The sequence below is a fragment of the Stomoxys calcitrans genome, chromosome 4, assembly GCF_963082655.1.
Source record: "Stomoxys calcitrans chromosome 4, idStoCalc2.1, whole genome shotgun sequence".
Lineage (NCBI taxonomy): Eukaryota > Metazoa > Arthropoda > Insecta > Diptera > Muscidae > Stomoxys > Stomoxys calcitrans.
Genome location: NC_081555.1, coordinates 21,058,158 through 21,270,872, shown reverse-complemented (window position 1 = coordinate 21,270,872; position 212,715 = coordinate 21,058,158). Strand labels below are relative to the sequence as shown.

The 212,715-nt window shown below is 36.8% G+C and overlaps 8 protein-coding genes and 1 long non-coding RNA gene across 14 annotated transcripts; 2 read left to right on the top strand and 7 right to left on the bottom strand.

Moving 5' to 3' along the window:
* Positions 1 to 325: 325 nt before the first annotated feature.
* Positions 326 to 16,785, bottom strand: LOC106085034 (uncharacterized). Of its 2 annotated transcripts, none has more exons than XM_013249037.2 (7): positions 16,623 to 16,785; positions 14,037 to 14,830; positions 13,911 to 13,967; positions 13,788 to 13,844; positions 12,004 to 12,477; positions 5,583 to 9,761; positions 326 to 2,933 (listed from the first exon to the last, which is right to left on the bottom strand). In XM_013249037.2, the coding sequence occupies exons 2-7, from the start codon at positions 14,810 to 14,812 to the stop codon at positions 347 to 349; spliced, it is 8,130 nt and encodes a 2,709-aa protein (XP_013104491.2). In that variant the 5' UTR covers positions 14,813 to 14,830; positions 16,623 to 16,785; the 3' UTR covers positions 326 to 346. The 2 variants fall into 2 exon arrangements, with proteins under 2 accessions (XP_013104491.2, XP_013104500.2); XM_013249046.2 differs by lacking the exon at positions 16,623 to 16,785 and having other exon boundaries at positions 14,037 to 14,289; positions 14,345 to 14,424.
* A 3,038-nt stretch (positions 16,786 to 19,823) lies between these two features.
* LOC106085134 (uncharacterized) lies at positions 19,824 to 20,900 on the bottom strand. Its single transcript, XM_013249189.2, has 2 exons — positions 20,390 to 20,900; positions 19,824 to 20,320 (listed from the first exon to the last, which is right to left on the bottom strand). The coding sequence occupies exons 1-2, from the start codon at positions 20,804 to 20,806 to the stop codon at positions 19,922 to 19,924; spliced, it is 816 nt and encodes a 271-aa protein (XP_013104643.2). The 5' UTR covers positions 20,807 to 20,900; the 3' UTR covers positions 19,824 to 19,921.
* A 673-nt stretch (positions 20,901 to 21,573) lies between these two features.
* LOC106085110 (uncharacterized) lies at positions 21,574 to 24,632 on the bottom strand. 2 transcript variants are annotated; one of them, XM_013249166.2, is made up of 4 exons: positions 24,525 to 24,632; positions 24,312 to 24,462; positions 22,882 to 23,279; positions 21,574 to 22,818 (listed from the first exon to the last, which is right to left on the bottom strand). In XM_013249166.2, exons 3-4 carry the CDS (start codon positions 23,262 to 23,264, stop codon positions 21,792 to 21,794), a joined length of 1,410 nt encoding a protein of 469 aa, XP_013104620.2. In that variant the 5' UTR covers positions 23,265 to 23,279; positions 24,312 to 24,462; positions 24,525 to 24,632; the 3' UTR covers positions 21,574 to 21,791. The 2 variants fall into 2 exon arrangements, with proteins under 2 accessions (XP_013104620.2, XP_013104612.2); XM_013249158.2 differs by lacking the exon at positions 24,312 to 24,462.
* A 657-nt stretch (positions 24,633 to 25,289) lies between these two features.
* LOC106085054 (protein hairless) lies at positions 25,290 to 160,658 on the top strand. Its single transcript, XM_013249083.2, is given in 9 exon segments — positions 25,290 to 25,420; positions 50,731 to 50,955; positions 84,639 to 84,912; positions 119,282 to 119,382; positions 133,414 to 136,750; positions 136,981 to 137,052; positions 149,679 to 149,872; positions 156,419 to 158,047; positions 158,127 to 160,658. Coding segments are annotated over 5 exon segments (4,467 nt in total). The 5' UTR covers positions 25,290 to 25,420; positions 50,731 to 50,955; positions 84,639 to 84,912; positions 119,282 to 119,382; positions 133,414 to 135,412; the 3' UTR covers positions 159,361 to 160,658.
* On the bottom strand, positions 28,864 to 35,450 carry LOC106085096 (uncharacterized). 2 transcript variants are annotated; one of them, XM_013249137.2, is made up of 2 exons: positions 35,369 to 35,450; positions 28,864 to 30,774 (listed from the first exon to the last, which is right to left on the bottom strand). In XM_013249137.2, the coding sequence occupies exon 2, from the start codon at positions 30,769 to 30,771 to the stop codon at positions 29,191 to 29,193; it is 1,581 nt and encodes a 526-aa protein (XP_013104591.2). In that variant the 5' UTR covers positions 30,772 to 30,774; positions 35,369 to 35,450; the 3' UTR covers positions 28,864 to 29,190. The 2 variants fall into 2 exon arrangements, with proteins under 2 accessions (XP_013104591.2, XP_013104599.2); XM_013249145.2 differs by having other exon boundaries at positions 35,381 to 35,448.
* On the bottom strand, positions 40,171 to 45,301 carry LOC106085044 (uncharacterized). Its single transcript, XM_013249059.2, has 3 exons — positions 45,215 to 45,301; positions 43,357 to 43,955; positions 40,171 to 43,290 (listed from the first exon to the last, which is right to left on the bottom strand). The coding sequence occupies exons 2-3, from the start codon at positions 43,950 to 43,952 to the stop codon at positions 40,212 to 40,214; spliced, it is 3,675 nt and encodes a 1,224-aa protein (XP_013104513.2). The 5' UTR covers positions 43,953 to 43,955; positions 45,215 to 45,301; the 3' UTR covers positions 40,171 to 40,211.
* On the bottom strand, positions 50,163 to 56,031 carry LOC131996880 (uncharacterized). Its single transcript, XM_059367060.1, has 3 exons — positions 54,658 to 56,031; positions 54,416 to 54,556; positions 50,163 to 51,603 (listed from the first exon to the last, which is right to left on the bottom strand). The coding sequence occupies exons 1-3, from the start codon at positions 54,690 to 54,692 to the stop codon at positions 50,163 to 50,165; spliced, it is 1,617 nt and encodes a 538-aa protein (XP_059223043.1). The 5' UTR covers positions 54,693 to 56,031.
* A 6,487-nt stretch (positions 160,659 to 167,145) lies between the features above and the next one.
* LOC106085183 (eukaryotic translation initiation factor 5) lies at positions 167,146 to 208,223 on the top strand. 3 transcript variants are annotated; one of them, XM_059367822.1, is made up of 7 exons: positions 167,146 to 167,272; positions 168,136 to 168,233; positions 177,401 to 177,522; positions 192,934 to 193,030; positions 196,180 to 197,429; positions 197,496 to 197,957; positions 207,368 to 208,223. In XM_059367822.1, the coding sequence occupies exons 5-7, from the start codon at positions 197,217 to 197,219 to the stop codon at positions 208,064 to 208,066; spliced, it is 1,374 nt and encodes a 457-aa protein (XP_059223805.1). In that variant the 5' UTR covers positions 167,146 to 167,272; positions 168,136 to 168,233; positions 177,401 to 177,522; positions 192,934 to 193,030; positions 196,180 to 197,216; the 3' UTR covers positions 208,067 to 208,223. The 3 variants fall into 3 exon arrangements, with proteins under 3 accessions (XP_059223805.1, XP_059223806.1, XP_013104738.2); XM_059367823.1 differs by lacking the exon at positions 168,136 to 168,233; XM_013249284.2 differs by lacking the exons at positions 167,146 to 167,272; positions 168,136 to 168,233; positions 177,401 to 177,522 and adding exons at positions 187,583 to 187,669; positions 188,077 to 188,305.
* LOC106085245 (uncharacterized) lies at positions 185,741 to 186,252 on the bottom strand. Its single transcript, XR_001220913.2, has 2 exons — positions 186,151 to 186,252; positions 185,741 to 186,062 (listed from the first exon to the last, which is right to left on the bottom strand). It is a non-coding gene; the product is annotated as an uncharacterized LOC106085245 (long non-coding RNA).
* Positions 208,224 to 212,715: the final 4,492 nt, after the last annotated feature.

Below are 212,715 nucleotides of genomic sequence, written 5' to 3'. Positions count from 1 at the left end.
GGAAAACCACCGTTGAACATTTTTTTCTTATGGTCTCGCCAGGATTCGAACCCAGGCGTTCAGCGTTAAAGGTGGACATGCTAACCTCTGCGCTACGGTGGTCTCCAGCTAAACACATCCTTCAAATTTAAACCATCACGAATGGCTTCTAAAGTCTTTCAATGTTATTAAGAAATTTTCCCAAGCCCTTCCCTTGATGGTTGTTTAATTTAAACACACCTTTGTTATGATCAAATAAATAAAACTTTTTCTTATTATCATTTAATGAAATTCAAATACGAAATTAAGTTCTGGAATTGTAACGTCTACAAAATATACATATAATTGGAAACAGCTTATCTTCGTTTTACGTACCATCATATATTCCACTTTGTAACAATGAGTTGAGAAATAAAACATTGTCAACATCCTTGGACTGGCTTATAACATTTTTCCTCAGTGCTTTTAAACGCTGCAACTTCTTAGTGCTGGCCGGTATGGTCAATATTTGTAAGGCTAGTTTAGATAAGAGGGGATATTTATTGGCATTACTCTCCCACCATTGCAGGACATTAAAATTTGCATTTAGTAGAACATTTTCCAGACAATAACGTTCAAGTTCCTCCTGTTGCTGCTGCTGAGTTTTCAATCTCGCATTGGTATTATGTGTACGTAATTGGGGAAAAAAGAAATCAATTTCATCAGCATCTTCTTCTTCATCACTTGGAGGAGTCTTAATGCTGAGAGGACTTGAAAATTCTTCTGCTTTTTCAACTTGATCGGGCAATATAGCCTTCATTTGTTCCATACAAAATTTCTTGATATCGGGCAATTCATGTGTTTGTTCCTTATTAGTGGGTGGATATAAAAAGTAGGCAATTTTATGCCACATATTGATATTGTTGCTACACCATATGGCATCCAGGTTCTTTAGCATGTTGGCCTTGAACAGGGCTATCTCTGTGGCTTCATGGTTGGGTATGCTTTCACACATCATTTTCAAACGTTTTACAGAGGGTATAACAAAGCAAAGTGAGGGTGATTGATTATCCTGCAATCTTTTCATAATAATTTCAACATTTTTAAACAAATCCATTAAAGTTTGTATTGCCATCCAAGTGGTTTGGCTTAGTCTCAGAGTGTCAACTATCTGCGATTTAAATTTTCTGATTTCAAACCATTTGCTGGATATCAAAAGCAATAGTGTAAATGAGGAATTGCAATCTGTTAACAAAGCTTCTGGCTGTGATTGTGATTCCTCCTCTTTCTCCTCCTGCTTCCCTATAAGATCTTTGTATAGTTGTGCTATCAGGCTGCAGTTGTTAGTTAAGCCAACTAGTTGAGGGGTATCTTCAAGTGACTTGTCTATAACTTTAGCCAACATATAACTGGAACAGTTTATAAGATGACTATTATCAGCATTCAAAGCTTGTTTAAATTCATTTGTCTCCTCTAAGACATAAATTATGTTTTTGCCAGCTGGGAATATATCAAAATCAGCCAATATATTATCTATCTTAAATCGTATATCTTGGTCATTATTTGAAACTGGCTGCAAAGATTTTGTCGCCAATACCAGCTGCTGTAATTTGAAATCCTTGGCATAATGCAAAGTAAGACTAAGGAAACTTTTGTTGATTAGCACCTCAGGCCACAGCTCCACAGATATATTAAGCCAAGATGGCATATCCTTAATTTTATTCTTTATATCGTCTTGCTTTACCCTAGCCATTTCTTTAAGTTTCTCTGCAACACTTAGGGAGTTTGGTATATAGTCCTTGGCTTGCGATAAACCCTTGCCACCTTGTTTTGCTCCCATATGCAACCAATGACGTAGCAATTTGCTAAAACCCAAAGTTTGCAAATTGCTAACATCCTGCCCAACTTCAATGCTCCATTTGCTATAGACAGCTAAAGTCTTAGCCTTATCCTCATGGCTAAGTTTTCTTTGGATATTTCTATAGCAAGAATGTTGATTCAAGTTTTGGCTTACGACTATAGAGGAACATTGACGACAAAATAGCCAAGGCTCTATAATGGCCTGGCCATTCTCTTGTATGATCATAGCAAACATACTCTGCTGGGCAGCATCTTCAACATTGCATGGCTGTAATCTATAAAGACCTTTAGTAATTTTTTCTTTAACCACTTGCATAGACCTATCAACACTGGCACTTTCGTTTGCTGTGAAATAGTGTAGAGGTGGCGGAGAAAGACTATGTGCCTGAATCTTGCTTGCTTCTATGAAAGTGTTACATGGAAATTCTTCTTCTTTTTCTTCCTCTTGTTCCCCATCTAATACATCTTGCTTTATGCCTATGGAATAGGCATCTAGAATTTCAATTTTTATACGTTTACTGGGATTTTCTTGGCTATGTTTTACTACATCCTCTTTGTAGTCAGATGCCAACTCCAAGGCATTTAGGGTGGTACGCATAGGAGCCATGGTCAAACATTTATGTAACTGTAGATCACTTTCGTTGCAGCCATCATATCTCAGCACCATTTTACAAAGGCGACAGCTAACCACACCTTTTAAATTAGAGCCATCACTCATGGGTATAAGTTCATATTTGGACCATATGGGATGGGAGGCTGTCTGGCTAGACACACTATCCCGGCTTCTGGAATCTTCATATGAGGGGGAGTTTTCTCGATGGGTACGTTTTCCAGCCCTAAATGCTGGTTTCTCTCCCTCCTTTAGAGCCTTCAAATAGCACCGATGTCTCTTAATATTTCTATGATCCCTTTTTTCATGTTTCAATACACTGCCACACTGGATGCAATACAGATATCCCTCAATAATGATGTTATTGGAGTTTCTAATCATGGCATAAAGATTATACATGACATCCTCATTATCCACTTGGTAGTTGCCCGCATTTATTTTCGTTTTTATTTCTGCCTTCATGCATTCATGCTTTTCTTTTTGAAATCTTTTCTTGAGGTTTTGTCTGAAAATGAAAAATAAAAACGATTAGTAGAGGGAGTAGTAGAGAAAAAAAAAACTGATTGTATGTCCGCTACCATAATTTTGGCCCTATCCGTTTATAAACTCTTGAGGGCCAAGACATACATTAAAAGACATTGCCTGTATATGTCGATCAAAAAGAACTTCTTGTGGTTGGCGTTGTGCTTCGAAAATGACAATCTAATCTAACCCATGGGCCAACATCGAGAATAACATAGGCTGTCCTAGTTGCCTGCTCTCCAACCTAATCTAACCCATGGGCCAACATCGAAAATACATAGGTTGTATATGGTTAAGCGCAAAATCTTTTTAGTTTCCGAGTCCGAATATCGAACTCTGTGAGTCAACTCTTTGTAGAAAATTGTACAAGACTGAGGGAAGAATCCCAGGATATGCTAACAGGTTAGATCCTCTGTTAATGTCGCTGGTCTCAAAGTCTGGGCATCGCTCTTATTGATTACTATCACATCAAGATTTAACATTGCACCTTGCCATATTTTCCCACTTTGGCACTGGGATAAATGATTTCCTAGTGTAATATTTGCACTATGACGACGAAAGTCCCAGATGGCCGGGTTCTGTAGTTTAAGGCATTTTTTAGATTATTATGTTAAACGCACTTAGTTCATTCTGTCACAAAGTGGAGCTTACAGAGCTAGGTTAGAATCGGTAGTTTTTGTGGCAACGACTTGGTAGAATTTACAAATTTGCCTTGTAAGGAGGTGTTTTCAACACCTAGAATTAAGGCAACATCATCACACGGGTGTAGTAGCCCATGGTCGGCCAAATTTGACGGTATTAAGATGTCAGATTTTTGTTTACGTTCTCATTGTTGTTTTCTTCTTTTTCGCAGATTTCCTGCACACACGCACAAATTTCTTTGCGTGGGTTGACAACATCGTCGATTTTATACAACACCTTGATGGCATAACGGTCATATAAGTTAATATTGTTAGTGTGCAAATGAGACAACCCTGAATTATTATTTTTGACATTTTACAACATCGGCAACAATTCTCTAGCCTCAGAAATATGGAAAACAATTTACCGTTATTCTAAGAGGTGTAAAAATGCAATACCAACGTGAAAAGAGGACTGTCAAGTGATAAACATGATAACAAGGTAAGTGGAAGTGGAAATAGTGTGAGCCTGATAAAAATGTGTGTGTGGGGTTCATTGCTTTCACGAGAAACATAGCTCAGTGCTGCGATCATGCCGTGAGTGAGTCACGTCTCGGTAAGCCACGAAATCAGCGTTTCGCCCAGTATCCCGGTGACACAGGAGCTATTGATAACACGTTCGTTCCAACCGATTAGTCTCACCTCCTGGGGACCTGAGTCTCGATCACGCCGTGAGTGAATCACGTTTCGATAAACTAAGCCGCCAGCCTTTCGGCCAGTATACCGCTGACACAGTAGCCACTGAAAGATTGATCAAACGTTCGTTCCTACCGCCTACTTCCGCATCCTGATGACCAAGTGCTGCGATCACGCCATGTGTAAGTCAAGTCTCGTTGAGCCACGAAGTCAGCGTTCTGCCCAGTGACCCATAGACACTGGATCCACTGATTCCAATGACCAGCGTGATTGCAACAACGCTGCGAGTGAGTCTTCTTTCTTCTTTAATTGGCTATGACAGAATATTTGTTCCACTAGCCGAACGTAGAATAGCGTTCCAAGCGCCTCGATCTTCTGCGCTTATTCTAAAATCTCTGACACCAAGTTTCGAGGTGTCTCCCACCACTTGATCTTTCCATCGGGCTTTTCTATTCCCGGTTTGCGTGTACCACCGTGTTGGCTTTCAAAGGACTTCTTTGCTGGAGCCGTTGTATTTTGATGCGTGTAACTATGCTATCGTCGTCATACAGCTCATACAGTTCGTGGTTCATACGTCGCCTATATTCTCCATTAACGCAAACTGGTCCATATATTTTACGAAGAATCTTTCTCTCAAATACTCCAAGCACTGCCTCATCTGCTTTCCCAAATACCCATGCTTCAGAACCATATAACAGCACGTGCTGTGAGTGAGGCATGTCTTGTCAACCCGCGTAGACAGCGTTTTGTCCAATGTCCCGTTGACACGGAACCGTAGATCATACTTCGTTTCAACCGATTAATTCATCGTACCGCTGGCCAAGAAAAGCAATCACAACGTGATTTGAGTAGTCAGCCAGTGCTTGATAGATCTGCAGCCTTTGAGTCACAACCGGCCGTGGTGTCTCCCTGCTAATCGCACCCTTCGCCCCCCTCGGGGGAACCTGCTACTTTAAATTAAGATTAATAAAAAACAAAACCCATTCCGCCTTTCAATTTCTCTGTCACTTCCAAACTTCCTGATCTGAGACCATACTGCCTTATGCCAAACGACTTTAGTACTTCCTACGTTAGTTTATTCATATGCTTGCCTGGAAAAAATATGTATTCTATAAATTATCCAACAACACGGTCCCTCATTAAACCCATGCCCGTTTTTTACTTCTTTAGCTCTTTGAGGTCTTTTCTTTTACCGGTTTTCCTTCTTCAAGATGGTACACACCAAACTTGTCTAAACCTTCAACATCATCCTAATTGCTTAGGTATACAAAAGTTTGTCAAAAGTCAATCTCATAGCTCTTACTTATCATGCTTACCTTTTCTCTTCTCTTAATGCATGGGAATCCTCACAGTTATGCTCGTCCAATTCGTGTTCTTCCACAACCGTTTTACACTCATTACAGTATAGCATATTCTTTAGAATGCTTTCATGCTTATTGATTATTTGGGCATATTTGGAAATCTGTGGATTTGCTTCGTTGCCCTTTAGTTTGTAAACACCCATCTCTAGACAATATTCAACATGTTCGGGTATCATATCCAATTCATAATTGACATATTCATAAACCTTGGCATTGGTTTTATGTTCTTCCTCTCCCTCGCCGTCCCACTGCTCATCCTCCTGCTTGTGGACATGTGGAGAATTTTCTTTCAAGGTTTTCCTATAGCATATATGACGATGTAAATTGCTGGTTCTCTTGTTTTTGCATCTCAAAACTTTTTTACATAGATTACAACAAATGAAATCTTTGACATCTGTTCCATTGGGTCGGACTATTTTGGCAAAAACTTTCCACAGATGCTTATGTGGATTCTTTTGTACCCCTAATTTATACACCTTACTGCACAGTTTGTCCATGATAAATGTTCTGGAGGACTCATAACAGGGCTCTATTATGGGCTTAATGCTAGCGGCTGAGGAGCCATCATCTATTATCAATGTACTTGGTGATTCGTAGGAGGGCTCTATTGTGGGGTTCGCTTCAAAATCATAGTATATAAAGTCTTTTTTAGAAGATTTGCTTTCTCTCTCTGCCTGCGTAGCATCTACGACATTAATTTGCTGCAGGTTGTTCTTAAAGCATATGTGGCGATACAAGTTGGCGGTATTGTTGTTCTTGAATTTCATCAGATTCTGGCAACGAGTGCAAAATACAAAGTCATTAATTGCCGAACCATTGGTTCTGGTTATGTGGGCAAATATTTTCCATAATGCAATTCGTGGATTGCGTTGCATTCTCAATCTATAGCATTTGCTATATAGTTTTGCCAATATAAAAGCTTTTGCTGTTCCATCATCAGCCTTAAGATAAGATTCATCAGGTTCTATGGGTGAATATTTAGACGGTGGTATATCCTCTGATTGAGAAGAATCTTCGTCGGTCTCTGCTTGGGTATCATTGGCATCATCATCAAATTCGATATGCGATAAGCTCGGCTGGTCTATGATGTCCATTTCAAAATAGAAGTCCTTATAGGCCGACTTTTGCTGCTGCTCATCCTCCGCATCACCATTATCAACTTTGTTGCTTTCTTGATGGTGTAATTTAAAACAAATATGCCGTTGCAGATTATGGAATAATCTGTTTTTGCATTTAAACAGCCTTTTACACATTGTGCACAAGGCCATGCCTTTAATTTCGTTTCCATTGGGTTTGACAATCTTGGCAAACACCTGCCACATAGGTGTTTGAGGCTTGTGTGGCATTCTTAATTTATAGACCTTGGAACGTAGTTGACTCATTATATAGAAGCTGGAATTCTTATCAACCGCCTTCGGCGAGGGTTTAACCCTCACAAGGCTGGAAGTTTCTTTTTCAGCTTCTATTTGAGAAATGTGGGAATTTCCGCTTAAAACCTCTCCTTCTTCTTCAGCTGCTATTTGGGAAACGCTGCCATTTTTAACATTATCAATATTGAAATATATATAGTCTTTCAAATTTTTGCCTCCTTTAGAGTGCCTGCATTCTTCCAATTCGTTTTCCTCAGCATCTTCACTTTCATTTTTTTGACATGCAGCCCCCATTTTTTGTAGAAAAGGTTTATAACAGTGATGGCGATACAAATTGCTGGAATTATTGCCTTTGGATTTTAAAATTCCTTTGCACTGAGTGCAAAAAGCAAAGTCTTTAAGCGGCCAACCATTGCTATCTAATATCTTGGCAAACATTCTCCACAATGGGGTTCTAGGCTTGCGCTGCAATCTCAAGCTATAAACCTTAGCAACAAGTTTTTTCAGTATGCCATCTTTTATCAGCAATTCTTCCTTCCTTTGGCCTCGTCTTGATATTGCAATACAAATCTGGCAGTCCTTGATATGGCAATTGTTGCTGTTATGCTCGTCATTGTCCTCCTCACTTTCTATGTCTAGGTTTGTTTTGTTTTTAACGCTTCCGTTTGATGTAAGAAGGCTCTCTTTATAGCAACCATGACGATATAAAACAAATCCATGTGTGTCATGGTATTGTAAGACTCGCTGACATAGTTTGCAGACAACATGTTTTTTAATCTCCACATCATTGGGTTTGAAAATTCTGGCATATACTCCCCTTAACTTGTTGCGACGCCTAGGCATACTTTTTAATTTATAAATTTTTGCATTAATTTGCTTCATTATAAATTCGCTAGTTGGCTCTTCATCATCATCATTAGTCGCCTGCATTTGAGTGTCCATAGTATCCAGAGAATTGTGCCGAGATTCGATATGGCTATCATCATCAGCCGTCTTCAAGTGAGAATCATGTGAGTCCATTACGATGTTTAGATCTGGCTCGATTTTTAATTGGGAGTACTGCAGAGCCTCGATACGTCCATCATCAACCTTAAGATAAGATGCATTGGGGTCTATGGATGAATCTTCAATTTCTGGTATGTGTTCCGATGGAAAGTCTTCGCAGGTTTCTGTTTGCGTTTCATTGGAGTCATCATCAAATTCAAGTTTAAGGTTGGAATTTTCTTCCTTTTCTTCTTCAGCTGCTATTTGAGAAATATGGGAATTTTGTAAAAATTCTCGGCTTGAAACCTCTTCTTCTCCTTCTTCGCTGCAATTGTTGCTATTATTGGTAACATTATCAAAATTTAAATATATAACGTCTTTTAAAGTTTTCTCTTCTTCAAAGTTTCTGTATGATTTATAACAGTAATGACGATACAAATTGCTGGAATTATTATTGCCTTTGGATTTTAAAATTTTTTTGCATTGAGTGCAAAAAGCAAAGTCTTCAAGCAGCAATCCATTGTTATCAAATATCCTGGCAAACATTCTCCACAGGGGGGTTCCATGCTTGCGATTCAATTTCAAGCTATAAACCTTAGCAGCAAGTTTTTTCCTTATGTCGTCTTTTATTTGCATTTCTTCCTTCCGTTCGTCACGTTTTGATTTTGCAATACAAATCTGGCAGTTCTTGGTGTTGCAATTGTTGCTGCTATGCTCGTTTGATTTAAGAAGGCTGTCCTTATAGCAACCATGACGATATAAAACGAATCCGTGTGTGTCATGATATTGCAAGACTTGCTGACATCGTTTGCAGAAAACATAATTCTTAATCTCCAAATCATTGGGTTTAAAAATGCTGGCATACACTCCCCTAAACTTTTTGCGACGGCTAGGCATACTTTTCAATTCATAGATTTTTGCATTTATTTGATTCATTATAAATTCGCTAGTTAGCTCTTCATCATCATCAGTCGGCTGCATTGGAGTAATCATAGTATCCGAAGAATTCTGTAGAGGTTCGATATGGCTATCATCATCAGCCGTCTTCATGTGAGAATCATGTTGGACCATTTCAATATTTAGATCTGGCTCGAATTTTAATTTAGAGTACTGCAGAGTGTTATGGATTGCCTCCATATCCATTTCAGTATTTAGATCTGGTTCAATTTTTAATTCAGAGTTCTGCAGAGACATGTCATGTACTCTTTCTTCAATTTTATTATTAGCATTAACATCATCATCATCGTTGTCCTTATTGTTATACTCATTCTTAAAGATACCGTTATCATTATGATAACTGTCAACCTTTGCCTTCTTCTCAACGAAATCGATATCATTAACCATAACGTGGTTATCATTATCAATAAAGTTATCGATATCCTCAAAGCTATCATTATCGTTTACACTCATGCCATCATTGTCATTAACATTACCGTTATCTGCGCCACCTTCATTCTCCGATTCCACTTCAAACTCTTGACTTTTATTAACGTATTCCTTATAGCATGGATGGCGTTGCAAATTATTGACATTTCCCTCTGTCAATCTTGTCACATTTTTACATTTGATACAGAAAACATAATTTTTAATTTTAACTCCATTTGGCTGCATAATAAGCGCAAATATTTGCCAAATTTTGCTACGTGCCTGAGTTTGCATTTTCAATGTATAAATTTTGGCATTTATATTCTCCTTTATATCGGCTTTCATTTTATCATCGACGGTAATTGTAGGCACGGCCGGTTTGGCAACCAAAACTTTGGGAGATTCAGAGCTGGAGCTGAAAAGGGTATAAAAGAAGAAAATGTTAAAAAAATATATATAAAAAACAAGTAAGAAGGCGTTAAGTTCGGCCGGGCCGAACTTTGGATACCCACCACCTCGGGTATATATGTGAACCACATTTCGTCAAAATCCAGTGAAAAATGCATACCTTATGCCACATAACAGCTCTATAGATATCATCCGATTTAGACCAAATGCTTATAAGTACAAGTCATTGTTCAACCGAGAGATCGGTCTATATGGCAGCTATATCCAAATTTGGACCGATCTGTGCCAAATTGACGAAGGATGTTGAAGGGCTCAACGCAACTCACTGTCCCAAATTTCAGCAAAATCGGATAATAAATGTGGCTTTTATGGGCCTAAGACCATAAATCGGAGGATCGGTCTATATGCCAGCTATATCCAAATTTGGACCGATCTGGGCCAAATTGACGAAGGATGTCAAAGGACTCAACGCAACTCACTCTCCGCAATTTTAGCAAAATCGGATAATAAATGTGGCTTTTATGGGCCTAAGACCATAAATCGGAGGATCGGTGTATATGGCAGCTATATCCAAATTTGCACCGATCTGAGCCAAATTGACGAAGGATATCGAAGGGCTCAACGCAACTTACTGTCCCAAATTTCAGCGAAATCGGATTATAAATGTGGCTTTTATGGGCCTAAGACCATAAATTGGAGGATCGGTCTATATGGCAGCTATATCCAAATCTGGACCGATCTGGGCCAAATTGACGAAGAATGTTGAAGGGCCTAACACAACTCACTGTGTCAATTTTCATTCAAATCGGTTATAAAATGTGGCTTTTATGGGCCTAAGACCCTAAATCTGAGGATCGGTCTATATGGCAGCTATATCCAAATCTGGACCGATCTGAGCCAAATTGACGAAAGATGTCGAGGGGCCTAACACAACTCACCGTCCCAAATTTCAGCAAAATCGGATAATAAATGTGGCTTTTATGGGCCTAAGACCCCAAATCGGCGGATCGGTCTATATGGGGGCTATATCAAGATATAGTCCGATATAGCCCATCTTCGAACTTAACCTGCTTATGGACAAAAAAAGAATCTGTGCAAAATTTCAGCTCAATATCTCTATTTTTAAAGGCTGTAGCGTGATTTCAACAGACAGACGGACAGACGGACGGACATGTCTAGATCGTCTTAGATTTTCACGCTGATCAAGAATATATATACTTTATAGGGTCGGAAATGGATATTTCGATGTGTTGCAAACGGAATGACAAAATGAATATACCCCCATCCTTCGGTGGTGGGTATAATTAAGAAAAATATTAATATTAGTAGCGCAGAGGTTAGCATGTCCGCCTATGACGCTGAACGCGCGGGTTCGAATCCTGGCGAGACCATCAGAAAAAACATTTTTCAGCGGTGGTTATGCCCTCCTAATGCTGTCAAACTTTTGTGAGGTACTATGCCATGTAAAAACTTCTCTCCAAAGAAGTGTCGCACTGCGGCGCGCCGATCGGACTCGGATATAAAAAGGAGGGCCTTTATCATTGAGCTTATACTTGAATCGAACTGCACTCATTGTTATGTGAGAAATTAGCCGCTGTTCCTTAGTGGAATTTTCATGGCAAAATTTGCATTTGAATTAAAAAAATATAATAGCATTAGGAGGGAATAACCACCGCTGAAAAATGTTCTGATATTCCTGCCAGGATTCGAACCCAGGCATTTAGCGTCATAGACGGATATGCTAACCTCTGCGCTACGGTGCCTCATCATTGAGCTTAAAGTTGAATCGGACAGCACTCATTGATTTGTGGGAAGTTTGCCCTAGTTCCTTAATGGAATGTTCGTGGGCAAGTTTGCAGTTTTGCAGACATCTAACATTGAAATATGGCATCAAATATCTGGAGTTCTGACCCTACTACAGCGCAGCAGGAGCCGATGGGTTGTCAGCTGAACTATTTAAGACCAAGATTGACATGCTGTTAGGGCTCGAGAGAATTCCTTTTCCTTTTTGGAATCGACTTCCGCCCCATATCCATATATACACAAAGATACTCAAATTGAAAACTTTTAAATCCACCCTAAAATCCCCTATAAGGACATAAAACAAAATTAATACAATATAGACTCAAATGAAAGCTATTCAAAGTATCTGTAGGGCCTTGACTTCCTTAAAATCCCCAAAAACGAATCAAAGAAACCAGAAATTTTTAAATTTGTCTCATTTCCTTTGAAGCACATTTAATATTTACCTTGGGCATGCATGTTCTTCCTGATTTATTTTCTGCACCACCTCTTTACATTGGCAACAGGCTACAAAGTCTTCGAAAATACTTCCATTTTTTTTCGCAATGTGCATAAATTTTGCATCAGTTTCATTATTAATCAATTTACAATCACCTATCATTAATTTTCTTTCGACGGATGCCAAGATTGTTGTTACACCGACATCGCTTAGTTTGAATTCAGTAAAGCAATGATGGATTTTCAGATTTCCAGTTCGTAAGCCACATATTTTAAAAACTTGTTTGCATTTGGTGCAACAAACAAAGTTCTCAAGTAGGATACCATCTTCTTTAAGGATGGCAGCAAATACTTGCCAAACAAGACTAGGACGACCCTGCATCATTTTCAGTGTGTAAAGGCCCGAGTCGAGTTTTTGTTTTACTATGGTTCTTTGAGCAGAGGCTGTTTGCATAAGGAAGTCATTCGCTTCGTTAGATTCTCTAAAAAATAACAGATAAAAATAATTATGATATAAAACAATCATGTTAAAATTTTATTTCTATATTTTTCACAAAATTGTTAAATGTAAATTTTTTATTAGAAAATGTTGTCATAATTTCATTTCCATGGGAAATTGAGTCAAAATTTCCTTTCCATGGGAAATTGAACTAACATTTTTTTTTCTATAGAAAATGTTGTCAAAATTTCCTTTTCATGGGAAATTTTGTCAAAATTGCCTTTCCATGAGAAATTGAAACAAAGTTTCATTTCTATGGGAAATTTTGTCAAATTTCATTTCTATGGGAAATTTTGTCAAAATTTCATTTCTAGAGGAAATTTTGTCAAAATTCCATTTCTAGAGGAAATTTTGTCAAAATTTCCTTTCCATACGAATTTTTTTCAAAATTTCTTTTCTATAGGAAATTTTCTCAAAATTTCATTTCTATAGGAAATTTTCTCAAAATTTCATTTCTATAGGAAATTTTGTCAAAATTTCATTTCTATAGGAAATTTTGTCAAAATTTCATTTCAATAGGAAATTTTTGTCAAAAGTTCATTTGTATAGGAAATTTTTGTCAAAATTTCATTTCTATAGGAAATTTTGTTAAAATTTCATTTCTCTAGGAAATTTTGTCAAAATTTTATTCCTATAGAATATGTTGTGAAAATTTCATTTCTATGGGAAATTTTGCCAAAATTTCATTTCTATACGAAATTTTGTCAAAATTTCACTTATGAAGGAAATTTTGTCAAAATTTCATTTCTATGGGAAATTTTGCCAAAATTTCATTTCTATAGGAAATTTTGTCAAAATTTCATTTCTATAGGAAATTTTGTCAACATTTCATTCATGAAGGAAATTTTGTCAAAATTTCTTTTCTATAGAAAATTTTGTCACAATTTCGTATATGAATTTTAGTCAAAATTTCATTTACATGGGAAATTTTGTCAAAATTTAATTTTTATAGGAAATTTTGTCAAAATTTCATTTCTATAGGAAATTTTGTCAAAATTTCATTTCTATAGGAAACTTTGTCAAAATTTCATTTCTATAGGAAATTTTGTCAAAATTTCATTTCTTTGGCAAATTTTGTCAACACTTCATTTCTATAGGAAATTTTGTCAAAATTTAATTTTTAATTTTGTCACAATTTCATATGGGAAATTTTTGTCAAAATTTCATTTTTATGGGAAATTTTTGTCAAAATTTCTATAGAACATGTCAATATTTTGTTTCTATAGCCAATTTGATCAAAATTTGGATTCTCAATTTAAGAGAATTTTTGATTCTAAGGACTTTATAACTTACTCCTTCAGCTCTTTGTTATCATTTACAAACTCTTCCTCTGTTACATCCATATGGACCCTGAAATTTAGTTTTTATTAAATATACGTATATTAACAAACTTTATAACTAATTGATGATATTTACCCTTCACTTATTATTAGATCTTGCTCATCTCTGGGAAAAGACATTTCATTTGGTTCCCTACAAAAGCAACAACAATCTCTTATCAAAATAGTAACAAATATCTACAAACAGTCATTATCAACTTACCCATCTTCTTGGCTGGCTTCTTCGCTTTCATTGTCAAAGCATTGGTGGCAATTTAATTTAGTTTCACTTCGCTTATCCTGATATGGGAATATTGTTAAACACTGACGGCAACATACCAAATTCTTTACCAAGGATTTATTTTGTTTTGCAATAGAGGCAAATTTAGACCAAATTGGACTACTTGAATACTGTTTGTCAACCAATGTGTAGGAACCAGTTCTTATCATTTCCTCCAGATGCTGATGATACCATTCTACAAAGCATTTGTGTTCCTTCATACTTGCTAAACAGTATTTAAAAAATCTTACGAGATGATTGCAAAAGGAACAGCAAACCCAACCAATAACCAAGTTTCCTTCATGATCGGTAATTTTTCTAAAGATGTTCCAAACTTTATGACTATTACGCATAGACAACAAAGTGTAGTGTCCTGTTTGGATATTTCTTTCAATTATTTCGGGACTTTCTAGACTTTCTTTGGATTCGGCTAAGTCCATTAAAGGCGCATCATCATCTTTGCTCTCATTATCTCCCTCATTGGGAAATTCTTTCTTGAAACATTCATGTTGATTCATAACTTTTACATTTCTGCCATCATACAAACACAGCTTGTTACATTTTGTGCAGCATACTAGACCTTGGACTAGGCAATCGCTTTCGTTATATATAAGAGAGAATATTTTCCATAGTGGACCAAAACCATACTTATAGGGCTTTATTTTATAAAGTCCTTTTTCTATTTTAAGCTTGACCTCATGACTGAAATTTGTAGACATTATGAGCCTTGTCGATGCCTGGAATTAAAATTGAAAAAATATGAGTAAAACATTTTAAAATTTTTTTTTTCAGAAATTTAACAAATTTGGTAAAAAAATTGCTAATTTTTCAACTACAACAGAAAAACATTTGTTTAGAGCCTATTTTCTTTTAAATTTTTTCAAATATTTTCACTTGTCAATGCCTTCTAAATAATCACATTCTTTTACCCACTGCAATAGGATGGCGGGTTTTCTAGTAGATCTGCTCCTCTTATTGCAGCTCACTTAACGAGAGTTGTTTAATACCATAGGATTAGGGTTCAGGATTCACTAATAGAAGATTAGATCACTTGCGAAAACACAAAGTGCATAGGCCCCATAAACATCATTAAGGATGTCAAATCTGCTGATCGAAAATGTCATCAAATAGGAGAAAACGTAAACAAAGAATGAATGTAAAAAGAGAACAAGTATATTGACTAAGTGGATCTAGTCATGTCCCCCCATCTATCCGTCCGTACAACTGAGGAATTCCAGTTAGCGGTCGAACGCTTAATGACAGTATTCACTAATCGAAGGTTAGGTCACTTGCTCAAACATAAAGTGGATAGGCACCATGAATATCATTAGGGATGTAAAATCTGCCGATTAAAAATGTCATCAAATAGGAAAAACGCAAACAAAGAATGAATGTAAAAAGAGAATAAGTTGACAATCTTGGCATTGAGAATGTCGACTTATTCTGCCAAGAATTAAAAAAAAATAGTCGGCTTCTCACTTGGCTTAACCTGATTCAGTGAATCCTGGTTTAAGGTGAGTATTCTGTTCAGCTTTTCAAGCGGAATGCTGTCAAACTCCATATAAAAAAAACGTCGGCTGAAAATAGGCGGAAAACTAGTACTCTGTTTATATTGAGGAAATGGCAAAAAACTATTATATTGGCAACACTTGAAACTATTGCCGGCATCATTTTTGTTTGTTTTATTGGTTTCAATGGTTCGTTCTTCTTTATTTATTTGAAAAAAAAAAAAAATATATAAAATAAACAAAACAATAAGTGCAGATAAAGAAACGTCTTTTGATATGGAAATAAAAACATTTGATTGCTTTCAAATTTAGCTCGCGAAATAATTAAAAATTTCAGCGGCTTTTCCGAAGCAGAATATAATCTAAGGGTTGGATTATATTCCTCTCGAAATTTTGCAAATATGTAATCGGTCAATAACTTGTCAAAGCTCCCATATAAAACGATCTCCATATTTATCTTCAAAGAGCTTCAATTTTCGGCTGACTTACGTAAAGTACACACGTGTCCTTCTTCTTATTTCACTAGAGAACATTTTTATCAAAGTTCATGGTATTGGGTTCCCAAGATTCGGCCCGGCCGTACATAGCACATTTTTATTACTTATTTTAATTCTAGTTCGTATTTGTAATCTACTCCTTAGTACCTTTCATTAAATACCCATATTGCCTAGGTTGAGACAGGCTTGCACATAAAAGATTTTTTTTATTTCAGGAGTCCCGAGTTCGTTTGCCCCCAAAAACGAACTTTAGATTCGTTTTCCTGGTGTCAAAATAAGGGGGCATGCTACTGTTTAAGTAAGCCAATGAATGCCGAAATTTGCAAACACATTTCGGCATTTTTTTACCTAGAAAATATCTGCATAAAATATTGCATGGCAACCCTGCATGTATTGTTTTTTTTTTTGTTCTCTGTACGAAGTGTTGTAACGAAGCATTGGAATTAGTTTTAACACTGTAATCACATTTCTATATTTTCATCGTTGTTAGCAAGTGCAAACAGTTGATGCTAAGATAAACTTACCTTTTACATTGAATCTTATTTGTTGCTTTTGAGTTGATTTTGTGCTGTGTTTGTTTTTTTTTTTTGTTGTGTTTCGCTGCTGTTTCGTACTTCGCGTGCGGTAAAATACTCATTTACGTGCTAATGGATACAACAAGACTGAATTGAATGACCAAGCCAAAACAACCGCAACGGCACACAAAAAAATATCGAATGTACGTAAGTATGTATGTATGTAGTATATACGAAAATTGTATATATTCATTTGATGAGACTTCGGTTATACTTGCAATCTCTCTTAGCTTCGTATGCCTGTTTTGTGTGTTTTTTTTTACTACAAAATAGTCATGCAGGCAGCTTGGAAACTGTATTGGGCAAAGCAAAAGTATGTGTATATTGTGCGCAGTGGTTGGGAATGAGATTCGTTATGTTACTGTTTAATGGTTTCTTACAGAAATGGTAAAAAATTTACAATTTCGTTTTATTTTGTATGGGACTAAAAGGATTATTCTTTAATCGCAAAATAACTGCCCTAGAAGACTATATGGTTTAATTTGATTTTTAGGGAATAGTTATGTGTACAGTTTGGAGAACGGCACCTGTGGATCTTAGCACTGTCACTCAAAGGAAGTTTTCTTTCAATTGGCTTACGCGATTTGTGTGCGTCAAACAGATTGGAGAAGGTCACTTGTGGATCTTGGAGGGTGTCACTCAAACCAAGTTTTCTATCAATTGGCTTACCTGATTTATATATGTCAAGCGATCGCAATCCTTTCGTAAAAGTTATAGTTGTTGTTGTAGTAGCGACATTTGCATGTATACATACATAGCTGAGCATGCTCGTTCCAGGCACGCGAGGCCCATTGGTTATTTAGAGGTGTCAATAAATCTCATTGTCATATCGAGCATCATAGGCAGTTTTATCCGATTAGAGGAAATTTCCCCAAACAGGGGATTTTTTTTTCGTGCTTGGGGAAAATGTTTTCTCATTTGGGGAACGGGGATTTCGATGGGGAAAAAAGTAAAAATGGGGATTTTCTAGGGGAAATTCCACCAGCATAGCTTCATAATTAATTTTTTGAGTATACCCTTGGATTAGGTATGATTTAATAGAAAGTATTTTCACCTATACTGGTGTTTTTGTAGAAACTTATCTTCCGAGAAGAGAAATTGTTCATGAATATATACATATGTAGATTGTACATAAACATAGGCATCGACTTTATTTTGTTGTTGTTGTTGTAACCACATTGGAGGTGGCGATCCTCGTCATGCTACTGTAGATGAGCAAGCTCATTCCGGTCCGAGGGACCGACCGCAGCGGGAACAGGGTGGCTATTTTAAGGCGGTTTTTTTAAAGGCGCCAATAGACGCCCAGTATTTGTAAAGAGCCGGTGCCACCCGGCCTCTCACTGAAACTCTCCACTTGATACCGCTGAGTGTCCACGACCGTATGGAGCATTCCACTATCGGCAACTTGTGGACGCTAAGTTTCTCGTCACAGCAATAAACACCAAACAGATGGGACCCAAATGTTCCAGCCTGTGTGGCTAACCCGTGTCGGGACGACTTTATTTTATCGTACTAAAGCTGGAAATGTTTCCAACACATTAAGGTCGGCTAAGGTAGGGGCATCCGAAACATTAAGATATCTTTTTATACTCACCACCATAAAATGGGGTGTATACTAATCTGGTCATTCCCCATAAGGTGTATATATTCTTAATATTCCAAGTCAATCGACTTTTGCCTTGACTATTGCTCTGGGTCGCTCTAAAAACGAGTTGCATGCTGCACGAATGTAATCTGCAGTTTTTTTCCCCCATTTCTCGTACAAAGGCTTTCTCCAGCGCATTCATACGGGTATATTTTTAGGTCCTTACCAATCTTACGTCCATCGGATTGGCGTCTAGCGAATTGGACAGCCTCTGTGGGGATGAAATGAAATGCGGAACATGATTTTTTAGGCATTCTTTGTTTACACGTCGACTCCTGTTGTTACGTCCACAATCTACGACCGAAATGGGTGCATGCCTACCGCTCCAAAGCAACTTCCAAATGTTTTCCCGACAATTAGTCCCATTTTCTTTGTCGCCTGTCTAGATGAAAATTATTGGAAAGCGGACTTCGGCAGTCACAGCAACCCATACCATTACTTGAAATGGTAAATGACTTCGACTGGCCATTCGTAGGCTCAATTTCTGCTACGTGCGCTCGGTGAGGTAAACATGACAATTTTGGGAGTTTATGAATTGCCCGATTGGGAAATTTTTCTCGTCAGAAAGCAAGATGTTCGGATATTCAACAACTTGCAACTCGGGTTTTGATCGACTTAGAGCTAGAACTGGCAAACTATCGATACTCGCAACATTTGATATATAGGCGCAATGAATCTTAAAGGATGCGTACAATATCGGAATGCTTATTTTTGCAAAAAAAAAAAAAAAATAACTTTTGCGATAGTATCCATCGGAAGAATATCAATCGATATTCAGTCAACAACAAATTAAATATCGATAGTGCCATCTATATTTTCTCAGCTTTACTTAGAGCAACATTTGAGGCAAATGGTGGTCATATCGAGCAATAGTAAGTGGATATTTTTGCAATTTTAATCAATAAAAAATATTTTCATACAAAAAATGTGGTGGTGCTTTGAATTAGTAACACTGTCAGCTATCCTGTAGTAATAAAAAATATTTTGTATAATTTTATGTTATATTTATAAAAAAATTTTATTATTATTTTATATAAAATACGATAATAGCTATAAATCCTGTAACAGATTTTGTTAATTTTTAATACAAACGCGTCCAACAGATACCGGTACTTAGGTGGAGATACAATATCAGACATGAACCAACTTAGGGGAGTGGTATTGAAAACAATTAAGGATTTTGTAAGTAGCACGGAATTCCTAACTTAAATTTTTCTTTTTAGAGGTTACTTTATAGTTTTTAGAGCGCACAACAAGCCGATTACTGGCTAAGGTGTATGTCCATAGTGGCATGGGGCGGATTGATATATGCACCCTCTTTTCAACCTAACCTAACCTAATACAAACAATGGTCGCGTTTTATTTTAGTACTATAAAGTGCAGTGCAATGAAATTTGCTTGAAAATGATATCCATCCTGGACAACGACCTTCTGGATAGATGTAATTTTCATACAAACTTCATTGCAATGCACTATATAGTACTAAATTAAAACACGGCCAATAATGTATTAATTTTAAATTCCTATTCTATTATGTTTAATTTTCTTATTTCAAAAGATTTCATATCATAGGATGACGTTAAGTTGCTCCTTGTTCAATCCTTCAATTTTCTTCTTCTTCATAGTCACGTATGTATACTGTTGATGTTTGCGTTCTAGACAAATTACCTCTTAAAACCTGATGCACTTCTTCCACAGTCTCCTCGCTAAGTTTGTTGAGACAACCATGAAACAAGACATCTGAAAATATGGTGCGGGCAAAAATTTTTTGTTCTCTCGATAATTCATTGTATTGGGATTCCCAGCCTTTGGCCAGAATGGATGTAAAACCATCAATACCAACGCCACCACTGGCCATCTTTGGGGGAATAACTTTCAAAACATTATTATTAGTATTTTCTGGAGTACAAGCTTTACGCCTTTTGCGCTTGGGCTCTGGTATGTGTTTCCTTTCTGTTGCTGGCTCTGGTGTAACCAATAAACTATGCTCCCCAGTATCATCCTTTTAAAACATATTAAATTGTTTTTTTTTTAATATTTCGTCATTAAATTTGTTTTATATTTTACTTACATAAAATTCATGATAGACTTCAGTTTCTATGGTACAATTTTCATTGTCATCCATCGAAAACATTGTATTGTTGCAATGCTCCTCGCCACTCTCTTCAACAGGTTGCTTAACACCTTCTAGAAACTTTAATTTATCAAAATACCACAAAGAAGTCTTGAATGGCTCATTATAATGTTCGGTTTGTTTTCGTTTCTTCATTTCCCTTGCGTAATTGGTACGAAAAACATTGATTTTCTTAACAACATTTTCCCTGGTGGCCTCTGGTTCCACTTCCTTGAGCTTCTCCACCATCCGCTTGTAACATTTTGCTTTTAGAGCACGATTATTATATTCTGGACATTTGACTTTCCATAAACAGGGCATTGACTCGTAAAGCTCCAGAAACTCTGACCAAAATATTCTATCTCTTGTATCCATGCTTTAGATTAAACTTATTTTTTAAATACTTTTTTCCGCTTCAAAATGATCAGCCTGCCAGCATGTTTGTACAATCGGCACAAAATTTTCTCACTATGCCTTTTTCTCAACAGCTGGTACAATAAACGCTCAATCAGCTGGTATTTTTGTTAGCGCCAGCTTTGGGTTACTTCTTTGTATTGCAGGGTTGCCAGAGTAGTAACTTTTTTTTTATATATTTTGGGGTAGATTTTAATAGTTCTTAAGGAAATTTACGTGTCATTCAGCTTTCGGAATAGTTGCGAAAAACTTTAATAAAACACCATAATAACATGAAATTTTTTGTACTAGCACAATCTTACTTTCATATTAAACTGAGATTAATTGTTTTTAATTTCTCCTTTTAAGCCTTTAGCGTAAAAAGGGTATAAATACATGCTTTAGCTCGCGCGTTCTTTTATGGAGTTAGACAGATTTCCGCGTGAAAAAGAAGATAATTTTATTTTTTCAATTAAAATTCTATTAAAAAAAAGGAAATATTAATATTTTAAAAAAAAAAATGTTTTTTTTGACGGAAATTGATGAACCGATTTTAGATAACTGTATTAGAAAATTGAACTGGAAAACTCCAATTCTCAGATGCTAATTTAAGTCACTCCCTTATTCAAATCAGTTTAATATGATGCTCAAGTGATGAAATTTAAGTCACTCCCTTATTCAAATCAGTTTAATATGATGCTCAAATGATGAATATATCGATTACAAAAAAGTAATAAGCCTAATTATTTTTGTTAAAACAAATATTTGTTTATTCTTCTTACAGTTCTTACAACAAAATCTTAAAAATTCTATAACTTGTAAAGTAATGGGTTAAAATACCTTAAAAAAATTTGTAGTTATAGAAATCACAGCATATGTACAAAACGTAGGCATCTTCAGTACCCCAAATCGATGCTTCTTCCTTAAAATCAGTGCAGATCGTCTCCATGCTGCTCGTTTGATTAGATTAAAAGTCAGCCAAAACGAATTCGTTGACAAATTCGCTTGTTTCCAGTTTTACCTCATCATAACTAGGCCGAGGGTCAGGATCTTCATAAACTTCCACTTTAATAGGACTGAAAAAATCTGTGGACGTTTCGAATTCAGTTTTAACTGATTGTCTCATGCAACTATTAACAATTGCCCTCTCTTCACATTTGTGTGCTTTTAGTTTTTCCACAGAGGTCTTGTTGTCTATAAATTTGAGAACGACTAGGCATTGGCGGCAGCATACAATACCTCTAAAAACCATCCCATTGCTCTTGGATATATGGGCAAATGATGTGCAGTGCACTGCATTACCCTTCAATTTATAAAAACCCGTTTTTATTTTACGTTCCACTCCTTTTTGTATCATATCCATGGCAAATGAAGAACTGTTGTTAATCGTACTTCTTGTTTCAGCAACTTTAGGATTTCTTTTTTGTCCACGACATCTATGACGTTTTAGAGAAAGGGGACCTAAATATTTTAATACTCTACTACATTGTTTGCACCATATTATTTCGGTCAAAATCGATCTATCTCGGCGTGAAATGAAACAAAACTTTTGCCAAATGGCATTGTTAGTTTCTTCATTCTCGACCAAAAAGTACAGACCTAATTGCAATTTTTGTTCAACGTCTTTTTGTACAACCTCTATGCTTTCACGAAAACCTAATTGCAATTTTTGTTTAACGTCTTTTTGTACAACCTCTGTGCTTTCGCGAAAACTTGATCTTTTCCTGAGGAGACTTCTTTGTAATGGCCAAAAACATGAGTGCTGAGATAGATTTCCAAGCAATAAATCATTGCAGTCAAGCAAATTTTTACATTTACTGCAACTGACATAATCGGAAACTATAAAGCCATCTTCACGGGCAATCATATCCAAAATCTGCCAGCTCACAGTTCCCATTTCTATGCTTAGCATTATCTTATAAGAGCCAGCGTTGACATCCTTCCATTTTTTCCATTTTGGCAGCGCAAGTAATTTATTACCAGGCATATAAATCCTTGAAAAAAATATTTCAAATACATTAGCACTGTCGCATAATTACCAAAATGTCTATAGTTACCCATCCTGTTTTATTGTCTGCACAACTTCTTGTAGTCCCGAGAAGCATTTGTGACGCAAGGATGTCGTTAAGCAGAAACCATTTAATTTGAATACTTGTTCACATTTACGGCAAAACACCCATTTATCGAGTACATTACCTTTATTATTGGCAAATCTGGCAAAAATCGACCAAATCGGACCTCCAACTTGTGGTTTGTGTATTACACGGAAATTTCCACTTTTTATTTCCCGTTCATATGATTGACGAATAGTTTCTTCTGCTATGCAGTCTAATACAGGTAGTATGGATTCTGTGGGAGTTTCATTTTTGATATCAACAACTTTAACTAGTTTATAGATGCCATATTTCAGTTTCTCTTCCAAATCTTGACGTGCATTCATTGCAAATTAGGTATTCTAGAACAAAATTTGTATGTTATTAGGAAAAATCAATTAATTTTAATTACAAAAATGATTTAGTTAGCATTAACATTAAAATCTTTGCAGTACATGTGACTTACACTTGCACGCCTAAAATATGAATTCTCTGTAAAACAACCAACAATTGTAATCCTGATGTTCATTTGGCAAACAACAACAAAAGTCAAGCAATATCGTTTCGACATTTCGCTGTTGATTTGCTCATGGAACTCACTTTTGCGAAATGTGTTCGCACTTTCTTCGACTCATTTTATGATAGTGCGTTTTGACAGTTGTTCAGGCTAAATGTCGAAGTCAGTACTAGGCTTTTAAGCAGAGTATTCTGTTCAGCTTTTCGAGCGGAATGCTGTCAAACTCCATATTAAAAAAACATCGGCGGAACATTGACAAAAAATAGGCAGACATGTAGTACTCTGCTTTTAGTGGGGAAAATGTCGAACAAAATTCTATTGTTGTTTGTTATATGCAAAAAAAAAATTAAATAGAGAAAACAATAACTGCTGATAGAAAAACATTTGATTGCTATGGTATTTCGCTCGTGAAACAGTTATAAATTTACTCGACCAACCCGAAAGCAGAACAGAATACCAACCCTTAAGCAGAGGGTTGGTACGTTCAGCTTTTCAGCAGAACGCTGTCAAACTTCATATAAAAAACGTCAGTGAAACGCAGAAAAATAGGCAAAACTATTTTAGTGGGAACCATGGTCGGCATAACTTTTGATTGTTTTTAGTGTTTCATTTCCTCCTTTTATTATTTTATTAATTTGGAAAAAAACAAAACCATAAGTGTAGATCAAAAAACATCATCTGGTAAGAAAAATAAGACATAGCTGTCAAATTCCGCTCGCGGAACAATTAAAGACTTCCTCGAGACTATTCCGAAAGCAGAATAGATTACCAACCCTTGCTGGGAATTATTTTATTGTACTGCGTAAAATAAAAAGTGGCAACTCTAGGTTTATTTTGTAAAAAAATTTTAAGCCTTCAACAACCTACTTTAACTAACCTTTCCATAACAATACACTTGCTGTATTTTATTTAAGTACTATATAGTGCAAATCACGATTAATCGGTTCTTATTATCTGTTACTGCATGATATCCATGACAACTTTGCACCACTATTCTATCCACAACATCTGACTTACACTGGATAGTACTAAAACATAGCAATATAAACGTTAAATAATAAACACACGCTTTAAATTATTTGCAACTTACCTCAACCAATAGCAAATAGCTGCTGCTTTTAAAGGTTTTTCGATATGTTAGTCAGTATTTAGTTTATGCTGAAAAACACTAAAAAATTTAGCAATGAAAAATGTTGGTATTGCCACAGTTGTTTTGTTATTGCCACGATTGGAATTGCCACAGTTATTATTAGTAGATCCCCATAACTTAGGGTTGCCAAAATATTGACAACATATATTTAGGATTACGATTGCAAAACTAGTCAAAGAGAGTTTATTTAGTTTTTTAAGGGTTGGTATTCTATTCTGCTTTCGGAATTGTCGCGGAAATTTTTAATTGTTTTGCAAGCGGAATTTGACAGTGGTGAAATGTTTTTGTTTCCATACCAAAACACGTTTTTTTAAATAAATGAAACGAACCATTGAAACCAACAAAACACACAAATATGATGCCGGCAATGGTTTAAGTGTTGCCACTTTCATTTTTTTTCAATTCTTTAGTGTAAACAGAGTACTACCATTCCGCCTATTTATAGCCAACGTTTCAGTGACGTTTTTTTTATATGGAGTTTGACAACATTCCGCTTGAAAAGCTGAACAGAATACTCAGCTTAAAGCAATGAGAGAGAAACTGTCAACGTTTAGATTATAATATTGGTTTTAATTATAATATTGGTTCAAAACGACACAACGTATCTGCCGGAAGGAAAAAGTTTAATAAATTGTACATAGAAAATGTTAAAATAAAGGCAAATAAGTAACAAGAAAACATCTTTATGTATGTATATGCATAAAGCCAGAATAGTACGCATGTTGGACAAAAGAATAACGGAAATATCCAAAGACAGTAATGTGTGTGTATCAAAGCGTTTGTTCTTTTGGATAGACCTGGAAATTTTTAGACAAACTACTTTTGCAGTATAGTGGGTAAGTCATTGGTTTTTGTTTGATTATGAAATGCTTCAGACTAGTTTGCTCGTAATGCTTAGAGAGATCAGTATGAATATTGCCCGAATGTCGAAGGATGGGGAAATGTATAACAACAGCTTAATGCATGCCTCACTCTGGCAATGGAAGAAAGTTTCTTTTTATGAAGAGTCGCATTAGTAGCAAGAGATGCACATCCTTTGACCATTTGTATGTATGTATTAAAAAAATCTGATATTCAACAGAAGAAAGAAGAAGACATAATATCTCTATTTGCAATGTCTTAGATTGAGTTAGGTTAGGTTGAATACTACCAGCCCATGAGAAAGAAAAAATAAAGTGTAGAGGTAATGTAAATAATGTTTGGTTCAACAGAATAAAGAGAAAAAAATGTTTCTCTAACTACAGTACAATTGAAAACCAGCTGACTCAAACAAGTAAAAGTGTCTTCAGTTCGGCTGGGACCTATCCTGGGTACCCTTCATCAAGGATTCATTAAATTATTTACACAAATAAGCTTAATTAAAGGTCATACCTGTACTTTAAGTAACAAATTTCTGCTAAATCAAGCAAACATTAAAGTTTCTACGCCCCTAGAAGACTAATCGGCAAGATCGGAAGCTACATATATCAGGTTATAGACTGGTTTCAATGATCTTACCATGGATGTTTGAAGTCGTAATAAATCACAAAGGCCAAAATTTCAACCAAATGGGACAACAATTACGGAACAGGATAGCTGTGAGCACCACACAGGCTGGAACATTGAGGTCCGATCTGTGTGGTGTTCATTAATGTCACGAGAAGCAGTCGCGGACAATCAGCGGTATCGAACGGAGAGTCTCAGTGAGAGGCCGGGCAGCACCGGCTCTGAGTGTATGATGCTCGATATGTCAAGGCAAGTTATTGGCGCCTAAATAGCCAATGACCACCTTGTCCTTTGGACCGGAACGAGCTTGCCGAGGATCGCCACCTTCACATAAAAATGTGGCTACAACAACAACCATTACGGCTTACGGCGGCTTAATGTGTCAAATCAGGAGCTAAGTTTATATGGGAGTTGTTACAGATTTTGACCCTACTTGGTATGTATTGTAGATTAAAGTTAAAAAAGCAAGTGCTCAACTGATTTATCCCCATCAATTTCTTCTTTTCCAGCGCTGAACTTCACGCTCTAAATCATGTAGAAATACCTTAAGGCTTCTGGGCGGTGAATACCAATCCACAAGATGATGATTCGGATAGCTAGGACCGCGTGTAGTTATGTCTTCGCGCGGATAGCATCTTTGCCTCCTGAGTGTCTCCTTTGTGTTGTGTTGCAACTTTCAACAACCGTGCTAAGTACGATCCGAATCGGTATTCAAGCTGATATAGCTCCCGAATAAACCTACCTCCCGAATTGTGGTCTTGGGCCCTTAAAAGCCGTAATTTTTATCCAATTTGTCTGAATATTAGCATGTAGTGTTCTATTACAACTTCTAACAACTGTGCCTATTATGGTCCAAATCAGTCTATAATCTGATAAAGCTCCCCTATAAACCCCTCTCTCGATTTGACATCTTGAGCCCCTGGAGGCCACAATTGTTATCCGTTTTGGCTGAAATTTTGCACTTAGTGCTTTATTACGATCTCCATCAAACGTGCCAAGTACGATACAATCGGTTTATAACCTGATATAGCTAACAAATAAAGATACCTTCCGATTTGACGTCTTGGGCCCTTAGAAGCCGTAATTTTTATTCAATTTGGCTAAAAATTTGCACGTAGTGTTCTATTACAACTCCCAACAACTGTGCCTAGTGAGGACCAAATCAGTCTTTAATCTGTTGTAGTTCCCATATCCACCCTTCTCCCGATTTAACATCTTGAGGCCCTGTAGGCCGCAATTGCTATCCGTTTTGGCTGAAAATTTGCACCTAATGTTTTATTACGATCTCCATCAAATGCGCCAAGTACAATCCAAATCGGTTTATAACCTGATATAGCTCCTACATAAACCTACCACCTGATTTGACATCTCGAGCATATAGAAGCCGTAATTTTCATCCGACTTGGCTGAATATTTGTACGTAGTGTTTTGTTACAACTCCCAACAACTGTGCCTCTGATATAGCTCCCATATAAAACTCCTCCTCTCCCTATTTGACATCTTGATTATCCGTTTGGAGTGAAATTTTGTACTTTGTGTTTTATTACGACCTCCATCCGACAAACGTGCCCAGTACGATCCAAATCGGTTTATAACCTGATATAGCTCCCATATAGACCCGATTTAGTCTTTTACTGCCTCTAGTTAATGTGCGTACATTTTTAGCAGATACCATGGTGGTGGTTCCCCAAAATTTGACCCGGCACGTTTTTATACCCTTCACCATAGGATGGGGGGTATACTAATTTCGTCATTCTGTTTGTAACGCCTCGAAATATGCGTCTACGACCCCATAAAGTCATGACATTTTAAGTCGATCTAGCCATGTCCGTCGGTCTATCGAAAGCGCGCTAACTTTCGAAGGAATAAAGCTAGCCGCTTGAAAATTTCCATAAATTTAATCTTATTAAGCCAAATTGGTCCATGTTTTTATATAGCTGCCAAATAAACCAATCTTGGGTCTTACTTCTTATCTTCTAGAGGGCGCAATTCTTATCCGATTTGGTGGGTGGACATTTTGCACGTGGTGTTTTGGTATCACTTCCGACAACTGTGCTAAATATGGTCTAAATCGGTTGATAATCTGATATAGCTGCTATATAAACCGACCTTGGGTCTTAACTTCTAAAGCTTCTAGAGGGTGCAGTCCTTATCCGATTTGGCTGAAATTTTGCATGAAGTGTTCTGGTATGACTCAACAACTGTGCTACGGTCTAAATCAGTCCATAATCTGATATAAACCGATCTCCCGATTAGACTTCTTAAGCCTCTAGAGGGCGCAATTCCTATCTGATTTGGCTGAAATTTTGCGTGACGTGTTTCGTTATGACTTCCAACCACTGTGCTAACTGTATGGTTAAAATCGGTTCATAACCTGATATAGCTGCTATATAAAACGATTTTGGGTCTTGACTTCTTGAGCTTCTAGAGGGCGCAATTCTTATCCAATTTGGTTGAAATTTTTTTATGAAGTGTTTTTTTTTTTACTTCCAACAAGTTTGTCAAGTATAGTCTAAATCAGTTCATATCATGATATAGCTGCCATATAAACCAATCTCCCGATTAGACTTCTTGGGCTCCTAGAGGGCGCAATGCTTATTCAATATGGTTAAAATTTTGCATATGTCGTTTTGGTATGACTTCCAACGATTTCCAAGTATGGTCTTAATCTGTATATAACCTAATACATCTGCCATATAAACCGATCTCCCAGTTTGACTTTTTGAGCCTCTGGAGGGCGCAATTATTACTCGATTTGCCTGAAATTTTGGAGGTGGTTTTTTTTTTACTCGTGTTTTGTTTTATGGCTATATTCATGAAATTCAGTTTTTATTCTCAACGTAGCAAGTTTTGTACAGCTAATAAATTCTAATTTCCGCTATATACAGGCATATATCTTTATACAATTAGATTAGGTTAGGTTTAAGTGGCAGTCTGCCTTCAGATTCCCTCTAGACGTTTTCGTCCATTGTGATACCAAATACAGTTATTTACATTAGAATACATCTTAAAGTATAGGAATATTATTTATTATAGATGAGTATGTATTTCAATACACTTCTTGAGATTTTGCATTGACAGCTAGGCTGTAGAGGGGTTTTTTTCCTTTTTATGCTCTTCTTCAGTTTTGATAATATAACAACTCCTGGCTCTCGTCTTCTTGCTTAACATAATCATCTGTAGGATCTTCAAGTTCTTCTATGATGAAAACTGGATACTGATTATAGTTGCTGTCAACAAACGAATATTCTTCCTTAACCTGTGTTTCATCTACAAATTGTTCAACATAGTCATTGCTTTGCATGAATTCCACAGAATTTTCCGAATACTGTTGATGGGTAAGCGGGGGGGCTTCTTCAAAATTGATCTCTTCTCTTATAATTATGGAATGAAGTTGATTATTTTCCGCCAATTGGGTTTCCTCAATTTTAATTTCTTCTTCCGCCACAGTCACGTGCTGCTGCTGCTGAGTTTGGCTGGAAGTATGTCTCTTGGCATGTAGTTTAAGTTCTTCATCATTGATACCATCATATATTAGAATCTGTAAACACTGACGACAAGACACCATACCACCTAAAGTGTTACCATCTTCTTTGGTTATAAAAGCATATATGGACCTTGGAGGAAACTCTGGAATGCCTTTAAGCTTATAACAGCCAGCTCTAATTTTATGTTCGATGCTCTTTTGTAAGACTTTCATGCCAAAATCTGTGGTCATATGATTTGTGGGCTTAACAGAAGTTGGATATATAGCTTTGCTCGACTTTGTAACTATTTTTTTAGCGTTTGGCCATGGTGTCACCAAGTTCTGTAGGCCTTTACCCTCAATATCTACAACGGGGCGAATATCTTCAGTTACATGGAAGCCCAGTTGAACAAAGCATTTATGGGTTTTCAATTTTTTTGTACTCCTGACCGTGTAGGGTAATATTTCTGCACATGCGGTACAATAGACATAATCCTTCATCACGGTGTTATCATCCTTACTTATTAGGGCAAATAGCTTCCATACATTGCTTTTGCTACAATGGCGTTGCTTTAATTTATAAAGACCAGTTTTTATTTTAAAGCTTATCTTAAGTTTATCCTCCTTGCCACATTCATGCTCATAAAGATATTTTACTCCGCTGGGGTCATGGTACTTAAGGATCGTATGGCATTGGTTACAGCAAACAACATCCTTCAAAATACTCTCTACATTACCCTTCATAGCAACAAAGGCAAAACGTGACCATATGGGATCATTGGATTCTTTATTAGGCTGCAGCACATAGGTGCCGCCTCTTAAGCCCTTGCCAATGGTGGTGTTGAGTAGCTCAAAATCAAAACTATATTCAAATTTATTGGCATCATGGTAAGCTGATGGTATGGCTTTTACTCTCTTCCTATACGTTTTGGTCTTCTTTTCAATTGCCTTCTCCTGCTCCTCCACTTGAGAAGGGACACAGCTAAATATTCTGTAACAGTTGTGACGCATTAGGCTGGTTGTGCTATTACCCTGAGCCCTGAAAACCCTTTTACAATGTCGACAGTAGACAGCTCTGTCCAGAATGCAGCCATTTTCATCCATCACTTTAATGAAAATGTTCCATACGGGGCTTCGTCGTTGCGAAACTTTTTGTACTTCCGCCAGCTTGTAAGTGCCATCATTGATGTGTGCTTCAATTTCTTCCCGCCATTTTCGGATGTTTCGAGCAGACATTATCTGGAAAAAATAAATGGAATAGAGGGATAACAACAAACTGTTAGAACAAGAAGAATAATTGTGCTAAACTATGTACAGTTAAACAAGTCTTTTACTCCTTGATGTGCTAATCTGCTGCTTTCTCTTTAAAAATCATCTAATTTTGATATACCTATGTAGAGACCAAGCAAACGAAATCCCTTTATTCTAGTAACCTAATGTCAGAATAACTAAAATTTTTTCACTCGATTCGCCAAGTCCGCCGATGGATTGGCGAATTCACCTTTTTTCAGAGGAACAAAATCGGGATACTGGTTTATATGGGAGTAATAGTAGGTTATACACCGATTCGGATAGTACTAGGTACGATTGTCGGAAGTCGTAACAGACCGTTGCATCGATTTATATGGAAGCTACATATATCAGGTTATACACCCATTTAAACCGTACTAAGGACGAGTCTTGGTAGTCGCAACAGAACACTACGTGTAAAATTGCACCCAAATCGGCTAACAATAGCGGCTTCCAGGGACTTAAGATTTAAAACCGGGAAATCGGTTTATATGGCAGCTGTATCCGTTTATATACCGATTTGGATCATACTTGGGTCAATAGTTGGAAGTTCTACAAAAATACAATGCGCAAAATTTCAGCGAAAACGGATAACAATTGCGTCTTCCAGACTTCACGGATGTCAACTCGGATGATCGGTTAATATGGAAGCTATATAACACCGATTTGGATCATTCTTAGCACGAGTGAAATTGTTGTTGTAGACACATTGCATGTGAAGGTAGCGATCCTCGTCAAGCTCCTGTAGGCGAGCAAGCTGGTTCCGGTCCAAAGGACCGATCGCCGCGGCACAGGGTGGCCATTGGTTATTTAAAGGCGCCAATAACTCGCCTTGTCATATCGATCATTATAGGCACCCAGAATTTGTGCAAGAGCCGGTGCCGCCCGACCTTTCACTGAGATTCTCCGCTCGATACCGCCGATTGTCCGCGACTGCCGTTGCAGCTTTTACGTATGGGACATTCCACCATCTGCAACCTGTGAAGAGCCCGGTAGCTCGCAGTTAAGCGGGGTCGCCGATCAATATTTCTAGGTGTTACAAGGGGAATGATTAGTGTTAAAATGCATAAAGGAAGTATGCGTGCGAAATATTACCCCAATCGGAAAATAATTCCGGCTTCTAGAGCCTCAAGAAGTCAAGCCGAAAGACCACTTTATATGGGAGCTATATCCAAATCTGAATCAATATGAACCAGTTGCAATCCCAAAGACAAACGTTTATAGGAAGTATCTTTGCAAAATGTCGAGGGGCTTCCTAAAAGCGTTCGACCACTATTGTAACTTCGAAATACGGACGGACATGGCTAAGTTGACTCAGAATGTTGACACAATCAAGAATATACTTTATGGGATCCCCGATCAATATTTCTAGGAGTTACAATCGGAATGATCGGATTAGTATACCCCCACCCTATGGTGGTGTTCGTTTAAAAGGCCGCAGATGGCATTCGATTGAAAATATACGAACGTAAGGCGAAATGGCTCATATCCGAACCTAAACCTATATCTCAAGATAAACTGCCTGGTTCACTAACTTTGTATCACTGAAAGTGAGCGATTTTCGTTCGCCCTTGTGTCAAAACCAGCTGATTTCATAAAGGAAAAATAGATGTTGAAGTGAGTGACTCGACTCGTAAAAAAAAGTTAGTGAACCAGGCAGAAAGTTTCGTTTTATACCATACGCCTTTTTATTGAGATAAGCACACTTGAAGTTTGCAAAATGCATTGAAATAGGCCATATTTGGCATGTACGCACCACAATATTTCGAAAACTAAATAAGATACGTGAAATTTTCTTGATGATTCTGAAGAAGCTTGTCTTAACAACACAAAAACCGATCCTAACTCAAAAAATTCGAGAATGGCGTATGGAACCACATAGCTTTAAGCCCACAGATGAAAAATCCCTATATATAATACTTTCCTATCCCAAAAAAAAGCTTCTTAAATGCAACGATTAGAAATCTGACATTTTCTTTTGTTTCTCCACCCCAAAAGAGAAGAAAAAGGAGATGAGGGAACAAAACTATCAACAACACAATTAAATTTACGAAAACAAGTAAAAGTGTGCTAACTTCGGCCGGGCCGAATCTTATATACCCTCCACCAAAGATCGCATTTGTCGAGTTCTTTTCCCGATATCTCTTTTTAGGTAAACAAAGGACAAAAGAAAAGAATTGCTATAATATTGGAGCTATATCAAGTTATGGTCCGATTCGGACCATAGTATAAGTCATTGTGTAAAATGTCAGCCAATTCAAGTAAGAATTGCGCCCGGGCCGAATCTTATATACCCTCCACCAAAGATTGCATTTGTCGAGTTCTTTCCCGATATCTCTTTTTAGGCAAACAAAGGACAAAAGTAAAGAATTGCTATAATATTGGAGCTATATCAAGTTATGGTCCGATTCGGACCATAGTATAAGTCATTGTGTAAAATGTCAGCCAATTCAAGTAAGAATTGCGCCCTCTAGGAGCTCAAGAAGTAAAATAGAGAGATCGGTTTATATGGGAGCTTTATCAGGCTATAAATGGACCATTGTTGACAGGTATGTTGGAGGTCATGGGAGAAGCCGTTGTACAAAATTTCAGCCAAATCGAATAATAATAACGCTCTCTGTAGGCTCAAAAAGTCAAGATCAGAGATCGGTTTATATGGCAGCTATATCCGGTTATGGATCGATTTGAACCATTTTTGACACAGTTATAAGAAATCCTAACAAAACACGTCATTCGAAATTTCAATAAAATCGGATAAGAATTGCGCCCTCTAGTGGCTCAAAAAATCAAGATTCAAGATCGGTTTATATGGCAGCTATATCAGGTTGTGGACCGATTTAAACCATACTTAGCATAGTTGTTGGAAATCATACCTACTTAACATGTCGTGCAAAATTTCTGCCAAATCGGGTAGGAACTGCGCCATCTAGACGCTCAAGAAGTCAAGACCCCAGATCGGTTTATATGACTGGAAGTCACAGTAAAACATCTCATGCAAAATTTCAGCCAAATCGGATAAGTATCGTGCCCTCTAGTAGCTCAAGAAGTCAAGATCCAAGATCGGGTTATATGGCAGCTATATCAAAACATGAACCGATATAGCCCATTTATCGACCTACACTAATAAGTTTTAAGCGGCTGGCTTTACTCCTTCGAAAGTAAGCGTGCTTTCGACCGACAGACGGGCGGAAATGGCTAGATCGACTTAAAATGTCATGACGGTCAAGAATATACATATATACTTTATGGGGTCTGGACTAATATTTCGAGGAGTTACAAACAGAAATTAGTATAACCCCATCCTATGGTGGAGGGTATAAAAACTAACAACAAAGTTAAAACATGTTTTGTACAATAATTTTATGTTTAAAAGCAAAAATATTACCACAATCGATTGAAAAATTGCTAAATCATTACTTCACGGTACTCTCAGAATTCTCTCGTTCATTTTTAAACTTTGCACCTAGCGTATTTTGAAAGAGTCGCAAAACACATCTACCTATAATTGAACATCTGTGATTAAGCCGACGATATGTCAGCTCAATACATATTCTGACTCAAAAAAGCCTATGGCTTAATAACAATAGCCAGGCAGAGTTACCACTGCATATTTTGTAGGGTTGATGTACAAGACGAAGCGAAATCTTGTCATAAACAAAGGATTTGAACTACGCACATAGACTGGTCGGTGGCCCTTGTGAATTTTTGTTTGTGAAGATAGATAAACGAAGATAATCTCATTTGGCATGCAGTCATGCGTCATTTGAGTTTTCTAAATATGCATAATTTCCTTTCTTATGGCGTAATGCATGTATATTGGGTTCCGGTTACACATATGTGTAACTTTCTTTTCTTTTTGCTGTAAATTTGATTTCTTTAATTTTTTTGGCAGAGCTGCTTGCTTTCAAAAAAAATAAAATAATTACCGACACCTATAAGTTTGGCATTTGATGTCATATTTTGAGAGCACAAAAATGTCTCTCTTATTTCTATGCTCTTTGTACAGTTATCAATGGTTTATATACTGCAAAAATGTTGCCGTCGTAAAAAAAATAATTTCTCTCCAAAAACAAAAAAAATCCCTCAAATGACCCCAGAAAGCTCGCAAATGATCTAAAAATATTTATTATTCTCCTCTGTTCGCCTAGGCTCTTTTGTTGGCAGTATACAACAATCACCTTGAGCAGTTTACAAACTCAATTTAAAATGTTGACGGCAACCCTACAGCATATTAAATATTGTAAAATAATGAGAGAGCTAAATCATAGGGGAGAAATCAAATGATTTTCTTTATCATAATTTCGCATGATTTAAGTCTAGCAATCATTTTAATTTTAATATTCCCTGAGCTATAGATCAAAAGCAATTATAAATGCTTTCAAATTTGTTGCCAGTATCACAAAATTTGTGTTACAATATTCCAATCCCCACCTCCCTGCATAACACCAATTGCTTTCTCAGTTTCTCTTCTCTATTAAACTCTCTTTCTCTAAATAAAATGTTGCTTTAGTACTTACGGTTCGGTTTTGGTTTTTGTACTCACTTATTTACTCACTCATGCAAACCTTAAGGCAACTCAGGAATTCAGAATTTCCCTCCGACAACTCATGTGCTGAACAATACACTTCCAAAACGATACTAAACAGAGAAATTAAATACGAACATTGAGTACACCACCTGATGAATCGTCGTAGGCTCTGAGAACAAACTGAGCTAACGTTGAGATACCTAAACACTCATAGCTAGTACTTGAAGACCGGTATTTGGCACCATCTCTCTGCCCCCACCCCTCTAACAACTTTGATTATATGTTGATACATCTCTTTTTTCATTGGTTTTTTGATATCACTTTGTCTTTTGAGAGCTGTTGGTTTGTTTTTTCACATCATAGTATTTAGCTGCTATGAAGACGATGAGCTTGGGGCTAAGCAAATATTTTGTATGGTTGGGGGGGTGTGTGCGTGTGTGTGTTTTGCAAATGGTTTTTAAAAAAGCAGCCAACTCTGTTGCCACATAGAAAATTATGGCAAAATTCAAAGATGAGAACAGAAGTCGGCATAATACAATTAATTAAGGTTTAATGCCGGTATTGACAAAATTAAACGTAGATTTGGAATAGGTTTATTTGACAGATTTCCTTTATAGAACTCTCAAATAAAATTATTGTAGGACTACATCACGTTTTGTGAATAAGGCCGCAAAACTTTCAACTTTTATAGAAATAAAAACTTTGATAACATTTTCTATTGAAATATGATATGGAAACCAAATGGATACCAAATATTTTTATAGGACTTTAACTATTTTGTCAAATGTTCAAGCCAACCCTAAGCTCCAAGAGGGACTTGTTTTGAGTGAAGAAGCCTTAGGCGGTCGAACTTTTTGTCCCCTATCTGGCCCGTATATTCACAGTATGCCTTGACTTGCATATAACCATAAGGCCCGCCAAAAGCACCGATTAGGTTTTTCCTCACTGTATGCCTATGGACTGGTAGACTTAAATCATTTCTACTTAGTATCAAAATTACATTTACTGAACGGTTCCGAACCGAATTGCTTTATTCGTTGGGACGCATTAGTGATGGAAGAATATGGGTACCGTCCGTCAGTAATGTGTCCGAACGAATAAAGCAATTCGCTTGAAAATTTGCACAGATACTTCTTTTGGTATTGGTCGATGGGGTTAATAAATGCGCCAAATCGGTTCATCCCTTGATACATCTACCACATAATCCTTTCTATCGATTTTACTTCTTGGGCCCCTAAAGGACGCAATTCTTATACGACTTGGTTGAAATTTTGCATCCGATTTGAATGAAATTTTGAACAATAACTTCTACTATAAGCTTCAACATCCACGCCAAATAGGGTCTGAATTGTTCCATATTGTTGTTGGAGGTAGCAATCCACGTCAAGCTCCTGTGTGAGCAAAGTCGTTCCGCTCCAAAAGACCAATCGCCGCGGGAACAATGTGGCCATTGGTTATTTCAAGGCGGCATAAACTCGCTTTGTCATATCGAGCATCATAGCCACTCAGTATTTGTGCAAGAGCCGGTGCCGCCCGCCCTCTCACTGAGACTCTCCGCTCGATATCGCTGATTGTCCGCGACTGCCGTTGCAGCTACTCCGTATGGAGCATTCCACTATCCGCAATCTGAGGACGCCCGGTAGCTCGCAGCTAAGCTTCTCGTGACAGCAATGATCACCACACAGATCAGAACTCAATGTTCTAGCCTGTGTGGTGCTCACAGCTTTCCCGTGCCGGGTGAATCCATGACTAGAGATGGGTTTCTACCGGGTAAATACCCAAGGCTCGGGTATTTGAACCCAAATAAATAGCATTTTTGGGTATTTTTAATTTTTCAAGTTTTTTTGCCTGTTAGGGCGAGATCATTAAATTTTAAAATTTTTTTGTATGTTTCTCTTTCGAGACGAAGTCCAGCTAATAAGCAGGGTTTTCGAGCTTGGTTAATGTGGCAATTGTATCATAGATGCGTTTTCGCTATTAATACGATTCAAATACAACATACCAACGCACGGCCCTTGAAGCCATCACACTTAATATGGTTGAAAAGTCTTCTAACCAAAGACGAAACGCGTCCCATAGTGGTTGGTGTGTGTTGCTATCTTCGGCTTTCCTTTTCCATTTGCATCTCCGATCATTCAGCTCGTCTCGAAAGAGAAACAAATAAACAAATTTTTGGATATTTATAAATATTCAGATATTTTGGTAATGAAATCATTTTCTCTGTATATAAACCTGACTATCTGATGTCATAAAATCGGAACTTAGTTATATATGACCTATATAAAGAGCGATCTCCAGATTTAATGTCTTGAGGCAATAAATTTTCCATCCGATTTCGATGAAATTTAGCACACTGAATTCTGGTACACCCCTACCCATTTCTGTGAAGTGTGGTTCAGATCGGACCATATGTAGATATAGCTGCCCTATAGACCGATCTCTCGATATAGGGTATTGGGCCTATAAAAGGAGCATTTTTGTTGTTGTTGTAGCAGTGTGTTATACACTGAGGCGGTAGCCCTTGCCGATGAAGAACTCCAGCAGGTCAATCCGGTACGTACAACTGGCTGTCATGGGATTTTTCATCCAATTTTGATTAAAATTGACACAGCGAATTTTGATAGACCATAACGGCTGACATTTTGAACAATGACTTCTACTATGAGCTTCAACGTCCACGCCAAATAGTGTTTAAATCGGTCCATAACCTGATATTGCTGCCATATAGACCGATCACCCGATTTTACTACTCGAGCCCCTAGGGGGCTCAATTCTTTTCCGATTTGGCTGAAATTTTGACCAATTATTTCAGCCAAATCTGCATTTTCTGCCTGATCTGCATTAGTTCATAACCTGATATAGCTTCCATATAGATCGATCTCCCGATTTTATTCTCGAGCCCCTGAAGGGCCCAATTCTTATCCGATTTGGCTGATATTTTGACCAATGAATTCTACTACGACCTTCTACCTCCGTGGGAAATATGATCTGAATCGGTCCAACGCCTGATTTAGCTTCTATATAGACCGATCACCCGATTTTATTACTCGAGGCCCTAGGGGGCTCAATTCTTTTTCGATTTGGCTGAAATTTTGACCAATGACTTCTACTACGACCTTCGTGGGAAATATGATCTGCATTGGTTCATAACCTGAAAAAGCTCCCATATAGATCGATCTCCCGATTTTACTTCTCGAGCCCCTGAAGGGCCCAATTCTTATCCGATTTGGCTGATATTTTGGACCAATGAATTCTACTACGACCTTCTACCTCCGTGGGAAATATGATCTGAATCGGTCCAACGCCTGATATAGCTCCCATATAGACCGATCACCCGATTTTACTACTCGAGCCCCTAGGGGGCTCAATTCTTTTCCGATTTGGTTCATAACCTGATATAGCTCCCATATAGATCGATCTCCTGATTTTACTTCTCGAGCCCCTGAAGGGCCCAATTCTTACCCGATTTGGCTGATATTTTGATCAATGAATTCTACTACGACCTTCTACCTCCGTGGGAAATATGATCTGAATCGGTGCAACACTTGATATAACTCCCAAATAGACCGATCTTACTTTTCGAGCCCCTTGAGGGAGCAATTATTATCCGATTTGCTTGACATTTTGCGCAAGGGCTTCCATTATCAAGTTTAACATCCATGCCATGTAGGGTCGAATCGGTCCATGTTGTTGTTGGCTGAAATTTTCCACAATGACTTCTACGACAACCTCTTACAAACGTGGCAAATATGGTCTGATTCTTTCCATAACCTGATGCTATTTCCATATAAAGCGATTTCCAGATTTTGCTTTTCAAGCCTCAAGAGGACAATATTCTTATCCAATTTTGATAAAATTTTGCGCAATGACATCCACGCCAAATATGGTTTGAATCGGTCCATAACTTGATATAGCTCCCATATAGACCGATCTCCTGATTGCAACTCTTGAGCCCCTAGAGGGCGCAGTTCTTATCCGATTTAGCTGAAATTTTGCACAATGACATTTACAATGAGCTGCAACATCCATGCCAAATATAGCTGACATATAAACCGACCGCTTAGAGGGCCTAATTCTTAATCGATTTGGCTGAAATTTTGACCAATGAGTTCTACTACGTTTTCCCACAAAAGTAGAATAGAGAATATATAGTCTGAATCGTTCCATAACGTGGTATAGTTCCCATATGTATCGATCTCCAGATATTACTTCTCAAGACTCTAGATTTAAATGAAATTTTAAGCAATGACTTCAACTATGTCCTCCCACAAACGTTTCAAATATGGACCCATCTCTCGATTTTACTTCTCGAGCCCCTAGAGAGTCCAATTCTTATCCGATTTGGCTGAAATTTTGAGCAATGACTTTTACTATGCTCTCCTACAAACGTGTCAAATATGATCTTAATCGGTCATTAATCTGATATAGTTTCCCTATAGACCCATCTCCCGATTTTACTTCTCTATCCGCTATAGGGTCCAATTTTTATCCGGTTTGGCTGAAATTTTGAGCTATGTCTTCTACTATGACCTACTACAAACGGGGGCAATATATGGTTTGAATCAGTCCATATCCTGATATAGCTCCGGATTTTACGTCTCGAGACCTTAGAGGCCCAATTCTTATTCGATTGGCTGAAGTTTTGAGTAATGACTTCTACTAATACACCCATTATATTTCTTTATTTTTTTCTGTCTATAAAGAGAAAGTAAACAAAGAACTTAACAAATGCGATCTATGGTGCAGGGTATACACGAGTCGGCCCGATCGAACTTACGGCATTTTTACTTGTTAGTAATAAGACAGACATTTTACGCTTATTCGTAATTTTATGATTTTTTATTTTTCTATGTATTAATTACAACTTTTTTTTATAAAAGTCATCATTTTGTCTTATGGAATTTAGAAATAAGACATTACTCAAGTTCCTAGGCATGCAACTACTCTCATAATCATTTAAAATACCCTTTGCCAATGGCAATAAACTAGCCTCACCCTTAACGCTAGCCGGTATGGTTAATATTTTAAGGGCTAACTGTGATAGGAGGGGAAATCTGTAGGTATTTGCTTGCCACCATGCCATAACATCGAATTGCTCTTGTATTGGCACATTTTCGGCTATATAAGAGTTAAGCTGCTCTTGGGCATTGCTGCCATTGGGTGGGCTGCTCACACCTCCATCTGCTGTTGAGTGTTTAAGTAGATTGGGAAAAAAGAAATTAATGTCATCTGTATTCATCAGGCTCTGTTGAGAAGGCTCGTCGGTGACATTGTCCTTTGAAATTGGTTCTTCTACTTTAAGATTTTGTTTTATGTTTAGCATTTGCTGAAGACAAAATTCCTTTATAATACCCAAATCCCCAGCTTGTTCATGATTTGCTGGGGGATATAGAAAATAGGCAGTCTTATGCCATATGGTGATATTGGGTAACCATAATTTCTCCAAGTTCTGGCTAATATTTGCTTTAAAGGTCACCATTTCGAGGCAATCTTTGGCTGAGGGTTTGCACAAAACTTGCAGGCGATTTAGTGAAGGTATAACAAAGCACAGTGAAGGTAAATGAGACTCCTGTAGCTTTTTGTAGATAAATTCAAATTTTTGACAAAGCTCTACCAAGTTTTCCAGAGTATAAATGATTGCGGAAGATAGAATTGGGGGTGAAGAATTTTCATTTAAATATGTCTTGATGATTGACCAATTATGGGTTAGGGTCCTAAACAAGCTGTAAGGAGTTTTTGGAGGAATTTTCAAAAATTCCAATTCTATGCTATTTTCACAAAGCTTTAGTATGGTTTGTATGGCTTCCTTTATTTCATTTAGTTTACAGCTCATAACAATGGCTGCATCCAAGACCTGTGTTAGTAGGGAACTGAAACAGATGAGCAGGGTAGATTCTTCCGCCAAGGCTTTTTGAATTTGTTCATCTTTCTGGTGGACAAACACCTTAATTGCCAAGTCAAACTCCTTAAGCAAGCTTTCCAGCTGGCTGCGTATAGTTTTTGCATTAATTTCCGAAAACTCCAAAGATTTGGCCCCCAAGGTTAAGCTTTGCAAACGATATTCTTTACAGTAATGCAAAGTTGGTATCAGAAACTTCCTTTGGCCTATACCATCGCTTAGCCAGTCAATAGTTATGCAACCCATATCACCTGTTAGCTGCTTAATTTTCAACTTGGCTAGGGTCATTTGAGCCTCAGCCATTTGTTGTAGATTTTGTGTTAGCTCTTTTTTGGGGGGCATAAGATCTTGCACATCCACATTTTCTCCATATTTGGCACCAAGTTGCAGACAAAAACGAATGACTTGATGAAAGCCAGCACTTTCTGTGGCATCCAGACCCAAGCTGTCATTATACAACAGCATATTTGAAAAAAGTTTAAAGGCCTGAGTTTTATCTTCGCTATTAACTTTTTTCAAAGTCTTGGTAAAACAAGCATGACGACTTAAATTGGAATATTTTCTTTCCAAATTTCTCAAAAGTTTATGGCATATGCGACAATATACCCAAGGCTCAGTGCTGGAGCCATCTTCAGTCTCTATTAAGGCAAAAATTTGCCATATACCCTCTGCATTAGATGTTGGATGCTTATCCTTAAGGCGATATAAACCAGTTTCAATGTTTTGTTGTAGTATATGCTGCTTGTTATCAAACTCAAGATCTTTGTCCAGCAAAATTCTAGAATTATCTTCTAAAGGGCTGTTAGTAGTTACATCAATTAATAAATTTCCAGGGGTCATATTCAGCTTAGTTTCAGGTTTTAAAACATATTCGCTTTTAACTGTGGCTTCATTGCCTAAGCTGTTATGAGGTGGTTGATTTTCCTCCAGCTCTCCAATTTCCTTTTTAACTTGAACCTCAGAACTATCATCAAGTTCTTCGATGACAAAAAAGGGATGGTAGGCAGCAGCTTCATTTGTAAGGGTTGGAGTATGTTCCATTGCAGCTTCATTTAAAACGGTTGGAGGGGTCTCTACCGAAAAATCATGTTTAAAGTTGTCTTGGATAACAACTTTTGGAGCTTCCACACATGTTGTGGGCAACGCAGTAGATGGCTCTTCGATGTCAAAGTTATTATGTGTACATGCCAACGAAGTAGTTGGCTCCTCCTCATCCACAAACTCCATTTCCTGTTTTATATTCACTGCCATGTCTTGTTCGTAGCTCATCATGGGTCGGGCTTCCTCAATTTCTATCTCGTCTTTTATAGGAATTTCTGATTCATCACAAGTAACCTCTCTAGAATTTCCCGTCTCTTGCGATACCTCATCTTGATCAAACATTTTTTTGTAGCAAGCATGTTCTTTCAAATCCATATCATCTGTGCCTCCCTCGTATTTCAATACCTTGAAGCACTGACGACAACACACCATGGCATTTAGGGTGGAACCATCCTCTTTGGATATAAAACCATAAACCTTCCACAAAGGACTGTTGGATATACGATTGGCATTGATTTTATAAGTGCCAGATTTGATATGATATCCAACTCCTTTTTGCAAGACTTTCATGCCAAAATCAAATTTACTTTTCTTGGGCGGCTTAGCTTTTACTTCTGTGGGGAATGGTGCAAAACCAAATTGTTCACCAAATGGCCAGGGAGTCATTGTGAGCACACCTTCAGGAATGCCCTTGCTGTTCTCCTCCCTGGGCTCTTTGCCCTCCCTGTAGCCTCCTTCGTCATAGCATTTGTGGCGTCTTAAATTGGTGGTGCACTTGCCGCGAAAGGCCATTACCAAGGAACAAGCTGTACAATAGACATAGTCCTTAACTAGGGTCTTTTCATCTTTGGCTATGAGGGCATATAGCTTCCATACATTGCTTTTGGCATGTTGTTTTTGCATTAATTTATAAACACCATTTTTCAGTTTTTCCTTTATATCCCTTTGCACCTCTTTTTCTCGTTGAATATCTGACTTTTCGCAGGTTCTAATAATACTACAAACAAACCACAAAGTCTTTATGAAGAGAATACACATATAATTTAAAAAAAAAAAAACTTACCATTTTTCCCCTGCGTTACCCTGACACTCATGCTCCCTCAGATTATCCTCACATTTGTCATTATACTTCAAGACCTTCAAACACTGACGACAGCATACCACATGCTTCAGCTTGCTGCCACTGACCCCATTCATGGCAATGAAGGCAAATTTTGTCCATATGGCATCTTGAGAATTTCTATTGGACTCCAAGGTGTAGACACCATTCTTCAGACTCTTAAAGATGGTTGTTTGAAAAAGTTCCAAATCGAAACCCTCTTCAAATGCTGGCTGATCTTCGCTTGGTGGATTCGGTTTGAATCGTAGCATTGCAGTATCTTCCTGCAACATTTCATGTTTTCTCTTCGTGAAGCAGGTGTGACGCATTAAGCTGGAGGTATTATTGCCATGACATCGAAGGATATGCTGACAATGCTGGCAAAACACGGTATTGTTGATAATATCTCCATGTTCATTGGCAACTTTACGAAAAACATTCCACACCGGACTTCTGTAGTTGTCCCGCTGCACTTCGACTAATGTGTAGGTGCCGGCTTTAATTTTTCTTTCCATTTCATCGCGTCTATCCAAATTACTTTGGGTACTTGGGGCGGACATAATCTTTTTTGGAGGTTTGGAAAAGCAAAAGGAAAAATATTTAAACTTTTTGATAAAAATTCAAAATTTGCAAAAGGAATCAGCAGATGAGAAGAGAGGAGGACTAAGAATACGAACGAGATCCATAAGAGCACAGTGTGCATCAGTAGAACGAAAAAACTTAAAAGGGAACCGACACACAATACACAAACTAAGGTTTCAAGCAGACCAGAGAGGAGATCTCATAGACGAGAGCTTGATGCAGTCAACCACTTCCGGCTTCTACGGTAGTCCAGAATGAAGAGATGGCCGAATAGGAATCAAGGCACGAAAAGAAGTGTTAATCCATAATCTTAGGTCTTCTCCTCGCAATATCCACAAGACCCTGGCAACCCTGCCATATAAGTACCTTCTCGATCATCGTGCGTAAAGAACAGGAGTCTAGAACCCTATGCCAAGCCAAGCATTCATAGATAAGAATTGGCCGAACCATAAAATTCAGGACACCGTCCCCGACAAAAGTCCCCAACTCATTCCTATCAAGTTGCGATATTTCTGATGACTTCTGCTATGTCCTTTTTTATCCCGGAAGTTTTAAAATGCGTGTTTTAAAAATCGAAAAATCTAAATATTTTAAAAATTTTCTGAATCGTTTTTCTTATTAATGTTTGAATTATATTGATTTATTCCACCTCAAAAACTCACTAACAGAGAAGCCTTTGATCAGGGGCCGAATTAACGCATACGTGATCGAGTGCGCTTTCGAATCGAATGAAATTTCGTCTCGTATTTAATGGATGTTATACCCCTTTTATAAACATTTTAATGTCAATTTTTTTTTATATATTATCGACATAGACATTTGCGTTCCTAAATTTCAAAAATTCTCTTTCAATAAAGAAATTCATAATTCACAATAGAGATATTTCGAAAGATTTTCCTCGTTCACGTATGCGGTAATTCGGCCACAGTACTGCCACAATTGCCTACAATGTTGAACGATTAATCTTCAAATATGACTGGCTGTTGGTAATCACAACAATACCCACCTCTCACACCGCAAAAGAAACTCATTTCCACATTCCAGAATATATACAGCGGCAATACGGTGAACTTTTGCAAAACCCTTGTCTACTTTACTCTAAAAACCAACAACAATTTGAATTTTTAGATGATAAAGGCTAGCAGTGTGTTGTAATTTCTTTGCCATTTTATTTATTCTCTCCTATACTTTGCGTCCCGCTCACGAATGTATTTAACTATCTACAACCATACATACTTACGGTTTCAGTTTAACAGGTTAATGCACACACAACAAGCCAGCTTTGCCGCTTTCAATGTACCAATGCTCAATGTTTCACTTTTACAACAATACTAATCTGAGTATTGTAAGGGAACTTTGAGTACACCTTTTGTCTTGGCTGGGAAATATTTTCTCCCTAGAGAAAACCCAAATGCACGGGAGGCCACATATACACTCAACTAAAAGCGTACCGGTATATTGGTCTCTCTTTCATAGTTTCTCTCATATTTTGATTTTGTTTTCTTTCATTATAATGATGTTGTGGTATGTGTTTGTATGCATTTATTATAAGCAAGGCAAACAATGAGGCTATTTTAGCGTTTTTAAACCATTTTTATCCATGCCTAAACACGGTTAGAAAAGAATAAAAATAATACATAGATAAAAATTAACTTTTTGGAGAAAACTATAACAATATTTCTTTCATTTTTAAAATTTACTTTTATAGCAATTTCGACAAAAGTTTTATTTATATAAGCAATAAGTTTTGTAATTTTTTTTCAAAAGTTTTTTTTATTAGAACGTTTTCAAGATTTATTTTAACTTTTTTGAAATTAGTTTTATAACAGTTTTAACAAAAATGTTATTTCTTTATTTATTAAGTTTTGTTAAATATTTTTCTCGCAACTTTAGTCCTTTTTTTGGAATTTTATAGAATTTTTTATAGAAACTTTCATAAAATTTTTAGTGCCTCCGACGTAGTATAACGAGCTAGAGAAAGAAGAAAAAAACTGCCCATTCGCATCTGTAGATGATTCATCAGACATCAGGTTCTGGGAAGCTGTGCGTGATCGAGAAGGTACAGTGTACAGTAGCGGAGTGGGAACTCTTCTGTTATTGGTGTTGTAGTAGCCACATTTTCATCTTGTTTTCCTATCGCCGCGGGAGTAAGAGATAGCCGTTGGCTATATAAAAGTCCCAATAACTCGCCTTGTCCTATCGAACATCATAGAAACTCTGTATTTAAGCAAGTGCCGGTGCTGCCAGCCCTCTAACTGAGACTCACCGATCTATATCGCTGATTGTCGGCGACTGCAGGTGCAGCTACTCCATGTGGAGCATTCCACTTTTCGCAACCTGTGGACGCCTAGTAGCTCCCAGCTAAGCATCTCATGATAGCGATAAAAACCAAACAGATGGGAGCTCAAAGCCATCCCTATGTTCTATGGAGAGTGAGGGGTGAGGAATTTTGCACCAGGGCAACACTTCTTCGTTGGGGGTCGCACTGAGTTTTCAAAAAAGAGGGCTCTGGGAGGGAAGTATCCCTGCTTTCACTAGAATTTCTTTATAAACCAATGTGGGTGCGGCGATTCTTGGTCATCTTATTCTTAGTCATAGGAAGGAGTATCAGGTTTTGCTGGGCCCCAAGGCTTTGAGGGGCATTGAGGCAACTGAAAAGCTGTCCAGAAATTGATTGCTGTTGGGTGCTAACCATGCTTATTGATGCACGAACCCTCCCCTTTGCGTGCTGGCAAGACACAGAAGTAGCCGGATTTCTGCAAGGTTTGGCGGTGATGACGAGGAATTTGAGGCGGTCCTACACATATTGTGTCACAGCATTAAATACCTTTTTCCATGCCTGCATGCCCTCTATGCACATAGACTTCTCGTCATTCTGGACTAATGTAGAAACCTGAAGTTGCTCACTAGATGAATCTCTCATTGAAGAAAGGTCCTTTCTGGTCAGATTGATTCCTTTCGTTTTTGGCTTGTATGTTTGGTACCCTTCCCTTATTTTTTCGTTACTATAGTGGATCTCTTATACTTATACACTTATACGCTTATACACTTATATTATACTTATACACTTATACTTATACACTTATACTTATCCACTTATACTTATACACTAATAATTATACATTTATACTTTTACACTTATACACTTATACTTATACACTTATACTTATCCACTTATACTTATACATTTATACTTTTACTTATACACCCATACTTATACACTTATATTTATACACGTATATTATACTTATACATTTATATTATACTTATACATTTATACTTGTACACTTATTCTTATACACTTATACTTATACACTTATTCTTATACACTTATACTTATACACTTACACTTATCCACTTATACTTATACACTTATTCTTATACACTTATACTCATATTCTTATAAACTTATACTTATACACTTATATTGGGTTGCCCAAATTTTTTCACAGCTTGTGACTCTGTAATTGCATTCTTTCTTCTGTCAGTTATCAGCTATTACTTTTAGCTTGCTTTAGAAAAAAGTGTAAGAAAAGGTATATTTGATTAAAGTTCATTCTAAGTTCTATTAAAAATGCATTTACTTTCTTTTAAAAAATCCGCAATTACTTTTTGGGCAACCCAATACTTATACATTTATATTTATACACTTATACTTATACACTTATACTTATACACTTATACTTATACACTTATATTTATACACTTATACTTATACACTTATACTTATGCACTTATACTTATACACTTATACTTATACACTTATACTTATACACTTATACTTATACACTTATATTTATACACTTATACTTATACACTTATACTTATACACTTATACTTTTACAATTATACTTATACTTACACGTAAAATGCAAGGATTATAGAAAATCTTAAGCCAACATTTTATAAAAATCCCAGAGTTTAACAAATATATCCACTGACTGAACATGAGTTTATTGTTTTTAACTACTTTTTCATACTTCATTTATTTTGTTTATTAACCAGCTATGTAATATTTTTTCTGTTCCATAGTGTTTATATTTTTGTTTATTTAAATAACTTTAAATTTATTAAAAAAATATTTTACATATTTAAATAAATTTTTTACATCTATTTTCCCTATTCATAGCTTTACACACATTCCTCTAAGGACTTTAATAACAAAACGTTTGCCATATTTTTACTGCTCACACAGTGTCGTTGTTCATTCATAAGATTTTTTCTCATGGCCAAACATCTCTCCCAGCCGCCGGTGCTTGCAGGTATGCTAAGAATTTTTATAGCTAATTGTGATAGTAGAGGATATTTTGAAGAGTTAGTATGCCACCAGTGTAAGACGTCAAAGGATCTATCAATAGCCACTATTTCTTGGCTATACTCTGCCAGTTCTTCTTGGCCAATTGGGGCTTTGGTTTGATTGGAGGAATGTTTGGCCGCCAAATTGGGGAAAAAGAAACTTAAATCATCCATATTCTCATCTCCATCGTCTTCCATACCACAAAATTCTGGAATTTTTTCCTTTTTAGGCTGTACTTCTATTGTGCTATTTAAATCGGGCTTCAGATTGTCTATTTGTTGCAGACAAAACTCTTTAATTTCTTCCAAATCTGCCTGTGATTGTTCCCGATTGGTGGGTGGATACAGAAAATATGCAGTTTTATGCCATATGCTGAAGTTGCTTATGAAAATGTCCTCAATGTATTGGAAAAGATTTTGTTTAAGTCCTTTAATGGCTGAATCATCATTGCTGGAGAGTTTTTCACAAAGCATTCTTAAACGTAATATGGAGGGCACAACAAAACACAAAGAGGGTTGGCTTTTTTGTTGCAGCTTTTTGAATACCATTTCAAATTTTTGACAAAATTGCAAAAATTTCTCCAGATCCTCAGTTAGCAGATGGTGTAAGTTAGCTTCCAGTAGTAAGTTTTTGATAAGAGGCCAATTTAGGCTTATTGTCATGATTTTTCGGTATATCGAAGTACAGCGAGTGGGGAAAGAGATTGGAGGCTGAGAATTTTGATATTCTTTTAGAAGTTTCAAATGTTTTCTGATTTCTTTACATTTGCCGAGGATTGCACCAAGTTCAGGGGTGTTGATAAAGGCTTTGTCTACAACCTGGGCCAGCAAAGAGCTGGCACAGGGAATTACTGGGTAATCTTTAAGTTGGATTTGGGGCATGCTAAGGTTGTCGTAAACTATTATAAGGTTCTTTAGGTTCTCCTCCCAGACAAAGCCTGTTAATAACTTCTCTAATTCGCTTTGTAGAGTTTTTGCTTCAGAGGGTTGTGGCGAATTCAGGCACAACAAGCCCAACATTACATCATTTAGTTGAAATTTCTTAACAAAATGCAAGCAAACACTGACGCTATAGTTTTGTCCATTCCCTTTAGGCCATACATCCAAAGAAATGCTTTGAAAGCCATTATTGTCTTTGATTTCCCTTTTCATTTGCTCTTGTTTTTCTTGGGAAATTTGCTGTAGTAACTTGGAAATTTCCAAGGGATTGGGCATTAAATCTTCTATATCCAAATATTCGCCATATTTAGCACCCAAATTCATAAAATGTTGGGCAAGTTTATGAAAACTCAAATCATCTATCAAGGACACGGGATTACAGCTATCCAATATCCAATTGGCATATAACTCTAGCTCTGGCTCTGGCTGAGGATTTGTTTTTCTAGCCAAAAATGCCTTATAGCAAGCATATTGTTGAAGATGGCAGTTATTTTGTGTTTGGCTTTCCAACAAATTTTCACATTGGCCACAGTAAAGCCATGAATCCAAAGGAGTGCCATCTTCTTTTTGTATCTTAGCGTATATTTGCCACATCCAACTGGGATCATTCTCTTGGTACACTAATTTATAGCTATGAGATTTGATTTTGTTTTCAATTACTTGACGCTGCATAGCTTTCAAATTTTGCCTTGTAGGATTAGTGATTTCTTGTTTTATCTCAATATAAGAGTCAGTCTCAAAAAATTCTTGTTCTTCTTCACAATGACCATCACTATCCGCAGAGCTGCATTCATTTCGAACCTCGAAGTGGTCATCATCATTAACTTCTCCAAACATATCAGGATGTTCTATGGATAATTGTAAGCAACATTTATGCTTTTTCAGCTGCTCCTTATGGTCTTGATTTGGATATTCCAGCAACATTTTACACTGAGTGAAGCACACAAAATCCTTTAGCACATGCCATCTTCTTTTTGTATCTTAGCGTATATTTGCCACATCCAACTGGGATCATTCTCTTGGTACACTAATTTATAGCTATGAGATTTGATTTTGTTTTCAATTACTTGACGCTGCATAGCTTTCAAATTTTGCCTTGTAGGATTAGTGATTTCTTGTTTTATCTCAATATAAGAGTCAGTCTCAAAAAATTCTTGTTCTTCTTCACAATGACCATCACTATCCGCAGAGCTGCATTCATTTCGAACCTCGAAGTGGTCATCATCATTAACTTCTCCAAACATATCAGGATGTTCTATGGATAATTGTAAGCAACATTTATGCTTTTTCAGCTGCTCCTTATGGTCTTGATTTGGATATTCCAGCAACATTTTACACTGAGTGCAGCACACAAAATCCTTTAGCACATCACCATATAGGGTGGCTATGGATTTCACCAAAGATTGCAAGGGTTTTTCAAATTCCTGATTATTTTGCAATTCATATAAGCCTGTATTGAGTTTTTCTGTTATATCCCTCTTGATTTCCTTGAGTTTTAATACCATTTCTTTTTTCTTCCAGTTGTGAAAATCCTGCAATTCTGGGCAACATGATGTGAGTGATTGAAAACATTTGTGTTCCCTAACCTGCAGCTCAGTGAGATCTTCAAATAGAAAAACTTTAAAACATTGACGACAAGCCACAAATCCTTTTATGGCTTGTCCATCTCCATTACACAGCCAACCAAGTTTGGACCACAGCGACTGCGATGAAGAGGGTTTCGTCTCCAACTCGTAGACCCCGGTGGTAAGTTTTAATTCCAAGTTATTAATTTCCATATGAATATCGTTTGGCAATTTCCATGATTTCTTATAAATCAAATAACACGAATGTTTCTTGAGTTCTTGCCAAAATTGATCAGTGTGCAGCTGGAATACTTTGTAACATTTTTCACAGCATATATAGCCTTCTAGGGGTAAATTTCCCGGTTGTGTTGTTATCATGCGAAATATGGATAGTATGGGATTTTTGCTAGTATTCTGGAGCTTTACCTTGTAAATGCCTTGATTCAGTTTGGTTTCTATTTCAAGTATTCTGAGATCTTCTGCAGCATTATGTCCAACTTTACCCTCCTTTAGTATAGATTGCTGGGCCAGAGCCTTCTCCTTAGCTGTCTTTTGTTGTGCTTCTAAACGTTCTGCCAATTCCGCATAGCAGCTATGCTTCTTTAGATTGCTAATAGAAAAGTATTTAAGAATTTTATTGCATCGTGTGCAACAGACAAAGGCATTTTTAATGGGCATATCATCATGGGCATGGGTGATAATGGCAAATATTCTCCACACTGCACAAGACCGCGTGTTATCCATTTTTAATTTATAGACGCCCTTATTTATATTCGTTCTTATTTCAGTCTTGGTTTTGGCATATTTGCGACGTGTGCCTAAAATGTTGCTGCAAAAAAAAAAATGAAAATTAATAAAAAAGCTAAGTTGCGCACAATCGAACTTGGATTATGTTAAAAATTTACAAAAATTAGCTTGGACAGACGAATCTGGTGTGAACCATTAAGTGGAGCTTATGTGTTAATACCCAACACCATAGCCATTGCGTTTGTTACATCATAATTGTTATCCGATTGAATTGAAATAGTGTTCTGTTACGACTTCTTAAACTTGTGCCATTTTACGGTTCAAATCTGTCTATAACCTGACACAGCTCCCATATAAACCCATCTCCCGATTTGACTTCTTAAGAATCAACAAGGTGCAATTGTTATCCGATTGTGCGGAATTCTTGCACAAAGTGTTCTGTTACCACTTTCCACATTTGTGCAAAGTATGGTTCAAATCAGTCTACTTCCTCATATAGCTCCCCTATACACCGATCATCTGACTTCTTAAGACCCACCATGCCGCAATGGTTATCCGATTGGGCTGAAATTTGGTACATAGTGATCTGTTGCGACTTCCTACGGTTGTGCCAAGCATGGTTCAAATCGGTCTATAACCTGATATAGCTCCCATATAAACCGATTTCCCGACTGGACTTCTTAAGACCCAACAATTGTTATCCGATTGGCCTGAAATTTTCACTTAGTGTCCTATTACGTCTTGCAACAACTGTTTCAAGTATGGTACAAATCAGAATCAATACTTGTGTAAAGTAGGTTTCAAATCGGCATATAACCCGATACAGCTCCCAGGTAAACCGGTATCCCGATTTTACTTTTTGATAAACCAAAAAGCCTCAATTGTTATCCGTTTTGTATGCACGTAGTGTTCTGTTATGACTTTCAACCAATGTGCCAAGTATGATTCAAATCTGTCCATAACCTGCCTTGTACGGCTCCTAGAAGCTTAAATTTTCGTTTGCAAGAAATTTGATACGTAGAGTAAAATTAAGCCCTTCAACTACATTTATTTTGTTGTTGTTGTTGTTGTAGCAGTTTGTTGTGTTCTATCTTTCGTCTGATTGATTCTGTTGAGTGTCAAGATCCAGGAACTCTGCGACTAACATGGGATGCGTCTACAGGGATCTGGGTCTGAGTCGAGTGGGTCTTGCTGGGCAGTTAAACAGGTGACGTGTATCGTGTGGTCCCTGCCTACAATCGGGACATCTATCTTGCACGTCGTCAACAATCCTTGCGCTATAGGAGTTGAGGCGGCTGCATCTGCCGAAACGTAATTGAGTCAGAACTACTTTGGTTTGCCGGGAGAAGTCAATTTCTTCAGGTTCAATGGCAGGCGGTCGCTCTCCAAGGACTACATTCACCCGGTAGCTATTTGCCGCATCTTCTACCGTGTCTGCATGAATGTTGTCTAGACCTGTTTGATTTGCCGCTTAATCTAGAGGTTCTCTCTTGTAGCGCTGAACCTGATGCTCTAGATCATGTAGATATACCTTAAGGCTCACACAAGATGGATGGTCTCTGTGATAACAGCCCAAAAGGTATTACTTAGACAGCATGTAGTTATGTCTTCAGACTGGTAGGAAAGTCTTTGTCTCCAGATGGAGGTGGTCCACAAATTTATTTTGTGTAATTTTTTAGCAGAATCTATAGTCGTGGTTTCCCAAGTTTCGCCCGGCCGAAATTAGCACGTTTTATTTATTTAGTTTCATCGCGCAAGAATATCCTGCAATTCGTAATAGGTAGTAATTTTTCGGAAAAATTTTCAAGTCACTCACGGATAGGTACGATGGAGCCAAAGAGGATTTAAAAAATTTAGTCTCAAGCGAACAGTTGCTAACAGCCGGCCAGGTTTGACGGTATTAAGATGACAGATTTTTGTTTGCATTCTCTTTTTGTTATCTTCTTTCTCTCTATTCTCTGCTCATGTACGTACATGTAAGCATACAAGCACACACATTTCTTTGTGTGTGTTGGCAAAAGCCGGACAAGTTTGACGATATTAAGATGACAGATTTTTGTTTGCTTTCTCTTTTTGTTATCTTCTTTCTCTCTATTCTCTGCTCATGTACGCACATGTAACCATACAAGCACACAAATTTCTTTGTGTGTGTTGGCAAAACGTCGATCAGCTTGATGAAAACATAACGGATTGCAGCATATGATTTGCGATTGGTTTGCGTCTGTTTCCAGTGGAGTGGCATATCTAGAGCCCGTGAGTAAGCTTAGAATGAACTCCAACAGCTGCGGTGGTGGAAGCAGGCCGTATCATGTTGCCTGCCACTGAGACCTCAACTGGTGAAGAGGCTGCGCCAGGCTCCACAGGCCGGCAAACGAGCGGACTGCAGGGGCTTTTGACACATAAACTTGGTTCGAGCCTTGAGGACAAGACCGAACCTATTTTATCTTCGCATGGCGATAACTTGCCTAGGTCATCAGCTTTTCTCTGGCAAATCTATAAGCTATTTAAGGGCTTTTTATAATAAAGGGCGCATTGCTCAGAGTCGGACACGGCACAGCAGTCAGTTTAAAGGCTTCTGTCACCTGTCCTTAGCGACATTGTTGGTCGAAATGGATGGTTCAACGCTGGATGGTTCAACGGTAGGAACTAGAATGCTTCGCCCTTCGCCTGTTCCTGTGACATCACAATGCACGAAAACATCAAATTGATTCTGATGGTAGACTGTCACTTAATCCTAACCCTGCATAGACAGACGGACTTGACAAAAATTACCTACAATATTATATTCGAATCTAAGCATTCAGCGACATGGGAGCGGAAATGCTAACCTCTGCGCCTTGTTCCCTTGTACCGTATACTAAGGTGGCGACTATAAAAAAAAATCAAAATCTTACCCTTTACTTTTCCTTGTTTCATCCATTTCAACTGATTTTTTCCTTAACTTCTTAACAGTCATTGATTTTTTAACGGCTGGAGTAGGTGAGCCATCATTCCCTTCCTCAGGGTATTCACTAGATTTGTTCTCTGTACTCATACTGCTTAATAAAAAGAAAAAATTTTAAAAATAAAATTATAAAACAAAACGAAAAAAAAAGAAAAAAAAGGCGTTAAGTTCGGCCCGACTTTGGATACCCACCACTTCTGGTATATAAATAAAACATATTTCGTCATAATCCGGTGAAAAATGCATAATTAATGCCCCCATAGCAGCTTTATCGAATTATGGTCCGATTTGGGCCGAATTCTACACGGAAATTGAGTGCTCTAATATCGAAATACTTTAAATCGAAATCAAAATCTGAGCCGATCAGGGCCAAATTAAAGAAGGATGTCGAAGGCCCCAATACAACTCAATGTCCCAAATTTCGGCGAAATCGAACAATAAATGCGTTTTTTATGGGGCCAAAACCTTAAATCGAGAGATCGGTCTATATGGCAGCTATATGCAAATCTAGACCGATCTGGGTCACATGGCAGAAAATTGACGAAGAGCCTAACGCAACTCACAGTCCCAAATTTCGCGAAATCCTACAATAAATGCGTCTTTTATGGGCCAATAGCCTTAAATCGAGCGATCGGTTTATATGGCAGCCATATCCAAATTTGTACCGATCTATGCCATATGGCAGAAAGATGTCGAGGGGCCTAACTTAACTCACTGGCCTAAATTTCAGCGAAATCGTACAATAAATGAGCCTTTTATGAGCCCAATACCTTAAATCGAGAGATCGATCTATATGGCAGCTATATCCAAATCTGGAGCGATCTGGGCCAAATTGAAAAAGGATGTCGAAGGGCCTAACGCAACTCACTGCCCCAAATTTTGGCTAAATCGGATAATAAATGCGCCTTTTATGGGCCCAAAACCTTAAATCGAAAGATCGGCATGTATGGCAGCTATATCCGAATATGGACCGATCAAGGCCAATTGATGAATGATGTCGAAGGGCCTATCACAACTCACTATCCCAAATTTCAGCAAAATCGGATGATAAATGTGGCTCTTATGGGCCTAAAACCCTGAATCGGCGGATCGGTCTATATGAGGGCTATATCAAAATATAGCCCCATATATGCGCGTAGTATGTAGCTCCAGCTTTTGAGCTCCAATATTTGCGTCCACAAGTTGCAAATAGTGGAATCCTGCTTATGTACTAGCTGCAACTGCAGTCGCGTACAATCAGCGATATCGAATGGAGAGTCTCGGTGAGAAAACGAGCGGCATCAGCTCCTGCTTAAATACTGCGTGCTAATGATATTCGATATGACAAGGCGAGCTATTGGCCCCTTTAAATAACCAATGGCCGCCATGTTTGCGCAGCTATCGGAACGAGCTTGCTTACCTATATGGGCTTGACGACGAACAATATTTGCACGTGCAAACAAGAACAACTGAGCGTTGTTGTAGGATATTCGCCAGGATGCTGTCATCAATGCGACTTTATTATAACATTATAACGCCCGCCCATCTTAGACCAGAACCATTCTTGTCCAATTGCGATTCAAATGGTGTAGCAAACTTAAATCGTTTCGTTTGAGTTTAGACGTTACTTTCACTGAATTAGCTCTACATGCAAAATAGACAATCACATAGTTATATGCCCATCGAAAAGAGCTGATCCAAATGCAGATTCACTGTGAACCGCTTCAATTAAAGTATCCAGATTTCTGGTCCTACTTCTAAGGATCATAGTCGAAGCGTCCACAGGTTGCGGGCTAGCTGCAATTGCAGTCGCAGACAATCAGCGGTATCGTGCGAAGAGTCTCAGTGAGAAGTCGGGTGGCACCAGGCTTTGCATAAATACTGAGTGCCTAAGATGCCCGATATGACAAAGCGAGCTATTGGCGCCTTTAAATAATCAATGGCCATTACGTTTCCGCGGCGCGGCGATTGGTCCTTTGGACGGGAACGAGCTTGCTAACCTATGGAAGCTAAATGAGGATTGCCAACTCCACATATTGACATCTGGCTACAACTTTTTTCAGCTTGATAAGAAAAAGAAAATTTCATTACATTTTTTTCATTGGCTTTTAAATAGAAAAACAATTGCTAGCAAATACAGCTCTTCCACTTTTATTTTTTATGATAACAATACGCGACACAATTTATCAAAACAAATGCTGGTGGCTAAACATATGATGGCAGGGTTGCCAAAAATCGATTTTGTGAGAATGTTTACAATTGCTGTCATGGCTGAATTATTAAGGGTAGTCACACGCGAACCGCTGTTATCAGCCGGCCAGGAGCCGAATTATCGCAAACGTAACGAGTAACATCTAGACAAATTTATACAAAACCCCGTTTACACTGCTCTTTAAATCCGGATTTAATGACTCGATCATCTGTTTTCCCTTTATAAAATCAGCTGAAGAGAGCCTTAAATCCGGATTTAATAAGCAGTGTAAATAGAGTTCAACATAAAATCATGATTAAATTAAGATTGGCTCAACAACAACAACAAAATCAATGAGACTGTCAATCAGCTGTTTGTGCTGCTTAGGCACTGTGCCAATTGATATAAAATTTATAGAGTTGGTAAAAATACAACGTATAAATGTGGTGGCCACCGTAGCACAGAGACTAGTAAGTCTGCTTATGACGCTGAACGCCTGGGTTCAAAACCTGGTGAGAACGTCAGAAAATTTTTTCAACGGTGGTTATCTCCTCCTAATATTGACGACATTTGTGTGGTACTATGCCATGCAGAAACTTCTCCCCAAAGAGGTGTCACACTGCGTCATGCCTTTTGGACTCGCCTATAAAAAGAAGGTCATTTGATTCAAAAACTTGAATCTGCATTGCATTTGCATAAATGGGGTGGCCGGTATCATGGCTCAATAATAAGAATATATTTACAATGATCTTTAATAATTGTTTTCCCTTTATAAAATCAGCTGAAATGAGCCATACATCCGGACTTAATAAGCAGTAGAAGGTATTATACAAGTAAAAAATTGCCTGGGAAATAAGAACAACATTTTACTCTTTCTTAATTTATTTGAATTAACTGCTTGTCATAAAAAAAACTGTTCCAAACTGCAAATGGCTGCTGGGAAAACACATCCCCAATCCAATAATAATGATTGCTGTGTTTTATTTTAGTACTAGATACACAAGCCGTGAAGGACATAATAAAACCCAAAAATTATATCCAGTGTAATTCTGTTTGTTTGAGATCAGATGGTAACACCGATTGGCAACGTGTCAAAATCATACAAAGGAAAATGTACTGGGCTTAAGACTGCACTGTATATTTATTCAGAACATCGTTGTACTGGATAGGTGTCATTTGCATAAAATTTTTAAGCACTGCACTACATAGTACGAAAATAAACCAGGGCTTATATTATGTCCAGGATTCACTTAACAAGGTAAAGCCAAGCGATCAGCCGACGAAAGAATTTTTTGAATTTTCGTCATTAAGCAAAATATATTCATTTACAGGTAGTGGCAGTTGGCCAACAACAAAATATTGAGTGCACTATCTGTCAAAATCAATGATTAGTACAGCTCTAATTTAGTGTATGTTTATTGTGATGATGAACATTCACAATAGGCAGATTTTGACAATCTTAATGATGTTCATGGGGCCTATCCACTATATGTTTTCGCAAGTAATACAACCTTATATTAGTGAATCGTGATAAGAATGTATACACGTTTACATTTACGCTGATCACTAAAACGTATTCTAATGACTTCATCATATTTCCTTTATGGAATCGTATCAATCATATAGAAAGTGATAAGTCATAGAGCCTTAAGTACTAATCTGACATTCAAATATGGTAGGGGTTGTTGCATCACCTAGAAATCCTTTCTTTAAATTTTTTTTTTCGTTTTTCCATTAAAAAAAATTCAATATTTTATTTATTTTCAAAGCATGCAGTTTATTACATAAACATATTTTTATTTCTCTTTTTTTAACTTGTTTTAGGGTATCCTCTTTATTTTTTTTTTGTTTTTAGTCCACCATTTGGGACATTGAATTCAAAAGTAAAATATTATCCACACTTTTGGGACTTAGACCATGTGATTTCTCATAGACAATATGCTTGGCCAAGGGGCGAACCTTGGCCAGGCCCTTGGTGCTGGCCGGTATGGCTAAGGTTCGCAAAGCCAATTGCGATAATAGAGGATAATTGGAGGCATTATCACGCCACCATTGGCAAACATCGAAATTATCATCGATAATGACATTCTCTCGGCTATAGCGACGTAATTCCTCTTCGGCAGTGCTCTCACAGGAGGCTGCACCGTTAGGGGGGCGTTTACAAAGATTGGGAAAGAAGAAACTGAGATCATCTTTTTCTTTGGAGGCCTTATCCAATGTCTCCGCTGCTTCAACCTCTTCTGCTTGGGAGGATTTAGTTGGAGGAAATTCTTTCATTTTCTTCAGGCAAAATTCTTTTATTTCCGCAGATTGATTATCTGGCTCTTGATTGGCGGGTGGATATAAAAAGAAGGCGGTTTTATGCCAAATATTTATGTTATTGGCCCACAGAGTTTGGACACTTTGCAGTAGGTTGTGCTTAAAGGCGACAATTTCCGCAACATCCTTGTCTAACGCTTCACACATCACTTTCAGGCGATTTATTGAGGGCACCACAAAACATAGAGAAGGCAAGCGAGTCTCCTGCAATGTCTTGAATATAATTTCAAATTTTTGGCATAATTTAACCAAACCCTGTAGAGCCTCCAATGTATTGTCCGAGATGTTTAGCTGCTGCTTGAGTTGAGAGCTGATCAAGTCATTAATTTGACTCCATTGCTCGGTGATTTGTTTAAAGCGCTCATAGTGTCCAGCATAGCAACGGGGAGAGGTCAAGGGTTTCACCAGCTCTTGTTGTTGTTCAGGGTTTCGCTTTAAACATCTGATGATGGCCTTGGTGTCCTCAATTATGGCCTTTAACTCGCTAGTGTTGGCTATGGCCTCCTCCAAGACTTGGCCAAATAAATGGCTGGAACAGTCAAATCTGGTTTCACCTTGCAAGGTCTTCTCCAGCAGATTACCTTTTTCTGTGATAAAGATAAGATCTTCTAGATTTTCCAAACCAAAGCTAGCTAAAAGCTTTTTCAGTTTCTGTAGCAAAACCATTTCATTGGTTTTGGGCAGTTCCAAAGACTTTATGCCCAAGACCAGCTCAAACAATTGGAAATTTTTGGCATAGTGCAAAGTGACGCTGAAAAAATTCCTTTTGGCCCAAGAGTCGGACCACATATCGATGGTTATACTGCCATTAAGCGGCTGTTGCTGTAAATCTCTCAAAATGTTGATTTTCTTCTCTTCAGCCATAAGATGTATGTGGCGAGCTACCTTGTCTTGCTCTGGAACCAAGTCCTTGATATCTAGATTTTCTCCATACTGGGCTCCCAAATGCAGAAAAGCAGCTATAAGTTTTTGAAAACCCGTACCTTCAAGGTTTGCCGGACTGCGGCAATCCTCAATGAGCCATTGGCTGCAGGCCAATAAAATTTCCTCATGGTCTGCTTGACCTACATGTAGGCTGCCTATACAGCAGGGATGGCGACCCAGATTTGAGGTGCCCCTCTGATTTTTAAGCAATTTTTTGCAGCGACGACAGTAGACGTAGCCCTCAATGAGAGTGTTGTCTTCGGCATTGGCCACCAAAGCAAATATTTGCCATATTCTGCTTTTGCAGTTCTGCTTCTGGACAAGCTTAAACTTTCCTGCCTTCAGATTGGCCTCAACTTCAAAACGCGAGTTTTCAGACTTGGAATTGAATCCTTGATGCAGCGAATTGTCCTCCTGCAGATACTCATCATTGTCACTCATATTTGTAGCCAAATCCCCCTCATCATCATATACAAATTCTGGATTTGGACTGCAAGTCGTAGCGGCTGAAACTTCTGGTGAGACATTTTCCTGTTTCACTGCGAATGTCTGGGGCAGCACAGTTATCTGGGACACATCAATTTGAGTTGGCAATGCTAGACAATCGGTGGGCGTGTTGTTGCTGCTGGTCAACGAAGTATAGATGGCTCCCTGTATGGGAGTTATTTCTTCTTTGACGACCACCGGTGCACTAGAAGGAAATTCATCAAAACCCGATATGGTATAGCTTTCATCAAGAAATTCCTGCTCAACCTCATCCTTAATCTTAACGCCTCGACTCAATCTCGTTCCACAGATGTGCATGTGTAGATTCCTAAGATTACTGCTGGTGTACTTCAATACCAATTTACAGTGGCGACAGCACACCAAACCCTCAAGCATGGATCCATCCTCTTTGATTATAAAGCCAAAGAAAGACCATAGGGGACTAGTGGCTGTGGGTATATCGGACAATTTGTAAGAGCCACTCTCAAGTTGACTCTCAATAGTGCGTTGTATGAGCTCCATTTCGAAACTTTGATTTGTGGCCTCATCTTCAACCAGGGAAGAAATATTATTCACGAAGCTATTATTACTGCTGTTCTCTTCATAGTCATTGTCTTCATAAAATTCGACATCCTCATCCTCTTCATCATCAACATACTCCTCGCCCAGGTCCGTCTTGCTCACATCGCCGCCTGCTTCCAATTTCGGCCGTTTGGCACCCTCCGATTGTAGCCTCCATTGTATGTAGCATTTGTGACGATTCAAATTGGATGTCTTGAGGCCATCATATCTGAAGATATTTTTACATTGTCGACACTGCACATGACCCTCAACAAGGGGTCCACCATCCTTATGGCATATTCTGGCATATAACTGCCATATGGGACTCTTGCCCTTTGGCTTATCGTACAAAGTGTATTCGCCACTTTTCAGCTTATCGGCTATAAGTTGTTGTGCATTCTTTTCCAACTCTGCCGATTCCTTGGGTGGCACATATGATTCGACCGCGGCATTAGTATTAAGCGATGATACCAGAAAACAATTATGGCGATTCAGGTTTGAGGTCTTTTTGCCATCGTATTTTAATAGTTTTTTGCAACCGCGACAATAGACAAAGCCCTCAAACACTAAGCCATCATCTTTTTGTATTAAAGCGTACATTTTCCAAATGGAACTCTTACGCCCACGATTCATGGTCAATCGGTAAATGCCATTTTTAATTTTTTCCTCAACCTCGAAGCGGGTTTCCATGCTGCAGGACTTCGATTAACCTAAAAAAGATTTTCAAGTCGTTAAATATTTTGCAAAAATGGGAAAAATATTTCCTAGAAAGGTTTTTAGAAAAAAAAATTTCTTGAGGTATAGAACATAAAATCGCACCACTTCTAAATGGATCTTTCACTTGAAGATGATATCAAAATCAGCTGATTTTATAATGAGAAAACAGCTGATTTGAATGTTTATTAAAACAATTGGAAGCTCTTCGTAAGATACCACGCAGATTACGAGGAAAATCTAAAAAAAATTAAATCCTTTTTTGCATACCCCCCTAAAATGACTTCAGGAATGACAACATGGGGCCCTGGGGGCCACCAAACGTATCCTTAAAATTACATCAAATATAGGCAAAATGTTGAGTAAAACACGAATATGATAAAAAGGTTAAAAAAAGCAAACCCCCTGTGCTTGGGGACTTTCAAAAATTAGAGCCCTATTTTACCCTAAAAGCAAATTAACCCATGAATGCTCTTTTTTAGCCGAGCGTGCTGCAGTGCAACACCTCTTTGGAGAGAAATTTTTACACGGTATATTTCCTCGCAAATGTCGTCAGCATCAGAAGGGGATAACCAGTGCTAAAAATTTTTTCTGATGTTCTCATTAGGATTCGAACTAAGGCGTTTAGCGACATATGCGGACATGCCAACCTATGCGCTTCGGCCTCCCCTATTTTACCCCCCACTCAAGTGAAATTGTACGGAATATAGGCAATATGGTTGTTGTTCTGTTAGCACTGTGTTGCACACTGAGGCGTCAGCCCTTGCCGATGAAGGACTTTATCGTGTCAATCGGGTACGTACATCCGGCTTCCTTGGGATTTAGGCAATATAGTCCTCGTGCGTAGAGCAAGAATTTAAAAAACCCAGTATTTTTGAAGCGGAATTTAAAAAAAAACAAACCCAGTATTTTGGAAGCAGAAATATTAAAAAAAAGCAAACCCAGTATTTTTGGCAAATTGGTATCATATTTTACAAAAATTTTAATAAAAAATCACGAAAAGCTTTTCTTCATTATTAAAAAAAAAAGTTCGCAAGCGACGTTTTCTTCTTAGAAAGAAAATTTTTTTATAACAAAAAATTGCGCAAAGAAGGAAAAGTTTTTGAAAAAGGGGAAGATTAAAGTTTGACTTTCACCTCCACGCGGTAACCTCTAGGTATTACCAAGGATAAAATATTATTTTTTCACACATCTACTTTACAGAAATTTTCTTTTCACTTAACAATCTTTTCGAAAATTTTTTCAAAAATAGCTTTAAAAGACCCTGAACTAACTGTTATTACTTTTTTCCACCATTTTCGTGTTCTACACATATTTTCCTTTAATTTGAGTACCATATTGCCTGTATTCCGAACAATTTCACAGCGGCGCGGGTCATGGGGCGATCGAGGATCACCAAACCAGAGCGCCAAAAATTCATATTGGTGTCCATGGTAACATTTCAGGAGGGTATACAAAAGATTTGCATGTTTTTCCAATTTTCCCCGAAAACTGCACTTTTGCCAGAATAATAAGGTGAACGATTCCGGTCCTAAATACCTACCTAAAATAAAAATTTGCGGAAAGCTGTCAGCTGACATACAACTATTGAATTTTTTTGACAATACTTGTCATTGAGGATATCCACTTGTTCTATTTTACACTCATCCATTGTTTACGTTTTCTCCTATTTGTGACATGTTTAATCTGCATTTTTTGGCATCCTCAATGTTCTTGGGGGCCTTTCAACTTTTTGTTTTCGGCAAGTGACTAAACCTTCTATTATTCATCCATGCGTTTTTTAACCGGAAAAGTATGCAAACAAACCTAATATAAATGTTTTAATACCAATTGTATATGTACATATGGATACTTACTAATTATACCGTAGCTAAATTTATGTCCCTTATGTGTTTGTGTGTGTTGGTTTGTGCGTTCTTTCTATCAATAAAGCAAATGCTTCAACGCTGTTGTTGTTCCTCTTTTGTTGTTGTAGTCAGTCAGTTAAACCGTTAAAATAGCCAAGTGTACTCATGGCTTCACATCTGCAATCACACTAAGGCAAAAGCCATGAGTGAGTATACTCATTTGAGTCATGTCAACACAAATACACATTCACCATTCATAAGATTCGTCATTGGCTTTATTCATAATACGTATTCGGGGCATTTCGTATATTCATTCGAACCATATGCCGCCAACTCTCTCTCTCTCTCTCTCATACTCTCTATTCGTGGCTCTCAAATTAACACAGGAATATGAGGCGAGTATCTTGACACCGCGTGGGCCCAGCCAATGTACATACATGATAGCAACAGCGGGTAAGAGTTTGTGTATTGGCTAACGAAATATGAACAAAAATAAAAGAAAAAAAAGAATAATGGTAGTGGTGGCAAACAAAGGAGCGTATGTTATTAAACTAATGAAAGGGGGAAATCAGCTAAAATTGGAGCAAATGAATTGAAATAAAAAATAAATAAAATATAAAAATAAATAAAGCAAATGCAACTAATTAAAGTTTTTAGAAATAAAATTAAATTTAATCGAAAATAAAAATGTGGAAAATAAAATAAATTAAAAATCAATAGAAATTAGGAAAGTTTTGACGAAAAAAACAGAAATGCAAATGGTAAATAAATGGAGTAGAGGTAGGTAAAATATAATTAAATGATTGGTTTTGTTTCTCCGACCTTTTTATTATACCTATCAACAATGAGTAAGAATTCCACAAGCTCAAGGTCTTTATTTATAAATATTCTTCCTTTATTTCCGGATATTTCGAAATTACATTAATTGTATACTAAAGGCCTGTAAATGTTATTTTCTACACTAATGCCATCTGTCGAAAACAAATGCATTGCCATGGTATGCAATCATCAACGCAACGACAACAAAAACACAAGGGCTGTTAGAGATTGCCATGCGGAGGCTAGCATGAAGCCATAAACTGTTTAAAGGCGCTATTACACGGCATGTAGATGTCTTATGACATGTCAATTTTTGTATTCACATTTAATTGAAAATGTTTGCCAAAATTGTCAATTCACATACGATTCATCATATTTCCTATCACCCCCGTATGCTATTTTCGTATGACATAACCTAAAAATTTTAGCAAAAGCAGATTTTTTTATGCGTAATAATTGTTAAAGTTGTGAGAAAGTTGGTTAAATCATAAATTTGTTAAAAAATTTTAATTTTGGGTGCTTTCATTCAACTGACAATAAAAACAGCTGATTTCTTTGTTTTTGTCAGAAGGAATAGAGCACGCTCTAATCACAAAAAAAATAAATGTGCTATTTTGAAAAGTGATTTTCATATGTTAGTTTCATTTGTATCACACGACATATACAACTCAACATGTGCTAAATTCGACATGTCATAAGACTTAAGCAGTAACACGGCATACCTACAATAAATCACTCAATTAATGTAAATTTTGAAAATATTTGAGAAAAGAAAAAAACACAAAGAACAAACGAACATTTGATAAAATGGGTAAAGGCATCACAAGCCTTTATCCCTATTTTGTAATTAAGGATATTTATGGTACTGCAAAGATCTGTTAAAAAAATTACAGGTTTTTGAGGTATTTATGGTAATATATTATGATCCATATTGGTGTAGAAGTTTTCTAGTTTTGTAATTGTATTTTTAGACATGCTCCAAGTTAGTCTCTGTTCAAATAAATTTATAAAATTTTAGTAATATAAAATTTAAAAAATAAAAATTAAAAAAGAGTAGTGTAAACGGGGTTTAATGAGTTGCTACTCGGTTAAGAGTATAAACCCAATTAAAGGGTGAAGTTGTTTTACACTTATTTTATATGGGAAATGAAAATTCGTTATGTTGACCACAATTTTAGTAGAATTTTACTAAAAATATGGTAACCGTATATGAAAAAATTCAAATGTTTACATAATTGCAGATGTTAGTGTTAAATTTATAAAAAATATGGAAATTCTTTGAAGTGATAAAATTGCAAAACAGTTTAAATACATTTTCGTGGACTTAGAAGTGATTGAAAAGGGTAACAACTATGATAATTAAATAATATCTTCACTACCAGTCTCGCGATTTCTCTCTCATCCCTCAAATTTGACTTCAGACTCCGCGTCTCTTATTTGGTTACATCGCTAACGATTTTTTATGACTTCGACTCTTTGGTTGGGTTTAGTCTTTAATCGTCAACTGACTAGTTGGGTTTAGTCTTTAATCGTCAACGAGAAGCATTTCCCCCCGACACTCAAATTTCGACTACTGGAAAATCAAATTTTTTCTATGGTTCTTAAAGGCGGCATCGAATAAAAAAATTTTATAAAATATTTTTTTTATATAATTTTCACGACTAAAATGTTCTTTTGATTGTCCTTGACCATTAAAAATTATTTATAAATGAAAATTTTAAATTTCTCAACGCTTTCTTAACTTTTAAAGCCGATACTTTCACTAATTATTTTTTGCTTAAGAACAGGGACTGTCGCACTTGCACACCCTCTCACTAAAAACGAAATACTGGCGTAATCTGTAATCATAGCTCAATTTTTTTTATTTACAATATTATTCATTAACCTTACTGAACCTAACCTAACCCTAGTTATTTAAATTTGAAAAACAAAAATGCCGACTACTGGTACGTGCCGAACTTAGGAATACTTACCCTTTTTATATTGATATGCTTGAAATATCCCTTCGTTCCTTAATGTTTTTTACAGCAGTCTAATCTATCTCCCTAACTCTATGTCCCGCCTACCACCCTGACCTGTTATAAAAACCTCATGTCATCTGAGGAACGACACAAAACACATGCATTTGGCAAAGCACAACTCATACATTTGTGTGATGACTTGTTTTTGTATTCACTTGCTCTCTGTATTCCTCTTCTAGCTACACATGTTTTTTGCTCCCCAAAATATAAAGGGCCCTACAATTCATAGACTCGAAGAGATATCAACAATAATTGTTCCAACAACATCCATAGAAAAAAATCAATTGGTTGTCAAAGATTTTTTTGTGAAATTCCAGAACTGATTGTGTTAAAAAATTATAAAAAAAGCACGTTTTTCTTCAATTTTTTCCAATGAGATTTTTCTTGAAATTGCTATCTATTAGATTTCACTCCTCTATTATGACAATGACAAAGCATTTTAGTGCGGATTTTTTTTTGCCTGGCTTTTTGGCGCTCGTTCCAGCTGGGGTTTCGGCCCACATTGTCGTTCCAGATAACTCTTGGTCTGCCATATTTCGTTTCTAAACTGAAAGCAAAAACAAACAAAAGAACGTCAGAGTTCTCATCTTCGTCACAATCGTGCCGATATAGCGATATTGTGTCGTTGTTGTTCGGCTATTTGTTTTGTGCATTTCTTTGGCTGTGGTGATGAGCGCTTATATGTGTGTTGGGGAGCATCGTTGATTCATTTGCACGACGCCAGATTTTTTTTAGGCAAAGAGAGGGTTGAAGGGGTTATGAAAGAGTTTTGTGCGGGCAACCCAGAGGTTATAGTACAAATTCTAGCTACAGTGGGGACAATACGCATTGATGAGGTTTTTTTACAGCTTTTGTTCATGTCATTTCAGATTTTAGTTATGAAGAAACTAGGAAAATGTTGAATTCATTAGAATATACCTGCCTATTTTAATAAATTTAAATTTGCGTTAATACCTATAGGTAGCAAACACCGATTATGGAAAGTATACATTCGGTGGTGATTATAAGCATCCACTGAGAAACACATTTACATTTGTGTTTTATTTTTTTTTTCTAACATCCCCTTCATAAATAAGCAACAGTCATTTTAAGCTAACAACAGACTTTTCAGCAGTAAGCCTGCTGCTCTGAAACTGCTGTAGTTCTTCTATTAACTACTGCTACAATAGCAGCAAAATTAAATACTAATATTCAGCAGACAGTGTTTGCTATTTTCAGCAAACTGTCACATATAGCAAATTTGCCCCTGAAAAATCCGTTTAAGAAGAGGGGCAAACTTGTGGCATATCAATGAGTTCAAGTTTAAGGTCAATGATTAGGTTCCTGCTTTTTATAGCCGAGTCCGCACGGCGTATCGCAATGCGACAACTCTGCGGTGGCCCCCATTGTCCCATACTAAATAATCTAATAAAATACATCGAATAAACATTTTTTTGTTATAAAAAAAAAAAACAAGAAACAAAAATTACGGAAAAATTCCTATAAAAATTAAAGAAACACGTTATAAATTTTTATATTTATCAAATAGCAATGTTTATTTCAATAATAAATTGCAAATTCTTGCCAACATCAGTATTTCACCTACTGTTTCATCATACTCAACGTTCGTCCATCGCACGTTAGGTTGTTGCTGTGCTTTTGGTCGTTGCCGTTTTTGTGTTGTGTACGAGAATGTGTGTGCGTTTTTTCTTGTATATTTGGTTTTCGTCATGTTTTTTTTATTATCATTCAGTACGATGCTCATCAACGGTGATGGTAGACGTGTAACAGTGATGAAAAAATGGAGTGTATAATTGTACCGTATTTGGTACTAAAGAACAATAAGAGCTTGAAATGAGAAAATTGTAATGGAAATGTTTCATACGGTACCAATAATAACGAAATTAGATATGGGAACCTAAAAAATCATAAAATATTCTGAAATATTTGCACTAAATTGTCTAATAAAAGAATTTATACAACTTTTGTTATAATATAAAATTGATTCTAAAGTTTTACCAAAATTATGATAAAAAAGATAAATGTTGGCTTATTTTTCAATAAAAATTTTAAAAATTAGAATTTTTTCTGTAGAATTAAAATAAGAAAAAAAATCTGTAACATTAAAAAGTTACTTAAAAAAGTTTACAAAATTTTCTATAAGAATGAAATTTTCATAAAATTTTCTTTTAAAATTAATGTTAACAAAATTAAAAAGAAATAACATAAAAATTTTACAAATTTTTCTATACAAAAAAAATTTAACAAAACCCACCAAATGGATATAAAGAACAATCATGGCAATATGGAGCACAAATGGAAGGTATTTGAGAGTAGAAAAGGAATTTCATATCCAATTGTGGCCCACTTCTAACAAATCAATTATATACCAACCATGGTAATATGGGGCACAAATGAAAGCCATTTGCAAGAAGAGCAAAAAATTGAGTCCCACTTTCGAGGCCAAGCCTCTCTCGGTATGATTGTATATTTAAGTTGCTATTTTCAAACGGACGCAACCTTCCGTTTCAAATTTCGATCCCTGAATGATACTAGTTTATTATACCCTCCAACATAGGATGGGGATTTACATATTTCGTTATTCTCGAAAGACCCAAAAAGTATGCATATATATGTAGGTTAGGTTAGGTTTAAGTGGCAGCCTGCCTTCAGACTCACTTAGACTTTTTCGCCCATTGTGATACCACAGGAACAGAAGAAGGAAAATGCCTTCTAGTTCCTACATTTGAACCATCCAGATCGCTTTAAAAAGACCAATAACTTGCGAATGTACACATCCGCTAAATTAGACAGGTTCTCAAAAAAATGAGAACCTAAAGTGGAACTTCTTCTGACTGGTAGTTCGGGTCACACACACAGAAGGTGTTCTATAGTCTCTTCTTCTTCGATGTCCTCACAGCTTCTGCAAAAGCCGTTGCTGGCAACCTTCAGTCTGTCAGCATGTTTTCCGACTAGACAGTGACCTGTTATGACGGACACAATGACTGAGACGTCTGTTCTAGCCAATGACAGACCTTCTCAAGTCTAAACTAGACCACATAGTTTTGGAAAGCCCTCTTTTGACGATCTATCATTCGTTGTTCTTCGGGCCTGGTCCTGAAAACTAAACTTACATGTCGCTAGAGGCATACCCACAGATTCCAGTATCCCTGGAATGTGTAGGTTAGTTCCTAGTGTCCCAACCTCGTCCGCTATACTATTCATGGGATATCTCTGTGGCTCGGCACTCAGAACAGGTGCATTTCAAATTGCTCAGCCATTTCGTTAAGAGATCTGCGACAGTCGAGTCCGCTTTTTGAATTTAGAAATACGTTTTCCAGGGATTTAATGATTGCCTGGCTGTCTAAGAAGATATTTATGCCAACCGTCGTCATAACATTAAATCATATGTCAATCGTCGTAATGACATTTTATATTAGCCATTCCACCACTTTCTTAATTGCAAGGATCTCCGCTTGATACACACTGCAGTGGTTGGGTAACTTTTCCGATATGTCCAGTTCTAGATCTTTAGAGTACACTCCAAAGCCCACCTGGTCGTTCAGTTTGGAACCATCCGTATAGAAGTCTATGTTACTTATATTACAAGGGATATGTTGAGTATGTTGATTTTGAGTCTTAAGAAATACGGATGTGTTTTTCCGACTTGTCTTTTCGATTTCTGACCAAAAGAATATTATAATTCCTTAAGAATTCGAATGTTTCTTCCGACTCGTCGTATCGATTTCTGACCGGGTTCTGGAAAAACATTTTTAGAATTCGGATGTACTTTCCGACGTGTCTTATCGAATTCTAACCGAATTCTGAAAGAATTCTTACAGTATTCAAATAAGTTTTCCGACGGTTCAAATTGCAAATTTGTTCTTAAACATTCCCTTGAGAATCTCCTTTTTATTGCCGAGTCCGAACCGGAGAAGTTTTTATATGGCATAGTACCTCACAAATGTCACCAGCATAGTATAACCACGATTGAAAATTTTTTCCGAAGTTCTCGCCAGGTTTCGAACGCAGGCACTCAGCGTCATAGGCGAGCGTGATAACCTCTGTGCTACGGTTCACAAACAAAAATATACAAACAAGCAAGAACAAAAAAAAAAGACAAACATTCGACAATGAGTTCAGACATTGTTCAGAATTCCTTCCGAACTGTCGGGAAAAATTTCTACCGATATAAAAAAAAATCGACACAGAGCTCAGAATTTGTTACGAATTCCATCAGAACTTTCGGAACAAAAATTCCTTACGACTCAAACAAATAAATATGTGAAAAAGCAAGCACAAAAAGACAAAAACATCCGACACAGAGTTCATACATCCTTCAGAATTCCTAACGAACTGTCGGAAGAAAAATCAAAAAAAAAAAAAAAACAACCATACGACAGGACATTCAGGCATCGTTCAGAATTTTTTCAAAACTTCCGGAACAGAAATTCCTACACAAAACAGTCCAGAAATCGTTCAGAAGTCTTTTCGATGTGTCGGAAGAAAATAAAAAAAATTACGAAAAGATGATCAGATGTCGTTCGGAATTTCTACAGACAAGCACTCCAGAAATCGTTCGGAATTCCTTTTGAATTGCAAATTTTGCCCATGAACACTCCACTAAGGAACAGGGGGCAAACTTCGCACACCTCAATTAGTGCAGTCCAATTCAAGTTTAAGCTCAATGATAAGGGGCCTCCTTTTTATAGGCGAGTCCGAACGGCGTGCCGCAGTGCGACACCTCTTTGGAGAGAAGTTTTACATGGCATAGTACCTCACAAATGTTGCCAGCAATAGGAGGGGAAAACCACCGCAGAAAATTTTTTTCTGATGGTCTCGCCAGGATTCGAACCCAGGCGTTCAGCGTCATAGGTGGAAATGCTAACCTCTGCGCTACGGTGTCCTCCATTCCTTTTGAATTGTCGGACGAAAAATTAAAAAAAATTCCTACGACAAGACGTCCAGAACTCTTTCGAAATTGTCGGCAAAAAATCCCTCAGAATTGGGAACGATTTCTGTAAGTTCATGTCGGAAGAGTTCAGATTTTGTACAGAAATGTCTGACATCCGAAATTTGGTGCACTGGGTGGCTTGTTGTGTGCTCTAAATACTAAAACCATGTTTCCATTAGAGCCCAAATCCACTTTATTTGAGATAATCTCCAAAAACCGTTTCCACTATGATTTATGCGGTTTTTATTTGTCAACAGTGACGTTTTTACCAGCGTTTTTATTGTGATTTGCATTTTTATTGTGTTCATATACATTGCGGTCAGCAATTAAGTTTGTGACACGATTTTATTATTAAGTTACTACAAAATTTTTTAATTTCAATAAGAAATTGTCAGATATTAAGATGTTTGCTGCAAATCTCCTCAAATAATTAGATTTCCTTACATTGAAAATGTATGGGAAACCTCGTTGCAAAACGAAGAATTTCCGAAATCTCGAATTGCTCCAAGAGGAAACATGGTTTAAAAAGTAGCCTCGAAAAAGCATCTAAGTTTGGTTTAAGTTTTTATTTGTTAAGTCATACTAGTACTTTTTGTTGTACTTTTCCCAGTTGTTTGTACCCTTTTATAAAATTCCCCTCACTGGCGAAAACAAATATTGGCATTACCGTTGCTGTTGTTGTATTTCTTTCATTTTCGATTTGGTGTATGTGTGTGTGTGTGAATTTTTGAGTGTGGATTGTTGTATAGCCGGCTGTGCGAGCGAACGACTGTCTGACTACGCAGCGCTGCTGTGTGTTTTGGGCTGCTGCTCTCACAAGTTGTTTTAGTCTCCTGCCAGGGCCCTGCTCTGTCGAGTTAAGTTAATTTTAAGTTAGCAGCGGGCAAAAATACAATAAGCAGTTTTTTTCAGCTGATATTTTTGTGTACGTTTTTTTTTTTGCAATGATGGCTGGTTTTATTGGATGCTTGGCGGGCGGGCTATCGCTCAGCGTGTCGGTTATTTTATTTTATTATTTTTTTTTTCGTTTTGTGAGGTGTGTATGGGTATGCAGTTTGGTTGGGTTGGTATGAACGTGTGTCATCTCAAGTTTATTTGTATATGGGTATTGTGCATTGCATATACCCGCATACCTCATGCCACCCAATCGCCCAGCTGGGGTTTATATATGCTGGTGTGACTTGAAATTGCAGCTTCAAATACTGGTTAGCATTGAATGGTGGATGCCTGGGTTCAAGTACTTGCTCCAAATCATTCCATTTTGCTATTGCATGTTATCGAGGCCAACACTAGCATTCCTTTTTTGGGGGTGGGGAAATTTTACTCTGCCAAAGTTGAACTCCAAAATTTTTCCAGTATGTATCTGGTATCTCTACCCACCCATTCATTCAACTAGGACAGCTTTAACCTACGAATGTGTGAGGTGTACACCAGTACAGTACTGTCGAAATGCAGCAGCAGAGGCGACCACAATGGTGATGCTATTTGGTTAGACCTTAGACCAATGCAATTTCTAGCTGTTGTATTGCCTGTTGTCGCCTGAGCTGCCTTAACCCGAAGGCAACAAAATCGTCGTCAATGGTTACTTGCCTCCCTCCCAAAAACAATGTGTGACCGACCAGCCATAATGATTATTTGCAAGGAGTTTCTCACTTAAAATCGAATACGAATAGGTATTTGGCATGAGACCATATCCATATGAATAAAATTGATAAAATTTTCCATAAAAAAAAATATTAAATTTTCTATTAAAATAAATAAAAATAAAAAAAAATAAAAAAAAAATAAAAAAAAAGTTCAACCGACCCCCAAGAAGTCAAATTAGGAAATCGGTTTATAAGGTAGCTAATTAGAGCTTGTTTGAAGTCCAAACAAAATACACGCACAAAATATCAGCTGAATCGGATTGGAATTGCGGCCTCTAGAGGCTCAATAAATAAAATCTGAAGATAGGTTTATATGACAGCTGCATCAGGTTATTGGCCGAATTGGGCCATACTTGGCGCAGTTGTTTGAAGTCATAACGAGACATCGTTAATTTCAGCTAAACCGGATAGGAATTGCGCCTTCTAGAGGCTCAAGAAATCAATTCTGGAGTGCGGTTTATATGGAAGCTATATCAAAACCTGGACAATTGTAATCCCAATTGACCTATACTAAGGAAAAGTATTTCTGCAAAGCTTCAAGCGCCTAGCTTTACTCCTTCAAAAGTTAGAGTGCTTTCGTAAGACAGCCGATACATATGTAAAGTAAATGGGATAATTGAGGCCTATCAGGGTAACTTTTTTGACGCTTCCAAATTCATCATTGGACACCAGATATTCACACTACACCGGATTCTGAAAAAACAATGTGTCGAAGGACTAAGAGGCCAGCATAATGTGTGATATATTTAATATCCTGCTACAGAAGGTTATACAAAACGCTATTGTGAATGGAAATGGTACATTGTTGTTCAACAATTTCTGATAACTAGTTTTCAGAAGAATTCTTCTACTTTGACTTCCTTTCAGAATTTCTATCTTCTCTTTTTAGCATAAGCCATACTAGCTCTGACTAGATCATATTCCCCACTCACAACCAGTGATGCCAACAATTTACCTGGAAAAAACGTAACAAAAATTGTAAAAAGCGTTAAAAAGAGTAAAATTTTGTATAGAAAAAAGTAAAGAGGCACACATTTCGATTTTTTGTAAATTTGGCAAAAACGGTGCATTCTTTTAATGAAAAAGCGTGGCTTACCATTAGAATCATTCTTGGCATAAGTCAAAAATCCAAAAAAGACGTAAAATAATTTGGCGCTGCCATTCAATGTGTCACTGGCAAGCAGACTTATCTGTGTCACTGTACGTATGTATGTACGTATATACTTTGTAGGTTCTCAGATCAATATTTGGATGAGTTACAAGCGGAATGACGACCATCCTATGGTAGAAAGTAAAAAATTCAAAATTTTTGTTTTAGGAATAAAAAAAAATTTCATATAGCTAGGTATGGTACCTTCTATCGAAATGAACTTTCTTCAGACACTTTTCAAAGAAATAAATTGTTGTTTTCAACATGTTTTTACCATAATGCGCCTACATTATGAACATACCCAACGTTCCTCTTTCTTATTTGTATTAATATTTCCTATTTCCGGTTTTTTCCACTTTTCCACTTAAATTTTTTGCAGTATTCACTAGACATTCCAACATTTCAATGTACAAATGTCTGTCTGTCTGTTTTTCTGCCTGTTTGTATACGAAAACTTTCTCATCATTAAAATGCTATGGTGGGGCCTTCTCCACAAAGACTTAATTAGCAAAAGTAACCACAAGAGAATTTTACACCCAACGAAGGGGGAGACGAAAAGGGTAATGAAATTAATAAAGTAATGAGCTCATGAAACTTGAATAAAGGGTTAAATAGAAAAAAAAATTAATTTTTAAAATTTGATTAAAAAATTTTGCTTTTGCGAAATTTTTTAATATATATAAAATTTTTCGATATTTCCTTTTTCTATAAAAATGTTTTTTTTTTCATTTAATTTTATTAAAAATGTACGTACAAAATTCACCTAAAATCACTCATGGATTTAGCAAATAGTTTGTTGAGCAACACATTTTGAATAAAATTAGTTCATATTTGCCACACGCACGCTTTTATGATGCCTTTATTGATTTATTGGCATTCATCCAAAAACAAAAATATGAAAAAATTTGACTAATATTACGTATGTTGATATTCCACTACTAAATATATTTATAGATAAGAAATATTTATGTACACACATACATTTGCATGTATGTATGTATATAAGAATTTCAATGGGCAAAATAATATGAGATAGGTGGCATACCAATACACGCACTTCTTTTTGTGAATTTAAATAAAGTGACAGGGTTGCCATTGTGCATATATAATGCCTTCAGCAACTTAGTTCATATGCCAGCGAAGACTATTTTGAAGTAATAAAAAGTAATTAACAACGAAGGAGCTAAGACCATGTTCAGACCAAAGCTGTTTTGAGCAAACGACTCGTTTTCCCTTTATGATGCCAGGTCACATTCAGGGCACACATCCTGCTCGTTGGCGTCAATCTTTGGCGTCAATAGACAGTGAAAGGGGTGGATATCTCATCCGATTCTTTGCGAAACTGCGAGTTGCAGCGTATTAAAATAACCGAGAAAATTTGAGCAACAGGATAATTGTGAATGGTCAAAGAAGGTATTGTGAATGAAGAACAAAATTAAGAACCCATCATACGGATGATCTGTAGTTGTTTTATAGCAGTGTGTTGTGTTCTATCTTTTGTCTGGTTGGGTTTCTTTCTTAATAGAAGTGAGAAGAAGAAAATGAGAGAACATCAAACGTTGAAAAACACACGTAAATTAACAAAAGACAAGTTAACCACAAAGCGTAAACATGTTGTTTTACAAATATAATTTGTAATTGAAAAGTAAAAAAATTTACAAATTTGGTTTAATTGTGGCTAAATCATGTTTTTTTCTTAATTCACAACACCTTGGTCCATTCACAATAATACTGTTGCTCAAATTTTCTCGTTTATTTCTATTGGTTGCATCTGGCAGTTTCCCAAAGTGTCGGATGGGATATCTACTCACTTTCATTGTCTATGTCTTGGGTAGGGTAGTAGGGTGTGACCAGAGGGATCTGGGTCTTAGAAGAGTTGATCTGGCTGGGCAGTTAAACAGCTAACGTATATTGTGTGCTCCCAGGTCACAATCGGGGCACACATCCTGCACGTTGGCATCAATCTTTCAGGCGGCTGCATCCATAGACTGTGATAGAGAGTGGATATCCCATCCGATTCTTTACGAAACTGCGAGTTGCAACGTATTAAAATAACCGATAAAATTTGAGCAACAGGATAATTGTGAATGGACAATGGAAGGTATTTTGAATGAAGAAAAAAGATGAAGGAGCCATCATACGGACGATCTGTTGTTATTTTTGTAGCAGTGCGTTGTATTCTATATTTCGTCTGCTTGAGTAATAGACAGTGAAAGAGAGTAGATGACTCGTTGTACTCAGGAAACAATGGATATTAGTTGCAACGATAAATCTGACGGTTTCTTTTGTTTCTTAAAAGAAGTGAGAAGAATCAAATGAGAGAACACAAAAACGTTGAAAAACACAAGTAAATTAACAAAAGAAAAGTTAATAGCTAAGCGTAAACATATTTTGCATACAAAATTTTTAATTGAAAAGCTAAAAAATTTATTAAATGGGTTTAATTGTGGCTAAATCATGTTTTTCTTCATTCACAATAACTTCTTTGCCCATTCACAATAATCCTGTTGCTAACATTTTTTCGTTTAATAACAATCGTTGCTGCATCGACTATTACACTAAGCTCCTTAGTAGTGAACAATGAGGCTGAAGATTTGGTGGCCTAAATCTGCAGATCTCTTGCAGCGAAATAAGCGGTAAGTTTGTTGAGGAAGACGTTGAACCTATCGCATGGCCTGTTACCATGATAATACAATCGTCCGCCTTTTATACGATCTCTCAAGTGTTGGCGATGTCCTCAAATATGGCTGACCGTGTTGAATGTTTTCGATAGGTCCAATTTACCGAGGACCGTCTATCACACGGCCCGGTGATGGCATACAAAGCAGTGGTTGTGCAGTCTTCGAAATCTATGCTGATGCTTGGCGAATGAACATTCTCCAACAAGGCTCGTGAGAAGTAGTCGCTCAAGCATCTTTGTTATTGGTGGCATAGTACCTCACAAATGTTGCCAGCATTAGGAGGGAATGACCACCGCTGAAAATTTTTCCGATGGTCTTGCTAGGATTCGAACCCAGGCGTTCAGCGTCATAGGCGGACATGCAAAGCTCTGCGCTACGGAAATACTTTTGAAGGGAGAACATAAGTCAATAGGCTTGGAAATATTGTGCACATGCTTTAGAGAGCCCAACACTGCTCTAACGATTTTCTACTTCTTTGGTCTAGGGTAATCTCTAACCTTAAAATACCTTTCATAGATTTCTTTGCAATAATTTCCAGTCTTCTAACAATTGATATTAGCATCTATAACATATCGTCTATGAAGATGAAAGTACAATGTAGCCTGGGCGTCGCATCATTATAAACCCACATTTTTGTTTTGTTTTTTTGTTGTATTTTTAATTTTCTGGTGTTTTGTGGTGCCACCATCTGTTAAAATTTCATTGGAGTTGTTGTTTTTAAAGTCTTGCACTACGACAGAGCTCTGGAGACGAAGTGTATTACACTTTGTAGGGTTATGTGTGTGAGTGTATTGGTGGATAATATGTAAAAGGGAAATGGGGGCTTAAGACGACAAACTAAGTTGTACATAGTTGTTGTAAAGCAGGGTTGGTAAAGGTTTAAGGTTATGACAAATGAAAGGCCTTCAGTTGCAGTTATTTATAGACAAAGAGAGCATTGCAAAAGTTAATTTACTTTAGTTATTTCATTATAAAAGTGAGGGCAGAGTCCTCTCATATCATTGAAAGATAACTTATATAAGATTTGAATATTTATAGAAGTTTTAAATGGCTAAACTCAATACAGACTTTTTTCATTTCAGTGAGAGTTGCTAGATTCAAATTTAAACAAAACGTTTAGAAGGTTTGAAATATGTGGAAGTAAGCTAAATTTCAGAATCCACCTTCACTATTGCTTTGAGTCGGTCACTTAAAAAATGCGGTCTATGGTGAATGGAGAAGACATATACCTAATAATTTCTCACCTAATATCTAATAACCCTAATAAATTCTCACACACTGGGGTTTTAACCAGAAAATTCCAGATAAATACCGAAACTGTGGGAATTTATGGAGTAAAAGGCGGAGCGTCAAACTTTTTCTTCTTAAAATTGTACCTCAATAGACAAGGCCTTGCCAATTGCCTACCTGCGAAAAGTACAAAAACACTAGCAAAAAATATACAATTTCAACAGTGAAGAATACAAAATTCTGCATGCAACACCAGCAGCTTGTAATGTTTGCTATTAGCGTACACATAAGCGTTACCACATTTTTTTTGCAAAAAAGAGACATCTTTCAAATCTAAAATAGATAAATGTTGTTATGATCTTTTCTTACTTAAACTGCTGCATTAAAACCCGCTATAATTTTCTGTTCTTAAAAAAAAACTTTAAAATTAAATTTATTTTTTTCCTCATCTTTGGTTTTTGGAATCGATATTTTTCTATACCTACCCACTCTTGATGCTCCCTGATAGTCTGCAGTGTAAAGTTTGAATGCAGCTGCTGTTGCTTTTCACAGCGCAGATGTTGTTGCTGTTATGGGGGTTTTCTTTTGTTTCCTTTTGTTTCCTTTTGGCCTTTCTTAGGCTATTCTATTTAACTCTGGCACCTTTGTGCTACACTATGACTTGAGCCATGCCAAGGAATACCAGCCAACACTTTTAAAAACTCCATGAGATGTTGCAAGAGGTGTGCAGTGAGGAGTGTATAAATTATTATCAGGTCAAATGGGAAACTAGTTTTGCCATTTTTTGAGTTATTTTTGTTATTGATAGGCTTTATACTAGCAATCTTAGATTAAAATCTTTGAAAAATTCTTTTATTGGTGATTACTTTTTTTAATTTCTATGAAGTAAATTAACGTTAAATGCAAATGTATACACATTTGTTTTTTTAATTGTTAGTTCGTTCAACTAACATCATGTCAAGAATGTCAAAAATTTGTAAATAGCCTACTGCTGATGGAGGGGTTGCCATATTCATATCACGTAAATTAGTTCGGGATTAAAAAAAGTATAGCTATTAATCGACAGTAATACTTGCTCTTATCAAAATAGATTGATTAGGAGATATTTGAGTGGTTGAAAAGAACAAATGTCGAACATAGGCAAATTTACACAAGCCAAAAATGCAAATTTTGCCCATGAACATTCCATTAAGGAACAGGGGCAAACTTCTCACATATCAGTGGGTGCAATCCAATTCACATTTAAGCTCAATGACAGCCTAGTAGGAATTTACGCCAGCAACCCCACAGGATTGTATCGTTGATTATTTTGTTACAATTAGGCAAGTGACTTTACTATCTTAATTCTTCTAATTAAGAAAGTAAAGTCAGCAGTGTGCTATACACTGAGGCGGCAATCTTTGCCGATGAAGAACTCCATCGGGTCAATCCGGTAGAACCGGCTGTCATGGGATTGATTCCGTTCTAAGACCCCAAAAAGTATGTATATTATTGATCGCCATGACATTTTAAGTCAATCTAGCAATGCCCGTCCGTCTGTCTGTGAAAAGCATACTTTCTTTCGAAGATGTAAAGCTACGTGCTTGAAATTTTGTACAAATACTTCCTATTAGTGTAGGGTTGGGAATGTAAATGCGCCATATCGATCCATACGTAGATAAAGCTCCCATATAAACCGATCTCACGCTAAAACTTCTTGAGCCTCTTAAGAGAGCAATTCTTATCCGATTTGGCTGACATTTTATCTATGACGTTTTCTATCACATTTAACAGATGTGTGAGTATGGTCCGAATCGGTCCAAAATCTGGTAAAGCTCTCATATAAACGAATCTCCCGATTATATTTCTTGACCATCTAAAGGGCCTAATTCTTATCCGACTGAAATTTTGCACAGTGACTTTTTCTTTGACCTTCAACATGCTTGTCAAATATGTTCTGCATCGGTCCATAACCAGATATAGCTCCGATATAAACCGATCCGACAGAGTTTGATACAAAAACATTGTCTAATTAAAACTATCTTTATTAAATTAAATATAAAAAAAGCCAAGATTGTTATACATATATATTGGGGTGCCCAAAAAGTAAATGCGGATTTTTTAAAAGAAAGTAAATGCATTTTTAATAAAACTTAGAATGAACTTTAATCAAATATACTTTTTACACTTTTTTTCTAAAGCAAGCTAAAAGTAACAGCTGATAACTGACAGAAGAAAGAATGCAATTACAGAGTCACAAGCCGTTGAAAAAATTTGTCAACGCCGACTATATGAAAAATCCGCAATCACTTTTTGGGCAACCCAATAGTTGAATTTTGATTAATAAAGATAATCTATCTATAAACCGATATTTCGATTTTACTTCTTGAGTCCCATAGTACGCAATTCCTATCCGATTTAGTTGAAATTTTCCACAATGGCATCTACTATGGGCTGAAACTTGCAAGCAAAATACGGCTCGAATCAGTTCATAACCTGATATAACTCCAATTTTTATCCATTTTCCTTATTGACAAATACGATCCATGGTGAAGCGCATGTAAGATCCGTCCCGGCTGAACTTAGCACGCTTTTATTTATTACTTATTTATCCCGCATTATTAATTCTTCAAACCCATTTTTAGGCTTTCTTTCCCCAATTGCAAGCCTAGTTTAAAATAGTAGTTGCAAAAATGCTTTTCCCTTGCCTATACATTTACTATATCTCAATCCACAAGATGGCAAAAAAAAAATTCTATGACCTCTCCGTCTTGCTGCAAAGACATGCCAGACAGACGGACATGTACATACAAAAAAGGGAAAAACAATCGAATTCTGCTAAAGCCCCGTTTTTCAATTTCGCACAATTTCTCCTCTCTCAAACTCCCCCTTGAAAGCAGAAATTTCGCGCTAATTCTGCCTGTAAGTGAGTAGTGTTGTTTACTTTTGTTGTTTTTTTTTTTTTGCGCCATTATTTTGTTTTCTGTTTAGAGCTTTTGTTGTTTTTGTTTGCATTTGTTTTGGTTGCAAGACATCATAGTCGTGTAACATCGACGTCGTCGTCGCTGTCATTGGTGTTGTTTTTGTTGTTCTTTTTGTAGTAGTATATAGTTTACCAAGGTTTGATAGTAGTTGTTGGGATGTGTATCTATAAATGTAAGTAACCTGGCTGGCATAAAATAGAAATCCAATGTTGAAATGTATGTTTTGCTTTGCGTTTACCACAGACAGCTGCTGCCTTTGTTAGAGAGAGAGTCTATAGATCGTCATAGATACGCGAACTACTATGTATACAAAAAATACGTAAGTACGTACTTTTGTATGTATGTATGTCTGTAGAAAAATGTCTATGTACTGAATTGCATACAGTCTGCATGTACTAACTATGTAGTACATGGATTTTGAGATGTGGCAAAAATCTACCAGCATTGCCAGCATGCTTAGGGTATGTATACAGCGCATCTTTGTAATAAGGCTGAAAAAATGGTTGCGTATTGTGCCAAATTTATAAAAAAAAACTATTGGGTTGCCCAAAAAGTAGTTGCGGATTTTTTTAAAGAAAGTAAATGCATTTTTAATAAAACTTGGAAAGAACTTTAATCAAATATACTTTTTTTACACTTTTTTTCTAAAGCAAGCTAAAAGTAACAGCTGAAAACTGACAGAAGAAAGAATACAATTACAGAGTCACAAGCTGTGAAAAAATTTGTCAACGCCGACTATATGAAAAATCCGCAATTACTTTTTGGGCAACCCAATATATCCAAATATAGCTTTTTTTAGATGATTTTTGAATCCTTTCGAGACTGCATTCAGCAATTGATTTTGGCTTAAGCTTTGATTTCTCACTATCTTACTAAGCTCATGGCTTATTTACCTTGTGTACATCTGGAACAGAAGTCCAAAACGTATTGTTTAACCTAAGGGAAGGATGTGCTCCTTTAGTTACAACTATGAAGGCGATTTCTGGGCTAAAACGCCCGTTGGCTGGGTGCTCTTCTTAGGTTTTGTTCTCATTGAAAAAAATTTACTATGGTTTCACTTATTTTGAGAAAGAGGCTGAATGAATGCAAATTCTCCAAGCCTACAATATTTATGTGGTAGGGTACTGTGGCCTGGTTGAGGTTTGTTTCTAGAGTTGAGAAAGCATAATCTCATTTTTCTGGTAAAAGTGTGTACGAATCTTCGCTGATAAAAAGTTTGAAAAACAAAAACGAAGCAGTCGGGGCCGAGAAGCACATAGCGCCAACTTCCATATGATTTCAGTATGTCCACCCTGTCCAAATATGATCGAAAACCTTAAACGAAGCAGAAACGGAGGAGAAACCTGGGAAAGGAGTAGATTTTATGTAGTGCACCACCCTAATGATTTTAGTAAGTCCAAACTGTCTCTCCGTCCGCAACCTGTGAGAGAATATTACCTTCCCCTTGGGAATTCCATCGGATTTGAAGAATAAGTGCAGCTCGATACTCCGATATGAAGCAGGAAGGAAGGAAGGATAAAGCAAGTAGTGCCGCTACCGAGTTGATTTCAGTACGTCTACATTGTCCCACTGCAACTTTGAGGATCTATGCCCTTCCCCTTTCTAAAGTCCATTCGATTTATAGAATGAGTGCAGCTCGATACCCCAAAATGTAGCAAGAGGGAAGGAGAAGGCACGTAGATGATTTCAGTATGTGCACACTCCTCCTCCAAAACGATCTATTCCCATCCCCTTTCTGAATTCCATCCGATTTTAAGAAGGAATGCAGCTCATCTTGTTGTCACATAAAAGTAGAGAAACCCGAAAATTAGTGAAGGATATAGAGACGTTAAAAAGTTTGTAAAAGATAACGTTATGCAAATTCTTTGGTGAAATCAGGACCAACAAATTCGATCTGCGATAAGTCGAGAAACTGATACAACGAGCTCACTATCTCAAATAGGGTCGGGAACCGATCAGGGGGATATTAAACCATCGGGAACTTAAAACTTCTAACTTGCCAATCAGTATGCGCTAGATTTTGTTGAGTAAAGTTTAGGCACCCGCCAAAAATGCACAAGCCGAAGACCATTAAAGCAAAGCATACCTAACAGGGGGCTTTCCCTTTGTAATTTCGTTGGCAAGAACTGAAGAAATGACACTCCTGGTGTCTTTTCAAACAAGAAGACTGTCAGACGTACGGACGAAAGGTCAGATAAGGTGCATGCTGTAGCTGGTGGTTCTAAACTAACCTCAGCCCTAGCGACGCCGACACCAGCCGATGCAAGGGAAAAGAAATTTGGCAATGAGAAGGCAATCAAATTACCGATACGAAGGCTATTAAGATAAATTAAACAAATATTCTTTGATACATTAGGTTTTATCCTTACTTAGAGTAGAAATGGAGCTAACTAGACCTACTTCCTTTATAAAAGCTACCAGGTGTTAGAACTCCTCGCCGTATGAAGGAGATGCATCACTCAGTTAAGAGCGCCGCTTCTCGCTTACCACTAAACTGGCTCCTTTACGGGCGAAGGGTCGGACAAGGTATATGCTGTGGCTGATGGTCCTACACCAGTCCCAGCGAAACCAATACCAGCCCAGGGAAAGTGAAAAGAAATTTGGTAATAACACGGAATCTACCCTCACCAATGTAAAGGCCACCGTGGCGCAGAGGTTAGCATGTCCGCCTATGACGCTGAACGCCTGGGTTCGAATCCTTGCAAAAATTTCCAACGGTGGTTTTCCCCTTCTAATGCTGGCAACATTTGTGAGGTACCATGCCATATAAAACTTCTCTCCAAAGAGAAGTCGCACTGCGGCACGCCGTTCGGACTCGGGTATAAAAAGGAGGTCCCTTATCATTGAGCTCAAACTTGAATCGGACTGCACTTATTGGTATGAGAGAAGTTTGGCGTATGAGTTCGAATTCTGACGCGCGAATATCAGACAAATTTTTCACGATTGTTATTCCGTCGAGTAAAAATGCTCTCTATTAAGTGATACCGGTCTGCGACACGTCGTTTGTACTTGGCAATAAAAAGACGGTCAGCACTCATTGACACGAAGAGGTGTCGCTAAGTGACCCGCCATTGAGTCCCGAAAACAATGGTTTAATTATTGAGCTAAAACTTTTATATTCTGTTCATTGATATAGACGAACTACCTCCTGTCCCTTAACGGATTGTTTATGGAAAACTTTCAAAAATATTTTAAATAAAAGGCTCCCCGTGGTTAAAAGTGGCAACAAAGTTGTGACTTCGATAGATAAGTTAAAATCTTAAAAAGGGTAAAAAACACTAATGAAGAATGCAAAAAGCGTCCATTTAGTGCCAAAGTTGGCATCACTGCACATAAATATGAGAGAAGTATCCCCACTGTTTCTTAAAGGAATATTCATGGGCGAATTAACATTTAACTAAGAAAAACACACTGCGACTTGGGTTCCGTTTTGTCATGTTCTGCTGTCATGTTCGACTGCCGCTGGAACCATTTTTTTAACCCAGGGGGTTTGAACATGGAAAGAAGAAAATGACTCCAAGTCCGAGTCCGTTTTTCTTAGGTAAATTAAAATTTGTAACAGTGGGGCTACTTCTTTTACGTCAAGGAGAGTCTCTTTTTCTTGGGTATATATAAAATCACGATTTCTATATGCCTATTCTTCAATGCAAATATATCCATTTTATATTCAAACTACATATGTACATAAATTGCCAATTTTCTTTTTCAGCATTCATTTTCTTAATCAACTGATCTACAGTGTCTTGTGCTATATGGCTTATATGTATGTATGCTGTGTCACAAACTATGTGCATGCTCTGACCAAGGCTAATATAAAGAGCTATGCTGGAACCCGTTTTCTATGTAAATCAACATCATCTTTAACAAATGAAACACCCACACAAGCGATGTGCAACAGCGGATCTCCCCGCCCCTACAAAGCCATGCTACATGCATGATGGGGTCCATCCACCCACCGGTTCATGTGCATGCGAGTAATCTAGGTGAGTAGATTTGTATGTACATATGTAAGTGTTTACCCGCTTATAGCTAGCTTACTTTGGTGAATCTCTCCATGACATATTGGCTGCCGGTAGTGGCCACTTTCGAGTCCACACATTTTCATAGTTTGCTAAAAGTTTCTTTGACTGTGAGTAGGCGAGAATATGTGCTAGCCTAAGCTTGCTATATTCCCATTTATTCCCTGAAATTGATATACACACAAAATTATATGTATCTATATCCTGTATATAGAGCTCTCTTAGTATATAAAATAGCTTAAAATGCAACAACAGGATGCAGCATAAGGCACAGAATGCACTAGTAAGCTTACGTCTGCTGCATGTATGCTGGCTATGGGTAGATAAAGTACTAAAACTATATGTATGTATGTAGTTACTCGCATACATATGTATTCCCATAGTTATGGGCATCCTATGTATAGGGGATATCACCAAAGTCTCTTCCGCCTTGCCTCATGCACTCTTGCACTCACTTGCTCCCTCCCTCTCCATTGCTTGCTCGCAATGGCAAAAGTTTTAAGTATTGCTTTTGGATTTTGCTTTCAAAGTCATAAAATATGTATACCAGCGATACTTTAGCACGAATGCAACTAAAACCCACTCGGCAATTCGGCTACGAAAAGCCCTCTCAATGCCTTTCTTCTCCAGACTAACAACAGCAACAGCAGCATAGAAATGACCAATCCCTGACCCCACTCATGCATTTCTCTAGTATTTTATGGTGCGCCACTTACACACAAGTATATGTGTGTGTTAAGGCGTACTAGAGTAGATGTACCCTGTTACCCTTTACCGCTACTCCTAGTCCTAGTTGGTGTACCATTATTCTCGTATTCTTACAACAGCAGCAAATTGTTGTTGTATACCCCTAGCTGTCAGTGCATATTAAAATTTATGGCATTCGATTTATTTGGTATGTTCCGTTTTTATTATACCCGTTCCCTTGCAAAAAGCTTTTTTTTGGTTTTGTTTTTGGGCAAATGTATCGTGCGGCTGAGGTGATATTTAAAACATTTGCAACAGTACGTACTCACTCTTACCGCCCCAACAAAAAGAATGCCTTGGTAAAACCTCTCAAATTTCGCTTATTGTCTACCTTTTTATTTTACCCTTGCCCAATTTGCAGGCATGGCTCTCCCCCCCTACTTCCCTTTCCACTTGCTCCACCTATCCTCTTTGGCCCATTATCTTCGTCATATACTTGCCCAACACCTTGCTTGAGCCCCTTTCCCTCTCTCTCTCTCTCTCTTTGAATTTATCTCTCTATCGTTGCAATCTATCTCTTTTGCTCTTCTGTTGTGTTATTTGTCTTCTACGGTTTCATGTGATTTATAGAAAATGTAAAGCACACATTTTTGCCGTGAAATCATGCGAGTTGTGTATATTTGTATGAGTGTATGTGTGCGTATGTGTTTATGGGCAAATGTAAAATGGGTTCTAATGGCCCGCTATTTCTATTCACAAACACATGCAATCATATATATCTAATACATATATATAGCCAGTCTAGTCTATAGGTTTTAATATACTATATAGGCATATAACAGCAGATTCTCCTTTGCTTGTATGTAACATACCTATATGCTGATAATAAATTTCAAATTGAAATTATATAATTTGTTTAGAATTAAATTTGTGAAAAACTCCAAAGAGGCTTACAAATTTGATTGCAGAAGGGTATTCTGAAAAAATTAGAGGATGAGTTACCAGAAAAAAAATCTAAATGAGTCTTAGTATTATCCATATTTTGGAAATTTTTAAGGACTATAAAAAAACCTAAAAGAAAAAAACTAACTTTAAATTAAATATATCCATAAATTTGTATTTCCATTGATCGGTAGCAGCTATAACTAAACTAAAAACTTTTAAAGCCAAAACAGAATGAGCGCGTTGAGCTTTGCTTTTGAGCGGTACGTTGCAAAATCCCATAAGACCAACACGCAAAAATCAAAATTTCAACTTTGACGACTAAAACCGAGCGTCATTCTGTGTTATCATACGTGAATAAGAGTTTTTAGGTGACCAAACTAAAAATTGTTTAACTTAACGCAAATAAAGCTTTCACTGCCAGTCTATTTTGTTTTCCGTGTACCAGCACACCACACACGCTATTTGGCAACCTGTCAAAACAATACGAAGAAAAAAAATTCAAAATATTTGTAAAATTTATAGAAAATAAATAGGCATGGAAGTCAAATAAATTGTATAAAGATTTGTGTACGCAAATTTATAAATTATTGGTTGTAATTATATTTTTCCATTCACAATAGAGGGTTTCTGCGGTTGGCCACACTTATTTGTGAAAAATATATCATGGCAATCCTGACGGCAGATAATCTACATAAGCCTACACTGGTAATTTGTCAAAAACTTCGTTGGTACAATCGTTAGTAGTATGATCTACAATAAATTGGTTCATAACTCGATATAGCTCCCATATAAACCGATCGCCCGATTTGATTTCTTGAGCCTTTAGGGGGCGCAATTAATTTCCGATTTGGATGAATATTTGGAGGTGGTATTTTTGTATGACTTCTATCTATCTATCAGCCATGACAAGCAAGTTGCATAATTTGGACTCTTAGGTTAGGTTGAAAAGAAGGTGCGGATATTAATCCGCCTTTTGTAGAAGCTGTAGGGACATCGAGGAAGAAGAGACTGTGTGTGTGTCTCGCACTAGCAGTTAGAAGGAGCTCCACTTTAGGTTTTAATTTTTTTGAGAACCTGTCTGATTTAGCTGATGTGAACATTCGCAAGTTACTGGGCTTTTTAAAGCGATCTGGATGACTCAACGGTAGGAATTAGAAGGCATCTTCCTTCTTCTGTTCCTGTGGTATCACAATGGACGAAAACATGACATAGGAAATGCTCCAACGTCTCATTATCTTCCCCACATGCTATCACTTGCCAAGCCGATTTTGCATAAGTGAGCTCGTGGTCCTATTTGTCCTGGTATGATACCGAAAGCTATACTGTTTTCCTTCTCACTTTCTTTCTGTAATAGCCTCGTTTTCTCACGATTTTAATTTCGCTATAGGAATTTTCTTCGTTCTGTTATGATACGGACAGCTATACTTCCTTCTTCTTCTTCAGTAAAAGCCCCGTCTTCCCACGATTCGGATCTGCCCATAGGATTTTCGCCATCCTACCGACCATTTTGCTATTCCACAGTGTTACGCCCTTAACACGGACTGCGTCGACCCGAAAGGCTTCGAGTTAACCAAGTTTATTGATTTACTGCGAAATCATCTGCTTGGTAGAGCTCTTATATATTTGAAAAATTTATTCAAAGAGCCTATACTATGCGATCCATGGTGGAGGGTATCTAAGTTTCGGCCCGGCCGAATTTAACGAGCTTTTACTCGTTTGTATTCACTTTTTGTTGGCTTTTCTCAGGATTCATTTATATAAGATTGTCAAAATCTGCCTATTGTGAATGATAATAAATGTCATCATTGTTTTTCTCTCAAAAAACTAAGCACATTGCACTTCCATGGATAATTTGTTTCTTTTTATTTTAAATCTTTTAAAATACGGCTTGCAATATATAAATTTTATATATCTTATTTATTCAATTTGTATTTGACGTCAACAAATTGCAAACAAGTAAAAAACATAAGTAATAACAAGTTTGACAATAAGATGATCAGAACGGCAAAACGTGACTCCTGCAAGCTCCTCTGCGATGGCGCTAATGACGCCGAAAAGATGAACTAGTTTCTCTTAACAACCCATGTCCAAAGTGAAACGTTAGTAGTCGACATGGCAGTGAGGGCAGAGGCAACGGAGGACATATTGAGGGTTTTGATGAAAACGCATTTTCCACAGGATACGAGGGGATTCACCTAGATACCGGAATCGTACAATATTGAGATTGATCGAAGGCGATGTATGTGATCAAATTGTGAATACCAGGCTATGTATTACAATCAGTCTGTAATCAATATCACTCAGATAATTTGTAATCCTTTTTGACACCGCATATATATTTTGTAGTAACAGACCGAGTCTCTAAAGTGCAAATCGAACCCACAAGGCTTGTACTTGTACGAACGCACTATCAACTGGACTAGCGGATTATTGAGTATGAATGTTATTGTGCAGTTAATTGTGAATGGTATTGTGAATTATCATAGTAAGTCTAGTGCTGCCAGATTGCCTATAATACAATGCAACAAATCCGATTGACATAAAATGTGCTTTAATTTTTCAAAGTTCTTTACCTTTTTTCTATCCGTTGATGATAGTTTCCGTAGAAATTTCTGAATTTCTTCATTTTATTTCTTATCCATTTATTTTCCTATCAAAAAACCGATTTTGAAAAAAATCATTTACTCTTATTCGCAAACTAAGAGTTGGACGAAACTACTGTGTGAGCACACTTATAACGTAATTTTTGTTTTCAAAGTAAACTTTAAATTATACAATGACCTCGCTCATCAATTATTCAAAGAGAAAAAAAATCGAAATGCGTTGGCACATAAATACAAATATAGCAACATTTTGATTTTTTTTATTTGTTTATATAGACTCCGTGCGTCATAGCATTGCGTGCGATTATTTCTATATCTCTTATGCAAGTCTACACTTAAGAAAAATTGTGGGTATATGCAGCACTCTTAAAATATGCATGTCTACACTCAAGAAAATTTGTTGATAGATCCATCCGAAATAAGAATTCAAACATACAGAGTACAAGTTTAAAAAATGGATTTTATTTTAATTTTATTTTTAAATCAAATTTTCAGTGTCCTAGAAGTGTGAAAGAGTATCATCTTTATCTCGGTATTGCATTGTTTTTATGTACTTATTTGTTAAATAGCTCTTGCCTTTTTTCTTTGGTACCAACAGCAAAAATGTGCAAAGAAAACTGGTTTTAAGATCATTATCGGATTTAATTTTTTTTTCTTTTTTGTTTTTTTTTTTTGGGCGCTGACTCACACTTTTGCTACTTGCATGGTTTTTTTCTGAGATATTTTTGAATGCAAAGCTACATATAGAGAATGATTACAGTGAGTAAAATGAAGTGAAGAATTTTATGACATTTCTTATCTCAGATTTTTTTTCAATAACTGTTGATATGTTGAAAGAGGCAAAGCTGATTATTTTTGCAAGTTAGGATGGAAAAATGCTGTACGCATGTGAAGAGTACGTTATTCGCCTTGTGTCGGACTCCGTTGTTTTTCATCTTCATTGTGTCTGCTTTTAGACTTCCGCGTTCATACTCTACACCCTAGCGTTCAAGTACATCTTTCTATGCAGTACTTGGTCGGCGTATCGCATCGCATCGCCTTTATCTGATTCCCGTTCCCTGAGTCTTTCGAACTAGCGCTCGCAGTGAAAGAATCTGCAACTTCTAGCTCGTCATAAATGCATTTGCTAGAAGAGTATTTGCCCATTCTTGGTAGGTATTTCCGAAAGTAACCACGGCCTGTCAACATCTGTGTAACGTAATAGATGATAGCGCCGTGTTTCCTATCGGTTAAAATCCGTACATCGGGCATAAGTCGTCGCGTCTACCAGCCATGAGTCTCATTTCTCCACCTTTGTTGCCATCTCTCGATAGTCTCCTCTCATATGGTCCGTGTATGATCCGTTTAAATATCATCCTCTTCTCTTTGGGTGTTGAACCTCGCCGTGTAGAACCTGGCCCGTTTCATGACAAGTGTGACTCTGATGTCACTCTTAAAATAGAGAAAACACTGAAAATGGACAGAGGAGCAGCAAAGGGTGTTCGAACCCAGGCGCCTGAGCTAACGTATCCAGACATCGGCCGAATGTTCCTCCTGCAAACCGATTGCAGAAGTACTTTCCAAGTGTTCGAAGAGGTTGAGCGAATTATCGCATATGCCAGTCGAATCCTAAATGCAGCCGAGAAGAACTACTCAGCAACTGAGAAGGAATGCGTTGCCATTGTGTAGGTAATAAGGAAAATGAGGCCATATCTAGAGGTATACCCGTTCCAGCTACTAACGGACCATCTGGCCGTCAAATGCCATAATTCCATTGACAATCACTTGGTTAGTTAGTAAGATGGGCTTTGGAACTACAACAATACACATATACGATCAAGTACCGTAAAGGGGGACCCTATGTGGTCGTAGATGCCCTTTTCCGTCAAGCCATAAAAGCTCTGAACCGAGCTGTTGGGGGAATTGCTGAAGACTGTTCTCAGATCAAAACTGGGCACGCCCTATTCCGCGGTTAATGGCCACCTCCATCGTCATTGCACACCCTGGAAACTCCTCTACCCGTTCCCGTTTGTTTGTATCATAGTCAGCTGGCAGCAGGCCACTTGGGCGTACGGAAGACAAATAAACCGGGTATGTAACCGGTACTACTGGCAGGGAATGCTGCGTGTTATAACTAAATTCGTCTGCAGCTGTGAATTCTGTCAGTGGTATAAGCCGAATCAGAGGGCACCAGCAGGAGAGATATTGCGAAGTATCCCCGATGAGCCGTGGGCTACAGTGTGTGTCGATGTTTTGGATTCCCTGCCGATAACTAAACACGGTAATGCTATGTTGTTGGTGTTTATCGACCGGTATTTTGTTTGACATGCTGTCTGCAGTGTCCGGTCCCTTAGTTCGCTGTCTGCGCCTACTAAATTGCAGCGTTATCCTCATAAGCATGTTGTCTATGCGCATATCCACTTCCACTGGGAGTAGCAACTCTGTCTTGTGCATCGCAAGTTGCAAGCCGTGGGAGTACAGCCAATCACCTGTCGCAGTTTGGGCTCTGCACCTTCCGTGTCTCTTGGTGTGATGAATGCAAAGGTTCCGACTGGCATTTCGGAGATCTGCTCAGGTCTTTGACGTCGCGCTGGTCGCAGGGAGAGGCAAACTTTTGCAGGATGTGCGATGGCGAACAGGAGTGCAAGACGGTCGAGTACCTGTTGTGTCACTACCCCACAATTGCGAAAAGCTAACACTGGATAATGGGTGAACACCTCTTTTCGAGCCTGTTTCTTTCATACCTCCAGGAAAACTCCTTCTTTTAGCCACCGATTGAACTTTCTCAGGAGAAATTCCTCCTTCCAGTAACCACCGGTTGAACTTTTTCAGAAGAAATTATTATCGGTTTTAAGCTGTCGGACTGATGACCTCGGTCGGTATTCCGGGTGTTTTTCTGGTATGGAGGGGGTTTTTTGCTATGAAGGCTGCGGGCCGCGTTTCCATCGTGAAAGAGTTTATGTTTTCTGTGGGCTCTTCACAATTTTCATCGGTCGTGTCGGCGGATGTGTTTTTGGACTATATACTTCATTGTTCTTCCGTCCATCACCGCCGCTGGCTCCGTGTGCCTAGTTTTTCCATCACATTTTTGTATGCGGGACCCCAAGGGGTTTCGGTTTGTATCTTCTCTTGATTTCTCCCACTTTTCTTTCTTGCTTCTTTCTATTACGGCAGCATGGAACTTTTTTGCCTACTTGCATAGAATGTGTTCTGTCTCAGCAGCACTCTTGCGGCCAGCAGTAATTTTTCTACATCTTAGAGTTTAAACCCAACCAAAGAATCAAGAGTCACACCCATAAAAATAGCTAGCGGCGTAACCAAATAAGAGACACCAAGTCTGGAGTCAAATTTGAGGGATGGCAGAGAAACAGCGAGATTGGTGTTGAAGATGTTATTTAATTATTACAGTTCTAACACTTTTTAATAACTTCGCAGTACACGAAAATTCATTTAAATTGTATTGCAATCTTGTCAATTTAACATAAAAACTTCTGCAATTTTGTAAACATATGTTTAGTAAAATTATCTGAAAATTGTTGGGAACATAACGAATTTTCATAAAAATGTGGCAACATTTTCAGTGAGGAATATGCTGAGATCATGACATAATTAACAGGTAGTGTACCGTAAACAGCTGAGTAAATTTTTTCTCGCGAAGTGCACTATATGTCAACGAGTTTTAGATGTGTGTGTGTATTATAGTTAATAACCATATTCACATAAACAACGAAAAATGGCGCGAAGTAGTATTATACACAAAATCAGAGTTGCACTAATAACTGATTTTGACAGATAGTGCACTCAATATTTTGTTGTTGCATGAATATATCTTGGCTGAGAGAAGAGAACATTGAGGGCAACGCTGTAAAAATAGAATAAATTCTATTTCAGCGTCATGACGCTAGACTCTGACTCTAGCCAAGGCGGGTTTTGCTTTCCCATATAAAATGCATGTAAAACAACTTGACACTGACTCTTTGATTGGGTTTAGGCTCTTAGTTTTATGCCGTTACTTTGTTGCTCAGCTATGGCGTCGCTATACCAGTGTACTGTGGGTCCAGTTAATCTCTGCTTTTTAAGTCGTGGCTGTGATTTATTGCATCCGCTCTCTATGATGCTCATCGCTCATCCCACTGGACGTCTGGCGCATTCTATTGCCCATCAGTTTCTCCTAGAAATTTCGAGGCGTCCAGCTTGTTCACGTTCCACTTTCATGTATTTGCTCTCATTCTTAGTTATGTTTCTTCCAAATTTAAAGGAGAGCATTATATAATACTGATAGTCGTTTGCTGTGTATGTTTCCAGTATACTTTACTATGCTATTTTACCGATAATTTCGTCGGACGCAAGGTTTATATACGGTAGGGTGGAAAGCTTATGTTGCCACCTGTTTTTTTTTTTTTTGTATATTTGGCCAATGACTGGCTGGTTCAATATAATTTTAAGACAGGCATGTTTATCGTTGTACTGCAAACAACCCTGACCCATCTCCTCTATTTCACTAGAAGCATGCAACCTTCAACGTAAATGATGAGTTATTAACTTTTTTTTGCGTACTTTTCCCTTTTACTCTTATTTTTTATTTTTCGTTGAAAGATTAATCAAAATGGATGATTCATCATAAAATGTCAGGAAAGTTAATAACGAATAGAGAACAACACAGCAAGTGTTTTAATGTACTTTTATTTTTTTTTTTTCGTTTGATGGAACTTTCCATATGGTCTCCTCTCAAGCGCTAAGCTGAAGGGGAAGTACAAACGCATTGAAAAGCCACAAAATTCCCCACAACTATTTTACTTAAAAGGCAAACCAGACAATATTAAATATGGGAGTTTCTTCAACAAACAAAATGCTTAAAATATAAAACACAGGATTAAAATTTTAGTAAGAAACATAATAGGATTAATTTTTTTTTTTAATTTGGAAAAAAAATTTCATAGATTTTAGGAAGTTTTCACAAACTTTAATGTAGATTTGAAATAGGTTTATTTGACAGATTTTCTTTATAGAACTGTCATTTAACCTATTTTAATGTTTCAATAAGGCTCTATTACACGGTATGTAGGTGTCTTATGACATGTCAAATTTAGCACAGTTAGAGTTGTACATGTGGTGTGGTACAAATGAAAGTGGTATATGAAAATCACTTTTCAAAAGCACATGTAATTTTTTGTTTTAAAGCAAGTTATATTCATTTAGAGATAGAGAGACAGATGCCCAACAACAAAATATTTAGTGCACTATCTGTCAAAATCAGTGATAAGTGCAACTCTAACCTTGTGTATGTCACTAGTTTGCTCCATTTTTCGTTGTTTGTGTATGTAAAGTTCTTAACTATAATACACACACAACGAAACTCGTTAATAGATAGTGCACTTCGCGAGAAAAAGTTGTACTCAGCTGTTAACGGTACACCACCTGGTAATTATGTCTTGGTTTAAAGCATGCTCTATTCCTTCTGACACAAACATAAAGAAATAAGCTATTTTTGTTGTCAGACCAATAAATTGTTTTCACAAATTTATGATTTAGCCACCTTTCACACAACTTTTTTACGCATAAAAAATTTGATGATTTTCTCACATTTTTAGTTGTCATTACAAATTTGTACAAATTGTTGCTGGAAGTCGTTCGCGTACATTATTTGCCAGAGAGCGAGCACATTTTTGAGTATTTGGTAATTGAGAGCTTGCAAATTTCTACTGGAGGTTTTTTTCCCCAGCAGAAATTTGCAGCATCGAACAGCTGTTTTATAAAATTCAGATGTTTAATTCAAATAAAAAGCAAAAGAGTGTAAAGGCTGTACTTACTCTTCTGCAAATTTTTACTGGAAAAATACGCAACAGACTGCTACTCTAACCTTAACTAAACCTGTAGAAAATTTCAACTTTTCCTTCATTTTTTCATTCTCACCATTTAAATTTTGGTAATGGCGGGCAAACTTCTTTTCATACATTCTATGTATTGCAGGAAAAGGGTCTTATTCTCAGACTGCATATTGAATTAATCATGTATTTACTACTCAGTGCATACATGCTACGTATTTGTATGTGTTGGTAAGTAAATACAACACATATATCCATTCTGGCATCCAAAGACCGACGACCGACCCCAACGGCCACATCATCATCATCATCAATGAATGCAGTAAAGTAACTCTAGCACTCACTTGTTGTTGCTGTTTTTTTGTAACTGTCATGCTTGCCGTTTTGTTACCTCCACATAACATCGGTGAGAGGAGAGCAAATATTTGCAGCTCCCTTCGAATATTATTCACTCGTTGTTGTTGTTGCTGTAGTTGCGCTGAAGATTGAACTGCTGATATGACTTTGTAGTAAGGGCGAGAGATGGTTTGTTGTTAATGATGAGAGAGATGGAGGGTAACGGTATCGGTCGCTGCAGGTTTAGGCAAAGATAATGTTGAGTAGAAGGTTACTAAAGCATACTTTTCCCCGCCTCCCACCCAGCAACCAACTAACAGACACCGTGTGAAACAAGTGGGTGCAATGTTTTGTTTGTGTTGCCAATTTTTTTCGTAGTTGGTTGGATGGTGATGATGTTGCCAACATTGTGCTTCTGATAATTTAGCAGTTGTTACTTCGAGTGAGTATGTATGTAGGAGTTGGTCTGATATTGTAGTTCTTCTTTCAATTTTGCCTCTTTTCTCATCTTTTACCTTACCTTAACCCCTTTCGCGTGCTATAGCAATGTATATACATATACTTTATGTATGCGTGTGGGTTATATACTACATTCGTGTTTACTTAAAACTGAATGGAATTTTGTGTGTAGCTACACAACCAAAAACTAAAGCCAATAACAAAATTAATTTGATGGTTTGGGTGCATGTGTGCGTGCTTGCCTGCCCGCCAGTGTGTTTGAACACTTTTGTATACACGAAATAATGGATCGTGTGGTTTTTAGAGATGGTTAAAGGTTTTCTTACAATAAGATGTTGTTGTTAAAGTTTGTTGCAGTTTAAGAAGGTGGTATGTTTGTGCAAGCAATGGATGTGGGAAATATTGCCAATATATTCATATGCATAGGGGAGTCTTGTACCAAATCTGCAATTGCCTTTGAACCAATGTTGCCACAGTTCACATATTCTGACAATAAACATTAGCTGCTAACCTAAAAACTCATTGACACTGTCCTATGTCCAGTTGAATAAATTTGGTAGAAAGCAGAATGCTGATTTTCGTTTTGACGATATGCTACGAGGGCTTGCAGATAATTTATGACCTAGACTTGGCTCATGACATGTGATTCGCTATCCCAAAGCCATAATCATGACATGCTCCGCTGCCCGTTTCAAATGAAGGTACCAGTAAATAGTTTACCTGTAATTTAACATAAAGAAATAAAAGAAAATGGTCTATCTCTGCCAAAGAAACTTTTTATATTCAACGCTATCGAAGATATACCGGGACCTTTTGCATCAGAACATCACAAATCGTGCCCGGCGCGGGATAGCTATAAGCTCCACACAGGCTGGAACATTGAGGTCCGATCTGTGTGGTGTTCATTGTTGTCACAAGAAGTTAAGCTGCGAGTTACCGCGCGCGTCCTTAGGTTGCGTATGGTAGAATGCTCCATACGGAGTAGCTGCAACGATAATCGCGGACAATCAGCGGTATCAAGCATAGAGTCTCAATGAGAGGCCGGTCGGCACCGGCTCTTGCAAAAATACTGAGTGTCTATGATGCTCGATTTGACAAGGCGGGTTATTAGCGTCTTTAAATAACCAATGGCTACCCTGTTTCTGCGGCGATCGGTCCTTTGGACCGGAACGACCTTGCTCACCAACAGGAGCTGGACGAGGATCGCCACCTCCACATAAAAATGTGGCTACAACTACAAAACGAGTAGGAATAGGTCAGTTGTACGGTGGCGGTGAGGCAAGTAACTTGAAGGATACTTCAGCCAGACTAAGCGCACATATTAAATGCGTTTTTTGCAATCATGTTTTGTCGTCACTTTGTTCATTCCGGCCGATAGTCCTTCTTTCATTCGGATAGCATCTTGAAAGGACAACTCTCAAAGAATACAAAGCCCTGGCGACAATATTGAGAGAATATTATCTAGCCATAAGCCTACTACTGACTTCAATCGCAGCGAAAATACCTATTAAATTGTTGCGAAATCCGACCAACTGTTTTTTTTACATTAAACGTTGGCAACACTGACAAACATCGAAAATAATCAATCGGGGTTCATAAATGTGATTTTATTAAAATCCTAAGCAATTTTTGCTTTCCACAACGTTTAATCATTGAATAAATATGGTAGTGTTCTTTCTCCTTTAGTTTTGTCATTCAAATTGAATGATGACACCATATGTTTTAATAAACGACGATAAGATTAAACCCCATTTACACTGCTCATTAAATCCGGATTTAAAGCTCTCGCCAGCTGATTTTATGATGGGAAAACGGATGATTGAGCCTTTAATTCCAGATTTAAAGAGCAGTGTAAAAGGGATTTTAGCCGCTTAGTTAACCGGGGGTAGCATACGTTCCATGCAAACTAAGTGTGAAAATTCGCTTGATGGGTATATAAATCACGGCAGTCATTGAACTGCGTTCGCATTTCGTGAGTAATTTAATTACATGCAAATAATTGAATCGAAATTTCTACTGACGCAGCGACATGTCGCTACTATTATGCTCAAAGAACTTAGCATCACTTCTACGGAATGTATTAGAATTTTCTTCGCCACCCATTTTTTTTTATAATCCGTTTTGACAGTTGATCGGACGAAAAATCGAAGTCAGTACTAGGCTTTAATAAGGAAAATATCATTGATTAGGCCAGGGAAGATGTCAATAGTAGGATACGACGCCATAAAAGCTTATTCTACAAACAACTAAAGGTTTAAAGTTCTGTTTGTCATCTGCGCAAAATTACGGCAATGTCTACTACAAGTTCCTAAAATGTTTAACAATTCCATGCCTGAAAACTTAACGAAATTTGACATCCCAAGGATAAAAATTTTAAAAGTTTAAACAATAAAATACATCCTAACAAGTCCCAACAATTGGGAATTGGGACTTCCAACAACAATTTGGAATTGGGACTTCCAGCGGCTCAAGATGCCATTTCGGGAGATCGATTCATATGGCAGCTATATCATGTTAACTACCGATTTCGACTATACTTACCAAGGATGTTGGCAATTATCGAAAAACACCACATGGAAAATTTTAGACAAATCGGATAACAATTGCGGCTTTCAGAGGCTCAAAATCTCAAATCGGGAGAACAATTTATATCAGGTTATATTTGACTTATCGATTAGTCGACTTTTGGTGTTTAAATGTCGACTTTCAATGATTAAAAAGTCGAATAGTCGATTTTGAAAAGAAAGCTGCACAGAGATACAAGTTTAGCTTTAGGTAATAATTATTGCCAATTTTTCTGAGATGCATTTGGAATTTAGTAAAAAAATTAGCCATATTGGCTTACTGAGAGAATTTTGCAAATTTTTTACAAAAAGTTGATACGTCTACTTTTTGCAAAAGTCGACTTTTTGATAAAGTTGAAAATTCGACTGTTTGCAAAACTCGACTTCTGTTATTTTGATAAAGGTCGAAAAGTCGACTTTTCGTCCCAACTTGGGACCCCTAAAAGGACACCATTTAATAAAGAAGTTTGTACGGCTGATTATCTAAGCTAAATACCTTCAAAGTGTCGCCAGGAGGTAAGCACCGCTGGAAATGTCTCGCCAGGATTTGAACGCTGGGACATACTAACCTCTGAGCTACGGTGGCCCCTTTATAAATTCTCCCAGTAATGAATATGTTCATATATTTGTATTGGAAATCCCCACAAAACTCCGAATTTTTGGTTAAGTTTCCTAAACCTCTACGTCTCAATATTCTCGATGCCCATATTTGCTTTCGCTTCTCTGAATTTAAGAAAACATTTAAATATGTAGGTGTGTATACGTACATACCTACATATATATACATACATAGATACACACGACCTTCCAATACACAGAGGTCATCATCAATACATGTTCATTAATTCTAAAGGAGGGTATGGGGTGGTGGTGATGGTGGTGCCACTAAAGGAGGGGAGAGCTTACACACCAATGTGGTATTATTTTCATAATCAATGGCTCGCAGTCACACCCTTGGAAATTAAAAATAAATGGGATTTTCTGTTTTTCTTTTCCTCTCTTTCTCTCTCTCTCTCTCTCACTGGCTCTATTACACTCTTAAACTCTTCTGGACTTGTTCTCTTTCTCTATAGGACTTCATACATCATGTGTTGTCGACGTCATTTTGGATTCTTGGTAACTTTCGAAGTGATTACTTTTTATTTTAGCTGCTACTGAAGCGGGGCCTCGATTTCTGGCCATATTGACTTCGCTTTTGTTTGCAGTGAACATTTCAGAATCAAACAAGAAGAAGAAGACAACGACAACATAAAGAATTCATAACAGCTGCGTGCGTCAGCCATGGGAAGGAGATGATGTTGAATCACCCTTCGAGTTCAGTTCAGAGTCAGAGTGAGTGAGTGTGTGAGGGTCTTAAAATAGGAAATGTATCTTTTGTTGTTTAAATAGAGCAGCAACAAAGTTAGCAGCAGCATCAGAAACTGATGACTGCGGGCAGAGTGAATGTCTGGGTTTGACTGCTTGGCCTTTCTATGGCCGACGACTCTGCCTTGAATGGTTGACTGACTGGCTGGCTGTCTGTTTGTTCAATGTCATTGAAACGGGGCCTGGTCGAGAATTCAGATAGACTACAAATTGACGTTCATTTGGCCTGTTTTTTTTTTCCATAAATCATGTTAGGCACACACAGCCACCCAAACAACCACACAAATACTCGTACACAGCGCCGAACAAACTGTAATTAAAATTGATTACATTGTGTTATTCATTTGCCATGGCAACAGACAGCGACCCATGCAGCAACACCGCACGCCACCAAAGAAAAAGTTTGATGAAGGGGCCGCCATAAGGAGAAATTGGAGAGGGAAGCGAATTGGTATATTTGGAATCTTGATAAATTAGATTTTATTGAAATATGTATCTACATACAACATTGAATAGATTATTTTTAACATACATCAATGCAAAACGATTTAATTTTTGTTAAAGCTGTTTATAATTTTTAATCTCAAAACCTGTATTATTTGTTTTATTTGTGAAAAAGTCATAACGAATACCTATTTGTTTATAAAGGGTCGTTGACATTTTTTGAAAACAATGGCAACCCCTAAGAGAATTGTTTATTAGCATTGCTCTATATGCTAGTCTAGAAACTTCGGGGGTCAAAATCATGTTTCAGTTGTGGACAGAGTTGCCAGGCGGAGAAATTGTATTGTTTTAATGTTAAATAATGATTAGGCCAATCTTTTACTAAATTTAGTTTATTTATTTTTTTTTAATGAAATAAAATAATATAAAATGAAGAAAAAAGTAATATTTATAATAAAAATATACAACTTAATTAAATAAATAAAAAACTGTAAATAAAATGCACAAAATAAAATAAACTGAAATAATATAATTAAAATAAAAATTAAAAAAAATAATAAAAATAAAATAAAATTAATAACAAGTCTGGAGGTTGTCTTCCCGGGAAGCGATCTTTGACCTAGGTGTGTCACACCATTCTTGTTTCCCTCTGTCTACGCCGATGAGAGAGGTTTTTATCTATCCTCAGGGTCTTGGATGTGATCCTGCTGAGTCAGGAGCGGCGGTCCTCTCAGACAGTCACGATTTATAAGGATAGTGAGGCGGCTGCTGATTGTGCTGTGTTCTGTCGAAAGCACTCTAACTTTCGAAATAGTTAAGCTAGGAGCTTCGAATTTTGCACAAATATTTCCTATTAGCGTAGGTCAGTTGGTATTGTAAATGGGCTAAATCGGTCCATGTTTGGATATAGCTGCCATATAAACCGATCTCCCGATTTTATTTATTGAGATTCTAGCATTTTGAACACTGCGATTTGGTATGACTTCTAACAAATGTGCCAAGTATGGTTCAAATCGGTCTATAACCTCATATAGCTGCCGATCCGAAACCGATCTTAGATTTCTTGAGCTCCTAGTGGGCGGAATTCTTATCCGATTTGGCTGAAATTTTGCATGTAGCTTTTTGTTTTGTCTTTCAAAAACTGTGACAAGTATCTAAATCTAAAGGTCTAAATCGGCTCATAACCTCATATAGCTGCTATATAAACCGATCTTCCAATTTGACTTCCTGAACCTCTTAAGGGCGCATTTATTACTCGATTTGCCTGAAATTTTGAAGGTGGTATTTTTCCATGACATGTACGGTCTATATCGGTCTATAACTTGATATACATAGCTCTTATACATACATACATTTGAAAAAGTCATTCAAAGAACTTGTCACATTCGATACATGGTGGGGGTAACATAAGATTCGGCCCGGCCAAACTAAGCACGGTTTTACTTGTTTTTATTTTCATACCCACCACCTGAGGGTGTTGGGGTATACTAAACTAGCCATTACGTTTGTAACACCTCGAAATATTGATCTGCGATCCCATAAAATATATGTATTCTGGATCGTCTCGACATTCTGGGTCGATCTAGCCCAGATCCAGATCGTGAGAAGACGAGGCTATTACTGAAAAGAAGTAAGAAGGAGGTCAGTATAGCTAGTGGTGTCGTAACGGGACACATAGGACTACGAGCTCACTTACGTAAAATCGATGCGGCAAGTGATAGCATGTTTAGGGCATGCGGGGAAGATGATGAGACGTTGGAGCATTTCCTTTGTCATTCCCCGGCTTTCGCGTCTAACTTCCAGCATCCATGCTAAGTATGATCTGAATCGGTTCATAAACAGATATAACCCCCATAGAAGCCGATCCCCGGTTTTGGGTTCTTGAGTCTCTAGAAGCCTCAATTTTCATCCGATTTGTCTGAAATTTGGAACCAAGACTTGTGTTATGATTTCCAGCATGCAAGCCAAGTACGATCCTAGTCGGCCCATAAACTGATGTAGACTCCATATTAACCGATCCCCGAATTTGATTTCTTGAGCCCCTAGAAGCCTCAATTTACATCAGATTTGGATGAAATTTGAAACAAAGACTTGTGTTATAACTTTCGACAACCTCGCCAAGTATGATAGGAAACGGTCCATAAATTGATATAGCTCCATATAAACCGATCCCCGGATTTGACTACTTGAGCCTCTAGAAGCCTCAATTTACATCCGATTTGGCTGAAATTTGAAAAAAGACTTGTGCTATAACTTTCAACATCCATGCCAAGTATGATCGAAATCGGTCTATAAACTGTTATGGACCCCTTATGAACCGATCCCCGGATTTGACTTCTTGAGCCCCTAGGAGCCTGAATTTTCATACGATTTGGCTGGAATTTGGAACAAAGACTTGTGTTACGACTTCCAGCATCCATGCCAAGTATGATCCGAATCGGTCCATAAAAAGATATAGCCTCCATAGAAGCCGATCCCCGGTTTTGACTTCTTGATGCTCTAGAAGCCTAAAATTTTACCTAATTTTAATAATTTATCTGGATTTTCAACATCAGCGCCAAATTTTATCCGAATCGATCAATATGGTGACATAGGTCTCCCAAGTACCGATATCCCGATATGACTTCTTCAGACCATTGAAGCCTCAATCACTTCCCGATTTGATTGCTACAAAATAATTCAAAAACAAACTCAGTTAATAAGGGTAAATTTTTAGCGGAATCCATGGTGGTGGGTACCCAAGATTCGACCCGGCGAAACTTAGCACACTTTTACTTGTTTTTATTTTTTCACAATTTTTTTTTCAATGTTTATTTTTACATCATATGCACCACATTAAAAAGTGGCTGCTCTTACCTCGACTATCTATGAAAACTCGTAAGCTTTTCAATACCACCCCACAACGTCAGAGGCATTAATAGTCACGATAAGAACTTGAGGCTTTTATGACACAATTAAATTTAATTTCTATTTTTGACTGGTCATTCGGAAAGAGTATAGTTTTATGGCGCGCACATAGACTTGCGATATTTCGTAATTTATAGCTAATTGCCAAAGAATGCTTATCAATGAAAATTCAAATCTAAATATAAATGCATACAATTTTTATATTCGTATAAAAATAGATATGCTATTGACCGACCTTTGAGATTGAAGAGGTCCCAATAAAAATATATGAATGAAATGCATACGTAATGCGTTGGTAGAATACAATTAAGGGAATAAAAGTCTATTCAAAACTATTTGTATTAATAATTAGTACTAATCAGATAATTGATAAAGCAAACCGGTGGTGGTATAGGTTTCTACTTGGAGATTTACTGTAAATGAAATATTTTCAAGTAGATGCTTTCCTTATCTTCTATATTATTGCATTATATGGAGTATTTTATCAAAAAAAAAAAAAAACTATAGAAATAAATGTATGACCAAAAAACTTCAATAGTAATTAAGTCTTTATGAAAAAAATTTCACTCAGCTTACACAATTTAGGGAACGATAATAACAACAGTCAATTACTTATCAATCAAGCCAAAAAAAATAAAAAATTAGACTAATAAGGTTTCTTAAACCACAGTAATCTGCAATCATCATTTAAAACCCTTAAACTATATATCATTCTTTGCTCATGGAAGGGCTAGTTCTAGTACCCTTTACTTAGGAAAAGGTAGTTCTAGAACCCTTTCCATGGGGAAAGGATAGGTTTAGTACCCTTTTCTTAGGAAAATGGTAGTTCTAGTATCCTTTCCTTAGGGAAAAGGTAGATCTAGTACCCTTTCCATAGGGAAAGCGTAGATTTAGTACACTTTCCATAGGAAAATAATAGTTCTAGTACCCTTTCAATAGGGAAAGGATAGTTTTAGTACCCTTTGCTTAGGGAAGGATAGTTTTAGTACACTTTCATTAAGGAAAGGGTAGTTCTAGCACCTTTTCCTTAGGGAAAGGGTAGTTCCAGTACAATTTTCTTAGGGAAAGGGAAGTTATAGTACCCTTTTCTTAGCGAAGGGTTGTTTTAGTACCCTCTCCTTATGAAAAGGCTAGTTATAGTAACCTTTTCTTAGGGAAAGGGTAGTTATAGCACCTTTTCCTTAGGGAAAGGGTAGTTCTAGTACCCTTTCCTTAGGGAAAGGGTACTTCTATTACCCTTCCCTTAGGAAAAAAGTAGTTCAAGTACCCTTTCCTTATGAAAAGACTAGTTCTAGTACCCTTTCCTGAGGTAAAGGGTAGTTTTAGAACACATTCCTTAGGGAAAGGTAGTTTTAGTCTCCTTTCCTTAGAGAAAGGTAGTTGTAGTCCCCTTTGCTTAGGGAAGCGTAGTTTTAGTAACCATTGCTTAGGGAAAGAGTAGTTTAAGTACCCTTTCCTTAAGGAAAGGCTAGTTTTAGTACCCTTTCCTTAAGGAAAAGGTAGTTCTAGCATCCTTTCCTAAGGGAAAGGATAATTCTAGCACTCTTTTCCTTGGAAAAAGGAATTTCTAGTATCCTTTTTTGGGGGAAAGGGTAATTCTAGTATCATTTCCTTAAGGAAAGTGTAGTCGTAGTATCCTTGCCTTAGGGCAAGGTTAGTTTTAATACCCTTTGCTTCGGAAGGGGTAGTTTTAGTACCATTTCCTTAGGGAAAGGCTAGTTCTAGTACCCTTTCCTTATGGAAAGGCTAATTCTAGTACCCTTTCCTTATGGAAAGGCTAGCTCCAGTACCCTTTCCTTATGAAAGGCTGGTTCTAATACCCTTTCCTTAGGGAAAGAGTTTTCTTGTACCCTTTCCTTAGGGAAAGTGTAGTTTTAGCAACCTTTGTTAAGGGAAGGGGTAGTTTTAGTAACCTTTCCTTAGGGAAACGGTAGTTCTAGTTCCCTTTCCTTAGGGAAAGTATAATTCTAGTAGCCTTTCCTTAGGGCAAGGTTAATTTTAGTACCCTTTTCTTAGGCAAGGTTAATTTTAGTACCCTTTTCTTAGGCAAGGGTAGTTTTAGAAACTTTTCCTTATGGAAAGGCTAGTTCTAGTACATTTTTCTTAGGGAAAGGGTACTTCTATTATCCTTTCCTTAGGGAAGGGATACTTATAGTACCCTTTTCTTAGGAAAAGGGTAGTTCTAGTACCATTTTCTTAGGCCAAGGTTAATTTTAGTACCCTTTTCTGAGGCAAGGGTAGTTTTAGTACCTTTTCCTTATGAAAAGGTTAGATCTAGTACCCTTTCCTTAGGGAAAGGGTACTTCTATTACCCTTTCCTTATGGAAGGGATAGTTATAGTACCCTTTCCTTAGGAAAAGGGTAGTTCAAGTTCCCTTTCCTTAGGGAAAGGGTAGTTATAGTACCCTTTCTTTGGGAAAGGGTAATTCTAGTACTTTTTCCTTAGTAAAAGGGTAGTTCTAGTACCCTTTCCTTAGGGAAAGGGTAGTTGCAGTACACTTTCCTTAGGGAAAGGGTAGTTACAGTAACATTTCCTTGAGGAAAGGGCAGTTCCAGTATCCTTTCCTTAAGAAAAGGGTAGTTCAAGTACCGTTTCCTTATAGAAAGGGTAGTTCCAGTATCCCTACTTTGGGAGAGGGTAGCTATAGTACGTTTTTCTTAAGCAAAGGGTAGTTCTAGTGCGTTTTCCTTAGTGAAAGGGTTGTTCTAGTACCCTTTCCTTAGGTAGGGTAGTTCTAGTACCATGTCGCTAGGGACAGGATACCTATAGTACCCTTTCCTTACTGAAAGGGTAGTTCTAGTACCCTTTCGTTAGGGAAAGGGTAGCTCTAGTACTGTACCCTTTCCTTGGAGAAGGGTAGTTCTTTTAGTTTTTCCTTATGGTGAGGGTACTTTTAATACTCTTTCCTTAGGAAAAGGGTGGTTTTTGATCTCTTTCCTTAGAGAAAGTGAAAAGCATAGTTTTATTGCCCTTCCCTTGGCTAAGCATTGCAAATGCAAATTTTGCCCATGAGCATTCTTTTAAGGAACAGGGGCAAACTTCTCACATATCAATGAGTGCAGTCCGATTCAAGTTTAAGCTCAATGATAAGGGGCCTCCATTTTATGGCCGAGTCCGAATCCGGCGTGCCGCAGTGAGACACCTCTTTGGAGAGAAGTTTTACATGGCATAGTACCTCACAAATTTTGCCAGCATTAGGAGGGGAAAACCACCGCTGCAAATTTTTTCTGATGGTCTCGCCAGGCGTTCTGTGTCATAGGCGGACATGCTAACCTCTGCGCTACGGTGGCCTCCTTGGGGAAACATAGTTTTATTTATTGTCCTTTTCTTATGGTGGGTAATTTAAACACCCTTTTCTTAGGGAAAGGGTTGGTTTTAATTTGCTTTCCTTAGGCGAAGCATAGATTTATTGCCATTTTCTCAGGGAATGCATAGTTTTATTGCCCTTTCCTCGGGGAGGCATAGTTTTAGTTCCCGCTCCTTAGGGAAAGTTTGGCTTTAATACGATTGTATAACAATGGACTAATTTTGTTTGTGTGAGTCTATTTAAAGACTTATCTAAAGTTCTTTAACCTTTTTCTATAGAAAATTTTTACAAACTTTTATTTTTTTTTTTTAAATTTTTTAAACATTTTATTTTTATAGAACATTTTAAAAAAATTATTTTTTTGATTTTGGATATTGTTATAACTTTAAGTGCAGATACATCCACTTATAATGGGTGTTTAAAACTCCTTGTGTTTGTAGATTTTTTTTTGTATTCATTTTATACTTATTATTTCTTATCGCTTTTGTTTTTATTAATTCAATCTTGTTTCTTTTGTAAAATTTTGTTCTTTTTTTATATCTTTTTAAATCTTATTCGTTAAGTTTTCCCAGCTCCCTCCCCCTTACCTAAATAACTATTTTTCTTCCCCCTCTGTACGGGTTAGCAATTCATTTCAAATTTCACCCCAGTGTTTTGGGTGATATAGCCCAAGGCTTTCTAACCCTACCTTTACTAAGCATAATACAAAGTATTTTACAACAAATAAAAATGTAGATGCATGTATGTGCATTGTTGTTAGTGTGTTCAATGACAACAAATAATAATAAGCTTAACATGTAGACAATCCAAAGAGAACTAAGAACTCGCAGCAAGAGATACAGACACAAGGAGAAAGCGTCACAATGAAAAAAAAAAAAAGAAAGAATACTGTGAAAATGGGAAGACGCAATAAAACATCAGAATCGGCGAACATTTCAACAGACATGAAAGTGCGAATGTAAGGTCGATGAAGAGGGAAGAACAGACAGGCTGAAAGATGGACGGGCCGACGTACGGACGGACGTATGAACAAATGGATGGCTGGATGTATTATGCGGATGTATAATTTGTGTATACACAAGTGGTGTAGTAAGCCTTCAGCCAGCCAGCGAAACCCATGAGAATACACAAAACAAACGAACAAATGTACGATGATGATGTCGATGACGATGAACAGAACTGAGCGAACCAGCCGAGCAAGCAAGCCAGCGTACAACTCATACAACAGAGACCCCAGTGAGTCTCGTCACAGGCCCCGACTGGCCGAATGAATTTTGTATGGAAATGAATGTGGTGTAGAGTAGCTGAAATGTTTTTGTACATTTATTAAGTGTATTTTTTTTTTTGGTGGGAACTCATTGGCTGTGTGTTTGTATGTGGTGGGGGCAAACCGAGTTCGCAATGCGCCAAACAGAAAGCCCATGCAGTGCAAAGATTAATTTTATGCGTTGCGTTGTCCGTCAATACAAAGCAAAAAAAAATCACAAAGTAAATACACTTAAACGACCATGGCTAACCTAAATAAACTGCGTATGGAGACAGAAGCTGACTCAAAGTTGGTGCTCACACATCCATATACACTGTTATACATACATATGTATGTACAATCAATCGTTCTATTAAATCTCTCATGTCAAAACTCAAGGCAGATTTTCACACATCAACAAAAAACTGGTTTCTCATAGAACTTCATCAACTATTTATCTGGAAATCAATGAAATAATGAGATGTGGCCTTTATTATTAGAGGGAAAAAATAAAGCTTTGGCATTTCTGTGAAATACCTTCTAGCAGTACGTGTAACAAAATTTCTGCTCGATAGTTTTTTGAATTATGTACTAAAAAATTTCAAACTAACTGCCTAAATAAATAAAACTGTTTGCTTAGAAGAAATGGTGCTACAGGAGGCCACCGTAGCGTAGAGGTTAGCATGTATGCCTATGAAGCTGAATGCCAGGGTTCGAATCCTGGCGAGACCATCAGAAGAACATTTTCAGCGGTGGTTTTCCCCTCCTAATGCTAACAAAATTTGTGAGGTACCATGCCATGTAAAACTTCTCTCCAAAGAGGCACCCCGCTCGGACTCGGCTATAAAAAGGAGGTCTCCTATCATTGAGGTTAAACTTGAATCGGACTGCACTCATTGATATGTGAGAAGTTTGCCCCTGTTTCTTAGTGGAATGTTCATGGGCAAAATTTGCAATTTGCAATGGTGCTACAGGTAACATTTCTTAAAGAAAAGAAGTGTTTTAGTATATAGATTATTAGAAAGATTACGAAACTTCATTTCTTCAAGGAATAGATGCTAATGCTATGCCTTTTCTTCGTGAGAGAATATTAAAACTACCTTTTCCTTCAAAAAAAAGGTTGCTTAAACTAACCTTTCGAAGGAAAGGATAATAAAGATTCCCTCATGTTTGAGAAAGGATAATAAAGATTCCCTCATGTTTGAGAAAGGATGCTAAAAGGATGTTAAGTCACTTACTAAAACGTAAAGTGTATAGGCCCCATGAACATCATTAAGATTGTCAAAATCTGGCTATTGTGAATGTTAACAAATGTCAGTAAAAATTAGTTTCTCTTACAAAATTCAGCATATTGCGCATCCACTTTTCATTTCACATCTTTTCCTTGCACCTTACCTTGCTAAGTGAATCCTGTTGAAAAGGGAACTAAAAATAACCTTTCCACTTGAAAAGGGTACTAAAAGTAACCTTTTTACAAGAAGTCTTTTTAAAATATCCTTTTCACTGAAAAAGGGTATCAATAATTAAATTTACACTGGGAAAAAGGAGCTGGAAATAACCTTTTCCCTGGATAAGGAAACTAGAAATGCCCTTTTTTACTTCAAAAGGTTATTAACCCCCTTCCCTCTGCAAACAGTTATTAACCTTTCTTGTGGGAAAGGTTATTAAAAATGCTCTCTCACTGGAAAAGGGTAGTAAAAATACATTTTCCACGGGAAAAGGGTACAAGAAAAACACTTTTCACTGAAAATGGGTACTAAATGTACTCTTTCTGCGGGAAAATGGTACAAAAATACCCTTTCCACTGGAAAGGGGTATTTTCGACGAAGTGTAAGAGTACTAAAACTATCCCTTTCTTTGAAGGCGGGGTAATAAAAAACCTGGTTCACTGGAAAAGTGTACCAAAACTAAATTTTCTGCCGGAAAAGGGTACTAAAATACTTTTTCACTGGAAAAGTAAACCAAAACTACATATTCTGCCGGAAAAAGGTACTAAAGGCACTTTTCACTGGAAAAGGGTACTAAATATTCCCTTTCTACAGGAAAAGGGTGCTAAAAATTCACTTTCCACTGGAAATTGGTATTAAAATATCCTTTCTTTGGGAAAGACCGTTAAAAATGCCTCTTTCACTGGAAAAGTGTACTAAAAATACATTTTCCACAGGAAAATGGTACAAAAAAAAAACACTTCACTGAAAAAGAACTACCATTTCCTTGAAAAATGTCACAGAATATCAAACATTTCCATTAAAAAAGGGTACTATAAGTACCCTTTAATTTGAGCAAGTGAAAGCGTGCTAAGTTCGGGACGAATCTTGCGGACCCACCACCATGGATTGCGCTAAAAATGTACCCTTATTAACAGGGTTCGTATCTTAACTATTTGGGTATCAAGAAGTCATATCGGGATATCGGTACTTAGGGGGCCTATGTCACCATATTGACCAATTCGGATAAATCTTGGCACTGAGGTTGTAAGTCATGAGATAGGTTGTAAGTCATGAAATTTTAACCGAATCAGGTGAACTTTAGGCTTCTAAGGATGCAAGAAGTCAAATCCGAGGAACGGTTTATATGGGGGCTTTATCTGTTTAAAGACCGATTCGGCGTATCATACTTGGCATGGATGTTGAAAATCATAATAAAGTCCTTTGTTCCAAATTTCAGCAAATCGGATGAAAATTGAGATTTGTTAGAGCTCTAGAAGTCAAACCCTGGGATCGGTTTATATGGCGGCAATCCCAAACGAACTACATCAATAAGAAGAATCTGTGCAAAATTTCAAGCGGCTAGCTTTACGCGTCATTAAGGCTACATATAGCAGTATGATTTAGTAAGCCACTTAAGGCCTCGGCAGAACTCCAGAAGGACAAGAGAGTAAAATGCCTGAAGGGCATCCAGACACGGAAAGAAGTGTTCTCCCATTATCCCATGTCTTATCCTTGCTATTACGGGGCTGTGACGCAAATGTGCTTGACAGTCTAAAACTTCTCGTCATCGCACATACTGCAGAAGTCTGACTCCCCTTGCGTGCATCGCAAAGTTAAAGCCCTAAGGTTGCAGTGACCAGTCAGGACTTGTATCAGCAGTCCGAAGTCATAAGCGACGTCCTGTACTTTGCCACCCTACAATCTACAGCACCAGCCCACGCTTAATTTAAGCGTTTATCTATGTCACCCCTTGTAGTCGAGAGCCTGCCAAATCCATGGTTCGAAGTAGGTTTTTGCATCTTCAAACCAGTCACGACCTTACATGACCGACCTTATAACTGTAATATCGGTCTTGTACGTCTCTACCAATATGTACGTATTATATCAGTTTGTAAGCTGCACCTTCTCTATAGAGAGTTCGAACTTTGTGAGCATTCACAATAGATGTACTTCTTTATTTCAGTTGGTCCCACATAATTATGAAAAACAACATGGCAGTCCTTTTTTATACTTTACTAGGCCATTCACAATAGGTGTATATCTTCAAACGGCCACTCTTTACCCTAATACTGAGGTTATTCACACTAAAATTGTCCATTAATTGATTGCGAATGTTACACAAACAAAAATCATACTAATTGGAGCGAGATTTTTATTGACGCAGCGACATGTTGCTCCTATTTTGCTTATAGAACTCAATGCCTTTTCTATGGAATGTGTTCGCATTTTTTTTCCTCACCATTTTTTATAAAGCCTAGTACTGACATTATTCGCATCAACTATGCCTATTAAATTATTGCGAAATCCAACGGACTCTAGTCTTCGTCAGAACACAAATAAAGTCAGACAACAACACGCAACAAAGTCAACATCATAAAAGCATTGTTGATTAGTGATCATTTCTTGAGCATTTAATTACATTTGAATTAAATTTACGCTAAATTTTGATTGACGCAGCGACATGTCGCTACTATTTTGCTCACAGAGCTCAGATCCACTTCTACGGAATGTGTTCGTATTTTCTTCATCATAATTTTTTATAATGTATTTTGACAGTTGTTTGGGCGAATTCAGCTGTATTATTTTAGTACTATTTATATAAAGCAAAGCAATGAAAATTGTATGAAAATTATATCTATCGAGAACAACGAAGTTCTGGATAAATTACCAGGGCATAGCGAAACAATTAAAGGTGGTCCTATTTGTACAACAACCACAAATCATATGGTGCAATCCCCCATCTTGTCATCAAGCTGATCAACGTTTTGTCAACACACTCAAAGAAATTCGTATGCATGTATGTATACGTGTTACTACATGAGCAGAGAATATGCGAGAAAGAATATAACAAAGAGAATGCAAAAAAATCTGTCATCGTAATACCGTAAAACCTGGCCAGCGGTTACAGCTGTTCGCGTGAGACCACCTTTTCAAATCCGGCTTATTTAGAACATCTGTCGTCAGGATTGCCATGATATGTTTTTCACAAATAAGTGTGGCCACCCGAAGAAATCCTCTTTGTGAATGGCAATATAATACTATAACCAATTATTTATAAAATTGCGTGCACAAATCTTAATATATTTTATTTGATTTCTATGCCCACAAATGCCTTGAAAAATTTATTTATAAATTTTACAATTATTTTCACTCTTTTTCCTTGTATGGTTTTGATAGGTTGGCAAATGGCATTACAACCTCATGGCAAACAAACCGACATGCACCAGAAACTTTTTTGCGTTTTATTTTTGCTCTTCATGGCTTGTCTATACAGTACTTAAATAAAGAAGCATTGGTCGTACTGGATAGATTTCAATTCCATACAAAATACTCGTTTATTAGACTTCAGGAGCTTATACATGTTTCTTGCGCCTTTGTTTATTGTTATCATTTAGCTTATCTACGTCCCATTTCTCCTGTATGGGTTGTCGATTTTGTTTGAAAGGGGTCATATTTACCGAGTTTTATTCTAGTACTGGAAGTGCCAAAGTTAAACGCAAAAGTTTTCAGTGCAAGTCTGTTTGTTGTCATGAGGAGGTAACGCCATTTGCTAACCTGTCAAAACAATAAAGTGGAAAAAAGTGAATATGTTTGCAAAATGTACAAATAAAATTTGCAAACATGTTTGGACATAGAAGTCAAATAAAATTTATTAAATTTGTGCACGCAATTTTATGAATAATTGGTTTTGTTTTTATGTTGGCATTCACAATAGAAGATTTCTTCGTTTGGCCACACATATTTGTAAAAAAAATATGATGGCAATCCTGACGACAGATGTTCTTTTTTAAGCCTGCATTTGTAATTCATGCAGAACTTCGTTGCCCTGGATAGATGTAATTTTCATACAAATTTCATTGCCCTGCACTATATAGTACTAAAATCGTAGCAATTGCCAGATGATGCTCCTCGATTATTTTGAACGTTAAGAAGAAATTACACCATTTTCTTTGATCGATTTGATTCTGCATGGGTCCCAACATGCCAGGTGACTCATGTGACAAAGTTTTTGCGATTAGTTTCCTTGATCTGCCTTTCATTTCTTTATTACCATTGTGGTTTTTAATTTATTAAATTTTTTAAGAAAACTTGTTTTTTGAGCACAAGCTTATTCACATTCTCGAATGAATTTGAAACAACAAAGTTCTTGCCATGGTTACCCTATGATTTTTAAGATGCTAGTGGATTTCTTCTATATTTAAGCTATAATAAATATGTATAGGAATACGTTGTTATATGTATACATAAATATTGCTTTTTAGCGCTATGCTGCACTATTTAAAAATAGTGTGGTTTTATTTACTTATTTATGTATGCATACTACATGCATATGTAAGACCATACATTTTCAACACACCCAAGTTTGTATATACATATGTAAATGTCTGTCTTATCGAGGCCGCTGTTAATCAAGTTAATTCATGGAGAACTCTAAGCATACATACATGTATAACCCCTTCTAGCGTCTCCCCTACTCTGTATCCCACAGTCTTTTAATTTTTTTTGTATTGTTGCCCCAATGCTGCTGCTTGTTAATAATGTTTTGTATTTTGCTCTTGCTATCTCTTTCTAACGCTTGATGTTTTCTATGGTCTTTCCTTTTCTTATTATCTCTGTCCGTCTGGCGTTAACGAGTCTTGGTGTTGGTTGCAAAATATAAAGAAAATTAAAAATGAGAAAAAATATATATAAAAACTGTATGTAAAAATGATGTCGTATAAATACTCTATTGCATAGACAGACATTCGTACATACATATTGATGTATGCATGTGTATTATTCAGTTTAAGGAAAACAAAAACCCCCATACATCATACATTCAATATCAAAAAAATGAAAAGAAAAAAAACTCAGACAAGAAAGAGACCCCACTTGGCAACAGAAACCTAGAACAACAACCAAAGAAATGGGAAGATCCAAGATACACACGTACCTTATACTGTATACATACCTTAGATGAATGCATATATATTTTATTAATGTCCAGATATGATATAGTACGCACATGGAGTCCACCTGGAAATGGTTATACTAAAAACAAATTTCATATGTACGACCAGTTATATATTCATACATAAATGTATGAGTATTTTGCATTAACATCAATCTTTCCCAATATATATTCATGCATACACCTCATATGCATCTATCCAATATTAAAATATAATCTATACTCTACCTACGCCATAACTAACGTTTACTTATATACCCAAAAATAAAAATCCAAATCAAACAAAAAAGACTTGCACACACACGTACACTAACATGGCAATGAAAACAAAAACAACATGTGAAAAAAATGTGTTTGAATCTCCTTCAAACTACAAAAGCTGAGTGAGAGCGAGAGAGACGCAGAGTGTGAGAGAGGGCGGCAAGGAGAAGATGAAGAGCGAAGAAAAAACAGCAAAAATAATAACAAAGAGCCGTAATGTGAAAAGCAACAACAACAACAGATACGACAGCAACAATAACAAAACCAACACAGCAGCACATTGAATGTCTGCTAACGATGTTATCGCCTCTTAAGAGTATAAAAACAAATAATAATAATAGCAGCAGCAGCCCGCCGCCATCCAACCAAGCAGCCAGTCAGTCAGCCAAGCAGCCAACACATTTGGGCGAACAAGGCCTCTGGCAGGAGACTACCGTTTTTATTATAGTATACAACCGACTATGGCCTGTTATAATACCACACAAAAATTAGTACGTACTCTACTCATTCACTCATTCGTTCGTTTTGCTGGCTCTGCTTGCTGTGTTGCTCAGAGACGACAAAAACGACGACTACGACGATGATGATGATGATGACGACTTCGCTATTCAAATATGCACAAAATCAACAATACCAACAACAAAATAAAGAACCGAAGTAAACATTCAAGCGAATGCTTGGAAATGCCAAAACAAAAAACGTACAACTCAAAGACCAAGGTAGTCATTCATCAATGTTAGCCATTTGGCGTTTTCTCTACATATGTACACGTGGTGTGTTGTGTTTACTGCTGTTCTTAGATAAGATAAGCCAATTTTTCTTAAAATGGCCCTATATTAGCTGAGAAGGATAAAAATAAAACACATAGAAGTTAAGCACTGCAAGTCTTATTATTATTGCCAAAAAATGTGTGACATTTTTTATGAGAAATATTTCGTTTACATTTAACTTTGTCATTCACAATAGATGTATTTCTATAGTGGCCACACTAATTTGTGAAAAGGCAGCATGGCAATCCTGGAAATATAGTAGTTAAATGAAAAGTGCTCTAAAGAACTTCTGCTGGTAATCGTTAAGTCCATGCAATAAACTTCAAACAAAATACACATATATATTTGAAGTGGTTTCTACGCCAAATATATTCCAGATGGTTAGGTTCATATAAAGATTTACATTCCCCATATGAACCGATCCCCATTTGGTCCCCTATAAGCCTCAATTTTTGTTGCATTATGGGCCCAAACATCCGTGTAAACCGCAGCTCATATTTGCCTTTTTGGGAAACCAGAAGCCTCAATTTTGGTATTGAATTATTAGCTTATGTGAATTTTTAAATTCCAAGCCTTTTTTGTTTGGCCTTTCTTTTTGATTTGCGAAACGTTGCCATCACTTATCGCGAAAATTGAAGACTACAAACAGCCATATTTGGTGGTTCGTCTTTGTATTCGGTTTATTCACGAGAAAAGCACGAACAGCGAGGAGTAAATGTGCGTGTGTTTGCAGCAAGCCTGATGTAGATGCCAGCCAGCCAGCACCGACACCGACAAGAAAAGCGACAGCAACAACAACAACAATGACAGTCGTAGCAAACACAATGAAGTAAAGTATGTACATCAAAGCGAATAAATGAAATTCATGTAGCGTACCTTTGCGTAGTATACCACCAAACCACATTTCATCATAGAGTAAATAGCATTGGCTTAAGACCCCCTCCCTCACACCCTCTTGTAGGTCTGCTATATAACCACGACCTCTTTGCTCTTTGCTACGTAGAACACAAAAGTAAACTAAAACTGAACTATGATGGTAATGATGACGGGCGAACCGTCGATTCGATAATGTACAACGACAAGGTTGAAGGTGATGATGATGATGAGTAAGCGAATAAGCATTTTTATTGGAATAACACTTAAAAATAATGAAAATGCAAAAAATTCAATAAAAAAATTACATTAATAAAAACTTGTTATTTGAAATGAAAGATGTTAAAAAAAATAAAAAAAAATAGATTATAATGCAATCTTTGCACCTTTATTCTACCGTATACAGTAGCCATATGAACCTAACTCTTTTTTTCCCCACACGAAGTGAATTTCCATTCTATGCCAATATCTGGGGTGGAAAATAACACTGTTTAAAGTGTGGTAAAGCCATTTAAAGGACAATGGCTTTACCACACTAATGGCTAATGGTGGTAACAACCTGGACCGGTAAGATCACGCATAGTCTTGCAGTGTAGAAGGAGATTAACGCCTTCTCTGAGGATGGCACAATCCGCATCGTTTGGGTGCCGGACCATAACAGGGCAAAAGGGAATGAAAGGCAGACGATTTGGCAGTAAAGGCCAGAGAACAGCCGTCGATAAACTTGGTTAACCCGTAGCCTTTCGGATTGATGCAGTTCGATTTAAGGGCGTGGGCGACAAACGCTAACACTGTTGAGCAGCGAAACAGTCGGTAGGACGTCGAAAATCATATGGGGTGATCCGGATCACGAGAGGACGAGGCTGTTACTGAAAGGAAGTAAGAAGGAAGGAGGTCAGTATAGCTTTTGGTGTCATAACGGGACACGTAGGACCGACCATTTACTGTTCCACAGTGTGTAGGCCTAAAAAGTTTCAGATAAATCAAGTTTACTGACGGCACGACCAAAGTGTCTGCTCTTATATTCTTTACTCTATTATGGCGGAACGTGTCATTCACCTCACACTTTACTTGATCGCACGGATCACTTCCTGCAGGACCGTATTATGGTAAAGCATTCGGAAACGGATCTCACTCTCCATAAAAAGAACTCAGACTCCCACACCCTGTCCTCTAGCTTTGATACATCCATGGTAATAACAGAGTTTCGTCATTGAAAGTCGCAGCCACGCAACCGATATCAGGTATTCGAAATGAAGCCTCTTCCATTCCATCCAGGTTTCTTATCGTTGTCATAGTCAAGAAGCGATAGTATGATCAGCCCCTATCTTCTATTCATTCTTCCATCGCCTTAAGTCTTATAGCCGTAGCGATTGATTCCTACTTAATCTGTATGTCTAAGGGTCGGGTATATAGAATATTCTTCCTAGTTGGCGTGATTCTTTTCCTAGGATTCGGTCTCCATTTTGAGCCTATAGCTCATCTACATAGTAGTGATCCAAAAAACTGCAACAACACCTGGACAAGACCATGGACGTACCAACAACACTTGGAACCGTCACGTTAATCTGTGACCCTACTCGGTACGCTCCCGAATGTAACGCTTACAGTTCAACTTCCCGTCCAAGATCACTCCTAAATATTTGACCTTGTCCGATATCGAATTTGTTCTGTTGACGAAACGTGGCATGAAAAATTTGACAAATTTCGCCTTTCTCGGGAACAGGCAGATTTCAGTCTTCTCTGGGTTAACATTAGGTCTAGCCCAGTTGTATGGTATCTCCAGGCCCCTTTCAGCCTTTCTGCAAGGCTGATTCCTGTCCCTGCCCCTAAGAAGTATTATAACATCGTCCGGGTGACAGACGAGTTCAAATCCCTCCTCATTCGGGATCCATCGTAGGTTATCAATGGTAATCAGCCGTAGGATTTGTGATAAAATACCCCCTGTGGCGTACCCTCTGCCACTTTCTCTCTACCCCTTAGAAGTATTACAACATTCTCTGAGCAGAGAATATGCGAGAAAGTAGATAACACCAAAGAGAATGCAAACAAAAATTTGTCATCTTAATACCGTCAAACCAAGCCCGGCTGTTAACAGCTGTTTGCGTGAGACCACCTTTTTAAATCCGCTTTAAACATCAAAGAGGAAAGTTAAAAAAATTTTAACTTTCAAATCGTCACACCTGAAGTAGTTTTGCGAGTTGCTTTTTTAACATTTGTTTGCAGAGTTGCATTTTTCAATGCAACGCTCCCCAACGCGCTCATTCTGTTTAGGTCATAAGACGTTTCATGGTTTATAGACCAAACTGAATATGTTTGACAGTGAAACAAAACACGAAACGCAAGTGAGCTGTTTAAACCAATGTTGCCAAAAAGATAATAGCTAAAAAATCACCCTAGCCATAGCAATAAAATATTTATATAATTTAGTGGCAATTCGTTCCAATACTTTTTTGTTTTTACACTTCTAGGCGTTGTAAATTTGTATCACTTTTATTTGGTGGGTGTATTCATCACTGTCTCTGTCACTTGACAGTCTATTGCCATTGGCATCAAAAGATAAGGGTGTGCTGTGGTTCGTTATCAAGCAGTATTAATCTATGGACAAAAGCCCATTTGACTTAAATTTATATCCATTCATTTTATTTTAGTATTATTTTCAAAGTAAATTTATTTTTCTCCACCCTTGTTTTTGGGGGTGATTTTTATGTCTACTCTTGCTGCGAAGCAGGGCCTTCTTTGTAAATTTTAGAGTTTTCGATGTTAAGTTAAACTTTTATGTAGTTAAAGGACATTTATAATATGTTCTCAGCTAAAACAAAACCTCATTTATTTTAAAAGCAAAATAGGTAGGTACAATATTCTGTCCCTATACCTACAAATATATAACCATCTAGGCTTGTCTTCAGTCCCTTGAACTCAATTTTGGATATTAGATTCATTTTGACGATCCTAAGATATAATAAAAATCTTTACACTTAACTCAAAGATCTGGCGATTTTGAGAAAGAGTATATCTACCTTAAATTACATGCATCCAAATTCTCCATTAAAAACTCATTTGCAAAAGCAGTGTGGATTAGTGTAAAGAGAGCAAAAATCCTTATTCAAATCTTAGCTTGACACACCTACCTACAATAGAGCAGGTAAGGTATTAGCATATAACCCAATGCTATATACACACATACATACACATACATGTATCTCAAAATGCAGGTAGTTGGCTAAAGTATATATTTTTCTATTTGTTTGCTGGTATGTACTTTTTTACGACTAGCAACAATAAAATCAAAACTTTCTCCATACACCATAAACTTCTTATTGTGCTGGTGTGTTGCCAAACCTGTTTTAATTTGTTATTTTTCTTTTTGTTAATTTTAGCTAACATCATCTGTAGTGTAAATCGGGTTTCTATTGCAATTTACAAAGACAAATCACAATTTTAAAGCCTGGCTGATGTAGAGCCTATCCAACATTTTCATGTAAGTATAAGAGAGAGTATGTAACTACAGCTCTTAATCGGTAGTTACATTTATTAAATATTTGTCAAATATTTAAGACAAAGGGTTTTTTACATATCTACCTAGACAAGCCATTATAAATCGAATTCATTTCTTTAAACCGAGTAGAAAGTAAACGGAATGCGTTGAGAACAATATGATTTTCATAATTTCTATTAAGCTTGGGTACAAAAAGTATAACTGTATCTTTAGGACATTGTTTATAATGGGTCCTTCACATTTGCTGAAATATCTGACTGTTTGTTTATCAAAGCTAAACCTATTGTGAATTGTCATACATTTATGGCATTCATGAATCAGGGGCCGAATTACCGCATACGTGATCGAATAAAAACGTTCGAAATCTCTCTATTGTGAATTATGTATCTCTTTATTGGTAAAAGACTTAAATGGTAAGAAAAAAATCAATTCAAAAAATTGTGTGTTTAGAAAATTTTATCAGATTGGCACTCTGTAGGACTTAGCGAGTCTTTTTGGTACTTCCATGATCTGCGACCGAAATGTTTGCGTGACTAAGGCTTCAGAGCAGCTTTCAAAATGTTTTCCATATAATGAGGTGCATTTACTTAGACACCAGGGGCCGAGTAACCGCATACGTAAAAGAGAAAAATCGTTCGATATCTCTCTATTGTGAATTATGTATTTCTTTATTGAAAGAGAATTTTTGACATTTAAGAACGCGAATGTTTAAGTCGATCATAATTTATAAAAAATTTAATATAAAAATGTTTTTGAAAAGGGGTATAACATCTATTTAGTACGAGATCATAACATCTATTTTGTAAATTTCGTTTGATTCGAAAGCGCCCTCTATCACATATGCGGGAATTTGGCCCCAAGTTCGTGCTAGGAGACTTTAAAGCAAATATATGAAATGCAAAATGGAGTCCACTGTAGCGCAGAGGTTAGCATGTCCGCCTATGACGCTGAGAGAGACCATCACAAAAAATTTTCGGCGGTGGTTTTCTCCTCTAATGCCGGCAACATTTGTGAGGTACTATGCCATGTAAAACTTCTCTCCACGCCGTTCGGACTCGGCTATAAAAAGGAGGCCCCTTATCATCGAGCTTAATACATATATCGGACTGCACTCATTGATATGTGAAAAGTTTGCCCCTGTTCCTTAGTGGGATGTTCATGGGCAAAATTTGCATTTTTTCAATAGAATTTCACTGCACTGAATTGTATAGTACAAAAATGAAACAATGCTATATGAGTTCAGTCAGAGCAGTTTCTATAGACTTTTAAAAGAAAGAAGAAGGACGGAAAGTCCACGTGGAGAAAGACATTTCGTTCGTAGCTGTGTGTCTGGAATAGAAGGTCGAGGCGCTTGAAAATATATTCTGAGTCTCTGATAGCCAACAAAGTAATTGTGTATGTTATATGGGATCGGTATGTCCACGTCATTGAAAAACTAAAATAAAAATTGTTTATTTCTAATTTTTGTTTGTCTGTTAGGGCGAAGATTATTTTTCTTATTATGTGTTCATTTCTCTTTTGAAATGGGCTGAATGATCGAAAATTTTAACTAATCGAAAAATGAAAGCCAAAGGCGATACACCACACCAACCACGATTTTACGCGATTCGACCCCTTGTTTATATCTCTCGGTTTTCGTTTTTTTTTTCATCTTTTTCTTTAATTTTTTTATCTATTTATAATCTTATCATTAAAATATTGCTCCTTGAGTCATACAAATAATTTATCATTACATTGAATTATGTTTTTTACGGCTCTTCTTCTACTGACACTTAAGAATAAAAAATGTTTTGAGCTATACACTTTATTGAAAACAAAAAATGATTCATATCCATGATTCATTGTAGTTGAAACGGAAACAGTTTTCTTGATAAATGAAAACCACAGTTTCCTTGATAAATTGTCTTGATTTTTGTGGGTTGTATAATTATTACCTTTATTCCAAGATCGAACTTCAAAAAAATCGGGAGATCGGTTTTTATGTGAGCTAATGGACCGATTTAGACCATATTTGGTACCTATGGACAAAATGTCAGCCATATAATCGGGAGATCGGTTTATATTTCTTTAAGTGCAATGGGTGGCGGTCTTTTTCCAAAGACTACATTCACCCGGTAGCTGTCCCCCGCAACGGCCAACGTGTCGGCATGTCTTATGCTGTCTAGCCCTGCTTGATACGCCTCTTTGTATTGTTTCATGTTGTGCTGCAAAGCATACAGCAACTTCTGTTTCTAAATCCATTTCTTTGTTTCTTTTAAATTTTCTTCCAAACAAAGTGGAGTTTTCTAACTCCAATTTGTTTTAAGTTTGGTTGACATTCGTAAGGTAACAATGATGTCAACATACAACTGTTTACTACCAAAACAACGTTTTAAACGCCAAAAAAAGTTTAATTACAACTATACAAATTAGCAACACTGTTGCAAATATTGTGAGATTGTACAAAATTTAATTGAGGTTTAGCATCGTTTTCCGCACAATCGAAGTCAGTACAAGGCTTTCCATTGAATTATGGTTGTTACGAGTCTTCTTCTACTGATTCTCACTTTAGAATAAAAAAATGTTTTGAGCTATACATCTTATTGAAAACAAACAAAAAAAATGATTTATTGGGTTGCTCAAAAAGTAATTGCGGATTTTTCATATAGTCGGCGTTGACAAATTTTTTCACAGCTTGTGACTCTCTAATATCATTCTTTCTTCTGTCAGTTATCAGCTGTTACTTTTAGCTTGCTTTAGAAAAAAAGTATATTTGATTAAAGTTCATTATAAGTTTTATTAAAAATGCATTTACTTTCTTTTAAAAAATCCGCAATTACTTTTTGGGCAACCCAATATTATAGTTGAAACGTGAACAGTTTTCTTGATAAATGAAAACCGCAGTTTCCTTGATGAATTGCCTTGATTTTTGTACTAGGTTGCATAAATAAGTACGGGAAAATTCAAAAAAAAAATCATATATAGAAGAAATTTCAAAGTTCAATATCTATAGAAAATTTTCAAAAATTTCTTATTTAAAGGTAGTTTTTATACCCGGTCCATGTTTTGATATAGCTGCCATATAAACCGATCTTGAGTCTTGACTTCTGGAACCTCTAGAGGGCGCTATTCTCGTCCGATTTGACTGAAATTTTGCACATAGTGTTGTGCTGTCACTTCCAACAACTGTGTAAAGTATGATACAAATCGGTTTATAATCTGGTATATCTGTCATATAAACCGATCTTGGATCTTGACTTCTTGAGCCTCTAGAGGGCGCAATTCTCATCCGATTTGGAAGAAATTTTACAACGGCTTCTCTCATGACCCAATGTGGTCTGAAACGATCAATAGCTTAATACAGCTCCCATGTAAACCGATCTCCCGATTTTGCTTCTTGAGACCCTACAAGGCGCAATTCTTATCCGAATGAACTGAAATATTACACAATGACTTCTACAATGTTCAGCATTCATTTATGGTCCGAATCGAACTATAATTTGATAAAGCTCCAATAGCACAACAGTTCTTATGCAATATTCTTTGTTTGCCTAAAAAGAGATACAGCGCATAGAACGCGACAAATGCGATCCATGATGGAGGGTATATAAGATTCGGCCCGGCCGAACTTTGCACGCTTTTACTTGTTTTTCTTTATTTTATGATTAATTGGAACATTTTCTTGAAACAAATATTTTTTATGATGACCTTACCTGTATACTGTCTTTGACAGCACAGCTTCATTGCGTTGCCCCCCAAAAAACAAAACCCACATCATCTTAGCACTTGTGTTTTTTTTGTTTTGTTTTTTACTTCTTAATTTATTTCTGATAATAAAGATTTAACGTTCTGCAGTGAAAACGTTTTTTTTCTGAGTTGAACAACCCACTCTTGAAGTAAAAAGATTAAAAAGCATATAGAAATGAGATACGCCCTCGCTTGAACTCCCACACCCCTAATTGTTAATAATAAGACGGTTTTTTTTGTGGGTATACATACAAAAAAAATTGTGCGTGTGTGAGTGTGTACGTGACAAATAACGTCATCACAGTATGACAAATGGAGAATGTTTGGCATAAATCCAAAATTGTCAAACTGTGTTGAAGATGAAAGAGAAAGAAAACAAAAGCTGGTCTTACTTGTAAATACAATCTGTTGGGCAAACCAGCATTCTTTGTTTGTGTATAACTAATCAGAGATTATAGAGGGCTTGGCGAAAAGTCCATTAATATTTCAACATGCTTCTTTGCCAGGTAGAAATGATCATTAAAAGATGGTTAGATTTGGAAATTAAGTGTCGGCAATGTTGACTGCATTAGAAGCGATTAATTATTTTAGTTTCACTAAGGTATGTTTTTACTGAAAGTTGTTTGCCATGTTCATTACTATCAGAAGACAGCCGAGGAAGCACAAATAATGGTTAACTTTAATTAAGATCTCTTCTCCAATAAAGGCCAAGCCGTGGCATAGAATTATTGAAAGATGCCTATTTCAGTTCCGTTATTGGTGAGTTGCAGGGTTTCCCTGTTGTTGCAAACAATCAAATTGTCTTATTTAATCCCTACAATCCAAAATGGTGAGTTAACTAACTAGGTTATGTAGTTGAAATTTTTTCTCTCTTGCACTCTTGTACCCTCGCCACCCACCATGCTTGCATAAAGCGGTGCTATCTATCTACACACACACACACAAACAAATGTACGCTCATGAGGCATTTCAAACATTAGATTTGTATGCCTTGATGTTATTTATGCACGTGTACAATGTGTATATTAAATTATATGAATTTTAAAGCTTAACATTAATGAGGAAATAGATGTAGCATACGCTAATGCAAATAATAAACTTATACAAACACGTGTGTATGTGGCCAAATGCACACACAACTACTCTTTATTCAGTGTTTTTCATTTTTTGTTGTTGTTTTGTTTGTAATTGTTTTTTGTTGAATAAATCTCAACGTTGTAGTATACCGGAAATGTTAACGTCACTTTAAGTGTATGTTGTTGTTGTAAATTTGTTTTATGCAGCTACTGAAAGTCTTGTGGGTGGTGGTAATAGATTGTGCATTTTATCGCCTGACGATAATTAAGTTGTGCTTAATTTAAAAAGAACTTTTTGGCTTTAAAATGGCAGGTTTAGAATAAGAATGTTAATTAATTGATGTTATTATTAAAGAAGGGTTTCTTTACAAGCTTTTCGGATTTATTTCCATAAATATTTTTACATACATACTACGGGTTTGCTGACACGAAATGTTACCAATTTACCACATAATTTGTGTGAAATATTTTTTATTGATTCAAATGACAAAAAAGTGTGGAACTAGTCTAAATTTCAGAATCTATTCAGTTTTGCTCGATATGACAATCTTTTGTCTTTTCTATTGCTCATAATCGGTCAAAAAACCGGTGGCAAGCTGCACGAACCTGGCGAATTTCTGAATATTGTGTTCTCTGACGTGATAAATTTCCCAATTTAGCAATTTGTAAACTCCCAAAATGATCGTATTGACTATGGAACCACCTCAAGGCAACTGTGACCTCCAAGGTCCACTTTGCAATCGTTTTGTTGCTGTTGTAGCCACATTTTCATTGGGAAGTGGCGATCCTCTTCAAACTCCTGTAGGTGAGCAAGTTCGTTCCGATGTGAAGTAAAATGATTAGAAATCTCTATTCTCATTGGAACTGATTCCCTAATAATTTAATAGGCATTTTCGCTCCAAATGAATTCAGTATGTATCAGGGATGGAAAATACAAATTTTAAAATGGTACTAAAAAGGTAAAGTACCTTGGGCCGAAAGAGTACTTTTAAGTTTAGCATAAAGGTTTAAGGAATATTAGAGTTCAGGTATTCAATATATATCTCTGTCTAACCGATTATAGATTACACAATGTGTGAAGGAAATCTAAGTAAAGAACGAGTTTTGGTTGGGAGTCATAATAGAACACTATTTGCAAAATTTCAGCTATATCGGACAAAAATTGCGGCTTGTGAGGGCTCAAGAAATCAAATCGGGATATCGGTTTATATGGGAGCAATAACAGGTTCTAGACCGACTTTAACCGTACTTGGTACGGTTGTTGGAAGTCACAACAGAACTCTATGCACAAAATGCATCAAAATGGGATGAAAATTGAGGCTTCCAGGGGCTCAAGAAGTCAAATCGGGAGCTATACCAGGTTATAGATCGATTTGGACCGGACTTAACACAGTTGGTGGAAGTCGGAACAGAACTCTACGTGCAAAATGTGAGCCAAATCGGACAAAAATTGCGGCTTGCAGTGCCTCAAGAAGCCATATCGGAGATCGGTTTATATGAGAGTTATATCCAAATCTGAACCGATATGGGCTATTTGCAATCACCAACGACCTACATCAATATTTAGTATCTGTGCAAAATTTCAAGCGGCTAGCTCTTCGCATTCGAGCGCTATCGTGATTTCTACAGACGGACATGGCTAGTTCGACTCAGAATGCCGAGACGATCAAGAATACATAACGGAATGACTATATTAGTATACCCCTATCCTATGGTGGTGGGTACAAAAAAGGGAATGATACAAGGGTTTCGAATGGGCATTTATATTATCGGAAAGATCCGTATATTATCTTTAGTTGAAAGTGGTCCGTAGTTTATCTAGTTTCCAGCGCCATGTAGCCTATATATGCTACGTATAAGTATGTACTTATGTAGGTTATACTACACACACACCCATGTGTATCAAATTGCATGCTTATGTTATTTTGTGACTGAGCACAAAAGTCTAGCTGTAATTTAATTGCCCACTCACGTAGATATATGAAGCGAAAGAGAGTGTAAAACGGAAATTCTAAATTATTTGGTTATTATGGTGGCATTAATAAATGAAAGGAAATCAAACCGTATTGAAATCGTTGCTAACTTTGCCGCATAAGTCATGAGGTTATGTTTGTTTGTTCGTGCGAGCACACACACATGCCTTATATACATACGTCTTAACACTGTTATAGAAAAGACCACTAGATGTGACTATATAGCATGAGCATGGTAGATGAAAGGTATACATATAGTCACATTCAAATGTAAATAACACAAATATTATGTGCAAATGTACGTTTTGGTCACATGCTGGTTTTCTGTCTAAACTGTATTTCAGATATAAGTATGACTATTTGGGTTTATAGCAGAGACAGATTTTTGCTAAATTCTTAAGCCGCTATTACATGGGATGCAGTTGTCTTTTGACATGTCACGTTTTGTATTCACATGTGGTTTAAAATGTTTCTCAAATTTGTCAATTTATATACAATTTATCATTTTTGCTATAATATCAGTATGTTATTTTCGTATGCCATAACCTAAAAATGTGAGCAAATCAGATTTTTTATGCATAAAAATTCTTGAAGTTGTGAGAAAGTTGGTTCAATCATAAGCTTATGAAAAACAATTAATTTGGGGATGCTTTTATTCGACTGACAACAAAAACAGCTGATTTCTTTATGTTGTTGTCAGAACGAATAGAACCCGCTTTAAAGCATAGTACTGACGACTTCGACGTTTCGCCTGAACAACTGTCAAAACGCATTATAAAATCAGAAAGGAAGGCAAAAATCGGGCGATGCCGACTATATATATCCAATTCTGAACCAACGTTGATGGACTTCGACGGATGTTTTCGGATGTTTCAAACTGTAATAACTGCGGTTCTCAAATAACAACATTATTGCAAATTACCCAAAATCTGGCGAACATTTGGGAGCTATATATCATTCTGAACCGATTTCGAGCAAACTTCTCAGATATTGGGGTAGTCGCTGGGGAAAGAGTTATGACACATTTTGCCAAAATCGATCAAAAAATGCCATTGCAGGGGCTCTTGGAGCGGAAATCGGCCGATATACATATATGACAGCTATATTTAAATCTGAGCCGATTTGTATGAAATTCAAGAGTCATAAGAAAATCCTTTTTGCCAAATTTCGAGAGAATCGGTTAACAAAAGAGCACTTTATTGCAATATTTCCCAAAATCATTGGAACATATATATGGAAGCTATATCAAAATGTGAACCGATTTCGAACAAACTTCTCAAATAATGTAGTAGTCGTCGAGGAAAGTGTTGTACAAAATTTTGGGAAGGTTGGTCAATAAATGCGCACCGGTAATGTCTAGAGTTATAAGAAAATCCTTCCTGCCAAATTTCGAGAGAATCGATTAACAAATGACCATTTTATTTCATTATTACTGCAAATCGGACGAACATACATATGGGAGTCATATCCAAATCTGAAGAGAGTTTTTCCAATTTCAATAGGCTTCATCTCTAGGCCGAAAAACATGCCTGTACCAAATTCAAATTAACATGGACAGACGGACATAGCCAAATCGAATCAGAATCATTGGGTCTATCTCTCTTCTTTCTGGGTGTTACAAACAAATGCACTAAGTTATAATAGTCTGTACCACAGTAGTGGTGTAGGGTATAAAAATTGTTAACGAAGAAGTGGTACCGAGTTTTATTTTAGTACTATAGAGTGCAATGCTACCAGTGTAGTCTTATGTAGAACATCTGTGGTCATGATTGCCATGATATGCTTTTCACAAATTAGTTTGGCCACTCGCAGAAATCCTCTATTGTGAATGGTAGAACAAAATTTAAACCAATTATTTATACAACTGAGCGCACAAATCTCTGTTGGCAAACCAACAGACTTGCACTGGAAACTTTTTTGCGTTTTATTTTTGCCCTTCACGGCTTATCTATCCAGTACTATAAAAAAACACAGCAAGTATACATTTCACTTCAATTAATTGCAAATATACCCAGCAGTCCAAATGACTATCATGACATAGACTTCAAATATTTCTCCTGACGTGTCTTACAGATTGTTATACAATTTAATTGTCGAGGAATTCTCTAACCGTGTCCACGAACTAAGTAGCCCTAGCACCGGATAGTTGTAAGCACCACACATGCTGGAAACATGGAGGTCCAATTCTTGTGGTGTTCATTGCTGTCACGAGAAGTATAGCTGCGAGCTGCCGGGCGCCCCCACAGGTTGCGGATAGTGGAATGCTCCATACAACACACAACTACATATATGAAAAGATAATCAACGATTTATATGGCTATGTGTCTTCAATGATTTAGCATAGTCTCAGGCACCTTTCTTTTAAGACGTCTTAACGACGCGGCCTGGTGGGATAATTAAACGCTCACGAAATGAGGATATGTATATTAACTATGTCTTAATGCTGTTGTCCTTGCTGTGCTGTTGTTTGACGGGCGAAGAATAGAGTCCGTCGGATTCCTCAATAATTTGAAAGGCTTTTTCACTGCGAATGCAGTCAGTCTAGGCTTTATGTAGAACATCTGTCTTCAGGATTGCCATGATATGTTTTTTACACCACCTGCAGAATACCTCTATTGTGAATGGCAGAATTAAATTTAAACCAGTTATTATAAATAACGGGTTCAAATATTAATAAATTTTTTTGACTTCTTCGTTTTATTGGTATAAAACATACATAAAATAATACAAAATTAAATATAAACAAATTTCTGTACAACAGACTTTCCTTGGGTTTAGTACCCTTAGATTCTACGCTACTTTGCATTTAGACAGAGGCCTGCCGCTTGCCTTTTCTCTTCTTTCATGCAGCTACCTAACTCAACAAATAAAAGCAAGCAAATTGAAATGGGGCCTGTCTTGTGTCTCGATACCAGCGGAACACACAAACAATTCGTTTGCGTTGTATGCCTTAAATTAGATAAGAAATCCATGAGTAAGCCTGTTATAAAATGTGGGCATGATGATGTATGTACATACATGCATACAAATGTATAAACAACATAGTCTACCTTTAATGTTGAATAATCAACAGGGCGGGCTCGTTCTATAAAATCACATGAACATATCGAAAAATATGTGACATGACATCAAATTGGCATATATCGAATAAGTACAGTTAGCTGAAAAATAAAAAAAAAAATATTCATATATATTAATAGATAGGTATGTGACATGATACGAAATTGGCATATTTTGAAAGAGTACAGTGTCTAAAAATTCTTTGTAAGAGATTTGAAAATTGTATGAAAATATCTAGTTCTAGGATTGCCATGGTATGTTTTTCATAAACTAGTGTTGACAACTGAAGCAATGCATCTATTGTGAATGACAGTGCAATAAAAAGGAGTTCCCATATTAGTGAGTTTAAACTTGTATCGGGCAGCACTCATTGATATGAGAGAAGTCTCCCGGCGTTCCTTAATGGAATGTTTATGGGCAAATTTTTAATTTGTATTATTTGCTGTGCTTTATTTTAGTACTGGATAGATAAGCTGTGAATCCCTCTCTTAAACTCCAAGACTATTTGAGATCTTAGTTTGCTGGTTGTTACAGCCCTGATGGCAACTTTACTGTCGGTAAAGATGTTTATACCCGACGTCCTCGCGTTAATCCCATACCACCTCACGCATTCCGTGATCGTCCGGATCTCTGCTTGAAGGAACGTATTATAGCCAGGCAGTCAGAAACAGGTAGCTGTCTCTTGGTGCTCTATGAAGACCTCTAGGCCCGCTGTCCGATAGCGTTGATTCATACGTGTATTATGAACTCCAAACGGCTATACCAGAGTTCCGTCAACCCAAGACTGTGCCGCTAGCAACAGTGTCGTCTCAGATCACAAACTTCTTTCATTCCATTCAAATTTTAATTTTATGTTGGGCTTTTTTCTTCATCACAATCCACAAAATACTGTCCAACATCTGGGAGCCTTCCCGGTACGCAGCCCAGTTTGGCACTTTCAGTTTCCTTTCCAAGTATTTGACCTCGTCGGGCTTTGAAATCTATGTCTGAGGTAGTATGGCACGTCAAATTCGCCTCCCTCTGTCTTTCTCAAGAACAGGGAGATTTCAGACTTTTCCGGGCTAACATTCAGGTTCCTAGATCTAGTATAGTCGTATGGCTTTTCCAAGACCCTTTCGGACCTACACTTTAATCACCGGTTCCTTAGCATATGGTTAATCCAGTCTCACATTGTTAAAAACCCCTCGATATCAATGCATACAGCGAATGGGTACGTCCAGGATATTCACTAAGGTTTAGTCACTTGCGGAAACATGAAGTGGATAGGACCTACGAACATCATTAACATTAGGTGTGTTTTATTTTAATACTATATAGTGCAGGCCAAGGAAATTTGTATGAAAATGGCATCTACTCAGGACAAGGAAGTTTTGGATATATTACCATTGGAGGCTTATGCGGAACATCTGTTGTCAGGATTGCCATGATATGTTTTTCACAAATAAGTGTGGCCACTCGCAGAAATCCTCTACTGTGAATGGTAAAATAAATTTAAATTATACAATTGCGTGCACAAATCTTAATAAATTTTATTTGACTGCTATGGCCACGCAAATATCCCCAAGTTTTGCAAATTTTAGTTATAAATTTTACAAATATTTACATTTTGTCTTCGTATTCTTTTGACAGGTTGGCAAATGGCGTTACCACTTCATGACAAACAAACCGACTTGCACTGGAAACTTTTGCGTTTTAATTTTGCACTTCACTGCTTATCTATCCAGTACCAAAATAAAACACATCAATTGTCACAATCTGCCTTTTGTGAATCACCAGTATCAGTAAAAATAGTTTTTCTCTGACCAAATGTAGCATATTTTACATTAACGAATTATTTTTTCTGTTTATTTCACATCTTTTTAAAATACGACTTGAAATATTTCAATTTTGTACAATTTGAAATTGAATGTGAACAAACACAAAATTAAAAAAAATGCGTGTCGGCTGGCCGTTTGTCGTCACCTGGTGAAGTGAATCCTGTTGTACGTTTTAGCATTGAATGATTCTAATATTTTATGCACAACCTCCTGCAGGGGAATCTCCGACGACTTTTTATCATGCTATCCATAAAACGTTTCGTGGTTTTGAGTAGAAAGGACTTAAACCCCGTTTACACTGCTCTTCAAATCCTGATTTAATGGCTCGATCATCTGTTTTCCCTTTATAAAATCAGCTGATGAAATCCTTAAATCCGGGATTAATGAGCAGTGTAAACGGGGTTTAAGGCTTATATGTCTATAACCTTTGATAGGCATATAGTTATTAAAAAATTTTCACATCTTCATTTCCATAAATTTTCTGTTTTTCCTTTACAAAATCATCTGATGAGATCTTTCAATCCGGATTTAATGAGCAGTGTAAATGGGGTTTAAGGCTTACGTAACTTGCCCTGTCGGGCTTCTGTTAAACCTTACGACGCCATTCACAATAGGTAAAATTAGCCCATATTCCAAAAACCCTAAAATCTGAAAGGCGTATAGTTATTAAAAAATCTTCACATCTTCATTTCCATAAATTTTTCAAGTTTTTTTAAATATATTTAGCTGGTCGTAGGACTTTTACGAGTTTTGATTTTAATCCAATTTTGTAAGGGGGTTTCAATTTAATAGATAATTCCAACGGCAACAGTTATTGTGAATATTGTTAAAGCATTATTGTGAAAATAAATTATTAAAGTAATAAATATTAAGTAAGATTTTTTCCCAACGTTATCAATGTCAAGCTGAGTTTGTAAGCCCCCCAAGTTTTATCTCGTTTTTTTTTGCACTATTCACTCATAAATTTGCTCGCTAATTGATTAAAGATTTTTGGTCGAACTCACGTACAGCCAACACAAGCCAAGATAGATGCAAGGTGTATAGAGAAATTTCATTTGCTATGGCCCCCATTGAATATGACGTCAGGGCAAAAGTGTAATTTGAAATGCTAGTTGGCTAAAGCGAATATTTTCGGAATTTACACGTTGCATATGCGAACATTCGTGCATGCAAAGATATACATACATACATATTTGTTTACAAGTAACCTCCCAATCAAATCAACTTATATAAACCCCCCCGTTTCCCCATAACCAACCAACAACCCTACACCAATTGTTATCAAGCAAAACTTATCTTCATCTATGCATACCATACGTGAATATATGTCAGTTTGTATAACCCAGCGCCGCATAGTACCAAACCTAACCTACCACCACCATTCACTGGCTCACTTAGTTAGTCAGTCAGTCGTTTGCTCACTCAAGCAGGCCCCTTTTCAAAGTAATTCATTCATTTGGTAGAGAGGTACCCAATAAATTGTTGTTGATGATTAAGCAAACAGCACAGAAATCAAACACATTTGGGAATCACCAACCAAGCATGAGTTGAAGGTGCTGGCTGGCTCGATTCTTCTTAAAATGTTTGTGTATACACATGCACATACATATGAAGGTATGTATGAAAATATGAGAAGTTCATAATTATTATATGTACTACATATGTAGGTACGTGTGTAGGCACATATGGGTATATTTTCTTGTTCTTTTCTACAGTTTGACATAGGTATTACTGTGCGAAATATTTCAAAAGTAAACCAGTTTATCAGTTTTCGAATATGGCAACATTGAAAGTTATTGAGAATCTATTGTAACATCTGTTAGCGGAAGGTAGTGAATGGGACTAATGAAAATAACGAAATTTAACACACAGTTAAAATAGCAAAATCAAAGTTGATCACTTTTACTCTTACATCTGTAATATTTGTCGTTATGTCTTTTTGCCTGGGAGTATCTGGTAATCTATGTAGCTGATAGTACCTATTCTCTTAATTTGACCAAGGCCTTCAGTCGTGATATCATATGATAATCACGTCTTAGACATGTAAAAAATATCAACAGTTTTTTAAACGGTAATGAATCCTTCTTGGATTGTAATGTTGTCAGCTAAAAAGAACTGTACTCCCAAAATCTTTAAGGTGGTCTTATTACCTTCTAATCAAATTTATCAGTTATTGTAGCTTTCGCTCTCACTCTTTTCTTCTTCGAATAGCATAGTCTTTCTCTATTTCCCTTTCTCATTTTCCCCCACTCCTCATGGTCTTTAAGCTCCTAGCAACGCTTTTAAAGACATTCCATTTTAATGAAAGAAGTTTAATGCTGGTTCGTTCGTTTTTTTCTTTTTCTTATTTTTCGTTAAAAGTTTTAAGTGCAAAAATACAACGCCAGCAACAACAACAACAGCAGCGCTAAAAGTGAAGGAAAAAACACATAAAAACTCGTATGTACCCCTGAACAAACATACATATATTTTTAAATACATATCGACATCTATATGAATGTAGTGTGTATGTATCCATACTCAAATGCCAAGAGAAACGTTAAACCAAAATACAAAAGAAGAAAAAAAAAAACAACAGCCGTCAATGTACATTTATAGCACAAAACCGACGATACAAAAATCTGCTGCTATACGAAGCGGGGCCTGTCGTTGTCATGAACATTTCAATGAATGAGACTAGCGCCACGACGAAAGCAATAAAACGGCAGCAAGCAGCAACTGAGGAAAATACTTCAAAAAGTGTGTGTTTTTTTTGCTTTACTTGGCACACACAGGCAAAAGCAACAACAGAAGCAAAGTCTCGTGAGTGTCGTTTTCAACGAAAACTCAACATCGTGTTGTGGTTCGGCAATACCATCGTAGTCATTGTTATCGTCGTCGTCGTCGCCGCCGTCATCATCATCGTTCACAGAGGAGGGAATACACACAGATTGGAAAGATAGAGGGACACGCCACTGACAGACAGACGAACGAATGGGCGGGCGGACGTTTGGTGGGTTTCAGAAGAAACACAAAACAATAACAACAAGAACTTAGTTTGCACGAAACTGAAACGATGTCGTAGCTCAACTGCTGCTACAGCGTTCTCTGCGTTGCTTTTGTTGTTGCCGTTGCCACTTTGGCCTGGTGTATAAACGGATAAGTATGGGTCTGGCTCTGCTAAGTAAGAGTGGGTATGTGTGCGTGTGTATATATATACATATATATACTAGGGGGGTACATGGGTTATATTTTCGCTGCTTATTGCCTCTGCCGGTTGCATGTTTGGGCTTGTATGAATTTCAGCAGAAACAACGATCACACTCGTATACTGACTTTGAACGGTGAATGTGTACGTTGGTACGGTTAATAGAGATTGCCCCCAAGAAGAAGCGGCGACGCGCGAAACCTTATTATATTTTGTACACACCACAAAACAAATAAGAAAAAAAATTAATAAATTTTCCCATATTCGAAAAAGGAAAAACATAACAAAGCGCGGCGTGAAAATTTATTTACCAACTAATCATTGCTACAAAATACCATTAAACCATGAATAATTTAAAAACAAAAAGTGAAAAATATATTCATATGGTTTTAAATGAATAAAAAAAAGAAAAAAAATAAATATGTATGCTAATTTGAAGTAATATACCTTTTGTTAAACAAAAAAAGGTGCCAATTAGAAGCATTCGCCCACTTGCTAGTGAAAAAGGGATAAAAAATTCCCTTCTTACAACTCTGTGTGTTAAAATAATTAAAGTTCATGCACCAACAACAACTCTAACGTCAATAATAGCAGTGTAAAAAAAAAGAAAAACGTTGGTTGGCTGGCTGTAAGAAAAGGCTTCAGTGTATATCAGCTAATGTGTGTGCGTGCGTGCGTGTGTGTGCGCCTTAATGTGTATTGCATACACTCAGCACATCGAAAGGAAGAAGAAGCAGCAGCCAAGCATACGTACAACAACTAAAACAAAATGCAGTTACTGGTTACTTGAAATTATTTTGACAAAGAAAGAGCATTACCAAAATCATACAAGAGTAAAAGAGAGCGCGGGAGCTCCCCAAGTGTGAAAGTATATGTAAAAGTAAAAAATAAATTCAAAAGCAAAAAAGATTTACAAGAAATTGAATAAAAATAATTAAGAATATTAAAACAAAACAAACATAAATTCAAAATCAACATTTCTGTGTTTGTGCAATTTAGCCCAACCTCCCCTTAAAAAATGCTCAGGCCTCTGCAGTGTTTACCCTGAAATTGGATAAGCAAAAAAAATCAACATCAAAAACAAGAATAATTAGTTTTCATTTTTCACACTGCCGCCTGCCCTTCTCATCATCATACATCCTTATTACTTAATACAACAAACATTAACACATAATGTCTGCCGACATTGAAATCACCAGTGTTTTGGGTGCCAATGGCCAACCACTGCCCATACATGGCACCGGCTTGGGTTCCACCTGGTCGGCTCCCGTTAAACAGGAACGTGCCGATGATGCTGAAATTCAAGAGTTGGCCGCCAAAATGAAAGAAGCCCAAAAAGATGCTTTAGCCAAACAACAACAACAGGCTGCTCAGATGGCCTCGCGTCAGGCCTTGGCCAATGGTCAAATGCAACCGCCCGTCAATGCCAATGGCCAAACGAATATTCTCAATTACCTAAATCGTGCACAAAAACCCGCAAATGGTGTAGTGGGGGCGGCCAATGGTCGCTCATCCAGCACTGACGATAAGAAAGCCCCCAGCGACGAAGAATCCCAAAAGGGGCATTTTGGTTGGACTACTTTTGGCAAAACCTATATACCCTATATCTATAGGCAAACAGAGAAATACTGTTCGGTTCGCATGATCGAATTGAAATTGCTGGGCAAATATCTTAATTGTCTGCATCCGGACATCTATTCCAGTTGCACGTGTGTGCGTTCCTATTACATTACCGAAGCCGAGGCCCGCCTTTTTATTGAAATAAATCAAAAGCATTGTGATGGAGAATTCGGACGAGATTTTTTCACCCAAAAGGATTTAGTTGTTCGCCTAACGGATGCCTCAAAGTTCTACCAATTCCTGGATATATGTTATCGTAAACTTATCTCGGGCAGCAAATCGCCCTCAGAGAAATGTGGGTTTATACGCATTAACAAAGAATCGGTGGTTCCATATACAGTGCGCAATGGCGAACAGGTTGTGCCTCTCTTCTATTTCGAGGGCGAAACCGAAAATCTCAAACAAAAGGCTGATCTGTTGTCCGGTTGGGATTTGGCCTATTTGAAATTCTGTTGCAAAGTGCAAGGCATACGCAATGAGTTGTTTTCCAGTGAGAATGTGGCGGTCATCAGTCTAACCGACATCAAAAGCTATTTTCCCAATGGCACTGAATTTGAGGATTATTGGCCCAGCAAAGTCGTAGACTCAAATCTGCTAATAGGCAATCGTTCGAATGCAAATAATTCAGTTAATTGGACACGGCAGCCTTCACAGCCTCCACCCAAAGTTATTTCCCAATCGAACCTGCAACAAAAGCAACAGCAACATTCCTCGGCAGCAGCAGCGGCGGCTGCAGCTGCTCATCATCAACAACAAGTCATGAAAAGGGGCTCGGCTGGCCAAGCGATGAACGTTTATAACAATACTCAAAATATTTTGCAACAACAGCCAAATGCAGCAACAGCCCAACGAATGCATTCGAATGCCTTGGCGGCACAAGCCACAGTACAGGTGCTTATTTTTCTTCTTCCTCCTCCTCTACTTTTATCTACATATTCTTCAAGACTTCTCTTAGCATACAGTACACGGCAACAGAAAGAACATCTGTCCTGTGTGCCGCCTGTTCCACTGCAACAACTGTTACTAAATGAACACCTTTTTTTTCTTTTTTTTTTCAATTCCTCTTACGTTGGTTACTTTAACGCGTATGGTGAATATAAATGATGCTACTACATCATCAGGCTTTAGCAAATGCTCCTTGGATGTCACAACAGCAAAACAATCTTATACATGCTCAAATGTTAGCTTCACAGGTGAGTTGATTAAACGTTTGTAGTAATTTTGAATTGGCTAGAGAGTGATAGCAGCCCAACTTCCTTAAAATAAATGCCTTGTGGACAACTTCTTTAACAAAATATGTCGCTATGTCACAAACCAATTGGAATTGAATATAGGCTTTGAACTGGAAATCAAACGGAAAATGTTTTTGAGGTTATATAGGTAGCTAACATAAATGTTACTTCAGCATCATCTTTAGTCTCGATTGTATAGTAACTTCAACCAAGCTGAATTTATTCCGAAAGACCCCAATATCTTTTTTCCATCAAACGACAAGAAACAGGTTTTTGCGGCACAATTTTAGATAAGCACTACGTAGACATGTTTACACACAGATAAAGGTGAACTCAGAAAAAAAATTCGATGGCACTTTAAACATGCCATCAAATGGGCGAGATTACGAGGGCCCCGTTATAATGTAGACGTTGGCGAAACCACTTTGCCATCATCCTGCTGTTGTTTTCAAACGAATATTTTGTTGTCTAACATTTGGAAAATAAAACAATTGAGTTCTGGTCGATAACAAGGTATACACTAACCCCTGTGGTGGTATAATGTAATCTTATAAAATTCATTTTATGTACCCTTCAGTTTCCGAAATAATTGCTTTACAATTCTTGGTAATGGGTGTGTGTGTGCGTTTGTTAAAAGCAAGTAGAGATGAGACTACCCGGGCCCCATTTGCCAACAATTGCTTTTCACACTGGGGGTGTTTGGTGGTACATATTGTACTTCCAAAGAGCCATGCATGTACACCCAACTGAATGTAGAGTGTGAGTAAGTATGCTCTTGGAGTATTTTAGGGATGAAAGCATTTTGGGTCGAGCTACAGTTGACTTTTATTAAAGTTACCCAAATAGGAGATCCAAAATAGATATTTTATTTACTATTACAAATTTTCTGGCAACCTAATTTATCAGAAAAATCCATAAATTTTTTAGAAATTTGGTTCAATTTTGGTTCAAATAAAGCAGGCCCATTAATAGAAGGTTACGTCACTTGCCGACATCGAAAGTGGAAAGACCTCTTGAACATTAAGGACGTCACAAAAGTGCCAATTAAAAATGACACAAATTAGAGAAAACTTAAACAAGAAAAGAATGTAAAAAAGAAACAAGTAAGTTTACATCCTCAATGGGAAAAGCTGTTCAAAATTTAAAAAAAAAATTGTATGTCAGCTGATCGCTTTTCGCAAACTTGTTAAGTGAATCTTGCAAATAAATCAGTTTTAAATCTGAATGCCTGCCGATTGATGTCAATCGTCCCTATTGTCTGCTTGAGCCACCTTTAGAGGGCGCATCTCAGCCGCTTTGGCTTAACTTTTTCACGTGGAGTTATGGTATGACATCTAATATTCATGCTACATATGGGTTTACAACTAGTTATAACTCCCATATAAACTGATTTTTGTTCACAACTAGTTAAAACTCCCATTTCAACCGATTTTGTCTTTATTATACCCTCCACCATAGGATGGAGGTATAGTAATCTAGTCAATTCGTTTGTAATACCTCGAAATATTGTTCTGCGACCCTATAAAGTATAAATGCTTACGATGATATGATCGTTATGACATTTTTAGAAGATTTAGCCATGTCCGTCCGTCTGTGGACGTGATGATAGCGTCCAAACGCATAAAGACAATCACTTAAAACTGGCACACATGCCTTTTATCGATGTAGCTTGTTGTTGTTGTTGTAGCAGTGTGTTCCACACTGAAGCGGCAGCCCTTGTCGATGAAGGACTTCATCGGGTCAATCCGGTACATACAACCGGCTGCCATGGGATTGATCGGTGTAGGTCGTTGGGGATTGCAATTGGGTCATATCGAATCAGGTTTAGGTATAGCCCCCATATAAACCGATGCGTTCAAATAAACCCATAACCTGATATAGCTCCCATATAAACCGATTTGATTTAATTAGTACCTAGAGTGTGCAATTCTTGTTAGATTTGGCTAAAATTTAGCACAATGCCTTCTCCTATGACATTCAACATCAATGCAATGTATAGCCTGATTGGATCCATAACCTACTATAGCTCCCTTGTAAACCGAACTTCTGATTTGACCTATTTAGCCCCTAGAGGGCGCAATTCTTAGACTAATATCTCGATTTGACTTCTGGAGCATCTACAGGAAGCAATTCTTATCCAGATGCATAAAAACAATCCTTGGAATTTTTTTTGTTTGATTGCCACTAGCAATTCTTTCTTTGCTTTTAGAGAGAAACTGCAAAAAACTTACCCCATGCGATTCAAGTTGGAGGGTATATAGACTCTGGTCTGGCCGAATTTAGGTGGAGCACCTACAGGAAGCAATTCTTATCTAGATATATAAAACAATCCCTGGGATTTTTTTGCTTGTTTGCCATTATTCTTTTTTAGTCTTTGTTTTTAGAGAGAAACTGCAAAAATCTTACCCTATGCGACACTTGTTGGAGGGTATGTAGACTCTGGTCCGGCCGAATTTAGCTAGCTATTTCTGAATGTTGAAAGTGACCATAATTGTCGTCAAACACTCCATTAGAACCTGCAAGACTAGAAACCATATAACAGGGCAGAATCCCATGTTATATGGTTCCTAGTTTTGTAGGTAGGTCTGTAAATATGCCTCAAATCACAAGCGTAGAGAGGAAAGTTTGCATTAGGCGATGCTAACATTCATTGCTTGGCTTAACGGCAAACATTTCTATTGTACTGCAACGGACTACATTGCAGTCTGCCAATAGAGCATAGTTTGTTTAAACCGACTACCAAACAAACGTACGTTTTGCCCTAATGTTTATGAGCATTCAAATTATTTCGCTGTTTTTTAGCGTTTCTTGTGTACTTCACAACTTGTTTTGTTTTTATTTTCTTATAAAGTCATGAACTCAAAAGCAATTAAAACATTTTCTCAAAAGTTTTTATTGTTGGTATGGATACAAATAAATCTTTCAATATATTTTTGCGAACAATGTTTTTCATCCAAAAAAATTTCTCATTGAAGTTGCTAAAAATAAGCTTTTTTATGACGTGTCATTTTTGTAATTCTGAACACACACAAAACTGTATCTGTGTGTGTGTGTCTGTGTATGTAGGGGATATTTTGGTTTTCGTTTAATTTCATTGTTGTGTCGGTCTTTTTTTGTGTGCCAAGCAGCATAGCAAAAAAATGTTAGAAAGGTATAAACAGACAAGCCGAAACTCTTATACAGACATAGACTAAAGCAAAATCTAAAAGAAGTTGGCCTACTTATTGTAAACATTAGTAACTACATTTCTACTGCCATGCCGCCTCCCCCATACTTCATGTCCCCAACCCACCATAAGAATATTCATTTAGTCATTGTGGTGTGTTTTGTCTTTAGTCTGTCTGTGAATTGTGGGGCTTACAACAGACGACGGATGTACTTGTATGTTTGTGTGCATATGTGTCTAGTCGGAGATATTCTGCTAGTTTTCTTTTGATACAATATAGCAACAACCTGCTTCAACATACACATACGTACATACAAACATCCAGGCAAACCACTTGTACAATTACCTTTAACAGCTTTGATAATAACTTATGCGGTCTTCATACACTATTCTCTTAACTTCGCAGACAACAAGACGAGTATGAAATAGAAATAAACAAAAAAAAAATGCAAAATTCATTAATGAGAGTAAAAATAGTTAGTGTTGTTTTTTTTGTGCATTGGCTTCCAGTTGTAGATATGTTTATGCAGTTTTCTAATGCAATTACAAATAAGAAAAGTAATAGTTGAATAGTTGTATATGCATTCCTCGTGATACATTTGGAAGCAAAAGTTGTAAGTGAGAATACGTTTGACAAGTTGACAATTAATAAACAGCGATCAGCTGTTTTTGGATTTAGCATAAACTAGGTTAAGGCAATTGTTTTGGCGTTACTACATTTAATTTGATTTAGTAACTGACGAGGAAATAGTTTAATATTTGTAGGTTAAGTAGGTTGTAAAATTTTAATTTTAGTTTCTATGGCATTTATTCTTGTATGTACCGAAAATGAGTAGCATCTAATATTGACAAAGCATTTTCTCTAAAGCTATATGAAAAGTGGGGGAAAATGGCTTTGTTTTAAAAAATTGAGATTTTCGGGTGCTCGAGAAGTCAATTTGAATGAACCGTTATTATGAGAGATTTGACCCCATTATGTAAAGTTTGGATGGTGGAGCTTTATTTATTTGAAAGATAAAATGATAAACCTCTAGTAGAAATTTGCAAGCTCTCAATCACCAAACTCTCAAAATTTAGCTTGCTCTCACGAACTCTCCCGCTGCTCTTCCAGTAACAATTTGTACAATTTTTTGAGTACACGAACACACTTTTAATCTGTTGGCCCACACAGCAGATTTTATGAAACAGATGATTGAGCCATTAAAACAGGGGCTTAATTACGGCATGCGTGAACGAGTAAAATTGTTCGAAATCACTCTATTGTGAATTATATATTTCTTTATTGAATGACAATTTTTGAAATTTAGGAACTCGAATATTTTAATCGGTCATGATTTATAAAAAAATTGAAAATAAAATGTGTATAAAAGTGGTATAACATCCTTTAAATACGAGAGAAATTGCATTCGATACGAAAGCGCACTCGATCACGTATGCGGTAATTCGGCCCCAGGTTTTAATGATCAGTGTAAACGTGATTTTGCAGAGAAGTTTAGTTTTGCTGAATACCTCACAAAGTGGATATTCACGGCTGGATAGTGAGGATTCCAAACCAATATTCAGTGTCATAGGTGGACAAGGTAAACTGCACAACGATATCGCTAAGTTAGTAGACAACTGCACACAATTTTTGAATTTTGTAAAAAAAATGCTGCATAAAATTTTCTATAAACATGCTTTGGCTGAGGTTGTTATTGTACGTTTACATTGGCATTTTTATGATCTGGCTGGAACTAAATCCAAAAAACCTGTCCGTTTACACTGCGTTTTTGGGGATTAAAGTAACATACACAAGCGTACATGCGTTTACATGTGATACACACATCCATACACAATTCCTGACAGTTGTATATTTTAGTATTTTTATCGATTATTCAGCCATGAAATCGGCTTTATTTGTGATTTAAAAATAAATCCTGCAAAAATGGGATTTATTTTAGTATGGTAAAACCTACAAAAAAGGATTTAGCACTTAAATCTTGAAAAGCCCATAAATCGGGATTTAGTGGCCAATGTAAACGTACTTTTACTATCTAAGCAGCTGTCTTTGTAATCAAATAGTAATTATTCACAATAGAATATATTTAATTCACAATTTGTATATAACATGAGACAAAATATGGTGTGGCGACCAAGCAGGCGAGTATATAATCTTTATAGCGCCTTATACTCGACATTGGTGGTATACCATCCATAATAATAATAATAATAAAATTCAATTGTCGTTTGTTGTCTTTAAAAAAAATCTCACTTCTTAATTTGTTTGGGCTTGTTACAGACGGTCATATGAATCAACTCATATATGTATATGCGTTGCGTCGATTGCCCTTAAGGAGTGATCAATGCGAGGACATGTAAATAGTTTTCTTTGTGCATTGTGATCAGAATTTGACTATCATAAACAACTGTTGCTGCTTTTAATTATTTATTATTCACAATAGGGCGAATTTGACGAAGGTTTTGTAAATAAAATAATATTAACATACAAATACGAGTACATAGGGATATTCGTATCGGGGTACATAAGAGTCCTACCCCTAGTCCTAGTTGAACAAAAATTCAATTGGACGTTTTTAAAAGTTTTCTTTATAAAAATTTTTGAACAAATGGTCCAAATAAATAAATTTTGATAAGATTTTGAATATGCTATGCAAGGAATGGTTATCTACCCGATATTTATAGAGTATATATGGGTATAAATGGCCATCTCTAGCAACGACAGCTGTTGCTATTATCAGATAGTTGTTATTACATTCACAATGGTTCATATTGAACATAGGTTTTGTATATAACAAGCGTGTAGGAGTAAAGGCCTTTTATATTTTGGAAAATGTTAACAAGAAAACACGACAGACATTGAAAGTCATAAAATATTTGTATTATTCTTTTCAAAGGAGGGTGAAAAGACGTGCTGTTATTTTTTCATGGCAGCAGACAAAACAATTTCTGTAAAGGGAAATTATATGTTTCAAGATATCTATCGTGTTGGTTGTTGCTGTTGTTGTTGTAGCCTCTTGTGTGGGACAGCTATGCTTGGCAAGCATCTATAGCAAGATTGTTCCGAGGCATTCGTTGTCAAATTTGGATGCATTCTGCGTTATGAGGAAACATTCTCCTAATGACAACTTCCCAGATTAATAAACCATTTATAAACCGGTCTCCTTTTATGTTATTATAATAAACTATTTTAACCGATACTCTGTCATTGTTTTAAACAATTACAACCTTGTGTGTAGTTAAGTAGCTTGTAGTTGCAGTGTTGTGTGGTCTTTACATGTATTGTGTTCCTTAAACATACATTTGTTGAATAATTGCCTTCACTATTTCTTTTTTCTTGTAATTACCTATAGATGAATTTACATCTAGCCTATTCCGATTCCCGCAATTACAACACTGTAAATCCCTCCAATCCCACAAATTCCTCCATACAACGTTTAACGGCAGCAGCAACGGCAATGGCAGCGCCTGTCAATAACGCTGGAAAACGTATACGGCAAAGGCGTTAATCATTATTACTTTTAAGGCACACGAAACCTAAGGATGATTTTATAACAGAAAAAGGAAGGATATGACAAAGTTGTTGATAAACAACTAATGCGAAACATGAAGACAAAAGAAATGCCCTATTATGTAAAATCTAAACAAAAAAAGTCGTAGGGGATATTCTTTGCTATATTGCCGCAGGAAGGCTTATTTTAATGGGAAAAATTCCATTTTCATAATTTTCGTTTTTAATACAAAATATATTTATAGAATATTGACTAAGATATGTTAACTGTACTCTATAAATCCAACTAGGAACATAATAAATTTTACACAGCAACACATACATGACAAGGTATTTCGCTTTTTTAGATTAGTTTTTTATGTGGATACTTTCCAAGAAGGATACAAGAAAGTCATAGTTTTTTATACATTTTGAGAAATCTTTTGTATTTAATTTTATATAAAATCACAAATATTTGTTCCAAATTTAGCCCGAAATCTTGCGAAGCTTGCCATGTCGATAATCGAATGTGGAATTTAAACGATATCAAATTTATTTAAAACGTTTCTATCTGTTTTATCCAGATGTTACTAAACAGCTGTAGCTTATATCATATACGTTTCATTCACAATAGCGCGTATGTGTAGATAACGAGATCCACTTAACAATGTTAAGCCAACCGATCAGCCATTAAGGTTGCAGATAACGAGAGAGAAAAACTAAAACCGTCTTAATTTTTGAAAGAATATTAAAAAATACCTAAAGGGTGATTTTTTTGAGGTTAGGATTTTCATGCATTAGTATTTGACAGATCACGTGGGATTTCAGACATGGTGTCAAAGAGAAAGATGCTCAGTATGCTTTGACATTTCATCATGAATAGACTTACTAACGAGCAACGCTTGCAAATCATTGAATTTTATTACCAAAATCAGTGTTCGGTTCGAAATGTGTTCATTCATGTGTTCAGCGATGAGGCTCATTTCTGGTTGAATGGCTACGTAAATAAGCAAAATTGCCGCATTTGGAGTGAAGAGCAACCAGAAGCCGTTCAAGAACTGCCCATGCATCCCGAAAAATGCACTGTTTGGTGTGGTTTGTACGCTGGTGGAATCATTGGACCGTATTTTTTCAAAGATGCTGTTGGACGCAACGTTACGGTGAATGAACACATTTCGAACCGAACACTGATTTTGGTAATAAAATTCAATGATTTGCAAGCGTTGCTCGTTAGTAAGTCTATTCATGATGAAATGTCAAAGCATACTGAGCATCTTTCTCTTTGACACCATGTCTGAAATCCCACGTGATCTGTCAAATACTAATGCATGAAAATCCTAACATCAAAAAAATCACCCTTTATAACACAAAAGCTCAACAGACATTGCGATTTCTATAATGCAACTATTTTAGGTTCCTGTTTTCTTTTATCTTTCGTCCTGTAACTGCAGACATAAATCGTGTTTAGTTGCCAACGGCATCTTATGTTGAGCCTAAACTTGTTCGGACTGAGCTTTAATTTGTATCGTACAGCATTCATTGAATGTGGATAGTATCCTCGCTGTTACTTAATGTAGTGTTAATGCAGGCAATTTTGCAATTTATGGTTTAAATGCAAAGAAATTTACAAAATCGTTTGGGATCTTGCTGACCCATCTCTTTTGCTCATTCACAACATCATTCACAATCACCCAGTCAAATGTTTATTTTTAATCGTTGCAATACTGCCATTGAAAAGAGTCACATTTGACAGCCATGTGTTATAATGTTTACGACAAGAAGTCCTTCTATTTAGTTGACTTTCTTAAGTTCTAAGCAAGCGTGCTCAACCCTAAATAGTATATCAAAAAAAAACCATATGGTATTTTTTTAGGTACATTGATAGTAGCCCTGAATGCAGCTGTTTGAAAAATATAAATATATACTATAAACTTAGCTTGAATTTTGCAATATCCACCGAGGAGTTAGTCATTATTTTATTATAAACAATAAACACACATGTTTAAAAAAAAACTTTGTATGTATGTATGCATATATGCATTAAACAAAATAACAACTAAGTTTTTAACCAGTATTATAAATATTTTTGGCTCTCCAAGGCCATTTAAATACAGAGTATAGCAAATAAATGCTGGTCATTTTTGTTATTATAACAACAAAATAGAAACATTGAAAGGTTAAAGCAAGCACCAAAAATTTTTACATTTGGGAAAAAAGAAAATGATTTAAGTTACTAACCCTAATATTACTTACCATAATCATATTTACACCACAGTGGTGGTGTAGGGTTTTGACAAGTTTTGAAATAAATTAAGAAATGTTTAAAAACTTTCGAATTAAGAATTTACCAGATATATTAAATAAAATTTAAATTTCTAAAAAAAATACCTATTATATTCCTTTTTTTGAAGGTACTTTCTTTCAAAGTTTAAGGAAATCTTTTAAATGTACTTTCTAAAGAAGTTTGTTGGTAAACATAAACATAACATGATAATGTTCAGTAACGGCAATAAAAGGTTTTTTTGTAGCAGCAATTTACAGCATCGAACATATGATTTTTGAAACCAGTTGTCTTATTCAAATAAAGTTTGTTCTTAGTCTCCTGCAAGTTTTTACTGGAAAAGTGCGCGAACAAACCTCATATGTCTAATACGACACTTTGCGAAGCTGGCAGTTGCAATGATTAGAAATGAAGAAAATTGACCGGCAGTATAATTGTGAATGAACGAAGTTATTGTGAATTAAAAATATGAATTAGGTAAAGTTTAACCGATGTTGTACGTGTTTAGCGTTTGATGTGTGTGTTTTATTGGTAACGAGAGCAGTAATTGTTTACTGTTTTTAAGGTCTCTGGAAGGTTTTTATTAGATGTCTATAACCAAACAGTCACTAGATTAGTTAAGGATATAGTGGCACCCTGGAATCAGATTCACTTGAGACATTTGAGTTCATTGTGATATGTACCACATGAAACGAAGAGGGAATATGCCTTTTACTGCCCACCGTTGAACCAGTCAGATAGATTTAAAAAGTCCCATAACTTGCGAATGTTAAAATTCGCTAATTCAGACATATTAGGCTAACCTAAAACTCCTGTTTGCCAATGATGTTCTATAATTTCTTCTTCCGTTTTCTAATCAGACAGTGGCCTTCTTCTTGTGAGTGAGACTTTTTTATGTTCTAGGCAACGACAGCAAAGCGGTAGACCTCCACAAGTCGAAAAGTGAAACTACTGTTTGACATATAAATATTTTTTGTTGCACACCCTCCAGACGACAACGAGATCGTATCATAGGATCTTGGCCTGGGGCCCCCCTTTGATGACACCTGCGTGAGGTTGATACACTACCTTGCGGTTTTTTCGCTGTCAGAAATTTGAAAACATTCACCACCAAGTCTACAGCCACACGGGTTTCTCCATCGTCAGCAGAGACGCATAAGGAGTTGTATGTTATAGTCGAAGGCGTAACTATCCCAAAATATTTGCTGTCACATTTAACAACCTGTTTAGATGCCACAGCAATTTGTAACAACGGCAATCCCATGGCAGCCGGTTGTATGTACTGGATTGACCCGGTGGAGTCCTTCAGCGGCAAGGGCTGCTGCCACAATGCACGACATACTACTAATTTTTGACAAATTTTGTTCATGAACTTTCCACTAAGGAACAGGGACAAACGACATACTGCTACAACAACAACAAAGTCAGCGCCGAATAACCCATAGCTGAACTCGTAAAATCGTTCTAACTCTCTATTGTGAATTATGTAACTTTTAATTAAACGGGAATTTTTGAAATTTAAGAACGCGAATGTTTGCATCAATCGATGAAATTTCCTTCGATACGATAGCGCACTCGATCACGAATGCTGCATATCGACCCCAGGAGTATAAAACAACTGCTCATGTCGCTTGTGTGCTGTCGAGGAAACCTTATTGATTACATGCAAAGCAATCGGCCGGTCATTGATAAACTATGCAACACCGGTGTGGACTCACCAGCGGAGTGACACGCCTTGGAATAACATTCAAATCTGTCAGAGTGTTGCCCTTCCTACTGCGGCGGGCTATTTTGTCAGTTCTCATGTGGACCACCCCCCATAATGAGACAAAGATCCAAATCGTGCGAGGCCACATCTATATGCAGTCTAAGCAGTATCTACTGGGCTTGAATCACTAGCCGCACGCTAGAAATCTGCTTAGATTTGCACTATTTAATGCGTGAATTTCAGACCTTAATGGAGAGATCAAGCGGCATTTAAAGAGATAACATTCACGCAGATACGGTAGCACAAGCCGTAAACAACTACCGAGTGAACGCAGTTCTTGGAGAATGACCGCCACTCATTACACCTAAAGAGGTTAGCCTCCCCCGGCTAACCATAGTATTTCTGGCTCAGTTGCATTCCGGCAAATGTAACCGCCTCAACTTCTGCAGAGCTAATGCTAGCATGCTGGATGTGTATCCCGATTGTGACCAGGGACCACACGACACACACCACCAGTTTATTTTTTGCAAATTTTGCCATGAACTTTTCTATCCTACTCGACTTAGTACCACACTCACCCCAACTTAGTCGCTGAGTTCCTAGATCTGGATACTTAACAGAACCCAGTAGACGAATGAATGAAACACAACATACTGCTGCTAGGTTTAGATTGGACCACACAGGTTTGGAGCGTTCACAGCCACGAGCTTGTAACCACCTGCCATTCGTTGCTCTTGGCAGAGGTATATTGACAGTTTTCAGTTCCTCTTGAATATTTAAGGACTTCCTGGTCTTCTTTTAATGCCAGCATCTCCGCTTGACGGGTAATCTTCTTCATATACACAATCCCAGTTTTTCACATAATAACCCAAAGTCCACGTGGTCGTGCAGTCTGGAACCAATTGTATAGAAGTCCATGTACCAGCCAGGGATATTGTAGCATCAACCAGCTCTAACATGTTGTTGTTGTTGTTATCATAGCAGTGTGTTGTACACTGAGGCAGCCCTTATCGATTAAGGATTTCATCGGGTCAATCCGGTACGTACAACCGCCCTTGGATTTTCTTAACTCTGCCTTATAGATGTTCCAGTGCTGGAGCACCCTTGTGGCTTTCGACCGATTTAAACATTCACGGTGTTAAATTTCAAAATCCCACGATCAATAAAGAAAAATAGATAATTTACAATAAAGATTACGAGCGATTTTACTCGTTCACATATGCGGTAATATAGATGTTTCAGTGCTGGAGCGCCCTTGTGGCTTTCGTTTAATTAAAGAGGCTACTGCAGTCGTCCTTCCTTTGGCCAGCCAGTGTCTGAATTACCGCATTCGTGTTGGAGTGCGTTTTCGTATGGCATGACATTTCATTTCGCATTTAATGGTAGTTATACCACTTAATACACGTTTTAATAACAAATTGCTTATAAATTATGACTGATTTAAAGATACACGTTGTTAAATTTCAAGAAATCACGGCTCAGTAATGAATAATAGATAATTCACAATAGAGATTACGAACGATTTTACTCATTCACATATGCGGTAATTCGGCCCTTTTTTCTGTGGACCATCATGACAGTCATTGTTTGCTCCTTGGTTTGTTTCTATGATACATATTTATATGTAAACTGACTCTCTGCTATGAATTATTGAACTCTTAGAACCGTCACTGATGCACCCTTATGACTTTCACTACTCAAATCTTATATCGCCTCTTCATTTTTCTAAACAGGTATAGGGCCTAAATAAAACTACGCCAAGATTCGACTTCTGGGCCCCTAAAAGCCAAAATAAATGCCAAATGAGCTTGATGTAAGCTTTTTATTTCATAAGATCATTTAAAAAAACTTTACTTATATTTACTTTAAACATTTATTCTTTGTAAGTTTATAGCTTTAAAACTGTATTTTCTAATTCCCAACATATTGTCTTTGTTGTTTGCAGGTCCAACAATCACATGCAGCCAATTCCCGCAATCAATATCGTAATCCCATGGAGAATCTCATACTGAACAATCGCCAGCCTTATGGAGCCTACAATAATGCAGCCATATCAATGCAACCTGTTAATTCGCATGGTCAAGGCAATGCTCCTCCACCCCTGGTGCGATCAGCAGGCGGGCAAAATGCCAATCATATGTAAGTATATAACAATGATTTATATGCATTTTTTTATATAAATTATAAAAAAATATATTTATTTTAAAAATTGTGTTTTTCAAATTTAGTTGTAATTCCTTTTTTAAGCAATAATTGGCTTTGAATTAAAAAAATCTGAAAAATTTTAAAGAAAAGCTAATTGGTTTTTGGTATTTTAACCTTCCTTCTTTAAATTTTATAAGATCAACGAAAAGGTGCCTTAAGTTTGAACTTTTTTTCTTCAAGATTTTGTGTTTTTTTTTTGTTTGCACCGCCCATTGGACTATGAAAAAATTTCTTTTTTCAGTTAAATTTATATTCCTAATTTGTTTGAATACAAAATTATGTTGTGCACGCATTTAATTTAGTTCAAATAATTTTTTCAAATCAAAAATAATTCCAAAAATGTTTTTGGGTAACTTGAAATGTATTTGCAAACCTTTCTTTAACTTCATATATACAATTTTTTTCTTGTTGTAATCATAAATTATTCACTCATGTTTTTCGTATTGTTGTAGTTGAAGATTTTCTAAACTAATATATTTTCACTTTAAAAGAAAAAAAAAGAAAGACAGCATAAAAAGAAAACCAACTTTTCTTTCTTTCAAAATGTAAAATGACAACGAAATCAAATTATGTTGCCTATTTTTAGGCCTTTTTTTCAATGTACTATATCAGGGCGTGCATTTTTATAAGTATATGTAATATTATTTTGAGATTTTTAAGTATGATTTTGTAATTTAAATGGTATTATTATACATTTCAAACGCGAATTTGATTGAAGCTTTTGTTTTGTACACTTTTTTTTAGTTGGTTGTTATTATAATGAAAAGTTTTTAAATACATTTTTTATTAGAAGGCGTATTGCGACAGACTTGGATCCGTAGAACTGCACAGCTGGGTCATTAGAGGAACATTTCAAGGAGGTTTTTTGTCTCCTTTTCTATGGTATATGGCCATTAACAATATATTATCTATGTAAAAGAGTTTCAAAAGTTATCGCGTACGCTGGTGACGTGGCTACTGAGGTTAGGGCAAAGTTTTCCGAAAAGAGTTTTAAAAGTATTCGCTTATGCTGGCGACGTGGCTACTGAGATTAGGGCAAAGTTTCCCCACACTCTTAGAGTGCCACTTCAGAAAGCTCTAATTACGACGTCAAAATGGTCGGTCGTTGCTCTTTTCTGCAGGAGATACAAGGTACCACTATAGGTATAGGTAAGCGTAAAATATCTCGATATTTTCCTGGACAAGAAATTGAACTTCAAATCCAACATTTTGGAAAGGATGAGAAAGACAAATCCTGCCGTGGAATTTAAGCTGCGTGTTGTCATGCATTGATCGATACTAGGGTGTACACTCGAATATGTTATTCGATTAATAGATTATTTGTGACCTTTCAAATAATCAAACAATTGAAAATGACACATTTTCAAATAAAAAAACAATCGAATAATTCAGGGGCCGAATTACCGCATGCGTGAACGAGTAAAATCGTTCGAAAACTCTATTGTGAATTATGTATTTCTTTATTGAACGAGAAGTTTTTAAATTTAAGAACACAAATGTTTAAATCGATTTTATTTATAAAAGAAATTTACATTAAAATGGGTATGAAAGTGGTATAACATTCATCAATGACGAGATGGAATTACATTCGATACGAAAGCGCACTCGATCACGTATGCAGTAATTCGCCCCCAGGACGGTTAATCAATTAATCGTCTGGATGTTAAAAAATCTAAAAAACATATGAATAGCTTCATTTGACTGAATTTTTTTGATCATTTGTCCTCACTTCTTTGCAAAATCTGATAAGAACATTTTGCTTTAGTTCAAAAAGGAAGATCAAATAAATCGGATCCATTTGCCCTATTTACAATTCAAATCGACATACAGATATGAGAAATTTTTGAGGGATAAGATAAAAAAAAATTAAAAATACATAATGTAAAAAAAGAATATAAATTAATGTAAGAAAAAGATACTATTTCCAACATAAAATCCTTTGAATAAAATCCAGCCAATAATGGTATTTTACATAAAGCTAAATTAGCTACATTAAAACATGAAGATGTAAAAGTTATTATTATTGATAATCGAATAGTCCAAAAATACAAATAAATGTACACCCTAACCTTTTTGACCTATTATTCCTTTAGGTCCAGTTTTGACTTCATTCTCGTCAATGATTGATTCGAAGGGATCCTCCTTTCACTGACTTACAAAATATTAAAGGGCTTTTAGCTTTTATTCCACAACTGGCATTCACAGTAACCAACTATTTTGAACATATGTTTTGTAAACATTCACAATAATGATAACTCCTTTGTATTAAAAATATCTAAGCGAACCCCCCTTCACCATAGTTTGGGGGTACACTAATTTCGTCTTTCCGTTTGTAACAACTCGAAATATTCATCTAAGACCCCATAACGGGTGTAGATTCTTGATCGCCTTGACATTCTAAGTCGATTTAGCTAAGTACGTCCGTCTGCCGAAAGCACGCCATCTTTCGAAATAATAAAGCTAGGTGCTTGAAACTTTGCACCGATATTAATGTAGATCGGTTGTTTAGATGTTTTGGTTGTTGTAGCCACATTTTCATGTGGTGTTGGCGATCCTCGTCAAGCTCCTGTAGGTGAGCAAGCTCGTTCCGGTCCAAGGGACCGATCGTCGTGGGAACAGGGTGGCCAGTGGTTATTTAAAGGCGCCAATAACTCACCTTGTCATATCGAGCTTCATAGGCACTCAGTAAATTGGTTCATAACCTGATAAAGCTGCCGTATAAAAGAATTTCGCATCTTGACTACTTGAGCCTTTATAGTGGGCAATTATTATCCGATTCCATGAAGTCTTTTGTTTTGCCTTCCAAATCGGGTAAAGAACTTGACAAAGAACTTGACAAATGTGATCTTTGGTGGAGAGCGTTCAAAATTCGTCCCGGCCGAACTTACATGTTTTACTTGTTTTTAATTTAAAAATATTGAAGGCTCATGCTTTCAACAATCCATTTGTTAATTTCCACACCTTTTGACGTTTTCAAAAGTTTTATACTTTACTTATTTGAATTGGTTATTATGGCAGAGCATTTGTCCTATTAGCCGAACTTAGCACAGCGTTTCAAGTGCCTAGATCTTCTACACTTCTTCTAATATCACTAACACCAAATTTCGTGATGTTTTTCATCACTTCATCTGGTTTGGGTGTACCACAGTGGTCATGATTCTGACAACATGACCTAGCCAACGCAACCGTTGTATTTTGATACGTTTAATTATGATAACGACGTCATACAGCTGTGTGATGGCGTTGGCAACAATCAGTTCGTGTTTCATACGAGGCCGATACTCTTCATCAATGCAACCTGGGGCCGAATTACCGCATACGTGATCGAGTGCACTTTCGTATCGAAATTTTAGGAAGAATCTTTCTCACAAACACTCCAAGCACTGGCTCGTCTGCCTCGGAACCATATAACAACGCGGGTAGTATCTATAGCTGTATACTATTGACAAAACGTTTGTTTCATTTCTAGTGCTGGATATATTCTATATACAGAGAGCGTCAAAAGTGTTTCAAAAATAATAATTTTTTTTACGGATTTTTTTTAAATTAAAAAACATGATTTTGAATTTTTTAGTCTTCGGTTATAGTTATGCAATGAGATATATAGAATTTTGTTTTGTATATTTGATTATGAAATGCGTGTTACGACTTTTAGTAAAAGTGCTACAGTAATGTTAACCATTTACCATAAAAATGCATGTCGCTGTTGATTTTTTGTTTTACAATTTATATATCTTTTTTTATAGTAGTTAGAGAGATAGATATTTTTTCAATTTGTTCCAATAATTAATTTTTTTTTTTACTTTGATTGTTAACATACATATGTATGTGTGTTTTGAAACAAAATATTCTTCTCATTTGAATTTATTCTTGATATAAAAAAGAACTACAACATTTGAAAAACATAATAACATTTTTCTTGCTTTAATTTTTTCCTATACGACAAACAAACAAACCCCTATTGTGTCTTTTTTTGTTTAAATCTGAAAATAAAAGAAGTAAACACGAAAGAGACAAAAATATTTTGCTCACGCTAACTGGAAATATTTAAAACAAGAAATATATTGAACAACAAATACCCTTAGGTGTAAACCAATGATAACAAAAACTAAAATGAACCAACCAACTTTACAAAATGCAATTTTACGCCAAATACCAATTCCTAGATACATTATATATAATGCGTGTACAAACAGTAAAGTAATAAATGAAAAATACTTAAAACTAAATTACTTGAAAGCAATAAATGTCAATATTGTTTAATGTATGTATATAAAAGCGAATATTTTAAATACTTTTTCCCCATGCCCCCCATTACCCTTTAGAAATTTAAGTTTTATTAAGGTTTTAGAGAGACACTATTTTGTATATACTTACTAGATAGGGTTTTGGGTGATCTATTTACGTAACATTTATAAAAGTAGCCGATATACTAAAACAGGATATGTTCAATTGGTGGTATGTGCTTTGAAAATCCATCGAAAACGTTACAATGTAGAGAAGAAGTCCAATTGAATTTTAAACTGCAAATTGCCACACAATCTTACATTTATCAATATAATCATTCTAAATAACTGGAGCAACTTACTAATATATGAATTAGAAGAGACATTTTCTTGGACGAATATTAAACTTAAACCGGACTGCACTCATTGATATGATAGAAGCTTGCTCCTTGCTCCTAGAAGCTCCTTAATGCAATAAATGTTCGTGGGCAAATTAGAATTTGTCAAATTAATTTCTCCTCTTGCTAATTTTAAAGCATCTGATCTGTTTACTCACATGGTGTGCAATCAGTCACAATGTTAGAAATCAGTCACAATGTTACAAATGTGCCACGAATTAATGCCATAACAATTATCATAAACTATTGTGAATGATGACATCCAAATTTTTATTTTCCAATAAAGCACTCTAAAGTTCGAAAAGTAAAGTGGTAATTTGTTGTGGATTTATAAACAAAATATGAAAAAATAAAGAAACCACTATATTCTATTTTCTGAAAGTCTATTCGAGCCGTAACCCATATTTGCGAGTGACTGAAAAAATCGATAAAATATTTTTTTAAATTTATGAGGACATGTGACTAATATTTTAGAAATTGAATTTATTTTTCTTAATCTATTGTATTATTGTCCTGTGCAACCAGAAGTCCATTAATGTGCAAATTTCCCATGAACATTCCAATAAGCAACAGCGAGGATACTTCTCTCATATGAATAAATGCTGTCCGATGCAAACGATTTATGTTCAATGATAAGGAGTCTCCTTTTTATTGCCAAGTCCGAGCCGCAGAGCAAAAACACTTAGTTTAGAGAATTTATACACGACTCGATACCAAATGAGACCAATAACAACCGCTGCCGAAAATGTTTGATGTTCTCATCCGGATTTGTATCCAGAGGCATAGCGTTAAGGCACACTTGCGAACTTTGACGCCACGGTGTGCTCGTTGATTGCAAAATATTTAAAAAATTTACGTTGTTTTATTACTTAACATTTTATATCAACAGTAAATAACAATAATCCTGTAATCGTCAATCACAATAGTATCCATCTAAATGTGTATACGTCCCACGAAGAAAATGTAACACGATTTAAATTTAGTTCATGAACAAATGCAAATTTAGTCCACGAACATTCCACTAAGGAACAGGGGCAAACTTCTCACATATCAATGAGTGCAGTCCGATTCAAGTTTAAGCTCAATGGTAAGGGACCTCTTTTTTATAGCCGAGTCCGAACGGCATGCCGCAGTGCGACACCTCTTTGGAGAGAAGTTTTACATGGCATAGTACCTCATAAATGTTGCCAGCATTGACAATTTTTTCCGATGGTTTCGTCAGGACTCGAACCCAGGCGTTCAGGGCCATAGGCGGACTTGCTAACCTCTGCGCTACGGTGGCCTTCCTTGATTAAATTGAATAGCAACTGGATAAAATGAAAAGAAACCTAAAGGTTTGATGTAATGTTTGATTTGGTGGCAAAGCGAAAATTGGAAAATTGGTTTAACATGACTGAAATAAATATTCAATAATATTGTCAGACTTTTGTGAAAAGTCCAAGTGTGCAGTGCCACAAACGGACATGTAAATTTATTTAACCGCTACAGTAGCAGACAGGCTCAGAGCAAGAGGTAGAGAGGACATGGCCCATATCTAGCAGTAAGAAAATTAAAAAGCATGGAACAGCTATAAAATAAGGACTTGCTGTACCAAAATTAAAAGATTTCTTCAATTTGTAGTGTTTTCCAAAACAAAAACTGTTCTCTAGTCTAGTTAATGTATTGAAAAATATTCGCTTTTATGTGCTACTACATTTTGTGTGCTAAACCAAAGAAAATTTCTACAATTACAATTAAATTTGAAAAAAAACTCGTTTGTAAATTAATTCAAAATAAGAATTTTTGCAAAAATTCTTTAGAATTTTTTTTTTAAATTCTCACCATCATCCAACAATTTGTATATATAATGTTTCTAGGTCTAGTGTCGAGCAAACGTTGCTGCAACAACAACAACAAACACAACAACCGAGACCCTCTAATACACAACAACAACAACAAAGACATATAAACACCTCCCTTAATCCCATAAATACAGTACCTACTTCACCCCATACCCCTGCGAACAGTAAATCGGCGATTGCCTCCAATGCTGCCTCCTCCTTATTGGCCAATAATTTCAATTTGGCCTCCTCGGCCCCCACCACTGCCCAAGACTTTAATAACCTAGCCTTATGGAATCAATTGACTCCAGCCCAACGGTTATTATTGACGCAACAATTTAAGAATTCCGGTGGTCTTATACCTCCGGGTGTTGTCAATAAGACACCTTTCCCTCCATTGCCTTCGTTGCCCTTAGATACGGATCTAATTACCATGTTGGACTATAATCCAAATAAAGTATCAAAAACTGCATCGAGCACAAGTGGCGGCAATAACACCTCCAATGATAGTTCGAGAAACAATGGCCAATTTACTAAGCCTCATGTGCCTCCTCTGATACCGGTTAATAATGCCTTAGATGCACAACGTAAATCAAACCGTCCCCCTACTGGTGTGGCGCCCCCACTTGGTGGTGGCGTCTCCACCACAGTGCCTTTAAATTCATCCGCCGCCCTGGAAGATTTCGAGAAGAAATTCAAAATGAATGATGAAATGAGAGCTGTGGTTCAGAAAGTTCTTTCGAATCCTGATCTGTCCACTTTTATACAAACAAATGCTTCCAATACCTTTGTGCCTTTTATATCGCCGCCCATATCGCCAGCGAATGGGGGTGTTCAGTTGCCGGGCACTTCGGTGTCCATTGTGCCTAATCCCCATGTTACGATAACCCCTCAGCTCCCGCCCCATTTTCAACACAGTAGTGCGGCGCATTCGCCGTCCTCCTCATCGTCTTCCTCCTCATCGGCTGGAGGCAATAGACAAAAGAGTGTCATATGCTCGACGACAAGTGCAGTGGGGGGGATAGGTGGAGGGGGGCATTCGCCTTCGCCGGGACGTACGAAATCCTCGACCAATTACAATTACATCAACCACCCCCAACAACAACAACCACTTTCTTCCTCTTCTTCTTCTACACCCACACCAATGGAAGTAATCGATTTATCTTCCCCCCGAAGGTCTCTACAAGCGGCCACAGCCTACTTGCAACAACAACAGCAGCAACAGCAACAACAGGCAGCCGTGGCGGCAGCACAACAACAAAATCAGCAGCAACAGAGGTTAGCAGCGGCAGCCGCTGCAGCTCAACATCACCAGCAAAACGGCCGCCAGTCGTCAAATTCATCCGCCCAACAACAAGCTAACTCGGCCAGTTTGCATCTGCAACGGCATGCGGCAAACGTGGCTGCAGCGGCCGTTGACAACTCGCAACGTTTGAATATTATACCGGAAATACCCGCCAACAATATCAATGCCCAGCCGTATAAAGTTCAAAAGGTCTATGTGGAGAGTCACCTGGTGCCGTGTATCAATATGAAGGCCTACAACGATTCCGAACAGCTAATGACACTGACAGACTTCCAAAAATATTTCTTCCCTAGTGTGCCGCTGGATCAGTGTAAGCGATTGATAGAAGCCTTGGGAGTTGAGCTGTACAAAGGAAATAGGTAAGTTTGCCACCCGCAGAAACTTGTCAATGATTTGCTAATATGATTTTTGTCTCTCTCTCTTCCGCATCTCTCTCAGACATCAACTAAAGGTTCTTATGCAGCATGATGGACAACATAATGAAAATATACCTTTGGTTCAGGTGCGCGACATTTTGAAGTACATGACCCAGCTAACGTTTATGATAAGAAATCAGGAACAGCCCCCAAATAAACGTTCACGTATAAGCTAGGAATTGGGTTGGGGAGGACAACATACAACAACAGCAGCAGCAACAACAGCAGCATCTGCATCGTCAGCACAGGAACATAACCATCATCACAAACAACATCAGCAGCAACAACAACACCAACAGCAACACCAAAAAGAATCCCGTAACCATTTAGCCAATATGGTGGAGAATTCGTCAATGTCAATGTCTTCTTCATCAAATGGCAACACCAGCAACAGATCCAATTCGACAGCCTCCTCTACAGCACAGAAATCTGGGATGTCGACGGCTTCTTCTGCGTCGTCGTCATTGCCATCATCAGCTGTAGCACCGCCAGCCCATAATCCTCATCAACATGCGCTTGATATGTTTATGTTGTACTCCCCATTGTCGTCCTCCGCGGCAGCATCATCAACACATGCCGCGGCAGCCGCACGACAACAACTACTTCTGCAACAATTCCACCAGCATCAGCAACAAATCTTACAGCAGCAGCACCAACAACAGCAACAACACCAACCACAACAGCATCACATGGAAAAATCCAATCAAAGTAAACATGGAACTTCTTCATCGAAATCAAGTGGTGGTAGTGGTAGCAGCAGCTCATCTCAAAGGCTATCTGCAGCTCAACAGCTGGCCACAGATTTCCTTTCTATGTTTACGGCAGGCCATCATGCGGCTGCGGCCGTGGCAGGTAATACACCAGGTCCGATTATGGATTCTTCTTCGGCCAGCCATCAAAGATCTTCGTCCAATGCGTCTGCTTCATCACTCGCTTCAACATCGTCCACAGCCACAACAGGCAATAAATCTTCCAACTTTTCGGTGGCTTCTCTGACATCATCATCTACTAACAATTCCTCAGCGGCAACAGGTGCCTCCTCATCGGCGGTTGGCACTGGTGCACAAACAGCTGCAGCCGCAGCATCGGCTGCCCTATATGGCGTGGCTGCACCCTTTTCTGCACCCGCTTTGGTCAATCCCTATCCACCGCATTTGCCAGGTGCTCATGGACTGCCCTCGCCTACCATATATCCGCCTACACCGCCACCCTCGGCGCCGTGGATACATCCTTGGTATGCTGGAGATACATTTTAAAAGTAGAACACTTTTAAAGTGTAAGAAGATATGGCGGTTTCGCATACAATTCCATATTTTCCATAATTGTATTGAAGATTTCTTTCGGTAAGGATTAAAACCTAAATATTGAGAAGTTCCAAAAAGATAAAATTCCCATTCAGATTCGAAGTTGTTAAGTATGTATATTCCCTCCCATCTATCCAGACACACACACCACTGGTCAGGTCACCATTAAATGAACCAAAGAAATATATTTCTCTGTTTTTAAGGTTTGTTTTGAAAGAAAAAAGTTTTAAGTGCCAAAGTCTTTTAAGCATTTTGAAAGGTACAGAGGAAACAACTTGAGAAAAGTCTTGTTTTAAGAAATTCAATTGTGAAATTGTCTGCCAGACCATATTTCAAGCTTCACATACATAAATAATTCTTGAGGAATTGTATATTTAAAGCAATGGTGGGCAAATACGCACACACACATACTTGCGATTTGTATTTTATGTACACAAGCACATAAGCCTGCTTACTTGTAAATAGTAATGTACAAATGTTTGAGTATCCTCTTCGCTGGTTTAAAGTAGTCAACTTTCCTTGTATATATACTAAAAAACACTCATTGAAGCCACTTCTTCATTACACATGTAACGCTTAAGTGAAACAAGAATCCCCTTTACATGGGATATCATACATTCGCATATTGTTGCAATATAAAATTACCAGTTTATACTTTTCACATTTTTATAATTCTATATCAAAATTTTTCATGCGATATAATAAGTCTGTTCGTGTACTCAAAACTTTCTGTAAATTTGCACAAATTGTTACTGGAAGTCGTTCGCGTACTTTATTTGCCAGTAGAAGAGAGCGGGAGAGTGCGTGAGAGAGACCAACATTTTCAGAGCGTGGTAATTGAGAGCTTGCAAATTTCCACTGGAGTTTTTTTCCTATCAGAAATTTGCGGCATCAAACTGCTGTTTTATGAAAACCCGCTGTTAAATTCTAATAAATAGCCAAAGAGATTAGAAGCCGTTTCCTGAAATTTTTTACTGGCACATTTTTGACTGGAAAAGTACGCGAACAGACCTAATGTAAGCGAACATTATAAGTTGATAAATACAAATCAGCTGTGTATTTATCAAACTATAATGACAGACCAAAGAAATTGCCATCAATTAAAGCAGAGTATTCCAAAAAAAATTGGCATGTATATAAATTGGGTACATAGTAAATATTCTAAAAAATATGTTCTGTATATATAACATATAACAAAACATCCTAAACACCAAAGAATGTAGGTACCAACATATCTTCCAAATTTACAAGCCAATATGCGCCAAGTATGTACTGCCAAAAATTAAAAAAAATGTATGCCGGCTGATCGCTTGGCTTAACCTTATTCAGTTAATCCTGGTGCAAAGAGTACACCAGTAATGTAAAACGTCTTTCACTTCAGGGGCATTTAACAAAGCTCTTTTTCTGTAAAATTGCAAATTTTATTATATATGCACTTATTTTTATATCTAAGGAAACCACCCCCTCAAATTATTGAAATGCCACATTTGTTCTCTCATGCATACAACTCTATGATGTAGACAAATGCTTTGCGTGACCGTAAACAAGAGCTTTTCAGAGTTTATTAACAAATGCCGATCATAATGATCAATCACAATAGCATGTTATTTAATCATAAAACTATCACATTGGCCCTCTCGCTCTACATCTCTCTGCTGTAGGCAAATGCAGCACGTAATCGTTAATAAAGGTTGTTAACGGTAAATAATCACAATAGCTTGTTATTTAGAATGGCAATCATATTCTTATAACAGCTGATTACACGTATTTTGCACACCACTGTTGTTTGTTTATTTTGTAAGGTGTATTGATTTTAATATCTTAAAATACCCAAATAGAACTGATTTGATTTAGTTTTTGCTTTTATTTTCCGAATATCGAATTGGTTTTTTGTAAAACCGTTTTGTTTTTGAGTATTCAACTTTTAAATATTAATTGTAACTGTTTTGGGTTGGTTGGTCCATGCCTTCTGCATTAGAAACATTTTTAGATTAATAAATTAATAAAATAGCGTTAAAAATATCTTTGGGTCATATCATAACTTTTTATGATAACAGCTGATGATCTCCAGTTGTTTCCAAGGCGTATATACAGTGTTACTGAGAGGACCGGCCGAATTACCGCACACGTAAGCGAGTAAAATCGTTCGAAATCCCTCTATTGTGAATTATGTATTTTTTTTAACGCGAATTTTTGAAATTTAAGGACGTGAATTTTGAAATCTATCACTATTTATAAAAGCTTGGGCATAAAGTGGTATGACATCCATTAAATGTGAGAAAGTTTCATTCGATACGAAAGCACGCAATCATGTATGCGGTAATTCGGCCCCAGATTCGAATAGTGCTTTTTTTCTTCTTTATTAACGTTTTTCAATTTTGTAAGGACATCTTACCCCGGTAGCCTAGTTGGTAGCATGCGCTCGATTTGCCAGTGCGTGGGATCGATTCCCAAAAGAGGCCTGGGGCCGAATTACCGCATACGTGTTCGAGTGCGCTTTCGTCGTAATGAATGAAATTTCATATCATATTACTAGTATATACTTTTTATGTCCACATTTTTATAAAGAGTACTCAATTTAAACATTCGCATTCCTCAATTTCAAAAATTCCCCTTCAACAGGAAGACATATAATTCACAATAGAGAAGTTTCGAACGTTTTACTCGTTCATACCGTAATTAATGGGTGTTAAATTACTAGTATATACATTTTTATGTCCAAGTTTTTATAATGAATACACGATTGAAACATTCGCGTTCTTCAATTTCAAAAATTCCTCTTCAACAAAGAGATATATAATTCACAATAGAGAGATTTCAAACGATTTTACTCGTACACGTATGCGGTAACTCGGCCCCTGTACTGTTGCTACTGTGTTATTACAATGAACTTTACATAGGCTGAGTCCGCTCTAACCTAACCTACTTATCTCCTATCTTATCTTACTCTTATTTATCTTATAAATATATACACTATTGCACATATTTGTGTGCGTGCAAGAGAATATTATCACAAATTTATAATGGAAGTCGTTCGCATACTAAATATATTTGCCAGCAGAAGAGAGCGAGAGAGTGCGAGCAAAATTTTGAGTTTGGATTCACTAATAGAAGGTTAAGTCACTTATAAAAACATGAAGTAAATAGACCCCATGAACATCATTTAGATTGCCAAAATTTGCCTATTGTGAATGTTAATAAATGTCTCTAAACATTTTTTCTCTTACAAAATTCAGCATGTAGGACACCCACGCATTGTTTTTTCTTTTTATTTTACTTCTTTTCCAAATACGGCTTGAAATATTTCAATTTTGCGTAATGATATGAACAAACGCATATTTGTTCATTCACAATAGTCACTCATTTCTAATCGTTGTACTTGGCAGTTTTTCAAAACACATCTAGCTAATAGAACAGCAGACTCATTTTTGTCGTTTTCTTTTTACTTTTATATATTTTTTCTTATGCTTATAAAAGTGTTTTTACAAGAATTTTGAGGCTTATTTCTACTCTCCAAAAAAAACGTTCTACTTTGTACTTCATAATGCACAAAAGACTTTGAAACAATTGTTGTTAAAGAACTTCCCTACTCGAAATCTTAAGATTAGGGATATGTATAATTAGCCTTTAGCATCATAAATACATGTGTATATACATACATAGATAGACATACACACACGTACTGTAAAATTATATTTATAAAGGGTGGTTAAATTTTTTAGGAATGATGTTGATTTTGAATAACTTAACACGTTGCTAGATTGTGTATCTTTCGATGGTTCAAATAAGGTTGGGGTCTGAAATTGAGAAATGTCAAATGCAATATGAAATGCGGAAAAAATTAATTGACATTTCGAAGTGGTGCACTTTCAACATCGACCCTTCAAAATTTAACCATTAAACAACAATCATCCCTAGTATAAAAACACCAACATGAATTTGTGTTATTATATATATATACATGTTTTCTATGAAAACTTTTTGTTAAGTTTTCTTTCTTATCAATGAAATATAATTTTTTTAATTAACAAAATTTGTTAAGTCCTAAGAAAACCACATGACTTATTTCCAATAAAAAGAAAATAGAAAAAAATTAAATATTCATTTTTGCCTCTCACTAAGAAAACAAAAGGAAACAAACAATTGCTTGCCAAACATAAAATAAAAATGAATTTTTTCTTATTGTTTTTGTTTGGTTTAAATAGTGAATGTAATCAAAAAAGGAATGAGAATAAAAACATACAAAAATATTAAGAGAAAAACCAAATAAAATTTTAAAACAAAAAAGCAAATAGTTTAAAACCAAGAAAAATCCCTAAAAACAGAACTGAATACAAACTAAAACCCCACATATTTTTCTTTATGTAATTGTTAGTAAATAATTAAAAAATCTTTAGAAGTTAGAAAACATAATTGTATTGATAGTATTCTAAATTTAACTATAGTTATATAAAGAAAAAAAGGTTGAACAAAAGCATACTACCAACATTATAAGGCCGCCTGTAAAAAAAGGTTTGCTTAACCATAACACATCCATAATATTAAAAAATAAATAAATTCTTTATACTGTCACAACAAATTTCTTAATGTAAATAGTTTTGGACTAGTAACTTTAAAAAGAACTGCTTGATTTTTTTACTTCTCTTTAAAATAAAAAAGTAAAATTATCCTTTTTTTAATCTCAAGTAGGCGTAACAAGAAGACAAGAACAACAAAAGAAAATGTATCTAAAATTAGTCTAAATCATAAAGAAATAAAATTTCTTGAAATTCCAAATCCCCCCTCTAATATAATACCACTCTTGTACTACTTGTATATAAATATGTATCTTATAAACCTACAATCCATTACTCTATAGTTTATAACATCTTATGAGACTATGTCAACTACTTTAGTAATATTTTTTTTTCGTTTTTATATTTAAGTTATTTTTATTTGTTTTATAATTCTATCTAAATTAATTTCAAATATATATAAATATATATTTTTACAAAAAATGTGTGTATTATGTTTTAATTTCTTTATTTTATATGCTAAAGGAATAAGAAAAACAGAAAACAGCATAATATATATTAACTATAATTAATAATTAGGTTAAAAAAGTATTATTAATATTTAAAATTTAATAAATTTATGAAAGGGAGGACTAGAAGAAAGAAAATAATACACATGTAAACGTTAAAGCTTTAAGCTTTTCGTTTATTTCTCGATATAAATCAAGAAGAATGTTCAAAAAAAAAAAAAATATTTAAAAGAAAATGAAAATTCTTGAATAAAATCATAAATAATATACAGAAAATATAAACAACGAGTTTTCTTTTCAACAAAAATTCAGGGTTTGTCAATTTCAATAGTTACACACATACATACCATTTATAAGTGTAAAAATGGCATAATGTGTCCATACCATCTATAAGTGTAAACATGGCATAATGTATCCAGGGGAACTGCATACTCTTCTTATGCCATTCACATATAGATGCCGCTCAATATTTATTTCGTCACCCAGTCCTTAGATGTTGCCATGTTATTTTAAATCATACTTATCGATTGTTGTATAACCGATAATCGAGTTTATTTTAAAATCGTTTTAACCCACCTGCGTAAAGCTACTATCGATTAGTACATTGGCTTACAGGGTGACAAAAGTTCGGAAATTACCAACTGCTTTTAGCTACGGTGGGCAGAAAATTTTTGCTGAGTTAACCACAGACAAAGGAAATCTATAGACAAATAACAATATGTTCAAAAGAGCTCTAACAGATGGGAAAAGGTTAAATTCTCAATCGTGATCAGTCAGTGCGCAAGGAACCCGGGCGACATGGAATGGAGAATGCTTGAGTTATTTTATTAGCATTTTGAATTTTAAAGTCTGTATATTTTCTTTGTCTATGAATTAACTACAGTCTGGTGGCCAGGGGTGGACTTTGTTCGAAAAAGTACATGCACCCATACAAAAATGTACATGCCTGGAATCAGTTTTTCACCATATAAAATTTCCCCCTTATTACGGTAGGCGATGGCGTAGTCGATTGTCGAAATTTTTACAAAACGTATTACGGAAAGCAAGTCATCTATAGTTTCGTTATCAGGTTGTATTGTACTGGCTAGATACAAATGGTATTTAAGCCGGTGATGCGAATAAAATACTCATGAAGCCAAGTATTGACTTCAACTTTTCGCCCGAACAACTGTCAAAGCGCATTATAAAAAATGTTGAAGAAAATGCGAACACATTCCGTAGATGTGGTACAGAGTTTTATGAGAAAAAAAGCAGCGATATGTCGCTGCGCCACTAGAAATTTGCTTCAATTAATCGCAAATGTAATTAAATGCTCGAGAAAAGGGCATCAAACAACTCTGCTTGAATGCTTTACTGCAGCTTTAACCCTCGTTTACAATGCTCTTTAAATCCGGATTCAATGAATTGACCATCTGTTTTCCCTTTATAAAATCAGCTGACGAGAGCTTTCAATTCAGATTTAATGAGTAGTGTAAATGGGGTTTTAAAGAAGTTTATTTGAAAGATTTCCTTTAAAGAACTGTCAAATAAATCTGCATTAAAGCTACAATAAGTATTGTGAATATGGGCATTTGTTATGAGTTGTTGTATGACTTTTGTTTGTGTTCTGGCGAAGAGTAGAGTCCGTCGGATTTAGCAATAATTTAATAGACATTTTCGCTGTGAATGAGGTCAGCACAAGGCTTACTACATAAATTTTAAAAAAGTACGCTATTCAACACAGAAATTGAAATTTCTTTCAAATCTTTGTCCGTTGGTGGCATAACAGGAATTGGTATGCGATGTCTAATCAATGCATGCATGATTTTTGTCGTTGTAAAAATGGATTAACCTCTTTATGATAGTACTATATGATTTACATATAAAAATCCAATTTTTCGTGTTTACTTCTTCGAAACGCTACAAAAATCTTAATGATGGCATAATACTTTTATTAAAATTTTACCATAAGTAATGAGGAGAATGGAATCAGCAAGTTTTATTACTTCAAAATCTATTACATTAAAAAAGTAATCGCGAAAACATATTGATTTTCGTCGCGAAATCGAAGGTCAAGTAGTGATTACACATATCTGTGTATACGGTTTTTGTACACTGAGGCAGCCCCTGCCGATGAAAAACTCCATCGGTCTAATCCGATGGGAACCGTGGGATTGCTGTGTAAACGGTAATCGATAAACGCCAATCATCGAAAAAATCCAACGATTTTGATTTTTCAGCAATGACTGATGGTTAGGTATACATGTGAAGCTTACACCCTTATTTTCACCAATACTATTACAATGACCACGCATCATGCCATGTGCCGCGTAAACTAAGCATTAATTGCAAATTAACGTCGTCGATCCAGTTGAAAGTTAAAGGTTTTAAGTTTTTCAGAGTTTTCTCGTTTGAAACCCATATTGTCTAGATAGGTCCAGTTTTGATTTTGGATGATGTTTTTGGGGGTTTTCTTTCCAAAATAAAGTTATAAAAAGAGAAGAAAAGTATGAAAAATTAAATAAAATCAAAGAAAAGAAAAAATCGATGTACGGTATTTGCAAAATCTACTGTAATCAACACGTATACACGATGAGTATGATCATGATGTGCTGTATAAACTTTCTATTATAATGACCACAGATCATAATGTGCCATGTAAAGTCCCCATAAATTACATATACCGAGTATCGATTATTAAATATAAAATATAGTCGATTAGTCGAATATAGTAAATTTAATTGCAAATTGACAATTTAACCATCGTACCATTGTAGATCACATTTAAAAAGGTTCACAGAGTTTTTAAATTTGTTGTGCTAAATTCACCAAGTGTTATTGAGAAGTTCTCCAACGTAACAGGTAAATAGGCAATTGCTGAATTAAGGGCAGAGCCAATGGTATCATTGCTGATAGCCATATCTTGAAAATCTAAATTGAGGTTAGAGTAGGTTGGTGCAATTATACGTGTGGCTGGCTGGTTTTCTTGTAGCTTGGCAAAAATGAGTCGTGTATATATGTGCATATATATATACATGCATGTGTACATAGTATAACCAGAATTAACAAACAAAATGACGTGGAAACAGCAATTGCATAAACTGGTGAAACAGGAGAAGCTTATGGTGGATATCTTTGGTGCACTCTGAATTGTCGTTTTTTTTTTGGGTACACATAGGGTCCCACAGATATCTAGCCAATTTCAGCTGCTTTTATTTATGCAAAAGGGCAAACACCTGCGTCTGCAGAGCGTTATGATTTGACTTGGTATCGACGTTGTTGTTATCATATGCGCATATCATTTGGTCATTGATGTTTGAGAAGAAGATGAAAGAGTATAGAGGCGTGGGGTGGGGTGTTAGCGAGAGTACAACAAAAGTCCACTATTAAAGCGAGTCGGCTGTGGCAATACATTTGTTTCTGTGTGTATATATAATAGCTATCTGCTATTTTACGATGCCTTAGGAAAAGGGGGTGTATTGTTGGAGTACTTGCTAAAGATTGCCACTGTCATTGACACAAGAAAGAAAATCTCAGCCTCTTAGTAACAAAAGTGGCTAGCCACAACAACGCATAAAGGAAAATACCTAAATTATGAGCTATTTATACTTGCGTATAGTACAAAATCGATAACATACATTTGTGTATAAAGTTACAATCAATTTATTGTTATTTACATTTTATGTTTTCCTTATTTTGTCTTCTTTTTTTTTGTTTCTTTTCAGTTGTCGTTGATTATTATAATTTCCATACATCCACACACACACACAGGTCTTTTGTGCTGCTTTGTGTTGTACAAGGGAAAAAGAAAAAAGGCCAAAAAGTAAGAAAACAATAAAACAAAATTCATTCATATACAGGGTGCGCCGGAGAAACTTGTTTATTTGACGAAAAAAGAACTCAAGCAGCGAATTGGTGGGGAGAGGGTTGTGATGGGGGGATGCATCTGGAGCGGGAAGTCTCCACTCAGTTGTCATCATGCACTGGTCTAGCGGGCAGCGGGCCTTCGCCACCGGGAGCTTTGCTAACGGTCGCTCATTTGCTGTTGCTGAGCAAAGTGCCATTCGCGCCCGCTTTTAAATTCCTCCTTATAGACTCCTCACAGTTCCTAGCCTTAATTCAATTCTATCGTAGGTTAACTCACTTCGGAAGTGTGAAAGTGTCGCTAAACCCAGAATTGGAATTCAACGGGCCATCAGAACTCCGGAAAATATCGAAAGAGTGAGGTAGGCAATAAATCCGCGTAAATCCACTTCATTGTGAACGAGTTAATGTCTGGTGTGCAATGTCAGTAATGGGAATAATTGGTCCATATTTTTTTTTGAAGAAAACGAACGCGCATTTACCGTTGGTGTTTTAGCAGTGTGTTGTACACTGAGGTGGCAGCCCTAGGCGATGAAGGACTTCATCGGATCCATCCGGTACTTACTACCGGCTGCCTTGGGATCGTGAATGCAGCGCTTTCAGGAACATAATTGAGGGTTATTTTCATTTAAGCCTCCAGGAAGTGATGGTTAGAAACGTGTGGTTTCAGCAAGATGGAACCACAGCACGAGACCCAATGAATTTGTTGCGACAACATTTCCCTAAACGCCTCATCTCTCTCAGAGGTGATCTCTAATGACCGGTACGCTCTCCAGATTTGAGTCCGTGTAATATCTTTTTATGGGGTTATTTGAAATCCCTAATTTATGTCAAATGACCATAGCACACCTCAAGAAAAAATATCGCGATTCTATTGCCAACATACCGATTGATATGCTGCAAAGAGTGGACACGAATTGGGATGGTTTTTTTTGTTGTCTAATTTTGAAGATTTTACATTTCTATCTACATTTGATGATGAAAAATGTGATTTGCTTTTTGAACTTTATGCTTTTGTTCCTATTATTAGGAGAAAAGTTCATATGGATAGTGATGATGATTGGTTAAACTCAAATGGTACATTGCATGCAAATTCTTTTAGGGATTTGTCGTAGAAAGCTTTTCAGCTGAATAGTACTTCATTGAATTGGAACGTTTTTTTGCGGGTATCGTAGTAGGGTGAAGACAGTTATTTGGAAAGTCCAGGATGAAGTACTTCTCTAGGTTGTTTGGCAAATGTGGATTCTAGTGGGTTTTTGGCGCATTTTTAGAGATACTAGCTGTATTGGCGGTGATAATTTGAATTATAATGTTGATGTTGACAACATTAACCACTTCTTTGCTTTTGGTGTACTAATAGCTCTCCCAGCTTTACATTCGACCCGTTTTTCCACTTCGGCGGTGGGGTTTCTTTTTCTTTTTGATAAAAAGTACTGCTCCACTGATAGATCCGATTGGAACTACGATATCCCTGGTAACAGAAGTTACATAGACTTGTATACGGATGGTTCCAAACTAAACGACCAGATGGGCTTTGGGGTATACTCTAAAGATCTAGAACTGGTCATATCGAAAAGGTGACCCGACCACTGAAGTGTGTATCAAGCGGAGATCCTTGCAATTAAGGAAGTTGTGCAATGGTTCAGCTATAATGTCATTACAACGATTGGCATAAATATTTTCTCAGGCAGCCATTAAATCCCTAGAGAACGTATTTCTGAACACAAAAACCGCCCTTGACAGTCGCAGATCTCCCAACGCGATGACTGAAGTGTTCAAAATTCACCTGTTCTGGATGCCGGGGCACAGAAATATCCCAGGGCATTGTAAAAAGGATGAGCTTGCGAGACTAGGAACTACCCTACACATTCCAGGGATACTAGAATCTGTGGGTATGCCTCTAGCGACATGTAAGCTAAGATTTCAGGACCAGGCCCGAAGGACAACGAGTATTCCTAATCTAGACTTGAAGAGGTCTACTTCTTTGCTGTCATTGGGTAGAACCCACGTCTCAGTCATTGTGTCCGTCATGACGGTCACTGTCTAATCGGAAAACATGCTGACATATTGATGGTTGCCAGCAACGACTTTTGCAGAAGCTGTGGGGCCATCGAAGAAGAAGAGACTATAGAACACTTTTTGTGTTTGTGTCCCGCACCAGCAGTCAGAAGGGGTTCCACTTTAGTTTCTCATTTCTTTGAAAACCTGTCTGTTTTATCGAATGTGAACATTTGCAGGTTATTGGGGTTTTTAAAACGATCTGGATGATTTAAGGGTAGGAACTAAAAGGCATCTTCCTTCTTCTATTCCTGTGGCATCACAATGGATGAAAACGCCTGTCACTTAAACCCAACCTAACCTTTCTTTTTCTTGTATTAATTGCGCTGATGTTCTGTTGGCTTTTAACAGGACTAATCGAAGTCCATTGGTACTGATGGAATCTCAGCAAAATTTCTTAAACTTATGTTCCCATATGTTTTGGATTATATTGTATATTTGTTTAATGCAATTTTGACATCTGATTTTACAAGGGCTTAGCAAATGGCATGAGTAGTGCCCGTCGCTAAATCATCTGTTATTCGAGGCCCTGATGGCCTGAGACCCATTTATATACCTCCGGTTTTGTCGAAGATTTTTGAGCACGTTTTAAAGGACAAAATACTTTCTGGTGATAGGCAAAAGATTTTTGATTCGCAGTACAACGTCTTTGTTCGTGCATCTTACTACTCCTTCATAACGTACTCTTTATTATTATCGTGTTATTTAGATGTTATACACTTAGGTTAATTATACTTTTTAATGCGAATTTCAGACCGAGTAGGCTACTACCGAATTTGTTAAAAATAAATATATTTAACATTAGGTCTTATGCAGTTCTGTAGTATGTGCAATGGGGGTCGCCATTTACCCGATTCGGAATAAAAAAAAAAGAATTAAAACAATAACTGAAGTATTTTTTTTTAATTGGCTTTTCAAACAAGTAATTTTCTATGGCGCACCCTGTTTTGTAAAACAAAAAGTCAATTCATACATTTTTGCGAATTTTTTCTTAATATAATTATAAAGAAATTGTTTTCTATAATTAGTCACACCGCAGGAGTGCACAAATATATGAACACACTCTTGCTACTTGTTGAGATGTATCTCTAATATTTTGCACAAAGATGTTGGCATAGACATTTGTGCAAGATGATTAGCTGGCTTTGATGCAAACGTATATATAGTTTTGTTCAAAATAATAGTGCACTCCTCTAAAAAAACCGTATTTATTTTTTTTCTTACAAAAATACAATTTTTATTAATTTTTTTTACATAAGATTAATTAGTTCTCTAATTTGTATAGCACCAAGTTATTTAAAATATTTCATTGAATACATTTTTTTTTTCAAAAATCGCTGTTCAAAATAATAGGAGTATTTATAAATAACACAATTCATTTAAAAGAAATGGCACACAATTTGAAAACCTAATTATTTGAAACCTAATTATTTCTGTGCCTAGAGTAATAACCTCTTATTTTATGATTTCGAGACATCTATGATGTATGGAGTCTCAATGAGACCTTGGCATCTCTTTACAGGACAATCCTGGGATAACTTTTAAACGGATTTTGTGGCAGGTATTGCGATCTTCGATCCATCGCTATTTCGCTTTTGGTAGTCGATTCTTTGTAACATAATTTCAATGTCTCCCAATAAATGGTGTATGGTATTGAGGTCAGGAGATTGAACAGGTCACGGTTTAACCTAGACCCCATTGACCTAGCCAATTTACTAGCATGTTTCCGGTATTTATCTTGAAAGTATACCAATTTCAGAAGCATATACCATTCTGCAAAATCTAGTAATACTTGCTCCATTTTGAAACACATCCATTGTGTCTTTTACTTCATTATTGGATCTATACCGTTGTACAACAAGCTCCAATGTACCAATACCTTTCCCCCATCTTGTTTGATTGTCTTTTTTGTAAATTGTGATTTATATTATTGTGATACGGAAGCCATTGTAGCGCAGAGATTAGCATGTCCGTTCATGACGCTGAACGACTGGGTTTGAATCCTGGCGAGACCATGGTTTCCCCCTCCTAATGATGGTAACATTTGTGAGGTACTATGCCACTTCTCTCCAAAGTGGTGTCGCAATGCGGCACACTGTTCGGACTCGGCTATAAAAAGAAGGCCCCTTGTCATTGAGCTTAAACTTGAATCGGACTGCACCTTTGCCCCTGTTCCTTAGTGGAATGTTCATGGGCAAAATTTGCAATTATGTATTGGGAAGGCCAGCAGACGTTAGCCTATACCCTGTTCCAACAAATGATGCAATTTTACTTTTTTCTTAAGTTTTTTTTATTTATTCAATTTTTATTAATCAACCAACTCCCTTCTGGGCAACATTATAAACAATTTAAACCAACAACAAAATGAATTCAAATATACTTATCGACTAAACACGTAACGCACAATCTTTAAAACTGAAGAAAACAATTTAAATGAAAAATAAGTTATATAATGTAAAAATTGTCAGCAACATAAACTTTGAAGTTTGATAAAAATTCACTCTAGCAAAGCGCCTGAAAATACATGGTTTTACAGGGAAGTAGGGGGGCAAAGGGTTCCATTACCTGGCCACATGTACTGAATATGACCCCTCAAGAACAAGGTGAGAAAATTTTTCTAAAAGTACTGATGAATTCCTAGTAGTACTTAACAAGTAAAAGCGTGCTAAGTTCGAACCACCATAGATAGCATTTGTCGAGTTCTTTTCCCGATATATCTTTACGCAAACAAAGGATAAAAGAAAATAATTGCTATTACATTGGATTTTTGAACCATAATTGAATTGAATGTTGGAGACCATAGTAAAAGTCATTGTGTAAAATTTCAGCCAATTCGAGTAAGAATTGCGCCCTTTAGGGTCTCAAAAAGTTAAATAGAGAGATCGGTTTATATGGGATCTGTATCCGGCTATAGACGGATTCGGATCATATTTGACACGTATATTGAATGTCATTGTACAAAATTGCAGCCAAGTCGGATAATAATTGCGCCCTCCGGAGGCTCAAGAGGTCAAGATCCCAGATCGGTTTATATGGTAGCTATATCAGGTTATAGAATGATATGAGCCATATTTGGCACAGTTGTTAGAAGTCATAGCAAAACACGTCATGCGAAATTTCAGCCAAATCGGTAAGAGATTTGCGCCATCTAGTGGCTCAAGAAATCAAGATTCAAGATCGCTTTATATGGCAGCTATATAAGGTTATGGACCGATTTAAACCATACTAAGCACAGTTATTGGAAGTCATAACATAACATGTCGTGCAAAATGTCTGCCAAATTGGCTAAGAATTGCGCCGTCCAGACGCTCAAGAAGACAAGACCCCATATACAATAGGTTTATATGACAGTTATATCAGGTTATGAACCGATTTCAACCATACTCAGTACAGTTGTTGGAAATCATAATAAAACACCTCGCACAAAATTTCATTCAAATTGGATAGGAATTTTGGCGTCTAGTGGCTCAAGAAGTCAAGATCCAAAATCGGTTTATATGGCAGCTATATCAAAACCGATGGACCGATATAGCCCATTTACAATCCCTACACTAAAAAGAAGTATTTGTGCAAATTTTCAAGCAGCTAGCTTTACTCCTTCGAAAGTTATCGTGCTTTCGACAGACACACAGACGGACGGACAGAGCTAGATCGACTTATAATGACATGACGATCAAGAATATATATTTTATGGCGTCTTAGATGAATATTTCGAGGATTTACAAGCAGAATGACGAAATTAGTATACCTCCATCCTATTGTGGATGGTATAAAAAAGCTATTAAATCAAAGAGATGTTGGTGTAGACCGAATTTTACCATACAGAAAAATAAATAGATGCATATAAGATCCTTAAAAGGATCAAAAGAGCACCCTAAAAGTTTAGTATAGTAATAATTATAGTCAATTCGGACCCGATTGCCATAAACAAATCGGAGGATACCATTGAAACGATAGTGCAGATTTCCTATATTTGAGGAATACTTCCAGAATAGACCTCGAGGCCGTACAATATGTTAGGCATAAGCAGAGCCTGGACCAACCTATGATGAAGAGCGATAGGTAAAACCAGATCAAGGCTATATAATCGCCATAAAAACTTTAGAATTTACTTTAGAACATACGCTCGAAATGTGGGCAGTTAAATTAAGAGTACTATCAATATCAAACCCGAGACAAGATACAGAATCAAAACAAGGACTTACTGCATTTTGAAGAATTATTTTCGTAGTTTGTAATTGGCTTCGTGCCCAACCAAAAAATACGCATTTAGTCTTATTAATGTTAATATTGATCCTTTATTCAATATTCCAATCGTTAATACGGCCAATGTCTAAATTTAAGGCTAAAACGCAATCAGTTAGAGAAGTCGAGGAAACTGAAGTAAACATTTGTATATCATCGGCAAAAATACCCAATTTCGAGTTTTGGATACAATCACGAATATCGTGACGTCCTTTTTATAGCCAATTCTGAACGGCGTGCCGCAGAGCTCACAACACCTCTTTTTTTTTACATGGCAAAGTACCTCACAAATGTCGCCAGCATTAGAAGGGGATAACCATCCATCGCTGAAAATTTTCCGGGATTTAAACCCAGGCGTTCAGCGTCATAGGCATACATGCTAACCTCTGCGCTACAGTGGCCTCCGACTAAATGCTTTACTTAAATCTAATATTCCGAATGCCTATCATGCAAACAACGTCTTATCTCATCAGTCATATGAAGAATCAATGATAATCAACGATAACCAGACTGATGATAGTTGTAGAAAATGGTATTCAAATGCGCATGCAAATACCATTATTTCAGGAGACTTTAATTTCAATTTATTTGACTTTGACGAAGGCAGATCAATTCCGATCCCTTTGTAATAGAATGGATATGTCTTTAGTACATAATTCGATACCTACGCAATTTGATATAAGGACGCAATCTACATCTTTGCTTGATTTTTTCTTAGTCAGTGATAATTCTTTAGTTACTTACACGGGACAGGCTCAGTGTCCATCTTTGTCAGAGCATGCCCTTATCCTCAGTGTCTTTTAGTTACATGTAAGAGATGTGCCTGAGAACATTTTCAGAACATAGATTGGGATGGCTTGATGTTATTTCTTAATGAGTTTGATTCTGAGGCCTTTTACAATGCAACGGATAGCAATGTGAAGTGCTTCGCTTTTTAATTAATTCTTTATTTGATTATATTCCTATTATTAGAAGGCGTGTACGTTGTCCAAGCGACAATTGGATTGATTCGAATAGAATTTTGCTAGCAAAGTCTTTGAGGGATCTATCATTTTCCGCTTTTCATTTAGACCATTCAGAGGCAAACTGGCAATGCCCTTTGGTTCGTAACAAAGCAAAGGGACGGCGAAATTATTTTTTCAGGCTTTTCTGTGGTTAAGATTTATCAGGATTATGGAAAGTTTTAAGAGATTCTAGAAGTGTAGGAGCTGATAATGATGTCTTGTCTTTATTGACTACTCTGCTAATGCTGTCAATTCATACTTTGTTTCCGATACCGATAACTTTGAATTCGTTAACTTTGATAATTTTTATGACTCTATTCACTCATTTTCTTTCCAATGTATTGATGAACTTGATTTATTTGCTGCCATGAACAGGGTGAAATCTCGATCTATTGGAGTTGACGAGATACCAATACATTTTATTAAACTTATCTATCCTTACATATCCTGTTTGATCTTAGACATAAATTTTGCCTTACGATTGGAAAATTGCGCGGGTTGTCCCTATTCCTAAGTCCAAAATCATAGGCTCCCTTGATGACATTAGGCCTATTTCCATCCTTCCTGCCTTGTCTAAAGTTGTGGAACGCATCATAAAGAACCATATGCTAAGTGCCACAATAGATAGGATTTATCATTCCTTCAAAATCATCCCAAAATCTTTAGGCAATGACGGTAGTGCAGAAATAGGTTGGAAATCAGAACACACAGAACCCGGATTCTCCTTCTTTCGAATTGGGAAATGCTTTGCATATTTCCACTTTAAAAGAAAATTACCAGTCATAAGAATTGTGTTAAAAAATGAAGAAAATGAAATGAAAGTAAATGATAAATATTTTTAAAAATTTTATCGGAATGCAGTTAACACCCGTTACATTAGATTTAATTCTAAATATTGCACTCTAAAGCTCACTTTCATCAATACACCTAAAACTAAGATTATTGTCACGGTCAATTGGAGATATGTTAGCAAAACTAGACATAGGGGACGGAACAGTAGTTAATTTGGCAAAAATCGATCGAAATTTAGCTTCCATATATGTATGTATTTTTATTTCTCGATTTTTTTGAGGCCTTTTCAAGCACATTTTTCTACCGATCTTCTTAAAATTTTGCACCACGATTTCTTCCGTCCAGAATATGTAAAGATTTTTGTCGTAATTCCTCATTTCAAATTTAAACAAATTTTATTTTTTACTACTAAGCCTGCATAGCCAATGTGGTGGTTGGTTCTCCATCTTTACTTGCTTAGTTTTGGTCGCCCGGTTTCGTATAGTTGCGAGGGTCACACTATAAAAGTAGTAAAGAAATTTCTTAAGTTAGGTCTCTGATGCAGCGCCTTGTGTTTTGAGCAAAACTTTCAAAGAATGGGAGGCATAATTTTTAGTTGCCACAATCTTGATACATTTATTTTTTTTTTATAATTATTCTATTGGGTTGCCCAAAAAGTAATTGCGGATTTTTTAAAAGAAAGTAAATGCATTTTTTATAAAACTTAGAATGAACTTTAATCAAATATACGTTTTTTACACTTTTTTCCTTAAGCAAGCTAAAAGTAACAGCTGATAACTGACAGAAGAAAGAATGCAATTACAGAGTCACAAGCTGTGAAAAAATTTGTCAACGCCGACTATATGAAAAATCCGCAATTACTTTTTGGGCAACCCATAGCTTTATCTGTTAATTTTTAGATTCCATTTATTTACATACAATTTTTGTGCTATGCTCTGTATAAATATATATATTTGTTTTTTCGTCAATTTTTTTCCATTTTGTAAAATTCATTTTCTTTTTTCTTGTTCTTTTTTTCTTACTACAGTAAAAGCTTAAGCTTTATATTTTTTGTTGTTAACGCTACTCTTTTAACTTACCGAGTGGATCATTTGGCGCACCCCAAGCAGGGGAACATATTGTTTTATATGACTTTTGAAAGAATTTTAGGTAAGTACCAACAAAACTTTATGTTTATTGTATATATTATTCATATTAATATTAAGAATCTATATTAAATGTTGGTACAATGTCCGTTTTTCACAGTTCAAAACCAATGTTTATCGCGATTACTTTTTCAAAATAATACAAAAATTCCAAATGATAACATATTAATTATACCCTCCACCATAGGATGGGGGTATACTAATTTCGTCATTCTGTTTGTAACTACTCAAAATATTCGTCTGAGACCCCATAAAGTATAATATTCTTGATTGTCGTGACATTTTATGTCGATCTAGCCATGTCCGTCCGTCCGTCTGTCGAAAGCACGCTAACTTTCAAAGGAGTAATGCTAGCCGTTTGAAATTTTGCACAAAACATTCTTATTAGTGTAGGTCGGTTGGTATTGTAAATGGGCCATATCGGTCCATGTTTTGATAAAGCTGCCATATAAACCGATCTTGGGTCTTGACTTCGTGTGCCTCTAGAGGGCGGAATTCTTATCCGATTTGAATGAAATTTTGCACGAAGTATTTTGTTATGATAACCAACAACTGTGCCAATTGTGGTTCAAATCGGTCCATGTTTTGATATAGCTGTCATATAAACCGATCATGAGTCTTGATTTCTTGAGCCTCTAGAGGGCGCAATTTTCGTCCGATTTGACTGAAATTTTGCACGTAGTGTTTTGGTATCACTTCCAACAACAGTGTTTAGAAAGGTTCAAATCGATTCATAATCTGGTATAGATGTCATATAAACCGATCTTGGATCTAGACTTCTTGAGCCTCTAGAGGGCGCAATTCTCATCCGATTTGGCTGAAATTTTGCATGACGTGTTTTGTTATGACTTTCAATAACTGTGCTATGTATGGCGCAAATCAGTACATAAACTGATATAGCTGCCATATAAACCGATCTGGGATCTTGACTTCTTGAGCCTCTAGATGGCGCAATTCTTAACCGATTTGGCTGAAATTTTGTAAAACGGCTTCTCTCATGACCTACAACATACACGATTAATATGGTCTGAATCGATCAATAGCTTGATACAGCTCCCATATAAACCGATCTCCCGATTTTTCTTCTTGAGCCCCTACAAGGCACAATTACAATATTATCCGAATGAACTGAAATATTACACAATGTTCACCATTCATTTATGGTCCGAATCGGACATTAAATTGATATAATTCCAATAGCATAACAGTTTTTATTCAATATTCTCTGTTTGCCTAAAAAGAGATACCATGCATAGAATTCGACAAATGCGAACCATGGTGGAGGGTATATAAGATTCGGAACTTAGCACGCTCTTAATTGTTTTATTTAAATTTTGCCATAATTAATTTTGAATTTCAAATCAAAAAGATGTATGCTTTAAAACCTATTATCTGAAAAAGTAATCGTGAAAAAATTTCGTGATAAGCGAACAGAGTACCAGGCTAAAGATTGCGAAAATTGATACATGTAACTAACCTACCTGATGTAGAAAAAACAGCTAGAATATTCTATCAGATAAAGATACGTCTCAATATTAAATGCTATGTAATTTGCTATATAGCAATAAGTGTTTCTATATATATTTTTTTACAATTATGACACTCATTAACTAGGTGATAATGAGGAACATATGTATGTATATCAAAGCACCATGTGTTTTTTCAGTGAACTATTACTATAGAGGAACTTTTGTAAAACCAAGTGGGGCAATTGGTACCATATATTAAATACAAACTCACATACATATAAAAAACTTAGCAACAGTAGTGCGAATTATAAAATAAAATGAATACGAAAAACATAATATGGGTTGTCGAAGAAATGTCCAGGATTTTCGCCTGTCCGCGAACTTCAACAGGGCGAAAGCCACATGAGCACCACACGATTGGGACATCTATAAAGCTGAGCTAAGAAAATATACGGGCGAGCTGAGAAAGGCTCAGAACAAATCCTGCGTGGAATTCCGCATCTGAGGCCTCTAGGCTAAGGAAGATTCTGTCCTCGAAACCTATTGCAAAATGCAAATTTTGCCCATAAACATCCACTAAGGAACAAGGGCAAACTTCTCACATATCAATGAGTGCAGTCCGATTCAAGTTAAAGCTCAATGATAACGGGCCTCCTGTTTATAGCCGAGTCCGAACGGGGGGTGCCGCAATGCGACACCTCTTTGGGGAGAAGTTTTACATGGCATAGTACCTCACAAATGTTGCCAGCATTAGGAGGGGAAAACCATCGTTGAAAACTTTTTCTGATGGTCTCGCCAGGATTCGAAGCCAGGCGTTTAGCATCACAGGCGGACATGCTACCTCTGCGCTATGGTGGCCTCCCCTCGAGACCTATTAAGTTGGGGTATATTAAGAAGTTAGAAAATGTTTGGACGATGTCACATTTCCCGGGAAATTCTCCAAATGACAATGTGGCGCCTGAAGAGGTTGTCACCAGTGTTGCCGTTTTTGGTAGAATCCTACCAAAATTGGTAGGTTTTTATTCTCTTGGTAGATTGGTAGGCTGACCTCAATTTTTTGGTATGTTTTTCCAACATATATTGGGTTGCCCAAAAAGTAATTGCGGATTTTTTAAAAAAAAGTAAATGCATTTTTAATAAAACTTTGAATGAACTTTAATCAAATATACTTTTTTTTACACTTTCTTTCTTAAGCAAGCTAAAAGTAACAGCTGATAACTGACAAGAAAGAATGCAATTACAGAGTCACAAGCTGTGAAAAAATTTGTCAACGTCGACTATATGAAAAATCCGCAATTACTTTTTGGGCAACCCAATAAATACAAGGTTAATTACTGAAAAAAAATCGACGAGGATTACTCAAAATGAATTTCCTTCTTGTTGTTTCTGTGCATTTGTTGAGAGTGCAGAATAAAACCATTGATGTCGGCGGGCCAAACCCTGTTATAAGGGGACTCACTGCTTCAAATTTGGGAAAAGGGCGTAAATTCTAGTATTGACTGTAACTGTACGAGTGTTAAGGGATCTCTTTCAAATTTCGTAAATTCTGGGTAAGAAATGCGGTTTTTTGCTTTCATTCAATCAGAAAACGGGACTATGTGTCAGATGTTGGGTGGATAGCAAAAGCGCATTTCGCGTCTCATACACTTAAATCGGGAGATCGCTACCAATAATAATCCTACCAATGATAAATGAAAATGAAAAAAACATTTGTGCCTGTGCGGCTGCACAATCTTTACCTTTTGAAATATGGTCTGCATTCTACCGAAAGGTATTGGCAAGTTGTGTATTCCAAAAAATGTGGAGTATATTTGAAGTTAAGATACACCCATGAGACCTAGAAATTTAGGAAATAAATATAAGTACATATTTATTCTGTGTATTGTAGAAGGCAAGGCAGCGGAGCGTTGCTTGTGTGGGCTAGTATAAATAAAACGTTTGTAGAGGTTTACAACTTTTGTTTTTTTTATTGTTTCTTCATAGTATTTTTGGGTTTTTGTGAGGGTGAGCTACTCTCACACGCTTCAACCCAGAATGGAGGCAGTAAACACCTCTATTTAGATTGCTTACTCACAATTGCTATCAGTGGAAATAGGCAACAAATACTTAATCAACCATATCGGAGTACAAAAGTTTTCATTAAGTTTTGCAATGTCGGTTCCTTGGTGATGGGTACCCAAATAAGCACCGATTTGGACCCATATGCTACTTCCCAACTTATGGTGGTGGGTTAAAAAAATATTTATTATCCTTTCACAATTCCATTATAAAAGAAACATTTTATAACTTAACAAAATTGTATAGTCCAGCCCAGTGTCTTGATAATGAAGCCAAAATAGTACAAAACATTACTTTGCGCAAAAACAAAGCCACAATACTTTATTATAAAAAAAACAAGCAAAATTCACAATGTGCGAAATGATGATGCTAATGTAAATTTTTGTTTTCACTATTCTATGCTAGATACTGAATGTGAATGTGATGGGTAGGTTTTCTTTCGAGCATGCGGTCCAACGTTGCTTTGTATCTCAGTATTTTGTGCACAAATAAATTCAAGGTTGAGGTTTGTAGATGAAAAGTTTTGTATACACTCTGTCAGCAGGTATGTTTGGACATACAATCACACATACTCAAGTATGTATTGTATATATGAAAGTACGTGATGAATGGATGGTTTTTGAAATAGATACTACGTCTACACTTTTTGTTGTACCCACATACATATGTACATCTGTAGGTTCAAATGCGATGCGAATGTCTTTTATACGTCAAAGATGATGTTGTCGCCAACATCATGAAAGTTGATTTTTTATGCGAATGTCTTTTATACGTCAAAGATGATGTTGTCGCCAACATCATGAAAGTTGATTTTTTATTCGTTTTCAATTGTTTTGTGCATGAGTTTTAGCCGGTGGTTGACTGACCATAATCACCAAGGGCTCTAACTCTATATGACGTCAAATTCTTTTAAACACTTGGGGACATTATTGAAATGTGCGTTTTTGTTCATGGTTCTTATGTAGATTTGACACGTGCTGCCATATCTGTGTGTAGCAAGTACCGTATCACCTGAGCTGTCTTAAAATAAAATGCTTGATAGTTTGGCAAATGTTTGGCAAATTCTTTGTCTAAAGATAGAGTGAACTAAAAAGTAAAGCATATAATCATTGTACAGCAACAAAGTGGTTGGCAGTGTAATTAAATTCAAAGGTATTGTAGTGATTTAAAGAATAAAATTTAAATATTTTATAAATTTCATACATTAAAATTAAGAATTCTGAAAAAACTAAAAGATTTCTAGTCACAAGAGTACAAAACACATAAACATTAACTCCATAAGAATGGGAATTGTTGTTGTTGTCATGGTTGATGTATCCTCGTTCCGGTCCATAGGACCAATCGCCGCGGCAACGTTTTGGCTATTGGTTATTTAAAGGCGCCAATAAATCGCCTTGTCATATCGTATATCACAGGCACTTGGTATTTAAGCAGGAGCCGTTGCTGCCCGGCTTCTCAATGAGACTCTTCACTCAACATTGTTGATTGGCCGCGACAGCAGTTGCAGCTACTCCGTATAAAAACATTCCCATTTCATTTGAGCTCTTTGTGATAACTATGAAAATCCCCGGCGCAGGATAACTATAAACACCATACAGGCTGGAACATTGAGCTCAGATTTGTGTGGTTATTGTTGTTGTAGCAGTGTGTTGTACACTGAGGCGGCAGCCCTTGCCGTTGAAGGACTTCATCGGGTCAATCCGGTACGTACAACCGGCTGCCTTGGGATTGCCGATCTGTGTGGTGGTTATATGTTGTTATTACGAGAAGCTCAGCTGAGAGCTACCGCAGTTTGCGGTTGCTTCGTATACGGAGTAGCTGCAACTGTAGTCGCGTGCTATCAGCGGTATGAAGTGAGGAGTCTCAGTGAGTGGTCGGGCGGCACCAGCTCTTGCTTAAATACTAAGTGCCTATGATGCTCGACATGACAAGGCAATTTTTTTTGGCGTTTTTAAATAGCCAATGACCATTACGTCCCCGCAGCGATCGGGCCTATGGACCAGAAAGAGCTTACACATCTTTAGGAGTTTGATGAGGATCGCTACCTCCACATACAATGTGGCTACCACAAGAACAACAACTATGAATATCCACATAAATCGAAGCTTAGCGTTCCAACTGTGTAGTGTTCATGTTGTTGTTGTAGCCACATTTGCATGTGGATGTGGCGATCCTCGTCTAGTTCCTGTAGGTGAGCAAGCCCGTTCCGGTTCAACGATCGATTGCCGTGGGGAAATGGTGGCTATTTGGCCATTTTGTGGAGCTCACAGCTATCCCGTGCTACGATTATGGGGATTGTGCGTGCTGCTTTTGCCGGAAGGGAGCTAAAACTGTTATATTATAGGAGGTGAATGACCCATTAGGACATCTTTGACTCAGCCAACTCAGCTGTAGTGTCCTTAAACCCGACTGATAAGATCTTTTTCACACGACGGAGTTTGTTTTCCATTCAGACAAGTCTGGATTTTAGGTTAGGCCGATGAAACTCAAGGTTCTGGGTTTTAACGACAAAGTCCGTCCGTCGGATGGTACCTATCTGTATATGTGGGAGCTTTATCCAAATCTAAACCGATTTTGAAGAAATTTACTAGATCCTCTCAGCTGGGTAATAACACATTCTATACCAAATGCAAATCGGTTAAAAATTTCATTCGCTATGTCCTTATATGTGTATATCGGACGATGTGTATATTTGGGAACAGACTTTTACAATAATCTTTAGCTTTTTCCTTCAGGCTAAAAAAGTAGTGAAACATTTCGTGATGATTTGGGTGAGACCTACGATCTGCAGCTTTCAAATCTTACGGAAAGAAAACACGGACAGATGGACATAGCTAAGGGTCCTTCAGCTGTTTCGGATTGCTCGAAGCTCGTACCCTAGTCTAGAATGACATGAGGCTTTATAGTGCGGAAATAATCTAGACAAAAGAATAGTTGTGTTGTATCCTTTGCTTTTCCTCTACCGCTCCTTCAAAATTGTATCCAGGACTAAGCCCATTAGTGAACCAATCCAAGCATGTGCTTCGGCAACCTCATTGCCACCCCTTCCTGTTGCATTAGTAAGCAGAACAGTATGCCAGTCTTCTCCAAGACCCAGAGTTACTGCATGCACCTCAACCATTTTCGAACTTACCTTACTAGAGGCCTGAATCTTTATCGCCACCTGTTCGGTCCACATAGATCGTGACGTTCGGCAGGACTGCCGTTCCATCTTAAAAATCATATCCAGTGTCTGAAAAAATTTCCACACAGACCTATGTAACCTATGCACTTTCTAGCTCGGCACTAAAGTGCTACTGCTTCACATATGAACGTGTGACACAAGTCTCGAGATGTTAGATTTTGTCTGATGCTTGCGATCGACTTTACCTAGTATGGCCGGGGATTCCTTTTTGGTAGAAATGGGATTCTACCGGGTAAATTCTTTTTGGTTATTCATAAATGTTCAGATATTTGGTTGTCGTTGTTGTCCTAGCAGTGTATTGTACACTGAGGCGGGGCAGCCCTTGCCGATGAAGGAATCCATCGGGTCAATCCGGTACGGCTGCCATGGGATTGAAGATATTTGGTAGAAATGGGATTTTACCGGGTAATTTTTTTTGGGTATTCATAAATTTGCAGATATGTTGGTAACTGAAAACATTTTGTATGATTTTTTTTATAATTTGTTATTCTTTGTATATAAAGCTGACTAATTGACTTACTAAATACCTTTTGGGTATTTGCCCATCGCCCATCTCTACTCATTCGCTGAGTCATGGTTCAAACCATATACACATTACAAGCCATAGGCTTATGCAGTTAAAGGCCATTAGTGGCCCACTACTAGCCTTGCTCGTCGGCAAACTCAATTCCGTCGTCTTCTGATTGCCTGAGAATGGCACAAGCTTCCACATGTCACCGCCTGCCGGTTCAAATAGATAGTGGCATTTTGAAAAGGTCTCCGTACCCTTTTTAAAATCCTATCCAAGGCAATGGAAATTAATGGCACGACCTAGTCTGCTCGTTGGCAATCTCATTCGAGATGCCACAGGCTGAAGGCCTTCCCCATAACTCAGGGTTGCATCTAGCATCGCTCAACAATTTTGACCTTACCTAACGGGAGACCGTAGTCTTCATCGCCAACAAACCGGTCCACATAAATCGGCCGCTTCAATATTATTATTATGCTATATTGTCTTACCATTTGCTACCGCTATAACTTATTTTCCCCTTTTTTAAACATAAAATTTCACATGAATCAGTTTTTATCACGGGCAATCTGCAAATACGAGTTTGTCATGCGGTTAATTGAGTACAGACAACAACAAAAAAAAAGATATTCCACAAAAACAAATCAGTATTGTTTGATTGATTAATTTCCATGTCCCGTTCCCCCCTACTGATATAATTGAGCACCACAAATTCCTGCTTTGATTAAAAAAACAATTTGAGACATTTTTGTGTGTGACAAAAATGCATAAAGCGGTATCTTAAAAAAAATAACAGACCGGTTTTGATTTCGAAACAAAAACAACAAAACCAAACGATAGAAAATGACACTCTTCTTCATAGGCTAAAGGAGACTATGATTGGTTATTTGGCGAGAGCCTCTTTTGTTATTGCGCTTTAGACTTTTTAGTTTAGTTTCTTTACTTTTCTTTTCTCCCTTTCAATTGTCTTCACCAAGACTACTTAAAATTAACACTTTAGGTGTTACGTTTTTACGTTGCAATCACACCACCGTTGCAAAACGTTAACATTTTTGTTTTTTTTTTTTCGGCAACAATTTAAAGATAACGGAACATAGTAATGACTATCTTTTAGGTTTAATGATTGCATGACTTTTGTTTAGGAATTGGAGTAGAAAAGAAAGATGCACTCTGCTTTAGATATATTTCAGTTGCATGCTGCTGCTGCATATACAAGAAAATTTGCGGTTTTGTGTACTCGTTACTGATGAATGTTGAATTTTTTCCCCAAGCAGCATACTGAAGAACACTTTACGAACAAAACTTTCAGCATTCGGTCATAGAACCTGAAAATAAGAGAACAAACAATGTTGGCAAAGATTAATGAAAAAAGAAAACAACAATTGGAACATTTTCTAAAAACATCTTACAAACATTTTTATAGAATAAATTTTAAACAGCAAGCGAATATAAAAAATGTGCATAAAGTTGTTATATAGAAATAAAAGAAATATTTTTTTTCTATAGAAATTAAGAATCGCTATCACCACATGTAAGCACGTGGCTACAGCAGCAACTAAATTTTCTATAGAAATAACATTTTACATGAGTTAGATCCTCATTTCTCTTAAAAGCAATTGCCTTTTGCCAACTGTCTTATGACCATACTATGGTATGTGCATATATGGAGGAGACATCAATCCTAAAATGGATTGGTTCATGAATAAAAATATGTCTTTGAAAACTGTATGCTTAAACTCACTCGTACAAACAGTAGGAGCATACTTCATAGTTGTTTTCCTCAGTGCAAATATTACGTTATCATTGCATACTTTTAGGGAATGCCTAAGAGCTAAGGATGCTTAAAACAATTAAAATCCTAAAGTTAATTTGTATGTTTTCGTGAGACATTCTCACATACATACACAATGACAAACGTGGAAAAATGTTTTACTTTCATATTAGCTTGTATTGTTGCTTTTCGGTATTCTCCGACAACTTCTAGAAAAATGTGTTTCTGTTGGATGGGCCATTTGCGGCTAAAATGCGCAAACTCCAAAACAATCCAAGTAGCCAGCTGGCTGCCAGTATGTGTTTATAATAGTGCATCCCCACATGCATTATTTTGGCGACTATAAAAGTCAATAAAACATTCTCTTGACTTTCCGCAATCCGGGTTATTTGTTTTTCTCTTTTTTTAAGGCGGTATTGCAAGCAAAATTCCTTAACAAATATACAATAAGAAGCATGGCTTGGGAAAAAGAAATCATACATTTTTTTTATAACGTTATGTACTTTGTAAAATAATAAAATTTCTCTATTTTAGAAAATTTGTCAAAATTTTATTTTTATAGTAAATTTTGTCAAAATTTTATTTTTACAGTAAATTTTTTTCAAAATTATATTTTTATAGTAAATTTTGTCAAAATTTGATTATATATAATATATTATTTTTGAAAAAAATTTTAATGAAAAAATATATCATTTTTTTCAAACTTTGATTTATAGAAAATGTCAACTTGATTTTATTTTTTAAATTTATAAAAATTTAATTTTTATAATTTTTTTTTACACAATTTGATTTTTTATGAAGAATTTGTATGTTAAAATCTTATTTTTGACAATTTTTTTTAATAAAATTTTATTTTTATAAGTATTATTGTCTAAAATGGCTTTTCTCTGGACTTTCCTGTGGATTTTTTTAATAAAGAGATAAATATTTTAAGAGAAGAGTAAGAGAACATTTAGGGACTCCCCAATGAGAACATTATTGGGTCGGTGAGAGTACACACACACACGCACATAATTGATTTAGGCTCCCTAAAACTATGCTACATCAGGACACTTCGTTTTCAGTCTTTTCAAAGAGCTTATCGTGAATAAACCAACAGTGAAAACGAAATAAAAAATTTTCAAATTTTCCGCAATAAAAGCAAGAAAAATTCTTATACAAGTATACATATAAATGCAAGAAATCATTTTCTTCATACATATATGTGGCAAAGTGGAACGGTCCAGCAGCAGACAGAAAATTCCGGACATATATAACTGTGTTTTTTAAGAAATTTTAATAAAATCTAATTGGGTTAGCTTTGCTTTTGCTGCTTTTATTGAAACAAAAAGTCAAATTAAAATTTCTATAAAAAATACCGAATTTTTTAACGAAAAGGAGAGCTATTGAGACTGTGTGAAATAAACACCAAATACCGTGAAGTGTTGCGTGAGGGCGTGCAATTCTAGTGTCTACTTGTGCATGAGTTTGTGTGTGACGAATGCCGCCACATAACCAAGTGTAATTGATTGTTGTTGTAGCTTTCTACAATTACATTTTTTGGTATTAATTTTTTTCCTTGCATAAAGTCAGTAATCATTCAGACAAACTCTATATAGATTCAAGAAAACAAGAAATAAAAGAATAAAAAGACAATCTTGGCTGATCCAAATAAATTACCCTTTAATTACAAACAAAGAATTACCTTGGACGCGTTGAGGAATTTGTTGGCAAAATCAGAGCATCATCATCTTATGGTGGGCTCTTTGTCATTGTTACAATTTTTGGTGTCCTACGCCTACCACAAACCAAATACAAGTAAGTGTAGCTTAAAAGAAAAATTTTTAAACAATTGATTTTTTTTTTAATTTTTCTTTTGTACAACACACCCAGGTCAGTCATTTATTGCCATTATTGATTTTTTGTGCAGCATCGCACTCTTAGTTAGTTCTTTAGAGCCTTCGTGAGTTGTTCATTTTCCTCAAAAGCCTTTCGTGTGTCGTTGTTAGGCTGCCTTCCTCTATATCCATGTCCATGTCCTCATACTAAATCCTTTTTGTGCTGGTCTACACATAATGTGGGATTTATATAAAGAGCACTTGATAGCCCCCATGATGACTGTTGGTTGGTTAGTATCGCAATCGGTTTTCTCCTATGGCTCATTAGATTGCGTTATAGACCTTGTATGGATGTGACGTAGCTTGTGTATACTTAACCGAATAATAATTATGCAGCCTACTTTACTCACAACAGACGACTATTAATACATTTACTCGTTCGTTCGTATGGCTGATGGTAGTTGAACTGACCTTACCAAACCCCAAAACGAATTCTTGGTAGAATATCCTTCTTACACTGCCGTAGCCCTCCTTTCCCTTCACGTTTCCATTCCTTGTGTTCTTTGTTTTTTACCATTCTCCGGCGAGGTATGTGTGTTTTTTTAAGAGAGATTACCTAGGATTCTTTGGTAGTTGGCAGTTTCGCTTTTTGTCGTCGGCATATTCAAACGAACTGAAATATAAGACTTAAAATTAAGTTCTAAAGGGTGATTTTTTTGAGGTTAGGATTTTCATGCATTAGTATTTGACAGATCACGTGGGATTTCAGACATGGTGTCAAAGAGAAAGATGCTCAGTATGCTTTGACATTTCATCATGAATAGACTTACTAACGAGCAACGCTTGCAAATCATTGAATTTTATTACCAAAATCAGTGTTCGGTTCGAAATGTGTTCATTCACCGTAACGTTGCGTCCAACAGCATCTTTGAAAAAATACGGTCCAATGATTCCACCAGCGTACAAACCACACCAAACAGTGCATTTTTCGGGATGCATGGGCAGTTCTTGAACGGCTTCTGGTTGCTCTTCACTCCAAATGCGGCAATTTTGCTTATTTACGTAGCCATTCAACCAGAAATGAGCCTCATCGCTGAACAAAATTTGTCAAAATTTGAACACATTTCGAACCGAACACTGATTTTGGTAATAAAATTCAATGATTTGCAAGCGTTGCTCGTTAGTAAGTCTATTCATGATGAAATGTCAAAGCATACTGAGCATCTTTCTCTTTGACACCATGTCTGAAATCCCACGTGATCTGTCAAATACTAATGCATGAAAATCCTAACCTCAAAAAAATCACCCTTTAAAATTGTATAAAGTATTCAATAAGTAAAAAAAAATAATAATAAAATAGCTTCATTACACTGTACAACAGCAAATCTGGGGGTGGAAAATTCCAATTTTTTCGACGGTTCAGTGTAAAATTTTTACTAGTTTTTTTTTCGATTTCATTCCACTGTACGATGTTCTAATAGGTCGGGACAATATTGATTTCATATGTAGAGAAGAATATTGTTACTCACTGATGCAAATTTCATTTTTCCCTGAACGGGGAAAGGAACGGTCAAACTTCTCGATCTATATGACAATTATATATCTATACATAGTCCGATTGGAACCATTTTGGCAGCCATTTCAGGTGTACAATACAACTCGCTGATTAAAATTTCATCGAATAAGTGCGCCACTTAGAGGTTAAATACCCTATACCGGGAGTTCGGAGATAGGTATCTATATCTTTATATAGTACGATCGGGACCATATTTGACTAGTATGTCCAGGGTGTCGTTACAACTAATTGATCTTAGTTTCAACAAAATCGGGTAAAATCTGCGGCCTAAAGATCATAAATCAGCAGATTGGTCTTTATGGCAGCTATATCTAAATAAGGACCGATTTTCACCGCTCAAGAACTTAATTTGCGTATGGAAGAAATACGCGTCTGTTTCAAATTTTAGATTATTATCTCATTTTAATAGAAAAATTCATCAAAATTTGATTCTTACGGAGACTTTTTTAAAATTTGATTTTTATGGAAAATTTTGTTAAAATTTTATTTTTTTTTTTTTTTAGAAAATTTTGTCAAATTTTATTTTTATAGAAAATTTTGTCAAAATTTGATTTTTATAGAAAATTCTGTCAAAATTTGATTTTTAGAAAATTTTATCAAAATTTGATTTTTTTTAGAAAATTTCGTCAAAATTTAATTTTTTTTAAAAATTTTGTCAAGATTTGATTTTTTTTTAGAAAAATTAGATTTTTTTAGAAAATTTTGTCAAAAATAAATGTTTTTAGAAAATTTTGTCAAAATTGTATTTTTTTAGAAAAATTTGTCAAAATTTGATTTTTTTTAGAAAATTTTGTCAAAATTAGGTTTTTTTTAGAAAATTTTGTCAAAATTAGGTTTTTTTAGAAAATTTTCTCAAAATTTGAAAATTATTCATTTTTGAGCAACAAAAGAAACATGCAAATTCAAAATTAGAAAGTATTTTATAGAAAATATTATTTTTATTGGAAATTTTGTTAAAAATTGAAAAAATTTTGTCAAAAATTGAAAAAATTTTGTAAAAATTTTATTTTTATAGAAAACTTTTTCAAAGCTTGACTTTATAAATGTTTTTTTCCAAATTTGATTTTTTAGAAAATGTCAAAAACTTGTTCTTATTTAAAAAAAAATTCAAAATTTGATTTTTATGGAAAATTGGTCTTTAATATAGAAATTCCTGTTAAAATTTGATTTTTGAGAATTTTTTTTTATAAAATTATAGTTTTAAGAATTTTTATACCCTCCACCATAGGATGGGGGTATACTAATTTTGTCATTCCGTTTATAACTCCTCAAAATATTTGTCTAAGACCCCATAAAGTATATATGTTTTTGTTCGTCATGACATTTTAAGTCGATCTAGCCATGTCCGTCCGTCTGTCGAAAGCACGCTAATTTTTATTAGTGTAGGTCGGTTAGGATTGTAAATGGGCCATATCGGTCCATGTTTTGATATAACTGGTATATAAACTGATTTTGGATCTTGAATTCTTAATCCACTAGAGGGCGCAATTCTTATCCGATTTGTCTGAAATTTTGCATGAAGTGTTTCTTTATGATTTTAAACAACTGTTCTAAGTATGGTCTAAATCGGTCTATAACCTGGTATAGCTGCCATATAAACCGACTTGGGGTCTTGACTTCTTGAGCATCTAGAGGGCGCATTTCTTATCCGATTTAGCTGAAGTTTTGCTGAAGTGTTGTGGTTTGTTATGACTTCCAACAAATGTGCCAAATAGGGTTCAAATCGCTCCATAACCTAATATAGCTCCCATCTAAACCGATCTGGGATCTTGAATTCTTGAGCCTCTAGAGGGCTCAATTATTATCTGATTTGGCTAAAATTTAATACAACAGCTTCTCCTATGACCTTCAACATACGTGTCAAATATGGTCTGAATCGGTCTATATCCTGATACAGCTCCCATATATACCGATCTGCCTATTCTACTTCTTGAGGCCATAAAGGGCGGAATTCTTATTCGAATTGGCTGAAATTTTACACAATGACTTCTACTATTATTTTTCAAAAAGTCGCTTAGTTATTGTTAAAAATTGCTTATCCGTTAAATATAAGTGCTAACTAATGTTATCTTCCTTAAAAATACTTGCAAGTATACTCATCCTTTTCGAACTCTCCCAGGACCTACCCTACGGTGTTAGAATTGTGGCAATTTGTCACCTGGAGCCACAAACCCTTATAAAAGTGATAGGTATTTTCCATGAAAGGGGACGAGAACTGGGACCGGTCCCTGTCAGCAGAGGACCTATCCCGTGACAGGTTTGGGACATGTCCCATTTCGCGTAGGGTAAGTTTAGATGGGAGCCTTCCTTGTTTATAGACATAAAATGAGCGTCAAAAGCGTTTCAACGCCCTAGAATTTTTGCCTTTTGTAAGATTATTGTAAGGATTTTGCTCTCATAAATACCGATCTCTCTATTTGAATTTCGAAGTACCTTGCCTCAGGGCGCAACGTTTATACATTTATACAATGCACTCATGTACAAATCTATTAATGAAGTTACCTGCAATGCAAATATGATTACCACATTACTCAATAAATGGCAATGTGTCATTGAGTTTAGCATGTGACAAAAGTGTTGAGTCATTATTGAATACCCTCAGAACTAGGGAATATACCTCTATATTATTTTTTTCATATAATCGGAAATTTTTACAATTTCTAACTAGTATTTCTTCATTAGCGAAAATGAAAACATGAAACTTCAACAAAACTCTTTTTTTATATTATTTATACAAAGCATATGATATGAAAAAAATAAATAAATACGGCTTGTCATAAGTAAATGCTAATCAATACAGATATCAATCTTTCGCCTAAAAGTATGTCAGAACAAACGGTTTAGGCACAAATACATAATATTTAATTTATAAGTTTTTGATGTCCATGTGCATACGTATGTATGTATTTGTGTGTGTGTGTGTAGCTATTATTACTGTTATTATTGTTTACTATCAAGATTTAAAAGCTTTGCTCTAGTATTCCCTTTTCTTTCATACATTCCCCTTGGTTTTCTTTTTGTTCTCATTGCAGAAACACCAGTATACCAGCAAACACCTCCATCTCCACCTCAACGGAGCAAGTTCGTTAGTTCGTGCATGAATTCACATCGGCGCTATTTAAGTCATAGGTATGTATATTATGATGTGTGTTTGTTTGCGTTTAGGTATCGGATTAAACGTCGAATTTGGCGTGTAGTTATTCATATTCATAAAGGCGCCACATAAAACTAAATTGCAATGTTAACTGATTTCTCCTTACATTTCTTTTTTTTTTGCAATTTGCCTTTGGTTTCAATATGAAATGTGGGTAATTTTTTGAGTAAGAGCGACCACAAAAGGCAAACCTCATTGAGCCTCTATGAAACTTTCAATATTTAAACAAGTGTTGTTTGAGTTTTAGGAAAAAAAATCAATGACCCAAGTGTATTTGTTTTTATATACATATGTTGAACTTAGGTGTTTTTACGAGTATTATAAAAAAAATATAATAATAAATAATAATAATAAATTCGTAAGATGAAACAGCAGCAGTGCCAAAGAATATAAATAGTCTAAAATGTCTGTCTGTCCAAAAAAACTTCAACTTTTTGTCTTGGTCAAACTAAAGCCCACTGTGCAACTACCACGTGCTCTATCGATTTATTTATTTTTATTGAAACCTTCGAATGCTCCCTAACTCGAATCATGGCCAAAATGTCAGCAGTGGCTAACACAGTATTGCGGCACAGTAAGGAATTTGACCACACAATCGGGTGAGTTATGGTATTTCCTTTCACTTTTCCCTCAAAAACAAATTGTATTTATCACTTCAATTTTAATTTTAAGAAATTTGGTAATGAAAATTTCGGTTTCGGTCACAGCCTTGTTAAATAAACGTTTGTACAAAACGTATCACTTTGTAATAGGGAATACGATCATATAAAAGGTCAATCCCCCTACCGGCCGGTTTTTTTTACACCGAATTGACCCGCCTGGATTTTTTTTTGCCTTAAGGCACTTCCCTAACTAAATGGCTGCTCCGTTGATGTATCGTATCGGGGTCGAGGAAGACCTCGGTATGTGCTTTACAACTTACTCTAGTTGGAATGGTTGTAAAGCACCATGATCCATTTGACATCTGTTAATGATTTTTCTAGGTCGAAAATGAAATCGCGATACAGAAAACAAGTCAAATGCTTCTAGCAACAACGCACGTGTTGCTGACTTAAATGTTTTTGCTATTACTATTCTTTGAATAGAAAGCATTAAACAATGGTCTAAAGATGGACAATATCCTGCAATGGAACCTCGATTTTTTATTTTTTTATATTCTTATTTTTTTATAGTCTTTATTTTTTATATATTTTATTATTTTTTTTATTTTATTTGCTTTTTATGATTTTTTATTTTCTTTTTTTTTAATTTTTTATTTACTTTTTTGAATTATTTTTAATTTTTTATTATTTACGTTTACTTTTTTTACTTTTTTTATATATATATATATGTTATATATATATATATATATATATATATATATATATATATATATATATATATATATACATAACATATATATATAACATATGGTATATCTGAAATAGCGTAGCAACTCTTATCCGTTATCCTTTGTTTGTCTATAAAGAGATATCGGTGAAAGAACTTGCCAAATTCGATCCATGGTGGATGGTATATAAGATTTGTTCCGGCCGAACTTTTCTATTTTATTATTTTTAATTTTTTTCTATTATTATTAATTTTTCTATTTTATTATTTTTCTATTTTTTTGTTTTATTTATTTTTTTATTCTTATTTTTATTTTTATTTTAATTTCATTTCAATTTTATTTTATTTTTATAACTTTTATTTTACTTCTACTTTTATTATTAGTTTTTTATTTTAATTTTTGTTTTTAGTTATTTTTATTATTTTTTTTTTAATTTTATATTTATTATTTTTTTTTTGTTTTGTTATTTTATTTTATTTTTTTTTTTGTTTGTTTTTCATTATTAATTTTTGTATCAGTAATTTACTTTTGTTTTATATTTTTGCTAGTTTTTTTTTTATTTTGTGACCCCTTTTTTCACAAAAATATCCCTTTTTACACTTTTCAAAAAATCTCAATGGTAACCCTGAAGTAATCAATCAATCAACTTCAGAATACAATATGTCACTGAACATAGCATTATTTTACAACTTTTAGTAAATGTTCACAAGTTCTGTTCTCTAACTTATGGTGTGGTATATTTTCGCCTGTTAGTGTGTTTTTCCCCCATATTTATAAGCGATTTTCATGTAGTTAAAACACGCTATTTGTGTTCTTGTTTCGCCAGCCTAACTTTTTTCTGTAAATTGGTTGAATTTTTAATTTATGGCTTACTGCAGTAAACAATTTTTCCACACAATATCCGGAGAGCAGGGAAAACACCTAACACACCACACCTTCTGCAAAAAAGCGTACGTACAATATGTAGTTTTTGTTATTGTTTGCGCCTATGAGTGCAAACAGCGAGTGCTTTTATAAATGTAGGAAAATATAAATATTTTATGCATTAAAACAGGACCGATGAGACTCATACGGTAAACACACATTCACACATGTGTACAAACAAACAATTTACCCCATGATGGTGGATTGATTGCAAGGTGCTTTGCTGGTCAAGGTTACTACCTCCAGCTATATGACTTCTTTTTTAGAACAAATGCCTCACTTTCTCGGTGTATATTTGTGAGTAGTTAAATATGTCACTAGGTTTTTAAAAATTGAGCATACTTTAGTTTTTGATCAATAATCCAAAAGTTTGTTTTGGATTATAAAATGATCTGTAGCTCTCAAATTCAGAGAGGGTTTTTCGGGCATACAGAATTAGGAAGAATTTTAGCAATAGGGTATTAAATATGACTTCTAAGACATCAATGATAAATTTCCCATATGCAACCCATTAAGGAACTTAGGGTAGACATATCAACACAGCTCAATGATAAGATTGGCGTCGCTGAAAGATACCACTCCACCAGAGAGGTTTTACATGACAAATGTTTTTTATTGTCTGAGTGTCATAAGCGGACCCGCTACTTCTGCGCCACGGATGCCATGAAGATCAAGAACATATTTAAAGGTTCTTTCGCCAATATATCGAGGTGTAATAAATAGAATTACGAATCATATCCCTCGGTACAATGTAATGGCTCTGCACACGTTAAGGCTCCACCTAAAAATATGCAACGTTTTCCCATTTTAAGCATTTTAATAATTTCATCAACTTGACAATTAATCATTTGTTTTTTTTTTCATTTTCAGGACTTCAAAATTTTCTAGTAACAGACATCGGAAGCTGCAACCTTTTAGAGAAACGTGAGGCATTCGTCGTTGCAAACCAACAAATGATTGCCCTCGTATTTTCGAATTTTAAACCACTATTTTTATAAACAATACAAAAACAACAACATACATAAATGTAAAGAGAAAAAATCTTCAAAAAAATTTTAAAAAATTACAAAAAATCCAAAAAAAATTGAACAATCAAACATTGCATAAACAACCTTAACACCCTTAACAAAAGGATTGTGTACACTTTGCTTGATTGCAGCATTGAATAAAATTTCAAACAAAAAGCAAGTTTTCAAAAGAAAAATCTGCCCTGAAGAAGAGATAAGAAGGAAGTTGACAAAGCACCACACATATTCTTAACAGATAATCATATTGAAAAGCGATTGAGAAAGAAGCGGAAAAGTTGCTGTAGATTTTAATAATTGAAATAATTCTTCAAAAACTGTATAATATTTGAGACATCTTACTCTCAAATATTACCAAGCACACAGCAGCAACAGAGCATCTTAGAAAGTCAAAAGGACTCGCCAGGAAAAAACCGAACAACACAACCTATAAAACAAAAACAAACTTCATGAATTTACCAAATATTATAAAACCATATAATAAATCAAAAAATAAACATTTTAACCCTACTACTCAGCAGATTCTACAGTTGGCAAACTGTTGGACCCCAAAGGAACAGGGACAAGAACAGCAGCAGCAACAAATAGTAGCCGCCGCCATTGAATCAATTGAAAACGGCCACACACAAACCGGACTCCATGAAAGTCATTTGAGCTAAAGAGCATTACGACGACGAATTTGTTTGTTGGCTTATATCCTTGTTTTACACTGGCACGCTCGCTAAGCTCGTTGGATAATTGATAGAAATTGTGGATATATCAGTTAGAGATATTAGCAAAAGTTTTTGTGTGTAGCAAAACCAAAAGAGGCTTAGTTAGAAGAGGTTTCTTTTTGTTTCTTTTGTTCATAACCGAGTAAACCCCCAAAACAACTCAAGAATCATGGGTACCGTCAATGTCAACCGCAATGTCACGGACATTTTCTATCGCTATAAAATGCCTAGGATTCAGGCTAAAGTTGAAGGCAAAGGAAATGGTATTAAAACCGTTATTGTCAATATGGCTGATGTGGCCAGGGCCATTGGCAGACCGGCCACCTATCCAACCAAGTATTTTGGATGTGAACTAGGAGCCCAAACTCAATTTGATCATAAGGTAGTATTTTTAATTTAATTTTTTTTAAGATGCTCTAAATTTGAATTTTAAAATTTCTTTTCTTAGAATGAACGTTTCATTGTGAATGGCTCCCATGATGCTGCCAAATTGCAAGATCTATTGGACGGTTTCATTCGTAAATTTGTCCTATGTCCCGAATGTGATAATCCTGAAACCGATTTGAGCGTTTCCAATCGCAATCAAACAATTTCGCAGTCTTGCAAGGCTTGTGGCTGGCATGGTCTATTGAAAGTCAATCATAAGGTGAACACATTCATTTTGAAGAATCCACCCACTATTAATCCGGCCGCCCAAGGTTCCTCTTTGACCGAGGGCAAACGTTCGAAGCGTGTCAGTAAGAAGAATGGCGAAAATGGAGATGTTGGCAATAATTCACTTAATAAGAATTCGGATGGTGAATCGGACGGTGGTAATCAGGCCACTCAAACTGAAAATGAAATTAGAGATGCTTTGCAGAATAAGACTGGCGATGAAGATGCCGATGAATGGAGTGTCGATGTATCAAAGGTAAGAGAAAAATAAAAAATTGCTTAGCCACAGGAAATTGTGCTAAATAGGAAAACTGGGAGTAGTATTTCCTTTAGGAAATGGCAGATTTACATTTTTTTTGAAAAAAGCTTATATTTTGTTCCCTTTCCTCCAGCACTAGTAAGAGAATTAGAAGTAGTAGTAGTTGTTGTTGTTGTAGCAGTGTGTTGTACACTGAGGCAGCAGCCCTTGCCAATGAAGGACTCCAGCGTGTCAACCCGAGACGTACAACCAGCTGTCATGGCATTGTAAAATATCATTAAGAGAGTAGTCTAAAAGAATGTACAATTCTATTGTAATTTTAGAAATAGGCCGTGCGACTTAACATAACGAAATTGGGCTGGTGGGGTAGTATTACTACCATATCCTGAAGGGAAGGTTGGTATTCGTTGCCTTTCCTGAGGGGAAGTGTAGTCTTGGTAGCCTTTGCTGCAGAAAGTGGTAGTATTTGTACCCTTTCCTCCAGGGATGTGTAGTATTAGTACACTTTCGTCTTGGTAAGGATAGTATTGATACACTTTCCTCCTGGAAAGGGAAGTATGAGTACCCTTTCACGAAGGGCAGGGTACTATTAAAACCTTTTCCTTCAGTGAAGGGTAGTATCAGTATACTTTCCTGCTGAAGGGTAGTATCAATATACTTTCCTATAGGGAAGGGTAGTATTAGTACCCTTTCCTGTAGGGAAGGGTATTATTAATACCTTTTCCTGTGAGGTAAGTTGTATTAGTGCCCTTTTCTGTAGGGAATGGTAGTTTAATACCCTTCCTGTAAGGTGGGTAGTATTTGTACCCTTTCCTCCCGTGAAGGGTAGCATTTGTACTCTTTCCTCCAGGGAAGGGTAGCATTAGTACCTTTAACTGCAGGGAAGGGTAGTACTGGCACCCTTTCCTCCTGAGAAGGGTTATTGGTACCCTTTCCTGAAGAGAATCGTATTATTAGTACAATATCTTGGTGGGAAGTTTAGTATTTGTACCCTTTCCTCCAGGGCCTGGTAGTATTAGTACCCTTTCCTTCTGGGACTGGTAATATTTGTACCGCAAGGAAGGTTAGTATTAATACCCTTTCCTGTAGAGAAGGACAGTATTAGTACCCTTTCCTGTAGGGAAGAATAGTATTATTGCCCTTTTCTGTAGGGAAGGGTAGTATTATTGCCTTTTCCTGTAGGAAAACAATACTTCAAAGTTGAAGCAATACTTCAAAGCTTTCTAAAAAAAAGTCGTTCCTTTTGGGGGAGGGTAGTATTAGTACCCTTTCCTGTAGAGAAGAGTAGTATTAGTACCCTTTTACTTTATGGAAGGGTAGTATTTGTACCCTTTCCTTTAGGGAACTATAGTTTTAGTATCCTTTTTTGTAGAGAAGATTAGTATTTGTACCCTTTCCTGTAGGGAAGGGAAGTATTAGTACCCTTTCCTGTATGGAATGGTAGTATTAGAAGCTTTCCTGCAGGGAAGGGTAGTAAATGTAGTGTTAGTACCCTCTCCTGTAGAGAAGGGGGTAGTATAAGTATCCTTTTCTGTAGATAGGATAGTGTTAGTACCCTTTCCTGTAGGCAAGAATGGTATAATTACTCTTTCCTGTAGAGAAGGACAGTATTAGTACCCTTTCCTGTAGGGAAGAGTAGTATTATTGCCTTTTCCTGTAGGAAAACAATACATCAAAGTTGAAGCAATACTTCAAAGTTTTCTAAAAAAAGTCGTTCCTTTTGGGGGAGGGTAGTATTAGTACCCTTTCCTGTAGAGAAGAGTAGTATTAGTACCCTTTTACTTTATGGAAGGGTAGTATTTGTACCCTTTCCTTTAGGGAACTATAGCTTAAGTATCCTTTTTTGTAGAGAAGATTAGTATTTGTACCCTTTCCTGTAGGGAAGGGAAGTATTAGTACCCTTTCCTGTATGGAATGGTAGTATTAGAACCTCTCCTGTAGCTTAGGGTAGTTTTAGTACCATTTCCTGTAGGGAAGAATAGTATTAGTACCCTTTCTTTTAGGGGAGGTTGGTATTAGTGCCCTTTTCTGTAGGAAAGGGTAGTAAATGTAGTGTTAGTACCCTCTCCTGTAGAGAAGGGGGTAGTATAAGTACCCTTTTCTGTAGATAGGATAGTGTTAGTACCCTTTCCTGTAGGCAAGAATAGTATAATTACTCTTTCCTGTAGAGGAAAGTATTAGTACCCTTTCTTACAGGAAAGGGCACTAATCCTACCCTTTCCTACAGGAAAGGGTACTAATACTACCCTCCCTTAAAGGGTACTAATATAATTCTTCCCTACAGGAAAGGGTACTAATACTACCCTTCCCTTCAGGAAATGGTAGTATTTGTACCCTTTCCTTCAGGGAAGGGTAGTATTTGTACCCTTTCCTGTAGGGAAGGGTAGTAGTAGTGTTAGTACCCTTTAGTGTTAGTACCCTTTCCTGTAGGGAAGGGTAGTAGAGTAGTACCCTTTCCTGTCGTGAAGGGAAGTATTAGTACTCTTTCCTGTCGGGAAGGGTAGTATTAGTATTAAAAGGATAGTATTAGTATTAGAAGGGTGGTATTAGTATTAGAATGGTGGTATTAGTATTAGAAGGGTAGTATTAGTACACTTTCCTGCAAAGAAGAATAGTATTAGTACCCTTTCCTGTAGGGAAGGGTAGTATTGGATCCCTTTCCTGTAGGGAAGGTTAGTAGTAGTACCGTTTCCTGTCGGGAAAGGTAGTATTAGTACCCTTTCCTGCAAAGAAGAATAGAATAAGTACCCTTTCCTGTAGGGAAGGGTAGTACTAGAGCCCTTTCCTCTACTAAGGGTACTAATACTACCCTTTCCTGCAGGAAAGGGTACTAATACTATCCTTTCCTGCAGGGAAGGGTACTAATACTAATCTTCTTTGCAGGAAAGGGTACTAATACTACCCTTCTAATACTAATACTACCCTTCTAATACTAATACTATCCTTTTAATACTAATACTACCCTTCTCGACAGGAAAGGGTACTAATACTTCCCATCACGACAGGAAAGGGTACTACTCTACTACCCTTCCCTACAGGAAAGGGTACTAATACTACCATTCCCTACAGGAAAGGGTACTAATACTACCCTTCCCTACAGGAAAGGGTACTAATACTACCCTTCCCTGCAGGAAAGGGTACTAATACTACCCTTCCCTGCAGGAAAGGGTACTAATACTACCCTTCCCTGCAGGAAAGGGTACTAATACTATCCTTTCCTGCAGGAAAGGGTACTAATCCTACCCTTTCCTGCAGGAAAGGGTACAAATACTACTCTTTCCCTGTCGAGAAGGGTATTATTAGTATTAAAAGGATAGTATTAGTATTAGAAGGGTAGTATTAGTATTAGAAGGGTAGTATTAGTACCCTTTCCTGCAAAGAAGAATAGTATTAGTACCCTTTCCTGTAGGGAAGGGTAGTATTAGATCCCTTTCCTGTAGGGAAGGGTAGTAGTAGTACCGTTTCCTGTCGGGAAAGGTAGTATTAGTACCCTTTCCTGCAAAGAAGAATAGAATAAGTACCCTTTCCTGTAGGGAAGGGTAGTATTAGAGCCCTTTCCTCTAATACTACCCTTCCCTGAAGGAAAGGGTACTACTACTACCCTTTCCTATAAAGAAGAATAGTATTAGTACCCTTTCCTGCAGGGAAGGGTAGAAGTAGTACCCTTTCCTGTCGGGAAATGAAGTATTAGTACCCTTTCCTCCATGGAAGGGTAGTATTAGTACCCTTTCCTGCAGGGAAGGGTAGTATTAGTACCCTTTTCTGCAGGGAAGGGTAGTATTCGTACCCTTTCCTGCAGGGAAGGGTAGTATTAGTACCCTTTCCTGCAGGGAAGGGTAATATTAGTACCCTTTCCTGCAGGGAAGGGTAGTATTAGTACCCTTTTCTGCAGGGAAGGGTAGTATTAGTACCCTTTCCTGCAGGAAAGGGTAGTATTTGTACCCTTTCTTGCAGGGAAGGGTAGTATTAGTACCCTTTCCTGTAGGGAAGGGTAGTAGAGTAGTACCTTTTCCTGTCGTGAAGGGAAGTATTAGTACTCTTTCCTGTCGGGAAGGGTAGTATTAGTATTAAAAGGATAGTATTAGTATTAGAAGGGTGGTATTAGTATTAGAATGGTGGTATTAGTATTAGAAGGGTAGTATAAGTACACTTTCCTGCAAACAAGAATAGTATTAGTACCCTTTCCTGCAGGGAAGGGTAGTATTAGTACCCTTCCCTGTAGGGAAGGGTAGTAGAGTTGTACCCTTTCCTGTCGTGAAGGGAAGTATTAGTATCCTTTCCTGCAGGGAAGGGTAGTAGTAGTACCCTTTCCTGCAGGGAAGGGTAGTAGTAGTACCCTTTCCTATCGGGAAAGGTAGTAGTAGTACCCTTTCCTATCGGGAACGGTAGTATTAGTACCCTTTCCCGCAAAGAAGAATAGAATTAGTACCCTTTCCTGTAGGGAAGGGTAGTATTAGTACCCTTTCCTGCAGGAAAGGGTAGTATTAAGTACCCTTTCCTTTAGGGGAGGGTAGTATTAGATCCCTTTCCTGTAGGGAAGGGTAGTAGAGTAGTACCCTTTCCTGTCGTGAAGGGATGTATTAGTACCCTTTCCTGTCGGGAAGGGTAGTATTAGTATTAAAAGGATAGTATTAGTATTAGAAGGGTAGTATTAGTATTAGAAGGGTAGTATTAGTATTAGAAGGGTAGTATTAGTACCCTTTCCTGCAGGAAAGGGTACTAATACTTATACTACCCTTTCCTGTCGGGAAGGGTAGTATAAGTACCCTTTCCTGCAGGGCAGGGTAGTATAGTACCCTTTCCTGCAGGGAAGGGTAGTAGTAGTACCCTTTCCTGTCGGGAAGGGTGGTATTAGTACCCTTTACTTCAGGGAAAGGTAGTATTTGTACTACCCTTCCTGTCGGGAAGGGTAGTAGTTGTACCCTTTCCTGCAGGGCAGGGTAGTATTAGTAGCCTTTCCTGCAGGGAAGGGTAGTAGTAGTACCCTTTCCTGCAGGGAAGGGTAGTAGTAGTACCCTTTCGTGTCGGGAAGGGTAGTATTAGTACCCTTTCCTGTCGGAAAGGGTAGTATTAGTACCGTTTTCTGAAGGGAAGGGTAGTATTAGTACCCTTTCCTGCAGTGAAGGGTAGTATTAGTACCCTTTCCTGCAGGAAATGGTAGTATTTGTACCCTTTCCTTCAGGGAAGGGTAGTATTTGTACCCTTTCCTGCAGGGAAGGGTAGTATTAAAGCCCTTTCCTTCAGGGAAGGGTAGTATTAGTACCCTTTACTTCAGGGAAAGGTAGTATTTGTACTACCCTTCCTGTCGGGAAGGGTAGTAGTTGTACCCTCTCCTGCAGGGACGGGTAGTATTAGTACCCTTTCCTGTCGGGAAGGGTAATATTAGTACCCTTTCCTGCAGGGCAGGGTAGTATAGTACCCTTTCCTGCAGGGAAGGGTAGCAGTAGTACCCTTCCCGACAGGAAAGGGTAGTACTAGAGCCCTTTCCTGCAGGGAAGGGTAGTAGTAGTACCCTTCCCGACAGGAAAGGGTAGTACTAGAGCCCTTTCTTGTAGGGAAGGGTGGTATTAGTACCCTTTCCTGTCGGGAAAGGTAGTATTAGTAACCTTTCCTTCAGGGAAGGGTAGTAGTTGTACCCTTTCCTGCAGGGAAGGGTAGTAGTAGTACCCTTTCCTTCAGGGAAGGGTAGTAGTGGTACCATTTCCTTCAGGGAAGGGTAGTATTGGTACCATTTCCTTCAGGGAAGGGTAGTATTTGTAGCCTTTCCTGCAGGGAAGGGTAGTAGTAGTACCCTTTCCTATCGGGAAAGGTAGTATTAGTACCCTTTCCTTCAGGGAAGAGTAGTATTTGTACCCTTTCCTGCAGGGAAAGGTAGTATTTGTACCCTTTCCTTCAGGGAAGGGTAGTAGTAGTACCCTTTCTTTCAGGGAAGGGTAGTATTTGTACCCTTTACTTCAGGGAAGGCTAGTATTAGTTCCCTTTCCTATAAATACAAAGGGTACAAATACTACCCTTTCCTGCAGGAAAGGGTACCAATACTACCCTTCCCTGAAGGAAAGGGTACTAATAAAACCCTTCCCAGAAGGAAAGGGTATTAATACTACCCTTCCATGCGGGAAAGGGCTCTAATACTACCCTTCCCTACAGGAAAGGGTTCTAATGCTACCCTTCCCTACAGGAAAGGGTACTTATAGTATTCTTCTTTGCAGGTAAGGGTACTATATTACCCTTCCCTGTAAGAAGAGGTAGTAATACTACCCTTCTAATACTAATACTATTCTTCTAATACTAATACTATCCTTCTAATACTAATACTACCCTTCCCGACAGGATAGGGTACTACTACTACCCTTCCCTGCATTAAAGGGTACTAATACTTCCCTTCACGACAGGAAAGGGTACTACTCTACTACTCATCCTTATCGAAAAGGGTACTAATACTACCCTTCCCTGCAGGAAAGGGTACTAATACTATTCTTCTATGTAGGAAAGGGTACAAATACTACCCTTCCCCGCAGGAAAGGGCTTTAATACTACCCTTCTCTGCAGTAAAGGACTCTAATACTACCCTTCCCTACAAGAAAGCGTACTAATACTAACCTTCCCTGCAGGAAATAGTACAAATACTACCCTTCCCTGCAGCAAAGGGTACTAATAGGACCCTTCCCAGCAGGAAGGGGTACAAATACTACCCTTCCCTGCAGGAAAGGGCACTAATACTACCTTTCCTGACAAAAAAGGTTACTAATACTACTCTTCCCGACAGGAAAGGGTACTACTACTACCCTTCCCTGCAAGAAAGGGTACAAATAATACCGTTCCCTGCAAGAAAGGGTACAAATAATACCCTTCCCTGCAGAAAAGGGAATGCAGGAAAGGGTACAAATACTTCTATGCATTAAAGGGTACAAATACTACCCTTCCCTGCAGGAAAGGGTATTAATACTACCCTTTTCTGCAGGAAAGGGTATTAATACTACCCTTTTCTGCAGGAAAGGGCTCTAATACTACTCTTCCCTACAGGAAATCGTTCTAATACTATTCTTTCCTGCAGGAAATAGTACTAATACTACCCTTTCCTGCAGGAAAGGGTACAAATACTACCCTTACCTGCAGGAAAGGGTACTAATACTACCTTTACCTGCATCAAAGGGTACTAATAGGACCCTTCCCACCAGGAAAGGGTACAGATACTACCCTTCCCTGCAAGAAAGGGTACAAATACTACCCTTCCCTGCAGGAAAGGGTACTAATACTACCCTCCCCTACAGGAAAGGGTACTAATACTATTCTTCTATGCAGGAAAGGGTACAACTATACCCTTCCCTGCAGGAAAGGGTATTAATACTACCCTTCTCTACAGGAAAGGGCTCTAATACTACCCTTCCTTACAGGAAAGCGTTCTAATACTATTCTTCCCTGCATGAAATAGTACTAATACTACCCTCCCCTGCAGGAAAGGGCACAAATACTACCCTTACTTGCATCAAAGGGTACTAATAGGACCCTTCCCAGGAGGAAAGGGTACAAATACTCCCCTTCTCGACAGGAAAGGGTACTTCTTCTACCATACCCTACAGGAAAGGGCACTAATACTACCCTTCCCGACAGGAAAAGTAGTAGTAGTACCCTTTCATGTCGGGAAGTTTAGTATTAGAGCCCTTTCCTGTAGGGAAGGTTAGCATTAGTACCCTTTCCTGTAGGAAAGGGTAGTATTAGAGCCCTTTCCTGTAGGGAAGTGTAGTATTAGTACCCTTTCCTGTATGAAAGGGTAATAGTAGTACCCTTTCCTGTCGGGAAGGGTGGTATTAGTACACTTTTCCTGCAGAGAAGGGTATTATTAGTACCATTTCCTGCAGGGAAGGGTAGTATTTGTACCCTTTCCTGCTGGGAATGGTGGTATTAGTACTCTTTCCTGAAGGAAAGGGTAGTATTTGCACCCTTTCCTGCAGGGAAGGGTAGTATTAGTACCATTTCCTGCAGGAAAGAATAGTATTAGAGCCCTTTTCTGTTGGTAAGGGTAGTTTTAGTACCCTTTCCTGTTGGTAAGGGTAGTATTAGTACCCTTTCCTGTCGGGAAGGGTAGTATTAGTACCCTTTCCTGAAGGGAAGAATAGTATTAGTACCCTTTGCTGTAGGGAAGGGTAGTATTAGAGCCCTTTCCTGTAGGGAAGGGTAGTAGTTGTACCCTTTCCTTCAGGGAAGGGTAGTATTTGCACCCTTTCCTGCAGGGAAGGGTAGTTTTAGTACCCTTTCCTGTAGGTAAGGGTAGTATTAGTACCCTTGCTTGTCGGGAAGGGTAGAATTAGTACCCTTTCCTGTCGGGAAGGGTAGTGTTAGTACCCTTTCCTGCAGGGAAGAATAGTATTAGTACCCTCTCCTGTGGAGAAGGGTAGTACGAGTACCCTCTCCTGTAAAGAAAGGTAGTGTTAGTACACTTTTCTGGAGGGGAGGGTAGTATTAGTACCCTTTCCTGTAGGGAAGGGTAGTATTTGTATCCTTTCTCATAGTACCTTTCCTGGAGGAAAGGGTACTAATATTACCCTTCTCCACAGGAAAGGGTACTAATACTACCCTCCCCTCCAGAAAAGTGTACTAACACTACCTTTCGTTACAGGAAAGGGTACTCGTACTACCCTTCTCCACAGGAAAGGGTACTAATACTATTCTTCCCTGCAGGAAAGGGTACTAATACTACCCTTCTCCTCAGGAAAGTGTACTAATACTACCCTTCCCTATAGGAAAGGGTACTAAAACTACTCTACCTAAGGGAAAGGGTACCAATACTACCCTTCCCTCCAGGAAAGGGTACTAATACTGCCCTCCCCTTCAGGAAAAGGTACTAATACAACCCTCCCTTTCAGGAAAGGGTACTCATACTACTACCCTTTGCTGTAGGGAAAGGTAGTTTAAGCACCCTTTCCTGTAGAGAAGGGTAGCATTTGTACCTTTTCCTGGAGGGAAGGGTAGTATTAGTACGCTTTCCTGGACGGATGGGTAGTTTTAGTACCCTTTCCTGGAGGCAAGGGTAGTATTAGTACCCTTCCCTACAGGAAAGGGCATGGAAAGCCTACAAAAGATGTTGCAAATAACTTTATGAATATATGCGGAAGGGGTAGTTTTGGTACCTTTGCTTTAAGAAAAGTGTAATTTTGGTTATATTTTCATTACGTACCTGTTTGTTGAAGATAAAATAGTTTTTATTTTTTTGGCAATCTCTCCTTTAGGCATGTGAAATTGTAGTAGTTTGTCCTTAAGGAAATTATTGTAAAGGCAGGTTTTTGCATCCTTTCTAGTCTAGTATTTGTACCCTTTTCATAGGAAACTGCTATTTTTTTTGTCCATTACTTTGTTTGCAAAACTTTATCACCACCAATTTTTTACTAACATTTTCCTTTTTGCTGCAGGAGGCTATACGTGCCCGTTTACAAGATTTAACCGATGGAGCCAAGAGTATGACCATTTCTGATGATTATGATAAATCTGAAAAAGAACGCATCGATATATTTTATGAAATTGTAAAGAAGAAGTTAAACGAAGGCAAACTCGATACTGTGGCCGAACACAAAGAATTGCTCATCGAAGCCGAACGTTTGGATATTGTCCATAAGGCACCTTTGGTATTGGCTGAATTACTATTCACCGATAATCTTACACAGGATGTGCGCAAACACCGTGTACTCTTGTTGCGTTTCACCCATAACAATCCAAAGGCACAACGCTACTTGATTGGCGGTATAGAGCAAGTGATTGCTCTGCACAAGGATAAATTGGTACCAAAGGTGGCTGGCGTTCTTAAGCTCTTCTACGATTCGGATGTTTTGGAGGAAAAGGTCATTTTGGATTGGTCGCAAAAGGTCAGCAAGAAGTATGTATCCAAAGAAGTGGCCACGGAAATACACGAGAAAGCTAAACCCTTTATACAATGGCTGAAGGAAGCCGAGGAGGAGGACTCATCGGAAGAGGAAGATGACGAGGATTCTGAAGTCGAAATTGAGTACAATGATAGGGCTCGTGTTGAGCCTCTTAAAGCCGTAACTCAAGTAACCAAAAAGGTTATCGAAGAAGATGATGATGGCGAGGAGATTGATATCGATGATATCTAAAAGAAGAAAATGTAACCGTTTTTAAAAATTAAAGAGAGCAGAGCCAAAAGAAAGCGGCAAATTAGTTATCAATGAAAAAAAAAACACTTTTTGCAAAATACAACCATAATAACAATTATACTGCAAAATTAAAACACGCATACTAAAACCCCCCTCTCAGCAGCAACAACAATCCGAACTTTTTTATAACAATTCCTTAGCTTTTACAATATCCGTTAACACTTACATAGATTATTTCCCGCTTCAAGGATGTTTATCTCTCTCTCTTTATTTCACGTTCCAATGAAATGGTTTAAATGTTTTTATTTTCATTCTTAATATGTAATTTTTTGATTTATTTTATGGTTAATATATTCTCATAAATAGCACATTACTTTGAAGCAATAGTACGAAAATATTACCAGCCCTTTGTCTGTTTACTTCCTTTCTTTGTTTAATTTATCTTCCAAATATAATGGGTTTTCAAGGTGATTTTTCTTATAACGTAACTGATTTTTTTTTTTTTTGAAATTTTATTTTGCATATACCATAAAAAAAAAATAAATAAAAAAAAAATTAAAAACTACAAAAAAACGTATGTGGTATTTTTAAGCCTTTCCCTTTCATAGTTCCTTTGGAGAACCTTTGGTATGCTCTAAAATGTTTGCTGTCCATTATTTAAGCTTTGCTAAAAATTTCCCAGAAAACTAAACGCTTTTTAAATACCATGACACAAAAAAATACATGTAAACACATTCTTTTTTATTATTAAAAAAAATATATTTTTTTTATATATTCATAAAGTTATTCGCCACATCTTTTGTAGGCTTTCCATGCCAATCTTCTTATATTAGGCTTTGATTTTTTCTTAATTATTTTGTTTGAATTTTTTATTTGTAAAGAAATATATTCAATATTTTTATGCAATTCCCCGTCAAATAAATATAACTATTGAAATAAATGTGTTAAGGTCGATTTTTTGAGACATATTTTACGGTAAGACAAATAAATTACTTGGAATTTTCAAGCTCCATAGAATGCAATTTTCTAATGGTGATTTCGATTGTGAAAAAAAGTGCAGCATTTTTTCGACATGTTGCACTGAGATCGAAATTTTGTGTTCGATTCTCCAAAAAAGTGTAACCCCACCACCGGGTAAATGTTCGTTTGTAATGGTGTTGCCCACTGAAAGTGAAAAAATGCTGCATTTTCTACACCGTGGCTAGGCTAGGATGGAGAATGCCGCACTTTAAATCAGCTGCTATCATCTCATGTGCATGCCACCGTTCAAGCAAATTTTGGTTGAAAAGAAGAAGAAGAAAACAATTTGTAGAATGTTTGGCAAAATATTAAAAAGAAATACATAAAAAAAGGAAAAAGTAATCGCGTTTTATTTAGCTAACGGCATATTAGATGCATTGCTACATTTTACAGCATTATTTGGTTGAAATTACAATATACGGGCATATTAACATGTTCGATTGAAAATGTAAAAAGTGTAAAACTATGAGAGGGATAAGGCAGCATTCCCAAAATGTTGTCCCGTATAAGTGCAACATTAGTGTAACATTTTTTTTCAGAATCGAAATCACCATAAGATAGCCAAAATTTCGAAATCTTCAAAATCTTAAAAATGTTGATGTTGTTCTAAATGAACACGAGAAAACAATTTGAAATTCATGATTAGCACGTCAAAAATGCGCAGCGAAACGCGGCGTTTTTAGACCAAAAATGAGAATTCCGAAATTCTGAAAGTTGCTCTGAATTCAGTTTTCAATGAGTATAAATATTCGCTCAAGTTTTCTGCGAAAATCGAAGAAACAAAATGGAGCGTTTTTGTATTGACAACGAGGCGTTTTTAGGCGAAAATAAGAATTTCGAAAATCTGAAATATGCTTTGAATTCAGTTTTCGTGCGAAATTACATTCGCCAAAGTGTTTTGCAAAAAAAAAAATTAAAATTTTTCATACAAGGCTATAAGTCATTGAAATTATCAAAACCTTAAAAATATTGCTGAATCTAAAGGACCATAAAAAAAAACATTTCAAAATTCATCATCAACGCGTCAAAATCACTCGTTTCTGTAACAAAAACTGACGCATTTAGCATGTCCGCCTATGACGCTGAACGCTTGGGTTCGAACACTGGCGAGGCCATCAGAAAAAATTTTCAGCGATGTTTTTCCCCTCTTAATGCTGGCAACATTTGTGAGGTACTATGCCATGTAAAACTTCTCTCCAAAGAGGTGTCGCACTGCGGCATGCCGTTTGGACTCGGCTATAAAAATGAGGCCCCTTATCATTGAGCTTAAACTGGAATCGGACTGCACTCATTGATATGTGAGAAGTTTTCCCCTGTTCCTTAGTGGAATGTTCATGGGCAAAATTTGTTTGTGTTAAACGAAACAAAGTGTTTTGTGAAAATCAAAAAAAAAAAAATTTGTTGACCATTTGAAATTTTTGAAAATCACCAAAATTTTCCAAAATTACAATCTCAAAAATGTTGGCGAATATAATCGACGATGAGAAAACATCGAAATGCATAATCAAGGCCCCAAAATGATATGCATTTGAATTGAAAATGACGCGTTTTAGACCAAAAATGAGAATTTTGAAAACGTCAAAGTTGCTCTGAATTCAGTTTTCGATGAGGAAACATATTCCCCGAAGATTTATGCGGAAATCGAAGAAAAAAAATACTGCGTTTTTGTATTGACAACTACGCGTTTTTAGGCCAAAAATGAGAACTTCGAAAATCTGAAATCAGCTCTTAATTCAGTTTTCGATGAGGAAATATTTGTCAAAGTGTTATGAGAAAATCGAAAAAAAGTTTTTTTCTCCATTTTTCAGAAAATACTACCAGTCATCACAATTTTCAAAAATCAGCAAAATTTCGAAAGTTTCCGTTGGCGAAGCTAAAGGGTCATAAGGAAACATTTCGAAATTCGTCATGAGGGTATTAAAAACTAGCGCTTATTGCAGCGAAACGCGGCGTTTTTTGGCCAAAAATGAGAATTTCAAAAATCTGATAGTTGCTCTGAATTCAGTTTCCGATGAGGAATTATATTCGCCAGTTTTTTGCAAAAATTCGAAAGTTTTTTTTGTCAATGACTGCCATTAACTTTTAAAATTAATAAAATTTCAAAATTTTTGTCAAATTTAAAAATTTTGCGAATCTAAAGGGCCTAAATTTCTGATTTCTGATTATAAATATCAATGTTAGCATAGAAACAAGGTCCTTAACTTTAGGAGCTCTTCAGAAATAATTTTTTTCAACTTTCATCTCTAAATAATATAGTGTCAACAAGTAAGAACGCATTAATTTCGCCCGGGCCGAACTTTGACTACCAACCACTTTGGATATACATATTAACCTCATTACGTCATGTCCGGTGAAAAATATACCATTTATAGCAAAATATGGTCCGACCTGGACCAAACTCGCCAGGGACATCGGGGCCCCTAACATAATTCACTATCCTAGACCATAAAAATTGTGATTAGTCTATATGGTAGTAATATCTAAATAAAATCCCATCTACACCATATACAGGAAGTGTAGTTGTCTAATTAAACTCATTGTATTCAGTGAAATCGGTTAATAAATGCGACTTTTATGGCCTTTAAACTTAAATTTGGACATTGGTATATATGAGAGCCATATCGATTATAGACCGATTCGAACCATATCGGGCACGGATGTCGAAAATTGGCACAACACAATTATTTGTGCCAAATTTCAGCAAAATTGCATAATAAAAGCGACTTTTATGGACCCAAGACCTTAAATCGGGAGACAGGCATATATGACACCTATATCCAAATATAGCCCGATCTGAACCATATTTAGCACGAATATAGAGGAAACTAACAAAACTCACTGTGCTAAATTTTAACAAATTAGTGTAGTAAGTGTGACTTTTATGGGCCTAACATTATTTATCGGGACACCGGTATATATGACAGTTATTTCCATATAGACCGGTCTGGATGTCAAAGAGCTCAAGATTACTCATTTTGCAAATTTTCAGCCAAGTCGGACAATAAATGCGTCTTTTTTATGTCCAAGAATTTAAATCGAGAGATCGGTTTATGCGGGCTCTGTGTAAAGATATCGTCCGATATAGCCCATCTTCGAACTTCACCTGCCTATGGACAAAAAAAGAAAAAGATTTTGTGCAAAGTTTTAGCTCAATATCTCTATTTTTGAAGACTGTGGCGTGATTTCAACAGCCAGACAGACATGGCTAAATCGTCTTAGATTTTTTTGCGACGATCAATAATGTATATACCTTAAAGGTATCGGGAGCCACCGTGGTGCATAGGTTATCATGCCCGCATATCGTGCTCAAACGCCCGGGTTCAAATCCCGTCGCCGAGAACAACTAAAAGCATTTTTCAGCGTTGGTTATCCGCTCACCACAACTTATCCCCTGTACACTTCTTAACAGAGAGGTGTCACTTTTCAGTGACACGCCTTTCGGACTCTGCATAAAATGGGAGATCACCTTTATCATTGAGATTACATTTGAATCGGGTAGCACTCAATTGATCATGTGAGAAGTTAGTTTCCCGGCGCTTGTTCTTTAATGGGATGTTGGGGAAACACTAAAGGTTCGAAAATTAATTTCGATGTTTTGCAAACGGAACGACAAAATGAATATCCCCTTT

Coding starts and splice junctions, on each gene's coding strand:
- LOC106085096 (XM_013249137.2), bottom strand. CDS start 30,771: ATGTCTGCTCGAAACATCCGAAAATGGCGGGAAGAAATTGAAGCACAC.
- LOC106085110 (XM_013249166.2), bottom strand. CDS start 23,264: ATGAATGCACGTCAAGATTTGGAAGAGAAACTGAAATATGGCATCTAT. Junction 22,819..22,881: donor CAGACAATAAAACAGGATGG/GTAACTATAGAC, acceptor ATTTTTTTCAAG/GATTTATATGCCTGGTAATA.
- LOC106085134 (XM_013249189.2), bottom strand. CDS start 20,806: ATGGATACAAGAGATAGAATATTTTGGTCAGAGTTTCTGGAGCTTTAC. Junction 20,321..20,389: donor AAGTCTATCATGAATTTTAT/GTAAGTAAAATA, acceptor ATGTTTTAAAAG/GATGATACTGGGGAGCATAG.
- LOC106085183 (XM_059367823.1), top strand. CDS start 197,217: ATGGGTACCGTCAATGTCAACCGCAATGTCACGGACATTTTCTATCGC. Junction 197,430..197,495: donor AAACTCAATTTGATCATAAG/GTAGTATTTTTA, acceptor TTCTTTTCTTAG/AATGAACGTTTCATTGTGAA. Junction 197,958..207,367: donor GGAGTGTCGATGTATCAAAG/GTAAGAGAAAAA, acceptor TTTTTGCTGCAG/GAGGCTATACGTGCCCGTTT.
- LOC131996880 (XM_059367060.1), bottom strand. CDS start 54,692: ATGACGAAATATGTTTTATTTATATACCAGAAGTG. Junction 54,557..54,657: donor TTATTTATATACCAGAAGTG/GTGGGTATCCAA, acceptor TTTATTAAGCAG/TATGAGTACAGAGAACAAAT. Junction 51,604..54,415: donor GAAACAAGGAAAAGTAAAGG/GTAAGATTTTGA, acceptor TTTTTTTTGCAG/CAACATTTTAGGCACACGTC.
- LOC106085034 (XM_013249037.2), bottom strand. CDS start 14,812: ATGTCTACAAATTTCAGTCATGAGGTCAAGCTTAAAATAGAAAAAGGA. Junction 13,845..13,910: donor GATCTAATAATAAGTGAAGG/GTAAATATCATC, acceptor ACTAAATTTCAG/GGTCCATATGGATGTAACAG. Junction 2,934..5,582: donor GCATTAAGAGAAGAGAAAAG/GTAAGCATGATA, acceptor TTTCATTTTCAG/ACAAAACCTCAAGAAAAGAT.
- LOC106085044 (XM_013249059.2), bottom strand. CDS start 43,952: ATGTCCGCCCCAAGTACCCAAAGTAATTTGGATAGACGCGATGAAATG. Junction 43,291..43,356: donor GGTAACGCAGGGGAAAAATG/GTAAGTTTTTTT, acceptor GTTTGTTTGTAG/TATTATTAGAACCTGCGAAA.